General features: G+C 40.0%; 4 protein-coding genes across 4 annotated transcripts; 1 reads left to right on the forward strand and 3 right to left on the reverse strand.

The window, feature by feature from the left end:
* The first annotated feature begins 716 nt into the window (after positions 1–716).
* On the forward strand, positions 717–169,569 carry LOC141013701 (ecto-NOX disulfide-thiol exchanger 2-like). The gene is made up of 15 exons (XM_073487525.1): positions 717–897; positions 47,760–47,906; positions 92,254–92,385; positions 112,109–112,264; positions 122,845–123,051; positions 125,961–126,194; positions 129,409–129,621; positions 138,880–138,986; positions 143,868–143,988; positions 149,139–149,326; positions 154,335–154,475; positions 161,626–161,682; positions 162,465–162,570; positions 165,977–166,062; positions 169,103–169,569. The coding sequence occupies exons 1-15, from the start codon at positions 876–878 to the stop codon at positions 169,232–169,234; spliced, it is 2,049 nt and encodes a 682-aa protein (XP_073343626.1). The 5' UTR covers positions 717–875; the 3' UTR covers positions 169,235–169,569.
* LOC141013846 (E3 ubiquitin-protein ligase TRIM21-like) lies at positions 56,615–59,824 on the reverse strand. Its single transcript, XM_073487729.1, has 2 exons — positions 59,763–59,824; positions 56,615–59,619 (listed from the first exon to the last, which is right to left on the reverse strand). Exon 2 carries the CDS (start codon positions 59,615–59,617, stop codon positions 57,989–57,991), a length of 1,629 nt encoding a protein of 542 aa, XP_073343830.1. The 5' UTR covers positions 59,618–59,619; positions 59,763–59,824; the 3' UTR covers positions 56,615–57,988.
* Positions 169,570–170,586: 1,017 nt separating the features above from the next.
* Positions 170,587–192,453, reverse strand: LOC141013243 (solute carrier family 4 member 11-like). Its single transcript, XM_073486890.1, has 20 exons — positions 192,217–192,453; positions 186,312–186,362; positions 184,939–185,034; positions 184,561–184,604; positions 184,025–184,244; positions 183,859–183,940; positions 183,537–183,660; positions 182,199–182,408; positions 179,620–179,704; positions 179,312–179,437; positions 179,124–179,237; positions 178,304–178,436; positions 177,925–177,998; positions 176,197–176,464; positions 174,496–174,602; positions 174,003–174,168; positions 173,608–173,781; positions 173,014–173,209; positions 172,479–172,648; positions 170,587–171,298 (listed from the first exon to the last, which is right to left on the reverse strand). Exons 1-20 carry the CDS (start codon positions 192,251–192,253, stop codon positions 171,232–171,234), a joined length of 2,544 nt encoding a protein of 847 aa, XP_073342991.1. The 5' UTR covers positions 192,254–192,453; the 3' UTR covers positions 170,587–171,231.
* A 25,112-nt stretch (positions 192,454–217,565) lies between these two features.
* Positions 217,566–229,594, reverse strand: gfra4b (GDNF family receptor alpha 4b). The gene is made up of 8 exons (XM_073486578.1): positions 229,579–229,594; positions 227,712–227,987; positions 227,526–227,606; positions 224,698–225,043; positions 223,822–223,931; positions 222,903–223,037; positions 219,198–219,367; positions 217,566–217,700 (listed from the first exon to the last, which is right to left on the reverse strand). The coding sequence occupies exons 1-8, from the start codon at positions 229,592–229,594 to the stop codon at positions 217,566–217,568; spliced, it is 1,269 nt and encodes a 422-aa protein (XP_073342679.1).
* Between the last annotated feature and the right edge of the window lie 58,764 nt (positions 229,595–288,358).

The following is a 288,358-nucleotide window of genomic DNA, read 5'->3' on the forward strand; positions in this document are numbered from 1 at the left end:
ATAAATATGATACTTGTCATAAAACTTCATGATGGATATTTTTTTTTCTATAGAGCTTGGCCCCATTTTAAATCACTCCTCCAAACACACTTGAATAAAGCTGCTTTTAACCACTGATTTTGATTATTTTACCTTCTTTCTTTCTTTCTTTTTTTACATCATACATGTTTTTAAATCTTGCTTTCCCTTGTGAATCTTTCATTGTTTGCTATGTTGTATGTATGTACAGTGCTCTCTAACTTGATTAATTTAGTTTTATTTTATTTTGACAACTGTTGACAGTATTAATTTAGTCTTTCATTAATCTTGGTCATTGTATTGAAAAGTAAACCTATTATTCTACCATAAATCAGCTCATCAATGGGACACTGCACCTGAAGATATTGACACCTTCTACAATTTGTAACACAGGAAAACAAGGTCCACTTGCCTTCAAATTAAAAGCTCTACGTCTATATAAAGACAAAGAAAAGGAAGAAAGTATTCCTATCAGGTCTTCATAGGCGCACTCTTTTAATAAAAATGCTTGCTGGAGTTAATAACAGACTCCATCGTGCCATTTTAATCTTTAAAAAATCAAATTAATTGCCTTCTATTCGGCAAAACGGAATGCTTGCGTTTCCCTGTGGGATTTATTCTGAAAGTCAGAACAGGAAGTTCTGTCTGTTGTTGTTGCCAGCTCGACAGCAGCACAGCGCGTGTTGTGAGGCAGGTGACAGCCGTCCACCGTCCCCCGGCAGACACACACCGGAGCCCTGCCTCCTCTCCCGCGGCACCACAGCCGAGAAACTCCCCGACCCGAAGGATTTATAACAGACCGAGACACTTTTATCTTCCGTGGGACTGTTTCACCTCAAACCCTGCGACAGAGGACAATGTTTCTCCTGCAGTACGCCGGTAGGCTCGCCTGACTCACCTCTCAGCATCACACACACCGGACACACGAGCTAAACGTGATCATTCTTGGAAAATGTATTTAAAGTGCGTCAGTTTCCAGTGAATACTGACTTCATGGAGACTTCGTCACATTCAGTGGTATTTTTTATTCCCTTCTCTAATGATGCCATTTTGTTAATGTGCGACCCAGCGGCTTATTTTGGAAACTTAACGAGGTGTTTTAGCTAATTATCATCCATATGACGTCACAAAGGTGTTAGCTTAAATACCTGCTAACATTTCTGTTTATTGTCAAATCAGTTGTAATGAGAATGGACAGTTTAAGTTGCTTGGTTGCTCTTTTATTATTATTATAACTAAATCATCTCTATCAACTCATGTCACTATCATATTTCTGTAATAATTTACTCAGTACTTGAGTTAAAGGGGCACTGAGTAGTTTTGGAGAAGAAATTCAAACTCAGAATTTTAATATCTAAAATACTAATGAGGTAATAATTCAAACTGAGAAATATTTCTCTTTTCAATAGCTGAATAAACAAGCTCTTCTCGGAGGGAACACTGTTTGAAGCTAGAAAGGTGGCAGGGTCCGCCACATATAAACAAAATAAAACGGTATGAAATGTGTTCCTTTAATTTCAGCTTGTTTATTCAGTTTATGTAGTCTCGGGGACGGAATAAGAGTTTGTTTATTTAGTTTGTTTAGGCTTAAAAATAAAAAAAATAATAAAAGATCTTTCTTTTCTGATTTAAGATTTAAATAAAAACTACATAGTGCACCTTTAAAATAAAGATATTGTGTAAAACTATCAGGCCACTCTGGCAACAGTGAAAGTCACCCACAGTCACCCTATTTATGGAATTAAGTAATTAATTTTCAGACAGTAAATGTACTTAAGTATCAAAACAGCCTACAAGTAGTAATGTCTGATAATAGGATCCAAAATTCTGTATTTTTCTCATTATTAGTCTATTATTTAACCTGGTTGTTGATAAAGTAATATTTTTGAAAAATGTGGAGATTTGGCTCTGCTGCAGCATGCAAACTGCAAAGTAACTAGTAACTACAGTTAATCTAATAAATGTATTTGAGTATAAGGTACAATATTAGCTTCCAAAATGTAGTGGAGTAGAAGTATGAAGAGACAGAAAATACTTCAGTAAAGTACAAGTACCTCAAAATTGTACTAATTGTACATGAGTAAATGTGCTTAGTTACATACGTGTTTGTTTTAATAACTTGTGAGTTAACAGTGAACTTCTCTGGTGCAGCTATTTTAAATTTCCTCCATGATATATAAAAGTTTATATCCCTCTCAAACTTTATTACAGGATTAGTTTACTTCACTTTATAATGAAATTCATCCCCCTCATTTGACTTTATAATATCGTTTATCCTGTTTCTCATCCTGTGAGCGATGTGGAAGTTGGGGGGTGTGTGAACTAACTGTAGAAAAGTCATTTGATTTGGTTTGGATAGGGATAAACATAAAGTTAACTTTAGCACTCTGCAGACACAGAATCCCAAACCTTCCCCACATTTTGAGAATGTCCAGCAGGACTGCCTGCAACTAACGATTATTTCCGTCATCGCTTAATCTGCTGATAATTTTCATTTTCAATTCATGAATCTATATTAGTCAATAAAATGTAAAACACAATTGTTAGACAAATCCCTGCCGCGTAAGCGACGCCTTTAAATTGCTCCTTTTCTCCAACAAACGGATCAAAATTGAAAAACTCTTCATTTACTATCATAAATGAGAAAGGAAAGTATCAAATTTAAGAAGCTGAAACAAGCATATTTTTCCCATTTTTGCTTGAAAAAACAATTAACTAAAACAATTAACCGATTATCAGAATAGTTAACTTTATGAGATCAATTAAAACTAATCGTTGCAGCGCCAAAGTGGTTCTCTGTAACTGGGTTGTATGAGGCAGTGAACCACATTAATAAGACGGGCATCTTTATACTTTCACTCTTTAAGTTCTTAGAGTTAATAGTAAAATAAAACTTTTCCTGTTGGTCCACAGAGCTCGCTTTGGAAACTACTGGGCTCAGCCTTTATATGCCTGCTGAATTAAAGTCATCTAGGATTTAAATGGAGTGCTGCTGACTTTGTGTTTTCCGTGCATTTATTTCCTAATTTCCCTGTGATCTTTTAACAGTGGTAAAATTAAACTGTTCACCGCAGTCACTGTGCAATTGGGTGATCTCACAATCCAAGAACCTCCCATCAACACAATTACAGTTTTATTCCAACACCTTGTTTTAGCTGCTTTCAGTGATTTATTTAGAACTGACTCCAGGTATCTCAGAGGCAGTCTAATGATGGATAAGTGCTGGTAATTGGATGATTAGTTCCCTTTGTAACTAGCCAGCCTGGTGTTGAGAAAATGCAAGCAAACCTTTAGCGAGGGACACGCTCTGCACACACAGCTGTGCAGTCTAGTTGGCCGCACTGCTGCTGACCTGTTGTAAACTCTCGTGTTTTTGGACGCATTAAAATTACCAAGAAAAACAGCAACTACAACTGCAGCTATCAATTATTTTGATAATCAGTTATTCTGCTGGTTGTACTGTTGCTGATTTTAGGTCAGTTTTCTTGTTGTATGAGTTGGGATGTCTCAATCTCTGCAGCTTTGATTTTGACCTTGTTATTCTTTGATGCGTCTCTTGCAAGTCCCCCAACCTTTGGAGGTATTTCTACAATACTACTTTGGATGAGTACTTGGAAAATATTAAAATATGTAGCTTTATCTAAAATTTTAAATACTGACCACACTGAAGCTATGATGTGTTTCACTCCAGCCCTGGCATCAGTTCACACCAGGAAAGGGCAGATTTCTGATGTTTTATGTTAATGTTCCCTGGCTCCTCCAGCGATGGAACAATGTCCTCCCCACTCTCAAGAATGTGATGGCCGACATCCTTGCATCCATCACTATAAGTGGAGGCTGAGTGGCCTCAGGAGCAACCATGGTTGAGTTAAGGTCTATCATTCCCTGTGACAGCCATTTACCTCCACACTGCACCGATCGTCTCTCTGATCAATGAGCAGTACATTGTTGGATTGCCTTCAGGAGGGAGGGGCTGTCAGAGGGGCAGGCTAGACAGGACTAGAGAGTTGACAGAGAGATAGAGATGAAGAGAGAGAGAAACTACTGGATATCTGATTTGTTTTGAGTTTGCTGTGGCCCCAGGATAATGGTGCCAGTATAGCTAAATTAAAGCATAACCGAATGAAGAGTGAGATACTGTAGAGTGTGAAGAGATTTGTCAGCCTTGGAAAAATCTCCCTTTTAAATGAGGAAACGTAAGCTCGGTTTTGCTAACAATTCAGCAGTAACTGTGTGTCTCGTAACAATGGCTATGGGGAAAAGAGGCAGCATAATGAAATGTGAAAATATGAGTCGGAGATAAAGGAAGCTCCCGTTCTGTGAGTACCGCTGGCAATATCACTGTTTGGGAACGGATTCAGAAGGGTACACTGCTGAAAGGCTCTGATGCTCAGCTCTAGTAACCTGGTTATGGATCATTCAGCAGGCCCTTGAAGGCCCAGGAAGACATGAAGTCTCCTGGCTGTTTAACTCCTGAGCTGAGTTTCTACAGTACGGGTCGCTCTTCGTGTCTTACTGCTGTCTAGTTTTTGGGGCGCTTTGTCAGTGCTGTTATCAAGAGCCAATGGGTTAATTATGTTGACAAATGATGTGCTCTTTATGAGTAAGGAATGACTTCTGTCAAGATGTTTACATGAGTTGCTTATGGACTTCAATACTTGTGTTGTGAGTGCCATTGAATTTATGTCTATAATAATCTCAATATTTTTAGGCTATTTTGCAGACACTATAAATGTGACTTGATATTTGATTAATATCTTGCTTTTACACTCACCGTGACTGTTAAAATAACTATATTAACATTGTTAAAGTATGAAATTAACACGAGCTCCGCTTCAGAAGGTTGACATTGTGCTGAAGGCCACTATTTCCAAAGAAGAGAGCCGCAGCTGCATGAGCCACTTCAGTGATTTTTCATGACTGTGTGCCAGAATTCAACAAATGTGAACTTTGACTCCAAATACACTGACATCTTCTGTATGTGTCTAATGGTATTCTGGCATTGGTGGAAGTTTGTTGGCTACAAAGAAAAGTTTGTGAATGTGCGTCCTTGAATTCTGATGGCAGGAGGAGGTTAACTGTTGGTAACAAGTCTGTTTCTTTATTGATGGGGATGACAATGGTAAGGGGGAAGATGATGTCATGTTTGATGTCTTGATGTCTTGATGTCATGTTTGATGTCTTGACCTTGCATGATGCTGCCGATGTTCAGAAATAGAGAGATGAGTCATACTCTGTTGATGGTAAATATACTGTATTGATAATGGTGACGTTGCTAGGTGATATTGACAGTACCCAGTGTTCATTATATAATGTACAGGCTGTGTGGAATATTTCAGGGACACTTACAGCCTGCTCGAGAGAAGCTTCAGTGACTTGGAAAATTCTGTGCATAGACGAACGCCATGTTCTACAAATATGTTTACATCAACTCGTTTTATGTGTCTATATTGTATGTTTTTATGTTTTGCTATGTGTTTTAATGCTTACTGCAGCAGAAATTGTCCACTTGGAACAAATCTTAAATCAAAACTTAGACTTAAAATGAACATTATTGTGATTATTTACATTTTGCCGAATGCTGTGCACTAAACAGTTAGCTTTTGAGCAATATCTGTGAAACCCCTGTTTTCTGTATTAGTTATTTTATCACATTATTATTGGATTATTGTTATGCATGTAAAAGTGAGTTAATGTATTCCACTTTCATAATCAACATATCAAACAGTTACTTTATCACTCTACCTACAGTATTGATCCTGCTGCCATTTTATAGCGTTAATGAAAATAAAGTTACTTTTCCAGAGAAAATCCTCATTCAATCCTCTAGACTGGTGGTTCAAGGGCCAGCTGCCTTAAGGTTAAAACATGGACCATGGGTGGGGCAAGATTAATTCACATCCAAAGATTTTGATATGGTGAGTCTGTTCTGGTGCACTCATCAGACCTCTCCTGATTTTCAGTATAATTTCTTTAATTTAAGCTGTGATAGAACGTAACTCACTTCAACTTTCCTCTACTTTGACTGCATGAAGTTACTTTCACCTCAACTCTTGATGGGGTTCCCCCTCAAGGCAAAGGGTAATTATTTAAAGCAGAATCTTTCGAATATCTCAGGACTAAAAAGACTTATGAAGACAGCAGAGCCATCATCAACTTTGGTTCTCGAGGATAAATTTTCATAATGCATTTTATACATGTGAAGGCAGCATTGATAAATGCAGTTTGAACTCCTTTGCATCTAATTTATGACAGTCATCTCCTTTGAGCGGGAAACCTGACAAGGAGCTTAAGTGAATCCCTAAACAGCTCTTCTTATCTTGTTAGGTCTCAGCTTCAGAAGGGCAATGATAGAAATCTGATTCCTCTGTTTTTGGCCCCAGAGCTCATTTGAGTCATTGTCATTTAAATGTGCCCTCCTGCAAAAAACAGGTGAAAGAAAACATGTTTATTTTGGTTGAGGCAGTTAAGCATGTTCATGGTTTGTTTGGCACTAAATGAGTTCGCAATTTTCACTCTGCCCCCTCTTGTATTTGAGTGGCTCACACACATCTGATGTACTATTGTTACACCCACAAAAGCAATTGTTTGGAAAATTGTTTTTTTTCTCCCTTTTTAAACTAGAAGGGAGGTGTAAGAAATGTTCCTGTTACAGTTAGAGACACTTCTACATCAGAAGTTGGTGCATAATGGTGCTTTTCCACCATTACTATCACTGCGGTGGACAGCTGTGCTACTGAGCACCGTCACTGTGCTTTCACACTGCTGGCAACTTTGTTGATGGGTTTCTCTTTCCTAGCTGATTGTGACTGAAGTTCTGTACATCATGTAGTTTTCCCTGGTTTCTTTTCCCCTCCCTTATACATTGAGATATGTTGCTATAGAAACTGTTGCTAATTAGATTGGGTTTACTGGAAAATTAACTTAAATGTTCAATTATTGATGGAGGGTGGTTGGCAACCGTTCCGTCTTCATTGTTTTTTCAAATTCAAACAACATGGTAGCTGACAGCTCTGAGGGCTGTAATCAACTTCATAAAAAGTCAACACAGAGGGGAAGCAAGGAATCAAAGAAAACGCTGATTGCAGATAAATGCGAAGATTTCTCGGCCAGCACGCTGAATTTGGCCACATTTTTAGCTCTGTCTAGCCAAATGAAGACAGAGTAACTGCTGCCAATACAAAGTCTCAATATTTAGCTTATTGAGGGCTCAAGACATCCCAGAGATGATAGAAAATGTGTTTGGAAAAACAGAGATCTTCCTTAGAGGCCTCTGGGACAAAAATAATTATAAATGTACATTATACATACTCATGTATGTATGAGAATGTTTAACTACTGCTTAGTAACTGACAGTCTGAACCAAGCACTAACCAGAGTGGAGCACATATTCTGGTGCGACACTCGGGCACTCACAGGTAACATGTCTTCTTATTTCTCTGATTATGACTTCAAGCTGGAAACGTGTTCATTTTTTTTGCTCACAATAAATAAGATGAGCTGTTATCTGTGAGTGCTGGGGCTGTGTTTATATTTGATTCTTGCCACTACTGTGCACCCGATATATTGTCTACGTTTTGGAGCAGTAAGTGCTGTTATTTTGTATTTTAATTTTTGCCATTGTCACTGGCTGGCTACTCAGCGCGAGACCTATGAAAAACATGTTGCATTAACATCCAAAAGGACACAGGTAACTCATTATGGACGGGAAATACTTTCTTCCCTTCTTTTTTCCCAGATAAAACTACATTGTGAACAACAAATCTGTGAAATTGGCTATTTAGCTGTTAGCAGCTGGTTTTGTAACAGAATCCTGTGGTATATTTGGTTTGGGACCCAGCTACTAGTTTACAGCTAATGGAGCTAATAGAGCTAACAGCTAAACACACAACAGGACTGAGTTTCTGTTTAAAGGAACACAAAGTGTTAGACTGTGAACTGAAGTTCATTGTGTTTAATGTGAAGTTTACAGTGAATAAATGTACTTAAGTGCTTCATCTAAGTACAGTTTGGAGGTAAAAGTGAATCCAAATACTTGTAACCAATAAATACAGATGAACATTCTGATTTTAGAGGTTTACATTCACTTTTGGATGTCTAAAAATGTTTATCAGAACTGTGATGAAAAAAGCTAGAGCCTTGTAATTAGAGTAAATTAATGGAGTTTTTCTATTTTGTATGTGAATAGTTGAGCAGGCGGAAGCCTTTTTTTGTCATCTGAAGCTGTTTTAAGAATATGATAAAACAGAAAAACGCCTTTATACTTCACCAATTGTCACGCTCTCCCAGTGGAAATTAGATGCAAATATGGAGACACTAAAGTAAATTGAGGTAAATATATTATGCTGCAGCAAATGCGGTTGTGAAGTGTGATTTGACAGTCCTTTGGAGCATCAATAAATGGTAGAATAGTTTCTTATTAGGACAAACTGGGAATTCAGCTCCCCAGAAATTTGACACATCCTCTTTTATAAGTTATTCATCAAAGGAGTGAATAAGTTAGGGTAAATAATGAAAAGTGAAATATTCAGTTGAATAGCTCAGAGGGGCTGTACAATATAACAACAGTTGTTGCTATCCCAGTTAATTATATCATCTATAATGAGAGACAATGCCATATGGATGGACTTGTAATTGTTTATATCAATTCTCTCTGTGTGTCTTTGTGTTATTTTATACTTCCCTGTACTTCCAGAGTACATTGAGTGATCAGAACCCACTGGTACAGTGTACACTGCAATCCAAGTGTCAACAGCCCTGTAAAATAAAAATAAGTCCACACAATGTCTGAGAGCCGTTGATTTACCTCCATAGTCATTTTGATGCTGATGCATCGGACTGCATGATAATAATAAGTGTGTGCAAATCGCAATTTGGCCACATCTTTTATATACTGTACAGCAGAGCAAAGATATTACAATACTTACATTAAAATGCAATTCAATGCATTTCCTTGTTTTGATTGATTGATTACAAAGTTGGAAAGAGAAATTGCAGATTTTGAGCTGTTGATGTTTTTGATGATTACAGTCTTGGTATACAAGATATCTTTGCAGTTTCACCACTCTTTCATATCGTTGAACACATCTACCATTTTACTAGTTATTTTAAATGAGGACATCATGTTTCTGTGCCATAGCAAGAAAAATAGATTGACGCAGCTGTGCAGGTTGTAAGGTCAGCTTATAGAAAAAACAACTCCTTAATCAGCGTATTTCTTCAGTTGGCATGAAAAATGGTAAATGCTCCTGCAGTAATAACCTCTGTTTCAGCTTCTGTGTCAACTCAAAATGATGCAGACGTAAAGTTACTCACTGCTGGTTGGGCAAAACAAGAGAACTAACACTGTCATGTCAAACTGAAATTTCCAAACATGAGCACGATATCAGTCTGAATAATGAAGTAAAAGAAAACAATTATTAAGTCCGGGGCCTGTTTCACTATATTTGCAACACTCAATCTGTGATTTGTAACATGAGATCAGGACTCAAAAATGTATCTGCAACTTGTGAGCAACAGTCTATTGTAAGACGTGACACTGCCACCATTTGGGATTTGTGTGTGAGCAGTGCAAAGTTTCTCTTTTGTGAAACCAGATTCTCATTAACAAGTCTTGCTCTGTTTATTTATGATGACTTTGTCTGAATATCTATTTGTGTCTGTCAGATTGTGCTCATTGGCTGGCCTTGTCTTCCAGGTGAGACATTCAGCAGATAAGTAGGATTTTTACCGGTACCAGAATCAGTTCATTTGATGTGCAGTGTGAAGGACTGTGTGGTAGAACACTGTGAGTGTCAGCAGAATCAGCTGCAACTTGGCAGCCTGGAGGTGTTTTTGGATCAGCTCTGGCACTCTCTGGGGCTCCACCACCTGATTGATGGAGCTGTTTGTTCCTAATCACTTCAGAGATAAAGTACCATGTGAGGAACAATGAAAGTGGATCTAAGGACTCTGCAACAGCTGGAACAGGAGCCAACACCAGAGGTTAGGCAATAACTTCAGATTGTCTCATTGTTTCACAACTCGTGCTTTTTCGCCGCTTTTATTAGGTAATGGCTGACGTTTAGCTTGCCACAACAATTCAGGTGTCTTTGTTTGCCAGAACTCCATTTGGGATGGTCTGATTGTTCAGCTTTGTGATCTTTTGGAGGTTCACAAAGCTGAACAATCAGTATTATGTGGTGACTTATCTAATTCAGCAGATAAGTCTGTTTTAGTGAAGCTGGTACCAGTTCAAGTTTGTGTGGTAAATCAATATGTGGCAGGATTTCCCATCCAGAAATGTTGTGTGTGCAAACAGTCGAGTTTCGAGGGATCAGACTAAAAACAGTGAGAGAAGAAGGAATAGGAAAGTTTGGTAAAAACCAAAGGATATGATCATAAGGTAGGCTCGAGGTCAAAATCGACAAATGAGATGACTGTTCATCAGGGATCAGCTCTATGATTAAATCTGAGCAGATTTTTATTTATTTTTTATTTCTCTTCACACATATCATCTTGAGAAAGAAGTCCTCGCTCTGCTACATCAATATCAGGATTCTCCTCAGCCTGTCAGTATAAGCCTCTGTGTGGACAAACTGAGCCAGACATGGACTGGTGGAGTCTGTGTGAATTGTGAATGAAGACAGCTGCATCCCAACTGCATGTTAGGCCTCCAGTGGATTCTGCTGTAAAAATATGAAAAACTAAACTAAGATGCAGGACACCCCCCAGAGCTTTCAAGAAGTGGCAGCTGCCAGCCTTACAGCATACTGCTCTTCTAGCTGGCTACTTTATTATATTATCTATCTTTGGCTGTAGTTCCTAGCTGCTGTTAGCAAGTTAGCTCAGTTAGTTGTGCAGATAAGTGGCCCCAAGTGGTCCAAAGTCTACTTGGACTGCAACCTTGGATCATGGGAGAACACTAGAGACAGACAGATACCAGATGACAGAGGATATGGTATGGAGGTCATTTACAGTCGCTCTGATCAGGACCATGCCTTAAGAAGACACTGCAGCCAGGGATAGGCAAGCATGAAGCAGCGGAGGAGTGAGAGAGAGTGGGCAACAACGGCGTGTAAACCGGAACTGGACTATAGGAATATGTGTGTGTCTGTGTGTGTGTGTGTGCTAAGCTGAGAGGTTGTGTCCTGCCGAGAAGAGAGCGGAGAGTCATCTTCAGTGTTTGACAAATATAAGCAAAATAATTGATGACCAAACACAATTAAGAGTTTAATTACAAAGACAGGGGACATCTTCATTAGAGAGGGCTTCTTAGGAAAACACTGGAAAACACCAGTGGCAACAACTGACTATTGTGCAGTGTGTCTGAAAGAGCCACACAGACGTTTATTAACTAATTATCCCTAATTTACATTGTGTTTTTTTACAGCAGAGCCATCTGTAAGATGTATTGCAAACAAACACTAAAGCAGGCAGTGTTCTCAAAGTGTCATATGAGGAAAATGAAGGCTATGCCTCGGCATCACACTTTAATTTTAAAGTTGAAAATGTCCCAGATTTTTTTTTTTTTTTTACAATGAACCAGTTATAGAAACTAATATCAGATGCTAGCTACACACAGAAAGCATACGTCTCCTCTACAGTAAGTCTTTACTTGTTTTAAATCAGGTTGGCAAATTAAAATGTCCATCTAGAATGATACTCAGTGGAGCGTATACCTCTGCCATTCATAAACCATCCATCACTGCTCACAAAACGATAATTTAAGCTCCCCAGATCTGTAACAGCCAAACCAGAGGACAACAAAACAATGCAGATAGTAGCATAATCTCCACTGGGTTGTGGCACAATAATACGTTGACAGAAAGAGAAACAATGTTAAAGAAAGTTAAAAAAAATTCCTGGATCCGTCACTTTATCTGGATCTGCACCAGAAGTTAATGGTTTCTATTCTGGGTCGAGAACCATCCTTCATCCAAATTTCATGGAAATCCACTTTTGTGTAATCCTGCTGACCAACCAACCAACCAACCAACCAACAAACGGACACAGATGAAAACCTAAAAAAATAACTGCCTCCTTTTTCCCACCGGATGGTTTCTCCATATCCTTGTGGAAATCCCCTGCCTCCACCCCCCAGTTTCTCTGCCTTTCAAGATAGAGCAGGTGCTGGAAATCTTGTGGTCACAGTGGAGCAGCAAGACTGTAGGCTGTGACAGTCGCCTTGACTGCCTCTTTCAAGAAACAAAGTGTTTCTGAGATTTTGCTATGATTCTGGCATTTTTCTCTTTGCAGCAACGCCAGGATAAACAATTGGAAATAGCACAGCACAGGCTATGATTGATTACTGTGAGGACGAAGCACACTACATCAGAATGTGCCTGTGTCCACTGTTGCTGCTGTGCAGTGGATGGTCTCCACTGTATTCCTTGGGATACCTGGGCATGAGCGGCTATCTGTATTTGCAAATTAGTCAGATATACTTTAGACTGTTGTGTAGTATAGCCTGAATGATACTGGATTGTTTAGGCTGATACTGACATTGTTAATTGAGATTTTTGCACAATTAATTAACAAAATGTATTCCAGTTTATGAAAAAAATATTATTGTCAGTCTACTACTCCCTCATTCTATTTGATCGATTTACTGATGATGTTATTTATATATCGTGCCTTTGTCCTGAAGACATTGATATGTTGAACATTTTCCCTGTGGAGAAAATGGTGGAACACTGAGGTTGTGGTTCAATGGTTTGGCGCGGGAAAAAGCAGCTTCCGCTGAGAATCCTTGTCTGAAAAGCAGCCATGTCTCCAACATAATAGACATAGGATGCCTAGAGGGGTGCTGAGGATCAACAGGGACATGAACACTTGCATGACACAAAAATAGCTTGAATGTTGAAAAACAAACCATACTGTTGAAGCAAGAGGGTACGAGAACTAAACATGCTATCAATACTGTGGTTAAAGCTCTCTGGCTGATTCTTTTCCTTAGGGGCAGTCTGGCATTGAATAAAGAACATCCCTATCCGCTTCACTGAATGAGAGTGGATTTTTTATTTCCCTCCTGGAAGTAAAATCACCATGGAAGGGTTGTTTGTGGAACCAGAGCTACTCGAGATTAGAGCTCAAATCACTGAAATATGGAGGAACCTGATGGCAGCTTGGTAGTTTTCCATTTACCTGTGAGGGCTTTTCTAGGAATCCTATATTGGAATTTTTGCCCTGTTTGCTGTAAACATTCTCACTCTGACAGGACCCCACTGTGCAGACCCTTTCATAAACACAGGAGAAGCTCTATCTAATAAGTCATATGGAGCTGTGATGAAGGATTCACTGTATGAGCTCAAAAGAAGCCCTGTACCTGAGGTGTTTACTGCACTGAGCTGGGCCAGACTCAGACTCCTGCTGTTTGGATAAGTTGGTGGATTTTTGTGCATTCAGCACATCACACTGACCAAAATTTGTTTGGTTGCTGTTTTCAAGTCTTCATGTGGAATGGATTGTGGTCAGCATTTACAAGGAAGTGATACATCACTGGTGTAACATTTCAGGAGGAAAGCAGAACAGCTTTCATTTGAGTTGTCAATGTTGGGCTGTGTCTATTTTTGACCGTTAAAATGCACCTTAAATTCAGCAGTATGCCTCTACATCGGTCATGCGGACTTTCTGCAAAAATTCACTTGTCCGTATGATTATTTTCACTTGCTATTATTTCTTACACCCCCTTCTTTATGTTTTTCGGTTGTTTGCTTTTGTATCCGTCTGTGACAGATGATTTGCTCACTTCTCCACCTCTGTGTATCATCATTCTTTCTCTTTGATTGTGTTTTATCACGGAAGTTGCATAGTCCACATTAATTCATAATTTGGAGTGAGGTTTGGTGCACATGTTGCAGTCTATTACCCTGTGACAGAGTTTCCCGCAGGAAATTGGTTAGAGGAGGTGGTAAGTAGTGACAGCCACTGATGTCAAAACATCCTTAAAACTAACTTCCACTCAAAGCAGACTCAGTTGGATAAAATGTGCTCAATTAGTAATTAAAATGAACTTCAGCCTTGTATCTGATCTGCAGTGCAGTGATGTTTTTTTTCCTCACACATCAGCGCTTGTTAGTGACTGATTGGACTGCTTGTCTGTATTTTTTGAAACTGTGAAACCTACTACAGCATTTCCCTGACATTGCGGCGCGCTGTTTTGATGAAATAGACCGACCCATCCTGACGCATCATCCAGAGAGCAGTGAAGTTCCTAGATAAAGTTTTAACAGTCACCTTACTAACTAAATATGTGGCCTTTACTGTGTGATGAAGCAGCACGGCACATTTTCTCTGAAGACAAATAAGTCAAATTCATTTCATTTTATTAAAATTTATATATATATTTTTAACTGTGTTGGAGGGGCTTTTGATTTTAGGTGAGACAGGTTGCCTTCACTTCATAAAACACTGTGCGTCACTCTGCCTGTAGTGCACATAAAAATCTCATTACTTAAAAGTTCTGTGTGCATGAATATTTATATGAGTATAAATTCATATTTTGGAGGTTGTTTTTATTAAGTTTCTTTCTCTCATAATCAACATGAGCTAAAGCAGTAAGGAATAGTTTATTAAAAAGTTTCCTCCTTTGTTGAAGAAAGTTTGATTGATTCCTCAAGGATGGATGTGTCATGCCTCCTTCACTGATCTTCGTACAGTATATTTATGGACACGATAGCCAAGATATAGTTACCGTCAGACACCTAAACATAGTAAACAAAAGAGCTATCTTTTGTAAATTAGTTTTTGTGCAGTCTATTTGTCTCCAAGTATTTAAAAGGGAAACATTATAAAGATAAATGTTGAAATATGGTATAAAACGTGACTGTAACTCCAGAAGTATTTCTCTGTGATGCTGTTGTGCAGTACCATTTTGAAACACCTACCAAAGAAAATTATAACCTAAAGATGGATGCTACAAAAACCTAGTGAAAGACATCAGCTCCTATGGTTCCTGTCAAGGCTCATTTATTCAACTCTCATGGTTATGTGAGTCCTTGCAGCCTTTTCGCCATGTGAATTCTCATCTACATTCACATCTCTCCTCTGCCTGTGGCTCCGCATCCAAACACCTTCCCGATGGGGTTTGCTGTCTGCGTTTCACTGCATCCCTCATTGATTTGGCCTCGTCTGTGAGCTGAGGAGACCTCCACCTGGGTCAGCCCAATCTGAATCCCTCTTTAGGCTGCACGCTGCAGGTCTCAAACAGTTCAGATGCCCCCTCTGATTATTTTCTGAGCCTGAGGAAATAAAAACAGTGTGATAAGATAAAATTACTATTTTAGTGTATGTGGACAAACTGCCATATCTTTATCGGTGCACTTGGCCTTTTGGCGAGACCTTCACAAGCTCAGCAGGAAGTGTGATGGAGAAGACAGTGACATCAAAGCCCTGAAGTTGTGGTGCTATTATTGATAAGACAAACTGTGATAAAAATACAGCATTCTGTTCCTTTATATTGGGCCAAGATTTAATTAGATGAATTATAATCGACTGGAAAAAGAGCTACATTTTCCAGAGGCAAGAAGAAAGCTAACGAACAATGACACACACAGTAGGACTCCCTCCTTTCCCTCCTTTTGTCCCACTTCCTCTCCCTCCTACACTCGGTCTTTTCTCTCCTTTTATTTCACCACATTGAGCATTTTACATCAAACTGGTCTGACCATGGCCTCCTGCAGGTGACAGATGCCCATGGGATCTGAGTCATCATCGCTGCATTCCTGCATATCATTTCACCAGCCTCTTGATGGATGTGCTCTCCGCCTCCCTGTGTCTTTTAGCGTGACAATGTGTGCTAAGTGAGTGGAATACAGGAATACAGTCTGCTCTTTAATTTTCACTGTTTCTGTGAAAGTCTGTCCAAGCAGACCTTGGAGTCCTTGCTCCCTAAGGAGCAACACAGCTACAGTGGACAGCTCCCACTGTGCTGCAACTCTGCTGGAGATAATCTCCCTGTCAGCAGCCTGTCTCTCTCCCAGATGTCAACTGATGCCAACTGTTGTGTACCTTCAGTTTGCACTCCCACAGTGCTGTCAGCAAATGCTCATCTCACCATTTTCTGTGCTACTGATTTTACCGTACTATCGCATGCCCAACTCACTGCATACATTTCTGCACCTCAGTGTTTAGATCATGTATGCAGGAAGGTGTGCATGTGTTCAGTGACCTCTCAATGTAGGTGCTGTGTGCAGCAATTACATTTGAATAAATTACCATTTCCATTTTGAAAAAATAGCATAATTAAAGATAACAGTCTGTAGATAATATGATGGCACCCTCCACACTTAAAGGAAAACTTCACCCAAAAATAGAAATTCACTCATTTTCTTTTTACCCCCATGCCGATGGAGAGTCAGGTGAAGTTTCCTAGTCCTCAAAAGATTTCTGGAGCGTCACAACAAAATCATCTTGAAAATATGTTATTTACACCCGTGTGCGCAGTCGAGCTTGTGCACCCACTTCAGACAAGGTGTGCACTAAAGCTTTTCACTTAGCAGCTGCAGTGAAGATTTCAGCTTTAAACAGGTGTAAACATTTTTTAAAACCAGTTTGCGACGCTCATGCTGTTTTGTTTTGAAGCTCAAGAAATGTTTTGTGGACTATGAAACCTCACCCAACTTTCAGTCAGCATGGGAGTGAATTTTAGGTGAACATTTACTTTAAACCAAATAGTGACAATGCTAACTTGCTAATGCTAAGAAGGCATACTGTTACCCATGTTCACCATATTAGTTTAGCATGCTAACGTTTGATAATTAGTGCTAAAAAATAAGAGCTGTGTGTAAGTTTTGCAGATATGTAGTCATAAACCAAAATGTGGTGATGCTATAAAGGTTTTAAGTTTTGTATTCATGATTCTGCATGTTATTGTCTGTCGATGCTGAATCTTTGCTGACAGATGCCAGCAGCAGCTGACTTACATCATGTCACTGAACACACCCATTACAGAGAGGAGGCTAATTGGATTCACAAATCAGCTGACAGCTCCAGGTTTATAGTGGCATTGGGCTTTATGGGTAATATTTCAGGGACTGTTAGGCAGTTTGTCAGAGGTAGTTTGTAGGTAGAGATGAAGTGACACAGTAGAGAGCACCTGGGTAGTATTGGCACTCATTTCTTACATTTTGTCGAGCTTTTACTGAGCAAAAACCACTGGTGAGCAATGAGTCACTGTAAAACCACTCAGCACCAAAGAACTGAGCCCTGCATCATTGACTGGAATGATACATGCTTTTGAAGGCAATTAAACCTTTGACTTGTTGTCTAAAATGACAAAATCCTCAAATCCTCTTAATAAAACTGCATTCCAAATTGCATTAATGGACTCAATTTGTTTGGATCAAATTACAAATATGCTGTAGGACCTCATACATCATTTGTGCCTCTTCTTGTACTACAACAACAAGCTCTGTCCACTGACAGGGACTGAGCCTGGAAGATAAAAGACATCAAGAAGAATGTCATCCGCAGAGTTTTGGTACTTCATAAAGGCCAGGGCCATTTGAACTGAATGGAGAGGTCAGAGCATATGGCCTGACACAGTATGAGATGACCCCTTTTCTCACTCCATCTCTGTCTTGTGCGCTTTATTATGGCAGAGTGAGCAGCGTTTTCATGCTGCCAGAGAAATGGTGGTACTGCGTCTCCTGGGTCACAGGAGAGGTAAATGCCTGGATGTGAGAAGTAGCCAGAAAGTCCAGCTGCATCTTCTCAGATTTTCTCCTTTATCCTTTGTCTCTATGTGCTGCTGACACCAGTCCAAACAAGATCCACCAAGGCAGGAGGGAATGAGGATTAATTGTTTTCTGCAGGTACAGAGGGCAATACCAGCGGTCTGCTTTATTGGGCACCCGTTGAGATTCCATATGCTGGGTGAAATCTGTTCCTTTTCTCCTGACGAGTTGGCTCGAGCACATCGTTCTTCACTCTGTTCTGAATAAGAGCTCCAGAGCAGCACATTGTGGCTCGCCTCCCAGCAGAACAAGCATCCAAACCCAGAAATCATGACATCGACTTGGCTTAATAAAACCTGCAAATAAAATATTAGATAACAGTTTGAATGTTGTTGCTTGAATGTGTCATAGGCTATGTATTCACAGTACATTTATTACCTGACTTTCATATCAGGATGTGGAGGGGACCCTGATTGAGTTACAAGCAACGTGACTGGCAAACCAGTGACTGCAGTTTGAGCCTTTGTTTTGGCATTTATAAGCGTTTCAACATTTGTAAGCATGACACCAGTTAATATTTTTAATGAGACCTTGGGACAATTTCCAGCCATCTTTGCAGCAACCAGGTATTTTAAGTCAAACTATGATGTTTTCAGAGCGAGCACAGCAAAATAGAAAATTCAACGTAGAGTTTTAACTGATCTGCGGTTTTGCAGAAATGAACTTTGGGTTGGCCAAAGTGATGTTTTCTTCAAGAACAGCTTTTGTTAACAAGAGACTTGGGCTCAAGGTTCAACGAAAAGGTGAAGCATTTCCAGTTCAAGATATCCGTATGCTTGAATGCAGTGAAGCCTTGAGGGCACTGCTTTGCTTACTTGGTCAACTCGCTACTGTGTTTCCCCTTTTTCAATTTCTGCTTGTCCTTGCTGTGAAGATTGGTTTGTGACAGTTCCAAGATAAATGGCTTATGTCCCGTGGAACATATTTTATTTTGCTTTGTCCAGTATATCATGCCAATAAATCAACAGTATGTGTGTAACCTCCCCAGCTGTTGCCAACACAGCTTGGGGTGTGCCAGATTTGGTCAACAGCTGAATGATAAATTCCCATTCTGAGGGCCACAGGAATATGTGGGTGTTGCTGGGCTGATTTATTAAAGACAAAACAGAATGTGAGTGGAGGAGTTTCGTTACTGATGGGGTCGAGAATGATATCTGCTGTTGCCGCTGGCAGATAGGGAAGGGGTGATGTCACTGTAGGTGTGCACAGGATCGTGTGATTGGATGGACTGTCGAAGCCGATGCAAATGCTGCAGGATACAGCAACCAAACTGCTCCCTCCAGTGGGATTTGCACTCCAGGCAAAAGCATTTTGCCTCCATAAACAGAGTCAAGCAATCTCCTCATACATACTAATCTCTGCATACTTACTTCTCTTTAACAGTTTTGTAATAGCATTGAGTATAGACTTAAATCCTACTTCCCAGGGCTGATTATTTAGTTTCCTTGCCAACAGTAATTCAGCTCTTTGTTGAAATCAGAGCAGAGGATTAATATATTTAATTGGATATAAACTTAATATATAGTAGTACAAACATAATTGGATGAGTTGGAAACTCATCAACACATTTTTGCTGCGTTAATAAAACATTTAAAGCTGCAGATTGTTTCAGTTCAGCTTGTTCATGTAACACTGTCCCTTGCATTCACATCAAAGCACTCATTAGGTAAAGTCTTATCTCTGCACGACATCTGCTACATGGGAACATCTTTAGGGCCCCCACATATATATCAGGTACAGCAAAGATGTCCATCTGTACTCAGTTCTATGGCTACAGATGGTTATGAATACAGTAGGCCTCCCAAAAAAAAAGCACACAACAGCACACTGCAATGCTGGGCAGCAACCATGACTGATTATGTATTGCTCTACTACATGAATGCGTTTTTCAGAGATAAATAGAGCTAAATAAAATGTGCTTTCACAAAGTGGTGAAAAATAATGTGGAAACAAAGAGCCCACTACTGTGTGTGTGTGTGTGTGAGAGAGAGAGGGAGGGCGTGAGTGATCAAGCCTAATTGTCAGTGGGACAAGACAGAGCCCAGCTTGTCAATTCACACAATTTTCCACTCTCAACTTAATGCAGTGGCTTTGGATTGAAGCCCCGCATCTGTTACTCACTATGGTATATCAGTATTCATAAAGCACCTTATATTCAATTAACTCAGTGTTCGCCCCATACACACACACACACACACACACACACACACACACACACACACAGACACACACACACACACACACACACACACACACACACACACACTAATCCAGGTGACCTTCAGCTTGCTATATGCCTGTGTGTATACTATAATTGCAGTATTGGAAAGCATACTGCTGATGTTCACATCAATCACATACAGTATGAATAAATATTTGTGTTTTCCTGTATTGATAAGTTGAATGTAGCGGACCCCCTCAATAGCTGTCTCTCCATTTATAGACTTTTAAAGCAACAATTTATGGTAATTTGTATTTTATATTTATAGATTAGAAGACTAGCTGACAAAATATGATATAGTTTCACCAAAATCAGTGATAGTTGCTGCATATAATTACATAATGGTGCTTTAAATGCAGGGAGGGTGGAGAAGTAAAGGATGTGATGTATTTGATGGTGTACTCCGTGCCATATGTTCACATGCCTGTTACCTCCCACATAGCAATCCTGGCAGCAGGCAGTATCAGAGAGACTGTGTAGTCCTTGTGCTAATTTAAGCTAACTGGCTACTGATGGTTGTAGATTGTAGACAGTTTTGAGGAAAGGATGGGAATTATTATTCTAAAATATTCAATGATTCAGTAGGCAGTTGTCCAGAAGCTGGAATGGGATTCATGAGGTGGAACTCATTTTAAATTAACTACATGTTTTGTTTAAGCCACCATATCTAAACATGTAAAATCCTTCCTGCACTGTTTATTTATCAACTCTTTGCCAAATGACTTCACTTTTTTGGAGAATATTAGAGGCTTTAACCTAACCCTTTATAAAAACATACGTGCAGTGTAAACCTGATCTGTATATAAACTTGAAAAAATGAAACCAGAGAGGAACAGAGCTCCAGAGGGGGAAACTATTGAACCCGTTCATAATAAGGAGGACTGCCTCCAGAACAGCGGTGTTTAGAGAGCAGCAGAACCACAGTGATTTATTACATCACTGATATAAAAAATGTTTGCTGTGTTTGCAGGCCATTTACCCACTTTGGCTGTTAAAAGAGGGCTTGTAAGAAATAGCATGCAGCTTACATTGATTGTATGTATCAATAATGAAGGATATTTACTGTTGCTTATTAAATGTGCTGAAATTATTTCACAGAATTTCTGACAGTGATTGATGCGATACACTGTTTTGCACCCGTATTACCTTCTTTGCTGCCCTGAGGAGAGATAAGATGACTTTGAAGATCTTTTCACAGCCTCAATGTGATGACACACTATCATACCAATAGAAAGTACCTACTGTGACTTAATGCTGTGGCTAAGTGCCTTTAAGGCACTGATAACGCTTTCCATTCACACTTGTGTAAACTATCTGAAGATTTCTTACTGCAGTTCTTTTTAGAGTGGCTGCAGACTTATTTTTCCACTTTCACAGTGTTTTTGTAAGGCACACTTCTATCCACAATAACCATTTTGTCTTGACAGAGGAACATGAATGTGAGTAATTTAGGCCAGATAGTTTGACAAATGGTTGCAAAATTAGAGACCAGCCATAATGTTTTGGATGTCAGAGTTGACAGAAGGGTTAATAGCTTCATAATTTATAAATATGTGAATTGGTGGTAATAATGAGTCGGTTATTATCATACATATTTGAGTAATTCAAGTGACAAAGAATGGATAAATATTTAGCTCAGGCTGGTTTTCCTCCCACACACATCCTCACACACAGTTCATACATTAGAGTACAACTAAATAGCTCTGCTTCCCTAGCAATCCAATATATTAGAATGATGCTAGACTATTTAGCATATTAACTTTAGATTACATATTTTCATAGTAATATAGGTATACTGCAAGACTGTAGTCTGGTCTTTCTATTTATCTTTTTGTTTATTTACTTATTTATTTTACATTTTTGTGGAAAAACAGCTTTCTTGAGTGCCTCCTCATTATTGTTTGTATAGTGTGTTGATTTGCAGCACCGCATGGACGTAAAAGACCCCATTTGAAAGTGGCACGACTACAGCTCGCTGTAGACTGTTCGTCTTGTTCCTTCTCCTGCTGAGGCTTTGTGTTTTGTGCTGGTCAGCTCACAGTTGGGGGATAAATGTCAGCAGGTTAAGCACTATAATCAAAGCTAGTTTTGTACATTTTTAAGACTATATGTATTGAGAAAATTGCATGGCCATTACTGATTGTGTCCCTTACTGTATTTCCTTGGCTCTGGGTGATCCGCCAAGTGTTTTGTTTACGACAGTCTCCAGCGAAGTCATACCTCTCAGTTGATGTGATTTAATCAAGTTAGCTCTTGATAAGCAGCAGGTACTCCAGCTGTTTAAACAGCTTTTCTCGGGTGAAATCCCTTTTTTGTTTTCACAACAAAGTGTTGGCTTAACTTTTGCCAAAATAATGTGTTTAAAAATGTAATAGAGAAATGTAGACCTCAGTCAATTAACTTGTATTAAATTTACTTAGATTGGTAGATTTGGGGCATGTTTTGAAAACAATATGAATGAATGAATGAAACAGGAAAAATAAAAAAATGGCTATGCTGTAGCTTCATGAGGAATGTCTATCTAATTAGAAAGTCAGCAGACCTCCAGGCAGTAGATGCTGGCACATGGCTTGTTGTTTTCTCTCATCTAATCTCTCTGTAAGACCAGATAATTAATGGTGGTGCGGCAGGGGAGCCCGCAGCCATTAATGGCATGGATTCAGCTTGTTTACCCAACTTACTCCTTGTCCTATACTTCCTTAATGAGGATGTGGGCAAGGGCAAGCCATCACCATGGTTATCAGACATTTGGGACTGTGACATCAGTCAGGAGCTCCTTGTAGACAATCAGAAGTTTCTAGAGAGGAATAATAATCCAGGAATATACATGACAGGCAGGCAGGCAGGCAGGCAGGAAGGAAGTATCTCTATGGGCCAGAAGCTGTAGAGTAATGACAGAGGTATTCTCCATTAGAATTGGCTTTGATACAGTACTATAATTACATTCTCCTTATTGTTTTGTTTTAGCTGCAATTAAACAAAAATAAAATGCATCAAAGAATAATAGCTTTTAGAGCTCAGGCAATTTGACAATATTTGTAGTACATTAAGATTTGACAGTGCAGCAAACACCAGGATGACCACAGTTTTCCTGCATATGAATTCTTACACACTTTTTATTCAGTCACATTAATATAGCGATTCATTCAGTGTGCCTTTGTCGAAAAAATAATGGGTTTGCTTGCATCGACTGCTTCAGCCGGACACGTAGCCTGCAGGTTAACAGACCAGTGTGGGGATGAGATGTGCCCAGGGCAGACTGGCTCCTGTGGGGACCTTTTCTGTTCAATTCCCCTTGCACAGCAACTAGCTGACAATAGCCTTTGAAGAGATGAGAAGTCAGATGCTGAGACAGTCTAACATTAGCCCTCCATACATCTGAAAGGCAGGGTAATGATGCACAGACCTTTGAAACTAAGAAATATGAGGAAGAGAAGCAGGGCAATATCTCTCCAGGTGTGGTGTATAAGCCACAGTATGCACATTACGTGTGAATCAGAATATCAAAGCCTAATATTATGTTTGTAGCCTGGACTGGAAGAATGCATGTGGAGAAAGAATCCCTTTTTCCAACCTTAGTTGTTACTACTAAGATAGCCTGGAGGAAGGTTATTTCGATTGTGTTCCTCCAGTGGTGTTGGTCATAGGGCATCAACAGGAGAAATTGCTCTGGGCAAGTCCCAGGTATGAATGCCTATTATTACACATCATATTGTTAGAACTTATTACTTACATATTGCACATCCCTAATAATTTTGTATCTTTTCTACTGTTTGTGCTGATTTTTTGTTGTATTGAGAAGAAGTAGATTAACTTCTGCCTAAACTAATTTACTCCTTTAAAGGTGCATTTTGTAAGATCTGGACATAATTTAAGTATAAAACGAACTAACCCTATTCGGAGAGTGTGAAGAAGTAACAGCTCTGGCGTTATGTCCATGATGCCTGTGTATTGCATTGCAGAGATATCCACTGCTTAGCAGCCAGGACGGGCCGTCTCCTCTTGTAATAATACCTCCTGGCCTGAGGGGGGATAGTGAGTCACTGTAGCCTCTAGTGTGCCGCAGGAGAGGATAAAAAAGTCAAGCCGGAGGTGCTATCGCATAGTTATTATTTTGGTCTGTACAATTTTAACAATTTGCAAACATTAACTTGCATAGAAACAAAAGAAATATATAAAATAAAAGGTTGAGAGCTAAACATTGAGAAGGGGGGAAATACTGCCCCCTATTCGTTTGAAGGAGGTGGCTGGAATTACAAATTGGTCTTTTAAAGCAACATAATGTAGAAACTGACATTTTGTGCTACCCTCTCACTGATCCGACCCTCTCACTGAAGTTACGTAGTGCAGAAACAAGCGATAGGGGGTCGGAGTGGCTGAGACAGAGACACCATTCACCCTGTTGCAAGACACTGTACCATCAAAGTGATTTTGAAGCTGTTATTTTAAGATGAAAAAGTTGCTTAATGTTGCTGTGAGAAACAGCATGAGAACTATATTTTTCAGTGAAAATCTGTAATGGCACAAACTGATGAGCCTTAGCAACTTCTAAGTAATTATTCTAAGCTCCCTGAATCTCTGCTGCAGGATATTCTGGTCTGTGCCAAGTCAGGTGGTGTCACTTTATCACTTTATCTGCTTTTATGTTGCTTTGTTGTAGCTTGTGCCTGGCAGCATCAGTCCACTCGTTAATTGGCTCAGACATTTGCCTCTTTTTCACTCATTTTAAATGTGCTATGTTGGCGCTGGTCAGGGGACCTCACACTGCGCCGCCTCTGGCGTTGGCTTGATGTGATGGGTTGGAAAGAAGAAGAGTCTGTAAGGCAAGTGAGCTCAAACCTGACAAGCCTCCATGCCATCTCCTTATTTAGATGGCTTTTTGTCACTGTTAATTATTTTTGCTTTTTCTGCTGCAGTGCTGCTGCAAAATAAAGAAGCAGGGGTTTGATGCCAACTGCTGCTCTTCTATTTTTCGCTCAAGACAGCCTGAAGTGCCCAGAGCCCTTTTTTTTCCTCCACTGTGGTTACTCAAATGAACAGTTTCAGAGAAAAACAGGTCAATGTACTGTGACTGCCTCTAAGGAGCTGAAACAACAAGATGTTATTTTTCCTCTCTGTCCAGTGTTAAGCAAACACATCACAGATTCTACAAATTTAGACATATGAAACATTTTGGTTTGGCTTTATTCAGTAACAGCACAATAAACTTCACCTCCCTTGCTGTGCCACTGTGGAGGGCTTCATTTAGGCTGTTTGCCATTCGTGTTGGCAGAACTCCTTCGCTTCTGTGTTCACTTCTGCCTCTCATTTTGATGATATTAACTACGTGAAAATGAATCGTCAAGCTGGTGAAAACCACTGGTTCATTAGCCCATGCCATGAATCATTTAGCTCCCAGCGTCTTCATTTCATTTGTTTTAAATTGTTTTTTTCTCCTACTGTTAACAAATCTGCTTTGCCACCCACGTTGGATTAGTGTGGTGGAATACTAGCGTTGCACCAGAACAACCAATAAGAAAAATACAGTGTAACACCCTTCAGTTGAACAATCCTGACTATTACACCATATCACAGAGGACATGGTGTTGTCCTCTACATGAGGTGTGAAAGTAGGGATCGGGCAGCAGAGATGTCACGTGAACAGTGAATGCTTATGGAAGTGCAGGATTGGTGGATTGATCACAGATTGTTTGGCTTGTCCCCTCGCATTTTTTACCACCTCAATTTCTTTGTTCTGTATTCTGTATTTCTCTCGTCCACATCTGGTTCTGTCTCATCAGGCCTGCGTCTCTAATGTGGATGGAGGCTGTGGTTTATAACGGCCATAAAATGGCACAGAGGGCACCAATGGAGGGCTTTCCCATGAATCACTGCTACATTAATTTGCATTGACCATCATAACTCTTGCAGGGCCATTTCAGAGCTTTGCTACCAGGAATGAGCTGGAAGGTACTTTATATTACAGTTCAGAGGATCAATTCCCTGTTGAAATTCTCCGAAGAACTCTCGACAAATATAAGTCTGTGGCTTTGGCTTTTCCTGAAATTCTGATTTTTTTCTTTTTAAGGGTGTTGTCAATTTTTTTTCCGTCCTTTCTTTAAATAATCATCTTGCATGATTCGCATGTCCCTGTGTGATCTTTTCTGAGTGAAAAGAGGTTAAGCTGCTTAAGCCCTCTTTTTATATCAACACTCTTCTATTATTATAGTTTGGATAAGATGAGAAACAGGCCCAAGTAATCCCGGGAATAATTAAGACTGTACAGCTCAGATTCCTGGATTGAAGTAGTGTGACTTTCAAGAAGCCAAATGCATTAACATATTACTGTAAATGCAGTTTTAATGACAAATTGTATTATTAGAAAGAAATGCCTCTGTCTGCATTGCAGGGATTAGATCCAAAGATGTTATTTAGTCCAGTGTTGTTTATGACAATGTCACTGAAAATCCCCTCTTGTAATGCAGGAGGTTTTATCCAGAAAACAATTATTATGTGCCTTAAAAGTTAGGATTAATCATGAGACCAATAGAGATGCACCGATCCGATTTGCTGGATTTGTATTGTCGCCAATACTGACCTGATTAAAAAGGACTCCACTGATTTTACAGATCAAGGTCTGTTTACAGGTGTTGGAAAGTAGGATTGTGTATATCACAGAAGTTGTATTAAGCTTTTTGTGGTTCGAGAGGGAGCCACATGTTTGAAAGTAAAAAAAAGATCTGGGGGTGTGAAGTTAGAAAGAAATTGGGTTACCAGACCTTTGTTGCCTGCTTGAGGCTAGTGCTTTGTGGCTACATTAGCCGCTACTAGCGTAACACACCTGAATCTCCGACTGAAAAACCATTTCAATAACAAAAGTAGTCCTTTGGTCATGATAAAGTCACCAAATATAAAAAAGATATTAGCACGGCAGCCATTTACACCACTGGAACCAAAACTCAACAGGGACGGATGTGGAACAAATACCAAAAATTACCCCCTGCCAGGCTTTAGTGCAACAGCAGTCACAAGCCTCATGTTATGTTACATAAAAACAATGCACCTATATGAAAACCTATACCAGAGGAGAAAATGTCGGTGCATCAGGTTTTAAGTAATTAAAAATGATGTGTAACAGATGTAGAAATGTTTTCCCTTATGAACATCTCAGCAGTCAGTCAGTTTTAATCTTGCTACATGTGTTTTTCTTGCCTAATATACAGACCAAACACGTTGTGTATCCCATAATGGCTGAAAATCCTGCTTGAATGTTTAATTGTTTACATTAATTTGCCACTGCAAACACCTTCACATTTATTCAGTAAATACAGTCTCCGTATCCCTCTCTCTGTTGTTTTTGATTGAGGAAGATTTTTTTTTTCCGTCTGTACACTGTTAGTGTTTGTGATGTCCTTGTGTGTGTGTGTGTGTGTGTGTGTGTGTGTGTGTGTTTTTTTTTTAAGTTTTTGATGTCAGCAAATATTTCTTAGGGCACATATTTAGTAATTAAGGTCACAGAATGTCCAGGGGAGAAAAACACATGGCGTCTGTTGCAGTTGACTGTGATTTCTCTGTGAACCTTTTCAGTTCCTGTGGCTGGAGGTCAGATCAACTATATGGGAGGTGGTCTTGTAATGTAGACAGAGTGAAAGGTCGTCTTTGGGTCAACACACTGAAATAGCCCACGCTTTTCGCCAGCTGCTGTTGGACAGGTGGGTTACAGGAGGGCTGTGGGGTATTTAGAAGGCTGGACATGTCTGCGTGTCAGAAGGGTCAGTCGCTCATAATAAAAAGTCCTTGCTAATCTCTCTGCAATGTCTCCACAAATCAGCCACACAGCACTGATGTACATTGTCTCAGCCTCGCAGCATAGAAGCCGTTGAACCCTTTGTTGAGCTTTCAGGCTGGTTTCTCCATTATTAAAAGATTCAAAATGATTTTTTTAAGGTTTGTACTCGCGGTCTACAATTTGTACAAACTGTATCCTTGAGCTGAAATATTAATCTGAATACCACTCGAGTGAAATTACCCCTACTTTCAGCTCTTGATCCTCGGCCTGTTTGAATCACTCTGTTGTATCCAAAAATCTGATTATGCAGATGTTGAAATGTCAGCCTAGCCTTGATGACAGCTATTATCATTTCAATCAGTTCAATCACTGGGTGTGAACCCTTCGATCTAGTTTGGGATATTGAAGGTGCAAAATGTTGGTCCTGCAAGGTCCTTTATAATGTTGGCTGAATGAGCTATGACTGACCTGGTTGCTTTTTCCTCAGCAGTTAAATTGTAATGTATGGACTGGCAGATTATCCTTCTCCTTTACTGCAGTAATGGTGTCTGTGGCCGAGGTCATTTCCTGTCTTGAAAGGCTGATTCTCTTCTTGCCACCCTGCCATCAATTCAAATGACATTTGTCTAGCTCGTGGCAAAATTATAATACATTTCCACAGTGAGGTCTGTTTTAATCTTGTCCCCTTGCCATTCATCTTTATCCTTTTTTCCCAAAGCAAGAAATAATGAAAACAGCGTTGAATTCTGGCCTCAACGGGTGTTTTTTCTGAGCTACCATACTATATTTATGCCATACATTTCCTCCAATGGGTCAACATGATAACAGGAGGAAATGGGGGATAGCAGAGGAAGCAAACACTTCACTGTGGAGGAGAACATTGGGAACTGGCGAAGTCAAAAGTTGTTGAGAACCGAAATTCATCAAATTCATCATCTGTTTGCCGTGAGAGGTGTTCACTAGAGCGACACAGGGAGCTAGTGTTGTTTTTTTGGACTTCATTTAAGGCCAAAAAGTTGACAAAGGATTATTCTGCCTGTCAGAACAAGCACCCTGAGACTGACATGCAATTTGTAGTCTGGCCCCATTACCGTAGCCTTTAGTGTCCATCTGACATTTTTTCATGTTTGAAATTTTTAAAAATTGATCACAGAAAATCTGAGAACAAAGTAGATAAGCATTCAGTAAGGAAGCCATCTGTTTGTCCTGCAGCCGTTCTTGCTCACTGTAAAACACTCCACTTTCTTTTCTCTCTTTGTTACAGAGCTGCTTTAATAATGATTCAGCCTGCCTTCTGTTCTTCCTGTCATAAAATGACTCACTGCTCTGCTTCTGCATGTATTCTTTAAAATTCAGGGCATCTGAATAAATCAAATAAATGATTGTGCTTCTTAGTCTGTCCACACATCTACAAGCGGAGGAAACTGCACTCACTGCTGGGTTACTGAGTTCCTGATGAGTTTAACGCTAATATATCATCATATGACTTATAAACAAGAGCTGCTGCAATAATGCTGAAGTAGAGGCATTAATGTTTAAATTGCAAGAATATCATGTCTGGTGATTTGTTTCCTTAATTTATTCAACAGATTAGAGTTGACAATAATGATTGTTTTCATTATCAATTAAACTGCTGAATATTTTCTCAATTAACTCAATTAATTTGTGAAGACATCAGAAAACTGTGAAAAAAGTCCATCACCATTTCTCAGAGCCCAAGCAACATCTTTAAACATCTAGATTTGCCCCGGCAACAGTCCAACTTCCAAACATGTTCAATTTTACAGCCATAATAAACACAAAAGAAGGAAGTCATCACATTAAAGATGCTGCAGCTCCTTTTTGTGTTCTCAAAGACAACTGGATCTTTTTCGCTTTTCCTCAGAGTAGTAACAGCCAACAACACAGGGTGAAACGTGAGTTTATTCATCTAGTCTACAATGGAGACGTACGAGCAGATAGAAATGGTGCCAGGCTGCCAGCCTAACTGATCACTGAGCTATCTTTTTTCTGGATTTCGTGCTTGGTGGCTGACAAAATTGCATAGTGAAAGCAGGGTTAGAGAGAACCAGTCTGAAGACTGATGGTGTCATTTTTATATAACCATCACATTGTGTAATCAACAATGTCTTCATTATGCAGTGTTTCCCACATGTAGACTTTACTTGGGCGGACCGCCCGGGATTAATATCAGCTGCCAAAGTGTATTCGGTGACCCATTTTAGAATGTTTTACTTTACTGTGGTTATTGTCTGAGAGATGCCATCCGCGATTGATTAAATCGTGGACAGTCTCCCCTCGCTCTTCACCTCCCGTCTGCTTTCAATCAGACACGCTTTGCAGAGAGAGACGCTCTTTGGTATTATATCCCTGCTGTAAAGACACTGATTGCGATGCGACCTCTCCTATTTAATGTGGGCCATACTTATGCTGTTGTTTTGTACAAACTTGTAGGTGCAAATATAAAACTGTGTGCTGTGATTGCCTGCATATGCAGCAAGAATCTTCCACCACACGCGGCTCAACAGCTGTCATGAGAACAGAATTGTGGGTGAGAAAACCTCAATGCGAGGTTTGTCTTCTGGTCAACTTTATAAAACTTGCTGCTGTAAAAGAAAGCAGGTAATGTTGCTGGGAGAGAGAAACAGAAAGGTGAGGCAAGCCAGTGTGTGTGGATTAAAGTGGACAATTAAAGCAGCACTTTGTAATGTAGGCAAACAAAGTGATTCTGAAGAAATCCACCACAAGTACACAGCTAGTCCGTGAGAAACACTGGAATAATATGTTAAAGTAAGAAACTCGTCTGTTGTGAGTTTAAACAAACAAACAAACAAAAAACAACTGCCTGGCTTTTCTTTACAATTCATTTGTTTTCTCCGATGCTTTTATTGTCTTAAGTCACAATGTGATAACTCTTCATCAAAATGCAAAGTCAAGAGGTGGCATGAAATAGTAAAAGCCTTGAATTTAAAATGTTTTAGCACCTCCAAGTTTGCAGAACTGAAAGCTCTAAGACTCCTGGAGAATGACAAGCAGCCATCTGGCTATCCTTCTCCCCTGGCTTATTCACTAACTCCACACTGGAATAGCTTTAAAGGAGAAAGCCTCTTCTTTTGAAAGAAGGCTTTTGGCACTAAAGCTCTCCCTTGTGTCATCGCTCGGAGGTTATAATTCATTCTGATTCAGATTCCATCATACGTAATCATCACACTCGTATGGAAAAAAGAACTTAAGCTTATTGTGCTTCCAGCGTGATTGAAAAGAAATGTTATGAAGGGTCCAGAGAGGGAGAGATGCTAAAGAGGAGGATTAGTACTTTGGTTAAGGCAAACTGCTGGTGGCAGGCTGCAGGGTGGGCTGGTCAGGCTCACAGGAATCATTCTTGGCTGTGTGGCGATTTTGGCAAACTGGACTCGAAATTGTTAGTCATGTTATGCAGGCTTTCCCTCATACACAGGGTTAGTAAAGCAGTAAAATACACATAATCGGAAGTTATTTATTGAGTTATAACAAATTGACTCATTAGATGTTTTATTAAGATAGACTATGAGATATTATTGTATTTCATACATATCAGTAACCAGTTGCTTTTACCGGTTTTCTTCAGCAGAAAGCCCTGACTGATTTATTTTCAACTATAAAATATACCAGTTATTAAAGATCTTAGTCACATATCTTTGATAAGCAGATTTAAGGGACCCTTATCTGAAATGTTTTATATATTTTTGTGTTTCTTATCACCCAAACATGTGGTCGATAAATCGTTCAGATTGACATTAAAGTAATTTTGTCAGTGAAACTCTCAAAAATCTTTAATCTTCTACATCTTTTTGGATTTCTTTGAGTTTTGGACAACAAAAGCAATTTTGTGACCAATATTTAGTGTCAAATATCGACATTGACATTGGCCTCATAAATCCGGTACCATGACATGTAAGTCAAGTTTTACAAGGATGACACTGGAATAAGAAAGATATCAATCAAGCAAGATTTATACATGCCCGCTCAGTCCTGAGAAGAGGTGTAATCAGCCAAAACACCTGTATCAGTATTAGAATATGATTTGTTTGATATGGTGGAGATCTTAGTGACACTATGTGGAAGTAATTTTCGATTTCTAAAGTGTCTAATGTCAGCATAAAAAATCCATTATATTTTAAATTACACTGATGTTTTCAGATGATGAAAAAGGCATCGATGCTGTACAGCTGATGTGCGAGAAACTGATGCAAGAGAAAACAGTTAACACAGCAACAAAGGAAGAATGAGAGAGAGAGAAAAAAAGAAAACTCAGAGGTAGTGTTACATGTATAGTGGGTAATATGAGAGACATGGTAATTCTAGTATTTTGTGCGAGCTTAGCTTTTTTTGGTCTGTGAAGCTAGGTTTCAAAGTGGATATTTCACATCTTTGGGTGACATTTTTGCTGGACTGTATGCTGAATTGGAAAGTACTGCGAATGAGCCCAGCATTTTAAAAACGCTCGGAGCATGGACTTTAAAACAGAAGAGAAAGACTTCATGTGTCACTGAGAAATAGAATTGAACTCTAATGTGTTCACATCGTACGTGTCAGTAGGGTCCATAGGGTCAGTAGCAGCTTTCCATTATAACATGGCCATGACTTCTGTCTCTGTCTGTACTCACTGTGTTATTATGAGGAGGAGTATAAAACAATTTATTGGTGCAAAGCAAGCATTGTTCCAGCAGCAGTGTTTGCCCTTAGAGAGCATCTAATTAAGATAATTCTGAATAAAAATACGTTGTGGATACTCACACATTCACTTCTTCTCGACTAGAAACTTAAGAAAATGTCCAATTCTGTGCCATTCAGATTTACACACACGCCGCCTCCCCCCAACGGTTCTGCCAGCCGTGACTGAAAGAGAGAATCTGAATATTTTATGTTATTAACATAATCTATATACAGTATATGTGTTTTCTAACACCTTTCTCTACTCCTGGGCTGCCTGTGTGTGTGATACGAAGTGGAGCAGAGACATTGATGTTACTTGAGTGGACAACGAGGTGTGTTGCTAGATAGATCGTTTGCACTTGTTTTCTTTTAGAAAAGTAAAACATTATGGAGGAGGGTTATAAATGCAAAGTAACAACAAGGAATCTCTGTTGTCTGAATCAGGGCAGCCGTTTTTAGCTTAGTATACACTGCGCAAATGCTTGTAGAGGGAACTTAAATTCACTAACATGTCACTCAATAAAATAGCTCACAACATGTTAAATAAAGTAGTATATACTGCAATTCATGTTCAGTTGGATGTTATTTGTACAAAAAAGCTGTCTAGTAATAGTATTTTATTTCGAGACTTGTTGAAGTGAGAGAAAGTCCTTTAACCTGGTGCAGTTTTGTAGAAAATGTAAGAGTTAGGCCTATTTAAGAGTCAATAGTCAGGATATTATCATGCTGACATTGTACAGTCTGAATTTGGCATTACATGTGTACACTCAAACACATCAGAAGGTGCAGTGACCCTCTCGACCAGTGTTGAGTCCCTTCGGAGCCAGTTTTCTGGTCGTAACTCCTCTGCTCTTCTGAGCCTCTCATTAACAAACCCTCTTGAACACAAAAACCACATTGACTTCAATGAGACGTCCTCTCCAACAGACTGCAAATGGCTTCACCCACTATTAAACCAACAGCTGAGCCTTTTAACAGTCATTATCATAACAGCATCTGTTGTAACGCTGACATGACATGCTGTAATAATGATACAGTGCTTGTCCATATAGCCAAGGTCCCCTTGTACCTCAGACTAATAGTTGCCATCATGACCAGAGAGGTATGACCATATTCTTTATTATAGGATAAAAACAGGAGAGGGCAGATGGGAAATTTTGTTTCAGACCATAGGCTGAGGCTTTACAGGACCTTTGGGACACCAGAGCAGCACATGGCTCTGAGAGGGCTCTTGATTTTATTGCCCCCCACCATGAGCTGCACTTAGATTAATTAAACCAGGCTTTTTGGCCACATTCAAAGGGCAGACGTCTGTGAACAGTTTCACACATGTCTCCACACACTCTCTCTCTCACACACAGACACTCGAAAGAACATGACATCTACTGATTTTTACATGACCTTATCTGCTGTCATGTTATCTTTGAGCGCACATCCACAAGCATGTGTGCAAAATAAAGCTGAGGCTTGGGCCTCTGACAGTAGAAAACAGATTACATGGCAAACCAAAGATTTATTAGTAGAGTTTAATGGAATAGAGATGAGTGGATGGAGGATTTAAATAAATTAACCTTCAGTGGATTCCCTGAGGCCTGGGGGAATGACAGAAGGGGGGTGAGAAGGAATTTTCTCCTTGTCACCGATGTAATGAATACTGATGACATGATTCTGGCCCGAATGCACTGCGCTCTTGTTTAACCTATAAGTAAACATGAGCTCATGTGGATGGACAGGAGATACCTAATGATGAAGGGGAGATAGAAAATAAATCAAATGAACTTTGATATTTTTAGGAAGGTATGTAGTTTAAGAGTATATTCCACATTTGTGTCGCAGTGAATGCGTGTTTGCATGAATCCTTTGCTTCACAAAAACCAAACAGAGCCTGTGGTAGAGCTGTGAATAGAGAGACGTTATCAAGGTGGACTCATTGTGAATTCACAACAAAAGCTTGTGTCCAGAGCATGAGAATGAAGTACTAAGACATTTGAAAACCTGCATGCGTTATGTAAAATATCAAACAGAAAGTGACCTTATAAATGTGAAATGTCAGTAGGGAAGTGGTATGAGTAGCCAAAAATATTTTTATCTGAGTAATACTTAAAGTTAAAATCATATTCTCTGAATAGGACACGTAGTGATATTTTGTGAAAGAAGCCTCAATTTTAAATGTCACTCTCTCAGCTGGGAATTTATTACATTATGCCAAGACCTGACACTAAAACGATGTTTCTTTTTCGTGGCAGCTTGCATTTTCATTAACCTTCATTAATGAGTTTATGAAAGATTCATAAGAATTCCATGCGGCGTTGGATTAAATCATTAGGCATCTATTTTCAGTTTTGTTGGTAAGGTAATGCTTTCTTCCTGTGTTTTTCTGTCCTATTTATGTTCAGTATCTCCATAGCACAGAAGAGTGAGTAGGTTCCATGTTATGTTGTCAATGAAAACAGAAGCCTTTTCAGAATTTTCTAGTTCTCTCTGCTCTCTTTACTTCTGCTAAAGCTGTACAAATGAGACAGTCTCACACCAGCAATCTCATTCACACAGCTCTTGCTGTCTCAATAAACGGCCCAATACCATAAAATCTGCAACTGGCCTCTTTGAACAAGAATGTTAACAAACAGTCCACACAAAGCACAGTTTATAGGAAAGCAGGCAGAGTGGTTTCACTGTCTCCTTTAAGCCTATTGTTTACACGAAGGTGGCGATTTGATAAGTCGTCACTACTGTGGCTGTTTTCACTGTTGCATGCAAAAGTGCATGTGGCTGAGTGTGATACAGACACAACAAAGAGAGCTCGTAGGTGTGCGTTTGTGCTTGTGTATGCCTGTGCGCACTTGTGTTTCTCAGCGTGCTTTGTTGCATGCTCAAGTGTGTGTAGGTCTCTGTGTACGAGAGCAACTGTGTGTGTAATGTCTCTCATGCAGCCTCACTGTGTGTGTACAGCATAGAATTGACAGCTGGCGCAGCTGAGATCTCCAGTTTTTTTGCATTCAGATCTCTCTGGAAACAGTCAAACTGAACAACAGCAGCTGGTACAATTGCCAACAGATACCTATCACCACGGGTTACGGTGTCACCATGGATACCCTACTGTGCATTGCCAATTCTTTGAGCCTTCATGGCACTGTGCACAATTTTCGACTTGGTGCTGTTAAGCAAACCTCAAAAAATATTTGTAAAGTATGAAATATATGTTATTCTGCATATGAACTCATTTATGTTAAGGCTGATGATGTTTAAGGATAAGCTGTGGCGTCCTGGTGGCCTGGTATTTAGGACTGTAGCCATGTGGGGGCACCATCCTGGTTCAGGTCCAGCCAGGGACCTTTGTTCCGTGTCATCCCACCATTTTACTCCTCACTCATTTCCTGTCACCTCTATACTGTCCTCTGTCTAATAAAGGGAAAAAAGCCCCCAAACTGCATGAAAATTTAAAAGTTTAACGACCAATGTGATGCATCTGAATACTAATTTAAAAGGGTTGTTCAGCTTTTACATAAATCAGTTTGACAACTTTTGACCAAAATAATTGCAAATAGTTTGCATGGAAACTTAGGAAAGGTCGCCTGTATGGGCGTGGTTTTGCAGGATGTAGCAGTGCACACTTTGATGCTCTGTGACCGTCTCAGACCATGCTGATTGTGCCTTTTTGTTAGGCAACAAAACTATCTGGTTATGTTTAGAAAAAGATAAAGGTTTGAGTTAAAATAATGAGTCAAGGTTCGCTTTCAGTTTCACGTGACAGCAGTGATGATCACACAAAATAAAAGATCAGCTCTGTTTGAAGTTACAAATGACAAGATGCAAATGAGAGCTGATGAGAACGCACATCAGGCACACAGCAGTCTGTGTGACACAGCACATAAGGTGCTGCACCGGGGTAAAATACCAAGTTTTTAGGGAGTTATGAACTTAAAACTGCATTAATTCGCAATGCGTAATAACAGCCAATGTCCTTCTAGGCGAGTCTCGCCGCTTGGCAGCCACCTTGGCAACGCACAGGGACACTTACTATTTCAGCTAACAAGACCAGACCAAAATAAGGTTTTTCCCCTTCAGGTTATACTTCTGTTACTTGTATGTTTCATGACATCAACTTCATTTATGGCTCAGTCCAGAGTGATGTGACACCGTTAGGTCATCGACCAGAGCACATAATCAACTACAAGTTTAATGTTCAATGTTAGAATAACCTCATCTTTCTTAGTATTCCTGTGCAGTAACGTGATATCCTCCTATCCAGTGCCTTTTAGATATGAGCGATAGATGCAGTATGTTTACCAATTCAGCTGTGATGAAGTGCATGATTGGCTTTTAGGGGGGGAAGAGGCGGGATATGTGCCATTCAACCGTCATCTCTGGCATTACAGACTTTTCTATTCAAAATGCTCTAAGTAGTTTGTCTCCTCTCTGATATTGTCTCTGGTTCAGCTGCCTGCGGCTTCTGAAATCAATCCTGATGAAAATGGTGAGTGGGAAACCCAAACAACAGAGTTGTGGGCAGTAAAACCTGAATGTTTATCAATGTTTTTTATCTCTATGATCTACCCCTTTCACATTACACATAGTCATTTGGTCCATTGTTAATATAAAGATAGTGCTGCAGCAGCTTTAAGTTTTTAAACAACTTCACTTTGACAAATTGTGGGCTGAGTACGTTGTTTCCCTGAGGGAATAACAGGGAACTGTATGTTTAAATTGGTTGAGTACATTGTGCCACTGGGTTACTGGCACAGCCGCTATAAGCAGTAATGATGAAGGTCAGAAATCACCTGGAGAAGCTGTGGTATCTCAAAGTCAGATCATTGCACCACGTCATAAACTCCACTTTCTTTTCCCCAGTCATGGGTGTAAATCTCTCTAAAGGTAAAAAAGACAGGCGGGTTTATAGCTGCTACTTTATAGCTTTTTCAGCTATATTCGCTGTAACTCGGTTTTTCCATCCTGTTTATTTGTTGAATGTCTGCGTTTGCTGAGTGTATGAGCCTTTCATGTCTTCAGTGGAGGCAGATGTTGTGTGGGCAGAGTGAGAAACTATTGATAAATATTCTTTCACATGTCCTCATTGGTTGTGGCACGCAGTAAGTAGCCCGCTGTGCTGGGATCCCCTGGATGAAAGCTGTCCATCTGGTTGCATTTGTACATCTGGAGCCTAAACGACACATAGATTCATTAGAGGTGGTTTTTTTTAGACACAGCACATTGGCGGACTGAGGGTCTGTGAGGACATAAATTCATGAGGCATTAAAGAAGCCCTTTTTTTTTCCAAAGAACTCCACTTTGTTTTGGAAATAAAGGATGTTTTTTGGCCAGGTCATTACTGCAATTTTAAATTTCTAGCAAAGGGTCCAAGATAATAACAATGTTTTTGTTTTGTTTACTGTATAAATTTGCCCTCGTTATTGTTTCTGCTGCTAAAAATACTTAAACACCAAGTGAAAAGCCTGGTCATATCCTTATGAGAATGCCTCGCGGGTCCAGTGGGCCGAAGCAGCTATTGCTAAGCCGAATCAGTCAGACACATTATCATCTATCACCCATCATCTCCTATTTTACAGCCAAGCACTTGCAAAACAATGTTGTGCTGTCGAGCCGGACACTCCAGGCTATGAATAGAAGTCAAGTGGTTGACTTATATCAGTAGGCCTTCTCACCTAGAGACTCTTAGAGGTCTTATGACTCAGTTTCATGGGCAGACTTCCAGAAATGGGAACAAAGCTGCTGCTGCTGCTGCTGGTGACAGGAAGCTAATCTCGAAGCTACCGTCGTGCGTGACACAACCAGAAATGTGTCACTTGAAGATGACCAATAGCAGCCAACCTGGAAATGGGTTATCAGCCAGTAGATTAATGTGAGTGGTCACATCGCACCATGAACCCTCAGCTGAGACCGAGTGTGACTTATGGCCTCAATGACCGATATAATTTTTGTAAAAAGCATGACTGTCATTGGCTCTGTCACCCTAAGCCTGGATATCTTTGTTCAGTGGGCAGGAAGCAGCTAATTCAACTGATGACAGAAAGGTCACAGGCGGCTGAGATTCATTTCTGCCCCTCTATTAAAGGTTATGACCCCTCAGAGGAACTAATTGCAAATAGTAGCCTTCAGACGACTTGCTCATAAAAGATGACCTAAAACATGTTAATGTATTTCTAATATAGGACTGAAATTAAGTGTTATGTCTCCGTGCTTAGGGAGTCTAAAGGTAATACGCTGTTATTATGTCCCCCTTTTATGAAATACAAATAAACATGTTTTTTTAAGAGCACTTTTCATAATGTTGAAGTATGTGAGTAGAACACAGACTGATAATAGGCAACGACAGTGTCTGTATTTTAAGAGCACGTATTAACCGCTCTACAAAGGCCAAATACAAGCTTTAACCTTGCAAATACAAATGACTCCTTTGAGGATAAAAGTAGCTGGAGAAAGGTTAGTTGATTTGAGAGGATACGCGCCCACTGCTGTGCATTATTCAAAATTTTCACCAGAGAAATACTGTACAATCAAGCGTTGAAGGAGTTTATGTTGACAGCTCTTTTCTCCCCGCATCCCTTCCTGATATGTGCCTCTATGTATCTATGTACCTCTAATTATCTTTGGGCCTACACCTACATCACCACCAGGATGTATGTAGTGATTGAACTAGGTTTAAATGGATTCATGATGGATATTTATGAGGATCGGGGCAACATAAAAGCATGTTCTATCTCATATATTTAAACGCCAGTGCAGAGAAGTCCTAGTTCATGCATTAATTCAAAATTCCCCCACTGTCCTCGATATTTTTCATTGTCATAGTAGTCAAATCCTCGCAGCTGCATGGGCAAATGAGAATAGTGGTTCTACAGAAAGTAACGAATCAAAGAACAAATCAAAGGCACTCAACTGTGTGTAAATATTTTATGTCTCTGGGAGTGGACCTTTATCTGCTTCAGATGGATGAACACAGTAGCCTACCAGTATTTTTTCATGGCTGGCTAAACCGCTTACCACCGCCAACCCTCTCTCTCTCTTGAACTTCCACATGCATGAGTTCACCTGGTGCCAAGTTTCTGCTGTTAAACATGCTCACATGTTCATGACAAGATTCAACCATCTACAGCTAATTTACTCCAAAGAAATGGTACACTGTAGAGTTATAGATTATTTTAACAAGGAGAACGGAAGAAAGAGAACCTAATGTATTACTTTAATGAGCTGACACTGGTTCCTTCAGTGTGTTGCAGTGCTGCCTTGATTAACAACACTCAGTTCCAAGTTTTGGAAAAGCTACTGATCGGAATAAGCCGCTTCATGGTTGCAGATCCCTGAAATGAGTACAGTTGGATATTGTGTCCCAAATTAATCGCCAGAGTAAAAAAAGAAATTCAGTTCATCACGATGGCATCCTGGATATCAGATATAACTTTGTTTGGGCAGAAGTATTTCTTATCAAGGCTGCAATTTATGATTCTTTTTTAAATTATAGATTATTCTGCCAATTATTTTGTTTGGCTTCTGAGTGAATCATTTTTTCATAATATGTCAGAAGAAGTGAAAAATGTCACAGTTTTCGAGAGCCTTAAGGTGGGTATTTATATTCCCAACAAGTGCCCAAAGACAGCAAAAGAAAATATGTTTACAATGGTATAAAAGATGGAAGAGCAGAAAATACTAGAATTGGAAAACTAATATAATGTTTGGCGTTTTTTGCTTGAAAAATAACTAAAAAGAGCACAGGCAGGTGGTGAAGTGTGTGGCTTCTGCTTTTTGTGGATGATGTGGCTCCTCTGGCTTCATTGACTTGTGATGAGCCAACACTGGAATGGTTTGCAGCTGAGTGTGAAGCAGCTGCGATAAGAGTCCTCTGCACCATCAAGTCTGAGGCAGTTATACTCTGCCAAAAAAAACCCTGGACTCCTCACTGAGATAGTTGTGAAGGAGTTCAAGTATCTCTGAGTCTTGAGGTGGTTGTTTCAGACTGTACAGGAGTGTCCCTCTGTGTGGAGAGAGAGCTGAGCTTGAAGCCAAAGATCTTGAGTTACTTATGGTCACAAGCTTTAGGCAGTGACCGGAAGAATGAGGCTGCTCAGACAGGCAGTCGAAGTGAGCTTCCTTTGTACGGTGGCTGGGCTCAAAGGAGCTGAGACAGCTGAAACGGGGGCTGATTTTGATGCTCCTCCAAGTTGAAAGGAGTCACTTGAGCTGGGTCAGGCATCGGATAAGGATGCCTGCTGGACACCTCCCTTTAGAGGTCTGTCCAATTGGGCAGACGCCCTGGGGCAGTCCTGGAGCATGCTTGAGGGATTACTTATCCCATCTGGCCCCCGAAAGACTAGGGGTCCCCGAGGAGGTGCAGGTTAGGGAGATGGATGTCTGGGCTGCCTTTTTTATCCTGCAACCACCATCACTTAGACTCAGATTAGTAGTTACAGCAGATGAATGGTACCTCGGATGATTATAAAAATATTTGCAGATTAATGTGCTGTTGATTGACTGATACAATGTACTCCGTCGGTTGAGAAAAGGGTTATCATAATCGACATACATGATCCTGTGTAGTCCGTGGATATGTCATAGCCTTTAGCCAGTTTAGGCCCATCACTAGTACATGGTGTTTTTGAATGATTGCTGGTTAAAGCGGTTTTCTTTAAGTTTAGTTTGTCTCCATTGTGTCTGCTTCTGCTTGCATGCAGAACGATAGTGCTGATACAGTTGGAGCAGTTTGAACGCAGATGAGAATTCAGCGTCCAGATGTGCAAAGCTGATATGGACTCATGCATGTAGACTCAAGGACGTAATTTCTCGCTGAATACTTTCCATTTTGTCTCGTAAGATTCCCGTTTCCCTTTTTCAGGTTTCATTTAATATTCTGAAGTGTTCGTTTCACATTGTCAGACTTTCATTTAATATTTTTCTTTTCTTCAGATTGTGATTTTTTTCTCATAAAAATCATTATACAGATAAGAATATTGCTAAAAATGACCCGTTATGGGGCATCGCAGTATCTCGCTGGTCTAAGGCGGATGCTGCGTCACCCCTCGTTTCCAATCCACACTTTCACACTTCGTTTCGCTCCCACAGTTTGTTGTCACTTTAGTTGTCAAACTGAAAATGACAAAAAAGATGGTGATTTTCTCCTGAACTCTTCTTTTCTCCACATACGTTTTATTGGTTTTAAAGGCAAATACTGTATAAATTCTTAAACAGAATAAGATGATCTCATAACAGTAACAATAGTAGCAGAGATCACCCCTAGCCCCACCACCTCACTCTCAAACTGGCAGATTGTGACAGTGAAAGAGACCAAACTAAAGTGGTTTAGTTAAATCTGCATTCATTTAAAACACATTTAAAACACAATATTGACTTATCCTTACAAAGATAATGATGGAGGCAAATGGGTCACCAAAAAGCAACATTACTATTGTGTCTACCTGACAGATTTCCAATATTCACTCTCTGTTTTGGTCAGACAGATGGACAGTCATAAAACAGACTTATGTTTGTCTGTCTGTCAGCTTTTCAGTGTCGGGCAGGTAGTGTTGTGGGATTTTACCGTGTTTATTTGCTGAAAAACACAGCTGCCTGTTGCAGCTGGAAATGAAGCTGCTGAAACCAGAGAGAGTAAGCCAAAATAGTCAAGTTGCAGACAGAGAAAAACCCAAACAATTACCTTCAATATGCTAAAAGTCTTTGTGGGTTTGCCGCTGTGAGCAACCCCTTTCACATTTGATCCATTATTTATATCAAGGTATTGATTAGAGCAGCTTTAAGTGAACGTTCAACAGCAAAAAATAAGTGTTGCCATTTTTGGATGTGAAAGCCTTCTGAATGTAAATGAAAATTATTCATCAAATACATTATTCAATGTCGGCTTGTCTTTTGTAGTCAGCAATATAACTTCGTTCATAATACTTTATGTGGTGTTAAAATACTTGGATTGGAACCAACGCTGCTAAAAACGGCTAATTGCAGATAATTCTACTGCACAAATGTTTCTGTTGGGTCTGGCTGTATACCATCATAAAGAGTTTACTGCCAGTGGGTTAAATAAACACTCACAACTTTCCATAGATAGTTTAGAGTAGCAAGTGGTTACTTTATGATGTCATTCACATCAGGATGAGAACATGTTTTGAGGCCCCAAATTTCTTGCAGCATCCGACTATGTCTTCCTTTCTCTCCTTCACAAACTGTGATCTTTTGGCCCTTGCGTTTCCCTTTTTGTGCTTTTTATGTCTCGGATAAAAAAGTTGACAAAGATCAGCCTGTTGACTGACAGCAGCGATATCAAATCAGCAACAGAAGATGAACTGACACTTTGCTCGGTCTGTCATGTGGCACCAGAGACAGAGAGAGAGCGAGAGAGAGAAATCCCAGACAGATGGATGTTGATGGGCTGCAGACATCTCGGGGAAGACAGACTGATGCAGTGTGTCAAAGGGTGTGCGTAGGTGTGTTTGATGTAACCCCAGACAGTTGCGTTACACAGACAGCAGAGAGGTAGAGGACTTTTTGGGGAGAAATACAGCTGCAGGCCCATCATGCGTGAATATGTGCATTAGTATTCACATGTTCTGTCAGAGGAAGGTTTTGATAAGGACTTTGTATTCTAAAAAGGGAAGCAACAGAGTCAATTTGAAGAGCTGTGTTTACAGGAGGAGGGCTGACGGTAAACATGTTGTGGCGTCACAGACTCTGCACTGCTCTAAGGTGAAGGTGAAGGTGATGCACTTTCCTTTGCTCATTTTCTAATAATTTGTACATTTATGCACTGAATGCGAACTCGAGTGACGCAGCTTCGATGGTGTTAATATGCATCAGGTGGCGTGCTACAATTGTGGTTTATCATTTTGGCAGAAAAATTCACTTGCCTGCCTGCTGAGACTACCTCTTATCTCAACTCCAAAAAAAAGTGTTTTTTTGTTTGTTTTGTGGCTTTAGTTGGAGGAGAAGCACATATTGATGTCTTCAATTCACCAAATCCCTTTTCTTTAGTTTGCTATCCCCCTTTTATGAAATCTTTTAGCGTCTACACTAACAGAAAACATTAAGTTTGACAACAGGAAATTAATCAGCAACAATTAATAGGAAAACTCACTATTTTCACACATCAAAGACTGCTTAGAAGTCTTGGGCAGTTCTACTGCATATGTGAAAGAAGCTGATTAAAGCTGTTTGTGGCTTTGGAGGGAGCTGTGTGAAATCTGATAAACTGATCAATAAGTTGAATGCGGCAGGCTGAAAATGAAAAAGAATCCCGGGTTGTGGTGTTTGGAAAAAAACAGGTTAGTGGACCTCATCTCTGCTTGAGGCTAGTGGCTCGAGGCTACAGTATGCACTACTTTCAAAACACACCTGAATCTTTGACTCAGCAGTCAGACTGTCAGCAGTCAAGTTGCGTTGTGGGTAATGTAGGCACCAAGGTGTGACAAGGAAGGGGAATGTGTCGAATAAAAAAGACAATGTCTCTGCTACATTGATTTTCATCCTTTTTTTAAAAAACTGCCCAACAGTGTTACAGGAGTGTATGGGAGTGTACATTGGAGTCAACACGACAAATGAATACAATAAATTAAAGGGACTCTAAGTAACAATTTTGAAGCAATGAACATGTATTAATCACTATTTTTTGCCTCTCTCTCTGTTGCCTCTACAAGCCTGTGGATGATTTGTTTAATGCTGCTGGACTGTGGATTTCTTTGTGAAGGACTCGAGTTGGATTCTCCGCAACAGTCCAAAGGATGAGACTTTATGCACATTCTTGAGTGCCTCATCTCAGCGCCTCTCTTCGCTCCGCTAACAAAGAGCAACAGTAGCTAACGTTAGTTTAGAAAGGGAGTCCGCTAACATAAACATACAACCAGCTTCCAGCACAACACAGACGTTCCACCGAGCCCCTTGAAGAAAATAATCTAAACATTCACAGATAATAACATTATTTGCTCTAAAACCTTGATGAAGTACAACTGTAACATAAACATCCCAATAAAAATGTCAACAGAATTAAAGGCGAGTTTTGTATTGAGTTACATAGTTGGATACCTCATGTTGAATAATATAATACCCACATGTATCTATGTATGTATTTAAAAACAAACAGTCAGAACAACAACGAGCCTTAACAGGGAACAGAAAACACATTTACTGTAGCTACTAAGATGTTGCCTACAATAAATGCAATTGCATCGTTTTTTTCTGGAATAACTTCAATAACATTAGTACATTATTACATTATTTGACACAAACTGCACCATTACAAACAGATAGCATGGTGATAGGAATGTCAGTGAGTTATTTCAGCGTAAAGGGGGACATAATATGAATGCATTTTTCAAATGTTGTGTGTACATATTTTAGGTTGTGTGGGTTTGTGATTTAGGACCTACTCACAGATGTGAACAGTTTTTAAGTTTTGGCTGGACTGGCCTTTAAGCCCACCAGGAAACTGTAGTCTGTAGCCTTTAAAATGATCTGCTGGAGCTGAGTGGCCAGTATTGAACCTTGTTGCTTCTACTTGGCACTTAGTCCCACTCAGCTTCATTCTGTTCCAGACCCCTTTCCAGATTATTTTGTGCTGTGACAACAATATGCTTGTTTGTTTTGTCCCCTAAATTGCAAAAAATTGGACAAACACACCTGTGGTTGAGTCCCGAGACTGTGCTGTGGCACTCCCTCATAATACGTTGTGATTGTTGTCTTTATTCTCCCCAAATGAAGAAATATGACTTCACTGTGACTTTTAGCTTCAGAAGCCCAACTGAAGAAGACCAAAGGAAAAGCTTTACTACTGTTTCTGAAACTATTCAGTCTGCCAGCAGAAAATGCACAAGCGCAAAACCTAGAATGAATAGATAGATAGATAGATAGATAGATAGATAGATAGATAGATCTACATTAAAACATGCTACATAAAGGAGAAACCCACAGAAACACAGTGAAACACAGAGACAGACCGGTGAACGAGCATGCAGAGAGAGGCTCCATCTGTCCTTGTCTAATAGTGAATGGGGAAGAGACTCAGCTGAATGAAGGCGGCTATTAAAATCTCTTGTAAACACATTATAGGCCTGGTCTTGTCCAATATATGGAATGAGACATAACAGTGATTTAGAGGCTGGGCTGCATCCATAAATGCATGAAGCCAATCTCATGTCAGCATCTGCAGGCAACTATCTGTGCATCCTGATGTGCATTAGTAACACCGACGAGGGGAAAGAGAAAAGAGTGCAGAGGACTGAGCAGAGCAAGAATAAACACAGAACACAAACATAAAGACTAAAACATGCCTTTAGGCTAATTTTTGCAGAGCACGATTTTAGCATATATTTCTGTTCATAATTGGACAAATACAACTGTGAATGCATGCAGCATGAATGAAGAATGAATCTCAAGTGGGGGGGGGGCAACGACATGTTGCCGCATTTGCAACAAAACAAATGTATAAAAGGCTCCAGAAGAAAAGTCTTGAACGTGGAACCAACCATGATGCAAAAGATATATAGAGAGAAAAAGCTCAGTACTGATCAGGAGGAGGTGGTTACTTCTTCAAAGTCTTTCACTCAGGTCTCTTTTAATCTCTGTGGCGACTGAACGATGGCAAAGAATTAACAAGCCAGTGTCATTCAACACACGTCATAATATTGCGCCTGACAAGGGGTGAAAATTAATGTGTCCAACTGGATGTGTCCTGAGAGGAACTACTGTTGACAGCAGTTATAGTAAATGAGCTTCTATTGTGACAATTAAAGCTCTGGAAGTGAGTTTGTTAAGACAGTTAAGGGGAAAATTGGGAGGAAAGAGCAAATTAGCTGCTGATCATTTGACCCTCCAAGCAATTACCCAAAAGTAATAAACGAGTCAACGCAACGTAAATGCTGCAAATGTTTTTTCACCTGTATTTTTTATGTTATCAACAACAATAACAGAAAATAATGAGCCCTAGAGATAGATCACATTTGAATAGATCATTTTGACCTTTCATGGCAATGCCACAATCAAATCAGTTATGTAAATTCTTATATTAAAAAGGCAAAGATGCATCATCCGTCTAATCATTGCCAAAATTATAATGTCTGAAGTCTGTCAGGGACAACGTTCAGTCACTCTCTCACAAACACACAGGTAAATGCAATGGACCAAAACAAATCACAAAACAACGAAAGGCACATTTTGAGATTAACAGGACTGAGTCTGATACATGAAACTGCGTCTCATCCCCTTGTGAGGGCTCAGTAAAGCCGACAGGACCTGAGAGAGGAGGATTTATTTATTCCTCAGAAAACAAAGACATGCAGAATCAGGTGTTTCTGGGTTTAATGTACATTTCACATTAGTATGGGACTGTTGTCTGTATGAACAAACAAGCATATATTTCCTATGTACTCAATAAGAGCAGATGTTTTGGATCATATTTACTTGTCATTCCTTGGGGTTTGTAAATAACTTCTACATTATTGTTGTGTCGATTAGTCGAGGATGCGGCTTCGATAATAGCTGCATTGTGTGTCTGACTCTTCAGTCTGTTAAGGGAACACAGGATAATAAAAAGATGAGCAGATAAAAATATGAAATATTTGTAGGACAGAAGACAGTCTCTAAACCATTAGGCAGATTTGGTTGATTTGCATTAAAGTCCAAACTCTTTTATATTTTGGTGAGTCATAATACGTCTGTGTGTGTGTGTGTGTGTGTGTGTGTGTGTGTGTGTGTGTGTGTGTGTGTGTGTGTAGACGGTCTGCCCACATTAATAATACATTTGAGGTAAGATCTAGAAATTCAGGCCCAGCGTCCCAGGATAGAAATACTTTAGTGAGATTCAGAGCCTCTTTGGCGTTTTCAGATTTTGAGTTGTTCTTTTCTGTATTATTCATTATTGCTTTCATGTTTTTAGGATTTTTTTGGGACATCACTGTTAGGTGAATTTTGACCTTTAATCAGATATCTGCAAGTTATTTCAGAAACATTAACTTTAAGAGATGACAGTGACCAAAGAATGTTTCGTTATATGTGTGACCTCTAGTATTACATGGCAAAAAAATATATGAATACTTGAATGTCATCGTAACAAGCTAGCTGCACTGCTAACTGAGCTAACTAGCTAACAGCAGCTACAGTTAGCAGCAGTTAGCCGCCACGTGAGACAAAAGTAAAGTGATAGATTCATCAGAAATGGCAGCCAGAGGACACCAGAGGGAAAACCAGAAAACATTATCTCCATTCTCCCCCATCACACTGTACCATCAAAATGATTTGAAGCAGCTATTCTAAAGTAAAATATTTAAATATTGTTAATATACATACTGCTGTGTTGTCTCGTCTGACCTGGTTCCTGCTGTAATTTTTTTAGGGCTCAACGCTCTGCCCTTTGACCCAACAACCAACAGCGACCCTCTCCTCTTCAGCAGCTCAAACGGGCCGCTGGTGAGTGAGCATCCTTCCCTGGAAAACTCTGCTGAAAATGGCAAGAAGAGGAAAAGAATCACTCTGCCTCCAGGTACTGACAATACCATCTCGCTACAGTATGACACAGAATGAAGAGACGGCCCTCTCTTGGTTTGGAGTAATGCTCCAATGCTACTGTGTGTTGTGCTACAGAGGCACTACCTGGAATTACAGTTGCTCACTTTGTCTGGCTGGATGTTTCCAGATGGAATGTAATTTAAATGCTACCGGCATCAAATAACTGCTGGTGAGAGATAAACTATAATCCTGTTATTCTGAGACAGTCTGAAAGAGGTAGCCTTGTTTGGTCTTTGCTGTTTTTGATTAGCTTTGCTGTAGCCCGCGGCTCTTCTTGTCTGGACTGTTTGGAGGTCACACGGCTAAAACCAGGAAGCTGCACAGTGGAGATTTCACATCTGCCCGCTCCTCACCATGCCAACAGTCCCGCCAATCAAAAAACTCATGTGCCTTCAGCTCTCTCATGCACACTGCTCCAAAATACTGTAGTGTTGTCTTTGTGTCCACATGCTCACACTGCCTGTGTGAGTGTGTGTGTAACATGCAAACGCTCACCCAATAAGCCTAATTTTAATCAGGTCCAGTGTGCTGTCTAATTAAAGAAGGGCTTTCTAATTAATTGCATTATGAGTAGTAGAAAGAAGAGGGCCCTTAAGACAGAAAGGTGTTGCTTCATGTTCTCATCTGTCGGGGTGACACTAATTGGTCTGGATTTACAATCTGGCACAGATACACAGGGGCGCCAAATTAACTAATATCAGCACTTGCAGGGCAGCACTAAGTCACTGACGGAGCTTCTAGTCGAACACTGGCCTGTGAAAACCTGCACTGGCCAGCTAAATGGCTCATTTTTCTCCTGCCAGAGACAGTCACCAACAACTCCATCGAAGACAATATCTGTGTGGTCTTTGTGCTATTTTAGATTTTATTCCCAGAGGTAGAGATAAGGTGGTCCACATGGGGAGAAGTGGGAAGTGAACCCTCTTTCTTTCAGTCTCGCTGCTGGCTATTGTTACCAATTATGAAAGGTAAACAGTGTTGTCTCCCCAGTCAACAAAAGTGTTGACCTCAGTGCAATCCCTTTAGATCATCAACATTCTTTCATTCAGACTTGTCGTCTGTATTATGTCTCCCACTCACTGTATGTGGCTCTTTGTGTGTTTTGCAAAAAGCCAATTTTGTCATTTAGTTGAATCAGCTGGTGCAATAAAAGATGCCAATTAGAGTCTGGAGGCAGATCTCATGTTGAGAAGATCTCATCTTGTTCATTATGCTGCAGCAGGGGAAGCCATACGTAGCATAATGCAGAGGATTTTACAGCAGATTGTTTACACACAGAAACATAAATGAGGTAACAGAGGGGAGGACGATACATAAATGTAACTTGAGTCACAAGTTACATAAATATGTTTAGAGTCATGGGGCGTTTTTTTTTAGTATGGGTTCACAGGAAGTACATGTAGTATATTATAGTACAAAGCAGTGGGCATGTGGACAATACAGCAAACCCTGACTAATAATATGTAGCATGATAACACCATGTTCACGTTACATGTTTCTGCCAGAGTTGAGTTACATTTGTCGGACTTAAATCAATTCTTCCCACATTGAGGTTGCTTTACCGCATCCAGGTGCTGCTATTTTCTCTTCGCCACACTCAGATAATACAACCATGAGTGCTTGAAGATGAGTAAAATCAGCTTCCTCTCAGTTTTTATCATTTTCCCTTTTTGTTTTCCTAAGAAAGGTCCTCCTCTTTATACATTCTGTCCCTCCTTTGTTCAGAAGTATAAAGTGGAGGAGACGTACACCTGCCGCAACAAACCCAGTGAGAATAACTAAAAGAATGGGTGCATAAGTCACATTTATAAAAGCAATCTTCGTGACAACAGCTTCAATGGGCATAGAAAGCTGAGTCGCGGAGTTACAGTACCGTATGACTCACCACAATTTGTAGGAAAACAGATGAGCATAGTGTGGTCTTCACATTTTATTTTCCCTTTTTTGACGACACTTTCTTATTATTTATCAACCACAGTGTCAGAATTCACTTCGGCATTGTTGCTGTACTCTCAAAACCACAAACAGACAGCCGGAATTAAATGTAGTCCATTTTGTATATTGTGGCTTCAATGGAAATACGTGTGTGTGTGTGTGCATGTTGGTGTGTGTGTGTGGTCTGCTCAGATTAAAGCCTGTCAGAAAGCCTTAAGATCAAAGCCTTTGTGGAGCACAAATCTGATCTGTCACTGGAAAAGCCACCCACTTTTTTTCCTTGCATCTTAGAGATAGAGCGCAAAGTCAGCAATTCATTATTTTTTCTCTCCGTCAAGTTGTGAACACTATGACAATAAAGGTGCCATTAATGCAGCATAAGAGCACCACTATCATAATGGCACCGCCTGCCACAGTTACTCACTGCTTTGAGGAAAAGAAAGTGTTAAGACGGTTTGATGTCTTCCTATTAAGATTCATGTATGTGTGTATGATCTAAGTCTTGAAACAGCTGGCCATAAATTTGATTTTGTGAAACACAACATCAAAGAATTGGATTTCATGTGTATTTATTGTAAGGCACGTTTAGTTGACCTATAATGGAGTCTGCTATATAGGAAAAAATGGCCAGAATCACAGACCAGACTCTGTTCTGTGTTTCATGACCATGAAAATAAAACAACCCTCCTAATGCAAATATTGAGTAGTGCATTAGATTTATGTTTGATTTTCACCAAAATTGCAACTCATACATTATGTGTGATCCTGCTGTACTCCTGGTTGACTTGGATGCACAACATCAAACCTTTTTTTTCTATTGTAAAATCTGTATTAGAGGGTTGTTGTGTTTATGCTTTTTTGCGAGGCTGCAACAATCTGTAGTATTCATATTCAAATATTCTACTGCTCATTTTACTGCCAATTAATCGAACAATTGGATAGCAAAAGTTATTCATATTTCTAGCCGCGCTATTGGCATAGAGATGTCAATAAAATTTTGTTACACGCTGTTTTTGTAGCCTGCCGTACGAAGCCTCGTTTTGATCCGCTGCTCTCGTTTGCCCTGCTAATACAAACTCAACACATCCTGTACTATCTGTCTCAAATTAAAAGCCCTCCAGCATTTATGTGGACAGAAACCCCTTTCTAAACAAGGCTTTCATTGTCAAATGTTACTGGGAATGTGTTGTGGAAAACCTGTTAACTTGTAAGATTCACATACGCAACTACTTAAACTCACACTGCTGCCATCTTTTCTCCAGTTTCACACAGCTGACGACTTATTTTATTTATCATTTCGATGTCAGACTTTAGAAGAAGACAAGTTAAGTAGAATCGTAGCAAGTCATGAAAATGTGTTGCAGTTGCCCTGATGGACTGTACCGGCGCTGCACTCTAAATCATGGGCTCTCATTATATCCCTCTTGCGAGAGGCTGAGACTCAGGCGACATCTAGTGGTGAAATTCAGTATCACTGGTCTGGTGGAGTCTGAGGTCATATATCAAACCAGTTTGAATTTTTTTCCCCAACCTCAGTCCAAAGCACAGCTGTACTTGAGAACAGCCTCACAGAGCCTCTGGCATGGCCATAGACTCCTGTCTTGTTTAAAAAACAGGAATAAACATGATTAAAAATTAAGGAGGCCAGATCTCAGTTGGTGTTATTTATATCTGCATGGTAATTAAGCTAATGAAAACACCATCATAAAACAGACCTGTAGGAATGCGGCTGAAGAACTATTTTATTGGTGGAACCCACAAGTATTGTTTATACACAACATGACGCCCTAGTCGGACTGACTGCTATCATACAACACTGGCAGTTGTCTTTTAAAGCTGGTGTTGCACTGGTAGTTGTCAATCCTTGTAGACAAGCTAGCAAAACTTGTCTTATTTTAATATCCAGTATCCCTTTGTGCTGCTGTGCTGTGCTTGTACTTTGCTACCAGTTCACTACAGCAGCTTTCAAACTGAAATACTCCCAGTACATAAATGGTTTCCGGTGTTTTTACTGGCCAATTCTGCTTTTCCCTCTTTTCCTTTTCCCTTTCCTCAGTTTCGACTTGCAAGGTCAATACACAGCATCAGGTCTTGTCAGACAGTGATAAATGTACATGAACTCGTTCACTGCATAATACTTCCCTTGACGAAAAGAAGCTTTTGAAGCAAAGAATTTCAATTGAGTGCTTTTATTATTTGCATAACATCGGTTCCTTGAGTAGTTCTTTTAGCCCGATGCTGTTACATTAGCCACATGTTGTTGCGCAGCATGTAGCGCCTGTGTAGAGAACACATGTTTAGCACAGCAGTAGCTGGAAAGCTAATAATAGCCCAGTAACAACAGAAATCTACTGAGCATTGTTCCATCAGGCTAATGAGTATGGCCCAGTAATGGCAGATCAATGATTACAGATGAGTAGTGTTTCCCTGTGCCGGCTATGACTCTGGTGTCTATCAGTTGTAGCTGTTTCGAAGTCATTCCCTGAAGGGCCAGTAGCTAAATGATGAAGGTCTTCAACAGCTGGAGCTGTGGATTTACTGGCTTAGAGGGTCTGATTCTGTCTGGCTTCGGGTCGTCTCCAGCTTTAGTCAGGTCCTCTGGCTCTCTGAGGACGACTGATGGAGCACCGACTCATTAGCAGCCATGTGGATTTAGTCTCGTTAAGGGACCCTAATGGATAGATTTATCTCATTACATTTGGCACTTCATTAGATACACATACTGTAGGACAAAGGCATGTGCGCCTGCAGAAACACAGACTCACACACACTCTCGCACCACATGATGCACTTGTATTTTCCACATACTGTCATTCATTAAGGCAGTGTAATTACCCAGACCAATGTACTCAGAGACTGTATTTATGACCCCACGAACACACTCAGTGTGACAATCATCCCAACATCCGTTTGGGATAAAAGTAATACAGACTTAGAGTTTATAAACTGCTCTTGCCTGAGAGGTTCAAAAATGGCTGTTACACCAGGGGGTGTTGAATGGTAGTTTACCAAAAAATGAAAATTCAGTCATTATCTACACACAATCTGTCTAGTCCACAAAACATTTCTGGAGCTTCACAGCAAAATAGCTGTGCAGCATTGTCAACAACAACAACAACAACAACAACAACAACATCATGAAATGGCTCCATACAGCTCAACCCACGTAATCCAAGTCTCCAGAAGTCGTGAGATCACAAATTTATTTAAAAAAAAAGTTATTTACACCCTTGATGCACGTTCAAGATTCAGACAGGGTGTGATGATTTTGGCTTACAAAATGGTGTAAACAACATCTTTGTGAGTTACTTTGGGATCTTGGGGCTTCAGGAGCTTGTATGGGGCCATTTTATGTTGTTTTTCAAGTACACATCTATTTTATTTGTTTAGGAGAATGCGGCAACGCTGTTTTGCTGTGAAGCTCTGGAGATGTTATGTGGAAACTTCACCCATCAGCATGGCGTTTAGTAGATAATGACTGAATTTTCATTTGTGGATGAACTTATCCTAAAAGTTGTCATTTCAGCTAAATGCTAATGTTTGCATGTTAATATCCTCACAGTGACAATGCTAACGTGCTGATGTTGAGCATGTATTGTACACTGTATTTGTACCTTATTTTAGTATATTAGCATGCTAACATTTGCTAATTAGCTCTAAAAAGAAAATAACTGTGTATGATGGGAATGTTGTTAGTTTTGGAGATAATTGGTCATCAAGTATTGGACATTTTTTTTAATTTTGACCTGATGATGGTGCTAGATGAAAAGGTAAGGGATCACTGAAGTTGTTACAATTCATCCTAGATACCAATTTATCCAACAGTTGTCATCAACAAGTGTCTATTTCATGGTATTGCTGGAGGAGAAATCAGTTGATCACCAAAGTCATTAGGATTTACTCTCAAGGAAGCGTTAATATAAAATTTCAAGGCAATCTGCTTGAACCAAGCTGTGAACTGATTGGTTGACAATGCCATCCCTAGAGCCTCGCTGCTAACATGGCTAAAAACGTATCAAGCAATATATTTAAAAAATATCTAATATATATGTTAATTTCATCTTATGCTGTCTGCATATATCAGGGCTTAACTTCAAGGCAGGAAAGAATATCCAACCTATAAAGCGGCTGATTAACAGACTGCAGGTTATAAAGACTACTGTAGTGAAATCAGCTGAATGAAGACATAATTGTCTCTAGAAGTTTATTTTAACCACGCAACATCAAGTGTAATCATCCTTTGTATTAAGTTAGGAAATAGTTTGAATTGTAAACATTGTAATAGCTGGAAAGTAATTAACAAAGGTGCCACGCACACTTAAATGGAAAGCTTTGCGTCGTTGGGTTCACGACTCACACATTATCACCTGTTCAGTTGCAAACACTTTGTGGTTCATTTATGCAGAAGGTGGATACTACACTACTCATTATTCACTCTTGCACTTCTCCTCACAGCGTCTCTTTTCAAACAATGCATAACAAAGACTGCCTCAGGGTCCCCTCACAAACTGCCTGAATTATCCTTTTTTTTATTGGTATCAGCATTTCACAGCAGTCCGGGATGGCCGTCTCTCTGCAGGTCTGTTGTGGTTAAACAAAAGAAGGTGAGCAGAATGAGTGGTAAAAGAGCTGCCGGTGTGTTGGAGGAGCATGACTTCACTCATTGACTGGATCAATAGCAGTAACATGTGATGTGTTCCTGGTTAGCTTCACAAATCAGCACCTCTCTTATTGAACTTGAACCACACAGTGCACACTCAAGGACTGCTTTCAAACTGGAAAGGTTGCTTGACAGAACATTTAAAGTGGTCAAAATGTGTATATAAGCACACTTTATAATGAGTTTCCATGGAAGTTTTAAATTGCAGCCACATTTCAAATACTGCTATTCATCTAAACCACATTTTGAGGCGTTTTAAAGCAGTTCATTCATCCAGTGTTGGATGATTTAGCAGGAAACTCTACTTTCAGCTATGAAAGTGCCATTTCAACACTGAAAAAGTAGTCTCTGGCACATTGACCTTTGTCAGACCACTTAAAAGCATTTTGCGGAAGACTGACTTGAACTCTTCACTATTTTGGGTAGATCTAAAGAGCATGTCCATTAAGAAAGAAAAAAAAAATCATTCTGCAGCTTCCCAGTAATGTTTCTTATGTATTCAAAACTAAAAAATCAAATTGTGGACAAAGTCATCATCACATGACGTAAGTTTCTACCTGATGATGCTGCTACAAGTAAATGCCCTAGCCCACCTGATGTGCCTCTCCTCCGGGTAGCTTTAGAGCTGCAGGTCTGTAGGTCTGAACATGGACGGGGGCACGGCTGAACTACACGCACAGACACAACATACCTTCACGTAGGATTATTTTTGTGCTTGAGAACGTAACATAGAAAATGTTTTATGTTTGTGACTCGATGCTTTATTTGCGCTGCCTCCAGTCTCTCTCGACCGCTGCTGTTCTCTTTGTCTGGTCACTATATAGCAAATATAGCATGTCAGTATTTTTCAAAATGATATCTGAGTATTAAATAAAAAAAAAAATGTTTTGCTGTAAGATCAAATAACTTAAATTTCAACTGCTTTGTTAGGTAGCAAACAATACACAGATCAAACCTGCTACCATGAGCGGTGATGAAATGTAACTACTATGACTAGGCTGATTTTTCTGTCAGATTGCCGACAAGTTAAAAATGTTCTACTTTGGCTCTGATGCAGGATCCTCTCACACAATGTCCCGCCTACAATATCTGATTGGTAGCACGTCACAATTAATAGCCTATAAACACTGAATGATCTGAATCTGCAAAGTAACTAGTAACTAAATTTATCAAATAGATTTGGTGGAGGTGAAGTATAAAGTAGCAGAAAATTAAAGTAAGTCAAAATTGTACATAAGAACAGCACTTGAGTAAATTGTGCTTGCGTTCATCACCGGTTGTTGTTGATGTCGGTCCCAAATATTGGTTTTCAGTCTCCTTGATTTCTAATAATCGGTATCGGCCCTAAAAAGCCATATCGGTCGACCCCTGGTAACTACTATTAGTAAGTTTACTGAAGTGTTGTACTTTTACTCTACCATATTTATTTCACTGATATTGTGTTTCAGCTCCACCCTGAAAAGGCTGCTTACACACGAATCCATCAGTGATAACTGATAATATCAGTAACATGCTGTTTGATACTGTACGTTGGAGATGTTAGTAATTCCAAATTCTTGCTTAAGTAAGATTTTGGATCCACTTATGTAGCATGTTATTGCTACTTTACTTAAAAATATATGAAAAGGTTTTCCACCACTGACTGTGAGCAGTAAAACAAACCTGTGTTTGTGTGACATGAAGCCAAGCTTTCTATTCATTCCACACCTGCACATTTCTAACCCCATTTTGCAGATAACCTGTTTTTAGACATGGCATGTAATTATCTATGTCAAATCATTAAAATCTCATCCCAACATTTGTGAAAGGCAGAATTAGTATTATTTTTCAAATTACCCTGGAGTGAAAAACGTAATGGATTATTTTGTGAGTGGAGGCTACAAAATTGCTAAGTGTATGTTGTGGGTATCTCAGGCTGTCAAGAGAGGCTCTAATTTCTGCTTTTATTCTGCAGACAGACGTGACAGATGCACTTTAATTGCATATTGAAGTAATTCATCGTTCAGTGTCTTTTTCTAGTGGCAGGATTTCTTAGAATGTTCTGAGGGTTTATCAAGCGTGTGAGCAAGATTAAGAAATCAAGGAGATTTCTGTTTGCAATCCAAAATCAACTTTATTGCATTTCAGTCAAACATCAGACAGTGGACATCAGATACTTCTCAGTAGGGCAGTCAATCTTCACATTTGAATAACTAGAACCCTCCTTAAAATTATCCTCCTTTGATCTCCGGTTTACATGATCGTCTTTGACTTGACATTGCTATTATAAAAATGCATGATAATCAAAGGAAAACTACTGATTGTTATTGATAGATATAACGGAGATACAGTGCAAAGTTTCTTTACCAGCAGCTCCACACACTCTTTTGCCAGGCATCTTATCGTCACTACCAGTTCTAGTCTTCACGTCTCCTTAATATGTTTTTATCACATATAATATATATTATATATATATTATAACAATCTCACAACAAAGTCCTTCAAATTCGACAAAATGCTTCCCATCAGAAACACTTTGGCTGCTAGAAATCTCTGACACTTGAACATAAAGATATGTCAATTTGAGGCACCTACTGACGCCATTCATGTTGACAAAAAAACGTATACATCTCTATTAAAAAAAAACAAAAAAAACATCAACTGACAGATAGGCTTTAATTGGCTCTTCTCAATAAACAGTTGGTTAAGCCTCTCTTAATCACACAGACTTACTGCATTTGAACTTGGAAAGCCTGAACTGTGCAGGTTTGGCTTATTTTAATTAGTACATTGCATTATTTGCCCACAGGTTCCTGCATTGTGACTCATCCAGTCAATAACTACACTTTTAACTAAATAACATTAATTACGGAGCAAACAATTAATATCCAGTGCTGAATAATAAGAGTACTTTAATTAATATTTCAAGTGTGCTGTTAAGTTACTGCACCAGAGTGCTGATTTATTTTCTATTGCAGGTTGTATAGTGGGGGTCACCTTGAGATTTTGTGTGTATCACATGTAGGTTAAATATTATTTTTAAACACAGTAGTAGTTATTTCTGACTGCTACAGCTATCAAATCCATCCATCATGTCATAAGTAAACAGACCTGATATACAGTATGTCACTCCAAGCAGCACAGAAGAAATGCTATAAAATATTTGTAAATCCTATGTGACCCACCTTCGGTATTGGTTCGGCCATGTTGGCAGGCAAGAATAGCTTTCAAGTATTAAAATTAATGGCCAGAACTTAAAGATTTAGCGTGTGTGTGTGTGAAGTGATGTCCCAATGGCTGCATGGAGCTTCTGAGATCTGTGACAGGCGGCACAGAGTGACACAAAAGCGCTGACACTGATGGATGGGAGAAACAGAATCACACGCTGGAGTCTCACAGATTACAAACAGCCTTCTACTATTGTGATCTCTCTCCAAGCCCCTCATCCTGTGTTGTTTCTCTCACACAAACAACAACAGAAATCAGCTGTTGTTTTTGACTGGAGTGATGATCAAGGGGGCTGAGTTTTTCCCGCCGTCATTAGCGCCGGGGCTGAAGAAGGGAAAGAGCTCCTCGGTGAATTTACATCCGGTGAAGGAGAAGATGAGAGCCCGGGTGTCCACGTCATAGAAGGAAACGTGACCCTCCTCATAATCGACATACACCCCGACCTTTTGAGGCATCTCCCTTACATTGAGCCTGATGGCAGGGCCGGCATTTGCTGTGAACTCATTTCCTTTTCTCAGCCAAATAGTCCAGTATCCATTGTTGGGGCTAATTCTTATATCGCCCTTCCGGTTGATGGACTGGTGTGCAACTCCTAAATCCCACTCTGTCTTGTCTTTAACCTGGACCTCATAGTAAAACTTTCCTGAGGAGAAACCCTCCTTTGCAACGACATTCAGGACATGATCAAACCTCTGTGGTTTGTTTGGGAGATTCCTCTTTCTGTCTCCGTGTGTGACTTGTTTACCATCCTCAGAAACAATGAGAGATGGGTATGCAGTGTCAGGATCCAGAGTCACATCCACAGCATGACACCGCATTTTTTTCAAGTCGGGATCACACAGCATTCTTATTTCTCCCACCACTGTTTTTTCTAGCTTGTTCAAGACGTCCTGCACGGTAAACTGGTTGCTGTTAAGAGTCAGATCGGACCAGTCCTTAACCTGTGGCAGAGTGATGGTCAGAGGGAGGACATTCTCAAGGAATGTAAAGGCGTCATTCTTGAGTGAGACCTGATTAAGCTGCAAGTTGGTCTGCTCTATTTGCACAATTTCTCCCTTCAGTTCTTTAATGATGACTTCTGCTTCTGCTTCAGTTTCTGCCTGCTTCGTCTTGATGACCTCAGTGAGCTCAGCTTTGCTTCTATTGATGTAGTCCACCACAGCAGTCATCACATGCACGCTGTATGTCAGAGCCTTCGCTGCATTATTTCCACTGGCATCCACTGTGTCTCGAACCTCCTGAATTTTCTGCTGACGTGCCTGGATCATCTGATTCATGTCTGTCCTTTGTTTTCCCAGCTTGTCCTTCCTAATCTGAGCCTCCTCCTCCAGGCTGACTATCGCATGCGTTTTATGGTCGCTGTCTTTACAGGAAGTGCATATAAACACTTGATCTGCCCTGCAAAACAGCTCCAAAGGCTCGTCATGCTTCTTGCATAACCTGCTCTCTAGGTCCTCGACCGGGTCGATCAGCTTGTGTTTCTTCAAGGCTGACTTTGTCTGATGAGGCTGCAGATGTTTTTCACAGTAAGACTGTAAACACACCAAGCAGGACTTTATGGCTGTTGATGGCTGTGTGCACATACCACAGAGCACATCCCCATTTCCTGCTTGTTCAGGGGGGCCACAAGATCTTTCTTTAGCAGAATTCTTGACCTTTGTGGCCATATCATCAACTAATGTGTTAACCCGGAGCTCTGGTCTTTTGAGGATTATCTCTGTGCACAGTGGGCATTTTAATACAGGGCTGTTGTCCCAGTGCGTTGTGATGCAATCCCAACAGAAGTTGTGCCCACAGGGAATCGACACGGGTTTAGTGAACACATCCAGACAGATGGAACAGGAAAAATCCTCGTATATATCTAGACTAGCTCTTCTAGCCATGCCTAGGAAGTCAAAATGAAATAATAAAAGAAGTTAGAGCAGTATAAAGTGAATCCAGATTCATGTTTGTCTGTGTTTAAAATCACTGAGAAGCACTAATAAACACTAAAGGCAAGGCTGCAAACATGATAAATGGCAACTTTACCTGGTTTGTAGGTTTTTAAAATCTGTCAGATCTGTGAAGAAAAGTTAGAACATGTGTCTCCGTACGTCTCTACTTTTAGTTTCTCTTTCACCAGTGACGTCTGGGTGCAAATCCCCTCCCCTTTCCTTCTTTGGCTGGAACAAGTTAACCCATTAGAGGCTCAGATCACTAGTGACCAAGGTTCAGAGCCTTTCTTTTCTTCCAAATCCACTAGGGCTTAGTTAGAGCTATAAAATGTGTCCCCCATCTCATATAGAGCCATAAGAGCAGATATTTCTTTCAGGTGTGCATTATTCATATTATTCTTTGCACTCAGTTTATGTGCTTGTTGATGTATTCACAATGTTAGTGCTCCAGAAATCCCTTTCATGTACAACATTATGCGAAAATGAAATGAAAGCTCTGAGACAGCACAACATGCTAAATTCTTAAATGAGTGTTTTGTGCACGCGTGTGCGAGTGCTTGGTGATGGCATCTGCATAATAAAACTATAAATACACTCGTCCTGTGCGCTCTCTGAGGGAACCATGATTGGGACACAAAAGCTTCCTTGAATTCATGAAGGGCTTTGTCAGAGCTGAAATAATCCGTGTAGGTTTCTGTGCATTAGCAGCATCTGCTTATGATTGGATGTATTTCCGCATGTGGGTATTTAAGCAGGAATGTAGGTGTGAGCATATGGAAATTGGATAATGGTTGATAAATTGAAAAAAAAAAAGAACGATGTGAGCGATACATTGTATTTAACCTTTCAGTGACACAAATTAATTAGCCTCCATGCAGTTTTGAATGTCAGTTACACTGTGCTCTACGTGTCTGTAAATATACGTATGTAGGCGTGTGCTGTATGCATTCGATCTCATTATTTCAGTGCTCCGTTATTCAACAGTCATGTGTTTGCTGTCGTCTTTACTGTGTAAATGTGAGTAGATGGTGCAGCTTCAGCAGCTGTTTATGAACTCAGCGACGGACGATATCAAGACATAACGTAAAGGGAATAGGACTTTGCCAGCCAATCATATGATACTAATTTATATATATATATATATATATATATATATATATATATGCTTTGTATTTTCAATTATGCATTTATACAGTTTATGTTCTCAGAAAAAAAGCTCCCCGATGTGACGTTCTGATCTGAAAATGACAGGCCACCTCAGATCAGAGCTCTTTTGAGCCACATCTTATTCGAGCCTCACCTCAATGTCTTGGCTACCATTAAACATTCAAACGACATTTGGATCAGATAGGGATTCCCTTTGATCCTGGTCTGTGTGGAGCTCCAGGACCAGAGCCTTTCTTCTCCTCCGCAGAATCCACTGATAGGTTCATCGAAGGATGAGAGGGAAGAGTCGGGGCTTTTCTCCTACCATCTTTCTTTCCCTTCTTTTAACCAGAGCTTTCTTCCCCCCTTCAACCCCGTTCCTCTGACCCGCTGGACTCTCGCTTGTAGCTGCTCCTCTCTCCTCTCACCTTGAATAAATGAATAAGAGATTAGAGGAGCTCAAAGTGCTGGAGGACACAGACCTCCCTCTATTAGAATGGAATGCCTCCTGCTAGGTGTCTGCTTAGTTTTAAACAGAGTGTAGGTCTGCAGTAAACCCTGGTCTCTATAGCACATCCTGTGGTCCGAGAGATAACCTGTACCACAAAACTGTAAACTGTGTGTCTGGATCATCAACAAAACAAAATCATTATAATTTGTCAACATACTGAGGTCGTCATCCCCTCGATTAAAGGTGGCTTGTAATGTTTTTCTTGTGGGTAAACAAAAGTTATGCTTAAATCCAGTGTTTCTCACCAAAACCTGTCCTTTTTCTTCATTAAACATTTGCAAAGACTTAAAAAAAAACAAAAAAACAATTAAATCCACCATTGTTTGTATCCATGTTTACTTGCTAGACGTCTTCTTTTCCTCATCCTTCGCTGGCTCATTACTGCATAGCTTGAAGTGTTACCGCCACCTGTTGGGCAGTGGCATAGTGTGACACCAATGGTAGGACTGTAAAACCGCTCTTTAGCTCTGAACCTTTAAAGAAATTCCTAAAGGAGTCAAGAGAAACTATTTTTTCAGTCAGCTTGAACGCAAAACTCACCAGCCATGTGTTCATTGAAAGAGTTATTGATTTCTGTACCCATTCCCCCTTTCCAAACTGCCTGTAAAGTGATACCTATAGAGCGACTACACTGTAATAGAATAGACTACATCTTTCTCCTGTGCAAAAGTGCAATGAGAACGTCTTGTGGAGCTAATGTAAGGCTTCAACAGTCAGACAAATTGAATTGTATCTACATCCTGGCAGTCATGTGTTGGGTTTATTGCTAGTGATTTATTACAGCAACAAACCTGTGAACAAACATGTGACTTCCAGACATATATACCTCCGCCACACAAAGAAAACAGTCGGTGGAGACACGCTGTCGCTGTGAAACGATTTGACTCAGGATGCTGAAACTTTGTATTATTTCTGACTGAAATTCAGAATGCATTTTTACATGAAAAGAAAGATTATAGACTTTGTCACGCATTTCTGTACAGTATAGTTTCGTACTGATTTCCTTTCGGATCAGATGCCAAGTAAAACCCAGGCTGGTATTGATGATATTTCAATACCGAAGTTCAATAAAACGGCATTCAGGAGTTTTAAGAATGTGAGGAAACTCCCATTTTGTGAACATCAACACACAAACTGAACTAACCCTCACTTTCACATGTTTATTGACAGTGATAAACATTCCCAATCGCTACAATCTCTCCTTCTCTCTGTACCTGCCACTGCCAGAGGACTCAGGACTTTGCATAACTTCATCATATTCTGTATCGTGATTAAATCTCAGGTGCTTAACAAGGTTTGTAGTGTTACCACAGAACTTCACAGTCCTCTCACATACATCACATACAGCATCGGTGCTGTTGTGAGAACTGTAAAAACTCCACGCATGACTGTGATTGCATTTGAGAAGCTGGGAACAGGGAAAGTTTGCCATTTTTTTTACTAGAAAAATTGCTTGAATGAGCCCATCATGTCTTTGTTGATTGACTTTTTGTGGCTGCTCTTATTAAGATAGTGTTCTTCCAACCTTGAGGCAACAGTTCGGGCAAGACACATCACTGTTTTCAGCAAACAGACAGCTTTTTCAAGTCACTCTTGTGAGGACATTCATGACTGATTCACAACTATCCTGCTTAAATTCACAGAAATAAACTCATCTGGAGTCATTTTTATTGCGAGCTACACTAAAATCTTATTGTGAATATAATAAACACATTTTTCTTTTATTAAAAGAACTGAAATGTGTTTCACTAATGGTAGTAGTACTTTGATGTGTGGATGCATTTTCACAGCATCATAAGTGACAGCGCTAATTGGCATTAATTATGTTTTTGAATGCAAAATCTCTGCAATGCACGTCTAAAAATTCATAGTCAAGACAATAGCACTATTTTTCAAACAGAATTCATTTCAGAAATACACACAACCATCGTAAAGGAAGAGAAAATATAACCTGCCAGATTTTGTCTGTGGGCTGTATGTGTGGTAGCCATGCTCTACAGTGTTGTGAGGGAAAGGGAGGACAGAGGAGACTCAGTCACCTCCATCATTCTAGTTTGTTTATGACTTGGTCAGAGCAGAGGGTTGTGTTATTTCCAACCCCCAGACACAACAGTTCTGGAGGGAAGATAAATAATTAGTCATGAGATGAGTTTCTGCCTTCATCCATCAGCCTGGGGAACATGGCTGCCATAGGAGAACTGAAGCCAAATGAGAGTCCTCTCCCTGCAGTGTTTTTGCTCCCCAGACACTCAGTTTTAGATTTCCCTCCTTGATAGGATGACTTTGAAACGCTCAAAAGCTTGCGAAGACAACTCCGTCTTTGTCAGGGTGTTCGCGGATTAAAAGAGGATTTTTTTTTTCGCGGCTCTTTTTAAAAGCAGTGCTTTTAGCGTCGGAAAGAGCAAGCGGTGACGCTACTTTACCTTTTTACCAAAATTGCCTGGCAAAGTAGAAGCACTGAACCTGGGCTGCAATTCATTTCAAAGTACATCTTGTATTAAGCTATTCATACCATTAAAATCTTCGACTGTAACATTGCATCTTTTCTGTTCCCAGATAATTTTTCATCTTCTCCTCTTTTATTTCAGGAGTGTGGAGGAAGATTTTAAGGCTTTGTGAAGTCATATGAGGAAAAATGGATAAATGTGGGACACCGCAAGTTGAGGCGTTATTTGAAGTTCATTAAGTGACACATTGAAAACCAAAATAGAAAATGAATACTGAATTCCCACCTGATTTACACCACAGAGAAAGCAGTAGAGGAGTATACTTGGTGTCTGGGGAATGATTTTAATGTGTCGCGGTGTGAGAAAACTCTTTGAGAGCTGAATGTTTTGTGAATTGTATCAGTGCTACCCCTCTGCATTGAAATCAAACCGGACATTTTCTTGAACCCGAGTCGTGCCTGGAGATTTAAAGGATCAGAAAGCTTATTTCCAAATGTAAAGGCTGTCGAGCTATTTTATCTAGACTCTTATTCACTAAACGTGTGGCGACTGTTGGATTTACGCCGCTATCTGAGATGGCCTCCAAACACCAGAGGAGTTAGTTTCTCTGATAGGCTGCTTCAACTGTTGAATTATTCATTTGCGCTATTTGCCAGACTCAGTGTCCGTGACTGAGCTGAATGATTGAAGACTCAATGAGGTAAAATATTTGTGATGTTGCAGAGGTCAAAAAGTCCTGTGAGTTTACTGTGAAGCCTGACTGAAAAACAACAGATTCCCATTCACACTATTTTAGTTAAGTTTAACAATATAAACTAACGTAAACTGAATTGCATATTATATACTGTACATACTGTAATGTGGACATTGACAGACCTTAAAGTATTTAAGTCACTCCCCTGGAGGAGCTGAATGAGGAAACAATAAACACTAGTGAAGTTATCGAGATTATGGGTTCAGAGGATTTATTGTGACATGTTAAAGTTATAATCCTTTATAATGTTAAAGTTATAATCCCACACTCCTGGGCAAGATTCACATTGCCCTCACAAGCTTGAGGGATTCACAGGAAATGATGCATGTCCTTCATCCTAATTTCATTTAATTGATCACAGTGTCTCAGGCCCCTGCATAAAACAAGGCTGTCTAAGCAGTAGAAAGATGCAAATATAACTTTTTAGCTACTTGAGCAGAGAAACGGAGGAAAGGGCCTGTGTTATTCCCTTTTGCTCAAAAGGTAGAAAACATCCAGAATGCACCGGATCAAAAAATATCCCCGGTGATGCGTGCTGCGAGTTGGGCGATGCTTGGTTTTGGCTGGTTGCATGTTTTGAAACAGAAAACAGTATGACTGGCAACAAAAAAATATTGTGTTACAGCTATACAGTTCACTGAGAATATGTTTTTGAAAACTTTTTAGGTGAGACATTTAGGTGTAGTAACAGGATCTTGGGATAAAATGCTTAGAGCAATGCAAGCACCGTGCAAAGTCGGACAATGTAACTGATGCAGAACGATGTTGAGCAGACAATCAGCACAGGCAGTTAAAATACAGCAACATAAAATCGCATTATAGCACAGAAGACAACGGAAGAGACGCAACATGACAAACACAAACAAAAAGATTAAAGGCACGTTAACAGAAAAAGGCAAGAAAGAGCCGCCCCTCTCTCATCTCACCAAACTTCGATCAGTCCCAACGAGGCATTGCTGAAAACTATAAACTGTTCCATTGCTTCATATTTTGCTTTCACATTTTTTCCCCCTATATTTACATGTTGTGTATTGTTGTTTTACTGGCTAATTTAACATCTGGCCCAGATGACAACAGTTGAAAATTAGCCTTCTGGCTATCACTGGTACATTTACAGTGAGCATGATCAATGTGCATTGTCCCTGAACATACATAACAAAAATTGTTGAAACCATCCTCCCTGCAAGCTGTGATGTGAGCTGCAGACACCCTCCCTCCGTACCTTTGTTATCTTTTACGTGATTTGCAGTTTACAAGCTGCTTGTTGGTTTTCCCTCTTCTGTCTCATTCACTTATCTTCTATGCTTTTACAATACCAGTTACCTTAGCACTTTTTCATCCATTTCCGAGCCAATAGCCTCTCTTTTTGTCTGTACGTCTCTTTTTCTCCCGGTCACTCTCTCCAACTTCAGCCACATTTAATGACTCTGAGCTGCAGCCTTTCCTTGGCTGTCACACAGGGGCTTTTAACAAGGTCCTGCACTCCTTTTGCTCTTTCCTCCTCATTGTACCATGCTGTCGCCACTTTCCGCTCTTTCCCCCTGTAATTTTGCCTTTCTCTGAGGGTAAAGTGTACAGGTGCACGACTATAGTAAAGGGGGAAAATGGGAAGTCAGTGGTGCCTTTATACCTATTATTAAATTGGACCCTCCACATTTCTCAGCCTTAGTAACAGCTTTTTTCCGGATTTGAATTCGCTTCAGTATAGTATTGATAGAGAATGTTATGTTTGAGTTTAGTCTAAATTTAAAAGCTTACAAGTCTCTCAAATACAATACTTCATGTTCTTTACATCTAATCAACTAATCATTCATTTAATTCACAGAAAATGTATGTGCAACAAGCAATTAATCATTGTATTCTTTATTTAAAGTGAGAATGGCAAAAAAAAAATAAATAAATAAAAATACAGGTTGCAGCTTCTCAAATGTGATAATTTGTTAATTTGTATGATCGTAATCTGAATTTCTTTAGGTTCTGGACCTTTTACAAATGTTCCTGTGCATTTAAATATGTAAACGTGCACACAGTAAGAGTTTCTTTTTTATAATATTTTACAGATTAAACAATTATTATGTGTAATGTATACAACTGAAGTATATCTAGTTAATACGGGCAGGAATTCCTGTCTGTGTTTGCGTGTGATTGCAGATGAATGGATGATGTCCTTGGGCGTATATTTGTATTCATAACGAACAAGGAAATTAAAGCCAAGTAAATCACCTCAGGCTCCCTGCATTTCAATTATAGACAGTATAAAAGAGTTATTGATCCATAGCAAGGGAGACACAGGGAGAGGCAGAGAGATTTTTAAATACTCATCAGTCGTCACACTCTTATAAGGTTTGGTAAATCTTTTCTTTAATTGATTTCTAAGAGAAGGTAAAATCCAGCGAGCTTCAGTAGACAAGTGAAACAGGTCAAAGTATTGGTGTGTTAATCCAACATAAAATTCCCTCACATATTCCTTTGTACTCTTTCCCGAGTAATCTACGGTGTCTACAGTCCTACAGTGTTCTCCTAGAAAGCCCCAGTGGTTTGTGGCGTTTCATCATCTTGAAGAGCAGAGAGGGCCGACTATTCAGGTTCGTTCAGTGCTCCATCTGACCATGATTAATGTGAGAAAGGCCTACTTCACACCAAGCACAGGGCTTCCCCACCCCACCCCACCCCACCCCATCTAACTCCTTCGCATCACCTCCAGTCCCTCTCACAATTGGTAGGATGCAGTGTGTTCAGCCAGCCATGCAGGGCAGAAGCTCGAGAGGTCAACTAGCCATATCCCAGATGTCCTGTAAGACCGTCTAGTTCCATGGATGGATTACTGAATAGCCCTGACGAGCACAGGCCCAGGAGTGCAGTAGCTCTGTACCTCCACTCTGACAACATACCTGCATGAATATATTGGAAATATGTGGTTGTTGGACTTATGTAGGCAGCTTAGAAAATTTTACCATATTGCCAAACCCTAGTTTGTAGTCATTGTGTGTCTTTCAGTCTGGCTGTTTTGCTCTAATGTAGGAGGGGTGGGCGGTCTTTTACATGTCTGTACCCAGAGGCCCCTCGTCTCATCATCCATCTATGTCTAGTTCCTTCTTTCATTGTTTCTTTCTTGGTTTCTCTTCTTTCTTTCTATATACTGTCTTCCCTCTGTGCCAACTATCTCCCCTTAGTGTCCCCTGTAATGCCACAGACGGTCTTTGTGAAAGATGGGGGAGATCACAGAGGATTTCTATCTATCTGACCCCGGCATGCCCTTCGTCTTCCTCTCACAGCTTGATCTATCACACACAAGTGCTTTTTATTGTTGTTTGGCAGCCGGCTCTTGGCCCATGGCTCTACTTGTCTCTCTCTGCCCCTCTCATTATTACTGTGTGTCTCGCTCTGCTGGGAATAAGCCAACATATTTGCATATCCTCTGTGCTACGTCTTTTTGTCGTCGTCTGTGAAACCCCACTCAACCTCACAGCCCGTATTTCTTCTGATGTTGTTATACAGCAGCTCTATCATCAGGTAAAGGTTATTCATAAAAAACTGTTGTCATTAAAGCTATTGTTTAAGACTCACTATCCTCTCCCTACTCTCTTGAAATATGTATTGTCAGCTCTTAAATGGTTCCTAACAAACAAAATTGATGTTTCGATGCTGATGTTCTACAATTCTTGTGGATTTAATTCAAAGACTCCGCTTGTTCCTTGATGCTTATTTTGACTCTGTCACTATCTATCCTTGACCCTGAACAACATATTCAAGATATTCACTGTGCTGAGACAATTTAATCATCCGCATGACAAAGCCCTCAATGTGAAAATAATTCCTCCAAAAGAAGGAGTGCAGTGTCTTCTCCTCTTCTTCCTGGTCTGTGTTGCTATCAGACTTCCTCATCTGAAGACGATGTACACAAACTTATAATCGTATTCTAGGTTTCCTAAAGTATATTTGCATACATAATTAGTTTTTTCTCGCAGGACTCTGGTACGGTTGTTTTAGAGATAAACGTATTTGCAACACATTATATTGATATATATTGTTATGCAGAAGCCTGTAATGCTATCTCATCTAGCACCTCTACTATTTACTAAATGTGAGTTTATTGAATCTGTAGAAATTAATCTTAGAGATTTTCATTTGGCCTGGCTCCCAATCCTCAATAACAAGTGTACCAATTACAGTCAACTCTTGCCCATTGTTCTGCATACAGTACACAGATAATAATCAAGGTGTAAAGTCGTCCCTTCGGCTAATCTCTCGGGGAACTTGGCAGTGACAACAAGTCTCGTCTCTTTGAGGTGTCAGTTCATATATGTTACGAGGGCCACAGGGTATTGTAGTGTTGCAATGCTTGTGTCAACGCAGCAGTCACTTCATAAAGAGAGTTTTAACATTCCCTCTGCTACAGCTTATGGGTTTCCGTTCCCCCTAAGGTTTTTGTATAATAAGGAGATGATGTTCATTTAAGTTTACTACAGCAAATGATTAGACTGTTAACTCTAAAGGGCTGGTGTATTGGTAGAGTATTGACTGGGGTTTAACAGGCTAATATCCAAAAGGCAGAGAACTATCTGTGTTTTAGATGAATTACATTAATTATTGAGGTGAATATAACCAACCTTATCTCATAGAAATTATGCTTCTAATTTCGCAGCAGGACATGCATTATCAACATAGCGAGCAAATGTTTATTTACGCAGCCCTTAATGCTACTGAACTAATCTGCAGAATGTTCAGGGACAAAATGTTTTGTCTGCTTTCCGATAATAGCCACGAAAGCATGATCTTCATTTCAGCACCATGCACCTCTTTAATTAGCATTTAAATGGGGGAAGTGTTACAAACTTGATTCCAAAAAATTTGACGACCGAGCCTTTCGAGGACGCCCCTTTCATACCCAATGATGACACTACCATCTGCTACCAATTTACAAACAGGTGTTTTTGTCCCAGTTTGTTTGAAACAAGTTGATCTTTGCACTGTTTTCAACAGAGTATTTGTCAGAAAGGATTAAAAAATGATTACATTTCTTTTACACAGTATCCAACTTTTTTGTAATTGCGGTTTGTAGATGTTACAAGGTCATATTTATTGGGATTTACATAAACCCTTACCCTGTGTTACCTCCCTAAACAGGCAAGAGGACGAGTTCACATCAGGGTAAAAGAAGACAGAAATGAATGTAGGAACCAAAAATAAAGAAGTAATTTTCTATATAAACAACAAAAAAGTATTCCCAGAGGACCTATAACAGAAACAACAGACATAGTTAAATTAAATTCAAGCCAGAACTCGAGATTGAATCTCTGATCACACACGCACAAGGTTGCAATCAATGTGCAGGCCAAATGCTGCCACTGGCCCCGATATGAAGCTCTAGTCCCTGGCTTAGATTGGTGAGGGGGATCAGGAGAGATCCACCACTCACTGTAGTAAAGGGATTGGGACCAGGGTGGAACCTGGAGAGACAGGGGGAGCAATATTTTTAATGTAAACAGGCAAGACTTCAGCAGGAGGCAAAATCCAGATGTGGGGCATTGGTTGCTATTTGCCTACCTATTGGCGTTAATTGTTATTCTTGCGATATAAATTCAGAGCTCAAGTCAACCATCCCACCAGGAGAAGAAAGGTCAACCATTAAAACAATAACAACAACTCTTATTCTGATGGTTTTAATGGATAAAGCAGCTGACCCACATACTTAATGATTCTTACCTCTGCTCATGGCGTGACCAGGTGGTGCTGACTGATGGTAATGGACTGGTGAGATAAATGCACTGGTATTTCTCTGACAGGCCAGCTGAAGGTTGTTGTATTTTTTTCCATCTTGTAGGAGCTTCTGTGTTCAGGTCAGGCTGCTGGGTTTCTCCATCATGTTTGATGACACGTGGCAGTCTGTGACATGCCTGTCTCTGCTGATGAACATTTGTGTGTGACCATGTGTGCCGAGGTTGTCTTCAGGGACCATAAAGTGCCACTCACTCTCTCTGTCCAACCTTGGTTCAGTCATTGTAGCATGCAAGAGAAATGGACACCTTGGGCAGTTGCTTCGAAACTATCTTTGTGTTTTAAAGTGACAGCTGCCAATTAGCAAATACTCTGCATTTATAAATTAGAGACGAGTTAAAGCTGCAGTAAGTAATGACTCATGAGGCTGGGGTAGGACTGCCATGTGACAGTGTCCCTCAGTTTTGACTATTTAATATTGACGAACTGACTTTCTTTCACATTGTCTGAGTGAAAATAAGACTCACCTTTGAGAAAAACCTGCTAAAATCTGTGGAAAATTGTTAAAAAGTGATAATTTGTGCTGTTTAACGTTTCATAACGAAAAAGCTGCTTCCTTTCAAATATAGATAAGTAGACAAGTGTGAGAGTTCAGAAATATGTGCAGCTTTTTCAAAGTTAATAAAAAAGAATAGCCAGAGAGATTTTCACTGATGAAGACAGCCTACACCTCCAACCTCCCCAGTCACAACACCCCATCAGCTCCAGTTATTGTGACGATAGATTCAGAGGAGAGGTGTGGTAAGATGGGCGGTCTGTGTGGGTTACTTGAGCTGTTGACATATTCTCACACAGTATTTCCCTGACTTCTTCTAATTGGTTGATTCATGTGCTGTAATTAGGTGGAAGTGCTGAAGCAGAAGAGTCAGATAATCACAGCTAACCTGAATAGACACACAATGAAAACCTCTGCATGCTTTCTTTTCTTCTGGAAAGCATTTGGAGTTCAGGTTATAAAAAGGCCTCCTAACATGAGACTCGCTGCAACACACCTTCACTTTTGCCCTCATGTGGCTGCTTAAATCCCTGGTCTCTGTGTCATTATATTATGGTATATTGTGTCCCTCAGGGCATTGAGCTATTTCCCAGGGAATCATTCCTTTACCGTGACCCATTTTGAGTTTCTCCATCTGGCTGCCTGCTGAAACGGAGTGTTTTTCCCTTGAAATGGTTATTCTATTCTACTGGTTTTAAAGACTTTAAGACTTTAGAAAATATCTCCAAATGTTGCATGTTTACACAAAAGCTTATGCAAAAAAAGGGGTTTGTTGCCTTTTCAACAACACAGTTCTCACCCCTGTTATCTAAATGTAATCTTGTTTGCTACACAAAGAAACTTTGCACCGCAGATTACTTTATGAAATCTCATCTGTTGCAGGAGATGACTGTATAATGAGTTAATTGGTCTTGTGATGGACCTGCGATTCCTTTTATTGGTAAATAGATTGCAGAGGATCCATTAGGTGCGAGACAGATCTATTACATGGCTACACCCTCTTAACTGATGGAAGTGTCTGTAAAATCTATCTGGCTTTCCCGTTCTTTATTTGACAGGGAAAAGATGCAGCTCCAATGACTACTTATCGAGCACCCACCCAGCGTGTTTTAACACATACAGTATGTGGGAGCTCCTGATGCGAGGCTCCAGTGGACTCTTGTGTTGTAGTGAATCGATATCTTTGACAGGATCTCATTTCTCTTGTCTGTTTTTGTCTTTCCTCACAATCTCCCAGGAACTGGAAAATCCAGAGATAGACAGTGGTGAACGGATCAAATAGACATTCAGTCTGTAGCGTTGCCATGTTTCCCTGTAAAGTTGCTCCGTGAAACATGATGAACACCAAAGTTAGAGTAACTTTTCCCAAGGTCTTGCACACTGTTTCGACATCAATCAGCATCGTTACCTTCAAGTCTGACATTAAAAGATGGGGAATACTCCAGCTGATTTCACTTCTCCACGGTATCTTACCTTTATCCATTGACAACTGATAAAAGATGAATTATATTGCTCTCAGCTTTGATGAAGCAATATGACACTAAATTGATGAAGGCTTTTCACAAAGACTGTCAGTGCAGAGTCTGACTTTGTGGACACCCCAACTCTATTGAGAATGATGCATTTTTTTTAACTATGTCACCGTGGAAATTCCTCCAAAATGTCTGAACCAGACAGGGATATAGCCTGAAATCTTCCCAGAAAATAAAACTAAAGCACTGATCATGTCAGACATCATGAGTCCCATGGGAAAATACTTTTTCTGGCTCTATAGAGGTGTAAGAATCGCTGTGGTTTTCATGGACAGTGAAGCAGAATTGCTCTTGCTGATGTGATGTCTTGAACCTTGTACCTCTAACTGTAGTGTAGTGTTGTGTTTCTACTCACTAAGCCACCCTGCTGACAAGGGGTTAGGGTTTCAGGAGATACAACACTGAATCACCGCACAACAATGAAAATGGCTGGTTTTGCTGAAGTTTAATTGAACATGAACTTTTGTTTTCTAGCCCGGTATGGGAAGCCATAACTTGTCAGCTCAGCCTGCTCTCTCAGTAAGTCTGTCTACAGTACTGATAACTAAGAGACAGAAAGTCTTCCTCTGCACAGTTAGAGTCTTGCAAAAGCCTATCAGCAACCACTGAACCATAGATGCGTGTGCATGCTCATAACAGGTTTTCTCGCCCTTGAAGGAAAAGTTGTTGCTTGCCTTTTTGCACTCTGGTAACTGAGCTTTGTAGCGTCTGTATGTGTATTTCTTTTTCCTGTTGCCTGATGTTAGCTGTGTCTGTCCTTTGTGTTTACTTTATTTTAATGCCACACTTTATTGTCATACATCACTCAGACAGCACTGCAGGGAAGATACCCTTATGTCAAGCATATGTGCAAGCAAAGAAGTGATGGAAAAGTGCTTGAATTACTACAATTAGCATAGTGACATTTGCTCATAAAAACACTTCATGGGTTTCTGCTGCAGTAGTGAGCATTGAGAGGCGACAACTGTGAACGTGACAGTGACTTTCAAGCGTCCTGTGGACTCAGAGACAATAGGGACTTGTGAATAAAAGACGCCCAAGTCTTTACCGAGTGTGGTTTGCTTCAACAGGCTAACAGTAAGGTAATTCATAGTTTTAAGTAGCAGCATAGCATCATACATTCAGTTGTAGACTTCTTTACTCTCTTACTCTCTATACACAGCGTCTCAACGATTACCTGCTTTACCTGTCCCTAGTGGCATGAAGTAGCAGACATGTGAATGATGAAACACAACAGAGAGACAGCGCTGGTCTGAACTGCAGAAAACAGTTTGTTAAAGAAAAACAACTGCTCAGTTTTGTTATAAATTGTACTCGACTTTAATCTGTTATTGTTGTTAGACAATTATTTCGCCTTCTTAAAATCACAAGATAATGTGAGGTCTAAGTCTCTCTGCACGACTCTTTTGCAGAAATGGTCATATTTATCTTGAGGATTGATTCTGCGTTTTTTGATGTCTGTTAACTGACTGAATTCAACCACACTAAGTAAAATAATGACCTTTTTTTGTTTGCTCAGTCTCCCTAGTGTTTGATTAAACTGTTGAATGATTCTGATGAAAGGGGCTCCCCTTCTTTTGAAAGGCAAACCTTCCTGAAAGGAATCCACATGGAAATAATTAGAAAACCTCAATGTTAATGATGGAGAAATAAACATAAGTTTATTGCTCTAGCAGATATCCATCTAAGGATACCCGTGATCTGTGAAATTAGGAAAACCACTCTGCTGACATTTACATACTACTTATTTTTAGTGTGGTAACAAAACAGACATCAAATGTGTTTCCCAAAGTACAACTTTACAGCGATGATGATAACAACGATAAATGATGAGTCTCTGTGTGTGCCAGTTCTAGATATTATCTCACTGTGGTCATAGATCCTGTATTACCCAATTAAAATCAGTGTACTTTAGAGAATTACATGTGGAGTCAGTTTCAGTGCTGTCAGAAATTAATAGGCTTTTCTAATTGTCTGCCCGTTTACCGTCTTTAGACATTTATCTAGATTTTGCTTTAACAAATCCTAATACAAGATCTCAAATACAGACAAATAAAGTTGTTTTTGTTATGGCTTGTCAAACGATGAGGACCCAAATGCAGACACAATGTCAGGTCAAGAAAAAAAAAGTGAGCTTTAATAATGTGTGCTGTAGTCCAAAAATCAAAATCCAGGCAACAAAAAGGGCAGAGAACAACACTGACAAAACAGGCTGGGGAAAATCCAAAAGACTAAAGAGAAATACTAAAACTAAAGTACAAACCAGGAAGAAACTCGGGGGAACACAGACAGGGCTGCAAAAAACACAAGACCAGAGAGCATGAAGAACAAAACAGACACCAGGAACAAAACAGGACCAGAGAACAGAGAACGCAGGAGACACAGGACTGACGTGGGGCGACAGAATGAAAACAGATGAAGTGAGAAAGAGTGAGGGGAAAACACAGGCGCAAATAAAACAAGGTGTGCACAGAAAATGGGCAGGAAAGAGACAAAGATAGGAAGTGGAAAGTCATAACAAGAGTACAAAATAAAACAGGAAATAACTAAACCAAAAACCCAAATCATGTCATTAATCGTTGCTGTAACAGATGGGTGCTTAATAAGCCTCAGAATTTGAATTTCACACCTTAAATTCACGACTACGGCTGGTTAACAGCAAATCTTCCTTAAACCAACTCCAATTCATCAGCAAGGCTTGCAGAAAAACTAAATATAGATCATACATGACACCAGATTGGTTGTAAACCTTTACTTCGAGTGTGAAGGATAACAAAGATCATACTTTTGCTGTTGCTGCTCCTTAACTCTGACACAGCCTCAAACGTACGAGTCTCAGAGAAGCCAACTCAGTGCACATCTTTGAACTGCATCTTACCATTCATTTATTGCTGAGGCAAGCAGGTTGAAAAACAAAAAGCGAGTTTTAGTAACCAAACTGAAGTCCCAAAGTCCAAAATGCAAGTATTAAAAAGGCAATAAGGAGAATCATACAAAATGCAAAACCATAAAGCCATGGGGAACAAAATCAGGAACACGGGGAACAGACTCAGGAGACACAGCCAAGAGTAAAGGAAAAACACAACTTTAATACACAAGGGCTAATTAACAAATGAAACACAGGTGTACAAGGGCGGGAAAAAGACAAGGACAGGAAGTGGAAAGTAAGACATGACACATGAAGATATACCTACCAAAATAAAACAGGAAATGACTAACCAGTGAACCCAAACCATGACCCAAACCTTCTCCCTGTTTTACACATTCTTTATCCGTCTCTTGTAGCTCCCATTTCACCTCTTCTTCATTCGCCAAAGCACTCGCTCACCTTTGTTTTGAAAAGTGCAATACTAATAAAGTTTGCTTGCTCAGTTAGGCAACTAAAACTGTGTTGTTTAATCGAAGGTAATTTGGAGGAGAGAGTGCAGGAGAATAAATGCTGCACAGCTTCCGTATCGCCATTCGCTCTGGAAGGAGCTATTAACAGTCTTTCATCTTAATGACAACTGATGCAGGGAGTTGGTATTCAGAGAGAGAGGAGTCTGACTGATAAAAGGATGGATGTGCAGATGAGAGTATTAATGTTAAATTTGGCTCTGATCTTGTGGCACATTTGGCTCTCCCCTGCAGCAGTGTGGTTTAGATTTGGGATTTAAGGGTTGTTTAAAAAATTATAGTAAGCTTTGAACTTAACTGAAGGCCATGCTACAATTACCCATGGACACACTTACCAACTGAAAGGAAAATAATAACATGCACTTCAGAAAGCACTAATGATGCACTCAATGAAATGTTGCAGCATTGGGAGGTGTGTGTGTGTGTGTGTGTGTGTGTGTGTGTGTGTGTGTGCTGTATGCAGTACATGTTTGTATCACACCCATCATGTACTTGCACGCATGTTTATTTGGACCTCTTTGAAAGCTCCTGCTGTTTATTTTCAGACACAAGAGTGAGAGAGCTGTAATTGCCAGACGTTAAAAGCACTGGCCTTTCTGAATCCAATAACACATGACTTTGAAGAGAGCATCTTCATGTCTTCAAAGGGGAGCCAGCGAGGGCGAGAGAGGTGGCGAGGGAAACAAAGAGAGAGGGTATGGATAAATATCTCACACCATACGCCCACATCTCAGCCACTGCTCCACTCCCCAGACACCCACTAGTGAGGACACCTTTCCTGGTCAGTGTGGAGCCTTTTGGTGAATTCGGACATGTTTTGAAATTAGGTGAAAGCAGGTAGTGTATGTTAATAGACTCTTTCTTTCATTAAATAGTACCCTAACCAGGCTGAAGAGATAATTGAAATGATGTCTGTGCCTCCTGCTGTTCAATTTTCCTGCTGGGAATTAATGTGAATCCAAGTGTGAACCTACCGTAACATCACCAATTGGTTTGTGGAGTACTGGTTTGAAACCTTGAGTTTGGCATCGTGACTTTCACCATCTTGATTTTTTTGGATGCAAGGGTGGTGGCGCAGAGGATATCCTGATTGGATCTAACTGAGAACCGGCAGACACCCTGCTCGTGACCTGTCAATCACAAGGTAGTGACGTCCTAAAGCATACCCTGCTGTATTGTCAATTTTACTCAAAATGGGGCCATAATAGAGGAGAGCAGGCTTACGTCACTTTTATTTTGCCAGAACCACCACTCCCCCTTTTGGGTGAAAACTAGTGCTATAAAAGTGCCGGTGCCAAATTGAAAAGCTAGCAGCACCATGTCTAAAACTCTGTGACTTCAGGCAACCCACCGAGAGGAGGTAAACTGTGAGACCTGGCCAGTCAGTACATGTCCGTTCGTGGCAAACATTTCATCACAGGTTAGTTATAGACCTTACTGAGTAAATGACATGCCTGTAGCTCAAGGTGTCACTATTACTGTGGAAAAATATGGTTACCTACCATAAAAAACCTGCTTTTAGAATGGAGTTTGGTTTAAAAGTCAGTGGAAAGACTGCTGGGAACAGAGGGTATTTAACAGTAATAATTCACATAAATTGAGGTGACCTACCTTCTAGTAATGAAGCTTATAAACAGCATAAAGTAATTTAGGAAGTGGAGCTAAAACTGACCTGTTTCCTACTTTTCTCAGCTTGTTGCAAATGGTAATAAACACGAACAGCTATCAAAACAGTGATGTAATTAGTTTGCAGTAGCGACGCATTGGACAGAATACCAAAACAGCAAAATAAAATGTCTCTTTTCTTTGGTTTAGTCATTTCCTGTTTTATTTTGCAGGTCTTATCCACCTTCCACTTCCTGTCTTTGCCCTTTTTCCCCCGCTTGTTTTGTGTGTACAGCTGTGTTTCATTAATTAATCACACTTTGTATTTAAGCCTGTGTTCCTTCACTCCTCGTCAGTGAAAGAAGTGGCTGAAACCATAAACTGATGAGGAAACTGTTTACTGGGGTATTAAATCAAGTGAGAAGAGGGATCATTTTCTCATAAGCTTACAAACAATCTGACTTATTTCCTCCTGCTGGCTATAATAAAGACTGCAGGTTTAAGGCATTGCTGCCTTAGCTTCAGTTTTCTTTTTTACCGTCAATGTGTAAGTCCAGTGATCTTACAGGGCAACGACAGACACAACAAAATGTTTCCCTGTTCATATCTCACATATACAATCCTTATTGTTTTTCAGTCTCGAAAGATGAAGCACTAAAGCCTTGAGAAGTTTAGGGAAACCCTCCTTTCATTTTGTATTTCTTAAGGATGGTTTGAAGACGTTAAAAATAAAAGCACTGAAACATGAACACGTCTTTTTCTTCATTTTATTGTTAAATTCAAAATGCATTTTACAACTGGGGCTTTGACCGCAGCCTACCTGCTGTTATGTTTCCCACATAACCCGGAATAAACAGTTTATTCAGTCTTTGTGTCCTTTTGTTTTTCCCTCTGAAGGATTGTACGTGTCTGAGTGACAAGACAGCAGCAGAGTATTTTCTCTGTTGCGCGTCTCTGAGGGATTGTCTTGAGTGACAGCCCTCTACGGCAGATTTTTTTGACAGCCCTTGTTCTTTTGACTTTATCTTTATTGTGGCTGTTAAAAGTTTGTTTTGTGCCTTTCAGGCTCCCCTTTTTTTTTCTTGCCATAAGGGGTTTTCTTTGTCTGCTCGAATCCATTTTGTCTTCATGACTGACTGGCTGGCTGCTGAGCGGGATAGCTGAATGTCATTGAATGCATCGGCCAGCGCACATCACACCACTCTGATGAATCCTCAAGTCATATTTGTGACTCACTGCATAATAGACGAGTCAGTGAGTCACATGAGGCTTTAATTAACCTATAACTTTACCTGAAAAGTCCACTTCCCATGGCACTTGGTGTTTTTTTAATATCAAATATAAGCCTTACTTCCTGCTGCCTGTCTGCTTCTGAATATTTCATCCTGATTATGAAAACACAACAGGAACTTTTTCCAATTACTTTTTCTTAGGGAGGCCTTTCTAGCCATTGCTATTGTAATTACCGGTGTGCCTATCATTGTTCATCCAATATCTTCTCATACTGAGCTGTGACATATTTAATAGGTATAGTAAAACCAATTTTATTGCTCTCCTGCAGGATTAGATTAGTATTTGATGTACCATATGCTTAGAGTCGGTTCTTGAGAGATGAGTTGAAGGGTTTTTTATTGACTGTAAATAAATCCATTTTCGCTTGTCCATCATCTTTATATCAGGAAAATGAAAAGAAAACAAAGGGAGCAGCTGCTTGGAGGGTTCAAGTCAAGTCAAACAAGCTAAATCAGGAATAAAATAAAGATGTCTGTGTGTGTGTGTGTTCAAGGGGCAGAGCGCTGTATGGATGTCCGATTGAATGATTGATGACTCTATGAAGAAAATAAGGTGTACTGTATTCAAATGTGACACGCATGTTACTGCAATTATGATTTCGGGTGTGTTGCTCGGAGAAACGCACACTCGCACTGCTTTGCAAACATGCGGTCACTTTCAGAGGCCGACACTGAGCCACCATGGGTAGTCGGCAGGAACAGCTCATAATCCCAGCTTGTCTCAGGGGGAATCTGTGGACAGGAGGGGGAATGAGCCCTGAGTGACACGAGCGAGGAAGTGATTGTCTTTGTTAACCAGCCTGCTCTGGTGTCTGGTGTCACACTGCTGGGTGTCATGCGTCTGTCAGGTTGGATGCTGACCAGGACCTCAGAGAACACCCAATAATCTCGTACAAGCCTGTGAATAGGCCACCGTGCACGGACATGTACCTGACTGTTTCTCCAATTTTTACTTCTCCATCTGCCTCTCGCAGCTTGCATGCAATGTGCAACATATGAATTTCTTCCCACTGTGGAACTGCAGCCGGTTGTGCTCACCCCATGTCTTGATCGAGAGGAGGGCTCAGCACCTCTCTTAACACCATCATCTTCATCTCCTCCCTCAGGTTTCAGATAGATTTAACGTGGGAAATCATGAAGGGTTCACAGCTTTCACCTTTTAGCTTAAAAATTCATTGGAAAAAATACACAGTATTGGTACAGTATGTTCACAACGTCTATGTTTTCTTCTTTCCTTCAGTCAAGTTAAATCAAGTTTATTTATAGAGCGCATTCAAAAGCAACAAAGTTTGACCAAAGTGTACACAAACAACAAATTAAATTGAAAATGTCCTGTCACTTTTGGTATTTAGCTGGGTGGAATGGAGAACTGTATTGTTTCTTGGCATGAAGCACAGTGTCACTAATCCGACAGCTGATCTATACTTTTGTGAATCCCCTTTTCTCAATCCTGTACTAATTCATGTTTTCAATAACTTTGGTCACACTCTTGTTTACCTTCTGTCCAATACTGTTTTCACAATTTAACAGTTGCTTCCAGTAGAAACTTGTCTGTTTATTTCTCTAAATAGCTGTGAAAATGTACACATTGTGAGGCCAGAAAAAGAGGTGTAACTAAATGTATCCAATCGAATGGTTTGGGGCGTCCTTTGATTGTTAGCTTGTGGGTTTTAATCGCTAGCAGACAAAATCTTTCTCCACTTTTGTGCCTCGTCCTCCAGCCACTGCTCTCACTGGAGAGGAAGGCAGAGGCAATAGGTCCTCTACAAATCCACATTACTGTGGTTTTCCAGAGTCTCGTGCTCCCACACCTTTGAGCGATCAAATCAAATCCCTGAGCGATCTGATGAAATCCCTTTTGAGATGATAGCCCATCCACATGTGCTGTTTCAGTAAGAAATATGTCAGATTACAGAGGCTCAAGGTGCTTTGACCGTTTCTGCACTGGGCCTTAAAGTGAACAGGAAAATGAGAATCACAAGATATCAATGGTTTATTAACTTACGTTACTTATCTTAATCATTTGATTTATCCTGGAATGTACCCTGAGCAGCCAAATCCTCCAGACTCTACTTTTTGGGCCTTAAGCTGCTCCTGTGCAGCAGCTGGTGATAAAGTTCCTTCATCAAGGCCTAATCGATGACATTTGAGGGAGGAGAGAGTGTTAGTCGTTTGTTCTCAACCCCCACATCTTTCCCCGTTGACCTGGAAATTCAAAGAAGCGGCTTTTGGTCACAAGTCCTCCTCTCTGATCTCCAGGCTCCTGCTGCCCCGGACATGTTTTATGTCAGCTCCAACAAATTCTCTACATAGCATGTCATCCTCCTCACTGCAGTACTTGTCTTGTACATTTCAGGTGGTTAGACTATACAGCGGGCTGAGCATGTTGTAGTAAGACAAGCTGGGCATCGGGTATCCTGGAAAAAAAGGGACATTGTTTCTGGCAGGAAAAAATATGGAAAGTGAAACTCCAAATGACCCGGAGACAGTCCCAAAACACAGATACTTAAAGATTCTTGAATTACCCTTTCGAAAGTTCTCTTCTTATTTACTCTGCCTGTTTAAACAAAAGACATTTGTGTCTGTCGCGTCTTCACAGTTTAAGGCAGTCGTAGGTGGTGTCTCCAAACCCCTGTTTTTCATGCCGCATTCCTTGAGGTCTTAGAAAAAAACTCACTGAGATGCTACTGTACTGAGTGGTGTAACTCATCAAAGGCAACAGAGAATGAATACATCAGAATTACTTGCTCCCCAGTGTTCACATTGCCTGAAGTTATGTTTTGTCTTATCTAAGGTGGCGAGGAAGTATAAGCCACGGCAATTTTAGTGTTCGAAAAGCAGCCCTGGAAATGCAGGGGTAGAATGTGAGTCACCATGGTCTGTATACATATTTTCTTGTACTGTATGTCGAGAAATCAAGTGTAGTCTTTCTCTCTACTTATAAATACTTTCGGCTGGATGTAGATGATTCAAATCAAACTGGTTTACAAGTCCACTCACTCCACAGCAAACTAATAAGCTTATCGGCAGAATTTATGGTCGGTAAAGTGGCAGCTTCGGAGGTTGTTTGGATCAGCAGACCAATCTGTAGTTTCCTGTGTTTGATTATTCATCAGTAAACATTCTGCTAGTGCCTGTCGATGCTGCCTCCGTAATGGATGCTTTTATTAAGGCTGATTAGATTAATTGTAGGGGATGAAGACACATTTGCTGGCAACAGACCCTCAAGGGTAGAAGGAGAAAGGATCAATCAATCGTGTCCATCTCAAACCACATAATGCACTGCTGATTGTTTGAAGTGCAGAGCTTGAGGAGATTTATATGGATGTAAGAGAACCCAGGCACACACACACACACACACACACACACACAAATGGAGGGAACCTGGAGTATCTGCGCCCTCTCTGTCTCTCTCTCAGGCCAATGACAAGAAAACTTCAGTGTTTGAACAAAACAAGAAAATAATTTGTCCTCCACTCATCTAAAAATGACCCGATATAAAAAGGAGTTTTATTCCACACACTCAAAAACTTCCATTGCCAGCTACTTCATAACTCTAATAACTCTTCTATTTTAGAAAGAGATGAGCCTTGTAACAAAGTGGAACAGGAACCAGAACTTACATCATGTGTTTTTGTACTGTAAATGTTTTATTTGTTAACCTTACTTACAATAAAAAGCATGCAAAACAATCACCTTCAAAAACTATTTCGAAGAACTGGAATTATAAACTTATAAACTACATATAGTGCAATCTAATGCAGCCTCGCAGTATGTCTTCAGTTCACAGCTTATCTTATTCTTCTCCTTTATATGAGTATGTGTTTGAACTGCATCAAAACAGCTGTGAATATTATGAGATTTAGCTGTTTCTAAAATTGGTCGGTGGCAAAGTTTTTGTGCACACACAGATGTGTCAGTGATCAACACAGATCCAGATATCTCACGCAGACAGCTCGTATTTGTTTAAGTATTTTCTCCATGTTGACGTTTTGCCACCGGATTCAGTCCCGCTTTATGAGCGTCTGCTGGTTGTGATGCTACAGTACATGCACTCTTTACATCACTCAGTCAGACGCAGTCTTTAATCCTAAAGTCATACTGTGATGAAACCATTAGTGTGGTGTTTAGTTTGCGCAATTAGACAAGTGCATTTACAGGGAGAAAATACTTTGCACTTACATCCTGTCATAGCTTACATGAAAATCATTGTCATCATGCCCTGTGGCTGCTTCTTCCACTAGTTTTCTGTTTTCCCTTGCTTTTGCAGAGCCATACTGTCTATATGAAGATAAACTGGACATCTTGCGCAACACAGCTCAAATTATTTGACCCCCACTGATTTTATTGTACTGTAAGTACCACATCGAAGCAGTGGAGACGAGGTGATATAAAATATTAACAATGTTTGTGTGCATCTGTGCGCCAGGGAAGAGCTCTGAGTGTTTGATTAACAAGGATATATAGAAAGATGTGTACGAGCAACTGTTCCTATTGTTCTATACTATTCCTCTGTGTGTATATGTGTGTGTGTGTATGTGGAGTATGAGTGTGAGTGCGGTAATATATCAAAACAAATTGCAGTATTCTTATAAAGGTGTACTAAAACTAGACTAAAAACCAAAACAGTCAACTGAGATAAAAATAAAAACTACACTTTAAATAAAACAAAAACTAATAGAAAGAATATTGTGAACTTACAAAACTTACTAAAATGACATTTAAACGAAAGATACAGTAAAAGTCTTGAGTTATATTTGTGGTCAACTGAGACCAAACTGCACTGAAAACAAAAATGAAAGGAAAAATAGATATAAAACCTAAATACAGAGCTACAACAACTTCTTATGCACCTATTTAGCAATGGTGTTTAGTTGTTGAAAGTTGAAAATCGCTTGACTTTTCAGGCATCCAATCATATATTCGATCGATTGGGACTCATCAGCCGTTGCCCTGGTTTTCCAGAAAAAGAAGGAGAAGCTTGTTCTGGCGGTGTCCGTCTATCCTGAGCTTTATCAGTCGGAAACTGTCATTACAGGGACAAAAAATGTCCATGTGTAGGAGCAGATTGTCTGTACGCTGAATGTTGCTGGTGAGTGTTGTACTTGTCACCCTACGCGTCGTCAGCTTGTCCGTAGCTGTGTGGTCGGCCCTCTGTTAACATGGCGTTAGCAGCTGTCAATCAGAACCGACGTGCAGCGTTCTCTCGCTCAACGCGCGAGCGCTTCATCCCAGGGCTCCTGAACTCACCGCCAGCACATTTCTGTCCAAAACCCCCCCCCAGCTATGTAGACACGCGTCGTTATAACCCAGAATCCACTCCACATACGACACTAAACGTCCTGTACTCTGTGAATGTGACACTGCTTTACTTTATCTGTGTTCACTCTCTCTTTACAATTGTTTTCACATGGACACCCTCAGTTTTTTGTTCCAGTTACATTTATGATAGATTGCTCTCGCTTTGGATGATCCAAGTTTTTTGTGCTGATGTAGTTTCACTTGCCTGGTTGTGCTGATGTTGTCTGTAGGTGAGGAGGATGGATAAAGACACACACACACACACACACACACACACACACACACACACACACACACACACACACACACACACACAAGGTCAAAAAGCCATCCACTACTAGAAGGCAGTTTTGCACTCCATGCATTTTATTGTGCCTACTGTGTTTTTCATGAGTAAGGATGAATTTGTACAAACAGCCTGTGAGGTTTCTGCTTCCATGTAAATGATCAGACGTCACTTTACAGACATCCTACTTATATTAACTAATACTGAATTAAGTGCTACCCCTCAACCCTAATTATGCAAATACGTACATTATAATACGTATATGTGTGTTTTTTTTATATAATGTACTTACTTATAGAGTAATGCAGTTGTTCTTCTCATATGCAACCAGCCAATATATTGTTACATGTGAATTCAAAAAGATAACCAACACTGCCTTAAGTTTTAAATGAAGTTCTCAAACTGAATTTTGAGAGTTGAGGTAATGATTCAAAACAAACGGAGCTTTCTAGACATAGAAACTCGTTATTATTTTGAAATTTACCAAACTTAATCACAATTCTCCAGCTGAGTCATCACAATCTTTCCATTTCTTTCAACTGGTATTCCCTAAAATATCTTGGTTACCAAACTTTGTTATGTCAAAGTTAAGTGTAAAGTCAGTTATTGTGAAAACAACCATCACTTATCTCAAGATGTATTAACGCAGCAAGTTTCTGTGTTTCTTTAGAAAAAACAACTTTAATGAGTTGATTGAACTCTGTGCAGTTTTTTCATCCAACTCATCACTTCAAGTCAAAATACTTAAAAGTTCAAGGAAATGAGTGAACTGAAAATAAGAACTAGACATTTTTTGTTCAATTAAAACTTATATATCCATATTAGATAATGAGAAAATATAAGTTGATGACAGTTTGACAGTGAAGGGTGATATCGCTTTCTATTTTTACATGTTCTCATTTCTACCATCAGCTCCCTCATTTCTTTCTCTCTCGCAATCTCAGTCTTACTTTCCAATCTTCTCCATCTCTTGCTGTAGGATAGCTCATTGTGAACAAAATGGCTTTTCTGCAGCTTTTCTCGCAGCTGGGAGGTTTACAGCCAATAGGCCTTAAAAATGGCTTCATTTCCCATCAGCCCCTCCCTCCCTGAGGGAGCGTTTAGTGGAGCTAAAGGCCAATCAGGAGAGTCCAGGGGATCAGTTCTGCCTTGGTCTGAAATCAATCCTCGGAGTCGAGGAGCTCATGACTCTGGGGCACAGGGGGAATCAACTTCCCATCAGCAAATTCAGTTCAATCAGGGTTTTTCAGAGGGATCAAAGCCTGTCGATATCAATTATTAAAAAGGGACATGACATACTAACCTACATGTGCAAAGTATGTGGGACATGGTGTTAAAAGCCATGCTCCTGCATACATTTGCCATATTAAATGTACCAATCACAGGAGAAGCAGACAGACGTAAGAAAGATTTTTAACTGCTGAATTGGGAGCTGCAGCTTCATTTAAGGATAATTAACTTCATTTCATACCTTCATTTTGGCTTTGGTAAGGACACAAGTTCAAACACTTCAAGACGTAAGATGAAAAATAAAGGACAACTGTATCTGAAGGCTCCCACCTGTTGCTTTAACTGTATATTAAATAATTAATGCAGCTTCCACCGGCTGCTGGCTACCGCAGTACAAAGGGAATGTCAGTGGATTCAAAGCAATTGGCTGTGGGCTTCTGACCAAATTGACAGAAAGTATTGTAAAGCAGAGGGTACAATCTGGCTCGAAAATGGAAATGAAATTATGATCTGAGGCAGAGAAATCAAATGTAGTATACTTTAGGAAAATCTCCTACCACCTCAGGCAGCCAGCAAATTGATTTATTAGACCCCAAATTCAGTGCGAAGGGAATAATTTGTATATCTCACTCAGTTCCTGCACTTCGTTTATTAGCAAAACAATATTTGCTATATAACGGTGACAGTAGGCTGTTTCACTGCTGAGTTTGCTCAGAAGATCGGTGAATGCAAGCAATTAGACTCAGCCCATGAGTTGACATTTTACAATTTCTGACACAGCAGGAAATGTAAGTCATAAAGAAAGCACAGAGATAATGACATGCACTGAAGAATGTGTCTCCGACTAATTAAATTTTCAATGAAAACTGGCACTACAGGCACAGGGATAGATCCTCATTCATTATTAGATGTGTAACAATTACTGAAAATGTACTGAAAGCTCCCAACCGCTTTGTGCTGTACGTCTGTGTTCACGTTCACTTTTGGGGACAAATTGTTGAGTCACAGTAAGAAAAAGTCATTCTTTCTCGGCAGAGGAAAGGAGAGAAGCTTACAATATGAAAGCCTTCAATTTGCCGAAACTCTTTGGTGAAAAATGTGAACTGGGCTCGGACTCACATTATCTTCATCAAGGTGGAGAGTGAGACTGAGTGAGCACCTGGCCTCAGGAGGTCTGGTTGCTTTTCTACAATTTTAGGTAACTCTACAAACATTAATTCATAATGTTTTTTTTGTTTTATTTCAGAATAACTCATTGTTAAACTTTAAAAGAATACTGCATAGACTTTGCATCGCGCTTCTATAACGTTTAAAAAGTAATAAAAGTTACAAAGTTGTTGCAGCAGAACAAGAGATTCAGTCATTTTTATTCCACACACTCTCCTTCCCTGTCAAAGCCTGGCGCATACATTACCCACAATGCAACTTTACCGACAGTTGGCTCAGAGATTCTTGTGTGTTAGGCTAGTAGTGACCAATGTAGCTTCGAGCTGCTAGCCTTAAGCAGAGATGAGGAGCGGACTTCAGAGATCTGTTCATTTTAACACCTTTCTAAATCGAAATGACCAGATTTTAATTTTTTTTTCAGTATTCAGCCCCAGCAGACGCTGATTCAAGATACATCACTTGAGGCTTTATTTCACAGCACTCCCTCTGGAGCCACAGAAGTTTTTTTCACATTTGCCCTAATACTTACAAACGCCTGCAAACAGACATTGCCGTGTAAAATCGGTGGGATTCCCCTTTAACCGATTAGTTAAACCAGTAAAATGAAGCTACAGCCGGCAGGTGATTAGCGTAGCTTTTAGCATAAAGAGCATGAAGAAAGGGAATTCACATCATCAGTCAAAGGTGCCCCCAGTAATTTTATACACTGAGGTTATTATGTCATGTTTATATTCTTTTGTTGTTTGTTCTTATCGTTGATGTTTATTTTATTTTTTTTATCTTAACATGTTAATTTGTGAGCTTAAGGGGAGCTGGTGGGTGGGTTTTACTTTTTTCTTTGGACGGAGCCAGGCAGGGTTTTTCTTTACTGTTTTTATGCTAAGAATCCACTGTGTCTAGCTTCATAGTCACTGTACAGACATGAGGGTAGTAGCAATTGTAATTCTTGGCTTTGAAGCAAATACCTTTTTCCCCCAAAATGCCACCAATAGTTAGTTGCGGTAAGCAGATAAAGAGTGCTGGAGGGATGACGTGCTTTCGTTGAGTTAGCATCACCCTGATCCTCTTTTATTTTGGATTACTGCAGAAAATAAGCTCTGTGGCAAACACAAGTTTATGTTTTGTTCAGCAAGACAATCTTCACAAATGTGAAAGTCCAAAAATACTAAATTATTTCCAGGTCTTAGGACTCATTCCTTTGACTGTATGTTGATCGCTTTGTGTTTATTCCAAAACATTTGGTTTTATGCAAAATGATGGCACATAAGCACAAGGACGAACAATCTGGTGTAGAAGGCAAAATAATTGTTTTAACGTGATCCTCATTCATTTAAAGTTTTATCCAAATTCAATCAGCTACTGTGTCACTCCAGCTGAGTCGAGTTAACATGACATGATTTCATCTCCTGTAATGACTTGTTCTGTGTCTGAACCGCAACTTGATACAGAACCGTTCATGACTCACTGGGATAATTGTGTGGAACAGCATGGTACCACATGTTGAATTGGCCTTTGGACAAACCAAAGTCAACCAGTGGCAACCAGCTGAGACTAATCAGATAAGAGTTGTCCCAGATTTTTCTCATGTATGTGTTTTGACTCATTATCAGCGGCTATCGGACTTTGCCGTAACCTTGACCCTCTTATTGATCTCTTCCCTTAAATCACCAGCTTTAAACTGAGGACTTTCAACTTGACGAGACACGCGGCTTCACAGAGACACGGTGGCTCATTTGGAGAACTGGTTTTGCACACTACATTTCTGTTTCTGAAAGATGATGTGAGCTGGATATGCGAATGATGAAATGAAAAGCAAATATCTGACAAATCAAATAACATCAAAAAGATTCAGATAAACCCTTTAAGAGATGAAAGTGCTGGTGTAATTTGAAAGTTTTTTGCAGCATTGCAAAGTTTAGTTGCCTGTTTGTTTTCTCTGTTTTATTGAGCTGCACATGCTTTGGATGCAATGTGTGCAATTTTACCTGCTTTGTTTACAAACTGCTGTGCTTCATCAATAGTTAACCAATCAGAAAAGATCTCTCATAACCGCAGTAATTGATTGACTTGAGTTGTGACTGAAAAATGCACTCACCAAATCCAAACACAACAAAACATATGGATCCACTTAGTTTGCGTGTGAGAAGTGTTATGAACTTTTTTTTATGGAAGAGTCAGTGTTCATCAATCAAATGAGATGCGGGTAAGAGTAATGACCTATCAGGTCCGTGATAAAATGATCAATACACGTTAGAGTGCCGCCATGTGAGGAACATTCACACAGAAACAGAGAGGAGGCAATCTTTGAAAACAGGCCACATGTACAACATTAATTGACTGATTTAATGGGCTGGAAGGCAAATGTTCTCTCAGAGATAATTCACACCACACTGACGAGTTTGACAGATAATATGAGAGAGGGGAGTTCCAGAAACAGTTGTGGAAATGAGTGATCAGCAGCTCTATAGGTAGCTCTGGCTGTCGGTCTACAAAAATCTCAACACCCACAGTTTGGCCACAGTTTCCTTCTCTCTTTTTAAAGGAAACAGGGGACAGATAGTGAGGAAAGACATGCAGCAAAGGGCCAATGGCCGGATTTGAACCCAGGCCTCAGTACACGGGGCACCTCTCTCTGGTGAGGTATCAGCATGCCCTTAGCTGCAGTTTTCACCCTAGGACTCCAAATATTTGGTATGGCAGTCAGCTGTGTGTATGTATGAAGGTGTGTGTTTATATTCATGACAACTGAATAAAATGTGTGAGCATGGCCTATAAGTAAACGGCTCATAACTTCTAAACTGGCGGGTGAAAACATAACCTTCTGTGTGGGGGTAAAAATGGCATTGGATGGTCATCTTGCTGACACATTATTCATGACTGAAGATGGTTGACAACTAGTCACTTTCCAATAACTCCTGTAGCTACTGTAGGTGTTACTTTCTACATTTGGTGGCATTTGTTGCCATCATTGGCACGTGTACGTGGCAAACGTTGGTGCAGAAACTTCAGCCAGCTCTGTGCACCTTATTGCTGACAAATGGTACAGAAGTTGTCAAGACTGATTCATCATTTTCAACTAATCGGCAACTGATGCTTTTCCTTGCTTTGTAATTCAAAGCAGCCGCCCCCACAAACGCACCACACTATGCTCTGACTAACTCTGAGCTGGCACACGGACTGATTTGTTAAAAAGACGCAAGAAAGTGGAGAGTGGGCTGATTGCAGTGGAAGGATAACGGCATCACTGGGTGAGAAATAGTAGTCAGGGAACTATTTCTGGGCACATGCCCAACTAGGCCAATTTCTGACCTGTTTTCCCGTCCAAATCAGCATCTTACTGCCAGCTGGACAGTAGGCAGTCTATTGTTAAACCCTGCATTAGCTTTCATATATCCTCTTATCACTCATTGTGTTGTAAACCTGCTTTAAAATGATCACGGCTGTGTAGTAAAGCTTTATGTTGCGCCATTCCTCTCCTCCCACTGTATTATCTCTCCTCTGAGTGTGCTGCCACCCATTCAGTAGGACAGCTAATGGGGGTTGTAAGCAGTTAACAGGGCTGTGAGGCTCTTGTTGGGAACATTAACGTAGCAACACGACAACAATGAATGTGTTATCTGTCCTCGCCATGGCAACATGCAGACAACTTTTAATAAGTGGGTCTGAGCAGGGACGCTGTCGTTGTGTTAGTGGAATTTTAAGAGGAATATTAATTAGCAGGATGAAAGGAGATGTAACACTGTTGCTATATGACAAGCACTATGGTGGGATGGTTTGTCAAAGCCTATTTTAAAAATGCAAAGCTAGCAGAGCCTTAATCATTTGAATTAAATATAAATAGTCAAGCTGAAGCCAGGCTGCAATAAATGTTTTTTGGTTGAAATGCCATAATTACACTAATGTCATATTTATAGTCACTTTTAATGGAAACATCTCTCCAAGAAGCTTGTTGGTGTTGTTCTGTCAGTGTAATTGCTTAAGCCAGTCCACAAACAGCCCAGGGACTGCATGAGTAGATGTAAACCAGGCTTTGAGGAGAACTTTTGAGGTGTAAAATCCCACCGCTGTTCACTTTTAGTTTGTATTACCACGGTTAAACTTAGTGTCAGAGAAGAGGAGCACAGGCTTGTGGCTCAGCCAGCAGCTGCTGCCGCTCAGTAATTTACAGGTCTTCAAGTGTTGTAAGAGCACTTAGAGCTGTGAAATGAACTCCAGATGAGGAGAACGAACCGCTGCTGGAGGTATGATGCGTCCCTGTTGACTTTACTGCAGGCCTTTTTATCTGTGGGGATCTAAATATGTTTGCTTTTCCATGCAAGACTCAGGACTTGGCAGAGAACCATGAGCCTCAGGTTTTGTGTGGCAGCTGATATGTGTGTTTGTTGTGGTAGGTTGGAGAATTGTCAGTGTTTCTATGCCTGGGAATTTATAGATTTGTACTTTGCTCTTAGGTTATGTTATATGTACAGTACACTGCTACATGCCTTTATGTCCTCTGCGTCAGCTGAACTTTGGTCAGGGCTCGTATTTATTAAAGTTCCAAGAAAAACACCACAGAAGGCTGTAAAGGGGCCTCATTAGGAGGAAAAAAATATTTCTCGAGTGTGAGAAATAACACACATTTATCAATCAACGTACATCATCTTAGAGTTAAGTATCGGAGTAAACACAGCAAACAAGACCATCACTTCTACATGGTTTTCAGGTTCGATCCTTCGCGCAATGATAAGCATATAATTTAAACTATTTTTTTTATGAAGGAGTGCCAAGGATGAATTATGGAGTCTCACAGCCTGAGGAAAGAAGCTGCTCTGTTGTCTGGTGGTACAGATACTTCTGTTTTGCCACATTGCGTCAGAATAGCAGGCTTGTAAAGAAACATTTAATGTTGGCCTGGCTGCTTCTACTATCTTACTGTTAAATTATTGTTTTGCTCCATGAGGTAAAATTTCGCCGTCATAAAAAGTTTAATTTTGAACCACAAGAAGTCCTTCAGACGTCTTGAGTTTTCTTGAATTTGAGTGTTTTCTTAAATTTTAATGAAGAGTTTAACCCCTACATCCAAAATTTGACTTTCAGCAGTTCTGATAGTTTTGACCTCTGTTTTTCAGGTTCTCAGTGTTCTGAGGCCAGATGTTGGTCAGACCACAAAGAGTCAGCGTGATGCAATGTCTGTGTGCTGTGTGTCTGTACATGTGTGTGTCAGCATTTTAAGTCGAGGCAGCTGCAACCTTTCGAGCCGAGTTGACAGGTCACAGAGACAGGAAGTGCCAAGAGGCCGGGCCGTTGAACCTCGGAGCGGAAGTTGAACGGACAACTTGATGAAGAGTGTTGTAAAAGTCGATACAGAGTCAAACTGAATGCAGGGTCACACCGGCCTCTCCTCCTCTCTCTCCTGTGGCACGAGGCAGAATTAAAATGAGGTTTGAGATCACAAAGCACTCATGTCAATAAGGTTCAGAGATTTTGTCATAAAAGGAAGCCAAAGATCTGACGCCTCTGAAATGTGATTCTGTTTTTGACCTTGGACTTTCCTTTAACCCGTCCAAATAAATGCACATCTTTTTGCAGCACTTGAATAACGATCCCAAAAAAGGGAATTTTAAATCTCACTTTCTCATTCCTTTTGTGTGTCTCTCTCCAGACGGGAACCATAACATGACCATGGCCTCTAACTCCATGACAATGCCCATGTCAGACCCCAGCGCCTGGGCAACAGCCATGAGCAACCTGGGGATGCCTCCGATAAGCATGACTGGACAGCAGCTCGTGCCAGGTACCCACTAAAAACGTGCTACAGTACATGCTGCCAAACAGGTCACACGGTGCCACACAAAAGGACATTGTATTGCACAGCGTATATTGGTGTGGGAATTTCTATCCCAGAGCTCATATAGAACCTGAATTTACTGGATTTATGTTGACACTTGGGGTATTTTGAAGATAAGTAAGGTATAGCTGCCTACATGTTTAGAGGTGGGAGAAAGAGCCGCCTTAAACTTACAGAACATTTTTTTGGTTGTTGACTTGAATTCACAGACTGGCTGGAAAAAATGTGTGTGGGAGGACAGATGAGTAACAGTGTTTCCTCCCCCTCTGCTGCCCTCGAAGTGCCCTTGAGCAAATCAGTTCGCACCAGCAGTGAAGCAGTTGTACTCATCGCACTGGGCAGCTCCCGATGCGTCAACGTTTGAATGTCTGGAGCCTCTGCATCTCCTCCCCCAGGCAGTTATAATTAAGGATATGCTGTTAGATCATTTTCCTGCTTAAGCAAAGGTTTTAAAATGCCAAATGTGCCCAGAGGACAATGACTTGTGTTGTGTTTTTATACCTGTGTGGGGCCCGTGGGGGTGGTAAGTCATCCTTGTCTGACTGTACAAAGTCCAGCTGGGGCTCAGGGTGTTTACAGTATATCTTGTAACCCCTTTAAGGAGTTTCCTTGCTGTTTCACAAGTCACAGAAGAGTTAGTAATCCTCATCCAGCCCCCATCGGGTTGACTAGGTTCATCCTGGCTGTCTGAGCACATACAGTATATGCAAGTTTATATGCAGATAAAAGATTTATGGATTTTTTGAAATGTTCTTTCCAAGAATTGGATGAGAAGACTGACAGCTCACTCATGTCTGTACATGAAATACAGCTACAGCCAGCTCACCTTGCATGGCAGCTGGGTTATCCAGGTTCAGGATATGTGCTTGTGGCCAAACACACAGTGGCTCAACCAATCAGCATCAAATGATCCTAGCTGCAGGCGTGTGATGTGATGACCAGCGAGAGAAGGGACTCTTCATTTGAAAACAACAACTGCAGCTCCTGAAGAGGTTTGTGTAGATGCTGCTGTTATGTCAGAACTGCAGAGTATAGGGACGGGTACTGAAACCTGGTGAGTAGTAGTAAGAGTAAGAGTACCAGTAAGAGTAGTAGTATCCATAAAATCCTGACGATACCCCTTCCTAGCCAAGTATATTCTGCTTTTCCAGGTGGCACCTTTGGTGGGGGGTTTTGTGTAACATAAGGCTAACTCGCCTGGCTCTGTCCAAAGGCAACATAATCCATCTACTAGCACCTCTAAAGCTCAGTGCAGGACTGTTTCTTGGACAATCACAGTGGCTTTATGGAGTCTCTAATGGTGGTTGTAAAACCAAACTGTCCACCTGTTTCCACTGTTAATGCTTAACTAAACTAACCAGCTGCTGGCTGGAGCTTCATATAACCAAACAGACACTGGTATCGATCTTCTCATCTAACTTACGGCAAGGAAATCATCCTTCCCAAAATGTCAGACTGTTCCACAGGCTCAGCCTTTATTCATAGAACTATAGTTATGATGTAGCACTAGTGCCTGCTTTCAGGTCGCTTTGGGTCAGCAGCTGAAAGTATGCCAGCATGTAGCAGTATGTGTGTGTTGGCATATCAAATGTGCCAAGTTTACAACAACAGGGTTAAGGAGAGGATAATGTTTCTGCACGCTGATCCCCTCTGAATAAACTAGCTCGCTTAAAGTCAAGATATGTAAACACATCAACATCCCTATAATCCCTCTAAGGCTTGCTTCCTTAAACTATGGTTCACAACCCCAACTGAGACATGAGCAGACTTCTTTTGTTGAACAGTGTGATTCAACGGGTACAGCGATGCCCTGAAAACACAAATTCCACAGTTACAAAGCAGTAATACAAATACAGTCAACAATAAAATAAGTTATTTATCCAAAAACCATAAACCTGTGATAAACAGTGATGCATAAACAGCTTATTGAAATCAAATGACAGTTCCCCTGTTTATTAACATACTGTAACGTTGTGAGTGCTATTTAAAAAAAAGCTTTTTTAATTGTAGTGATTAAATATGAAGTTATTAAATCTCCAGAATGGTCTGTATTTTGCAGGCAGATTAATACTAACACCAGGTTATACATCACAGCTGAACTGGGTGTGCATTGGTACACTGCACCAGGAAAAAAGGAATGAATTCTCTCTAATGAGATATTTTTGCAGCATTTAATTTAGAGCAACTGGTACCGTCTGCCAGTCGTATTTAGTTTGAGAAAAATAACTGCGTAAGAAATTGGTCTCTCAAATTGCTTTTAGAAATACCCTTCAAACTAGTTTATTTGCACAGTGTCCCAAAGAATGTTGCTTTTATTCAGAACCTTGTCTTTTGAAAGGAAAGTTATTAAATCAGAATAATAGGAGACTGTGAATATACTAAAACGCTAAGAAGCAAAAGGTCTCATTATTACACTACATTAACATGATAAAGTACTTCGAGTACAAGGAGTTAGTAATTCCCACAGAACTAGAGTACCAGTCAAAGTAGACTAGCAGTTCTTAAAGGTCAAAGGGAAGAGGTCATTTCTAACATTTGAGCCCAGGCAGAGTCACAGCCGCTGTTTGCCTCGCTGTCTGCAACCATGTTGATTTTAGATGATATCAGGTGTTAGGAAGGTTTCAAAACACCCACACTGAGTTATATTACTGTTATTCATCTTTATGCATTATTCATTATTAATCTGTTAAAGCAATGCCTACAGTGCATAAATATTGCACTGTATGATATAATGTAACTCAATCCCATTTCGTAATTTTTACCTCTACCCCTCGTTTTCCAAGTCCTCTCGCCCCTCAGAAGAGTTACCGGGGATAATGGCTCAAGTCTCCTATGAAATCGAACAACCCTTCAAGACCCTCATATGTCATCACTAGTTGTGGTGTTTATGAAAACAGACGCAACCAGACATTTTCAATATGCTGTCCTCAGCTGTGGTGATTTCTCTTGCGTTTCTATGGCAATCCCGATATTATCACAGTGTCGCTTGCCATTTATTCCAAGGAGATAGAAAAGCACGAACGCTCGCAACCCCTTCACAACTTCACCCCATCGATCATGTCATCCAATAAAAAACAACACTGCGTCATTAGCTAGCTGCTCGCAATGTTTTACAGGCTAACATTCCCAAGTGGAGCAATTTTTGCTGCTGGACTTTATATAAAAATTTGGGCGTCATATGCCAACAAAGGGGGAGGGATAGCTTAAGAGACATCAGAAGGCTAGCAATGTTTCATACCTATTATAAAGAAAAGGACCAAAATACATTGAAATGACAGAGAATCTCATAACCCTTGATTCGAGATGTGCCTTTGAAAAACCTCAGTTTTGAGGACCCTGCAGCTGTAACACTTCATCCTACCTATCCCAGCAAGAACCGGGACACCCTACCCCTAGGCATGAATGTGCAAAATGGGGCGTAAGTTGGGACTTAACTGCTGTCATCTCACATCGTCCTCCCTTAGGTTGAGTGTTACCTGATATGCCATTCAATTTTTCAAACATAAGTTGCCGTGAATGGAAAGTGAGAATATCCTCTGACGAGATACTATTGTTTTTTTCATTATTACTGTGGTTGTACAAGGGTTTTTTAACCTCTTGCCCCCGTCCTACAGCAAGAGTAGTTTTTATAGACTCATCTGATATGAAAACAATCTCCTCAACCGCTTAATATTTCTTTTACTGCAGGTTATTCAATTGATTTTCTTTTCTTTGTGCATAACAGATAAGGGATTGAGTTAATACATGTATTAAAGTGATCTTAGAAGGTGGCAACATTACGAGGTGTGCATTTAATCTCTCTGTGCCTGTGCTGCTGCAGCCTTTACATTAATCTAAAGGCCTTTGCTTCAGACCTGTGCCGTGTTTAAAATAATACATAAATTGCTCTGACGAAATAAGATTGCCAGTAGTATCACTGCAAAATATCTCTGTGCTTCTTATCTGTGAATGTGGATTTATATTGAATATTGTAGTATAGTTGCTACTATACTGTTGCATTAAAGTATATATATCCCTGCCCAGGTTTCATGTTGGTTTTTTTGGCAATTGGGATTTATCCAAGGATGCATCGAGCTGACTCAGGAAGATAGAGCTATGACTCTATTCTGTCTGAGGAAAAGCACTCCTAGAAACACTCATAAACAGTACGCAACACCCGCAGACCCGCACAGGGAAATACACAGAACAGTGGCTCGGTCATATAAGTCGTCAAGAGGCAACTTCTTGTTTGGGTCGCAGACACAAGGCTCTAAATTTGACTTTATAAAGATGATTAGCTACATGCCAAATAACAAAGCTCAAACCTTTTTTGCACTGACTGACTAAAACAGTGACTTTAAGTATTTTAATCGTGTAAAATTTCCATCTAATTCTATTACAGAAGTTCAAAGTAAAGGGTCACGTTTAATGCAAAGTTTTTAGTGTGATTCATTACAGGAGACAGAATCACCAACTACTTGAATAATAAACACTTGAAAAACACATTATGTTCATTAAGTCTGCATTAATTTAATTAATATTTTCACGTTGACTCAATATGATAGAAAAACCTTCCATTAAATGTGACACTTAAATTGAACTTATGTAACATTAGATAGAAAATTTACATGTCATTGAAATACAGTACTTCAAGTCACTGTTTTGGGCAAAATATCTTTTAATGTGCAGACTTTTCTAGCTGGCAATATACTCACTTATGAATGAATTTGCAGTTAATGAGGCTAAATGTCATGAGATTACTATGTTCAGGGAGGTTGGAGCTTGTGGATTCAACATGGAAACTGTCTTCCCTCGTTGACGCCGCATGTTTGTTTCGCACCCAATCACAGAGCTGTGTCATTGATATGTCCTTAACAGAACACACACACACACACACACACACACACACACACACACACACACACACACACACTTTTAATAACACTTAATTAACATTACTTTCAGATCACTTGACAAATATTTTGGAACCAAGAGCTTTAAGATTAGTGAAGCTTTGATGCGCGTGCCCATTTGTTTATTATTTCCCAGTGTCATTATAACCTCAGAGAGCACCTCAGTGTTGAGTGAAAACACTACATTCAGTCTTTTCCATTTAACTTTCCATGTGTAACATAAGGGAAGGCTCCACTGTTTCACTCTCCATCTCCATCTTTATTCGCTCCTTGTTGGGATGCTTTTCCTGTATTTAATTGGGCAAATGCTGTTTTTCTCTTTTTACATTCACAGCTTCTATTGAGGTTTTGGAATGAAGCTCATATATATTTTATACTGTTGTCACCTTGAAAAAACACAAAATCATTCAAAAATGTCCTCCAACAAATTGAAAATAAGCGATTCAGCGGATTCAATGGAAGGCCGAGTGTCGACCGAATATAGATACATAATATGATCTTTATTCCAGTTGTTCCACTGTTATCTGGGGATAGCGACCAAGGAAAACAATGCCTCTTCTTGTTTTGGTTATGCAATGGCAGATGCACCTCCTTCTTGCCCAAATAGCACAGTGAACGCAAGGTTTATAAGGCCAATCCGTACATGGATGGTGTCATTTTTCTATAGCCATTGTACTGTGCAATCAGTATTAACTTCAGAATGATTAAGTAGCAAAAAGCTGTCTATTGCTAGTTTAAACTATGATGCTAACTATAACAGTGTTAGAGCTGAAATAGATATTGGCAGTGTTCTTTTTGAAAGACTTCATGCCGTGAATACAGATTTAGCTGAATATTTTGTTGGATTAAAACATATTGTGAATTTGGAAAACAATTACATCTTCCTTTTTGGCTTGTGGACTGGAGTTATTGAAAATGTTTGGATCACACAAGTAGTAAACAATCATGTGCAGTAAAATACTAATAATATTAGTGTAGCTTAATCTTTATCTTTATCTTTATCCACTATTCGCACCAGCCCTACTATTAATGGCACTTAACACATGCTTTTCATATTCGTCCTCACATACTGTACATGCATATGAATGTCTCTGAGTCCATATTTAAGATAAGTGTATGTGCACGTTGCTGCCCTTCTGTACCAGTCCCCCATATTGAATTTCATTTGTGGTGTTTACTGCTCTCACACTCAGAACGGCCTCTGCCAGCTCTCCTTTCAAGAGTATCATAAACATTACCGACAGAGTGGGGAGCTGTCCAGCATGATGGAGATAGGAGGGAAACACTCTTACCCACGCATTGAGTTGGAGCTGTGTGGAGGGGATTTGATCTGTGTGGCATACAAAAGGATCAAGCCTTAGTTGCGGTAGTATATCTCCATTAAAGTCGTTTTGCTGAAGCACTTCCTGAAGGGTGGCGTTGAGTGGAGAGAAGGGCGGAGAAAGAGATGGAGAGGGAGGATAGTCGGGCGAAGAGGACAGCTGTGTGTCCCCACATGGATCATCTGGAAAAGCAGCTGGTGCTTCCCTACCTTTTGCCTCTTCCTTCCTCCTCTCTCTTTCTCTAATCCCCCTCCCTCTTTCTCTTTCTCCCTCGCCAGCCCAAATTACCCAACATCTTCATTAATGTCTCATTACAGCTGAGTCAGCCACTATAACCCACAGCCACATTAGAGCACACGCTGCGCGTTTGGTGTTTTAGAGAGCTGAGCACTTTTTAGCCCGTCACACTGAAAAACTCAAACAGTGCATGTGATGTACTGGATTCTGCTGCAGTACACATCAATTCAATGAAATAATGAAATAAAACCTGAAATAGCTCTCTTTTAATCCTTTAAATCTATAGTTTAGATCACGTCTTCTTTAAACACCTTTCGCTTAAACATTATTAGTCATTTGGTGAGAACATTGGTTATTTTCTACCTTCTCAATAGAACTGTATTATATAATCTCCACGCTCATAAGGAAATCGGTGAGGTACTTTTGTCTCAGCGGAGCTCAGTATTATCCATCTGCAGACAGACAAGCCCACACTTCGTCAGCCAGAATGGAATAATTCAGTTTGAAGTACTCCTACCAGCTCATTTCCTTTTTCCTCAACTCCAACCATCTCTATCTGTCTCTCCGTTTAACCATTTATGAAGAGGAAATCTCAGGTCAATCAAAGTTGGCTGCTAAGTGCTGTCTGAGTTATGACTGTGCGTCCACACTGTGCTCTTAAACAGACAGCTGAAAGGAGGCTTTCCAGCAGTAAACCTGACCTTCACGGCACTCCATCCATAATCCATATGTTCACTAGACTTAGCAGAGAGATGCATGGTCAAGCTTCCAGTCTGTTAGCTCTGAACCTACTGAACCACTCTGCACGTAGCACACGCAAATGCATGCCATCCCCCTTGAGCCTCCCACACACACACACACACACACACACACACACACAGGCAAGGCAAAGAGCATAACTTAAGGCAAGCTATAAAAGATGCAGGCACACGCTCTCGGTTCTGTGTTGTGTTTTATTGTCTTTGAACTGATCCAGGTGGATTAATTACGACTCTCAGTCGTGACTAAAAGAATCCTGCTCTGTTTTGACTCTAAACTAGAAAAAAGTGACCAGGTCATTTTCCACCCGAGCAGTGTGTGTAAGATTAATGTGCAGCTTGTTCATATTTTTTAAATTAAGGCCCAAACATTTGGGAAAATTTGCTGTCATACTTGAATTTAGGTGAGAAGATTAATATCAGTCTCATCTTCGGAGTTAAGTGCAGAGAGAAAAAGCTTTTCTTAGCACTCATACTAGAAAGTTTAAAAGTCAAAAGAGAAACGATAAAGCTCCAAAACTGTCTTGTTGACATGTTGCATCCTGTAAGCTAGTAAATTAGCCATCATTAAATCAAATATAGAGTTCCTGACTCTGTTTCTGTTTCTAGAAACTAAGCAGACCCATGAAAACATCTAATACGCTCCATCGGGTGCACCAATAAAGAGGCAAACCACTGGTAAAGAACGGTAAATCTGCACAAATGAAAACCAGTCTAATTAACATACAAGTGCACAGAACAGTCCTTGTGTGGGAGCATTTCTGCTCTCCATTTACAAGAACATGTCCTCATGCCTAAACGACTAGGAATAGGATGAATAGGATGATTGCCAGTGACTCCCAACATGACATACATTGCTGTTCCCAAAACAATATGACCATTGCAATGCACCAGCAACAGCCGTACCAGAACATCATTGGCCTACGTTACTAACAATGTACCTGACATAACTTAACTACATTAGTACGTTGAAATGACTCAGTGTTGGACACCAACAGTGGTTTCCTGGTCGATAGTCCTGTGACGTTTGTCCCCACGGTCCATCCTCGACCTCACTGCCTTGTCGCTCTTTCTACTACTTCGCTTAATTTCCTCCTTTGCTGCTGTAATAATTACTTCCGCCACAAAAGGTCACTGCCTGACAATAAACTTTATTGTTGGTCGCAATAAGCTGCTTTCACAGTCAACCTACATGGTCGTTCTCTGCTAATGTGTTCTCTCCTTTCCTCGTCTCCAATTAGATTTACAGCAAAGTACATAATTACAGCACGATAACTCAGGTCGTAGATACCATCCCCCTCCCCTCCTCTGGAAAAGCTTGAAAATTCACACATAATCGTAACTGAAGTTTTGGAGTCCTAACAATGTATTCGGGATAGACTTTAGATATTTGGTATCGGTGGTATCACAGATTTACCAAAGTAGTCTAGGGGTAATTTATGGTGTCACCATTATTTAGTCTGACCACCAAATAGCACGGCAAGTTTGACCCCAATATGTATGTCTTGGTCACAGTTCTTCTTTAAAAAAAATATCTAAGGGATCTCCATAAAGATGGTTTGTTTATGTTATTGCGTTTACACAAAAAGAAAAAATGTCATCGGCCCATATTTCTTCTGATTTTTTTAATTCTCTACGATCAATAGTGGCCTGAAAATCCAGTGTCAGTTGGTTTGTAGTTGGGAGTTTGTTAGTTGAAAGAGGTGAATGGCTCTGCACACTTGAACAGTTGTTATTCGACCTCTGTTCCAATCGAAGGTGGTTATGTTATCTTTGAATAATGTCCCCTGGCTCTTTGTTCCAATAATAATTAATATAGCTGTAATTTTTTACTCGCAATGGCAGGTGAAATGAAGCCTACATGAGAATGAGGGAGATGTCAATCAAGCACAGTCTGAGCGCGCCCACACAGTCCAGAGAAAACGTCTGAACAGGCACGATAATTAACACCAGTGTGGGTGTAACATGGCTGTGCAGGACTTTTAAACCCACCAATACTGGCAAGACTTTTGAGAAGTTGCATATTGCAAACTGGTCATTATGTCACAGTGTGTCTTTTTCTATGCTATACATGCAAAATACACAATGTACTGTACGTGTACGTATGACAGCTTTGGAGTTGTTACCAGCCTGTTTTTAGGCAAGGCTGATCACATATGGGACCTATCTCTGTACTAAACTGACACATGAAATTGATATTGATTTTCCCTTCTAGCTGCTGGTAAGAAAACAAGTTTAATATGCAAAAATGACAGATTTCCTTTTACTTTCCTGCATTTCATCCTCGATTATTATATCGGTATTGTCCGGACAGCTGCACTAACAGACTGTCAAGCACTTTGTCAGTCCTGCCTTCGGATAAGTGCTGTATTGAGGATTATTATTAATAAAGTATTAATGGTGTGGACAGATAATATGATGGAGTGAATGAAGATGTCCTTTTGCAAAAGTGTCACATTTCAGCCCGGAAAAGTGCCTTAATTTGATTTAATTTGATGTTATCTGTCACTTTCCAAGAGTCTTTTGTCATTCTGTAACAGGGCCACTTTATTTTTAGAAGTAAAGTGTTTTCTTTTCTTTTCGGAGGCATGAGGCAGGCTTGGCGTCAGTCTGAATTAGTTTATTTGTCCATCACACATGCCATCCGAATTTGATGAAGCTTACAAAAATGATACATCTCAACACTGCAATCATCTTTATCGATTTGTCAGTCGCATAACAAGCAAAGGTCAAAACAAACATCAAACACAGCATACTTGTCACTTATTGGTTCAGAAGAGGAGCTATATTAAGACGTTCTCCTTTCAAAAGAGTTTAAGCTGTCATCAGCCCCATTACTGCAACTGAACAATCAGCTCAGCTCACGCAAAACTATTTGAAGATTCATGACATAAACAAAAAGATCAGCGTACGCACAAAGACAGAAATACTGCACGTGTATGCAATCTTTTCATCAGAATGATAAAGCAATGTGTGAATTTCAAGTTAACCATGTAGACACTCACTAAATCACCTGATTTCATGCCAATACTCCTGCTTACTCTACTTAGGGTGACCAGATGTTACAGCAGTTGAAAAACCAGAGTTTTGATTAGTTATGGCCTAATAAAACATGAAATACTGATGGTTGGGAAACACTTTCTTGGTGTCACCCTGCAGCCGGCTCTGCATTGGCTACAGCAGTTCAGATCCTACTTGCTATATGTATATGTATATATATATGTATATATATGTGTGTATATGTATATATACATATATATATATATGTATATGTATATATATATTTATATGTGTGTGTGTAGGATGGCAGGTTTAGTGTCAACATAGTTTCTCCCTCGCTAATATTTGATTTATTTATTCTAAATTATAGCTAAATAAATGCAGTATGGCTAAGTGCAATATCCACATTGTAAGAAGCTCCAGTTTATATAATATATAAAAGGTAAAATGTGTGACCAAAGCTTTATAAAGAAGTACTGTTGTGCTGCAGAGACGCTCTGGCCTACGAATTTTGATCTTCAGCTCAATGAAAACATGTTTGTTTGGTGCAGACCCCAACAAATGTCACGTCATCATGATTTTGATAGTTTTCAGTCAATCAATTTCTGTCCAAAATAATCGCAATATGAGTTTTTTTAACCATATTGTGCAGCCTTACAAATTGCCATGTTAGATATGTGAAATCATAAACGTTCTTTTCTTTCCTTTTTTTTTGTTTTTGTGTAAAAAACACGTATAAACATCTTTTCCTTTAAAGTCAGAGTCCTTGTGGCCACAGTAGAGTTACCATTTTGTTCGGCACAGCTTAAAGTTATTGAATTCCAGGCAGGTAAACTTTGTATTCAATTTGAGTTGTGTTGACCATAAAGATGAGAAGTCTATTGATCGATATATGATAGATATCTTTATGGTCGGGTTCGGCGAATAGAGGTTGTATAGGTTGGAGCGGTGTTATTGTTGGGATATTGAATGGAGGTGGTTATATCACTGAGTCATACACCCACACTGTGATGACAGCAGAATACCGTAGAATAGCCAGAGAAATGGTTCTCCTCTATCTCTCCCCTCTCTGTCAAAAATGATTACGTCTGCCTTTCTGTTTTGGTGTTCCTCTCTGTCTTCCTCCCCCGCTCTCTCTCTCTCTCTCTCTCTCTGACCTTACAACCTTACAAGCTACTTCTTATTATCACAGACACACAGACACTCTCATCTCTAAATCTGGCAGGATTTATTCACTATGGCAGCTATGTCTAAGGAACTTTATCTCAGGGATATAACTTCACTTTTTCAAGAGTTTTCAAGAGACTTTATGAATCATCATTCTATCATTGTCCTATAGAGAACGATCGAGGCAGTTTAACTTTTTTGTAACGATTACATCTTGTAATCAACGATTTAGTCCTAAGAATCAAAAACTATATTAAAAAAAATGCACAAATCCGCAAATATTACTATGTAAGTGAAGTTGTCAAAAAAGTTTGAACATTTTTCGTTTCAACACTAAAAAGGCCAAGCCACAGCTGCAGTCCACTGACTTCATTGTTTCCAGACTGTCAGTCCATGACTTTCTGTACAAACCTCGCTGTTTCTCCTGCAAGTTAAATCCTGTCTTGAGCCATCTTCTTGTATTTTAAATTTACTCTGAGTTTGTTTTTTTTCTCCACAGGATGAGCTGCCTGTCCTTCTACTTTATTTACTTATTAATCAGCTCAGTGTAACGTTTGACTCGTGTGTGAAAATGGAGGTCGAACATGTTTTTTCATGGTAATCTGGCAGATGGAAACTTGGCCTATAGGCATATTTGAAAACCAGTTGACCAATGGAAACAACATTAAAGCCATCAGGAGAGAAGGACTTCGTAATGTTAGCTGCAAGTAGATACTGGTATTCTCCATTAGCTAGAGCACACCTTTAACCGTCACATTTCGTCCGGAACAATTATTTAAATTATCGAGGAGCATTGTAAATATTTAATTCCCGCCATGTTAATCTCGTCCGACCTGGGAGTTTAAACTGTAAACGTCTGAACTGGAACGTTGCCAGTAGGGGTTGCTGCTAGCAACGGTATGTTCAACTGAAACCTACTGCCAGTGGCTAAACAGAAATATTAAACTGTCAGCTAATTAGTGATTATTTACCCCGGAGTTACATTTTCATGAAGAGTAAAGGGGCTTGTTAAACAATATGCTCGCTGCCAGCATTAAGCCTAAACCCAATTTGATTTCATGCCTCATAACATTTGTTTTCTTTGGTGTCTTTTGTTTTCTTATGCAGCTCATTCAAAGGTATCGCCACTGTAATTAGTTATGCAGTATCAGTAATAGGCCGGTTTTCCAGCCTTGTTAATTTCGTCTCTTAACTTGGCCTTAAATTAAATTCCACAAAGCATTAAAAAGGCCTTGAAAGGTTTTTTTAATGTGGCTTCCTGAAGGTTATAGATGTTCTTTTAAATTGCGTAGTGCCGTTCAGAATATCTGTTAACTTTGAGGGCACAGCACAGTCCCTTTTATACAAAAGTACAGGACGTATTGACTCCGATCCAATGATCACTTGCCCTACTGCATTTGGAGGTTAGTGGTCAGAGTCGGCTTAAAGGGATTAAGTGTTTTTCATGCTTGCAGATCCTGGTGCTGCAGCTGTAAGACTGTAATCACTAGCCGCCTTTTAGTAAATAATAATGAATAGTCAGTGAATGTCTTCATTCGTATTCACTGCAAGATGGCAGTTCTATTAACTTACAGCACTCCAGGACAACAAGAGCATTTATGATGGGCTCCCATTATAGAAATAGATGTTTCTATTAGAAGCTATAATGGCATTGATTGGATGGTTGGGACTCGTATTAGAAATGTTACTGGATGGAGGCCACAAGGCAGCTTCTACTGAGACTGAGAAAGATATGTGGATTAATTTAGCATTTCTTTCTCCCTGATTCACACACAAAAACAATCACAAACATGAGTGGAATTCGCTCAGTTTTTAGTATTTTTGAATGAACAAAAAGGTTCGCAAGAGGAGATGAGTTTCCCATGGCTCTCTCTGCTGTGTTCGCTCCGCACACACAAACACGCACATTCACATACTCTGTGATCTGATCTACTGCAGCGATCAGCGAGTGATTGGTTTAACTGACTGACTGAGGTTAATGTGCTATAAAGAGTCAGAGCAGAATGAATAGGATCAAAATTAACTATGGAAATTGTGGTTTCACAAGGTTTAAGAGGCTCAGTCTACGCTGAACAAATGTGATAAGGTATATCTGTCACAATACAGAAAATTAAATGAAGAATTCATCATGGTTAATACGAATTGATGGATTTCAGAGAGATATCTGATGAAGATTAGGAGGGAAATTGAGATGCAGATGGGGGGCAGTTGGCAGGGTGAGTAAAAGGCCAAGTTCCAGGAGGCCTGGGCCTGTCTGTTCATCAGAAAATATTACCCATATTACCCAGCATGCCTCACAGCGGCTGCCTCTGTCCCCCCGACCGCCACCCATGGCTGACTCTGCTGAGAGGGAACATTTACTGTGGAAATCGCAGTTTGAAGAGGAAGGAAAGGGGAGGAGAGGTTGTGTCGAGGCAGAGATGGGAGTACAACAGTGATAGCCAGGAGCTTGTTGTAGTCAAATTTATATTTCGTAAATTTAATTTCACGTCTGTGCTCAGGCGGCCTGAAATGCAGTTACATTAAACAAACCTCCGGGAAAGATTTCACATTAGAAATAAAGTGCCAGGATGAGGGTGTACTGTACGTGTAAATGCTTTAGAGCAGTGGCATGTACAGTAATGAAGGAGCACACAGAGAAGTGGAAAAAAAGAAGAAGGAAGGAGTCGAAACAGTAAGTGAGAGAAAAAGAGATCAGAGATAAACAGACACAGAGACTAGCGGCCTTGTGTGGGCGGTCAGAGAACTAGAAGGTTTCTCTTGATGTTTTTGTTTAAGGGCACTTTCATGATCTCTGGGTCTCGGAGGAGTTTCTCAGCACAGACCCCTTTTGCACTGAAACCACTCAAATAATGGGTCATCGTGCTGTTAGTGATGAAACATAAAACGTGGCTTCCGGACCGAAGCGCCATCGTTGCCATAGTGACGAGAGGGCCGGATCAGCTCCCCTGGAAGAGGAGACAGCACATATTATCTCATCACGCAGGTCTCTGCTGCTGCTGCTGCTGCTGCCGCTTCCTGCACACGCACATACTCTTAAATGGGGTGTATGTGTGTAGATGGACGTTTGTAAAAAAAACAGGACTGTTGCTGTAAAGTGGACTTCATGCTCAGGGATAGGGTTAGAGTGGTTTGATGACTCCCTGCAGCAGTCACATGGTGAGTTTTGGTCTTGAAATTCTCGTTCTTGTAATTTCAGTTGCAAAAGCCTTCATGCTGCATGCACGTGGATTCAGGCACATGGTAGACAGCAAACTGGATATCATATAAGTGGATGAGAGCAGGAGGGTAAAATTACAGTAGGTGAGAAAACTGGCAGAGAATACGAGCAGCGGTAAAGGTAAATGTCATTGCTGTCTAAGAACAAAATATAAGAAATTAGGCTAGTGTATTGCAAGACTAGCGCCCTGCCAAGCCTAAATTGACTCCCAGCTGGGCCTAAGCATCTGATCATTTTTACCTCCACAAAGGAAGTTGTGTCTTCACCTACGTCTGTTCATTTGTCAGCAGGATTACACAAACACTACTGCTCATCCCATCAACTTTTTTATTTGTTATTTGAACTCTTTTGCCGTCTACCACAAAGGAATTTACCATTGTCTCATTTCTCCCTCACACAAGGAAAAAATGTGACTTTGCGTTATGGCAGGAATTTAATATTCATATTCATTCAAGTTTGCAATAGAATATTAAGAGAAAGCTACATTTTATACATGTATTACCAGAATAATTAAATATAAAGATAAACACAGAATAAGTTCATTCACTATATTTTATTCTGTACTTTGTAAACGATAAGACATCACCATGGCAACATATTGTTAGATTTCTACAATGCAGTTTAAATCAGCTATCGGTAGAGTTCTCTTATAGTATGTCCACCGTTTTTGATCGATGACTAAAGTTTTCCCATTTTTCTTTCACAATTGTCAACTTTGAAGTAAGATAGCCCAAAATCACTCAGTGTAAAAGCTCCTCAAGAGAGTGGGACATTGAGAAAGAACAAAAAAAAAGAGTCAAGCTTTCTAATGCAGTCTCTCCAGTCTGTTACATTCAACTGAGATGGCTGTGAGTGGAGGAAGAAATTGTATTTATTTGTCTTCTATTGTGGATTTTGATTGTATGATTTGACAGTGTGATTGCCAAGTGTTGGTGCAAAAGAAAGAGCCCCCCCCCTTTGATTCGGTTGGACTTGGAGCAAAACATGACATTCAGCGTGATGGTTCATATTGCTGGATCTTTCGTCTCTCTGTTAAACGCCACCGCTGCTCTGCTAGAGATGTCAACAAGGAGTCACTGTGTCTTCTTCTAATCCTCACAAACAAGAAAGACAACATGAACCAACAAAAATATGCCCGGAAATCCAATCTGCTGCTTCCAATTGAATCTGGATACAATTTTACTGATGAAACATGTTCTGAGTCTTATTTTAGTCTTGTTTTCATATTTGACATTTCGGTGAACTTTGGCATTCTGTTATTGGATTAAGGGGTTAAACAGAATATGTGATATTTTTAAAATATGCTAAAACAAATAACACACAAGGGTGTCATACGAGGTGAAGCATCCACGCTCCTAATCAGATTAGTTCTCACTCTAAATGTGATCTTAATTTGCCCTCAATCAGCGTTTAAGTTGTGAACACAACAGAACATAAAAATGAATTTCTTGAGGCGTTTGTGCGCATGTAAAGTAAAGAAATATCAGATCGGAGCCTGAAAGGATTACGATGGCAAAGGAAACGGAGCAAAACAGATAAACAAACTAACAATACAGAAATGTGCAGGCGTAGAAGGAGGCAGATACACACATACACACAGAGTAACTCAGCCCTGAGCAGTCAGATCATGTCTGTTGAAGGTAGAGTGTTGACCTGAGTTCATCGTGCTGGAAGCAGGTGAGGCTGAAATGTAACCCTGGAGACGACTTTTTTGTCTGATCTCGATGTTTTCCTGGGTCAGACAGAGCCTTATTTAATCCTTTGTACAGAGAGCAGAACATAAATCCAGGAACATTAACACAAACACGATCACATTTTGACTGACAGAAAAAATACATTAATGCTAATCTTTTTTGACACGACGTACAGCTGGATACGTACATCTACCCAGCAGGTCTGCAGGCTCAGTTTATGAAAGCTGCTCATATGTCAAATTTCAGATGACTGTTCATATCCATTCAGGAAGTCAGCCGTATCCCCCATCAGTATGTACTGCCAGTGATGGTGAAAAGTCATGCGTGTACAGAGTAACAATTGCATCCACGTCCATTTTCTGTCCGACTCGTCTCCCACTTGATTCGATGGGATGTGCCTTCAAGCTTTGGCTGAATATATGTTTTTTTTCCTCCTTTGTCTTTGTCTTCAGTGCGAACTCTTACTGCTGCCAAACTGCAAATGACCAACAACAAGTGTAATAACAGTATCAGGTTACTGACGTAAAACTGACTTCTTGTCTTAGTAGTGATGGCGTTGTCAGATCTGAGTAGGCAGACAGGTCTGATTTTTAACACTTACTCAGGAGCCAGATTGGAACTAAAATGAGGCCGTGCAACAGGAATCTATTTGCCTTTGAAAACATCAAATCGTACAGTGAAAAGAAATAGAAAAAACTAAAATAAAGTATACAATAAGACATTCAAATAATAAAACAATCTCATTTTCTATTAGACCTGATTGCGCCTGGTTTTAAGTCTAGATCTCTAAAAGAAACTCACTTAGGCTCACATGGGATCATTGATGCATACTCTTATAGAACATGGTCTTTTCTCTAAATAACCTGTCCTAAATTTAATTAAAATAGAGAAGGGTAATGGAAAATCTGAGGGAGCCATGCTGAGTATTTCTGAGGGCTCACTAGTGTGATGCATGACCTTTCTTCACCCTTGCTTGGTGATGAATGTTAGAGAAGTTGGCTAAAGCACTTGTGAAGCAGCTGCTCGCAACCCTTCATCTTTTGCCGTCTGGCGTGTTTTCCACTTTGGCTGACAGAGATGTCAGCTGCCATGCAGAAGAGGCTGAACTTTAACCAGAACACCCTTTTTTTTCTTTCTCTGTGACTGTGAGTAAATCTGATATTTTCACATCAAAGGACATAAAACCTGCCGACAACCTTACCACTGGCCACTTGAGGCAGGCTCCTCTAGCGAGCCATTCCCCGCAAGACCCCATGTTAAAATGTCTAACTTTACAGCAGAAGTAAACATGTTTACAGCTTGGTACGTTCATGACAACTGTACTGGGGGTACATTTTTTTATAACTCACTCATTTAAATTACATTCAATAAAGCTTAAAGTTATGCATAATTAAGGAAGTTGACACTTTGAGTGATAGCTAGCCACTAGCTGTCAGCAACCAGGCTTCATGTGGCTTACATCAGCTCCACCCATGCTCCACTGCCAAAATGGCGACTGCCGGAGCTACCACACTGAGCTTCAACTATAGCTGACGTCCCTGAGCCTATGTCCATGTTATGTACAGTCTATGCCTAAAACATGAGTTCTGAGCCTTTAGACTTGACATTTAGGATAGGAGCTTATTATTGGGTAGCTGCTATGCAGGTGCTCCAGACTGTAATGTAAAGTAATGTGTATTAATCCTCAACCTGCACAGAAAAAGCCCTGCTCTTTTAATTTATCAGTGCAGAATGTTTCCAACCATATAGCAGTGAATTTTCTTAACTTCAAGGCATTGATTGGTTTCTCTTAATTTCAGTTTGGTATTAAAACCACTAGCTATAAATAATCTTAAAGTGCAGAACAGTTAATGTTTGGTGCTGAAAGCACTGACTCCTGAAAAATCCACCTTTTACTTATGTTCCCTCCTTGTGCTGATTTAACACTCTGATTTTAAAATATTAGAGGAGGCTGCCCAACAAAATCAAGCCCAGAAACAATAACGAGCCTGGATATTGTGAAAAAGATACTTTCCATAACAGCACCGTTATTCAGCAGACAGCTATTGTTTTTCTGTCTCAACAAATACAGATAAGAATACAATTAGTGACATCTGTGACCACTCCAGGCAGATTCAGAGATACAGATTTAATGGAAAACACCACATCCTGGTGCGCTGTAGTAATAATTGGATCAGATTTTATGGCTCTGTTTCCCTTTTGATGCTTCACTCCTGCATCACTTATCTCTCCCCCTCTGTGTTATCCATCTTCCTCTCCTCCAGCTCACCAGAACAAGTCATTCATCGCTCTGGCAACCCGGCAGTGTTTTCATTATCACCCGCCTCCTCTCCCTCTGTCACCTGGCTAAAGACGGATGTCAGGGTCATCAACAGGAGACAGAGAGCGCCGGGCGAACCTCCGTAGTATCACGGCTCTTCATCTTTATGGTGTTTAGTTCGGCCGCATCGTGTCACTGATAACTTTTTCCATGCCTCCCACTACTCGACTGCATAATAGCTCATCAAACTAGATTACTCTTCCTCTGTCGACTCCTCCAGGACACAAAAAAAACTCCGAACTAGTGCTCTCGAGTGAGCATTGCATCAGTGTTTTGTTGTGCTTTCATTTCAGTTTTGTCTCAGTCAAGTTTCTGTCACTCATGGGGATGGAGACTTGGCATGCACAGCATTTCATTACACACGACACATGAACACAATGGCCTCCTTTCTCTGCCGCTGTCTCCTGCAGGTGCAGTGGAGACTCATGGGAGAGGGCAATGTATTTCCATTTCAAAAAAAGCCTTAGAGAGAGAATATGAATGCGTGTGTGTGTTTGTGTGCGTGCCCAGGTGCAGTCTAAATCAGTACCTGCAACTACAGCGTCTGATTTCTAAAATTTCTTTGTGATGTCACAGGTCATCATTCAAAGAATAAAGAGGAAGAGAGGGGGAGATAGAGAGCAAGAAAGATAGCATGTTATAGCTGATGAGAGTGTTGTGTGTGACAGAGAGAGATTCCAGAAAGGAAACTCACCAGCAGAGAGAGAGAGACAGAATGAGCAAAAAGACAAGAGACTAAGTAAAAATAGTTTAAATATTCATGTTTTTCATCAGATGATTTATTCATGAGCGGCTGACATATTCAGTTATTTATAAACTGCTTGTGTGTCACCACTGTTGACAGAAGTGTTGCTCTGTGTTCCTGGAGGAAGTACACAATGTAAAATGGAACATGAAACAGCCAGCGTGTGCTCAAATGATGCCACAGCAAAGGTTAGCCGTGACTGATAACCAGTTAGGAAACGGGAGCTAATTCCTTAATGTGTCACCGCTGCTTTTCAGAGCAGCTGCCGCGTTACTTGCTATGTATTCTCATCCATATTTCTCTCCTGACTCCAGACTTTGACCCCGGTCTCGGGCTGATGACTGGCATTGCCCCCATAAATCCCATGATGCCCGGCCTGGGCCTGGCTCCCCCGCCCGTCTCCCAAGATGTACCAGTTGTCAAGGAGATCATCCACTGCAAGAGCTGCACGCTGTTTCCTCCCAACCCCAGTAAGTGTCATAGTAGTTATCGCTGCTGTTGCAACAGATATAAGCTGCAAGCTGACCCATCTTCAGCATGCATGTTTTATTTATCGTTGCAGCCGTGTGCATTATCTATGACTTATCTCTGTCGTCTTTCTCACATTTGGGCTGTGGATACGTTCCAGATATTGCGTGACAACAAAGAAATTCCTCCCTAATGTCACCTTTAATACCTCTTCGTACCGCTACCCAGCAGAGCGTAGCTGATTTGCATTCACGTTTGATCAGGAAGGAAGGAAGGAAGGGAGGGAGGAATTAAAGAAGGTGTGTGTATGCATGTGGGCGTGCACTTGTGTGATTTTTTTTGTGAATGTATAATTGGAGGATTGACCTCTGTGAACACATAACGCAGTGCTGCTGTCTACAATATGCCAGGCCAAAGAGGTGATAGACTGTGTCCTCTTCCTTAGCTCAGCTTATGCTTATCGCCGTATCTTCTCTTAATCTCTCTTCGCCTGCTTGCTCTACTGTACTATATACATACATGGTGCTCCCTCGCTCTCTTTTTTTTTCTCTCTCTCTCTCTCTCTCTATCTTGTACTGCATCTCCTCTCCTCCCGCCTCGTGTTTAAGGGGTCAAATACATTTAATTACCTGGTCACCTCTGAGTCTTCCAGCTACTAGTTCCAGGTCAAAGGGTCTCTGTCAGGTTATGTCCGTTACATATGCATATGTAAAAAAAAAACACACTCTCTTTTGCACTCACATACCTTGACACAAATATATATGGGTGTTTTGTGCATCGAGATCTAAAATGAATGGGGCTTGTCGCAACTGGGCCACTTTAACAGCCCATTCTCACTCCCAACGCGTTAGTAATAAGTCATTATCTGTCATAATATGTGAGCATTGTCTGCAATTTTTTTCTTATTTTGAAAGACGGTGCATTTAACGTATCATTGCTAACTTAACTGCAGAGCCCTTCATATGCAAAACTGACACTAGAGGGGTAGGTAGGGCGTCATAATTTGAAGCTTAAGGCTCCAATTTGTAAGATAGTTGATTGTTGAGTCTCATTCCCAACTTGTCAAATACAGACACTTTGGGTTGGTAGGTCAATCAGTCCACCAACCCAGCGTACACCACAATGGATATGACATCCTGGGGATCTGTTAGTTCTGAAAGCATACTGGTGAGGGCCAGGGCTGGCAGGGATGTTTTCTTTGATATGCTGGAGGACCATTTTCTCAAAACACTTCAACATCATGATGGGGGAGAGTGCCACAGGGCGATAGTTGTTAAGACTAGACACAGCAGACTTTTTAGGTACAGGGATGATGGTGGCTGTCTTGAGACAGGTGGGAACAGTTTCCTGTGAGAGTGAGATGTTAAAAATGTCAGTAATAACATCCGCTAGCTGATGTTGCTGGTTCAGGAGAGTTTCGTTCACTGTGCAGTGGAAACTAAAAGTTCACATCAAGGTCATAGAATTTTCTCTGACCAAAATGAGTTTCTGGGCAGGATTATATGCAAGGTTACACGACACAACAGGCAAAACAAACGTGCTGGCAGGGCTGAGATAACTCTCTGATGAAGGGAAAAAGACAATGGAACAGAAGGTGCCTTGGAGACCCAACACACACGTCTATCTGAGTAGATTTACATATGCTCATTACTCAGTTGTTTCATAGCAAGAGGTGAATTGAACTCTGGTCTTCCTGGGAAAAAAAATGATTACACTTCACTGTTATTTAGATTGCTATTGTAATGATGAAAGACCAAAAGGAGAGACTGAAATCAGGATACACAAATAATAATACAAAGACAATATAACAGCAAAAAAGATGATAAAAATGAAACTATTTTCTTCTACAACCTTAATAAAAAGGATTATGAAGAGAAAGGATGAAGTGTCAAAAAGTCCCTGTTCTCATGAGAGTAAATTGTTTCATTGACATTATTACTTATAGCTGCACTACTGTCTGTACCTGTGTGTGCCACTGTAGGTGAGTCATGGTAATTGGGTTAATGTTCCCATTGTGTTCTGAAGGAATACAATGATTTTTTTCCCCCTTATTATTGGGAACCAAGCTGGCTCCACGCCCGAACCACAAGAAAGTGTCGGCAGCACGTGTTGACCATACGTAATAGCAGGTCAACAACAGTTAAACGGCCAATATTATATAAAACTGAGCCACAGAGGCGTGGAGTACGGACTGAATACCATTTCTATGTCCACTGTTCCATTCAGTGGCGGTTCTGCAATGGCTCCCAAAGGAGCTGTTGCCTCTGTGACAACAAGTCCAGGCCCCCTTATAGGCTCCATAAAATGCCACTGCAATATATGCCAAGCTGCAGGGCAAATGTATGATTTCATATTTCAGTACTTTTGCCCCTCCAGTGCTTTAATATAAGACAATTTCTCTGTACCATCTCTGGTTGTATGAAGATGTTGTGGGTAATGCTGCAAAGACATTAATAATGACAATATGGGATTTATAGTGTTTAATGTGTGTCACTGCATGTCTGTTTATCTATATGGAAATGTGACATCTTACAACTTCATATATATATAAAAAGATATTCTCATGTCACAGCAGGGTTGGGCACCAAACGTGGTACAGACTGAATGACATTGGCACTACCAAATATCAATTCAGGTTTAATCAAACGGTGCCAAAGTTCTGTTCTTGAGAGCGCATATTTAGTTGTAGAAGACAGAGAGAGAGCGAGGCGTCACCCCTGCAGCAAGTCGCAGTGAGTCAGGGCAACACTTGCTTGAATATTTGGAATGTAAAATACAAAAGGTGACCAGGGCAGCACGTCTTACCTGAGGAAGCACCTGGTCAGACATTACAATTTATATCTAAAAGTTGAACAGTGTACTGTGTTTGAGCCTGAAAGCCAGGTCACTTGCAGCAGCTGCAGCTGACATTAGCACACCTGAGAGCTGTTTGACATGATTGACGAGGCATCGACAACTTTATCGGCAACCGTATGTAATTAATTAGCGAGCTGGAGGAATTGTTGTTGGATAATTGAAGTCTTTTCACTGTCTTGGTTGATGTCATCTTAGCATTTTTAGTAGTCAGAACTTTGTCGTCTGGAAAACCAATGAAACCTCTCTTCTTTGAAGCAATGCGCTCGTATATAATACAGAAAATACAACAAAAAAGGCGCCAAATTCCAAGTACATGCATATTTTTTATATTATTTCAGTCATACATAAACCCTATTTTACATGTATGTTGATATTAGGGAAGAGACATAAAAAAAAAACCTGAAAATAAAACATTTCCTAGTGAGCATGTCTGCACTCGCACTTTTCCTTCACACTTAGATATTCTGTAAATAATTAAACGTGATCCTAGTGTTCACTCCCACTGCGAGGACTCCGTATCCCTTCTGTTAGAGATAAAAACGGTCTGTCTCGGGGCTTTTTCAAGGCAGCTTCACACGTCAGATGAAGAACACATCAATTTCAACCTAGACTACCAGTGAGAGCTCCTCACTGCAACCAGCGTGGGAGTCTGCCTTTGATACCGAGTGTGGTTTTGAGTTCAGTGTTCACGCGTACGATAAAGCCCTCTGTCACTGGTTGAATGCAAAAAGAAAAATGTATCACACGCTGTAAATGAATTAATAAATACTTCTCTTGTACCTTTAGACCTTTACTAGAGCTAGGTGATTAGAGACGGATGAAAAGCGATGCACCTTATGCATAGTTCATTCTAATCCTGAGGCTGAATGAGGAGCCGTGCTGTTACCTGCTCAATGTTAAAACACAGGAACCTGTCATAAACACTCACCGTATGACCTTACGTTGCTTTCTTTCCCAGCGTGAGCACTTTCGCATTTTCTTTCATTTTTGTCTCGTCATGCACGCACAGACTCGGAGGTATCTGTGCCCTTAAATTCTTCAGATTCTTGAATTCAGGCCTTTACTTCACCGTCCGAGTCTTTTTTATTGTATATACGATAAGACATAAAAGAAACAGCCAGAATGCTTAAGAGAGATTTAAAAAAAGTAAATCATGAGCAGGGATTCAGATGCAGCTCACTGGGTACAGATGGCACTGCTAAGGTTAAGGACTCCATTTCCTTTGGGCCACTCACACACAAAATTTAAGCACTCATGCTTCTTGTAAAGCACTTTGGATAAAAGCATCCAGCCAGTGGTGTGTTAAGATATAATGTTGGGCGCCCATTAAACTGCTTGAACGAAAGCCCACAGTTCAATCCTTTCCTCCTTCTTTTCCCCACCACAGTGTCTCCACACATCTTCAGGATATTTGCTGCCACAATTTCATTTTCACTCACCTTTTCCCTCATACCATTTGTCTCCTTCTATTCATTTCCTTCCTTTTATGTCACCTTTAAGGCAAGAAGTGCGCCGAAACGAGAGTGGGTCGGAAAGTTAGTCTTCAGAGGAAGCCAATTTACTCCCAACATGAAAGAGTAGCACTTTTTTTTCCCCTTTTGAAAGATGCCACTGTTGCCTTCCACAATAGACCAAGAGGGTGTCAAACTGTCCTTTGAAAGCAATAAGAAGACATTTCTCATGCAGTAGCAGACATTTTCTAAAGAGAAAAAAGGCAAAATGCCATCTAAATAAAAGCATGTCAGGTTGGAATTTAATGCAGCTATCTTTTCTTTTCTTTTTTTTTTGTACTGATGGCAAGACATCAGAACCGAACAGAGCCAGTGAGCAGATTTTTTGGCTCACTTGTAGGGTTTGTGCTGTAATTGAAGCATCTGGGGTTCTTCTGAGGGGCTCACAGCAGGATAAAGCTCCACCACAGGGGACAACACAGGGTCACAGTAGAAGCTGACAGGCATCTTTCCTTTAATTTTTTTTATTTTAAAAAGGAGCATCATAGGGTGTTTGTCTAGACTATGTGTGTGAGGGAACAAAAATAGGAAATATGGACAGTAATGTTGCCTTCCACGGTGTGTTTTTTTCACTTGAATGTTGCTGTGTCCAAAGTTAGAGGATGTTTGTGAGTCAGTGCTCCATTTCCTAAGGTACTTGTTATGTGTCCGGCAGGCGATAGTGTGTGCGTGATGGGGATAGAGGGCAGCAGGTTACATATGGCGCCTATCACAGGAAGCAGGACCCCCAGCTACTCCACCTCGGACATTACACGCAGCTTCCTCCTCACTGACCTTTAACTGAACCGCACTGAAACTCACCAACTGTCGCTCGGATTTCCTTCATATCTGCATCATAACTTTCTCCACATTTTTTGACTTCCACTATTTTTTTTTTTCATGCTTTTTTTTTTCTTGTTTCAGATTATGGCATTTTCCCGTCCTTTTAAACAGTTTCTACATATTTCTGAAAATCCAAATTGATCTGAAAATGTTAAATTTAGCAAAATTCTCCAGATTCCTCTTTGCTGTTCCAATATAATAAGCTTGGATGGGGCCACTTGTAGTGTTTTTGAACCTTTCATTTTACCTCCGCTTAATATCTTACCATCACAGTTTAGCTCGTAGCGTAACACCCAGAATTAAGTCCTTGAGCCTAAAGTGACATCCTCAAATTGCTTATCGTGTCAGCAAGACATCGTATCTCATTGTATCGCTATAATACCTGATGAATGACTTAACTTAACTAATAATGACATCAATATGATCTTTTGTTTAGCCTCTTGATGAGTCATAAACAGTTTGACTGCATTAATGCACACTAATTGATTTATCTTGACAGTAATGACTGTTAATTAATGTGAAATTGGAAACGGCACAATCTGTCAATAAGCAGTTCCATCAGGAGCCCCAGTTTTTATTTCCATGCCAGGTTTGGACTTCTTCTCTCATCACAGAAAACCTTGAAGTGATTAAACTTTGTTTCTTCTGTCTCTTTCTCATATTCCATGACTCGCATACACACGGACGCAAACCCATTTTCGTCTCACAGCCCTTTAATGCTCAAGACCTACATTTCATTTGCTGCTTCAGTGAATTACTCTGTGAGTGTCTTTAATGGTCATCACTTCCTCCGGCTCTTCTTTTTTCAAACACTTTTTCATCGGTGTCAAGCTTGTCTGTCTGTAATTACCCTCAAGTAGAAGACCAAAGATGCCCTTCAGAACCCTCCTGTCTACGTGCCTACATTTCTAAAAAGTCCTCAGTATGGATTTCATCCTCCTTTCAAAGCCAAACATTTGGTAATGCAGTCACATCTCTACAGTGTCTGGACAAAAAAAATGTTGATTTCTAACGGCAGGCTTTTACGAAGAAAGGATGTCAGCTAAATGTCAGATTGTTGCCTTGTTGTCCTTTTATATTGTCCTCCTCACTCATCAGCCAAACTTGTCAGAAATTGTAATTTAATGCTGAATCGAGCAATGAACCGCAGCATGTTTTAGCTGACTGCAAAGTAAAGGCAGGGGAAGCTATCACCTTCCTTTGTCCTCGAGCTAGTGTGTGTGCACGCGTGTGTCTGTGTGCGTTTTTCCTGGCTTTGAGTATGCCAGTGAGAGAGCAGCCGTGAGTATGTGCGTGCTCCAGTTTTAATGCCATCATCATGGCCAAGGTCAGGGGATGAAGGCATTTGGGCCATGTGCCAGAGCAAGCTGTGACATGAGGAGGACAAAGCCATAAAGTACCTTTGATGTGTTTTACCATAACTTTGCTACAGGCTCTCCAGCACTAAAGCCACAGGACTGGATAATAGCTCCTCTCGGGCCCATAATTTAAAATTTCATGTCCAACCTTTTGAGCACTGAATGAAAAATACACTGTATTTTTTCTCATTTAGGAGATGATTGATGGAAAGTCGTCTGATTTATAGCCATGGGAAAGTGATTTCAGTTCTCTAAGTGTACATGAATGAGTCCTACATTTCAGCTCTGCCTGAGATACTTTTCACATAACTGCTGGGTCCAATTTATTCCGTGCGTCAGTCAGCAAATGTCACTATACTTTTATGACAGCTGCTCCAGAACATATGGGCACAATTTATTCGAACATTTACATAAGAGACATTTTCAGCCATATTCTTTAGTAGCTGTAGTTGAGTTCACTTTATCAGACTGTAACAGGTTATACAGGCTGTTCAAGTCTTAAACTAAAACTTTTCTCAAAATCCATTTGAATTCTTTGTATTTATACCCCTTTTCCACTGGTCAAAAATCCCACTTAAACCTGCTCAGATTGGGCTTTTGTGTGCAATGGGAGTGTTTAAACTCTACATTTACACCCGGGAGGATTGACTCTGCAGTAGACCCAAGTTTTTTTCACCTCTTGGATCAAAACGTAAGACCCGGGTGAACATGCTAAATTCGGCTGTGCGAAGTGCTGATGCGTTATCAGCTTCCTTTAGGTTTCTAAAGTTTATTTTGTCTGAGATGTGTTGACTTTAAAGTACTTTTGGAGGTTGCACATTTTGCTGCTGTTGAATTGTATTTTGTTATCCTGACAGGTGTTTATTAATAATATTTAGTCCATCACATTTATTTCAATGAAGGCACACTTCATCTTAGAAACACCTCTCAGTAAAAATCAATCCAATTCATCAGCAACACAAACGGCACCTCCAAATGAGTGAAGTTTAATCAACACCTCCCTAAAACAGTTTCAACAAAAAATGAATATAACGACCTTCATGGAGGTGTGATTTAATGCAGGACTGTTGCACGAGACTGGAGTTATGTTTAGCGAGTGCAAACTAGCGACTGAGGGTAGAAAGACTATCCTATTCTTGTCCAGAATAAAGATGTATGTTGTAGACGTCACACACCGATCTATTCAAATGAACCAAGAGATGTAAGTTTGTAGTAAAATGTACTGATGGGTAACCCAATCATTGGACAGTTTTGGTTTTCCAAAACTACATAGTGCACCATTAAATGTTCAATCAAAAAACAGAAACCAACCATGTTAACACCAAACTTGACTTCAGCTCTATTGCATATTTTCTTTCCTAAATAACAGTGCTAACATCAAAGCACAGGTGGTTTAGCATCCATCAATTTCCAAGTTTCCTCTGTACAGACTTAACCAGTCACTCATATCATCCTTGGCAAGCCTGATCTTTCTGAGATTATATCAACATTTATATTAGTTCAGTCCGTTCAGTTAGTTTTGGACCCTCGACATGAAGGGATCAACCTCTCTCAGGCCGGAAGGATTTGATCTTCATGCTAGGGATGGCGCGACGTGATTATCTCCGATATAGAAATGATTCAAGCATATTGTTCCATGTTATAGCTTTCCATCAGTTCTTACCGCTGTTGTTTCATCTCATCAAATGGGCATGGCCATCCATTCCTGTCTGATCACCTTCAGCTTTATTTCCCATTTCATGCTCTCCGCTCTGAGAATGCAGGTCTCCCATCTTGATTGTCCACATTGTAATTTTTCTACAATGGTCTCTTTTCCACAAGCGACATATACAGCATGCCTGTCACTCGAAAGAGGTCCGTCCTCTGTCGCTCTTCCTGAGTAAACAGACTGTAAAACCCCTTTAGGTAAATGTGTGATTTGTGATGATAATATAAATGAAATAAATCAACTTGACTTAACGTTCTTGTGTAACCTTTAAGTACCGTTCTGTTTTGTTTCAAACAGCCAGTTCTCTGCCTCAAAGCATACATAATGTGTGAAAAGATGTGGAACTAAATGTACATCAGATGCCAAGAGGAAACACTTTCAGAGGCAGACACAGTAGAGGCCATTTGTATTTGTCATTCTGAATCTCTCCTGTTACATTTTTTATAGCATCCGATGTTCTTTTGTATGATGTGGCTTAAACTTTTCAAGCACTCAGTTTCACACATTTGAAAGCCGTGTTATGCTGTCATATCACGAACACAAGTGTCCGACTGGCTGAGGGAGAGAGGAGACATGTTTATGATACCCTCTGTTGTTACGTCCTCATATTAAAAATGTTTTTTGCAAGGCTTTTGCACTCTATATTCCAGTTTATACTGAACCGGAAAAGCAACATTTTGCTGGTCGAGACACTGAAGTAGTTGAAATTTCAGTTTGACTGTGAGCCCTGAAAGCAGTAAATTGTGTCTGAAAAGTGGAAGTGCTGACGTGAATCCTGAAAGTGTTTGAAGTGTCAAAGTGCCACAATTGAAAGAAGAAATGTCAGTTGAAGAGAAAGAGATGAATTAAGTTGAAATGTTTTTTTTACCTACATGACCTACAGTACTGAGGCAGCAACCATTTTTTTCCCTATTTTAACGGATTTTTGACTTTGAATCCTGCGTTACAGGGTGCTGCCTCTTCTCTCTGTTGATTGTTTTGACAGAACCAAGTGGACCGAGATTGTCCCTGAATCAATTAATGAAAAGCAAAACAAAAAAACATGCCACAAACTACAGACGCTCAGATTGTTCACCCCTATTAAATACAGGGCTCATTACCTTGTCTCAGAAGAGCAGGAAAGAAGGCAAGATTGATTATTAAATTATTATTTAGTATGTTCTGTCAGGGATTCTGGATCTAGTTTGTATAAATTTGTGGTATCTTTCTTGTCTCCGCAGTGTAGACTGGGCATATACTGTACTATGGGTGGGCAACATGACCTAAAATGTATATTACTTATAAATATTTTTTTTTTTTTGTTTTGTTTTTCGCAGTGATGGTTTTATATCCCAGTATTACAAAAATAAAAGGGATACTCCACTCAAATATGATTCTACCTCTTTTCATGCTATTGTCAATGTAAGGGAACATATTTTTAAAAAGATTTTAAAAAGTCTTTGTGTTTATTGGCTTGAAATAGGAATAAGCTTACTTAAAAACTTACAGGTTCCAAGTTTGAACTCGGCAGGAAGAAGACAAATCTTTATTTATCACATACACTCATACGATAGGGAAACTTCTCTCTGTCCGCATTTAACCATCCCGGAGGAGCAGTGGGCAGCCTCTGTCCCTGAGACCGACTCCAGGTCTTAGCCAGTGCCTTGGTCAAGGTCAGTGACCTATAAAAACCAGATGCCAGAGCGCCCAGAGAAAACCCACACAAGCACGGGTAGGACATGCAAATTTCACAGTGAAAGGCCCTGTCCCAGCCGAGATTTGAACCCAGAACCTTGTTGCTATGAGGCAATATTACTAACTCCTGTGCCACCATCCTTGAGCCTGAGCTTTGAAGCAAATCTTTGCTGGCCCTCGCTGAGAAAGCAGTCCAGAGTAAAATGGTTAGCTTTTTTGTTGGTTCTTGCAGACAACAACTGGGAAACTGGGGCGCTTTGTTCACAGTCCACGTTTGTGTTGATCGAAGTAGGCGTAAAAAAAAAACAGTAGGTAATACATGTAACTCTCATGTAACTCACAGTCATGACGTTATTGCAAAATATATGTTATAGCAGAACCTGAAACTGTTGCTGGTGATGAAACCAGACACATCCACCCCTCACGCTTACAAGCAAGCACGCTGAGTACCAGTTATCCCTCAATTAGCATTTGATCTTACTAACACAATCAGTGATCAAAGACCAATCAACCAACTGTAATATGAATGTCTATGTTGGATTCCCTGGAGCTCAGTTTATGCAGTCTAAGGTTGCAACTAAATGTGTGCCTTCCTTTGAAATAATAATAATAATAATTTGTCTCTTTTCTTTTTTCTGCTGCATGTTTGACAGACCTTCCGCCTCCAGCCATGAGGGAACGCCCCCCGGGGTGCAAGACGGTATTTGTCGGGGGTCTTCCCGAGAATGCCACTGAGCAGCTCATCGTGGAGGTCTTTGGACAGTGTGGGGATATCGCCGCCATCAGAAAGAGCAAGAAAAACTTCTGTCACATCCGGTTTGCTGAGGAGTTCACCGTGGACAAGGCTCTCCTCCTCTCTGGTAAGCTAAAAAACTCTTATTCCCCAGTTTCTACCAGTACTTTTGTGAAAAAATCAATCCTGTCTCTCTTAATAGAAATGTTTTACATCTGATAAACCATCTTTGACATATATTGTTGGTTTTCTGCCAAATCCTCACTGCTGTGCAATAAAATCCCCAACAACCCCAGAACCTTGTTTTTACGCATGTATTGGTTTACATTGGGCTTAAAGGTCAGAGGATAACAGCTTTCTTTCTAACTTGCCTGGATAATATTGAATCTCTAGAGATGGCTTGCATTGTCAGGCCACTGCTATCAGTGCACCCGGCCCTCTCCCGGCACCCCGGCAATCCTTCACCTCAGGTGGAGGAAGAATGATGAGCTGTTAACCTTTACTCTGATGGAAATGAAAGGGATGATATCTATCGCTCAGCACTACAATTCTCCAGCATCACACGTTCACTCGGGACCATTTGGCAGATGGATAAATAGATCGAGGCACAGATGTACAGGTAGATGGAAAGTTTGCTGCTCTCCACATAGATTGTTTGGAAGTGAACATCACTCGATATATATTTGAAGGAACAACAAGCTCTGGACGACAAAACAGGACAAAATAATAGACTTTTTTTTTTTTTTAAGTTTGCATTCATCATGTGTATTGGGTTTTGTACATCTGTTCTCACTCCACACTCATCAAATACAGATAAAAATACTTGACCTTAAGCTTCAAACTATGACGCTCGACCTACTCTTTTAGTGTCAGTGTTGGATGTGAAGGGCTCTGCGCTGAGGTTAGCAGTTAAACTTTATATGCTACGTCCAGTTAGATTTTCAAAATAAAGCTTGCTGACAAACAGTTCAGGTATTATGCCATGTTACGACCTGTGGACTGTTATATGTTGTCAAAAGGTCGCAGTTTGGGTAAGTTTAGACACAAACATTTTTAATCAGATTGAGAGGGGTGCCTAATATAAGCGGCTAATATAACCGCTGATCTTCTCTCTCTGTTTGGAATAAATTCCCTCTGCATCCATTCGCCTCTTGTGTGAGTAATCAGGTGACGTCGCTTCCAGGAGAGACACAAACATGGCGGTAATTAAACAGAAATGGTCTTTTGCCGATCCAACTTTTTTGTTATAAATCTCGAGAGATTTACAGACTGTTGAACAATTGTTGAAATGCTCGAAAAAACTAGTTGTTCATAATGCAAATGATGCAAGACATTGTTCCCAGGACACGATGTGAGTCCATCTTGAAACTTACATTAACAGGCAAAGTATAACGTTCTCGATAACGTTTGAAAAAAAACTGCTGTTTTATTTCCGGCAGATTAGATGCTTCACTGCAGGCAGAACAGCTCTGGGCATGTCAAAAAAGTTATATTCTGATTAATGCATGTTAATCCATGCATTAATCCATGTAAACAGATGGAATATGTTATCAGAATGATTCAATCAGATTGCACAAATATTGTCCATGTAACCACAGCTAATGTTTGACCCTTCTTATCTTATTTTACCTTATTTTATCGTATCCCATCTACATGCAGTCAAAATCAGTGTCTTTACTAGACAGCCAAGTAGTCTGACAATTTCTAGCTTTGTGCCTCTTGACTAACTATCACCTGCTTACAGGGTCGCAGCACCAGACAAATGAATTTGCTCACATTTAAAATAATTCAGTCTGCTGCTGTACGGTAGCTGCTGCTCCAGAAGAAGTCTCTCCATTCGTTCTGTGACACCAGCTTACGTTTTTTTATTTTATTTTATCTCCATCCAGCAGCTTCTCCTGCACAGATGCCTTAAATCTTTCTTGGTGAATTGCTGGCCATATATTCCCTCGTCACAAAGCTCATTTAAAACACCAGCCACTGCAATAATACCTTCTGCATTATTTAATGTGTGTGTGTGTGTGTGTGTGTGTGTGTGTGTGTGTGTGTGTGTGTGTGTGTGTGTGTGTGTGTGTGTGTGTGATTTCATCTCCCTCTTCCCTACAGTCAGAAAGGAGCTATAAGTCCATATATTAGCCAGATGACAGACCTGTGTAGCTTTCTCATAAATAGTTCTTTCAGAGCACTGTGGCCTCTTCTCCCAAAACACACACACATGCACACACACGCCCAGATACACATTACAGCAGCCTCGGCACACTGAGGTCTCCCTTTATTAAATATTGAAGCAAATGGAGAGCCTGAAGCAGGGAGAGCCGACTCGAGGAACTACCCAAAACTCACACTACTTCTGACATTCAACTTTATCTCCCGTTTCCTCTGATGAGAGCGTGTGTGTGTGTTCATATGTATTCGGAGGGCAGGCCGGCCGGGGCGTTTGCCCAGCTTGTTATCTGTTTTTCTGACTGCCCACTGTACTGTAAACACCCCAGCCTCTCACAGATCACTCAGACCAATCAATTAACAGGACGAGTGTGATTGCTCTTCACACCCACACACAGGCAGTGAAATGAGCTTTGAGTGTCATGTAGGAGGCAGCAGGGTGAGCCAGGGCTATCACTGTAATTAGTGTCTCACACTCTTGTACATACGGAGTAAAAAGCTCAAGTGACTTGCTCAGCTTTTGTCTGTCTATTCACCTGGAGTGTGTAGCTGCAACAACAGGACACAGAACAAAGAGGATGTGTGGATCAGGTTGTTCTTTGATTTGGAGGCAAATGGGAACAAGTTGATCAATTCAACCGTGTCAGACAGTTGTGTGTGTGTGTGAAGGCACCCTTTGGTCTGCCTATCTGTGCTTGTTATTCTGTCTACTGTACTTCAGAGAAGATGTTGATAGAAATTGATATTTCGCCCTGCTCGCACTCTCATCCAATCAATAAAACGTCTCAGCTATCCTCCATGTTCTCCAAGACCTCACCTTTTTTTTCCTTAATTGGTCTCATCTCCTGTCAAACCTCTCCTTCTTGTCCACAGGTTACCGTGTTCGTGTAGGTTCCAGCACGGACAAAAAAGACTCAGGCCGCCTCCACGTGGACTTCGCCCAGGCCCGAGACGACCTCTACGAGTGGGAGTGTCGGCAGCGCATGTTGGCCAGAGAGGAGAGGCACCGGCGCAAGATGGAGGAGGATCGCCTGCGGCTGCCCTCCCCTCCTCCCATCGTTCACTACTCAGAGCACGAGTGTAGCGAGCTGGGAGACAAGATCAAAGGTTAGTAGACAAACATGAAGCGTGTCCACAGACTGAGTGCACTTGTGAGCATGTGACTGTGGTCAACTGAGGGTGCAAACATGGAAAAGCTCTAACTGTTTGAAGTAAGTGCTCCAATGAACAGTGAGTTTCAATTTCTTTCACCATTATTGGAAGCATTGCCATAAAAGCTGGTAGGCCGCAGATGTCTGTGGCGCTCAGCAGATGAAGCCCAATAAATTTTGGTAATCCTTTGACGCACAATGAGGTTCACATATGCGGTTTTGAACGACATTTTTAGACAGCCAGTGAATGGATTGCCATGAAATTTGGTTCACGCACTCATATCACTGTAATAACTAGGGATGAGCTAGTACACAGTTTTCTATAGCTGTATCTATTCAACCAACACATGTTTTACATCTGTGGGCAGAGATTAAACTGGAAGTGGGCGAGACTAAGCAGAAGTTGTTAACTTAAGTCTTGAATTGATATAAGTTGAGGTTGTTTTTATTTTTGATTAGAAAACTACTAACGGAACGGTCTCAGAACCGAGCGTCAGATCAATGTTACTGTAATTTAGATAAACATTTAGCAGTTGATAATATCACCTGGTACAGAACATTCAGGGATGAAAATATGTTTAAGTTGATTGTGACTGATTATTTTAGGGCCAGCAGTGAATGTAATCTAAACACACTTGACATTTCATCAAGTGTTCTTTCGTCTCCGCAGCCTTTTTCTCATTTAAGTGTTTTATACTTTTGCTTGTTACCGGCAATTCAAAGTGACTTGACACTCGTTAATCATTTTTCTTGACTGCGAGGATTTGTGCTGTAATTTAAAATGTTTAAATGCTCTCTGTGGTTGAGTATAGTTCCCATCAGTATTCAGAGCGCATATACAGAGAGGGTGGGCTGAAGGGGCCTCTGGGATGTGAGAATATCTTGTTGAGCCTTGTGGATTCTTAATGCAATCAAACATCTGTGGCTGGAGATCCCTTGTTGATCCCCAGTGACATTTTTCTGTCCTTACCCTTCCGCCTTTACTGCAATGTTACAGCTGGGAAGGCACTCGCCCTTAAAATAGCACAAGAGATGCACTACATGTGGAGTGCTGGTAATTATTTGGTACGTAGACACCCTACCTTTTAATTCATATAGCTAATTATCATTATCTGCTAATTGACCACTTAATGAACATCATTCTCATCTATCTGTCAGATTTGAGGAGAAAAAGGTCAATTTTCTCCTAAACCTTTCCTGGTGATCAGACCAACTTTGATTTCATTGTCGATTCACACATTTTGAAATCTGTTTGATGAAAGAAATGAAAGCATGGCAGAACAAAATTAATTAGAGAAGTCAGTGGAAGAAAATTGGAGAAAAGAAAATAATTTTTTGCTAAAAGGCAGCATAATTCACTGTACTGAGATGTTTCACAGATTTAAAGTGTCTTTTTCTTAAAGCTGTTCACAAGTTTCTCGGAGCATGCCTCGCAGGAAAATAGTATCTTATTATCTGGTAAAACTGTTATGTTCTGCACCGTTTTCTGCAAGTTTACAGTGACTGTCACATCTGTTCCTTGTCAGAATAGCTCTGAGTTATGGATACAAAGAAAAATGCAGAGAAACAAAAGGTAAAAGTTTTCTAATTGGGAATTTATTTCTCCTAAAGCAAGGTAATGCATCCTCATATTTCAATTTGTGTATTAATGTTCAGGTAATGCCACAGCTGAAGGCCCATTGAATGAGAATCCCAATCTTTCTGGCCTCCGGCCATTGTCAGTGATCGAATACCAGTAATATTCCTCAAGATTGTCTATTAATAATACCACTGCAGGGGGCCATGTGTTATGAGAGTGAGTGTGCCTATAAACAAACAGCAACACCTCAGGGATTCAAGAGCTAACACCTTGATTCAATATCTGTAGCTGTGATAGATCATCATTCATGCAAGCCATCTGATGGACCCCGCCGTGTGTTTGTGTGTGTGTGGTCGAGAGCGACACAGAGAAATTGAGAGCACCTGCAGAGCCCGGCTTAAACAAATATAAACCTCCCCAGCTGCTCCATCTGTACAGACGTTAAGTAATGTTTATGTGTGTGCACATGATGTATGCGCGGCGCTCTGTGTCCGTGTGTTGTGCGGAGGTCTGAGGCGATGTGTCGTGCACTGACGTCTGTGTGTGGGAGCGTATTCTCTCCTATGCTCCTCTGACTTGTAAGCAGGGCAGCGAGGCAGAGGAGGACAGGACAACCACTGCAGAATAACAACAATAGAAATCAATAAAGTCTCCTGACATCATCTGATTATTCACCAGACAAAGCAGGAGTACCGCTAAACAACCTGCACTTTGTAACACGCCGCTCACCTTTTCTGTAGACGTTTGGCGAGGATTGTTTACCAAAGATATTTATAGGAAAGACGGGAGCTGATTGATTTTATCCAAAAGTGTTCCTGTGATTGAACCTCCTGCTCATTTGTGTTCAGCGTATAGATATGATAAAATTTCCCTCCTCAATCATTTATTTCATCCATTCTGCTCTGTTCCTCCCAGGATGAGAATGAGTTCTTGAAGTTATTTTCATCTCATCATCTCCGTGTCCCCATTCTTTCCTCCGAGACACCTTTTGCATGCGACCTGCAAACGACCCAGCACACACTGGAAAAAAACTTGCAAAGACAGCTCGTCTGAACATTAAAATATTGCTCAAACATTAATTAAGTGTAATTTTAGCTTTATATAAATACAGCGCTTGGATTCGAGCTGGAAACTGAGATGATTTGCGCTACTTTTGTACGTTGTGAATGTTTATGTCATTTGTGTTAATATTGAACTTGTTTCCTCCTGGTTGTCCCAGATCATCAAAAAGTTCACAGAAGATCTGCAGAGGCAGCTTTTCCTTGGTCCTTCAGTGACCCTTACTCTTTCCTTCTGTCCCCTTTTGGCTTAACACAACTTTAGTTGGCAGAGGCTGTTCGGTTATTCTACTTCTCTGGTATTGATTTTGACCACATTTCTTTCTCTCCTTTCCTCCCGTGTTTGTCAAATGACAGAGTTTGTAAAGGCTGCACTTTTTTAACCTTTCTAATGTCGACTCTTTTCTCCTTCACACTCCTGCTGCCCAGATGACAGTAAATTTGCTTTATTTAAAATATTCATTTCATCCCAACATGCTTATATTGACCCAGACTCTTGCTCTCTGCACCCCGTCTCCTGCATTATTTCCCAGATGACAATAAGTTTCCTGAATCAGTGCGCGTGCTGTTGACCTGGCTGGAACGAGGTGAAGTCAACCGCAGGAATGCCAATAACTTCTACTCCATGATCCAGTCCTCCAACAGCCACATCCGCCGGCTGATGAGCGAGAAGAGTCAGCACGAGAAGGAGATGGAAGAGGCCAAAGACAAGTTCAAGACCGCGATGGCCACCATATTGGCTCAGTGTGAGTCCTCTGCTCATTCACACAGTGCGTGTATATGTAGTTTAAGGATGGCACTAGCCAGGTCAGTAGCTTAATGTGACTTTGTCTTACAATTCACTTATCATGCTCATCTAATATACCTTTGTAGAGCATAAATAATGTTATAAGTCATTTTTAATCAAGGTTTTTAATTGTAATTTACATTTTTATATAAAACGCAGCATACACAGCTCAGTGCAGCTCATATTCACATTACCTTCTGCCACTCCCACACACAGTTCATGTAAGATCACCAACACAGTTCAAATTAATACAAAGAACATCAACTTAAGTTTCCTCCTGAAATGAAACACCTTTTTTTTTTTAAAAAAAAAAGGCAACAAATGCTTTAAAAAGCAAATAAAAATTGAGTACAGAAAATGAGTGAGAGGGAGATAAATATACATACACCATAACAAGGTTTGAATTAAAGGGATTTTTAAGAAGTGGTTTTAAAGCCTTACTCACTCATATTTTTATTTAAAAAAAGCAGTCAAAAGGTATCCAGTTCAGAAGAATACAAACTTTAGATTTGTTTCACAGTTTTACTTATTATGGTAATCAAAAGGAGACGGGTTGTCTGAGTCAATAGAGAGAACTACTTGTCAAGCAGGGATAAAAAATATAAAAGAAAAGCTAATATTTTTCTTCAAAGGTCTTCAAAACACAAAAAGGGTCTAATGTTGGCCATGTTCTTCAACAGGAGATGCAATTATTGCACCACTGTTGCACCAGTACACCTTCAAAAAACTGATTGAAATTAAAAATCACACTGAAATTACTGGGGATTTGCTTATTACTAGTAAACAAGCCTTTGAATAGCAGACTGAGCCTTGGCAAACAAATGGAATTGATTTGAGCCGGTGCACCTATCATAACTTAAGTTATACCAAACTCTATACACAGAAATGATCACATTTTATTTCTGTTAAAACCTAAATCCAATATGTTTAAGCGAGGATCCTCCCCAAAATCAAAAATACATGTTTTTCCTCTTAGGTGCTGTGCTGTTTATCCATCTAGATTGTTTTAGTGTGTGTTGCCACGGTTCTGAGATATCGGCCATTTCTCTTAAACGTAATGGAACTAGACGACACTCGGCTTGTGGTGCTCAAAGCCCCAGAAAATACATTTGAAAACCTCAACGGCGATGTCTCTTTGCAGGAATCATGACCCGGTTACACAAGAAAAAATGGAGGATGCCAATAATGTGTAATATCGAACGCTGTCAGTATCAGTGTCTTATGCCATTTCCTTCAGCACAGTGATACGGTTGGGGGGTGCTGTTTGGTAAAAAGAAAATAGATCCAACATGGAACTGCTCACAGTAAGTTCTGTGGATGATCTTGAGTAACCAGGTCATGTTTCCTGTAAAGTCATTGCTCTGGAGTTTTTAATTTTTTTGCATTTTGAGCACCAGAAACAGAATGCCATCTCTTTCTATTATATTCTAGAGAAGGCAGACATTTCTACAGCCGATATCTCCAATACAAACACAAAAATCAAAACACAAAAAATCCAACTAGATGGATGAATAGCACTACAGGTAAGACGAAAAATATGTATTTTTATGTTGTGGTGAACCATCCGTTTAGTATCATAGAAGTACAGTGTATTCAAAGGGAGATGTCTTGTATGCGCCAACCCTTTTTTTCTTTCAAAAACTAATATTGGATTTGACTGTATGTCCAGTCTTGTCCCGTCAACAACTACTTGACTCGTGACAAGCTCTTGACCAAGATCTTCAGTGGTCCTGAGTGGAAAAATTGTGTCTTAAAATGGAAAATTGTCTCTGGTCTTCTGCCACCAGTAGAGTGTCCAGGGTGCGGAGCATGTGCATCTCTAGATCACACATACATGCACTCGGTAAACAATTTATCCAATGTCACATCCCCCCTGAGAGTAGCGCCCCATCCTACAGAATTCACCATTCGGTTGGTGTTATACTTGGGTAACAGGTGCAATCAACCGTGCTACGGCGCAGTAATTCCCATGACACTGCAGTCTGCCGTTTTATCACAGGTCACCGCTCTATACACGGCGTATCAAATGCTCAAATGCCCAGAGAGAAATACCATGACATAAATAACGCTCTAACCCACACATATGCTTACCAGCACACACGAGGGCAAAAAGCGTGCAACACGTTACATTAACGAAGAATAAAATGATCATAATGTCTTGAGCCACACCTTCAATGCTACTACTTCTACTGCTGATATTTCCAGCTGTAGAAAGGGGATCTGGCTGGTTACAGACAGAAAAAAGATTTAGTAATTAATTTATCATGAATTTCTTCTGATAGTGCGTAGTTAGCCTGGGTAGATGCTGTTGAATCACCACCAAAATATCAGCTTTATTTAGCATTTCATTTAGATCTGGTGTTGGCCTGCTGACAGCTGTTTCCCTCAGAATCAGGGTGTTGTCTTTCTACATAGTTTGCTAAGTACGTATCTTGCATGCAAAGGAGAGGAGTGAGGAGCTGTTTTTGTGTCCAGTGCCAGCCACTGTTCTTGTGATATATTTAATATTCAGCAAGACAAGAAATGTTTTTTCAAGAAACTCACATTTGATATATTTTCCATTCAAAAGAAACTTCATTCTGAGTGAATAAATAATATATTTATTGCCATGTGCGCATTAGATGAGAAAAATTTGTATTTATTAGTGACTTCCATTTTATTTTAAGAGGGGAGGTGGAGCTGTGAGTAGTATAGCAAACCCCTGATGAAGATGAAGATGAATGGCTGAAGATCTGGATGTGATGAGGTGGGGGTGGCCTGGGTTGGAGGAGGGTCAGAACTGACTGAGAGGTAGGGAGGGGCGGGGGTAAGACAGAGAGAGAATTCTGAATGAATGAGCATTAAGATAGTCTTCCTGATTGAACGCAGAGCTTCGTTAAATAGGAAAATTTAGAGAGCCTTGGATGGAGAGACAGCATACTCAAACGCGTCATCCTCGCTCGCTCCACTTTAAAGCATCTTTCATCAGACGGACGTAACTCTTTACGTACTCGTCCCTACAGTGTTGCCGCTTTCGTTCACAACACAACTGACAGTCATGTTCCATTTTTTTTTTTTGGCCTTGAAGTGGAAAATTGGCCACACAGATTTCTCTGAATATCGATCCCTGAAAGACCGTGATAGACTGCATGTGTGAAGAAAAGGAAAGGCGCTATATGAGCAAAGAATTGATTGGTTACCGGGTAATTTCACAGATCAATAAAATGAATCACACAATATTGTTTTTCCATCTTTTGACACGTTTTGTGAATCGACTAATATTCTGTTTGTTCTGATACTTCACCGTCTCCACAACCGCCCCCTTGACAGTTGTTTACTTTTAGGTTAATTTAGATGCATCTTTGAAGTGAATAATTCATAACAGAAGATTTAACTTTTGCAAATTATATTGTGTTAAATGTCAGCCTTTAATTCTTTTGATATTATGAAAATAAGTTAGTCAGCAAAGGCATTTAAGTCTCAGACTGACCTTGATGCTGCTGTAAACATTCTCAGTTTTATCTTCAACATGTATGCCATGAAAACAGCAACAACAAACTATGAACGGTGAAGTTGAACAGCAGAGGAATCAGCAATAGTGATGATCTGACGCCTGCGATCATGCCATCACTGTGCCGCTCTGTTTGATGCATATTTTATAAGCTTGCTTGTATTGAAATCTACGTATGTCGTATCGGTTTGGAAAGGGCAGATAGAAGTGGGTTACAACCTCCCAGGACTTCCTCTTTTCTTTTCTGCTCTCTCATTGTTTGTCTCCCTTTCTCTCCGTCAGTCACCCTCACTCTCTTCCTTTTCTGTTTCTCTCTCATTAAAGGCCATCCACATCCAACACAATAATCCATACAAACACTTATTTCTATTCATGAGTTTGTCTTTCGCGCTGCAGTTCAACCCATGCAAATGTCAACACTGAGATTGGTCTCCCATGAGGCAGTTGTACACACCACACCTGTGAACAAAAGACACATCCATATTTACCAGGTTCTGCTTTTGTCAGAGCTCCTGACTGCCATCCAAGGACACTCATTACCGTCATTCACACCTCTGTCCCCTTGAATAGATTATACCTGTGTTGAAAGGCTTTGGATGATAATGTGGTGTTTTTTTTGTTTTTTTTAATTAGTCAGTTTAACAAATGCCATAATTAAGAAATGTGTGATTCAGTCAGATTGCTGGCCAGCTTTAAGGTTTTGCACAGTTTTCTGTTTGTACTTTTAACAGTAGAAATGGTCTTAAGGAGATTAGTATTACATATATTTATGTTGATCATTAGGCTGCAACCTCCTGGCAGCCGTAGTAATTATGATGACAGCAAAGGTGGATGTCAGGGGATGGAGGAGGTTGAGGTAGATGAACGATAATCATCATGAAACTCTTAATCAATGATGCATTTCCTTTGTCACTGACTGCATACATATTCATGCTAACATCATGTCTGTGAAGAGTGCTACTGATTTCCAGTGTGTTAATATATAAATAGAAAAGCAGATACAAAATAAAGATAAGACAGCATAGTCACAGTTCTCACAGTGAGAACTGTAAAAAATATAATGCAGCCAAGTAGTATCTGTTATCTGGTATTCATTCTGATTGTAAAACACAAAACAATTATAAAAAAGGTCCCCGTGTGCTTCAACCAAAGTTCTTGTTGGATGGTTGAAAAGCATCTAACGTTTGTGCTGGGGGAGCTCAGTTCGACAACTTTCCAAACCTGAAGATCCAACAAGCGCAGTGATTAGCCAGCTGTGTGGAGGTGAGAAGAAAGCAGAGCTGACATTTCTCTCTCAAGCTTTCTCTTTTCACACCAGCCTCTTTGTGAGCAAATGTGTGCAACACTATGAATGTTTTCTAGGAGTGGCGGCTGTTAGAAAACTCTTTCAAGTATCGGTAAATTGGCACACAATTTCGAACTCTGCCCTCTCTATGGTTGCCTCTTTTTCATCCAGCCTTCCAGTGTTTTTCAGAGCACTAATGCACACTTTTACCTTTAGACGAGGTTGTAAAAACAACTTTATTCTAAGCGTACCCCTGCCTGACACTGAATGTTTCAGACATCCATCCGTGGTAACATACTGTAGTGTAATACCTAGTGTTATGTTTTCGCTCGTGTTCTTTTTTTTCGTGTGTTGGTTGGTTGGTTGGTTTGTCAGCAGGATTACACAAAAACTACCGAGCGGATTTTCACAAAACTTCTCGGCCCAGAATAGACCCCATTACCTTCTGGTGCAGATCCGGATAAAGGGACAGACACAGGAATTATTTCTCACTTTCAACATTGCGATACAGCGTTTTTTCCATTTTCAGGGAAAAATGCATGGAAGTTGATGAAAAAAAAAAAATTAAGCCTTATTTAGGTGGCTGTTTTCTACGAGTGAGTTCAATTTTATGTGGTTCCTAGTTAAAAATCAGGATCTAGTAGATTTTAATATGCTATCACATATTGTAGGTTATGTGTCAGGCTTGATTGTATTAAAATGGACTGGGAATGCCACGATATGTAGTTTACTATATAGCAGCACACCTCAAATTGTAACTGAAAGTGTGGACCACCTATATCACATAAACAATCTTGGATGAGTTGTTTGTTGGAAATGTACCATAACTCGATTAGTACGAAACATTTCCTTCCCCCAGATCACAACAAGCAAGCACTAACCATCAGAGCAGTTCTGTGTATTAGCTGCCCCGGACCTGTCACTGCTTCTAAGCCATTCCCACATTTGATTTAGTGCTGACTGCCCATTTCACACCTGTTTCTGCTAACTGGTCTGGGAATACGAGACTATATGGTTGTGTCCCTGTTAGCAGGGAAAATGAAAAACCTGACCGGGAGTGTTGCTGCTACCACCACAGGCTGTGTCGTGGCCCTAACCACAGCTCGTTTCTGACATGTCTTGCTAGGCTTGACTGCCTTTCATCAAAAACACAGGGGAGATCTCCCGGGTGCTTCGCCCACACCAGAGGGATTGTTTCACCACTCAGTGCTTCCAGAGAGGAGGAGAAAAAATCCGACTTAAAGTGTCTTCTTCCTCTGTTGTCTAAGAATCCACCCATCCTTCTGCCATTGAAGAGAGGGTGCTCTGTGTTGGGTTTGGCCTGTATGCCCCCTTCTGGCTGGAGCCAAGACCAATTTCACCAGTAGGTTTGGGTGTTTGTACTGTATAAATCCACTGGGAATCTGCAATTTGCCAATGTTTTGGCCACTTTAGGTTCTCAATTGAGATTATTCTAATGGATGTCTCCTCAAGCTGATAGACGCCTCTTACAAATAGGTAAGAGTCATTCTTGAGTAGTTTTGCTTATTCTAATTTGATGGAAATGGACCATTTTGATGAGCGAATCCTCCTTTTCTCTTACCACACTTGCTCGTTAATTTACTGTGGGTAAGTTCCACACTTTGACAATGTGAGAGTTTGATTTCTTTTGCCAATTCATTCTGCTCTTGGAAATTGAAATGTTGTATGATTAATTAAATTAAAGTACTTTCAAGTTGAGTGAAACATTGTTTTATATTCCTTCTTCTAACTTAACAACCTGCTCTGATCATTGTCAATTTAATTTTTCAGCTAGCGCAGAAGAGAGACATGCATCCCTGTGTTGTAAAAATATGTAAAAGTACTGCCCTTTGTCAAAACAATAACCTTTGACAAGATACATACATATACAATATAGCTGGAGCACCAACCTATACCTCAGGTGTACGCGTTGAAACACACACCGAGCATCAATAATGTAAAACACAGTCCACCAGAGGGATAACAAACTCTGCAGCCAGTAGCTCCTTTAAACTTTGTTTTTAATCAGTAATTTTCCATCTTTATTGCTGGAACACGTATTATATGGTGTATGCAGGTTTATGTACACGTTCATTTCGTTATGCAACCCTGTGTTGTATAATGGCAAATAAATGACATGTCACCCTGTTGCTACCATGTTATTTTGATATTTTCAGTTGTGTTTACACATTTAAAACACACAGAACATAAATACTTGATGATACGAACCTCTTTTTGGACTCTTTGGGGTTTTGTCATTTTACACTTCTCCATCTAATGGTGTAAGAAACAGTGCCTCCTTTGAATGTGGAGGACAAACTGGTGGTAAAGTCAACAGTAGATTGTGCGTACTTACTACCACAGCCTTGCTCGTTTCCTACATTCTCTATTGACCAATGAAACTGAAGTAATCAGGGGAAAATGTATTATTAATACCAAGGCTTAATATATATACACATACAACCAGTGTCCAATATAAAAACCTTGATATACAGCCATAACATAAAGGCAGGCCCTCTGGAGGGAGAACGCAATATCAATACACCATCATCTAGCTCGGTGCTGATGCAGTCTGAACCCTGAACATATTGATAGGAGACAAGATGCAGTATGTGATAATGACAAGATGCATGGCGTTCTGCAGCAAGCTTGTTGTTTTATAATGTTATTGCGTTGAGCGATGGAGGGCATCTATTCAGATGAGATAGAGAGTTCACTGTCCTCTGCTGTAGTCTAACAAAAGTAACACAGTGAAGGAGTATGAAGGAAGGCAGCCAGTCAGCAAGAACCCATAAAGACGCTATCTTGGCATCTTATGAATGCTGAAGTATTTATGAGTCTAAACGAATGCCTGCTGGCCTCAACAGCCATCAGTAATGTCTGTATTGGCATTTGCTACAGGTGAGCAGATTAAATCTTGATAACCCAAACGAGCTGCCAAATAGCAGAAGATCTATGAAAGAGAGTGGAGAGAGTTTCAGTGTTGTTGCATTGTTCTTGGGTTTCTTTAAAAAAGGACTGTTATGATGAAAATACAGTGTCTATTACAAATATGAGTAAGATTTGCATAGTTTTTTTCAATCTTTGAAATAAATAAATAATAAGAAAGCAACTGACTGTGTGGACGCTGGTGTTTATTTAAATTCTCTTGGTGCACGCCTCTGGGTTTCATTTGATAATCAGGCATCAGACATGAAAAAAGTCTTTCAAAACTTTAAAAATAACGTCTACGCTGACGTCTTATGATATGATTTGTCTGTGCGATCTGCATTTTCTTCTTCTTCTTCTTATGATGAACTAGATTTGTCAAAACTGCAAGTGAAAGACTTCACATGCACAGCACCCAAGAGTATCATAATTAGACTTTTGGTTGGTAAACATTTTGAATATTATTTAAAAATTTAGAACCAGATTTCTTATTTGTTGTTTTGTGTCACACAGAAGATGTTGTTTCTTAAGTTAAAAGTTTTCTTCCTTGCCTTTGGGAAGACAATAAAAATAGTATGTTTTTTTTTGAGTCAACTTACCATCTGCTACTGCCAGAAACCCTGTAAGCCTTAATGGAATTTACACTGACGGAAAAAAACATCTTATTTTCCGATTGTATGCCATAAATCAGTTTCTTTTCATGCAATCGAGCTGCAAATTTTCGACTGACACAAAATTTAAAATATAACTCAAGGGCTACCAGATGCTTTTAAACTGTTTATTGATAGTCTCATCAAGTTTCAGTACACAGTATTTAGAAATTAACACAACAATGACCTGATAATACTTCAATCAGCATATAAGGCAGTACAGGCCACAGTATGATTTTTTATCTGAAGCGTTCTTACCTTTTTTTTTCTCAGCAACTTGGGATCTCTTATGAGCCAGACTATTAGAAAACAGGTGCTTTTATAGAAATCTGTTTGGCAAAATGTTAATTGTGTGTGCTGCCTAATAGGTGAAGAGAATTGAAAGTGTTTTTGTCTGCAGATGGTGTGGAGAACAGAATCATAACGCAGTGAAAACACATCGTTTGATTCACCTCTCCCTGTGTTAAAACATCTCTCCTCTGTAAATTGTATAACACCAATAAGCCCAAATAATCCCACACACAGTTTGTTCACAGTCGAGATTTTTTGATCCTACACAGCTGTTCAGAAAACCTTTCCACATGTGAACTGTGGTGATATAATCAAAAAGCACACACACAGAAACTGAAAATATTTTTGGAGTAGAAGATTAAAGGAGTTTGACATGTGGTCTTTTTATGATTGTGTCAGATAAGTTTGAAAATTGTAAATATGTGTATTTGACACAGGCCTGAAACATATACAGTACCTACTGTAGACACAGATAATCTTGCCCAGTTAACTTAATATTAATTAACTGTTTCACTCCTCTGCTCCTTCCCTCATTTGTCTTTCTCTCCATCTACAAATGTCTCTTCATCACAGTTGAACAGATTGTGTCTGTGTTCCACGCTGCGTCCAAACAGAAAGCATGGGATCATTTCTCCAAAGCTCAGCGGAAGAACCTGGACATGTGGCGCAAACAGGTTGAGGTTGGTATTTTAACGTCCTTTAAGCATGTATGTAGTTGTATGTGGTTTTTGTGAGGACATAAACTGTGTTAATGGCTTTTTCCTTAGTTTTTGTTAAAGGTCCAGTGTGTAGGCTTCTTAAAGATGGTTGCACATTACTCTTACTCTTTGCCTCACCCTTGCCTACTGTGGTAAATTCGCAAAAAAAAGCGAATGGCCCTCTCAGTGAGTATTTGGTTTGTCGGACTCTGTGGACGAGGACCCAGGTCCTGTAGATCTTTTGATAAAAAAAAAAACCCAAAAAACAACTTCTTCTAAGGTAAGGAAAACACAACGATTCTAAGTTTTGGGTGGTTATATCAACTGATGTATATGTGATGTCTGATATATATACACGATATGTCATCCCCTAAATCCGACACACCAGACTTTTAAAGTCAAGTAGAAAAGTCGAGTTCGATCTACTGGGTGCTTTATTCTTGATGGCGTCATGTGATCAGTTACAATGACTGATACTTTGCCACATCTAATGCATCCAGAAAAAGAAAAAAAACATCTATAGTTTCATCTCTTAAGATCTCCCTTTCAAGAATGTTATTTGGTATTGTAGTATGAGCATTATCGCCATACAGGTTTGTCATTATTTTTCTGATTCTGAGCAAAAAGTGACAAAAAAGTGACAAAGAGTAAAAGTTTTAAACAAAAGTTGAGTTGTAAAAATGCACAATGATCAGTAAAATGTGTATAATACAGGGTTAGGGTTAACACTCAACGTTACGACAACATAATTGTCCATAACCAAAAATGAAGCAAAATCTAAAGCTGACACCGTTGCTTCACTGTGTGTGGCACTAATTTTACTAACCCCATTTACACATCATATTAACTTGTCATCTGTTTGTGGATATCTCATATGGATTGGCAAGTATGCGTGTTAATGAGAGGTAAATAAAGAATGTTTATTAATAAAAGGTGTATGATAAGATGTCATCATCCAGATAACATATCAGGATCACGTCATTAGCATCTGCATGAAGTTTTGTTCCCTGTGGGCCTCAATGAGCAGCTAACTTCTAGGTTGTTCTGATGCTTTTATTCTTCTCTAAACTATCTCGTCATTCGCTGCCTGTCTCGTGTGGACGTTCACAGGAAAATAGCTGCATTTTTGCATGTTTTGTGTGGGCGGGAAATTGAGGTTATCCATCTCATTTTTCTAAGACACTGACAGGGCTCTGCTTGTTTGATTATGTTTCACTGTCAGACAAATGCCACATTAATTATGGTGAAGATATGTGTTTAATAGAGTCTGTGTCGTTTTTTAATTAGAGTGCAGCATTAGGTGTGGCTCTGGTGAAGTTTTGATCTGCTGAGTGTAGAAACAGTCGAGTTGAACTCGCACATACACTGCATATAATGTGGTATATCCAAAAACACACGCCATTACAAATCAAGCTTTGTCACAGCATGTTGCTGAAACATTGTCTCTGCTGAATGTCAATGAGGCCTGGTCTTTGTGAATATTCATGTACAGTATCAAAAGAGAACAGCGTTCATTCTGCTCCATCCCCTGCAGAACTATGAAAATGCTAATAACTTTCCAGAAATAGATCTATGACATTAACGAGCATTCAGAACCACTGCTGGGAGCTGTCCACATTAGAGTGTTGATACATTAATCACACTTTACACTTTAACCCGCGAATATTGATTTGTTGTTATAGGCGGAGCACCGTGGCCCAACACATTGTTGTTAACTCCACAGTGTAATGACAGTAGCCTTTGCATCAGATGTCGTAGTGCGCAGGGTGAGTGTATGTTCAGATCCTCGTGTTTGTTAGCGCTGCTGTTGAAAAGCCTCTTGTGTTCAACATAAGTGTAAATCAGGTCTTGAATTATTCTTGTTGCCTCAGTCAGGCTGGGTGTTGTTTCCATCACTGTATCTATAATAAGACAAACTGCCTCACCATCTGTACACCAGACAGACTGCAGCAGAAGTACAGCCATAACTCCATCGCAACCCCGCGGATGATTTATACTTGATGTTTTTTAGTCGTCTAAATGACGCAAATCTCAATCTAATAAGTCACTCTTTACTTCTGTTTGTCTTCCTTTATTCCCTTTCTCTAAAAAAAAAATCCATCCTTTGATGCATGATGTTTTCTTTAAAGTGAAGTTTCACAGATAACTGCTTTTTACTATCCATACCAAACATTTATACTTTGTTACGATAAGGGAGAGATTCAAATGAAGTTCTCAAGCACAGAACGTTAAAGGCTTTTTTAAAGGAGCTTTAACACGAATATGCATCAGAACTGTTTCAATAGGAGACAGTAATGGGGAAAGAGGGAATCAGAGTTTTTTACTGTCTGTCGGAGCTTGTACTTCTTACTTTTACTTAAACCAGAGTTTAACCAGAGCATTTTTCTGTATCTGTCTTTTGTTTATGACCAATGACATGAGAATTGTATTCCCACACAGCCTTAGCTGTACTCCCGGGCTGTGTGTATATAGCTCCTAGTACTCCTTTATTAACAGAAAAGACATTGAAATCTTACAAACTAGAGGCAATCCGGGCACCCCGGATAAAAGGAAAAGTATCAAATGAGGAAGGAAATTATAAAAAAGCCTTAATTGCATTGGCTAAATCTTTAAAAGGCCAACATTAAAAAGATAACATGCCACAATGCAATAACAACAACTTACATATTGGTCAAAATATGTTGTTTTTTTAATGACTATAGCGTTTGAATGATTTAGCTGCTATAATGAGTTTTTTAATATTTCTTTTTTTTTCTACATTGCATCACAGAGCAACCAGTCATCTTGGTTTTCTACATTGAAATCTCGCCTTAATTTTGAAATATTTGCTCTGTTTTTAATGTTACACGCACCTTTCCTTCTTGACAGTATGTATCAAATTTTAAAATTGATTGTTTTACTTTGAAAACAACATTTTTGAGTTTGGTGACAGAATGAATGCACTGGAAACCATGGAGAATCATCAGCCTTTAGTCTCATTGTGGTGTACAGGCCTCTGCTGCAGAGGAAATCATCTGGGCAGGCAAAATGTCACGTCCCTTCTTGCTCTCACGAAGGTGGAACCTGTTATGTCTCTTAAGGGACACCGTTTTTTTCCTCCCCTTTGGCATGCCACGGGAAATTGAAGTGGACAAATTGAAAAGCAAGACGGCTGAGCAAAACAAATGTAGAAATGTAACCATCGTTGCAGTTATTGCATGGGGTGTGCTTTTTGTTTTGCTGTTCTACCCCTGAGCGAGCTTGGTTAGAAATTGTCTGAATTTAATGGGGTTTTTTTCAGTAGTTGTGAGCCACATATATCATAAACAGACATTAAACCGGCTGTTTTCTGTAATGTTTTATTCACAGCTACTCTGAAACATTCCAGGATGGCATTTGAGGGGGCTCTCCTTGTTAACAGCAAGACGTTAGATTCATGAAGGATTACAGTGCTCTTTGATCTTAAGTTCTTTAACACGCTCAATAGCCTGTTTTAATCCCACTGTCTTTCATCTGTTATATACTTTCACACTGCATTAACCAGAGTAGAAAGGCCTCGTGCCCTTCAATGTGATAATAGAACAGATGCATTTTTATTATTTGTCTGCACCTACCAGGCAGTAAGAGTCAGAGTGGAGGTCGAGAGGAGAATATGATTTCTATGCAGGTCAAACTGTATCAGGCAAACAGTGTCCAGAGTGAAGGGCAAAGTATTTGCACATTAGTTGAAATGATTTTATCACTATCAACCAAAACAAACGCTGCAGGCGTGCAGCATAATGGTGTGTGGATGTAGGATGCTGTCAATCACTAGTCGCAGTCCAGATGTGTGTCTGCATGTGTAGCCCCCGTTAACCTTGAGCCGACACCCCGTAAACACTGAACTGATGGCTGCCTGAGTGTTTGTGTTTGTAGGACTTTATGGTTTGTTCCCTTAAATTTACCTTTTGAATATGTGAAACCACTACTTTACATGTGAACTAACATTTTTGACGTGAAAAGTAAATTATTGCACGTTGTAACATACCTCCATATGTGATATGAAAAGCATGGCACGTAAAATAACTAAAATCTAAGCTTGTGAAAATAAAAGTGTCACACAAGCACATAAACGAAACTTTCCACATAAGAAATTCACATTTTCACATGTGAAATACAGAAATCAGTTTACATATGCTTGTAAAGAACATGTATATCATGGCAGTCTTGCGTTTCAGTGATTTCTACAACTCTCATTTTTCTGTGACGAATGAGTGGAATACAAACTACTTCGTCACAAAAAACATTCATGAAGTTTGCTTCAATAATTAATGTATTGTGGGTCATTCATGCAGTAATTCTAATATTTGGTTACATCTCTCGGCCATTTTCACCTCAATTAGGCACTTTTGATAAAACATGATACACATATTCATATCATCATATCATATAGATTTTCAACGTTGTGGTATATCTCCCCTCAACCTTTTCTCCCTCTCACCCTATCTTTCCCTCTCTCTCTCTCTCTGTCTCTCTCCCTCCCTCCCTCTGTGTTTCAACCTAACGCCTGCAGTCAAGGCAGATGGCCGCCCACCATGAGTCCGGGTCTGCTCCGAGGTTTCTGCCTGTTAAAAGGCAGTTTTTTCTCACTACTGTTGCCAAGTGCTTGCTCATGGGGGAAGTGCTGGGTCTCTGTAAATAAATTGACTGTTAATTGTCAATAATTGATTATTAAGAGTATGGTCTAGACCTGCTCCAATTGTAAAGTGTCATGAGATCATTTTTGTTGTGAAATGGAATAAATAAAATTGACTTGACTATGGTGTCGTTTAATGAGCGGTAGAGACGATATACAGTACATCCACAATGCATATATTTACCCGCTTCGGTTTCTGTGCATTGCAGGAGGTTAGAAACATGCACAACGAGCAGCTGATGGGCATCAGGGGAGAAGAGGAGATGGAGATGTCTGACGATGACATGGACGACTCATCCGCCACCAACAGCAAAGACTCTGAGGACTTAGGTAAACATCTTTGGACTGACACTAAACAGCGTAAAGGTGCTAAATGATGCAGGCTACTGTCACATCATATCCTACCTGCTGATACTGTAGTCATACACTGGAGTTTTGGCTAAAGGGTGAGTGTAGTCTGTGACCAAGTAGCAGCAAAAATCACTTTTTTAATTGAATATTTTTTTATACAAAGTGCTGAGTGCTGGTGGACATCCAGCGTGATTTTAACTTGGGACATTACTCCCAGTTTTAACATTTTAAAACCTCACACTGTTAGGATCAGTGTGTTGTAATTAGTTTAAAAACGGCTTTATTTTTTAATAAACTCTTAAGAGTTTTTTTTCTGGTTGGATTACAGAGAGCAAAATAAGTACTTACACCACTGTGAGTACAAAGTGACTACTGTTTGATACATTTAATTTGAGCTGCTTTATAGTTTGGTAAATCCAAAAATAAGTGCTGCTGTGTTCACAAATGCTGTTATTGCCTCAGAGGGTGAAGGTAAAATGACCCACGCTTTTACCTGATTCTCCTCTGGAGCACAGTACTGGTCTGCTGCAATTTTTTTCCACAAAAGTAATTCTGGGAAACGCAGGAAACCAGTAATTACGGTAGTTGCAGACAAAGTATGCTCCATCACGAAAATTAGAACTCTTGGTTACACAGAAGCCCCTGGAAAGCAAAACAAATCATTGAATCCAGAACACGGAGCGATAGAGTCGAGGCGTGCGTTACCTCTGAAAAGAACCTGTAATCTGATTTTAGAAACAAGCAACACAATAAGAGATAAATAAGCTGTGCAGAACAGGAAATGGAGCTAATCTTTTGAAATCTCTCTCCTGCAGAAAAGTCGCGGCCTCTAGGCTTCATACTGGGAGATGCTTTGTTTTTATTACTGCAGTGAATCTCTGCACTGAGAAATCTGATATGCTGCCCAAAAAAAACATAAAAATTAAACAGGGAATAACAGAAGTACTGCTGGAGCTTGATCCGATAACAATATGTCACATTATGGGCACACTTTGATAAACTATGTAGCTCGGTATACAGTACACAATGTGCACGCAGGCACAAGCAGAACGCTGAAAAACAAATCTCAGATCTCACAAATTAATGGGAGAATAATCTGTTATTCTTCTCCTACCGCCAAGCATGTGTGTGTGTGCGTGCATGAATGTACATGTGTTTGCTAGTGTTGATTCCTCACCAGGGTAATTCAGGGCTGTTACACAGGGGAATTGAGCAGTATCTGTCCATACTGTTGGCTTTTCTTGGGCAGCAAGATAATAAGACTTGATAATCAATATAATCCTCACCCCTCAGTGAGTACTGCTGGGAGAAAACAAACACACACACATGCTTATTTATCCATATCCATCTTTATATTTCCACAAGCCAGTAATTTAATCTTGTTTTGACACATACTTTAAGGAATAAAAAAGTATTTCTTTCGCAATCCAACGGATATGTTGAAACTTTACACGTCTTTATGTTGCAACTTTACACGTCTTTAGGTTCTAGTTCCTATTTCATGTTGTCACAATGCTGTGCTTTTGATCTGCTTAGGTTTAAGCACAAAAACCACCTGATTAGGAAAAGATCATAAAATCACCTGTTTTGGTCGCCACAAACGCAGCTGGAGTTGTCCCGACTTCTTGTTAAAATGTTTTATGTTGCGATAAACATGGCTAAAAATTGCCCTGAGGTCTTCTTATAGATATTTAGTGGTTTCTCACTCACAAATGTTGAAACGCAGTCTTGAACTGAGGTCACAGGCTTGACAGCCTATGAAAGTCAGGTCATAAGCATGTAATGTGAACATGATATGACTGTATATGTTTTATATAAATGTCAAGATGGTATGTAGCCTATAACATATGCAAATGTTTATGTGTCTCTGGTTTGCAGAAACATTTTATTCTGGTCAACAATTCTTATTATATTATTATTACATATTCTTTCAAATATGCATTTACAAGATAAGTATGCGATTCACATGTTAATCATAGAGGTAACAATGAACGCATTTCAGTATATTGTTACCATCTAATCTATATAATCTTTTCATCACCGTCTATGCAGTCTGATTGTTGGCTATTTGCACCATCCTGGGTCAATTGTTCAACATCTTATTATTGGGTGTCATTCTGACATTGCACTAACTGGCTCTTACTGTATATGATTCAATTAATAGCACCCTTCTCTAGACCATCTGAGGGAATCAACTGCTGGACAGAATGAGCCTCATCACACAACCTTTTCAGCTGCTACTTGTTTTTGCATCGGTGGAAATTGCCCTCAAAACAAAACAACCTGGGGTTTATGAAATATGGATTCGTCTTTGAAGTGTGCCTACAAACTGTGCCTCTTTGCTGATTTTGATTCACGCCCTCGCAAACCCACAAGTGGTCTGCTGATTTAAGGGGTGTGCGAAGCAGAAAATAGAAAAAAAATGATCTACATAACGTTCGTGGCAACAAGAAGAACATACTGTACTTTACAATAGAAGAACAAACACTCAAGTAAGTGTAGTTTGTGTGCTACAGGTGGACATAAGGGCCCCGGCAAACTTTCAGACAAGCTGATATGTATAAATAGATAAAGAAAATAATGGGGGAAGATGTGGGGTCTCCAGCAACTGATTTGATTGAAGCAGCAGATGGTAAGCTCAGACTTGATTTTAACTACAGCTCCTGACAAAAGCTTGAATTCACCAATATACCCCATCAGAACTGCAAATAAAATCCCTCTCCTGTGACTCTCTTGGAAAGTTGGTCTGGTCTAGTTTAATTTTTCAATACGGCGTCTCTAAATGTCACTCTTTAATTGCACTCATTGCAAATAAAACACATCAGTTTGGCATTTGGAGATGACGTTTCAGGTTTGACAGACAGATATTTCAGTCGAGCACTTGATTTGTGAAAGACGACCCGATCTGTGCATCCTGCCCGATTGGTACTGTGCATGTGCAACTCAGCACAGCAAATCAACAGAGATGAGGAGGAAGCAAAATGGCTCACTTGTTAGCTTTTTCCATCATCAGCTCCAGAACAAAAAAAAACAAAAAACATTGTGTTTTCAATCTAAATGTTATAGACCATGTTCACACGGTGGCCATTTTCCTCTGGATAGTGATAATCCAGAGGGACATTGCTAAACCATATTTGATAAACCACTAGCAAACATTAGCATTCAACAACAGTTACCGTTCTACAATGTGCACTTGTATCCACCAGCACACAGATGCATGGCGGTCAGTTTGTGGTAGGTGTTTTAACATTTACAGAATAACTCGATTAAAGTTTAATAATCGTTTGGCACTTAAGTCAGTGGTGAAGCTAACCAATGCAACGTGCACATAAACTAAATATTAAAAGATTGCCTGAAGCAGACATGATTGTTAATTAGGTAGCAGCAGGGTTATTGTGCAGAAAATTATTTGAGGGTAAATTCCTCTAATTAAACTCAGGCCATTAGATGCATAACCAGAAAATTAATCATTTGTCCGGTAGACATTGTAAAGGCCAACTATTTGCCAATTGTCAGGTATTATTTCAGAGTTGGCACCATATTAGACTTTCGAGCCTCCATTTGTGAGAGTACTGAAAAATCAGATTTGGGGTATTTATTAATATATTAGCAGCAGATTGCAGATCAAATTCAATAAATCTGCTTTGTTCTGCTTTCTGTTTTACTGAGGTCAGTATGAATTAAATTTCTTTATGAAAGTTAATAGGGGGAAAAACAGGAAAAAGAAGAAATCCTATTGAAGTCAAAAGCCTATTTAGAGATAAAAGGCACTTTTGGCATTTTTCAAAAGGGATTGTATTTCAGTGACTGCATGGGAACATAATTTCTTAAAGGCTCTCATACTCTGCATTTGGTTAAAAAAAAAATGTAAAAGGAGGACAATGATTCTTTGTCTAAAAGCCTCTGGGGGATTTTTTTCTACACTTTCTGTTATGGAGATTAAACAGAATTAATTTTTGAGTCAGCTTTATGAAAAATTTCATGGTTATTTTAATAGCTCTGCATGAGGTAGAAGTATAACGACTGAGATGATATCACTTACACTTTAAAGTCAGTAGATATTTGTGCGTTATGTGCGGTTGACAGGTGCTTCAGTATGGCTGTTACCAGTGGATCATTTGTCACAGCTACAGCAGCCCAGTCACCAGATTAAAATGTTGGCAGGTAACGTTGCGGCAAACAAATGACACGTTCACATTTGAATTTGTCGTAAGCCACGTGCCATATTGACATTTTGACACAACTTGTCACGTTCATATTTAGGATTTATGACTTTAAGCGAGAAGGCTGCCTACCGTGTTTCACCACTGGATATTCAGTGTTTCCCACATGTTGAGAATTTACCTGTGGTGGTAATGGCACGTGTGATGGTGTGTTGTGTGACCGACAAGTTAAATAATAAACAACAAACAAAAAGGTGTTTGAATAACTCTTTTTTGCCTACAAAGTGCTGACCTTTTACAGTTGATGATGAGTGCCAAGTTTAGCAGTCCTTGGCTCTAGAGGTCTCTTCTGGGTTGGCTCGCCATCAACGTCCATTCAACTCCAAAAACCTGAGCTGCTGTCACTGACATGGCCAAAATTGTTCCAATTAAAGTCTACGTGTAGTAAACACTTGCATTTTCAAGGCAACCTCAGGACAATTTCCAGCCGCGTTTGTGGCGTCAAAAACTGGATGTGTTTGACAACATTTCAGGACATCTTCAGCTGGGATTGTGGCCACCAGAACAGGTATTTTAAGACAAAACTTGATATTTTTCTGACCTTTACCAAGGGGCTTTTGTGTCTAAATCTAACCAGAGCATAAGCACAGAGTGAAAATTGAACCTAAAGAAACGTAAAGTTTGAAACAAAAAAGGAAATTTAAAGTTTATCCTATCTGTGGTTTGCAGAAATGTATATTGGCAAGATTTATTCTGGCATTGGGTTGATTACAGAATGAAGAGAACAACAGAAATATGTTTGTGTTCTCGTTGATGACTGGAATTGGAGCCTACAGGGACAGATTGTAGTGTACAGAACAATAGAGTTTGGCATTCAGACAGAAACTAGACAGATTACATTCTTAACTAGTGAGTCTAATAATGCGTCATTGTGTGTGTGTGTTTTTGTATCGTCTGAATCTGTAGGTGTTTCTCAGGCAGAGGCCTTAAAGGAGGAGAACGACTCCCTGCGCTGCCAGCTGGACGCCTACAGGAACGAGGTGGATCTGCTCAAACAGGAACACGGCAAGAACCAACCAATCAGCAGCGAGGAGGACGGCACGCACTCTCAGCAGCTCAGCTTCCTACAGCAGGCCCTGCAAGGCATGCAGAAGGTAATGAAATACCTCACATTGTGTGATGCTGTGCGTGGACTTGGTTAGAAAAGAAAAACAGATTTGCTGGAGTATTAATTATTATCTTCTCAACTTTCGACCAATAAACAGATGACTTCATTCAGTTGTTTTGGACATTTTATTAGTTAGTATGAAACCAAATAGAATACATATCAATATGTAATACAGTCATAATCTCTAAGCTGCAAATACAATCAGCTTAGTGTTGCATTTAAGTATTTTTCCCTCCAAAAGAAGCAGATGTTTCCCTTGTATTATTTAATCTTTTAAGGATTTTCTTGAAGAATAAGTTATCACTCGACCAACGCACTTGATTCCAAAACACTCTTGAAACAAGTACATTTGCTTTGAAAGCAGGTAATATTTTCCTCCTTCAGATTGTACTTACAGTTACAGTCAGTAATTCAATCAAAGATCAGATCATTTTCAGGGCAATGACATGTCTTCAATGTTCAGAGAAAAGCTGAGACAGTCATTTGGGGGAGAACTCTGTATTTACCAAAAGCTGCAGCATTTGTCTGTGCACTGGGAAACTAGTATGAAAGCAGTTCACATAAAGAATAAATGACCTCCTAAAGCTTTCTGTCAAGCAACGGGAGGGATAAGAAGTATTAACCTGAAAGATGAGGAAGAAAATGTTCCCTTTGTAGGCAGTTTCAAAGTTTGTTAAAATAGGATATCAGAGAGCTGTCAGGGGTCAGGATTATGGTCACTCTCAGGTCAGGATTTAAGTTACATAAAGCAGTGAAACTGGCTGCATCGAGGTGTATTTAAAAAGGTTGAGTAAGTGAAAAGACATGTGGGTGGACAATGACTGTGTGGGCTGTAAGGCTGCATGTTGGAGGCTGTTGCTCCAAAGTATGTCATGCAGTTTCTATAACTTTCTCTGCTCTCATTCGACGGCACTAATGGTTTTAATTAAAACCCCGATTCCAATAAACAGAATCAGATCATTTGTAAACAGACTGTGTTTACCGTCAGCAGTTTTAAAAAGTGTTCCTGAGCTCATGTAGCAATCTGTGTCTCACAAAGTGGTGAAACTCGGCTCATCCTTGCTTGTGAATGACTGAGTCTTTCGAGGATGTCCCTTTTTATACCCATTCATGACACTATCACCTGTTAGAAGAAGAATACAGGACAGCACTCCCATCAAAATGTTTATTCTTGCCACACAGATGTTTCGGGCAAGATGCCCTTCTTCAGCGTGTATTCTGGCAAAATCTGGATCTGGATTCTGAATCTGGATTTCTGGGAATTGATACAAACAATTTGTTTATTGTCAAAGTTAAAGGGAGTGGGGTTTGAGCTGGAGTGAGCAGCGTGGGGAATGGAGCTGAGCTGAGGCAGGGGGTCCAGGGAGAGGTAATCAGAGCTGAGCAGGTGAGGGCTGAGTGCAGGGATTGTTTGAGTTGAGTTGGCGAAGACGAGGGTGGAGGGTAGATTAGGGGGCCAGGGACAGAGCAGACTGAACTGCAGGAAGAGGAGAACAGGAGTCAAAGTTACAAAATGAAGCTAGAGACGCAGACTGGGAATTGGTGGATGTGGCAGAGCTGAGTATTTGAAGGATTCTTGATGAGAGGATCAAGTGCAGCCGGACTGGCTCCGGCCTGGCCCCAGTACACCTGTCTCCACTCAGGTGATCAGGTCAAAAAACACAGAGAAGAAAAAGCCCTTGGCAGAAGTGGAGGGCATGACAATAAGCATACATGTACAAAAATATATTGTCTTTGTACGGTTTTCAGTGAGTATAATTATGTCAAAAAGGATTAGCAAATTATCACATCTTGTTTAATTGATGCTTTTTTGCCTTTTTTATCATTGTAAACTGAAAAATTGTAACCATTTCTCCTTCATATTGTCTGAGTTTTGAGGACTTGTGATGATTTTTTTTTTTTTTTTTAATAACCAAGAGTCATTGATAATTAAAATAATCATTAGCTGCGGCCGGATCATTAGTGAAGCTTGATTTAGCCTTGGTATGTGTAGGTTTTCTTTTTCTTAGCTACATCATACATTAGCTCCCACATGATATACACCCCATGGTTCACAGGTATAGTATATCCTTTATACTCTATATACTTTCAGTTTCCTTACTGTAGTTGTACATTTAATCCTATATTCTTTGCAGCATTTACTTACAGTAGTGCTTGTTACATCTATTCTGATCCCGTGTAGCTGCAGGCAGGGGCCAGGATGTGAATCAATTCCTTGCTGTTTGATTGAATAATAGCATTTGACACCCTTTAAATAGGAAAAACGACAAGGAAAAAACAAAAAAGCAGCAAGTCTTTGAGTCCTGAGGACCAGCATTGAGAAATGTAGCCTTAGGCCATATTTAATATAATATTACCCTCAGGAACATTTAGTAATCCAATTTGAAAAAGAAAACGCTTCCTCAGGCGGCAATCCACTTCTGATCACCTGCTGTGTTGTCAAATAGCCCCAGCTTGCAGTTACTTTTCCTTAAGCGAGGAGATGTCAGAGAAAATATTGTTTTCAGGGGAGGCAGAAGAGCTTTTCTCCACTTCCATCTCATTTGACAGAGTGAATTGTAATCACCTTTATGAAATGTGGCTCTCGCAATTGAACACTTTGCTTTCTCCCCAGTCTTTAATATAGTCGTTCTCTGGCCTTCAAAAGGCTGAATATCATCAGCAGATAAAATGATCCTGCGGCGCCACACGTCATCCGTGACACCAGTCAATCTGAAGGAGAAAACAAAAAGACATATATATTTTCTTTATTTTAACCTGTTCCCCAGTTATATCCTATAAAGTGTCTTTGCCCACAGCCTTTTCTACACATGACAAAACATACATGTCACTGTACTTTAGGCAGCCTACCGAAGGTTTGCATAAAAAAAAAGTTCATACAACGAAAAGCATCCTTCTGTTGATACTTTTAGCTGTTAGATATCATCTTTAACCACATTTTCCTTCGTTTAAATAACACCAAAACCCCAAGTGCCAACATTTGTAAGATTATATTTACCTATGAAAGGTTGGCTGAGCACATCTGTTGTTTTTCCAGCGCTACACATTCGCACATACAAGTTTACATCAGGGAGCTGCACAGTGCAACCACAATCTTCTGTTTATCACTGTGACAAGGTTCAGTCTCTGAGGGGCGGAAAAGCATATGTGTGTGGAGATTTGCCTCTGGTGCTTGCCAATAGTCAATTCAGCACCAAGTCTAGATTATAACAGATTGTGCTCCAGCTCTGCAGTCACTGCTCTGATTTCACTGTTTTGAGTCAAACTCTCAAAATTAATTTTCTGTTCTTGGACTTACGTCTAATAATGTGTTAAGTGTTAACCTCTTGCAACAAGGCTTACACCCTTATGCTCCATTTTTCAGTCCCCGAGCTGCATGTCCTCTGACGAACATGTCCAATTTGAACATTAGGAAATGTTAATGTAAGATACAAACACTCAATTTGATATAATGTTTGTTTGAAACACGATACGACCTCAGCATCTCAGAGACAACCTGGTGTAACTACAATTTTTGCAAAAGAAAAATGTTCCCATACGATATAAAGCCTTAAAGACTCTGTTTAAATCGGGATTATGACCTCAGAAGTGTTTGTTGTTACCTGCATTCTGTCTGCATCATGATCGGGTAACTGGATAAGCAGTGTGAGCAGAGTAGCCAGCATCAAATATCATCTGCTGTACAAAATCACATTTACACATATCTGAATTCTAGGTTCAATTATATTCCAAAGTTATTACCAGGCTTACTGTACAGTACGTTCAAAGATGATTAAGTCTGATCATTTTTATAATTCAGGTATCTGCTTGTTAGCAAACATCACAGTCATCACATTCATATGCACAGTAATTTATTCTGTTTTAAGGTACCACTCAGATTTTAAAGGGTTCCCTGTGACAAAGACTGTTCACATGAATTTACTTAGTATTTAGTAAGTATTTACTATACTTAATACATTGAAAGACAATCATATACAATACATCACAAAGTCTGTGTAACTGAAGAAGGAAACAAAAACAAACTAAAAGACAAAAAGCAGGAATTGTTTTGTATTGCATATAAATATTGTATGTATTTATTCACATTTAACACGAGTAATGAAACAATGTTCAAAGAACGGCCTCAGCTAAGTGCCTCTTTAACACACATACACACCGCAGCCATAAATAAAGGCCTAACTGCCAGAAAGCGGTTCTGGAGTTAAAATGTTTTAAAGGAAGGAAATAACTATACCTCACTTTTCACTCTGTGTAACTCTGTCCACCATTTTCCCTTTTGTGAGTTTCTCCTTCTTTAGCACAACTCGGTTAACTTCCTGTCATTTTATCCTCATTCATTTGATAAGCACCACTACGAGGAGTCATGAAGTAGTGACTCTGGTAAGACAAATAGCCAGTCCCTGCATGTTTTAGAAAAATCTTGATACTTGATACACCAGTGTATTAATAATGTACTGCAGCAGGAAGTAAAACAGTATATTTCCCCTTTGATAATTTGTCCTACCCCTACTGCGAGGTGTAAACCAAAAATAAGACACAAAGTACAGGTCATAACAATGTATAATGTAAAAATATTAGGGTGTAATTGCATCATTCATTATCAAAATAGTATATACAGAAAACACATTTTTTAATACTCAGAGTGAATGAGGTCCCAAATATGCAGAGGAGCTCATTATGTGCAGCTCTGCCGTACTGACCAGCTAAAACACTCCCCGGCTCCCTGTCTCTAGACCAGTGCTCATTTTTCACCTCACTTGACACACATTGCACAGCACCACTGTAACTGATGAATTGTTCAGCATTACATTAAGTGAAGGAGCTCATGAGGGAGTCCACATTTTGTATATTTCCCAGCAGGTTTTTTACCTTTTTATTGATCAGAGTTAATGTCTTACTGTTGCTGAGACCCCGTGTCAGATGAACCTATTTTCCCTCAGATGTAAAAAAACGAAACACGGCAAACACGAACCACTCTTCTTCTTTATGTTCAGCAACTCCTACGAATGAGGGATGACTTGAAGGAGCGAGAGGCAGAGCTTGAGAAGAGTACAGACGACAAACAGCAGCTGAAGAACCAAATACACAACCTCAAGGCGGGACTGCACAACCTGCAGACGACGCACACGCTCCAGGTCAGAATAAAAACAAACACACGGAGAGTCAAGGAAAAACTTTGTGTTCATGTTCATGTGGTTTTGATATGTACTAACTCCAGAAAAATATGCCTAATTTGTGGTCTAGTTAGAGAGAAATTACTTCATAATGAGTGCGTGACGAATTTCATATATTTGGAAAATGATTGAACACATCACCGCCCTCGTTTTATCAGAGATGTTGGTGCATTTAAAGTGGTGTCGAATGATTTATCCCTGAATCAACCGAGCACAGTCAATAAAAGACGGAAGTTTGCACTGAAGGCACATAATGAACAAGTAGGCAAGATCTTCGGTATGAAACCTGACTTTACAAACAGGAAATTGAAGGAGACAGAAAATCTGAAATACCTATAATATAACCATTTGAGATTCAGGCTAGAAAATGAAAGAAAAAAAAAGAGATTTAAATCAAAATGTCAAAGGATGTTTAATACTACAGGCAGCAAACATACCTTGAGCATAAGAACAACTGGTGTATCTGTTCGTATGCAGGCCAACAAAGAAAAGTCCATCAGGCTGTGATCGTTGTAGATGCATTTTTAATGAATAACTGCGGTCAGTGCTAACCGCTGCTTCATGATAAAATCCACACCGTGTTAAATGCTTTTAATGTGAACTAAGAGCAGTGGGGAAATGTTTGCTTTGCATTAGCAGTAACTTAATACAGTTCTTGATACAGCTGTGAGAGAAAGAACAAGAAACTGTGATGTGTTTACATGCACTTAAGTTACCGGGTTACAACAGACCTTCTCCAGTAAATTAATATCTTGGTTACTGTAATCGAGGGGGAGAGGATCTGGGAACTCTTATATCTTGAGCTAGATTTCTCCAGGGGAACGATCATTTCTCTGCCATGTATACATGTGATCGGGTTTTCGATTGATTTTTTTTTTACCAGCGTACATGTGCATCACAAAAGACTGCAGACAAACTGGCATCTGCAAGTCGAAAGAACCAATGCAGCATCTTCTACAGTCAAAATAAAACAAGCCGTACCGACCGAATAAGATCGCCTTCCTGCTACAGTGAATATAAACGTGTTCTTGGATTAAATGAAAGCTAGTTTCTCTGTAGAAACACAGTATCTAATTTCTGCCACTAGGGGTTTCTCAGTCAAAACAGTGACAACAAAAGACGTAGTTTGATGATGTTGTGAAGTAGCGTGGGATCATGGGAGATGATCATGGGAGATCAGAGAGGCAACAGCTATAATTTGTGTAGGCTACGAACTTTTACATTTTAAAAAGCTACACCGGAGTTCTTGCTGTAGCCACAGTAGTGCTCTTCTGTGGCCAGAAGAATGTTGAAGAATCGGTCTTTAATGCTTTCTGAGGCTAAAACTAATCTAAACCCAGGTTTATTCTAATTTTCGCGACAGGAAAAGAATCAGGATTCGTGTTACCGACCGCAACTCATGACTGAAGAAGTTATAGCATCAACAACATGAAATGCATTGTTACCTTAAATACAATGATGGATTTCTCTGGGTTTTTAAACATTGTTGGAAACGTTTAGGATAATGTAAATAATGTCATTTTATAACAAAGGTCTAGGTGTTGTTACAATTACAGAAATTACAAACAGTAACACTGAATTACAAGCTGTTAATACCAACTTACCCTTCATTTAATATGTGGTTTGATTTCATGAAAAGTTTAAGGATTAGTGAAATGTTAAAGCGAATTACCCTAAAAAAAACCGCCATAATAATTCTTAAAAGAATCTTCAGCTGATTATATTTTGCACTGAGATTTCTCTCCCTACTTCAGACTCATATCAAGATACAGCCTTAAGCTGTTCACTGTGAGGGCACAAAAATCCTTGAATGAACTTTTGCACCCAAATGAGATTTATTTGACTGTATGTAGTTCAAAAGCGGAAAACGTTTGCATAACTGGAATAAATAAAATTACCTCGGGTACGTTCATCGCCATGACTGCCATGTCCTCCATTTCATCTTTTTTGTAATGCTGCATACTGATGTTACACCGTAAAATAGGAGAAGGGAACAACTGCTTTCTTCCTTGTTATTGGGATTCAGGAAGAATGAGGATTTTTAGAAAAGTCGGACTAGAAGGTAATTAGTTATTTCTTTGAAAAGTTGAGTAATAAGATCGATTAAGTTGAGGAATAAAGTGTCTTTGCTTAGCAGTGACCATCGAGGTGCCCTTGAGTGAGGGACATAAGTAAACAACTGTAATGAGGCTGCTCAGAGGTTGACGGCAGACTGAAAGGTTTGTATTCATGTGAAGCAGTTTGTTGCTCTGTGCTGTGTAAGAGCTGTCCCTGGATTGTCACACAGACAAAAGCTGTGAAGAGCGCAAACCACCCTGATCCTTTCAGGAAGTAAAAATACTGTAATTCACTGCTTTTCTTCTCCATGAGAGGCAGGCACATTTAGCAAAAATACAACAAAGATGTCATTTCACTGCAGGTCGCCCATTGAAATCCAACAAAGATCTTATTCAAGTTCAGGTATGCTTCACTACCACTTACTTTTCCATTTCAGACCGGCCTGCCATGGCTCAGCATGGCACCAGCGATGACGGCTGACATGACAATGAGCTTCAAGTTCAATCAGCTATGTAATTGGATAATGATAATACTAAAATGGTACTGTCAAGTGCAGCCTGATGACTCCGCGGCGCTGCTTTCTGCTCTCAGGTCATCTTTTTGATTCTCAGAGCTGCTCAAGTTTGTCTGCTGTGATTTGATGGAAGGTCGCTCAGCTGCACATGTTTGAACTATGTGAATAGGTTTTTCTCTGCTCTATGTGCCTTGCCCTCTAACTTCTGTGGCTCCTGTAGAGAAGCAGTGAGGACTGGTGGGATGGGTTTTTGGAGCTCCTTTAGGGCCCTGACTTACCAGGCCGACGGTCGGCCATCAGTAACGTCAGGGCCGTCTGTGAGCATCCGTGGCCCCAGTTTTTGCAGCGTGTCCTGCACTAGTCGGCCCTTGTCTGCAGCTCTTTGGCAAATATAGCATGTTGAATCTGCAGCGGAGCCTGTCAGTGAAAGAAAACACTCTGATTGACTGTTTAGCTAAACAAATTAGTGCATGAGAAAAGAAACAGATAAAAGAAAGGGAAAGCTCCTTTAGCCTGTCGCTGTAGTAACCATGATTTAATCCATTCCGTGCTTTCTAGTTATTTTTCACCTGAGCCTTTTCGCCAGTGCCATTTGCAACTTTATAACACATGTTCTTGATTAGAAGTTGCTGGCAGTAGTTGATTCTACTACGGGTGTGTTCGATGTCCATAATGCAGCAGGTAGCTGTGGGCGGGTTGGAAGCACCTGGGCCTGGTGTTGCCTTAAATCCCCAGCCTTCCTCAGTCCCACACACTTTTGTTTGATTTTATACAGCATTATCTCCAAACATCACTACTGACTATATGCTTTTTTCAATACAAGTAAGTTATTTATTTGCCATAATTTCCTTCCTAAAACATTACATATAGGTTTGATTCCCGAGGGGAGACTAGACTACAGTTAAACAGGATAAGGTGGTTTTCTCTCTGCAGGAACAAAAGACTTTTGGTACAGCTTCTGTAGCTGTTCTGTTGCTCTGCTGGTGAGGATTTTTTCTTCATCTCTTCCCTTTCTCTGGAGGATTATCTCTCAATATAGAGCTGTATAGTAGCTGAGTTACTTCGTCATCTGGACCTCAGTGAGGATATTGTCCTCAGGTGATGTTAAGGAGATGACAGTGCCACATGGAGGGCTATTTCTGGACAATCTCATGAGACAATTGCACAGTTACAAGCTGCTTTTGTCACTGGAGAAAAGATCGCCTTCCTACCTCTGGATTTAAGGTGCTTTCACAATATTGCAAACAATGGCATATGTTTGCATCATTATTCTGTATGTGGTGTGGTTTTTTTCCTACTATCCTGTGCTGATATGCGACACACTCTGTGGTAAACATAGCACCAAAAGTTCATACTTGTTAAACATTGCTCCCATGCTTGACTGACCTTTATGAGCCCTGCCAGTAGCTGTAACAAAAATGGATAAAAAGTCAGTCCACCAGATAATCAGAAGCAAGGATGGTAGGTTATAAAAGATGCATGTAGCTGCCAACACAGTTAAAGCTCTATCTCAGCTAAAGCTACAGATCGTTTGCTGTAACTGACCTATAAGTCTTAAGGTTCAAATAATGCAGTGACATGTCGGTGTACTCTGACTTTATAGGGTTTTTTTATTCACATTCATGTGTATTGAAGACAAATACTAAAGGGGTTAGAAAACCTGAGAGAGATGTTCGTATAGGAGAAGTGAGTCGTTAAGAAGGAAAAAAATGTTCTCAGCTGGTGGAAAAACAGGAGCTTTTTAAACTTCCGAAGAGCCAATTGTCAGCGTGAGACTGACAAGTAGCAACATGAGCAGTGTCGGTCAACGGAGACGAGAGGAAAATGCTGTGCTTCATTTGGAGCTTGTCGAGCCACAGCTTCATCACACTCCCACTCCTCTTTTTTCCCCCGCAAGTAAGAAAACCTCCACTACATATGTACACCACAACCAGAGATGTTATAAAAGAGGAGACAAACCCCTTAAAGCATTTTGAACAGCCAGAGATGGTGGTAATATGACACATATCCCGCCCCTTCCTCCCAAAAGCTAATTGTTGGCTTTGTCACAGCCGAACCATCAAACATATCAGCCAATCATGTTGTGACACCGACGTAAGCGCACAGTTAAGATTCACAACATTCTCAACTGATTCAGTGCCGTTATAGACCGACTTGCATTTGTTCAAGTGCTCTGTGGGATGAACTTACAACATCTCTTCATGGCACCCTGGATAGTACAAGTAAAACTCATGGGAGCAGCAGAACTAAAAGAGCGTAAATATTGGCTCCAAACTGATTGATCTCTAAATAAGAAGTTTGCGAAAATGTACACCATAACATCCTGTTTCTGTTGCCCCCAAGTAGCCAACAACATATATATCTTGGTCACAGCTTTTGAATAGTTATATACGGCTCTTGGCTACTGAAACACTGGGTCTACATCACATCACTGTGACTCGACCTGTCACATCATGTAATACAGCGAAATACTCACTTTAATAAAAATCAGTCCCTGTTGGAAAATTAAGATGATTGGAGCAGCATAGGTATAAGAATACAGCAAAAACCCCAGGAACGTTTGAATTGTGTTATAAAATCCAGGCCAGGAGATAATAAAATGTGCCAGTTTTTACTTACATGTGTAGATTTATTCAGTGAAACCCTCTGTTCATATTATTTCATCAGCTGGTGGAGAGAAATTGTATTCGGCAGGCTCTTGGCATACAGTCGGTGTAGAAACACATCCCGTATACGTAGTAGGCTATATGCACTAAGACGTACAGTGTATTAACACATTTTACAAGGCATCAGCTCCTCACATGCACTGTGACAGGCTAGGTGAGTGTTTACATTGGATGGTAGATTACATATCACACCATGAAAACCTTCATTCACTCTGTTCATTCATGCGGGATTGTTGCTGTCAGCGCTGCATTATTTCCTGCGCGTCTGTTTAATAATGTGGTTACCCTATCAGTCCCGCAGTCTCCTACATCCTCTCTCCAGATGTCATCACCTGTCAGCGCTGTTGTCATGTTATCGCTGCCTTCTGACATGAAAGTAAAGCTATTTTAATCATTTTAAACAGTACGTCAGGGTGTAATCTTTAACCACATTTTCTAAAGAAATGTATTTAGAAGGTATTCTTTGAGCACATGCATTCTGTGCTGTGCTTTGATTGAATTAATCTGTAACAGTACACTGGAGCTATCGGATGTCTCGGTATCAGTGTATATGTTGTCTGGTACGCATGATATGAACATTTTTTTATGCCTCAAGAACACCTTCAGGGAATTTCTTCAAATTTGGCACAAATGTTCCCCTGAACTCAAAGTTGACCTGATTAGATTTTGGTGGCCAAAAGTCAAAAGGTCAAGGTCACCGTGACCTCTCAAAACACGCTGTGGCCATAACCCAAGAATTCAGAGCGGTTGTCCACCAATTGGATGGTCGGTGGTTTCGATCCCCTACCCCTGCAGTCCACATGTGGAAGTGTCTTTGAGCAAGATACTGAACCCCAATTTGCTTACGATGGCTCTTCCATCAGTGTACGAGTGGTTGCCGCTTCTGATGAGCAGCTGGTGAACGGCATGGTAGCCTCCAACACTAGAATTTGGGTGTGAACTGAAGCTTTGTGTTCTGTCAGAATCAGATTTATGGGCCAAGCATGTGAACACATACAATGAATTTTACTCTGTTTTTGTTTCTCTCAATTATCTTACACACTAATAGATATACAGCAGTCGTCCACAGTATGCTCATTGGTTTTGCTGATGCTATAGGTTATTGCCGTTGCACCATGTGACGAAGCTCTCCATCAGTCCTCTGTAAGAATAATCTCTAAGTGAAGACAGCGTGTTCCTCACTGAATATCACTCACTTGAATCAAACATGCCAATACGCTGATGAATTTAATTTCACCAGTCTACATTTAATACCCTTTATTACATTTCTTCAAAGTCCCTCTACATACAGTGTATTATATGAGTCTGGAAAGACATGGAGGTAAACTGCAACTTGACGGGTGCACTGAAGCACACATCACATCTGTGAGGCTGTAATTCTAGTTTTAACAGGAACAAATGTAGAAAAAGGTGCTTTGGGTAATATATTATCATTAAATTCCAGGGGAATTTTATTATGTCAGTGCACTGCTGTCATTTCGGGCAATAAAGATCACTTATAAACTGTCAAATGTGCTGCCTTCGTTACATATCTTTGTAACAAGTGTTTGATAACCACATTTCCATAATGTCTGTATCAGCATCAGCCTTACAAATTGACTACGGGTCGGGTTCTACTTTCCACACAAGCCAATTATTTTGTTATTCTGGGACTACGAACTATTTCCAACTATTTGAATTTCCTCTTCTGACTTTGTCCCCAATACTTAAAGGGAAAAGTCCGTCTGAAAGTAGGCTGACGATGACCGTGTTTATACATATGTGTCAGTGTGTGTGTTTGAGAGTCACAAGTGAGTTTTGGGTGTGTCTGATTGCATTAGAGTTTGACTTGTCCGTCATTGACATTTCCTCTCATTTTTCTAATTGACTCTAGCTGGAGACGTTAAAGCGAGATGACAGAGGGAGCGAACAGAGTGCTAATCAAGTCAGTGTAAGTGGGGAAACAAATCCTGAGCCCTCGCTACTCCACACTAAACTCTGCCGCCCTTCTTTTTTCACTTATTTCTCTTCCTTTCCTCTCCTTCCTTAACTCATCCACTGACATGACATATCATTACAGGCCAACCTGCACAGGGACTGTTCTGGTCACTGAATAAATCTCTTAGACACAACTGGGTTAGGAAACGAAGGACCTGTGTCACAGGAATGTGCACTCAGATACATACATGCACACAGTCTCGCATCAGACAAGGCCACCGTGTCCTGAATAGACTAGGCCACCTTGATGAAACTTCGCTCATACAAGACTTGCATATCGTCTTATTGTCATACACCCACATCCAGATTTTCCCCCTCTGTCTTCACTTGTGTGCATCATGAGGTTGTCACAAGCTCACAGTAAACAACAGCTTGATCATTAGCATCGTTTGTTCTCTCCCTTGTTTTGTTTTACCCCTCTGTCAAGACTCTAGCTGCTGGCTTTATTCTTCTGCTCCTTCATCTTTTGCTCATTGTCTTTTCCTTTTTATGTAAATTATTTCGTGTTTATTTTCTATTTTTGCGTTTGCTTACAGTTCAAACACTTTTGCAGGCTTATTACACACTTGTGAAGTAGCATAGCCATGTAAATTGATTGTTGTGTGACACTGTTACTACCCAGGGCCCTGTTTAGATTTTTCAATAGTGTCAGTGTTTAATTGAGGTGCGACACTATGCGGGTCTTTCAACAGTATGTTTGATCACAAAAGGCGTTGTGTTTGTGTGTTTCCTCAGGATGTAACCGCATCGTCCGTGGTGTCCTGCAGTCAGGAGAAGGAAGGTCTTCCAGAGAAGAAATCTCACAGTCCCGTTCACTCCGAGAGGGATGCACTGCTTGTCGGTATGCTCCACGGCATCGCTACATTTACGATACAGCTGTACACTTTTTCATGGTGGTGTCAGTTTGTCTTTTTGTCCATATCTACACAATATGGAGCAGTGATTACATGAAAGCTGCCTGCACGTACACTTATCTTAACGTTTAAAGCGTCTACCTTGATCATGTTCGAGCCGTCCTGGTTTGAGAGTCTGCAGGATGAAGCTGAGTGACTTATACTTCAGTCAGGACTATGAAAAAAGGTATGAGCATCCTGACAGTTTTCATCTTTTATTCACTCAGTTTGAGCCTCACAGAGGTGCTTTAGGCTGCCTTTGACAGCCAGAATTCTAGTTGTTTTATAGTCATTTATTCCAGGTGCAGTCAGCAGATCCACTGCTTTGATCTAGATTGAAATATCTCAACAGAAATCTAAAGGATTGGCATGAAGTTTGGTACAAATATCCATCACAGCCAGAAAATGGATTCTAATGACTTTGGTATTTGTCTGGTAATTCTCTTCCTCAAGCGCCGTCATCATGTTAAAATTTCCTTGATTTCACTGGCCACATCTCGTTGACCTCACATGTGAGACAGTGTTTTGTTCTGTCCTCTCTCCTGCCTAATAATGTTGACTTGCCTTGTTGTGTTTATTTTTCATTGCTTTTTGTGCTTCTACCAGGCGACATAGTTACATGGTTTCATTTTTGCCTGTTTTAATTGTGTTTGTTGTTGTCGTTGTTGTTGTTTAGGCGTTTTATTTTGGAAATATATTCTGAAGATTGACAAGATCTTGCAGCTGCAACATGATGCAGATGTGCTCTGTGGAAATTTGGAGTTCATTCAATCAGGGGAGATTTTGTTCCGAGTGAATAAAAAATGTTTTTATTGCCATGTGCATATCAGATGAGAAGTATTTGGCGATTAGGCCCCAGAGGCGAACAGATTTAAAGTTTGACAGCAAGGAGCGATCGGTTGATTGAATCACAGCAAAATCTGGTTGGTTTAACCGACAGAGTATACGTCCATAGTCAGCTGATCAAGAAGTGGGGAGAGAACGAGTAAGAGAGAGAGGGAGAAGAAGTCGTAGTCTTCTTGATTGAACTCAAGCTGAGCTTCGTTACTTTGGTTTGAAGGTTCAGTGTGTAGGATTTAGTTGCATCTAGCCGTGAGGTTGCACATTGCAAACTACTGAGTAACTCTACTATGGCCACCGTTAGTGTTTTTGTTTCATCTGTCCTTGGATTTCTTGGCAACTGTCGAAACATGGTGGACTCCATGAAAAAGGACTCGCTCTTTCTGTAAATGTCTCATTCTAATGTAACAAAAACACAACGATTGTTAGTTTCAGGTGATTATAAACCATAAAAAACATAATTATGAATGTTCTCTTCCATTTCTGGCAGTATATCCCCATGAACCCTACACACTGGACCTGGAACACTATCGGTTTCACAAAGCTGTCGGATTGCATTATATCGGTATATGTTTATCGTCCTTCCTCTGTATAGCGTAACCACAACATGTGAAACCAATACCACAGTTGGATTTTTCTGATTTGCTTCAGTCGTTTTTGAGTTATTAACATTTCATAATTACATAGCCATTAGAGCGAGAGAGGGGGAAGATGTGACGACAGAGAGAGAGAGCCCACTTTACTCATTAGATTACATAACACACTGTGACTTTATGATAATGGAAAAATATGGCCAGCATCTATCTCCCATGCGTGTAATAAACTACATTATTTATAGAAGTAAACAAAGCCTTGTCCTATTTTGCTGCTTGTTGTTTTCCGGCACGCTGCGTTTTCACATGTTAATTGTCAAGGACATCCGTTGGCTCAAAGCATGAAAGATCAAACGTGCTGCATCTTGTAAGGAAGTAAAAAGGAAATGCAGATCGTGCTAAAGTTTACCATATGATAGCACTGTCTGTACCGGTCCATTTGGGTCCACTTCGACTGTTCTACCAGTGCCAGAAATACCTGCGTTTTTTACTGCGTCATGATTGCCTTTGTGATTGGCTTACAGGTAGTTAGGTAGTCAATGGTGTATGGCCTCCGTTTAGTGCCCACTCTGGTTGTTTTCTGAGATCAGAGATGGACCGCGACTAAAGATCCTGGCACCTTTTTATGCCAGAATCACTCTTCTTGACGTCTTGTTTGATGCCCGAGGTTGAAGTGAGCACGGCGGGAGAAAAAGGGACACTCTCGGCTCCTGAAGGAAAATGTTTCATCAGAAAACAAAGAGTTGAATCTCTTTGCCGTTTTCTCTCCCTCCACACAGTGAATTTAGATGAACACAGTTGCATAATCTTTGAACTGTTCCCTTCATGAAAGATGAGAGGCAAAAGTATAGAAGATGAAAGAGTTTCTGTTTGTATCGTTGAGCTGCAAAAGTCTTTTCAGGGTGAGTTGTGTCTTTTCAGTGAGATCCAAACTGATGTTGTGCTTCTGAAAACAGCATTCAAATCATCTGTTTTACACTGTTTAAGTGTAATTCTGTTTTTTAACAACTTGGGTCATTTTTGTATTTTTGTAGATTTGTCATCAGTCATAACACAATTTTGTACAAATTTATGTTCTTATCAGAAAACAAAGGTCAGGAGTCCAAAGTTCCCCAGCTGGACCCCAAACTAAGAAGTGTTTTGCCCTGTCATCAACCAAACTTAATAAATTTTTCTTAATATTAAAAGAAAATATCACATTTCATTTGTTTCTTTACCCCAGGGCTCAAAACTAACTTTTCCACTGGTGCACTGGTGCACTACCAGACAGAGTATAGTCCAGTGCATCCTGATTTTTCCGTCTTTATTGCCAGTATAGCGTAACATAGCGCTGTAAATAAAGGAATGTATATGTTTTTCCTGTTCTCACATCTTATCACTTACTTTTTGGAGTACAATGTTGGCCAAACTACCAAAATAAGACACAAGCTGGAACTTTTTTTGTGTTACCTGGTTAGATCAAGTCAGGACCCGCCACCAAAATCTTAGCTGATTTGTTGCTTCATGGTGCTTTCACAACAGGCAGAGGTGGAGGATTATCTCTCTCCTGGCCCCATCAGAGAGTTGAGAGCAGATGGTTTGGTTGAGCTTGCAGAGAGTTTGAGTAGCACACAGCTTTGATGGGAGATAACGGCATCAAAGCGTCATCAAACACTCCCTCTAATCTGGAGCCACAATATACAAGAGGCTCTTAGCAGAGTCAGGAGTCTGAGAAGAGCCACTCGATGCATCCTCGCTTGTTTTTCAGTCAGACAAGAGGAGGGAGAATAATACAAACTGATGTCTTGAATATTCTGTTGTGGTTTAAAGTCGTGTTTGACAGGAGACAGAAACTCCGATGCTGGAGCTGTGTAACGAGCTTTGTCTTTGCCTTTTGACAGTTTAATTAACATGTCGGCGTGACCTGTTTGTTCTACCTCAGGGATCATCTCGACCTTCCTGAACGTCCACCCGTTTGGAGCCAGCATCGAGTACATCTGCTCCTACCTGCAGCGTTTGGACTCCAAGGTAACAGGCACACACACACACACACACACACACACACACACACACACACACACACACACACACACACACACATCACAGACATAGCAACAAGGATTCAATTTCCCTGCAGGGTCGACATATGGGCCTGCTGCGTCATTTTAGTCTCCTGGCATGCAAACAACACACGGGCGAGAGCCATCAGTTACTGTGAGATTTCCTCTTTTTTGGGGGGCTTTTTGGTTGGTGATCACACACATCAATTTACAGCTTAACACGCATATACCTGTACTTACCAGAGGTGCATGTAAACACTAAGGCTACAGTAAAAAACACAGATCTACTCAGACATTCAGTGAAACTCAATGACTCTTCTTCATTTTTCATCAGATTAGTTGTGCAGGTTGGAATAAATCTTGATTTATGGTCCAGAGGTGTTATTAAGACCTCATAATCTCATATTGAAGCCTGACACAGTACGCGATTGACAGCAGGCGTGAAACTGAGGTGTTGAAGCTCGGGAACATCACAGTGCATGCAAATTGCCAAAGTAGCTTTTTTGTCAGTAGCTTGCTAGCAGTACAACTATGTACCTTGAAAGTGAAGAAAGTGGATCACCAGTTTTTCTTTTCTCTCACTTGCCTCTCGGGCTTCTGTACAACAGTCATGCTATCATGCAGTACGGCCCTTTGAAATTCTGACATGTATTTTGTCACTAACCTCCAGTTCTCCACCCAAAACATGAATTGTTACACAGTCTTTATTTCTCAATGTTGATTTTATAATGTATTATTTAGTTGGCAGCTGCACTTATGAATATATATGTATTTTATCACAGATCCCCATATGCAGAACTTATTGATGCATATATTAATGTTCTGCATCTGTCTGCTGCTGCTGCCAGTTTAGACTGTTAATCAGCCTGATTCCTCTTCATGTTTGAGCTCATTCCTGAGCTGAGCTTTGACAGTATCCATACAGACAGTCTGCGTTATTCTGTTGCATCTGATAGGTCTCCAACACTCTGATGTCATTCACAAACAAGTCACTATCACTCTGTTATAGAGTGTAGAAGAAGCAAGTAACTGAATATTGAAAAGTCTGTCTGTCTTTGATTAACTGATCAAAAAAGTCTGTCACGATTGCCCAGAGGTAAGGCCCTCAACTTGTTTTGTCTTTGTCTGTCCAAGAAACGTAAAGATATTTTATTTCACTCTGTATAACAGAGACACCAGAAAACCCTGTTCTTGCTCTTGTTGGAGAACTTGACAGCCGGTAAAAATAATTTCTCACCTTGCTGAAGTGGACTCCAGGGTGTGTCAGTACACTTCGACATCACTGTTGAGTGTGGATACAAGTGCCACACTCTTAATATGTTCAATCCACAACAACAATGCAGCACATTTCAACCCAGTGTTAAAGGTGCACCTTTTTTTTTTTACTTAAAAACAATACAAATAAACACATAATAAACACACATCTTAATTTCTTATTGTTTTTCCATCTGGGTGTCAGTGATTCGATGGAAAGAGCGCTGGTATTTGACGACCAGGGAATAATCACCAATCGTCTTGTTTACAAACAGCAACTGTCAAACCCTGTATAGAGTGCCTTTAAGTTACTTTTTAACCAACTATCAAAAATTTTGCAAATGAATTTTCTGTCGACCGAGTAATTCATTATTTGTCTAATCATTTCAGCACCTAAATTTAGAAGATTATTATTATTCCTTCAGTTGAACATCCTAAATATACCGCATATACTCAGAAACATTGACAGGTATAAAGCGGCAGGACATGTCGGTGTTCACGAATAGTTCAACAATTTAGGAATTACATACATTTGGTCTCATATCATGAAGCCATAACTCCTCGTGTTTATTGTTTCTATACGGATTAAACAAATGAGATATAGAATATCAATTAGTAAGCTCAAAATGAGCTGGTAGGGAGATTGTTTTCACATTTGGATAGAACCAGGCTAGCTGTTTCCCTCTTTGTGCTCAGCTAAGCTAACCTTCTCCGAGCTCAGGTTTCATATTCAAGAGTTAGGGCTGACACAATATCAGATTTTCACTGCGCCATCATAACGGCCAGATGAATTGATATTAACCATATTATCGCGATATCAATAGAAATATATAGATCTATAAATATCTGTGTTTACTGTGTGTTTTGTCTCGTTTCTTGCGAATAAATTACCCTCAAAATATGAGTGACGGGAGGTGGAGTGTCTTTAACCATAACTACAAAAAAAAGGAAACAGTAACTCTCAATTACTCGTGAAAACGAAACCAGATGAACTTGTAAACAAAGAATCCACAAAGCCTAACATATTTGCAGATTTACTCACACGATATTATTATGTGTGTATTGTAAACACCATATCAATAATTCACGTCAATCTTCTCATCTGGCCCTCTTGCAAGAAAACACATAAGGGTATTTCCCAAAATGTTGATCTATTCCTTTAAACATGTGTGTGACATGTACGTATGTGTGTGTTTTGTGTGTGTGTGTTTGGCACGCTTTTTGACTGTGTGTGCTTCTATTAAAGTCTTTGTGCAGCTGTTTGTCTGCGTATCTGTTGTTTCAACACTGACTCCGCACAAAGAGCAGCCCACAGAGTTTTGTCAATACCACCGGCTGGACAACAAGCCCAATCCTCTCTGCTTATCTGCCGGCTCCACGCTCACACAGCACCATTGTCTGTAATGATACACCGGCCCTATCTCCAAGATGGACCTTAATGCATCCTGACGTGAGCACCGGGCTCGAACAACCTAGTTATTAATGCAAGACACCGTGGGTTGTCTACAGCGGCTCTTACAGTGGATTTCTGTCTCCACTGTCACCTTTGTGATTATCTGCAGCCCACCCAGGTGGCGTTAGCCGCTGTAAATCCTGTCATGTAGCTCATATTGTCTTGATGCTTTGGGTTTAAGCTGGGAGCAGAGTGTGAGCATAATGAAAATGAAGTGCAGAGGTGTGAATAGTGGACATGTAAGAATGTCTGTCTTAATTTGTGCACACGAGTACACACATTTTGTGTCATGTTTCTGCAGATTAACCCCGGTGAGGTGGAGGCTCTTCTGTCTCGGCTGCCCTGCACCTTCAGACAGGAGCTGACGGGTGTCGGAGCCAGTCTGGAGAAACGCTGGAACTTCTGCGGCTTCCAGGGCATCAAGAACACATAGACTCTGTTAGTGACGCCTCTTGGAAGTGTAAAAGACGACAGGTAGACGAGACAACACAAGCACACGAAGGACACTCTAAAAACGTGGAGGAAGCCCACATCTGATGGAGACACTGGGCCCAGACGACAGCACAAATCATTCACCGCACATCTCAGATCAGGAAGGGAAGTTCAATATAAACACACAGGTTCACGCGCTGGCAGACCTGGACTAAAGGGCTACACAGGAACATCATCAGGGTCTACTTTCAACCTCAAAACTCTCTGCCTTTCTTTTTTTCTGCCTGGTCTTGATTTTGTACAATCACATAAAATAAATTCTTATATTTCCTTCTACTTTCTGTGTAGTCTATTAGACGTGCACACAAAAAGATGGATGCAGCAATCAGGTCCATTTGTAAGTATTTTCACATCTCTCAGAGTTGAATTATGCTCCTATTTGGTGGCGCATAATTGCACTGTCAGTTCCTAAATGGACAAGAAAACAGTGGAGAGAGTATCAATGGGAAGCTGCCAACGTTAATGTTTCGAATTTCTTATCCGATGCATTTCTAAACTGGTAATTTGAATCTGATCACACCAGTGAAAGGAACATTTTGGCAGAGAACATTCACGCGGTGCCTGGAAGGTGTGGTTCACTGTTTTTCTTTGTGCAATTCCAAATTATTGAATGTCGCACTCATGATGATTATATTTTCAGCCACGTCGCCGCAGATGATAATTTTGTTCACTGCTTTATTGTAGCACAATGTGAAAAGGAGCCTTTTGTTTGTCAAAGGGCTCAAACAAACAGCCGAGTGTTTTGTTCCTGCAAACACATTCGAGGCAGACGGTTAGTACGAGCCAGGAAAATAGCCTTGATGAAGCAGTTGATGGATTAATGGTGGAACGACCTTTCTACGCACAACAAAGGTGGTGAAATATGTTTAATATTTGAGGGTCAGGTGGTTCTTTGGCTTGCAAAAGTGGCTTTAAAGGAAGAAAAAGATGAATAAAATCTATGACAAATCATTGAAACTGTTTATGGTTTACACCTGTCCAACCATAACTTCATTATTATTTATTCCCAGTTTCTTTCACTGGATGACATGAATCTGACTCATATTTTACTGGTGAGCCTGAGCTCATAACACCCTGAAGATGAGCTTCTACTGCCATCTGTTGGACAAATGTAACACTCAACTGTCAGCCCCCTCGGCTCAATAAAGGATGGCATAGTGCTGATGCTGCGTGTGATGCTGTTTGAGCAGGTGCTGTTACCTACAGTGTCAGTGCCTGGTGCTGCATGTTAAGTATTTTGCCTTGGGAGTTAAAATGGCAGAGGTTCAGCATAATGAAAGATGTTCACTCAGATCCTTTAAAGGGCTTTAATTGTGTAACAGTTTGATTTAATACCAACATTGCAATGCACAGAGCCAATTACCTTTAAAACTAACAACATTATTGTGACAAAAATAGCATTTTTTCACTTCTTAACAACTTGAACATCTTGTGACATTTCCCTCTGCTTGTTTTCAGCTATGAGAAATTCCTCCTCGCTCAGTTAAAAGGATTTTTCATGGTTGTAAAACACTGAAATCGCCTCACCCCTCATCCACAACACACTAAAGCCTCACAGATACAGACTAGGTGGCTCTATATTAAGCAACATGATGCCTCAATTAAATGAAATGATTAACATTTTCTTTTAAATATCACAAACAAATGTCTCCAACAGCTCAAGACAGATGTGGCTGTGTATGTGTGTGAAAAAAGGCAGTAAAACAGAAGAGGCTCCTTCATGGTTATATCATCAAACACATATTAAAGACAGCTACATGATAGTAAATGTGTGGTGAACATTGATAAAGCAAATAAGGGGTGTAAATGGGTGTTCAAGTCACCAGCAGAGCGCTCACATTGAAGTCTTGCAGCCCAAATGCATTTCATTTAGTATTCTGAGTCTGTTTCCCTTCCAGCTGAAGAACATGAATGTTTTCCTAAAGTCGCTCTGTTGTTCTACATGTGCTGGGCGTCCATGATATCCAGATACTTGGCATCGATTACTCTGGGAAGCAGGCTTGTCCTGGGAGAAAATATAGAGAGACACCAGATGAGACTGCTCAGTTACATGGAGATATTCCTTCAGACAACAAGGTGAGACATCAATTCTGACGATTAGTAAACAATCGCAATACAAAAAGTCTTTCAAACTCCACACCTCCAGTCTGAAAAGCTTTGTGTTTATCAGCAGGGTCTTTAGAAAGCTCCTTTAAAGCCACATAAACCTGATCTACGGTTTCAAGTGTGACCAGCAGCTGTGTCACGATTTTGATTTAAAATCAATCGAAATGCGCTTTCAATTTAAATCATCAAATTCAGAGGTGGTTTCAGCGATACCTGCAAAAAGCCACGAGAGCATAAAGTCTGTTAATGTAAAACATGATCCCTCTATCTTTTGAAGATATCTATTTCTATTCTATCTTTTCAAGAATGGAAAAAAGTAAATGACGATTATCAGGGCATAAAACCAGCGATCTGTCGATGGTTACAAATCCAGATGCAATAACCTAACAACAGGCTACATCAGTGCCAGAAAAACAATCAATGCATTTAAATGAATCGTGACCTTAAATTTGAAAATCGAATCGTGGATTTGGAGAACCTTGACGGCCCTAATGTTAAAAATCCGTTGCAAATCAACAGCTCATCGTGAGTTTTGGGCTGTGGTCGAATAGTCCAAAAAGGGAGCAGTCACACAACAGTGGGGGAGGGGGTCGGATGTGTTTGTAGACTACGGTATTTGTACAAGGTTAGCCTAATACAAACACTGTAGTCTATAAATACATCCTACCTCCTTCGCAGTGTGTGCTGCCATTGCTGCGTCACATCAGACAAGAGTTTACAGGTAGGAATTCCAGCTTTGAGCGATGTTCATTGTTCTTTTCTCAAAGGCGGTTAGAAATGTTCAAGTTCTGAGTTGTCTGGAATGCAGCATTACACAAAGGCTCCAAGGACTTGTGGGTCGGCTTTAAATCCATCCTCTCATAAAGGATGGTCCAGTGTATCCTGTGCTAAAGGCGAGAAGAAAGGAACCACTTTTCTTTTGCATTTAAACCAGCTCTTCTCATGGCCGCCACTAAGATATTCTGGGTCGTTTCACTCAGTTAGAAACCATCGACTGGTGTCACTTCTATGCAGACATTGTAGTGCTGAGTTCATTCCAAATGTTCCCACTCCGCCCCCTGTTGGCCGGGTCGTCTTACCTGACAGGGACCAGCAGGATCATCAGAAGAGGGAAGACCATCTTCATGTAGGGCAGAGGATACATCCCGAACGCACACAGGATGATCAGCTGGATCATCTGCAGCGCTGTGAAGTAGTGGACCTTCCTCTGAGGGACACGGCGAATGTAGTGGGTGGGAGGGTAGGAGGTCTAGACAGAGAGGTAGGACAGGGTTAAAAGGCTGTTTTCAGTGACATGTTCTGTTTTGCTAATTACATTTCAAAAGACAGTGTTTGATCGTAGCTGCATAAATTACAAATTCAGTGGGAGAAAGGAAGCCAGTTTCCCCTGTGTGCATGTTCATTTTGCCATTTGTTCAGCAGGGGTTTTGCTGCCTCCATGTTTTAATACACACCAGATCTTTCTCATGTTATAATAAGACATTTTTAATGTCATTATACCAGATTTTGTGGCTTCTACGTTATTTGTTGTAAAGGATAAACAGGAAAGACAAAGAGATACAAACAGGCAAACAGATCGACCAGTCAATCCACAGCACCCCTCCTCCCGCTCACCTGTTCTTTAAGCAGCAGGGCCATGCGGTCCACCATCTGGTTTCCATCAAGTGAAGTGGCTGCGATGTAGAGGAAGAGGCCGTAGAGGACGGGCTTGGGGATCCACTGCAGAGGAATGGGCAGCATGAACGCAGACAGACCGATCAGGATGTTGGCCACCAGCGAGGTCAGGCGCGTCTCCTTCACACTGACGATACTGTTTGACACAAAGGCAGAGAAAAGCATTTTAAGTTTCCTAATAAGTTAAGCAGAAAGTCCAAGATTGAAAGTCTGAACATCTACTGTTTCATGACACCGGAGCAAACTCTATCTGCTAATGAAGACCGTGGAGTACGATCGAAAGCCCCAGAACCACATGACAGTAAGTGGATCTTTAGCTGAGGTAGCTGCCGTGTCCAAGCTCAAGCCCGATCTGTAAAGCTATACAACAAAAACATCGCAAATAAAATGTTTTTCTTTCTACATCTTTGAACTGACACCGCTGTCAAAGAGCCTCCGAAGGGAAAGAGTTCAGACGAGCTGGTGTTGTCAGTCAGCCACGACCCGAATGTCTTTCAAAGCTTGTGTTTTTCTCCTCGCTTTAACTTCACTCACGTCGTGTAGAGGTGTCCGTTCTCTACGTGCTGTTCCACTTTGGCCAGCTGACGGGCGTGCAGGGAGGAGTGTGGGAAGGCGGCGTGCATCCATGGCAGCCCCAGACAGGACATGAGGATGTTGATGAAGCCAGTCAGCATTAAGTCCCAGTGGAACGCCGTGCCTTTTAGCAACCTGGTACAGACGTCACACACACACACACACACACACACACACACACACACACACACACACACACACACACACACACACACACACCAGTTTTGAGTGGTTTGTTCAATGAAAGACTGCAGCAGTACTTTTTTTTTCATGAGCTGCTAGTGGAGGTGTTTCTGGATAAAAAAAGAAAGAAACATGACGATCTATATGAGGGATTTGTCTATGTTTGGTCTTACTTGTGTTCTGGTACATGTGTGAGCGAGATGACGATGTTCTGGTCGATAAAGATGAGCAACGCGAGGAGGAAACCCAGCCCGAATGCGCTCAGCGTGTTCATTCTCGACAGCTTGTCGAACGGAGGGAAGTTGAAGATTGGGCCATCGTGGACGCTGAATTGAGGAACTAACAAAGCACAAGATTTACAGAAAAACAACCAATTAAATATAAAAAACACCACAAACAGAGTTTTATCATAAGTATGAGGTGAACATTACATCATTATAATAAAAGAAATGCCTGATAGTGACCTTTGTTTCATGTGCAACATTCAACCTTTGTCTTGATTCAGGACCCACACTGAGTTAAAGGCTCACTGGGCCAATGTTTTCCTTCCCTTCCTCTCTGACAGGTGATTTATGAACAGTGAAAAATGTTCTGTGCCAAGGTTGTGACTTTAAGTCTCAAAGGTACTCTTCTATCACTTCTTTTATTTGAGAGATCCGTACTCACGCTGTATGTCAATGAAAAGGTAGGAGCCAATGAAGGAGAATATCACCACAGAGATCGGCAGAGCACAGTCAGACACCACTTCTCTGATTTTGGCATTCAGATACGGGCTGCGGGGGAGAGAAGAAGCGACACGAATTTCCACATTGTGCAACTCTGATGTAATAATTCAACAGGTTTTACGAGCGTATTTACAGTAGTTACTGCCTGATCCCGGAAAATAATGTCAGGCACTGAAAGTTTGCCGCTGAGGGGGGAAAGAACAATGACATCCCAGGAGTCAGATGTGGAAAATACATGACGGCAGAGTTACATTTATCTGCCTCATGTATTACATTATTATACCTGAAGGGCGGAAATCACTGCTGATGATTTGTAACCTTCTGCCTGACTCCTGGGATGTGCATTTTCTTGATGTAAAGTGATGTGAAGCTGTATGCAGTAAGCCAGGCAGTGGTGGAAAGTCACTTATTACATTTACTCAAGTACTAAACATAAGTACAGGTGTGAAGTACTCGTGCATTTCTATCAGACCAAGTGGTGGAATTATTCAAGTAAAAGGAGCAAAACTATTATAAAAAACGATGTTCAGCACATGTAGTGTTATTATTCTGTTGGAATATTATTAAAGCAACATGTGAGCAGTATTTAATGTTGAAGCCAGTTAAAGTGGAGCTGCTTCTACACATTTTATACACTGCTGGGTTGTTTAATTCACTGTATAACTATAATAGTGAAAAAAGTTTTCCTGTATTCTTGAAATATACAAAAATATCAATCAAATTACAAAATAAACACTGAATTAACGTGTCTAACGTAAAATAACGTGAAAAATCTAAGTATTTTCTTTTAGTGGATGAAACAGTTAAATGCTGTAATTACATTTATACAATTAGAAAAGATCATAGTGACAATCAACAGTAAAAGCAGTAATGTTTCTGTATTTTTACATAAATCTATTTGACAGATAATTGTATAATTTCACAACAAAAGCATTGAACGTATGTGTTTTTAACAGCTTTCAAGCAACTTTACTGTGAAAACACTTCCAGTTGCATATTCTGCTACAGACAGTGCTGAGAGTATCAGAGGCAAAGATCTTATGAGACCGTTTTATTTTTCATATTTAGATGCTTTTTAAAATCTTACGCTGCAACGTAGCTGCAGCTGTCAGATAAGTGTAGTGCAGTAAAAAGTACAAAACCCCTCCTTAAATGTAGTATAAAGTTGTTGAAAATCAAAGTACTCAACTGAAGATTGTAGTTAAGTACAGTACTTGAGTAAATGTACATTCCACCGCTGCCAACACTACATTTAAAAATGGAAATATTGTACTTACATTTACATTTACTCAAATCTTTTGTCCAACAATACCAGAATTGCTCCAAAAATATAAATTCATCATGCTGAGTGCTTTTAAAACTTAGCTTTCTATATTTTGTTTCCCAGAGTAGCGTTATGATTGGATAAATCATCTAAAACATGCAGTTTTATTCTCTTTTTATTGAACATCGTCCTTTTCCTCAAACTTACGATTGACTTTTTATTATCTTTGGTAACTTTAGTGTCCCCACTACAATTTAAATAAAGTTCTGTGAATAATGATTGTCTGCACAGATCACTGATAACATTAATAAAAAGGACATTCACTTGAATTGTGATAATGTAGGCTGCAAATTTTAACGGTCCAGTAAGTGAACATACCTCCTCTTGATGAGGTAGAGGGCATAACCCAGCCACAGAGTCCCCAACATGAGCAGCAGACAGAGGACGGGCCTTTCTCTCGTACACAACACCAGAGACTCAGGCAGGAAGATTAACGCTTGTTCAGTCGGTGACACAGTCCCATTATGATTCCCAGGCGCGGTTCCCGTCTGGTTATTCGCCTTCTCGAGAATCTCATTAATCTGCAGAAGCACCGCCGTGCTGTTCGTGGTCGCAAGTGTGGGCGGGTGGTAGTAGTGCTGAAAAACTAGGAGGTGTGGGTGGAAGAAGAAAGAAGGTATAAATGTTGGGACAATCGATAATTGCTCTGCTTCTGGTTATAACAAGAGACCTGTCTTTTCTTTATAAGATCCTATCAATTGTTTTGTTTTCAGCAGGTTATTGCTGCCACCATGGTTTCTTTTTTATAAGATATTGTTTAGGTTGTGACATATTTTGTCATGATTACTAGATGCAAATTGATTCTGTTTTTTACAGAAACTTTTCTCGTTACTACAACTTTCTAACTTTCTCATCACTTGACAGAACCAGCTAACCTCGTTAGAAGGAAATGTACCTCAGTACAACATGAAGTGTTTGCGTTTTGTTAAGTACAAGAAACAACAAGATAAAGAGATGCTAGCCGACATCAGCCAGAGTGACTGGTGCAGTCAGTCTGCAGGGTTGCAGGACGTAGGGTGGTACAACCTGATCCAACAGGCAGTGATATGTTGTTATTACAACAATCAAATAGGGTGCTTTAATGCTCATTTTCAGGTTCATAATTATATTTTATGTTCCTGCTAGAACAGGTTTACATGCTTTAATGCCCGCCCTGAATACCAAGTCTCCTCCGATTGGTTAGCTCAAACACGCCTGAGCCAGCACCACTAACAACAACAGAGCCACTATGCATAAATTCGGACTTTGACCTTTTACGTGCAGAAGGACATACAGTTTATAAAACACTAGAGGAAGGAAGAAAACGAAAAGGTAGCATCAGGTCTCCTTTGAATATTTATGATAAGAAACTGCAATTTTTGTGTTTTGGGGGGAACAGCACTATGCTTCATACAAACTAAAAGACTCAACATGATTTCATTTCTTCTTGCTGTTAGAATCTGACACATTTAGTATATTTGTTAAGTCCTAGAAAAGCCCAAGGCCAATTCTGCATCTCATCCAAATAAAACTATGGAAAGCTGAGGCAGAGAATATCAGACAAAACATACTTTATGTCCTTTTCACACGTATTGTACCATCGTCTCTGTATAATTAGCTATTTCCAGGTATTCAAGGACATTCAAGCAGTGTGCTGCATCCAAACTCTTCTCAGTTTGTTCTAGTTAAGCGGGAATCTGCAGCACCTGAGGCTTAAAGAGGAAAGCAGAAGAGCTCTAAAGAAACCACCATATGCTCGTCTATTTATTTGCCGTCTTGTGACAAAACCCTTGTGAGAAAGACATAACTGAAGCAATGTGAAAGACTCCATTATATTCACATTATAGGGTTGTCTGTTTTTCCCTGGCACACGGGGGGCCCTGTTTGATTTCATGCTCGCTTTTCCCCTCAAGACGCCGTGATGGATATGTATATTTGATGGGCTACATTACCTATAACAAACGATGGGCAGGACGTTTTAGATATTCCCCCGCAGTGCAGACGGATAGCTCTGCCGGGGAGGCATTCAAAACTTGTTAAATGCAGTCTGACCTTGGCTCGACTTACTTTTGATGGTGCCTTTCACCGCATCCCCGACAAACGCTATAGAGATGAACAATGCAATGACTTCTTCTGTTGAGCTGGGGAGATAGTGGGAATAAAAAAAAGCTTTGGCGTTATCATTCATGTTTTATTAAAGTGCTGTTTTTTATTCAGGCACAGACACAACAGTCCATTCAAGGCTAAGTGATGGCCCAGATAGCGAGAGCGTACATTAAACAAAAACAGTAATTATGGCTGAAAACAGGAAGTCATAACAGATGCGTCTTCTCTTATCAGTGACCTCATGGCCACACGCTTGGTTACATATATTACAAGTATGGGGCTTCTGTCTGTGATCTGTCATAGTAACAAATGTTTGCTGCGAGCGTCGGCGTGTATTCACCGTTTGAAGAGTTTCATCAGCAGGCTGACGTTGAATAAGCCTCCGAGGATGAGGAACAGGCTGTTCCACAAACCGATGCAGGCGTAGAAAGCGTCGAAGTCGAGGTCGTAGTCGTCACAGATGCCCCTGATGACTGTAAACCGTGAAGAAGTAAGGAAACACACACAGGCACAAACACACACGTACATTTGACTGCATTGCAGCCTAATTAATAACACTTTTACCAACCTAGAGTAACTAGTTACATGTAGCCAGTGATGGAATGTGAGAAAGTACATTTACTCAAGTACTATTTGTATGGGTGACTTTTACCAAAGTATTACTTTAGCACCTCTTTCTTTACTTTTACTCAGGTATGACTTTTGGGTACTTTTTACGAGACTGCAAGTAACATTTAACTCGTTACATGTAATTGAATTCTGTTGCAGAATTTATGAGTGTTCGAGATGTAATTTAGCTCTATATTTCTATCCTGTAGGTTACATATTTATGTTTTATTAAGCTATATTGCACAATATAAACATACTTAGCTAACATTTATTCTGGTGATTGGGTTGCTGCAGTTGGAAATGGAAGTTTGACGTCTTGGTTCAGATTACGGACCCTTGTGTTAATATTTACTTATCTATATAAGTCGAGGCACAACTTATAAACCTCAGCTATAATAGTTATCTCTGAATCCTGCACCAACTGTGTTTGGAAGTTCAGCAAATTGACACCTTTCAAACTAAGACATAGTTATCTAATTAAGTATAAATAAAAATCTATTTAGACATGTGGCTTCTCTCTTCATGTTTGAATAGTAGGACACACTACAGACCGCTGATGAAGATGGCCAGCGGCGCGGTGGTCAGCGGGATGACGAGTGGCGAGCCGGCAAACAAACTATATATGACTCCTCCGATGCTCTGGCCGACGATGGTCTTCTGAACATCTGCCGACAAACAAACGGATATTAAAGAATGCTGCGAACCAAAGACAGTAAACATCAGTTTATTCAGTTCTCACCTATCTCTCCTCTTGTGCTTTCATCATTCAGTGATCCAAAGGCAATGGCAGGCAGCAGAATGGCAATGTAGAGGAAAATAGCTGTGGTAGTGTACTTCAGCAGGCAGCGGTCCTTCCCGGTTATACCTTGATGGATTATTTAAAGACTTATTAAAGATCTGACAACCAGACGAGTCAAAGCAGCCGAAAATCTTCAAAGAGCAAGATTTTTAAAGAAGACATTTTGGGATTTTTGTGGCAGTAACAAATCAGCTAAATAGATGCGTGCCCTCTTTAGGAAGCAGTGTTACAAGAAAAAGTATTAATACCGTCTGTGAAGTCTGAGGGGTAGAGGGGGAGTCTGCGGCGGAGGTCATCGTAAACACCTTTACCGGCTTTCAGGAAATCTATGCACTGAGAAGAAAAAAGACAGAAGTCAGTCGTGGCCAGTGGACACTTCAGGATAATACTTAGCCACATGCTGTCACTCTAGTGTTACGAGAATAGGACCATCAGATTAAAGGCTTCATCTTTTCTCTGTATCACATCTATTTAGGAAACTGATGGAAAAACAAGGTGATTGCGAGACTTTTTGTTCCACCTGTGATCATTAAACCAATATCACAACAGACCAGGTAACAGCTTGCACTGTACACGATTTTAATCAGGGTAACCATATTGGATCAGATGTGTGCAGTTGGCGTGTGCTCTGAAAGTTATCTGTACACAAAGAGGTGAATAACAAAAAGACTGCTGCACATTCTGGTTTTTTCACGTCTCAGTCAAAGCTGCAATATATTTTGTGAACTACATCAGTCGTTTGTGCTGGGTGACCCTGCGTTTTTTTGTTTTTTTTACCTTCCCCACCAGTGCTGATGATGGCCTGACCACAACTTCATGTCAAAAGACTACTTTCACTGTGTGTTGTGGAGTCGGTGCGTTGGTTTCTTTTGTATCTCCTTCAGTGCCACCTAGAGGTGATGGTAAACAGCTGCACTGAAGAGGAAGTGAGCTAACTATAAATATGCAGAATAACAGGAAGCTGTGATCAGGAAGTTCCTTCATAGAGCGCCGAAGTCACGCCCCCTTCTGGTGGGCGCCATGGGACCTTATTTCGGAAAAACTTTGCACACAATTTGTCGTGAATAAAGTAAAATATCATCTTCGTTTTGTGTGAAACCACTCATGGCCGCCAACCCGGCACAGGAAAGGTACTAGAAAAGATGAAAATCACAATAAATCAGTTGGTATTGACGACTGAAGTTATGTCAAAGGAGAGTTCAGCAGTTGTGATATGCAGGAGCAGCTCTACGAGGTTTAAGTGACGAGTTTTGGCGAGCGTTCAATGAGACGACGTCACTGAAGCAACTGTTGGCTGTGTGGTCTTTATAATGACGTATTTTCACAGTCTGACATTTCATTAGTTTTAGCCCATTTTTTCTACAGCAGCTTAGAATGGACAAACCAAAAACTGGCTTGACAGAGAGTGTTTTGCGTGTATTGCATTTTTTGCGTTTCAGCGGCCACCCTAGTTTCTCCTCCGGCAGAGGAGAGGCGCTGCGAGCTGACTGCAATCTGAAACATCACCGCTTGACGCCACTCAATCCTTCACACTGGACCTTTAATCCTTGCATTAAAGTCTGCATGAACGGCGTCATCCGTAAGTCATCTTCTGTTAACAGTCATAGTAACATGTTTGTGTTGCAATTTCTTGTGTTTGAGCGCAGTATTTTGGATGGTAGATCATAAGTACTGCTGTATTTTAATCTTTCATTACATACATTAACATTCCTTTGAGTGCCTGTTCACACTGATTTTTTACAAGTGAGTCCATGGAGGACGCAATGCTGGAGAATAATGATGTTAAGCTGAGAAGAGCTAGAACAGCATATTGTGACTTTTGTGAGTAAGAGAAGACGGTAAAATATTTCATTAGCAGAAAAAAACACATTATTTTCATACATTTGCGGCAGGATGGATAATTGGTTTTTTGGACATGTTGCTCATGAGAGAATGTTAGGTCCCTGTAAATTAAATCGAGATGCTAAGACCTGCGCTGTCATGTCATGAGATCGCTTTTGTTTTGATTCTGCGCTGTATAAAAAAACTAGATTGACTTAAATGATTGTACTTAAGAAGATTCAGTGCAGAGACGCCTGAGAAGGAGCGGAGCCGTTCTTCCAGTATAAAATCAAAGATACTGGCATACCTGAGTGTCCATTATTTGTTGCTTTTTTGTATTTTACAGTTTTGTAATTGCAGAATAGGTTAAAAGGCTGTTTTGGCAGGAACAAACCTGCATTTAAATGATGTTTTGAAAGCGTTCAGGACATCAGGTGCAGCCACAACCTGCTGTTAACTTTCGGCCTTTTACAACACAAATACTTGCTTTCTCTCTAGGCAACATTTGGGTGTTCCCTCATGTCCTACCTCCTGCTGTGCACACACATTTCCTCTTAATTTAAACACTGGACATAATGAAGTACTTTATCATTACACAGAGCTGCGCACATTCTGCTGCCAGATCCATGGCAGACCTGGCAGCGTTTTCAGTCTGTTGCCCAGCTGCTTCTCATTCCTCAGGCCTGGCCGATAGAGTGTGGAAACAGGATAATCAGATAATCTGGCTCGACTACTTTTCTTTACTGCATCACGTCTTTATACGCCTGGACGGAGCGGGAAAACACGAGGGTGGTCTCCACATGTGGAGAGCCAGTGGAGAATGCAAATGTTAGTTTGTTGTGTTTGCTATTTCGTTATATATTTACTTTTTAAGCTTCGTGCTCTGGGGCTGCACCATTTTTCTGAAGTTATACAACATCTCTACCTCACGTCAGTCAAATGGATACTTCTTATACCGTCTGCACTGATGACAGCACAGAGCCAACATGTCGCTGCGCTCTCACACCTGAAGTGCTTTCCCTTTACGTGGATCTGAGTCATCCACCTCCTCTTCGACCTGCTTCTCGCTGACGATGCAGAGCTGCTGACGCTGGCAGACCAGCTCCTGTTTGAACTCGTCCTCGCTCTTCGCCTCCAGAAGTTTCTGCCTGAAGGAAATGTCGGAGAACATCGTGGCAAAGGTTCTAGCGAGTTCAGTGGCCGTCTTGGTGCTTTTCTGAAAGAGATGAAGAGAGGGTTCAAACTTTAGATGTAATCTTTCAATGACAAAGTATTTTTAAGGGCAGGAAATGCTGGCACTGGGTTTTTTTTTAAAACTCAACTTTAAAGGATATGTTCAACCGAAAATATAAATTTTGTCGTAGAGAGTCGGGTAAAGTTTCACTAATGCTTTAAGCTTAGCAGCTGCAGTTAAGATTTCTGCTTTAAATAAGCTGTAAATATTGTCTCTTCAAATCAGTTTGGGATCTCGGAGCTTCTGGTGACTGAATGAGCTGTATGAAGCCATTTTATGTTTGTCTGAGTTTTTTTTTTCTCATTTTAAAATAAATCCCCAGCTGTGCTCCAACACTGTTTTCTGCTGTGAAGCCCCAGAAAAGTTTTATGGACTGCGAGCTCGACTGCATAGAGAGTGTAAATAACAACAGGTTTAAATCCATTTGGGGTCTCGGAGCTTCCGGAAACTTGGATTATGGTCGGACGAGCAGTGTGGAGCCATTTTATGGTGTTTTCGTTTTTTATGTACAGCGTTCGGCCAAAACATTAAAACCACTGACAGGCGGTGTGAATAACATCGATCATCTCGTTACACTGAAATGTTCTGCTGGGAAACCTGCACCACCCACCCCAACACTGTTGTGAATCAAGCACACTCCTGACCGATGCTTTTAAATGATGAAAATAACTTTGTATTTTAATCCTTAAACTCTTGTTCAGGTTTACTTTGTCGAGGGATTGGAGAGTCTCTTGGTTAACTCTGGCATATTAACAGCAATGTTTCTTAACGTGTCCTGTCCCTGTGAAGTAGACCAATACATTATGTGTGACAGAAAGAATTAGAAGCTGATATGAAAACATTAAATAATGTTTATTTTAATCATGATTAGTCATCCTATTCTACTACTAAAATACTGAAAAATGCCTTTACACAGAGCCCAATGTGCCCGATTATCATTTTACTCTTATTTTATTTATGAAAACCAGCAAATATTCACATTTAACAGTCTAAAAGCAATTACAACTGCAAGTGGTTGCCGATTAATTTGCTGTTGATCAGCTAATCGTGCAGCTCAACACCAGGTTGCTCAACAAACACTACTTTAAAAAGAAGAACTGAGAACCTTACGGTTCTCGGAGGGGCCAGGATGAGGATGACGTATCGAGCCTCGCAGCAGTTGACTCCCCAGTTCTGCGGCCTCTCCAGGCGGGCGATGCACACATGGCGTCTCTGCAGGCTCCTCACATTGGAGCTGGATTGATAGAAAAATAATTTATTTTGAATCGCTGTTGTATAAATGATTGATTGTGCGGTGTTCTGTGTTGGCAGGTGAAGCCAAAACAAAATTATTTTTCCCATGAAAAAGATTTTTTGCATGGTTTTGTGAGATTTACACAACATTTACTGAGCTGCAGGCTTTTCAGAGACGTATTAATGTGGATGAACTCACAGAATACAAAGCCAGGACTGCTGGTAACGAATGCCAGTGGAAGTGGCGGTCACGCCCTGGATGGTCTCTGACAAAAGGTGAACTGTGGGAGCCAAACAAGCTTTAATGTTAACACCTCTGAACCAAACACTTCATCTCAAAGTGCTAATGTCTTTTTTTTCCTCACCATTAAACTCTTTCCCTCCCGCGTCCGTGAACAGCGAGTTCATGACCTCGTCTGCATCGCAACTCCCGTGGCCGCCCTCCACCACATGAGTTAACATTCGCCTCAGGACCTCGTCCAGAGTGGCAGCTTTCTCATCCAAGAGGATGCTCGCCTGGGCCAGGAAGCCATCCAGGTCTCTGTGGGCACGCACTTCCTCCTGGAAGTTCATCGGCTTCACATACTAGTGCGAGCCAAGAACAATAGGAATAATATTATAGTGCAAATACGATCTTAAAGGTTAGTTTTCTGATTTTTGTTTTCTCCCCAGCAGCAAGTTAATCCTCACATGTCTTCTCTGCACACTGTTGATGCTTTCAGATTTATTTTTTTGTTATTAAGTGTGAGCTGGGTAGAAATTTAGGGATTTGAGCTGCTGGAAAAATAATATTTTCTGGGGGCGGGGGGGTTCAGGAGGAAAAATGCAACAGAATCCATAAAATGCTGTTTTTGTGTAGTTATCCTGACACAACACAAAGAGGATGAAAGACAGTTCTTACTTTTCTTGTTGTGTTTAACAGTCCAAACCCGGGGCAGTCAGGATCTGTAAATACAACACAGATGGAAATTCATATTTAATACGCACAGTCTCCGATCCCCACTGCAAACTGTGCTTTTACACTTCTAAAGTTTAGAATTGATTCTGTCCAGTATTAATAGTTAATGGAGCGCTCGCTGCCAATTCATGTCCGTGAATTCTCTCTCACTTGTTATGACTCGAGGAAGCAGAGTTGGCACACATGATTTCCTAATTGCAGAGGTTGCAAAATATTCTCGGACAATAAAAATCACAAGAGGCGGATACAAAGTGAAAGCACAACACTGCAAAGAGCATCTGCTCTCTCTCATGTATTCTATAAACACACACAGACACACACCTGAAACACCGATCTGGATCTGACTGTCGTAGATGTGCTCCTTGTGTGCGACCGGTGAACCTTGCCCACAATCCTCCTGTTCTCCATCCTGCAGCTCTGTGGATAAAAACACAAATGGTTTCAGCCGCTAAGAAGAAATACAAACTCAGAAATATTTATTTTTTCCACAACTGAATAAACAAGCTGTAAAATAAGGTCCCAGGACACTGAAGCTGGAAAGGTGGCAGGGTCCGCCAAATATAAACAAAAGTTAAACAGTATGAAATTGTGTTGTCCTTTAAGGTCAGTTTGTTTATTCAGTTTATTCATGAAAACAAAGAAAGCTTGTTTATTTAGTTTGTTTCTCTTCTGATCATTTGTTTCCATACTGCTCCTTTAATGCCACAGTGATATTTCTCTAACCCTCACCGAGAGGGTTCTGTGCCTCAACCTAACCCGGCAATAAGCACAGCGTTGTCATGATAATAAAAATGAAAACCGAACATAAAGGAATGTAAATTTGCATCATGAAGAACCATAAACTTCCAAAGTGTCAAATGCAAAGCTTCAACATATCCGACGTTTGCAGAAATGTAAAGTGCAAACTGTTTTTTCTGGCGATTGAGGATCAACGATTGAGGATCAACCAATTTTAGCTGAGTTTTGCTGCAGCGCTTTGTCAAAAATTCACTTAACAATCGAGTGAATCACAGACAGCAAGCAGTAATAATAAAGGTCAACCAAACAGAGAGATACAATTATTCTTTGTATCAAGGTTATTCCAGCCGCATTAACGGTGTCTCCAGTAAGGGACAATTTATTTTTGCCTCCCACCTCTCTGCCATCTGTTGACAAGCACACAGCAAGAGGGAGAAAGAGAGACCCAATAAAAACTCCCCCTTAAACCAGACATGCAGCAATATAACAATAGCAGCCCCTCGTAAATTCCTTAATTGTATAGAAGATAAATATGGCATCTCGATTGCGAGTTTTATGAGGGGAGGAAGAAACAGGCAGAGAATTAGAGAATTAACCTTAACCCTTCATGAGCACAGCTTTGAGCTATGATTATTCCCTCTTCCCATCATCGACTCAGAGATCATCTGCCTCGTTATTTACCCATTAATTAACCTCACAACACACTGGAGAAGGGACTGGCTGTGCTCACCAGCATGTTAAATGGGTCATCAGTGAGCAGCGAGAAGCGTCGGCATTAGCATAAATAACTGTTGCAATACATTTACATGTAAGAAACTGCTGTACTCTCCCTCGTGTCCTGAAGCTAAAAATCTGACTAATAATGTTTGTGCTCGCATAGCAGATCGTATGAAAGCGTGACCCGTGCAGAGAAAAGCAATAAAAGTCAATATTATATGTATTATGCAGCTACGCACCCATCTCTTGGAAAACATATCCATTCTTGGACCTCCCGGTGGCTGGAGCGTCTGTAGGAGGAAAGACAAATAATATTTACAACAACTTTATGTTAATTTTTATTATTAAGTATTTTATATTAAAAGCTCTCATTATTTGTTTTGGCCTTTAATCTTCAGCCACATTATGGAAATGTGAGAGTCATATGAAATACAAACAGTTGTGATCGCAGAATACTAAATACAATTTTAAAGCTTTATTAATTCATTTTTGGCCACACCACGCTGACAGTATCACCTTATATTGGCAAAAAAAGTTGCCTATTTTTACACATCAACATTATCATTCATCATTTGGCCACCAGATGAATAGAAGTCCAGTATTCGCTCTCCTTTGAGCTCTGTTTTGGTCGTAGACAACTCCTGAGGGAAATATCAGGCTCCTTAAGTTGCTAAATGCTCAACTGCGTTCAACCAGTCAGCTGTTTGATGCCGGGGCGCATAGCAAACAAAATGTTTATCAGAGTTGAAAACAGCTGACTTCTGTTAGTGAGAGTGAACCAAAACAGGAAAGTCGTCGGCTGAAAAACAAGCTGAAAAATGTCAACGCTCCGCAGAGCTGAGGGAAACAGCAGTCAGTGTAATTACAGTACTGCAAGCGACCTCTTTCTGATAACATGCAGTCATGTGACCCGACTTTAATTCTCAGATTTAATACAGAACCCATTTTTTTCGGCCCTTGTTGTCTTCCATTTGATTTCATGTGAAACCAGCACAGCGGTCGCCACTGACGACACTGAGGTCGAGTCAGTCTCGGGGGTTTTAACCACCTCGGACTAATGATGGCTGGTTCCAATATTTTTAGACTCAATATGAAGTTAACTTTTTTAAGGTGGACTAAAGGATAAGTTATGATAAGTTATATAAGTTCTGCCATTATCTACTCAGCTTCATGCCGATGGACAGTCAGGCGGGAGGATGTTTTCTAGTTTGTTATCCAGAAAACATTTCTGGAGCTTCACAGCAAAACAAACGTTCCAGCATTCTCCCGAACAACTGAAGTAGACGGGGACCTGTTTTAAACATAAAAAACTAAAAATAAAATGGCTCGTTTAATGTAATCCGAGTCTCCTGAAGCCCTGAGATCCCAGATTGACTTGAAAAGACTTTATTTACACCCTTTTTTAAAGCCCAAATCTTCACCGTAGCTGCTCAGCTAAACGGGGTTAGATGGTGCACGAACTCGACTGCACGTCGAGGGTGTTAATAACTTTATTTGAAATAAATTTGGGATCTGGAGACTGTTGTCCCCGTCTACTTCAGTTGTTTAGGAGAATGCTAAAACACGGTTTTTGCTTTGAAGCTCCAGAAATGTTTTGTGGACTGAAATTTCACCCTACTTTCCAATCGGTACAGAGGTTTTTAAAAAAAGAGAACTTCTGGTCAGAGGTTTCTGTGGGCAGAGACGAGATGGCCTAATTCGCCACCATTTAAAAAAATCTTTTGTTTGTCCCTTCGTAGAAAGTTGAGAACTGAAAAATAAAGGGAGTTCGATTTTCAGCATCTTAAGTATTAAAATCATGAATGAAAGCGCCAAAAATCCTCTCGCTGGGCACACCTGGCGTGGTTTCATGTAGATGTTTGACACAAGACCAGCACATGGTGATGAAACTGTGTGAAACTGGACTCCATGTTGACTGACACAGTTTGACCCAGCTGGATTCTCCCGCGGGTGCAACAGTAGCTCTCACTTCACAAGTGACAAAAACAGTGTGCGTTCAGCAGCAGGTTTCTGCCCAGCAGAAAAATGTCAACCCTTTAAAGCTGCACAGAAGAATTCAAATTGGATATCAAAGACTGCACGCAGACTTCATAGTAACGTAAAACATTATGTGATATAAAATTATAGACATAAAAAAAAGTGCATGTCAGTTATCGGGGTGTTGAAGAGGACAATGAAAAACGACACATGCTGAGAAGCTGAAAAGAAACCCTTTCGCTCTCAGTTACAACGAAAATCTGAGGCCAGCTGTGTCTGATGTTTGTATGGGCGCTCGTGTGTCTGTGAGACGCTGCTGCAGCTGAATAGATGAGCCTTTCCTTGCCCCAGGCGGAGTGGCTCCAGGGGCTCCCAAACAGGGCTATATATCTCAGAGCAGATTAGAAAGAACATTCCCAGGCCTCCTCCGCTTCACGGGAGTCGGCACAGACAGCAGGGTGCTGCACAGCTTATGCAAAGAGCTGTTTGCACCAGAGCCGGGCTTGTGGAGGACGATTTACTCTGCCTGATTGAGACCTTTACAGTCTCGTCTCATAAAGATAAAGGTCAAGTTTGTTGTAAATACTCTCAATTAGGTCTTATCAGCAGCATGAGAGTTTGAATTTTTCCCATCAGTTATATCAGTAGAATCGGTGTGAGGGTAAAGGCAGACCGGAGAGTCACCTGTTGTGTTTTCATGTAACTGTTGTGTGTTTACATTCTCTCTGCAGGCCTGTGGGTGAGGACGGCTCACTTCTGTGGGTTTCCTGTCGGCAGGCAGGCTCACTTCCTCATGCTTACAGAAACATCAACAGCCTCACGAGCGTAAGTCGGGTGTTTTTCACTACGGCCGCAGCAGCTTTGAAATTGACACCACTTAAAATGTTTCTGACTCTGTTTCTGAACTCTTGCGCAACAGGTTGTGGTCAATTTTTAATGTAGTTCCATTAAAGACAAGTTAAAAAAAATATATCTGATATCTCCTGCTCTATAGAGACGACAGAGGACTGATAGAGAGCGTCATCACATGGTGCAACCGCAATCACCGGAAGATCAATATGAGCGAAACCGATCGGCTCGTGGTCGACTACAATGATGCAAATTCTAAAAACATGGATGCTTCACACACGTCTTCTGCATGATGCACAGCAGCACATCGATCTTTACTAATCTTATGCCCAAGATTAGTGTCATTAATTCATCATCCGACCAAACAAGAAATATGGTCACAATCTCCCGTTCTGATGTTATGATGCCATAGTGAAGTTGACCTTTGACCTTATGGATATAAGATGTCACCACTTCATCATTTTAACCAAGTAGAAATGTTCTCATCAGAGTATGAATCCTCGAAATATGGCTGAAAAACCCGTTTTGTGAGGTCAGCATGACCTTTGAGTGCATAATCAGTTCATCCTCGAGTCCCAGTGAATGTTTGGAGGATGAGATTAAGTAATTAGGATACAAAAATAACTGTATTCCGTCAAAGTTGAGAAAGAAAAAAGATGTCATTAGATTACAGTTACACTTAGTAAAAAATAGATTACTAAAAGGGTTACAATTTTAAATTAAATAGGTTGCTGGTGTTCGAAGCTTCATCAGACTTTCTATCAGAATGGTGAGTAGATAATGACTGAATTTTGGGTTTTTTTTACTTTTTTTTTGGTGAACTTATCCTTTAATCCACCTCCATGTGTGAGTGCAATACGGCAGAAATCTGTCACATTACTTCAGATAAAGACGCGATGACTGACGTTTCACTGTGACTTCAAATCTGAGTGTTTCCTGTTAATGTTTCTGAGCGTCAGACGCCGTAAATCTCAAGTTATTTGTGGCTTTTAACACCATTCACTCGTCCATCCGTTATTTTTCTCTCAAGCATTTTGTATCTTAAACGCTGCAAACTGCACCGCCGCTCTGTTAACGCTGCTGATCTGAAGTCTGTAAGTCCTCCCTCTCTCTGGACAAACTTACAGCCGTGTGCAGACTCAGTTTTTCTTTATCTCTGCTACCTGTGGGCAGAGGATGTCCTTGAGCAACAAAAGGAAACACAAGAATCCTTGTTGGGTCTCTGAAAACAAGTGCACTGAGCTTCACAGCTGATAACTGCACTGAACTCTACAAGGTCAAACCATCAGGACAGAAGGGGACATGTCTACTTTTCAATTTTGTGCTTTGTAGTAAAACACAACACTGTGCTACGTTATCAAATCTGTTAAAACTCCACCATAAAAGGCTTAATCAACATTATCAGCGGTGCGTTTGACGACGGTGTTTGCGAGCGGCAGCTGTACTGTGAACGGTGTGTACTCTGTAAGTCACAATGCACACATTCATACATTGAAATAAGGCAAATAACAGGAAGGAGGAACTACAGCTCATTCCACATCGACACCTCAAAGGCCGAGGATAAAGACGACCTGGTGTTTGTTTATCCAGGATGCTGAATATGACCACTGGACCAACAGTAATCATAGTCACACAGTTATAGTTGAGCAGCCAAGGTACACAGTGGAAGGAAAGTTTTTTGTTCTCACTTTGCCATCAATAGACAAACATTCGGTTTTTATGTGGATGATAAAGCCTGCCTCACGGTTGTAAAGCTCAAGATAATGGAGGTTTGATACAGCTTGTATATTAAATCTGATTAATTGTAACGACTGAACTCTGACTGACGCATTATCATCAACTTCAACCAGAGAATTTGAAAAATAAGAGCAGAAAGACTTGAAATTTGCCAGATTAGACATTTTTCAGCTGGATAATCTTCTTATCCCTCGACCTGAGAAACCTCAAGTAGGACTTTTTAACCCATTAATGGCACTCAAGAGAAAAAAACATGTATGCCCTGTGTGTTGTAGTGCTGTTTTCTTTAGTTTGGTCTATAAAATGTCATAAAATTGTTTAAAATCATCCTTCAAACCACCTTATTTCATCCAAAACCACAACACAATCAGTTTGCTATCACATAAGACAAAGAAAAGCAGCAAATCCTCACATTTAAGGAGCTGGAAACACTCATGTTTGGCAAATTTCAGCAAATTATTTTGTCTTTTCTTGCTATTTACTGTCATTAAATAGTGGAAAATATCTTTAAAACTACCTGTTTTGTCCCAAAACCTAAGCATATTCAGTTTGCTATCACATAAGACAAAGAGAAGCAGCATGTCTTCACATCTGAGGAGCTGGATCCACTCGTGTTTGGCTTTTTGAGCAATGTTTTGTTGTTTTGTCTTTATAATGACATTTAATAGTGAAAAATCAAACCCCTAATACCACTTGTTTTTTCCAAAAAACCAAGCAAATACAGTCGTTATCACATATGACAAAGAAAAGCAGCAAATCATTACATTTTAGAAGCTGGATCTACTCGTGTTTGGCATTTTTTAAGCAATTTTCTGGCGTTTTGTCTTTATAATGTGATAAAATAATGAAAATCACCATTAAAACCATTTGTTTTGTCCACAAAACCAAGCATACGCGGCTTGTTATCACATAAGACAAAGAAAAGCAGCTGATCGTCACATCTGAGAGGCTGGATCCACTCATTTTTCGCATCTTTATAGCCAGTGTTAATGTCGTATTTTGCAAGTGTCATGATGTGGCAAGACTTCCCCGTTTAATACCAAAACAGAAAGTCTGACCGAGCACGTATTTTTAGATCAATTTAATATACTTTCACTCCCCCCAGTGTGGCACTACGAGAGCCTTAAAACAGATGCTTAAAATTATTTGCAGGTCTGCTATAAAAAACCTTCCATGTATCATTTATGGCCATATTGTAAATATTGAACCACATCCTTTGCTTCTCACTCTCTGGCCTTCCTGGCAATAAAAACATCTTACTCACATTCTGAGGTTGTAATATCAAAAATATGAAGACATATAAACATCACTCAAACAAGCAGGAAGGTAACAGAAAATATTCATGTTATGAAATTATGGCACCACTAAAGATTAAAGCCTGCAGGGTAAACGCCGTGCCAACTTTTTGCAGTGTTTTCTTGATGCTATCAGCACACACACACACAAACACACACACACACACACACACACACACACACACACACACATAGCGAGAGAGGCTTCCTCCACGTGTTTGACACAGTTGGCTCAGGTTGCACCATGAGAGACCTTCTCACCCCACTCCACCCCTGTAAGACTTACCAGATGGCACAAAATGGAGGACCTTTTGGGCTTCCATGTTCTCCAGGGTTTTTTTTAAAGGTGAGCCGCTTTCCAGAGGTCAACCCATCATCGTTCTCTCTGCTCCCAAACACCCTGCACTCACTTGTGATCTCTTCTCAGTCTCTTACATTACACACACCCATACACTCACTCACACACACACACACACACACGCTGAGGTGAAACCACCTCCCTGCACCTCCTCTAGCAGCACATGGGTTTGAGGGAGGAAGTGGGAGGGCAGGAAGAGGAGGCCTGGGGGTGAGAGGGGTGTTTGTTTCTGCTGGGTCCTTGTGCCTATGAATATATGATACAGGTAGATTTCTGCTTCTTATTCTCCTGATTTTACTTTAAACTTTTTAAAGAAAAGTTCTCCGTGCAGCTCACTTTGTAAAGTACGTGCTCACTTATTTAACTTCCTTACTTCAGAGCTGCTTTTTTGTTTATGGTTAGCTAAGTAGCTTTTAATTATAGATGGTCTGAAGTGAGTCACTTTTCCTCTATTTCTTTCTCGTGGTCTTTCCCCTTTTTTTAATTAAAATGTTTCATGTTTGTTGGTTAATTTTGGGGACAGCTATGTTACGATTTGTTCAGGGAGTTGTTCCTATGAGGGAGAGTTAGACACAACTATTGGTCAGTTTTGTGTTTGATCTGAAAGATTTCTGGATCATTTTTAGAAAATCTGGAAAAAATCTCAGCCCAATCTCCAGGATGTGTAAACTGTAATATGTGAAAAGTAACGAGTAACTGAAGCTGTCAGATAAATGTAGAGAAGCAGAAGTAGAAAATGGAAATACAGTACAAGTACCTCTAATGTGTATTTAAGTTCTGTACTTGAGTACGTGTAACTACTTAGTTACATCTTTGACTCACTGCAGAGAACTGTCTGATCTGAACAGCCAAATCTTTTTAAGTCTCTTAATTTTTCCTCCTCACTCTCCAATCTTTTCTAATAAATAGCACAATATTAGATCAAATGTTTTGGAGAAATGTTTCTCCCTCACTCTTCTTCCTATCCTCTCTACCTGGCTTGATGTTGTGGATTCACTTGGCAGTTTTTTCTCCTCTAAAACTGACACAAGCCAAGTATAATGATAGATACCAAGCAGCCCCCTCTGCTGGCCAAAAGAAGTACAAAGCGATTGAGACGTGAGCTGGAGGGACATGCTGCCAGTATTGGGCTATTTCACTGCACACGGTGAAAAATGGGGACATTTCCAGGGACAGTCCCTGTTTGTTGTTGCCATCTGGTCACCCTACGTCATATCCGCTTCTTTTATACAGTCTATGGTTCTCCAAAGATCTGTGTGAAATCCTTTTACTGCTGCAGCTCACTAATAAAGCTCTGTGCCCTCTCAGACTTGTCGAGGATACAACGATGTAGCTGAAGCTGAACTGAAACAGATCTGCAGGAAAAGACGAAGCTTTGTTTCAAGGCTCAAACTAAAAGACACACAAGCAGCTGAACTCGGAGAAGCAATCATGAAAGATGCATTTGTGACACAAGTCAATAAGATCTGTAGAAAGTAAAACGCACATATAAAGAATAAAGTAGTGATCAGGTCAATTATGTGCTCAACATGATATAAGTAAACGGTCAATATGCAGGTTTAAAGATGTTTATGAATAATTCTCCTCATGAGTCACTCAGAAACTGCTGAGCTACTCATTAACTAGCTGTTACTTTATTTATTCATGCACTTTTTGTTTCCATGATTCAATCAAAAAGTGAGAAGCACAAAATCTTTCACCAGAATGAAACACAGTGACCAGACGATGGGCTCACACCATCAGGATCACACGATCGTTTGGACCGAACGTCCTCAAAGTTATTGTTAGAGTTGATGTGACTGAATGAAGCCGGGCGGTGTGACACGACCATCACTTGTTTACGCACACTGTGATGTTTTTCATTAAGTTTGACTCCAGAGAAATGCTCAGTTCATCTCCAGGAACAAACTTCACTTATTTGACTGGTGGTACTGGTGCAGCAGGACCCTGCCTGGGTTTGATGCTGATATAAAATACACCAAACAAAAAGAAAAAGAAATAGATAAATAAAATCGACCTCTGCAAAGTGAGTGGCTTTCTGCAGGGAAATGATCCTGCAGCTTAAAAAAAAACAAATAGTACAAACATGTGACTTTCTCTGTGGATTCCTTCCTTTGAATTCCTAATTGCATGATGTAATTATTCGCTTGTTATTTTCTAGATGTTACAACCTTGTAAAATTTTACAGGCTCTTTTTAATTGACATCTAGGGCAGTAACATAGCGCACTTCAGGTGCTCAGTAAATTCTTATTTCATAAAGTTTTGATGGTGTGGATGCAAAGAAAATAGAAAAATGTTGATTATAGGGGTTAGAGAATTAGGACAATGGGTGAGCATCAACTTTTAAAGGCCAAGCACTACTTAAAGAGGTAAACACAAAAGAGCAGGCATGCCTTTCCTGTTGTCTGCCATGAGATGGCAGCACAGGCTATTGTTTAAAAATAGAAAGACACCAGCCAGCACCTGACTCAGTTTGAGGATATAATAAGAAGAATCTGTATTTTTCATGCTGTATGCTCACGTTAAAGGTCACATCACACTCAGAGTCTCAGCTGGATAAAAGTGTCTATCAGTGAAACTGAACATAATGGAAACTCTCACTGTACAGTGCACCTGGTCCGTCAGGGAAAGTTGTACTTTCCTGTTTTTGTGTTTCTGCTGAATGAGAGCTTTTCTGACAGACACAACCTGAAATCATGAAAGTGGCTGTTGATTCAAAAAGGTCTGAAACATCTGAAAAAGATTCGGAGCTGCCGCTGAGGAAACCAAAGTCATGTCCTCTGTGGGTTTTTTCAAGAAATTCCAAGATACCTGAGCTCATAACTTCCAAACTCACTCCTAAATTAACAGCGTGTGCATTTTATTTACTATATAATACACTCTAATATACATTTTAAAGCGTCTTATATGCTTTTATTATCTTATACAGTGGCGGACTCAGGATTTTGAGGGGCAAGGGCAGAAAAAATAAAAAGAGCACCACACGTATGCCAGCAGAAAGTACGGGCACTTTGTCATGTATTATCTGCCATAGGGGCATCTACGAGGGCACTTTTTGGGGGATAATTATGGGAGATAATAAACCTCATTTTAAATTAGTGTCCAACTCCTGACACATGCTGTTAACCGATCAACTCTGAGCTTTGCTTATTCACCACCTTTATAATTCTCCATTTAACAAAAACATACTGACATCTAAATATACTGCACACACTGATCCTCAGCTTCCTGTCCCACTCACACACAGAAACATGTATATGCAGTGTGTATCGTGGACTTTCATCGCCGGTGTAACTTTTAAGTCAAACAGTGACCATACCGTCACTAAAAAAAGAGGCCAGGGAGGCCATGAAATGCTGCATTAATGAACTAATGGTCAAAGGGTTCATCGCAGGTTTCTCTTCAGTCTACTGTGAAACATTAATCAATCTCCATGAGCGGCTGCAGGCATAGCTGAGGGAAAAAACGCGCACAAGAACACCTGAGGGGCATGAGAACAGGAACACAAAACACAAGCATGATGTTCACGTTGTTGGTTATAAAAGCAACGAAACGTTAATGTCTCTTCATGATGAATACGGTATTAAAATCTGCAGAAAGGCTTCTAATCATGAGCAGTTTCATGAGTCAGTACTGGTTGACATATAAGAGCTACTGAATGAATATGTTGATAATATTTTACTGACTGGAAGCTATAAATGTATAACAGAGTGCATAACAAAAGCTCTCAGTGATTTGTTTTGCAGTTGAATATTAAATACAGGGCACATGTGTGGACAGACTGTGTGATTACTCTTCATACTGAAGAGCCAGGAAGGATTTATGATCAACCGACTCTGTGATCTGAGTTCATTTAGGTTCTCGGATAAAACATTAGACGCTGCCTCAAAATGTTCACGTCCCTGTTTGTTCTAAATCAATAACTTTGATGTTGCAGATAAGTCATGTAGAGCTTTTTAGGAAATATTGTTGTGATCCAACACTGACACAGTCCAACGCTCTCCTGACTGATCCTCCTGACTGATTCTGGTCATCTTTGAATGAATAAATTGTTCCTGAATTGATGTTTCCCTGTCGTATTCACACTGTGACCTTTGTCCATGAAGGTCATCGCATCTGCAACCGACTGCTTTCGCTGCATATCGCTCAGAACGAGCACAATAAAAAAAAAACACATGCAGATTAAAGCTCGTTCTCGACCGCAGGGGTATTATTTCATTACACTTTTGTCACATTTTATTTGCCAGTCAATCGCAGAGAAGTTCATGATGACAAGGCAGTAAAGAAAGTGTCTTCAGTACAAATCTGTGTGAAAACAAAGCCAAACTTTTCCTGATATGGTCCAATCCTCCCCGTCTAGCGCTGCCTCAAAGCAAAGAACAAACCCTGATGATCATTCAGAGCTACGGTTTTAAAGTTTTACGAGCCTTACCTTCAGCAAAATGATTCACAGTGACTCCTGATATCTCCTCTACTTCCGTTTTGGTTTTCATCACGCTGGGATTCTTGAATGTGGCGATGGAAAAAAGAGCTGAGAGTGGATAATGTGGCTCCTGTGTGAGAGCTGTAGCATGAGTGCTCTTGCAGGAAGGGCCCACCAGGTAGACGGGAGTGAGTCACTACCAATGAATAACACCTTAATGACCTCCCTGCCAATCCCAGCGGAGCTAACTTTATGTGCTGAAGATAATGTGGAAGGTGAAGGTGGACTTTGGGGAAAGAGGGGACAGAGCGAAGGGGGAGGAAGGTGTGAGAAACCTACTTTTAACCCCAGCTGGGACTCTTTAATATGTTAATGTGTCTCTCCTGTGAGACGTTGCCACTGCACTGTTATGTTAAACCGTGACTGCAACCCAGTGACTCCAAATGTAGAGTTTACCAGAGCCGTCCATTGCAGTATTCATGCTATTCAAAAGGCTCAGTTGAAAGGATCTCTAAATAGGCATGCATTAACTCTACTTAAAGGCAGCTACGACTGCAAGTTCCTGGCCACTGAATTGCTCTTTTCCTCTGACATATTCACATATAGGGACAAGAGCTAAAGCTACACTCATGTATAGTATGAATATACCCAAACAGCATGCTGTTGGACCACGGATTGCACAACAAGTCCTTGTGAAGTCAGTCAAGCAGGAGAAAAATGTGTGTATATATTCAGTAGGCAGAGCCTGCACCACTGTTGTTGGCTGATAAAATCTGTTTTAGGACGTGAGTGTTACGCTCGCATGGAACTAGTTTCTACTATTTGTTGTGCGGCTTCATCATAAGTCAAAACTGATAATAGCTAATCCAGACAGCCACACTTGGTGATGTGGCCAGAATTGTAGTTTAAAACGTCTCGTCCCGTTCTGATCAGAGCCGCAGTGAACCACCTCCGTGCTGTGTCCCCTGTCTTCAAATTGTCGGTCTCAGAGGCCGTGTTCAGTCCTAGTCTGGTGTCCAGCCGTGCTCACTGGGAAGTGGCTGAGGCTGAGCTCCAGAGACAGCAGTGACTTCCCCCGTCATCAAAGATTGGGTGTGGGCAGAGCTCCACGGCTAACTGAGCTACTTGCTAATGGCAGCTAGTTTGCAGCCAAAGATAGCTATCCTGAAATTCAGGCCGTTTCTTACAAATCACACCTTTAAAAGATGCGTCCTAGAGAGGAACAAGGTGCAGTGATATATGATATTTATTTATGATATGGGGATAACGGTGCACAGTTTCTGACAGTTTCTCTTGGAAGGCATTCATAGTGTTTGACTGATTTCAACACATCAAATCATGACATTTTGAAATAACTAAGTGATGTGGTAAGGACTTGTTGGTGTAGAAAGTCTTGATACATTTGTAGTGAAATAGTGAAATCCAGTGGAAGAGCACCCTAGAGAGCACATTATCATGTTTTACCAACAATAGGGGCATCAAAGAGGGCACTTTTGCAAAGATGAAAGTAGTGAAGCATGAGTTGAGACTGATCTTGGGAAAAAAAAAATGGCATGGCCTTAAGGGACTCGTGATACAGCGTCAGTAACGATGTCACTTTCAGACATTGATCACCTCCGTTCCACTTCTATATGAGAACATGCACGAAAGATTGGGTTTTAATTTATATTGTGAGGTAACATCTGTTCGTGTATGTGATAAAGCTGCAGTAGATGAAATACATAATTTCTCACAGCTGCTACTCCCATCTGCAGCGTCCACAGGAATTTACAGCAATCATCTACCTTCATGTGTAATCTCTCACTTATTGTGTCAGCTTCCTCAGACAAACCTCACATGCATCAGAGTGAATGTATTTCCACTGCACGACATCTCTTTTCTGCTCAACTCAAACTTTTCTTGTGCCAATTAAGTACGTGGTTGCAACGTTTCCTCATTTCCGATTCATTCGAATTATCACTGTTTATTTTCACTTGTCTTTCTTTTACCAAGCAGCCTGGGAGCAGAGGTGGAAGCAGTCTTTCACACTAAGTGATAACATTTCTGCACACATACACCTGCGCACAACACTTTTTGTTACTTTCCATACTCCTTTGAACTGTTGCTGAGGAGCGGTCCTCCTTTTTTAGCACTAGCTGTAAGTTACTGGTGCTGTACTTGGGAAGCAATTCAGGACCTTTATAGACCTTTATGCTGTTGTATTTTCGGCAGGTGGACTTCAAAATGTGTGTGAAAAGTCATCCCACTTTTTTCTTTACTGGCTGTTGTTTTAGAGATTAGCTACTGCAGCCGCCTGTAAATTATGAATTTTGTGCGGCTTGTGGCACAGTTCTTGCGTGTCTCATCTATATACTCCTAAATTGTACTTGACACTCACATCATCATGTTGTCTTGTGGTTTGTCACTGACAGTCTGCTGCCTTTGTTAAGATGCTCTTGAGTGAAGCTGAAGTAAAGAGTAATGGTCAGACAGAATAGCTTTGGCTTAAGTTAGATGTGCATGGTTTGATTGTTATCACAACCTTTTCTTCAGAGATTTGACACTTAGTGCTGTTTTTTTAATGTTATTATTTATACCATGATGAATGTAAACCTTCATACTTCAGAAGTACCTTCAGTAACTATGGCTATAGTAATTATAATGTTTTCTGTAACTGTAAGTAAATCTATTGCACAAATGTCGTGGTAAACCATTACGTACATTGACCATTAGAATCAGTGTTGAAGGGGGAATATTAATGATGGTCAACCAGATGGCACCTGGACCAGCTGCAAAAATGGCATTCAGAGACCTTTCGACCCTCAGACCGTCCTGGTGACGCTCCGTACTGACAAGGAAAAAGTGTGGCTGGTATATGTGTCTGTATTAGAGGAGACATTTTGTCCAAAAAATTGTTAAAAAAATTTCATGACAACTTTCCAAAACACAAAGTGACATCTTCAAACTGCTTCCTTTGTTCGACCAACAGTCCAAAAACCCAAAGTCACTTCATTTATCATCATAAATGACAAAGTACAGCATCAGATTCTTACGTTTAAGAAGCAGAGACCAGCAAATGTTTGACATTTTTGCTTGACAAGATACTAAAACAATTAATAATTTATCAAAATCGATTAAGCTCTACTGACATGTCATATACATTACATACATATCTTATTGAGTTTTATAAAAATAGAGCACACTTCTATTTATTCCATTTGAGACAGTATTACTTCAAAGTGTGCAACAAGTGCTCGCTGGTTTACAAAAAGAAGCCAAAACTTTGTACAGTCTGTGAAGCGATGTAGGCAGAGCGAGGACAAACTGTGCTCATCTGCAGGAAAAGATAACAAAAACATTACATGATCTTTGGACTTTTTGGGTTGATTTGTGGCCATAAAAGTACATTGCAGTTACTTTATTACGATCACAAATAGTTTATAGGTGACACAGGTCAGCTGTGATCCAAGGAGGTACGTGCCGATACGTTTGGCAAGTCTGCAACAAACTGCAGTTACAGTGTTGTGGGAAGAAATACAGATAAGACAGGTATCTGTGACAAAACAGATCCTGGAAGTGCAGGTACCAGGGATTCACACCTTTCAGAGCACATGCAGGTGATAGTCTGTCATTAGGAAATGGAGCCTTTTGCATCATACCATACAGGTGCCTTATATTCTTTTATAACACCCGTTGGTTTACACTGAGGAGACAATATAATATATTCTTTATCTAGCTGCCACTGACTTTCTAATCTTTACTGGTACGCTGTGTCCTTTCTAATGAGTGTTTGTGGTATGAATGGGCTACGTGACGACTTTAGATGAAGACATCACGGTATTTAGACTGATATAGCCAACTAGATGGCTTTGCTTATTTGACATATTATTTCAAGCGGCTCATCCTCGGGCGACGTCAGTCATTCAATGTGAGTTATAGGAAGCAGCATTGCAGATGAAGAGTTTGTGCCAAAGAAGAGCTGTCTTTATTTTGGCCATTTTATGGTTTTATGGTGATAGGACAGCTTAGAGATCACAGGAAATGGGATGAGAGAGGCGGGAGGATGACACGCAGCAAAGGGCCACAGGTAGGACTCGAACCCTGGGCCGCTTGATTTGAGAAGATACATAATAAAAAGTCAAATTATCTGTCCATGCAGTAAGATCATTTAACTTGACAAAAAGATCTTGGTTCAAGCACAAAGGATCTTCCTTTGAAAGCACGAGATAATCCATTTATACAAGAGCAACTACATTTTTAATCTAAAATTATTACACTCGATTAAATCTTCAGCTTCTGCAGTGAGATTCATAGGCTATTGTAAAGGTGATCATGGATCCTAACTGCAACTAAATAGATCTTAATATTTGGCCAGATCGCCCACCCCATAGTTTGTGTTTATATTAATGTTGTGAGCTAAGAATCTGATGTGCTCACAATCCTCAAACCAATTGCAAAAATTAATTAAATACAAATGTTTCCCGAGGAGAAAATGCATTGTTTTAATCTGTATTACTTTTGCAGACACTGAGCTTATACATCATAATGAGACACGATCATATTCATAGAGCATCGGAGTGATCAGCAAGGGCTTGAGATGTGTTTCCACACAAAGTCAGCTATTGAATACCGATATGTTTTTTTTCTATTGTCGTTTAACTGACAGCTCGCTGACACTGAAATATCCAGTACAGCAGAAGATTAAGTTGTTGCTATTTGACTTCCGGCCACCAGAGGCAGCACTGGTTGTGTGAGGAAAGTAAGAAATTACACACCCTAATCCCTTATGTGATACACCTGCACACAACTGTAAGGGGTTTTTGTAACTTTGCATACTCTTTTGAACCGTTGCTGAGGAGTTGACCTCCGGCTGGTTCGTGTTTTCATTACCGACTGTGATCTCTGACCACCAGCTGTGAGTTACTGGTGCTTTACTTGGGAAGCCATTCAGGACCTTTTATAGAAAGCAGCCTATAACGCTGTTGTATTATCAGCAGGTGGACTTCCTGTCATCCTGCTTTTTTTAAACTAGCTGTTGTTTTAGAGATTAGCTACTGCAACCACCTGTAAATTGTTGTCATGGCAACATGGCGCCTTAACAGGCATGCTGTAGCAGCAGACATCGCTTTGAAATGTGTTTCCTCACCTCTTTTTATATTTATACCCAGAATGCATTTAGTCAGCAGCTTGGATGTGAGATGTGGGCTGTGTGATAAGCATGGGTGTTATGAAGAGGTCACCGGTGCGTTGAAGTTAATGAGCAACAATTAGGTAATAAATGACCCTGGGCTGTGTTGACCCTGCCAGAGATGCCACCTCTCTGTCTCCAGCAGTCGGGTTTAAACAGGACAATAGACCACAGCGAGACCGAGACCTGAACTGTGAGCTTCACAAAAAAATGGGTACATAATGACACATATAGGTGACACATTTTCTGGTTGAGCAGGCCCGAGGCAGCGAGGCAGCACTAATAAGGTGACGGGGAGAGATTTCGGCTGTAAGACTGACTATTCTGAAGAAGTTACTGCCAGCCTTGTAACAGTGGGATTGTTTTGTCTGTATCATACAAAGACTACTATAGGAGACGATTTTATCGATTCTGCCATTCTTTGATTCCCTTATTGATAAGATCGAGCTGACTATCTGAGTTATCTGGATCTGTCATGCTGAACACGTGGTACAAATGTTACTGTAACGTAAGATATATTCACCTTGGTAAATGACTGCTCAGCGTAGAAGTTCAAGGATTCCTGGAATCTAAGTCCACGTTACGTAGACGGATGTTTCAGCATCTCGCTTACACTCGTACTTGAAGTGATCGTACTTCAGACATTACAGCTAGCGTTGTCGTCACCCTTCTGTGTGAAATGAAGCACACTTTGGGCCGTTCCTCTTCCTCCCCGCCGGGACGCCTTCTTTTTTCAAGTTTCCAGCATCATTGTTTTGAAATGCACCACTGACGGAAAAACGTGCCGACATTGATTAAAAAAGGAATTGATAGGAATGAAGAGCCGTATGATTACGTTGTATTGGACAAATTAGAACAGGTTCTCAGCTTTGGTTCTCGATTCCTACCCCGAGGCAAATATATCAGCCTCTTTCTCTGTGGTTTATATTCTATATTCTAGTCTACACGTTCCGTTATTGGTGCTTTTGTTGTTTGACTGTAAATTTTTATGACGCAAGGTGACCTTGAGTGTCATGAAAAGGTGCCTTTTAAAATAAAATGTATTATTATTATTGCTAATATTAATTTAATTCAGTTCAATTTGATTAATAGTCTATAATTATTGTGAAATACCTTCCAAAATCCAAGGTGTTATTTTCAAATTCCTTGTTTTGTAACAAATATGAAATGTACAATGATATAAAACAGAAGAACAAATCCAACAAAACAACAATTTACTATTATTGATTATCATTAGTCAATTTATCAATGGTGACTGCTGTAAAATATATTATATCACATCGGCCTCGGCCTGACCTTCACTTTTGTGTTTGCAAATACATTTAAAACCCAATTTAAAACATTTACATTCCCACAGTGTCAGTGTCTGGCACAAGCTTCAGAAAGATATTATCAAAGAATGTGGCAAGAACACAATATTTCTTCTTAACTGCAACACAAAGAGCGATGTCACACTAATACCAATGAATTTTGTCCTGTTTGTGAGATTCCCCAACTTTTCTTTACATGTTGTCGTCCTTTAAAAAGGAACTTTATTCTTTTACGTGTTTGTTTCAGTCTCTCTGCAGTCTGACAAAATGTTCGCATTAGGTCAACTTCATAAATTACATTCGCATTTGCCATTTTCTGATGGCATTGCTCCATCGTCTGTGTGAAACTTGACATTTCTTGACGATGAGTATGTTTGAGCACCTGTGTAGATGCTCAGTATGTGTCCCTCAGGGTTGCCATGACTGCAGAGAGCCTCAGATACCGCAGGCTGCTTTAACAGCTCTGAATAACAGAGCTCCAGTGAAGACGGCTGCCAGTCGGTGCAAAAGACACATCGAATTACGCTCAGTGCACTAAAAGCATTAGTTTGATTTCATTGACGGCAACAATAATTAGGCTGTATTGTGAGAATGAATTGTAAAATAATGGATCCTTCTGAAGTCTGGAGAAGTGTTGTACTGCTTTCCTAAAGCATTAGAGGGCAGTATAACCATATAACTCTCAGAAGAACCTGCTTCTCAGAAGGGCTACACAAACTAGAAAATGCCTCTTTTCTGTTTTCTTTACAGCGGAGGAGTTAAGTAATGTTTTGGACTGAAGAATAACAACAAGAAGATATGCAAATGATATATCGTTGCTTTTCATTCTGATGAAATGCCCGTGTCTTTAAGTGGCACTGAAGGTTTTGCTAAGCACATAGTGATACATAGTGACTGGTGTGGCTGTTCTCATGTCCTACACGTCCACACTTGCTCTTGTCTATGGTAAATATTAACAGTAGAATATTATCACAGCAAAATTTTCTCCTTAACATCAAAACAATCCTTCTCATTCCAGAAGACGCTGGAAGCCGCCCTCTTTTCATGAGAGAGAAGCTTTTTAAGGACTGTGTCATAAATTTAAATGACCACATCTGTAATCTTTAACAGACAGTGTAATAAAAGGCTCAATGAGCTAAAACAGTCCAGTTATTATTCCTCTACACTGGTGATAGCCGCGGCATCTCAAGAACGCCTCGAGGGAATTTCTTCAAATTTGGAACAAATGTCCACTTGGACTCGAGGATGAACTGATTAAGATTTTGGCGGTCAACAGTCAACGTCACTGACCTCCGTGGTATCCCATTCTTGTGGACACAATATCTCTGGAACGCCTTGAGGGAATTTATTCAAATTGAGGAGAACCGTCCACTCAGACCAACATTTCTTTGTTTGAATAACAATGAGAACAAAATAAATAACAACAATAAAACATCAGTATCGGCCAAATTGTTATTTTGAATTATTGGAATCGGTGCTTTCTTATAGGGCTGACACTAAGAGTTATTTTAGTTATTGATCAATCTGCTGATAAATTTCACAATTGATTTCAGAATGTGTTTAGTTTGTATAATTTTAAAAACTTGAAAAATCTGAAAAATGCTGATCACAATTTCCCATCAAGACAGCCCATAGAGACATCTTTTTTTCTGTCCAAAGCCCAAACACTCGTCATTTACCATCATAAACATACATTACATTTAACTAACATTTAAGAATCCAGAAACAGCATATTTTTCGACATTATGGCTCAAAATGTGACAGTTTACCAATTGATTAATGGACTAATCATTGCAGCTCCACATCCCTCAGATTAATGACAATAACAGTTAGTTGCAGCCCTAAAACTGACAGCTCTGCATATGTTTGGTTTTTTGCACGTTTGCAATGTAATGAAGTACTTACACTGCATGAAACTCAAAGTAAGTAACCTTTACTGTGTTTTTAATCACAGTTAACTGTCATGTAATTGTAAAATAAAACTGTAATAATTATGCACTGTATTTTTGGTTACAGTAGTTGTTATTAACTGTTAAAAAATTAAACAGTAATTTAAGTACTTTATTTTTTGTCGACGGTAACAGTGTTAACTTTAATTGAAAGTACTGTATTTTTTAATACATAATATATTTATCACATACACATTTTACAGTATAATGCTGTAATTTCTTAACATTTGTAAATTACTCAATTATATGAATTTGTTTGTTTGGAGGAAATACTTTATATCCAGTATATTTATATTCAGATAACAGTTAATAACCAACATGTAAAAAATAAAACTACTGTAACTGCATATGGCTTGCCATCTATGTTGAATCTATCCACAGATTAATGCCCTCATACTGACACCTCTGTATATCTGTTTGAAATGTGATAAAGAAAGTATGAAACAAACAGCATCTCCAGAATTGTGTACAAGAAAAGCCTGAGCTGATATTCACTCCTTGTGTTGCTTTGGGCAGAGGCAGAGAACGCAAAGGTGGTTTTATCAAGGCTGAATGGATCAGGTGATTTACTACCAATGGGCAGGTGTTGCTTCGACTCACATCTGGAGCTAAAGCTGTGGAAATGTTGTTCACCAGTTGGTGGATGTCTGCAGGAAAGGGAGAGACAGAAAGAGAACATGCCAACCCCTGGCCCATATCTTTGCCCAGACAGCGACTTCTCTTCGGGGCAAATAGCTGCTTGTTCTAGTCTGAACGGCTTTGCTACAGTGATAGTGACTGAGTGAGGGCATGGCTGGTATCGGAGGTGGATGCGAACTGACATCCACATACACTCAACCCACCAGCCTGTTGCCTTCAGAATGTCTCATTTAGCAGTAGAGCAGAAATACAGACAGAAATGCTCTGAGAGATTACTGTCAGCGAACCGGTCCAAGGTCGAGACTTTGAATCCTTGCGAGTGTGTTTTTTGGGCAAATTTGAATTTATATGCAGCTGTGAACGTACGCATAATGTGTATGATGTACGGTGGCAGTATGTCATGTAATGGCGGGGTGTTTTTAACATCTTTAGCTCTGCAACGATCAATCACATTCCTAGCTCCTTGACCCTAGCATGATAATCCCCCACACACATTTTAAATCCCACGGGAAATAACCATGGGTGAAGAGTTTCATTTAATTATTGCACCGAAACGTGACCTGGGCTTTCTATTTATAGAATCTTTCTTCACTTTCTCCATTGCAATTGAAAAATGAGAAAACCTGAGCACAACTGTCAAATTTACATAAGTCTATGTGTGAATATACTGAGCTCTAATAGGAAGCAATCAGAAGGACCACAGCGGTGCTCCCCGGTTGGCCTTTCTTTGCCTTAATTGGTTAACACTCAAAGGCTGAAGCAGTTCATCCTTAAAGGGAAATTAAACTTACTGAACGTAGAAGTACTTTGCTGTGATCCATGGTAGAGCAAATACTATGAAGTCTACTAAAATGACAAAGGGAGTGAAAAGGGGCAAAAAAAGTTTTATTTCTCATTAAAGTCGAGGCCAACACCATGATTTATACTGCATGAATCAGCGACGCAGTTTGCATTCCTTACTTAAGCGTACTGATTTGACTGAGCATTATAATGATATCATATCGTCACAAGTGTTGTCTTTTCCCGGGTTTTTAAAGGCTGCATTACAGTGAAGTGATGTAATTTTATGAACTTGTGAGAATATTTTACATTTTAATACTTTCCATGACACAGTTAGTGATTGTATCCACATTACTGATGATCAAAAATCTCATTGTGTGAAAGTACCAAAGGTATCGTCACAATATCTATATTGAGGTACTTGGCCATAAATATCGTGATATTTGATTGTTGTTGCACAGTCTTAGCATTTATGAACACGTTTTAGGAGATTTCAGAACACTGAGACATACCGTGTATCACAAAAGAAAAAAACATATTGCAATATCATTTTAAGGCCATATTGCCCAGACCTAGTACTTACTGATAATTGTTAACTTGTACTGGATTTATATTTTCACTTAACAACCTGTTATCTTCAAGGTCAACTGTGGAAGCAGCTTAATACGACCCAGATTTGCGTTTCTTGTTAGGAGGCGCCCTCTAGTGGCCGTAGTAGTTATTACGCTAGCAAAGGAGGAAGTTGGGTGAAGTAGTGAAACAAGTCCAGGACTTTTCTCCAGAACGTCTTCTGGACTTCCCTGTGTGACCAAAAGCCAACAATGTATGTAGTTAAATTATTTCACTGATGTAATGTTTGTTCATTTGTTACTAAAGTTGCAGAGGTAACAGTTATTTTAAACTGCAAAAGTAATTTTGTTGTCTAAACTTCAGAATCACAGTAAACCAGACTACAAGCATGTGGCTAAAGTCCGGTATGCCTGCCACTGGTACGCTGCTGCAGTCATGGTGTTTTGGGAGTCTACTGACCTATTCAGTAGTAAAAGTATGAGAATGTGTTCTCACATTCTGAACAGTATATCTCCAGTTGTCTTTCTGCTTTAATACATATATTTGTATATATGGTTTTTAAAATGCAGACCGAAGTAGCCATATATAACATTTATACACATATTTGAAATTCAGCGCTGACACAATTATTCCCTTATATAAAACAGCTGTCCTGTAGAGATTATAGGGCAGCAGTGACTTCATGGTGGTGGGACATGATTTAAGCCAAGGGATGATTGGGGATGGCATTTTTGAAATGTCAAAAGGGGTGAGAAGTGCAGAGCTGCCAGCTGGCTTATCTGTTGTTCAGCCCGGTACTGTAGTATCACACTATCAGGGGTATAAATTTCATTTCGTGGGGGTTTGGAGGTGGAGGTGGAGGTGGTGGTGGTGGTTGCTGTGGTTGTTCATCCACGTTTGAGCTGAAACTGCATATTCAGATAAAAGTGGCACTATTTTTGTATTCAGTGTATGCCAGAATAACTGAAGAGGAGTGGACAGCAGGTGAGTTGAGGTGAGGTCAGTGTGAGTCCAACTACCTGCCTGATATTTCGAGGTGATGGTCTACAGTACAGCTACAGCTACAGCTTGTATCTTGTGTTCCCTCAAAGCCACAACGTGCCATACTTCAGTTCGGTCGTGAGCTATTATCAGGACGTACCAATCCTAAAATCTTCACATCATCAGGTAGCAACAGAAGGTGACATTGATATTTTGTTTTCTAAGCATTTTTAAGGATATAACTCTGCTCTGTACTGTTCTGGTTCAGTCTCACCATGCTGATCAAACTCGTTCCGAGCAAAACGCTCTGCCTCGTGACATCAGCATTAAACAGCTAAAGACTGAGATTTCTCCCTCATAAGTTAGCGGAGCTGAAAGCTGAGCTGGAAGCCGAGTGAATATTGGCCCTTTTTATCAGCTATTATCTCATTATTAGCCGAGAACTGATTTCTCATGATATACAGTATATCATGCATCACTAGAAACACCAGTGCTGGTACTACACATCAGTGTAAAGCATCACAACTCAACATCACTACAAACTGCAGCCTCTAAAATTACCATAAAGTTGACTCTTTGAAAATCGTCCAATATTACACATAATTTCCAGGGATCATGTGCTAGAAAATTGCCACATTTTTTCCCCTCGAGGCAGCAAATTAGCTGTGCATGTTACTGTGATTCTGAGTCATGGCACTGTATACAAAGTGTCACCGTGCTCACCATAAAATACTGTGGCAGTAATTGTGAAGTGTCTCTGGAGGAGGGACATTTGCTCAGAAAATGGCCTCCACAGGGAGAATTCAAGTATCGAGTAATCTAGCGAGCTCCCATGAGGCTCCAGTTGGGGCCCATAGGGGTAAAGGCCAGTGAAGGATTGGTGAATAGTGGGCAGTCATTACTGCCCAGCTGCTCCCCCTCTGATGCCGTCCTGCTCAGGGACATTAAGGCGTCTTCTACAGTGCAGCTGCTGGCAACTGTAACAAGAATTCATTCACAGTGAGACTTTTAGTTTTCTTGCATGCAGATGAACACCTGTAAACTCAAAATTCATGATCATGTGTACAGTGTTGCAGGTACACAGAGTCCTGAGGAAACAAACCGTAGGATGAGAAGAAAAAAACCCCCAAAAAATCACCTTTTACAAGACAAATCTGTGCCTGTGCGTTCATGCAAACACACATAAAGACACAGATATGCATGGACACACACAGATTACAGGCACAAAAACAGATGTCTGCAGACATACGCCTACATGCTTCACACACACACGCATGAACACACAGACGCAGATGTGAGCCGACAAACGTGAACGTACTCGTACATCTGGAGGAGTATATCTGCAAAAAAACCCACTGTTTTCAACTCATGGAGACACTTGTCGAGGATTGATACACTCTGCTGAACATGTAAAAAGAAAGAAGAAGGTGAGCGTTATGATCATATCAAACATGACAAAATCTCCAGTCGTTATTAAACATCACCCCAAGAGAAGTCTACGTTACACAAAAGATTATTTCTGCCAAGATATGACACCAATTTTAGCAGAAAGGATTATAAATGTCACACTGTATTGTAATAATGTCTTTGGGTTAGATCTGCCTCACGGTGGCGACCGGACAGCAGCAGGATCTGACTCCTGCTGGGGGAAACACAGTGATGCCCTGCAGACAGATTATTAGCACTGAGTTACACTGATTAAACATCATTCTGGGTAAACAAGCCTGTTTCTGGGGATTACAAGCTCCAGGACACGTCATTTTCCACACTTTTAACCTGCTGTGTGTTCGTGTAAACATTGTCATTCATATTAATTTTACCCTGCGTGCCACATCCTGAAAAACAAAAAAACTGAAACTAATTTCAGCTGTCATTGGTCCCATTATTATTATGCTGAAGTAAATATATCTCAAAACCTATTCAGTCATGCTTTATTTTCATTTTTTATTGAAAATGCCATGATCCTCTACATAAAAACTAATGAAATTGACATTTTAATAAGAGCTCTCTCAACAACATTAATTTGATTTGCCTCAGCAGGACACTTGGAGTGATTAGTTCAAACATTCCTGTTGCTCTGCCATTTAATTATTATTATCATTACTCATTTTACTCGCACATATTTGATTTCCAGCTCAGACAATATTCTACAAGTGAATATTGAAACGTTTTTTTTCTTGTGTTTGCGGTGAGTTTTAATCACGCTTTATCATTGAAAGTGAAATCATATCGCTGCCACTAACAAGTCATTATGTTGGAGAGGAAAATTAAGTTGACATGTGTCAGAAGCCCTGGCTGTACTTTGTTTCAGTGTTTACAGCAATTAGTGGCAAGAATCCATTTCAATTCCTCCCTGCAAGCACAAGACGTGGGGGAAAAAAAAAAAAGGGAACCACGTGCAATCTGGAAATAGGAGTACTGAAAGTGTTGTTGTTTAGGTAAAATGATCCAGTGGTAAATGGTGAGAGGTTTCGACACCCTAGAGCAACATTTGATTGTTGCTATCGATCGGTGTTGGATTCAGAGCCACCATTGGGCAGAAACTGCGGTGAATGGGGGGGCAAGGACGTTAGGGGTGAGTGAATCCAAGCGATAGGTCCTGACAAATGAAAGTTATAGAAAAATATAAGGCATATTAGAAGGGAATGAAGCAAGGAAGGAAGCATGGTTAGTGTCATATTTCTTCTTGTTTCTGTGTGTCAGGATGTGTCGCCTGCCCAGTTCTTAAAGGAAACCTATGATGCCTTTTCGTTTTGTTCTTTCCTTCAGTGTTTTACATCACAGGTTCTTGTGCATGTAAAAGATCCTGAAAGTTTCACCAACAGAAGCTCCTCTTTCCCACAGAAAACACAGCTCCTGAAACGCCTCGTCAGTAGTCCCTACTATGTCACCATGTCACACATTTGCATAATTTGATGCTTGGCTGCTAGTTCGGCATGTAAGAATTGATTTAGCACAACTGCTCTGTTGTTAGCGGTGCTGGCTCAGGCGTGTGTGAGCTGACCAATCAGAGCAGGCTGGAAATTCAGGAGGATGGGCCTTAAAGAGACAGTAACCCTTTTCTAGTAAAAACGCCAGGATAAAATTATGAACCTGAAAATGAGCATAATGTCTCTTTTCAGCCAGTTCCTCCATCTTTGCTTTAAAATTACATCGGTTGTTTGCCCTCAGTCAAGGTCACGGATGAACCCAAACACTGAATCACATTAAATGTGAAACGAAGCCCATCAAAGCCGGCACATGTTGTTGTCATAAATATTTAAAATAAAATATCCTACATCTCGCTATATCAATCTATACCATACCATGAAATATCCAATGAGATGTGGAGTTCACAAATATCCACCCACTGGATATGTCAGCTGGAGATATACAGTATAAATATTTTGAAAACGTGATCAGTAAATGTATGTTTGACTCATGTAACAACAAATCATATTTGAAACCCTGAGTTGATTAAAGGTGATTAATTAATTGGCTAACAATTACTTGGATAACTTGTACTTGTGTTAGTAATGTTTATGAATTCCTATTTTTTTTAGATTGTTATATGACTGGATGTAAATACCACCTCTGCATTGTTTCTTAGCTTCTCTCAGACTCGTGTTATTTATTCAGCCCTTTTCTGAATGTATTTCTGGAGGTGTTATTATCAACTCTGTCATAACCTGAAATAAAATTCTTAGCTTTACGTATTTGTTGGCAAGGACTACATCATCTCAGGACTAAATGTCAAGAATGGGCATTATATATACGGCATCTTTAAATGTCAAAGGAAAGTTACTTCTCGTCTGTCTTTAAGACTTTAAGACTATCAGACCTGATCCCTGTGGTTTCTGATGTTGTCTTTTTTTCTTTCTGATGTTGTTTTTTTTTCTTTTTAACAAAAAACGTATTTGATTATACAACGACCTGACTCATTAGCTGCCTTCTGTGAAAACACTTGGCTACAGTTTAGACTTAAAGAACTCCTACGTGAGCTGTGGAGACACATTGCTGAAAAACACACTTTTAAAAGTTGAGTATTACATTTTGGCAAGCATAAAAACAATTTCTGTTGCTGGAAAATTACATGTATGAACTGTAATTTGCGACAGAAATGCAACATCGCTCAGATTACTTTTTCATCTACGTTATCAGGAAATATTTGTATTAAGTATCTCTGGAAAGTTGTAAAGTGTTTGTATTGAATGTATCTAACATTGGTTATCACGACGTTTTATTTTCTCACAATATAATTTTTTTATGGTCATGATTAGGCAACGCAGAGCGCTCGTTTAAGGTTAGGGAGAGATTGTGTTCTTGCCAAGACAGGGAATGTTTACTTACTAAACCAAACCGAAGGGCGCAAGCCTCAGTGTCCCCAACTGGACTTGTTTCAGTTTCCTGGAGAAGTTTCACCTCTCCCTCTTTGCTGTCCTCCTACATCTGAAGGAGAGAAATCATTCCTTTGAGGACAACAATGTAATCATCCTGGCCAGAGAAGACAGATGGTTTGAAAGAGGGGTAAATGAATCCATCTATGTCAAACTGGAACGACCGTCTTCGAACAGAGGAGGTGGCCAAAGACATTACTTATCACCCACCTACGTTGCTGTACTGAGTTCTCTCCCCAGACAGCTTAACAACCATTCACACCTGGGCTCACCTAGCCCTAACAACCCACATGAAGGCCGGTTTGACCAACGACCCACAAGTGGCCCTAACGACTCTGAAACTCAGAGCTCACACGTGTCCTTAACGACTCTGTGAGGACACTCCCACACAGAGTTTAAAAGCCTGCGACTCCTCTCCAGTTAGTCAGAACTGAAGAAGCCTCTTGGATGAGAGATGAAACGTCTTCAAGAAACTGAAGTCCAGCTGCCGACGATACGGCACGTAGACGTACTACATACTGTACACAGAGTCTTGCATAGATGGGCAAGATAAGATGTGAGACCGGACCTGGTGTTTTGCAGTGAATTTGATCTTCACCCCCTCTTTTGATATGTCTCTGTGTGTTTTCATTTTGTTGGTTTCTTTGTGAAGCGTCTTTGAGTATTTTGACAAGTTAAATGTGTTATTATTATTATTATTCATCAAACATGAATGTTTACATCGAATTACTTCTTTTTTGCATATTGCATGAGCTCCGTAAAGTTTTCTTTTGGGGATTTTTTCTCATCTTCATGCAAACTGTGCTTATAAAATTGGAGTGATAAGATTTTAGGGGAGTGAGCCTCCAGTTTGACAAATTGCATCATGGGTCATCAGAGATAAGAGATGAGTCTAAACTATGTTTGTTTTTTCCAGAACGCTGCACACTGAAAATGAAAATGCATCACTCATGGAGTGATGAGTCTGGTATAAATCAGCTAAGCAGATCATATTCTGAGCATTCAGATTCATCACGGCACTCTGTTCCTCATCTACACTCCGAGTATAACGAGCACAGTTCCTCCCTGTGGTGCTGTATTTTGGAAGCCACTGCTCCGGCTGATTTTAATGTCAGTTTCCCATGGAGTGGTATCATCACGGTTCAAACAAAGTCTCGAATTCCTGACTTACTTTTGATAGAGAGCTCTGTAGACCCATTCTGCACCTTATCCCATGCTGGGCGAGGCGAGGACTCTCTTCTGGAGTCGTAACGCTGAGCCTCAGGCAACTTGGATTCACTTGGTTAAGTTCTCTTCTTGAGCAGAGCTGGATAGCCTTTATATCACAGTCTTTGCCAGTGTTTCCTTCTGTTTTTACTTAAAAGTGGCTGAATATTTTATGTTTCATTATTACAGTTGAAAACATGACCTTATCTCTGGTAGGTTATTGATTGGTAGATGATTCCAGCATTTCAAATTTTACTTAATTCACACCTCGCTTTTCGATTTAGTTGTCTTTCGACCTCTTGTGTCTTTGTTGCATGCGCACCAGCTTTGACAGGAAGGTTATAAGGTTTTATAAAGTTGCTCCCAAAACACGTTTTGGATTTTACTTTTTGAATTTTTTCTCCCATTTTCACAACAGTAGGTGAGCCGGGTGTAGGCGAGGCCTGTTGATAAATATGCAGTCTACCAAACGATCCAAACCAACATGGTGGACTTACAAGCTTTTACAAAACAGTGATATAAATAGGCCTTGAACAGGAGAGGTCGCACCACAATCAGTATGCATTTACAGGAGGGTGTAAGACCGAGGCTGATTCTGAAGGACGTCATTCTTTCTCTTTGTGCTTCTCTGCAGAGCAGCTATGGTACAGGAGGTGTAGAGTGAAGGCAGATTATCCACAGATAAATAATATAAATAACAAATGCTAAAATGGGTCGCCAAACATACTTTGGCGGATGTTAATACACCTGGGCAGCCCGCCAAATCAAGTCTATGAGCGGAAAACGCTATGTCATGTGTATGTGAGAGAGAGCGCAGCCCCAAAAATAGAAAAATCAATATGTGGCGGCCAGTGTGGAGATTGTGGTAGGCTGCCACAAATAAATGAATGTATGGGAAACCCTGCAGTTACAAACACTGTTACAACAGTGGCTTTAATGATTAGTTGGTTAAAACTTGCCGGTTTTTAATTTTAAGGCTTTGCTGCTTTTCTGTACTATATATAATTTTGAAATGTTGGTCAAACAAAGCAATTTTAAGACACCTTGGATCTCAGAGCTTATCAGTTGTTGAAGCTCTACTCACAAAACATGTGTGGCAATCTGGACATTGGAGTGAGTTTCTTCCAAAACATGAGACAAAAATAGATAATTGTGTGAACCCAACCTGCACGTAAATCAGTTTAATAGCTGCATCAAGGAGAACAGTTGAAAATCATGACAACATGGGCCAAAAAAAAAAAAAAAAAAAAAGACTCAGTGCTGCACATCACCAAACAGGAATATTGGTTAAACACTGAAAATAACTGACAGACACACGTCAGGTTTAAACAGTCGGATAGAAGCTGTCAGAGGTGTGTATAAGACCAACCTTCGTAGCGGTGTTTGCATGGGCAATTTAAACGCCTTTTTATTTTAGTCACATTTGCCTTGTGGCTCAGTGGATGGAAATGTTGGTCCGTCCACCATTTTGGTTCGGACACTGTGAGCATGTTAGCACGCTGACGTTGAGTCTATGTACGATACAGAATCAGAGAGCTGCGAGCGCGGCTGTACGCTCCTGTTCATGTTGGATTCTGTCGTCTACTCTGTAAAAGAGAAACAATCTTATAATAGTCGGTAATATTAAATCTCCTTTTGGTTGACCTCCACACCAACTTCACAAGAAGGTCACCCAAACCGATGATATTTGGAGAAGCTTCTTTGTTGTCGAATATTTTATAATATTAAGTATCATAACAAGCTTAAACAATAACTCCAATGTTGCTATTTTCACTTTCAAAAATAAAAGCTTAAAATGACTCCATCATAACTGTTAATGATTTATAACATACGATATTTAGTTGGCAGTATTTCAAATATTTACATTGACAAGAAATTCACAGAAAATATCTCACACTGTGTCTGAAAGGGATTTTAAAGCTTGGAAAGAAAAAAAAGTACATTAAGTCAAAACTGTAACGGGATGCAATCAAAACGCAAAAAAAGTCATAATCAAACTTGTGTCGTCTTCGAAGTCGCACATGTAACAACTCTTTTGTTCTGTATTCAAGTTGCTGTTTGTCACTCGCAGTATTCTTCACAACCCCAGGCAGCGTTCATCCGCACCTCACATCTAACGACGCTAACAAGATGATAATTACATCACCTCGTGTCACAATCACGGGTTAATTACGCACTGTTGTGACCAGAGCAATGTTAATTGTCTAAAAGCCAGATGTAAACAGTGAAAACAAGAGAAGGATTATGGGTAATTCATTTGCTGGAGTTGTCAGACAATAGAATCCATTAATGATTTAACTCTTACAGTGATTGTAAATTATTACGCCGAGATGCCGTAAAAAGGTTGAAATGCTTGAAATTTGTTTCTGTCGGCCTTGAAGTTCTTTTATTTGAAGTCCATAAAAGCAACGTGTGTGTGTGTGTGTGTGTGTGTGTGTGTGTGTGTGTGTGTGTGTGTGTGTGTGTGTGTGTGTGTGTGTGTGTGTGAGCTAAAGTGAAGCAGCTGGTGAGCTTTCAATGAGATGGATCAGTTCGACACATCTTAGATCACAAATGGCTGGATTATGCTCCAACTCCTCTCGTATTTTCATTTCAAATAATGAACTCCAGAGTACTCGTGGACGGCGAGTGAGCATTAGTTTAGGCAAACATGTATTCAGTTTTGTTGCCTCTGTCTCCCCAGGTCCCACACCTCAGCAGCACCAAAACAAAGCATTTGTTAATAAAAAAGAAAGGTTGAATGACACTAATGTGTAAACATAATGAGCTGAGAAGTTTTATTTGCAGAACCTCGGAGCCTGTTCAGATCTCACTGGCACGTTCCCAGAACAGAAAATACTGAATCATTCATAACTGTCTAATCTCAAAACAGGCTGCGCACTGGTGTCGAACAAACCTTTCACTTCCCTCTCTGGCACGACTCAGAGCCTCGTATAGCGACGTTCACGTACACAATGACAAATAAAAGGGTATTACGCTCACAAAACACACACACTACAGCAGCTACAGGTAAAGAGTTACTGCTTTTTCGGATTATTTTCCTTTCAAGTCCAAGAATTTGTCTTTGCTGATAAGGACCAAGGAGCAACAGCTACTGTAGCTTTAGCAATAACGAAGAGGCGCGAGAGAGTTTGACAAAGGGCAGCCGTCGTGATGGAGAGAACTATGTTTTGTCAAGGTTTATCTTATGTACTCTGGTTTGACACAGTTCTTGCAGATCGTGCTGCTGACATCTAAGAATCGGGGCATTTGTCCAGGATGTCTGAGCAAATTGTCGCTGTATTGTCGGACCGTCTCTCCACTATTCCAGTGTTGGTCAGAAATAATGGTCCTCTCTCAGTCACTGCAGAAGAGTGGCATTGAAGCCAGACTGATTGCAAAGCTGCTGGAGTATGAGAACAGAGCAGACACAGTCCTCTGGTTTACTCCATCCATTTCCCCTTACAATGTGTCGCACAAGAGCTTCTGTTGATACTACAAATCTTCACAGGTACCGACAAACGTCATGTGTTTGTATCATACATATCTGCGCTATATTCATAATAACTGAAAATGGATACAGTTGGATAGCTGAGAGCTGGGTTAATCCACAAAAGCAGCACTCTGACTTCATTTCAGCTTGATATGGTTGCAACGACAATGTACATATGTACAGACTGTGGCTTCGGTCTGCTGCAGAAGTCTCCCGCACTCAGAGAGAGAACACCGGCAGGTGGAACTGGACCACGTAGACACAAAAGATAGAAAAAACAGAATCGCTGTACATATTTAGAGGGAGGAGTAATGCCTCACGGTCCATTTTCCTCTGAACTACACTGGTCCTCCCATCTGTTTGGTACTACTAGGAAGGTCCTCAGCACACACCCCTGCAGTCTTTAGTGTCCATTGTTGAGCAGATGAAGGAGCATCAACAGAAGGCCTTGAAGAATTGGGCTGGGAGGTGAGGCAGAGATTGGGAGGCTGCTGGACGGCAGGGTGGACTGGCCCACTAGTTGTTCATTTTCCAGGCCCTAGGAGGAGACGGAGAGATCAGTTTATGGATTGTCTAATGGAAACATTTTTTTTGATCTGCTGTTTCTACAGTGTGTATACAAAGAGCCCTCGGAGCTTCAGGTGATCATAATTACTCATCACTTAAAAGAAGGCTAGTTTTTTCACAGTATCCCCAGACTACATTATACTGTTGCCTTATGAGATGGTGTGAGATTATGGAGTCGATCAGTCATAAATACTCGCCATGTCTTGGGTGCGAAACATGGCTAACTGCACATTGGACCTTGGAGAATCACTGCGGTATTTACGTATGTAATTATGTTTTTATGACGGTGAACCTAAGGACCATTAATCGTCACTTGGCAATGAAGGTGGGCTTTGTCTTCTCCCTTCCCACTCCGTATAAAGTTAACGGATGTGTGGGTGTGAAGCATACATATGTAATTCATTTTGAATAATGCTCCTGATCTGAAGGTGACAGTCAAATTGTTACAGGTTTTCTGAAAGGGAATAAAACATCTTTACTCATTTTGTTTGTACGGAAGCCGAGAACGGCCGAAACAAGATGGTTTTCTTGGGATAACAAGAAAACGTATTCGTATGTTAATGTTTCATCAATTCATCGTATAGTCTATAAAATTATTTAAAACATTAAAAAAGTGCTGATCACAGTTTCCCAGAGCTCAAAGTGACATCTTCAAATTGCTTCTTTTGTCCAAACAACAGTGGAAAACCCAAATACTCTTCAATTAATACGACAAATGACAAAGAAAAGCATCAAACGACATTTAAGATGCTAGAACAAGAAAGTGTTTGACATTTCTGCCTGAAAAAAAAAGAAAATCATCAAAATAGTTCATTTTCTTTTGATGGACTCATCGATTAATCGTTGCAGCTCTACCTGAAGTTCAGTCTGATGCACTGATCAATAATTGGTACTCCTTGAGCTGACATGTTCATTGATTCAGCTGCTGCTACAGTTCAGGCTGCACTCCTGATCTCTGATGAACATTTTATGGTTATACGTTACAAGAAAATACCTTTTGTTTCACATGATAACGGGTTGATTATCGTGTTATCTCAAGATAACGTGGCTTGGTCTGTCGCGATAACAAAATAAAGAACTAGTGATCTGAAAATAACGTTATAAAAAAAGCCTGGCTGCTTTTTGTCAAACTTGGCTGGAGCCAGAACATGTGAACATATTAATCTTATTGTTAGGAAATTGTGAGGCATCCCCATCTGACAGTGATCTGGGTGGGACTGATAACTGGCTGATAGTGTGTAGTCTGATCTCAGCATTACTTGTCTGCTAGTCTGAAAAGCATCACAATCAGTTTAGCATGATTTACTTCTTTTGTCTTCGGCAGTGAAACAAAAAGAAAAAGCAGAATAATTAAAGCTGCTGTTTTTAGAACTCTGACAACAAACAGCTGTTTCATTGTCTCCTCCCTGCTGTATACACGACTGCGTGAAGCTGCCAAACACTGAACATAACCAAGAAAACTGCCCACCTGTGTCGGTATTATCGTATCCAGGATGTTCCTCATGGTCTCTATGGTTTCTTGTGGAGAGGTGGTGCTCCTGTTTGTGCTGCTGCTGCTGAGGCCGGGGCTCGCTGTGCTGGACTGGCTGAGAGTCGGCTGCGGGTCTGTTTCACTTCCGAACGTCACGAGGGCGTTCCCTAAAAAACATGATGCAAAGTTGATTAAAAAATCTGTTATCAGACTTCAGTCACAATGTCTTTATGTTTTCATCAAGTTCCACTCGTGTCATTTTCAAATCACAGGAGATGCCTTTCATTCTGGGCCTGAGCTGGTTTCGGATTTGGTCAGCAGAGGCGAGAGAGAGAGAAAAAACACATAATACTCAGTATTCTCTTGGAGTATCCAAACTGCACCTGCCTCTCCACATCGACCTCATTAACTCATAGACCATTTGCACTGGCCAAAACAACTCTGAGACCTCTCTCTGTATCTTTTCTAGGCAGGGGGCCCGAGGAAAGACTGGCCAAAGATTCACCTCGCTGCACACACACACACACACACACACACACACACACACAGCAGATACTCATGGTGTGTGTACAGGTTCAATGATATACTCGCCGAGGTCAGTAATAAGGACCATTAATTATTCAAACTCCAGAACAGAGGTCATAAGCGAAGTGGAAAGAAAGTGTTAGGGGGAGAATCAGCGTTAGGGAACACGGCTGAAGAACAGAGGAGACAATAAATTACCAGACCCCGATGTTGCACCCTATTATGAAATGATTACATGTGCTCCACTTCGATCTGTGCTATTGTTTCCATTATTTATCTCATGTTATGTATTTACTACTGTTCCTGTTTCCTCTGTTCACCTTCTTAACCCTGTAGTTAACACCATACATATGGTAATCCATTTTATGTTTTGTGTTTGATTTTCATCCTTGCAGCTGCGACAGCCAGTCAGGTTTCAGAACACTCCCTTCAGGGCTGTGACAGCTAAATATGTGGATATGTTTGATAGTCAAGCATCGCTTTAACTCTTAAATGCTTTACAGAACATTTTACACCCTGTTTAGCAAACTCCCTGCCTTGATGTATTTTTAGTGACTTCATCCGTGTCGCTCTGTGAATGGCGATATTGATTTGTTAGTCACTTGGAACCAGACTGAAATATCTCATGCTGACGTTTGTGATGCCCTGACTTTACCTCTACTGCAAACACGAGTTTGACATTTGTGGTTTTTCGATGAAATGTCCCAACAAGAGTTGGATCGATATGAAATTTGGTTCAGATGTTTGTGTGTCCTCTGTCAGATGATTTGATATGGCTTTGGTGATCCCAGTCCCCTGACATTTCATCCAGTGCCATCAAGCCAAAGTTTTAATCTGTCCAATACTTTGACTCATGACCAAATACTTCTACAAAGTACGTTTCTGCAAACCACGATGTTAAGTTTCCCCAGAAAGCAAAACCTGAAGGACAGGTGTCGCAGGTTAGGAAACTAACAAAGCACTGCACAAATCACAAAAAAAAACAAAAAACAAAGAAAACTGGTCCCTAAAAAAAGTATTCAGCAGTTTTCTGAAAGAAGTTTTCACGAGTTGGCTCTCTAACTTTTTTCCATAAAATAAAAAAAAAAAAAAAAAAAGTACATCAGGTGTTTGGAGGTGATTTAATAAATATACAATTACCTAACAATCACAGGGCTGGCTTACTTATAATTCAGTGAGAAGTGACTGAACACCCAGGTAGAATTACCAAGGAAACAGCTTGAAGGAGATGATTAATAACTCGAGAAAATGAAGTGAGCGAGTGCACAGGAGAGAGAGAAACACAGAGTCTGAGGAGGAGGGGCATGGTGTTAATTCTACAAATAGCGCAGCATCTCTGATTTAAAACACACCGCTCTGCTGCTGTGTCGCCACGCTGGGAAACATCTGTCTCACCGAATCCCTACAGCTCCATCCTGTCCCTTTTTTTTTTCTATCACAGAACTTATTTACTTTGCTTCTCACACCATGTCTGTTTGAATATTCCCTCTTGCAGGTTAGTGCGAATTATTCTGATTAGGGACCACAGTTTTTGTGTTTCACTTCATAATTAAAATACTCCGGCTGCAACAGCAGTTGAGTTTAATTATATCAAACCACAGCCACCAAAACAAGCACCTGAGGTTTTGTATAGCGGTGCTGAACACTATAAATGTAAATAGATTTGTGTGAGACATGAAAGTATTTATATGCTTACTTTTTTTTAGCTCAGGTGATGCAGACGACATTAAAATGTCCTTAAAGTCTCAGAGGATGGAGGAGTTGTTTTTTTGTTTATTTACCACTCCAGGTATCAAAAATCACGTAACTCCTGTGAAAACCTGTTCTTCATGACAGATTAGGTGTATGAGAAAAATCATGCTATTGAGCGAGCTTAACAGGTGCAGGTGGATTATGTTACCTTTGAAAAGAGCCAGGCTGGCTGTTTTCCCCTGTTTCCAGTCTTTTTGCTAAGCTAAGCTAAGCTAAGCAGATGCTGGCTGTAGACCTACATTTAATGGACAGACATGACATTGTCTCTCAATCGTATCATCTAACCCTCAGCAGGAGTGTTGTTTATTTAGATTTTTGTTGTTTATTTCAGCCCTCGCTTCATCACTCTGTCTTTGAAATAGCACAAATTAGATCATACCAATTTATGAAACAGCCTTTCGCATAACTGTTCACACGAAGAAGATTCTTCTTTGCAAAGTAACAAATCCTTCAAAAGCCTTTTTAACCTGTTATACAATTAAAGAAAATTTGCAGTACATACATAGCTGTCAGGGATGTCACAAGCCTGTAACTCGGGAATGCGCCAACACAAAATTAATGTAACACAACCGGTGACGGCCCAGTTTCGACATTTCTACCAAACTCAGCTCACTTTACATGTTTATGAACTGTCTTTCAGGAGGTTGAGGGCTGGTGAGCTGGTGACTGCAGTTTGATTCTGCATTTCAAAATGTGTAAGTGTGAAACCACTGGATATTTCTCACGAGGGATCACAGCTGCTGACATTTGTAGAGCGTGACACCACGGGAAACTTTTAAGGAGACCTGGGACAATTTCCAGCGTTGTATTTTAAGCCAAAACATGATATTTTCCTAACCCCAACCAAGTCGTTTATGTGCCTAAACCTAACAAGATCATAAGCACAGCATTGTGACAAGAGAAATATTGAAAATTGAACCTAAAGAAATGTAAAGTTGCAACATAAAGAAACATAGCTTATGTGGTTTTGCAGAAACGTTTGTACCAACATTTATCCTGCTGATTTGGTTGCAGATAACATCGGCCACTACAGTTAGTGAAACTAATCTCATTTAGCAAAAGCAGTCAATAAAGTTTCAGATACAAAGTATCTGATGATGTCAATGTAAAAATGTAAAACAAACAAACAAAAAAAAAAAAAAATTTCTTTGTTAAACATTTTCTATCTCATTGCTGTCGGCCTAGTTTTCCAGTAAAGAGACCAACTCGTGACCAGAAACGGACCCTAATTTATCCTGGACAAAAAAAAAACAACGTAAAGATGCTTGAAAAAACTAAAACACACATCCTTTAATTAAACTGGATGACTTCAGCTAAACAGGATACTGAAATAGCTACGCTTTTACCCCCCAGTACCTCAATACAAACACAACCCCTACTCTAAAAGTCCGTACATTCCAGCACATTGTGGATACAGTGACTCACGGAGACAGATGTTGTCTGTGAAGTATCCCAGGAAGTTATCGCAGTCTTCTCTCCGGATCCCGCTGGCCGAGCAGGAGCACCACGGAGCCACGCTGGATGTGAAGTTGTCGACATAGTTGGGAGTTATCGTGCTTCCTGCAGAGAGACCGCACACAGGCCTCAATCAGTATTAAATATTCATTCTCCTCTGAGTTGTTACACAGTTCTCATAGTGCTTTGTTATTAACATTAATGCACATTGCATTTCCTACACCCCTGACCTGATGCACAGGGCTGATAATATTCCAGTGTTGTAGGTTAGACTGGCTGTGTGCGCTGACTTGTGAGAAATACTCCAATTTTCTCTTTTTTAGGTCACAGAAGTGTCTGGCATTGAGTTTTTTTTTTGTTTTTTTTTCTGTAGCTGTTCTTTTTTTTTTTTATCCTTCACCATAGTGGAGGTAGGATTTCAAGTGCTTTAATAAATACAAGACAGGAATGAAAATGCCAAATGTGTGTTTGTGCTGAGGGGCATCATTTCAACTTCTTGAAATGCATTAGGTCCTCTCTCCGGCACGCCGAAAAAAGAAGTGGCTGTTCTTTTTCTTTTACGGACCGTTATAAAACAAATTAAATATTGTGTAAAGAGGCTGTGTTTCTGCAATGAGAGATTTTTATGCTTTTGTATCTTAAACCACGTTGAACTTTTGTTTTCTGGTTTAGAATTATACGTTTCATTTTATTCTCCCACTCACTCCGAGCCCGTTCTGTATTTTTAAATGTACCCTCTAGCTAGGTTTGACTCATTCTTGCCGTCCTGTCGCTGCACACCTTTTCTCTTTCCTTACCTAACACAACATATGGCTCATATCTTATTCCACATCCCCTACATGCTCATTTTGTCTCATTTTTACCTGTTACCTCTCAGGCGTGCACCTACCTATGAGCCCTGTGTAGGCGAGGAGGCAGGCTCCGTAGTTCTCGTGTTTGCAGCCGTTGGCAGACGCTTCAGAGGGTTCGCAGTCGTGCTGAAACTGCGCCAGGCGAGACCTACAGAAACAACAGGCCGTGGTTAGCAAGAACACGATAGATCCCTGTGTTGTATGATGTAAAAAGTTTGCTGATTCTTTTTTATACATTCTTTATAACTCGGTCATTTAATTAAGAGTTTGCCCCTCCGACATAAAGAATTATCGTCGGCCGTGGTAAAGACTGAAAGCATTGGACTGTAATGTGAAAGTGATAGAAAGAGTAATATATTTCATCCCCCAGACCTGGGATCATTAGTAAAGCCCTCTGAGTGTAATGGGGCTGTGAAAAATAATGGCCATGACCAGAGATAGCAATGAGCGATAACTCTGATCCATCTGGCTCTTTATCTGTGCTAAATATTTAATGTGTTATTCCAACAGGCTCTCTGGGGTGTTCTAACCAATGGTGGTAGAAAGCTTTAGGGTAAAACAGCGGGCCATTTTGTTGATTGAATGGCTGTTTATTTGGTTTCAAAGAGCCATAATATTGAGCAGCAGCGGCCAAAATATGTATGGTGAGGATATCTCCAATCTGTATCTGAGGAATACTGGAATAAACTGGGAATGGTGAAAGACTGGCCTTGCTGATTTGGTATACCTTCAGAAAAGTGGTGGATCATTAAGCAGAATCAAACTGGGAATTATCAGCATATTATAGCAATATGTTATTGTATCCATATGAGACCGTGGCTACATGAGGAATAACTTTAATATCTGTTACAGACATAAGAGACAGACTGACTTTGAAATACATGGGAGCCTATTAAAACATCTCAGTTTCCAACCTGCACACATAGTCGGCGTTGCAGATCCTCATCTGTGTAATGCAGCTGGGTTTTTCCGCGCTTTCATAAGAGCAACTGGGCACGATGGTCTGCCGTCGACGCTCTGCGCACGCCGTGTCGGTACAGGGGCAGAAGAGCAGTTCGTGTGTGTAGTCGGCGGGGACTCGGTCGAAGAACCGCCGCAGAGCCTTATTGCATTTGGGCCGGTTGCACAGGCCCGACTTGGCGGTGGGTTTGATGCAAGCTGAGACATATTCTGTGCGGAGCTTCTGGCACAGGTCGTCCACATTGCAAGCCTTGGCTGCATCCAGGCAGCGATTCACAGTTGTCATGCCAACATCAGAGTCTGTGGATGGAAGTGAGGTCAAAGACAAGCGTAGATATCAGTGGAGGAAAAACAGCAATAGGGCAGAAAGGTTTTTGTTGAGCGTGTGTGACCTGGTGGTATGTACGCTGTTTATTTATTCAACATGCTGCGATGTAATCGCGCCTGGTTAGAGGTTCAAAAGTGGAGATCTGTGCTGTGGAATTAAAGATCGGCTTCAAGGAGGAAGTGTCTGGAAATAAACAATGCAGTCTAATTTCCAGAATAATAAATGCAGTATGAGGAGGGGAGTCAGGTCTCTCTTCTGTTATGAGAAGAGAACAATTCCTCAGGACATAAGCAGAACACAGTGGGCTTCTTTGCTTTATTTTTGACGTTAATGTTTTCAATCCTAGCAATTCAATAATCATGATAGCTGGCGTGTTTCACTTCCAGACTTTGAGTTGCAGCTGTTGCCATTTTTCAAAAGCACTTACTGCATTTTGCTGTTCAATAGTGTCCACTCTCCACTCGCTCTCTCTACTTTTATCTGCAAAAGTGCGTCACTGCTACATCATTATGGCTTTGCCTCCATCTGTTATTTCAATGTTATTTTTTTTTCTATTTTTTGTTACTATAAGTGCTCAGTCACAATTTGCTTTTATCAAACTTTTAAAATATGACTATAACTTCTCTTCACATTTGATGTACCAGATGGGTCTTTTTTGTGCCCTCATGACTTAATTATCCACTGACATTATTGACATGAGTTGCCGACATCACATGTAACCAGCAACTCTGTAAGACACAGAGAAATTAACACAGATGCTGATTAAATTAAGCTTCAGGAAATGCACAACATACTTGATATCCAAGCGTAACTAGATGCATCCTGTCATCAGTGAGTAACACAGACCTGACCTGATGAATGGTCATAGTGGGTGTGAGTGTGAACGCTGGTCCTTCTGAATGAACCTCTTGTGTTCACGTTGCCAGGGAAATGAGCAACCAGCTGACCGTTGATTGGTTTGCTTCGGGGATGACTCATCAGTTTTCTGCAGTGTGTTTTCTAACACTGACAGGGGGTCGGATTTGTGGATAGCCTACACCTGTCACTCTGGGTGAGAATCTCCAGGCACCTCGCGATTCGTTTCTGATTCAGAAAGCTATGACCTTCAGCTTTCTTCATAGTTTTTCGGTGCCGAGGTGACAGCCATGTCACGAGACGATGTAGTTCATTGAGCTGTTTTACACAAAACTTAATGGTATTTTGCTATTTTAATGACAAACTGCAACTTTCTTGATTTGCAAATTTATCTTTTAAATTGATAAACATCATATGTTGGGCGGCTGTAGCTCAGGAGGTAGAGCGGGTTGGATGGTAATTGGAAGGTCACTGGTTTCGAATCCCCGGCGTCCCCAGCTGCATATGGAAGTGTCCTTGAGCAAGACACTGAACCTCAAACTGCTCCTGATGAGCAGTTGGCACCTTGCATGGCAGCCTCTGCCATCAGTGTATGAATGGGTGAATGTGACAAGTGTTGTAAAGCGTTTTGAGCTTTACAACACTGTAGACTGGAAAAGTGCTGAAGAAATGAAAAGTCCATTTACCATATGTGTTGATGAATGATCAAGTTTTATCAGCCACTTAATAGAGTACGACTGTGTTTTTGCTCGGTGAGTAAAGCAAATCTACCAGCTTAGCTTTTGGCTGGTGGCTTGTGCTAATGTTGTGCCCGAGCTTTACATCCGTTTAATTCGCTGATTTAATAGGTTCAGCCATACGGGACCTTCAGCCTGGGCTTAACAAAATGGTTTCAGGCGATCATGATGTCGAGACTCGGGTTTTAAAATTCCCATTATTGACTTTTCTGCACTCAGACATGATCTTTCAAGAGAGAACTGCGACGCATCTGAGATCGGACCTTTTCCCAAAAGAAAAGAAACTTAATAATGCAGGTCACTTTTTTCTTTTCTCGTTAAATGGACAAATAATAATCATTAGTTTCTGTTGCCTTGGCCTAATCTTAACCCTAACTTAAACATAAGCTTTAGTAAACATCCTACATGATGGACATGTACAAATGACATATTCAGCTCACGTTGTTCACATTTAACACTGAGTTTGTAATTTTTATATCCACAAAATGTAATTTTCTTTTCAGAGTTTGGGCTTATTTTAATCAATTCTATGAGATTGCATTGTTATAAGAGCCTGAGGCTATATGAAGGAATGCCTGCATTAGTATTCACAGACAGTCTTGGATTGCGCTATTTCAACTGGCAGACTGGCAAAAGAGTAAAGTTGCCATCAAACAACTTGAAGCCAAAGATATGATTTAGGATGCTGGAATTGTGTTCAGATAAATGGTAATACAGGTGTAACTTTGTCTGAAGAACAGAAGGGACCTCTGCTTGCCTTGGGCACGCTTCCAGGAAAAAAAATGTATATGTAAGAAAAACAAAATGTCTTCAAAAGGTAGAAAATAATAAGGTGAAAGTTAATGAAGGTCAGTGGACTTGCCAGCTGTAATAGAGGCCAAGCGGACATAGTCGTAATCTCTCTGCACTGTCTCGTAGGGATAGCTCTCCACCAGGTTGAGTCCTGAAAGAAAAGTAAGCACAGGTAGAAACATTTTCTTGAATACTGTAACAACATTTAAACAAATCCTGAGGCTCCAACTTCTAAACTGCACTTTAGACCACTGACCATGTATGATGGACTGATGGAGGCTCCAGTAGATGCTCAGGCAGTTCTTCTCCTTCTTCATGCCCCGTTTACACTGGCAGCCATGCAAGGGGCTGGACAGTAGGGCGGTCACAGCGTTGGCACACTGGCTCCTGGCGCCGGGGCCCAGCTTCACGCTGCCGTTGCCCGCCACACACTGACGCAAGGTCCGCAGACGTGGACTGCAAGTCTCATCGCTCGAGCACGAGTCTCCAGCCACCAAGCAGTCTCTGCCGGCCAGTATAACCTCTAACAGAGCTGTGAGAGAGAAAATCAGAGCACGGAGAGACGAAAGATAAGGGCACTTGAGATGGCAGCACAGGTGTCAGGTCACGAGATGAGAGGGAAAATACAGAGTAAAAGAGAAGCTGAAAAGTGTCAGGAGTGAGAAAGGGAAGAAGGCAGGAAAGTAGAGAACGTTCTTACAGTTGTGAGAGGATATTGAGCAATAAGTGAAATCAGCTGTGAGGTTTAGTGTGTGACTGACAGAGGTGAGATTCTTTTCAGCTTCTCAAGTATGCAATCATTACAACACTCTCTCCTACCAACCAGTGAAACGTTTAATGGATGTAGTTGACGCACCTCATTGCTCTGTTGCTTCAAAACTTGAGATGCGTCATGCATCGTAAGTTTGGTGAACTCGAAGGTATTGTGCGTGATGGGCGATCGTGAATGATTTACAGTATTTTTTGTAGCCGTGATAGCAGCCTCACTCTAAAGATGGCAATGTTGAGCTGCTCATCGACCTCTTTGGTCCAGACCAGAGTACATGAGTCAAGTACATTGAGCGGAGAACACGGATAATATGTGTGTGTCGTGTACAGATACAGAGAACGTGAACAAGTGAATGACAAATTCATACCACTTCTGTTTTCACTCATAATGTCTCTTACTCCATCTGCTCAAATCAAATATTTTCAATTTCATGCTGCTTTCATCTGCTGAGGTATTTCTGAGTCAATTGCCTCAGCCAATGAGTTGAGCTCCAAAACACACACACACACACACACACAGAGAGAGAGAGAGAGAGAGAGAGAGAGATACTCAAGAAGAAAGAAAGTAATAAACCAACTTATTTTCCATTTTGTCAACCCTTTTCTTTGTGCCTTCAAAGCTGGATCTTCACTGAAACCCCACAGGTGAGTCTCACTCTCATCCTCTATTCAGCGCATGTCCGCTAAGTGCATCCAAATACAGGCATGTGGATGCTACAGGGGCACAAAAAAAAAAAAAAAAAAGTCCAACCAGCGCCAACGTCCTGGAAGGCCAGATGGTCAGTTGCAAATTCAAGGCAGAGATCCCAGGCCCTTCCTGCTATGTGTGTCAGTTTGTGCTGCCTGGCCAGAAGCTGGAATAGACGCCATACATCATGAATGCAAATGAGCCGCTTGATTTGACATTTCCAATAAGCCTGTCTCAATGTACCAGTGGGTTTAGCCAATTAACCATGTCAGTAATCAATGTGTTCTGAGGCTCAGTTAAGTCCTCAGTTTCCCTGCCACATAAATCACCGGCAGATTGGCTGATCAGTTACCCTTGCGCACCGACTTAATGGTCCGCTTCAGGAGAGATAAAATGGAAAATGAAACTTAATGAAGTCAGCTGGAATGATACCCTCACTCCTATATACCTACAAAGCAGTATTGTGCACTTAAAGAGTATCAGCTTTTGTTTAAGTGCTCTCAAGATTTGAAAATAATCTTGAAGGTTGGATTAAAGCTTCATGGAGCTTTATAATGGGTTTCTGCTTGTTGTCTAGACTGATTTCTATTTATTTTTTAATGTTCTTATTATTTTCTTGTGTTTGGTATCTTGTTCAACAAGTAGTGTGCATGTTCACGTACTGTACCCATGTATTTGTTCATGACGCCACTCGGCTTCCAGCAGAACATTCTGCTTTTCGTCACGTCTACATTTCAAGTCGATCGAGCAGTAAAGCTGTAGAAGACGCTTTCATCAATCGCCTTTGTCTTCTTCAAAAGCCTCAGATTTCTAGTTTATGTGTATTCTTTTGAAATATTAACTTGAGCCGAAGGAGAGAGATTTTTTTTGAGAGCGGAGACATTCATCAAAAGTCATTAAAATGGAAAAGGGTTAGGAGTGACACACTTTAATAACATCCAAGTGAATATTAAATTCGGTCTTATTCTTTATTGATCTCCTGCTGGTCACATTAAGCTCCTTAAGTATAGCACCCTGCCTTTGAGATAAAAGTGAAGTTTATAATATCGTAGAAGCAGTGTCGGGCCTCGTGTGTCCTTTTATTCATTGTTTGCTGTATCTGTGACGACTTCTTGAAGCTGAACATTAAAGTTACTCAGTGAACACAAACTGTTCCTGTGTGTGCATCATGTTGGCAAAGATGCAACCTCTATGTTTCTGTTATAAACTATTGCTGTCTGATACTCTGCCCAAGACAACATTATTTGCTTTTATGGCTCCAAATTAGCAATTTCAGACATCAAAGCAGAGAAAATTGAATTTGGCAAAAATGAGACGGTAAAATATCCGTCTGCATTCAAAATAAAGCGACGTCAGCTCCGCTCACAGCTCACAGCTCACGTAGACATCAAACAAACAGAGCTGGAAGAAAACAGTGTAATTTGTGTTCAAAGATTCTGAATGAGAAGCAGTTACACTTTGATGAGGACGTGTTAGGTAACTTATGTGTGCTACACAGAACATTATTTAGTTTCAGCCATTCAGTCGCTCCATCTCTTTTACAGAGAGAAGATGCTGCCTGTAGGACTGTCATACAAATGATTTAGTCAGAACATCAGATATCAAAACACTTGTCAAATGTGCAAACAACCTCAGGACCAACATTTCAGTCAGAGGTATTATCAAAGAATTTGGTCTGCAGTGAACCGATGCGACGCTGTCTTCTGTCAGAAAACACTGTGCTCTTCATTGTTACACAAATGCTTCACTTACACAGTATACAGTTCCTCAGGCATGAGGCAGGAGCTGCCATCAAAAGCAAGTAGTAAGAAACTGGAACGGAGAAGTCTCTGGTGAGGGAGGGACGAACAGGAGCACAAAGGAGTAAACAACTCATAGAAGCAGGAGCGTCGAGGGTCCTGAGTGACGGAGTTTGTATTATTAAACCCGCCTCACTGACTGGCTTGATGTTTGCAGAAGTCGGATAATCGTGATCGACTCGCAACTTGCGTGAGTAAAATGCTCTGCTTGAACAGATGAGATGAATCTTCCTTCTGATGTGATTCTAGTGGCTCGTTTTAAGTATATTACCGCGACATGTTACTCAAATTTTATTTATTTGTTTAGGAAAATTATGTTATTCCAATGTCGTGTTTCTATGACATGAATTGCGATAAACAACAGTAGGAAAGAGCAAAAAACTTCAAAACCTCTGCTGTTAAAAGTTTAGATTTACAGCAAGTGAAGTTAATTTCTTCATAGGCTGTGCCAAGTGTCAGAACTGGGAAAAAACATTACCATACGTATTGACGATAGTACTGGCAGACTCTCCCACTAACAATTGAAACTACAGAGAGGTAGACAGCCAATAGTGTCAAAAGCAGAGGAATTCTGGTACTTTTAAACCTGGACGTGATACGTACATGTTTTGGAATCGGCCCAGAAGATCACCTCGGCCGGCCTTCGCGACCTGCCTGCAATGGCTGCAACGTAATCCTTTGGGGCAACTCCAACAGACAAAGTTACGTCCACTAAACGTGCTTGGTTTTGCCACGTACAGGCTGCGGTTGTTACTGTAATAGGTTGTAATATAAAAACCGTACCCAGAAATACAAGTCTCGCTCATAGAGGAGTCTCATTCTGAAATCTCACGAGAGGCAAGATGCTGCAGGAATACAACGGTATGAAGTCAGAGTTTACCAAGAAGAACCACCTACAAGATGTTATTTCCAGTGAAATACCCGGCTGACTATATAACTCTAACAAATCATTATTATTTTACCCTTATATGTTCTCTCTGAGTCAGGCGGATCAGTTTTTTGGAAATATTCCGATACTCATTGGACATATAAGTTGGTATGTTGCACCTGGTGGTATCTTGATCATAAGTTTTCATGAAATTGAAGCTCCTGTTATACACATTCAAACTGCACCAATGCTTAACGGCGGAGGGGTGAATGCTTAGTAAGAAGCAGAAATAATCCAATCTCTGTAAGAATGGGTGAGATGATTCATAGCAATGCTAAAAAAAAAAAAGGTCGGTGCCTGTTTATAAGGCATTCTGATCTTATTTAAACAACATATGATTGGCAACCATCGTGCAGTGAGTCAGGATCAGCATCTGCACTCTGTTCTACACCCTGTATTTTAGAAGACCCATCATTTGTATGCCCTGGTTGGCTGGCTCGAGTCCCTCCTCAGGGCTGCAGACAGCCAGCACTTTCACACCCAGAGAAAAAACACGATGTGTCACGCTCTCCACCTCTGCAAGCAAAGGACGATACGCTGATAAGTTAATTGCAACCATTACATACCAATAGTCGATGCACTCATAGTGTCACCATTTCCAAGTGAAGATAAAGCAGCCTTTGTTGCATGACATTGAGATTGAACTTGACAAGCCTTCACACCAACATACAAATTGGAGCACGCACGCACACACACACACACACACACACACACACACACACACACACACACACACACTTCACTCCTTCAGTCTTTCTCCCAAATAATCACAGCCTTTATTTTACTCACATCTGAGGAAATGAATAAAAATGTAACTTCTCGTACTCCGTCTGTTGGAAACTGTTCTGCACATCAAAAGAAAGCTTTTCATAATTTAATTTCTTAGTTGCAGTAACAAGCTGCAGCTCCTCCTTTCATAGAAATGTTAGAAGCCTTCTGTTTGGTTATCAAGCAAATTAGCGACGGCTGAAGAAGCAACCTCACCTGGATGACTGATAGCCTGATAAATGTATGGTGACTTTGCTATCATTAAATAGTGATGTCTCAGTTAGAGCTGAAAAATAGTTAAAAATTAATATCCAGCAAATATGACAATTATACTGGATTGCTTTAGTCATTTTTTTAAAGAAAATACCCTAAATTAATTGGTTCCGGATTTTAAAATGTTAATATTTGTTATTTTTTCAGTCTACTTGAGCTCTGAAAAATGTTTCACTTCTTTCTTTTTTTCAAGAAAATAATCAGAAGATGAAACTCTAAAGGATTTAATTGTAAGTTGCAGCTCTCGTCTCTGTGCAGAGGCACTGAAATAAAGTATGTAAATTATATAAATGGAAACATTAAGCCCATTGATGTATGCCATCCCAAAGATTAAGGAGTAGAAGAGATTTGGCAGTTTTCAGATTATTTTGGTGTTCTGGCCCAGACACACTGAACCGACATCAAAGCCAAAAAGTTGCACTTTAACACACCAAAAACTGCAGCCAACTGCCAACTAGCTGCTAAGTTGTGTGCCTGCGTGGTGGCCACAGTCTTTTCCTTTTCTTCTTCCGTTTCTCGTCTTATGCACGGATTCACTAAGCTGAACAGCCAGTCACAGTGATTTCTCTCACCGACGGCGCCGCCGCAGATTCAACATGCTCAATCCAATCCAACCCAGGATTTTGCAGGCTTAAGGCTCATTCCCAGAGAGCAAACTTGTTGCAGCCCAGATCTGGTACGCTCATCCGACTGGATCTGGCCCAGATTTGGTTATATTGGGTTCCCTCTTGGCTGACATCTGGCCATGCTTTGGCCTGTTTGTGGCTCAGATCTGGCAAACAGGAGCAGACCGCCCAAGTGCCATCATTCCACGCGGCATGTGGGCCAGATTAGGGTGTCTGGTACAATTCTGCTATGCTCTCGTATGTACGTAAGTAGCTGTTCTGTAGGAACTGTCAGTTGAGTGTTCATGCCCATCATACAGATGTTTAAAACTTCTCACCCACTCAGATAAGCTCTCCTCAAAAAGTTCCTCCATTTTCTAAAACAACAACTTCCTCTCCGTGTCTCGCTTGAACTGTTGGCTACACAGCTGCACTGCCCTCCACGACTACGGGTGGTACCTCTCCGTACGTGGGGGAATACGGATTAAATGAAGGCAGAGTACGGACAAAAGGCTCCGTCCATATCTGTGGCGTTGAGAGTAAATAAGCCTTTAGTGTGGACTTCATTCATATATAGCTAGTCAACTAAACCCCAAGAGAACTGCCTTATATGTAACTGCTTTGTCTACATGTCTTTCAGTGTTGTTTATTATTGTTCAGACCTGCAATTTATTAGCATTTTCACTAATTATGCACTACCAGCTGAGTGAGTCATTATCCTGTAGTCTTTCTTATGGATCAATAGGAACAAAACAGGCTTGTAGTTGGCTCGAATGTGTCTATGTGTCAGCAGGTGGGTGGTGTTGTGCCGGTTTGAATTTTGGCACTTGGCCCAGGCCTTTACGACTGTTTCAGCCTGCCAGTAATATAAGCCTCAGGTGGTTCAGGAAGCTTTTAGAAACCACCTGAGGAGGAACAGTTGAGGCTTTTGCAGAACACACATCGGCGGAGTACGACGCTTCTGTTTCACTGGTGAAGCCTCTTTTCAGGTTAGGTTCAATTTCAGTGTTTACATCACTGCAACGTCTGTTTTTTAGGTAATTATGCAACAACACTAAGCACATTCTTTGTATCAGATGAATGAATGGTGTGTTCATGGACATCGATCATTGTGAAACTGTCTGTTCGTTCATACATCTGTGTCCGAATGATCCATCGGATTATTCAATGAAAAGAGTGACAGGGAACCAGCAGCACCGGAGCAGTGATCGTCTGATGATTACATGCAGCTGTGGGTATTTACTGCACACATAATATCATTAAGTAATCACACGTGCACCTGTTAATCATCAGACGGTGATCATCATCAAGCACCAAATGGGTGCCAATGATGATTTGGTGATGATTTAGTTTACAGCGCTCATGTTTAAATGAGTTAACAAAGTGCTTCACAGATACGAGGAAATAAAATGATGTGGTAATGAAAAAGAAACCAATATCTAACCAAATAACGTTCAATAACAAAAGCAATTTTACGTTTATAAATATGCCTCTGGCAACAGATTATTAGAGGTGAAACAATCGACAACAACAAAGTTGCATATTAGTTTCTGTCTGTCCCTTTTTTTCCATTTCTGCCAGTTTTTCTGTCTCTTCACCACTTTGGTCCAGACTGAAATCTATCAACAACTATTAAATGGACTGCTGTGAAATGTTGTACAGACATTAATATCGCCCAGATGTTGAGTCCTAATGATTTTGCTAACTGTCATCGACATTTCTGAGCACGGTTCTGGGTGAAGTGTTTTAACAACTATTGAATGGATTGTTATTTGGTACGGACACTAAGGCTTTGTTCAGACTACAGACAAATCAGATCTTTAAAACAGACTGTGCTCTCTGTTATTTAGAAAATGATCAGATTGTCCCCAGACATCACCAACCTATCAGCATGTGTTGCTTTGGTAAGGATGTCAGCCTCAGTACGTACGCTGGTGACGCAGCTTCCAGCTTTGCCTGTAGAGAGAGCCTCCCCACAAACTGTCATCAGACAGCATCTGTCCAAGGACTCTGAAAGATCTCTCAGGATTTGACATTGTTGTTATGTGTCGCGCTGCGTGTGACGCTTTGAAGCTCCTGTCCCGAGTAAACCTACAATCCCAAGGCATCAGTATTACTGTCTTACCAACAGGAGCTTTGAGGTCTGATTTGAGCATCTAGAGTGTCCATACAGAGACACGTTTGTAGAACGCACCGACTGCAATTTTCTTGGCCGACTCTGATTGTTGTTTTAAAAAGTCTTTTGTGCTGATTCCATCTTTGGACATTTCCCCTTTTCAGTTCCCTCTCAGCAGGAATTGTACTCATTTTGGTGATACCCTGTTTGGCTGACATCATTTTAATTTGTCCAAAACTTTGGTATATAACCTCCAAAATAAATTAGATTCCAATCAGCCTCGTCTGAACTTTGAGTTTAAGTGCCAATGCACTAATGCACTCTGTGTCTAGTGCAAATATTAGCATGTTAACACGCTAGATTAAGAAAATGGTAAACGTTATACCTGCTTAACATCAGCATGCTTCATTGTTGCAGAAGAGAGAAATGATCCTCACTAAACTTGCATTTTTGTTCTAATCTTCATTCTTACCCTTTTGGCAATGAGAACACTCCATCTTGGCGTTGATATGATCTCATCTGACTTTAACTGAACGCCACTGCCCTAGTCCTGTCGAAGTCGACGCTGATAGAGGTTGATTGATGTCATAAAATTACTTAATGCACCTTTTAAATCCTAAATCCCTTAAACACCCTGTAGACGCGTTCTCATTCAGAGGCTAAAACTCAAAGCGGTTCTCAAAAGGATAGCACAACGTGAACACACACACTCGCACACAAACGCAGACTCAAGCTGTTACTAGTCGGCTCGTACTTTGTGGAGCCAAACAAACTTTAACGCTACAAGACCTCTGCAGCTGTGCTAGTCAGTCTTACAGCATCAAACTGACACTGGTGCTCACTCGAATCACTGACTCGAGTCATGAATAACAACCACCATCTTCGCTGCGTTCGGATATAATCTTTTGTTTACAGTTCCTTTCTTTCACATGGCAGCTCTTGCATTACAGGATCAATTTGTGTGTTTGCCTTTTTTTTCTTTTTTTTTTTACTGCGCAGTTGAAATGTGAAATTCCTAAATGGAAAAATAAAACACAGGAAAGAGTGAAATGCAAAAGAAAACATGGCTTTGTTACTACATGGTGAGAACATGGCATCATGCTCCTGCCTTCAGCAATCGAGTGTGATTAATAACAAGCATATTTGTCGATGTCAGAGCCTCGGGGGCAGAGTCATGAGCACATGCAGCATAATTAAGTGGAGGCGACTGAGGGAATGTGGCGTTGGGTTCATTATACATTCATTACAGTAGATTTAGAGAAGTCAACACATGCAATACTGTTGATTTTTAGGAGTTGAGTGCCAGGTCATGTTGGGACTGACTGAGTTAAAGGATTAGTTCACCCAAAAAAAGAAAATTCATTCATTATCTACTCGCCCTAATGCTGATGGAAAGTTTAGTAGACCACAGAAAATTTCTGGAGCTTCACAGCCAAACAGAATTGCATCATTCTCCCCCATAATTGAAATAGTAGGCGTAATCTAAGTCTCTTGAAGGCTGCTACACTGATGTTGTGGGCCACATAACTTAACCCAAATCTCCATCGGCATGGAATCAAGCAGATGACGACTGGATTTTCATTGCTGGGTGAACCTATCCTTTAATATCAATGTCCTCCTGCAGTGTTTGTGTATTGTGTTTGGAGTTTAGGCTTGGCCTCTAAGAAGCTAGAGCATCATCTCCTTTCCGGCTGAAGCCCCTCTGTGGGAAAGTATCGATTGAAGACAAGAGTGGTGTTGGTGGAGGAGGGGAGATGGTTATCAGAGAACTAAATGGTTCCTATTCGGGATCTGATGCTATCTTAGAGACATGAGACGTCACTTATAGGAATACAGGTTTTTAGTGCTCTAACAGACCTCTCTGTATCTCTAAATCAAATGACATACTTGTGTCTGTGTGAATGTGATTCTCTGGATGCAATTTTATCTTTGAACTAAAGTTGTCATCCTTAAGATTTCAGTCCTGGTTGATTTTGTGACACCCTCGGTCCGTCTGGCAGGCGATACAGGAGTATCCACTGCCTTACTACAGTCTAAACCCAGATCCATCCTTCATCCAAGTTTTAGGGAAATCTGTTGAATAGTTTTCATGTAACCCTGCTGACAAACCGACCAACCAACAAACTGACAGAGGTGAACACATAACCTCCTTGGCGGAGCTAATACAGTGACGATACAATAGCAATCAATCAAAACTAAACACCACACACTTGAGCTGGATAATTTTGTAAAATAGTGTTTTTTTCATCAAATAAAGAAACTTTAATTATCAGGAACATCTTTGACAACCAAGACAAAGACTGCTCGTAGCAGGATTGACCTGACAGCACTGCTAAAGAAGAACTGAACCAACAGGACGCCCAGGAAGACACAGCAGACATTTTCCTGAGGAGAAGTTTAATGGGCTGAAAACTAAAGCTTGCAGCATGTAACATTAGATCTCAAGAGCAAAATCTCCATTGAGTTAGATGTGTACATTTTGAGAGAGCTCAAAGGGGCTTTAAAAAGGGCTTTTTCATTATCGATTAATCTGGAGATTATTTTCACAATTAATTGTTCAGTCTATAAAATGTCAAAAAAAAAAAAAAAAAGTGAAGAATGCACATCACAATTTCTCAGAGCTGGTCCCCAGAAACACTTCCTTCTTTTTATACATCCATGTCAGCATCATAATAATTAAGGGAGCTTTTATTGGATGGAAAATGTGCAGTCATCAGAAGTCCAAAACTCCAAAATACCTACAAAATGACATTTTTCATGCCATTGTTGTGCCTGATACTGGCATAAAGGTGAGATAAAGACAGAAATATGTGATTAAAACACTCATACATCTTTTCTTCATGTGAACTAATGTTTTAATGATGTCTGTAGCAGGAAGTGTGTAGGACTCATTAGTTGCCAAAAAAGAAATGGCTACACAGAAGAACCATAACGTGATCGCTGGCCTTTGCCCAGCACTCCCACAAATAAGAAGGAAATGTTTACGGAACAGTAGCAGCGCTGCTTTAACAAAGTGATTAAGTGTGAACCTTCTGTCGGGTCTGATGTTGTGGCAAGGCCATAATACCTGCCAGCTGTGGCTGTCACTCAGGAGTCATTACAGGAGGGGGGAGGGGCCACGCATTCCAATACGATGATTGATGGGCACTTTTACTGATGAGACTCTTTAACAGCGGCGCCCTCTGTGTTGCTCAGACACACAGCATGCCCCCAGTCCTTCAGACCCGTCTGTTGTCTTGTAATAAAGCAGAAGCAGCCGCAATGAGATGAGCTCACACATGAATCTTGAGCTCGGGCTTTTCGGCTGATTGCCTCCATTGCGATAAAGAGTTGCGACATGGCAATTTCCATAGTGTGTTGTTATTTTAAGGTGATAAATCTCTGGGCTTTTTCTGTGGTTTTTCAATTTTATGGGCCCATATGCACACTACACTGGTGATGTGAAACAACTGTATAGGCTGGATTTAGCAGTAAATTATTGAAATGTGCTGCATGGCCTTTACAAAGCACCCCTGCGTTAGATCTCAGTTTGATTTTGTGTCTCTGTTTGCCTGCCCTTGATCTGTAATTGGTGTCTGAAAGCACTTTATAAAAGCATATCAGTGCAGTGGAAATTATCATTCACTCTGAGCCAACATTAAGACGACAAAAAGTGAAATGTGGGTCAGCATGACCAGATGTTATCCTGTTGAGTTAGACCCCTGAGCAGAGGACTCTGTCAATCATGCAGCACCCTTGGGACTCCCAACAGTGATCTGCAGTAGCTCAGTTGCACAACTTCATTTGTGATTCACTGTTTTTAAAGCCTCCGATTAAAGGTCACTGAGGGATCAGAGACTCCCAAAGGCATGGCCCACAGATCAAACATAACATACACCCGGGTCAACACAGGCTGAAGAATAAAGTCAAGTCATCTGACAGTGGCCACTGCTAAACAAGCAGTTTCTTGTAAACTCCTCTTTAACTGGTGCTTCAGTGGATCTTCTGACTGCGATTGCAAAGGATATGTGAAAGTCATCCCTCAAGGATCGAAAACCTGGGCACCTATTCGTCATCTTCACAGCTGTGTCAGTCATGCTAACAACACTGTTAGTGAGAAAATGAAATTTACAGTCAGGCGCTGAAGTGTTGTGCTGTGAAGTCTTACATACATACGAGGAATACACACAGGATAGGATGACAGCAAGGCCTCAACATTTTCCTCTACTCATTAGCATGTCAGAGGAGTGATTCATAACACAGCATGTAGCCTCACATGGTGTTAGAGAAGCTACGAGTCTACTGCTAATCTAGCTGATAATCATTTTTATTATTTACAGCAGTTTAAAGATGTTATTTGTAAAAATATGGCCGGAGTTCGAAGGCAGCTCCAAAAGTTAGAGGGGGCAGCATCACTGCTAACTGCTGCTCACTTTGCTGTAGCCTTTTTTGGCTGTCGATTCATTGTGTTGTTTCTTCACATTTTGTTCATAATGTTGGTTCAATGAATAAAATTCTGGCCATATCTTACAAATTGCCCCTTTAATTTCACAATATGAGCCCTATCTTCAGAGCAACGCAGGTGTCATTTTCACACCAGGCGCCCACGTTGTGTGAGTAGCAAATGTACTTGCGGCGTGCTCGTCTTAAATGAGGTGTGATCAGGCACACACTCTGCTTCAATGATAAGAGAGGCTCTGTAGCACAGTTATTTCACTGCAGAAAAATTAAAAGCCGTAGTTATAAACTTGACAGGACAGAGGAAACACTTCAGAGAAATCTGAATAACCTTTAGCTTCTGAAATGATTTTAGATGGCTCTGATGGGGCTCGGGATTTATTAGGAGGATGGCTGCTTGACAAGAACTTATTTATTATCCTGACTGGTCCTGTCGATGTGTTGGGAGACGCTTTGTTTAACTAGTAAAAGGAAGTTGTATATGCCCGTTAATGCACTTGTGCCATGGACTTCAGACCGTGCACCACAGATTGTTTAAATAAGCCCCTATGTGTTTTTGATTTTCTGTTCCTTTGACTGTGCTTCTGTTTTTAAAGCATTTTGGATTACAAATGTAAACTATCAAATAATATACGTTTGTTTCTCTTCAAAACTTCTGGTAAACAATGTCTGTGGCACTTACTTCTACAGCTTTTTCCTCTTTTCACTGTTTGTTCTAAACAGCCTTGCAGACACAGCTATCCATTATTATAGACAAAAACCCATTAAACGTGTCTGTCACAGTTTGTGGAACAAAAGCAATACTGTGAACGAAATTATTACAATTTTCTTTCTGAGTCACTTCAATTTAAGTTCCACTGGCAAAAAACCAGAACAATGTCCTAATTAATTTCAGCCCTGATATTCATAGTTACTCAGTCAAACAGGCTGGCTGGATTATAGCTTGTGGGGGCAAACATAACTAATGCTAAAGCATAATTGAATAAGTGGCTTCATTCAACACTTTGCTGTGTTACTATAAAGGTAATGGTGAAGAATTTAAAAATGTTCAGAGACAAACTAACAAGCTGTGTATCTCTAGAAGGACAAAATTAATAAGACAAGTTCTGCAGAAGCCCGAAATGTGACAAGTACTTGACAAGTGCTGTAATTCAAGCATTATCCAGCTGCTTTCATCTGGGGCCTTTATTTCCCAAGTTTTTGCCATCATAATAGTGGACTGTAATCAAAAATCCCCCACACTTCACAGCAGGTCGAACACAGCCTGCAACATTATAATAATACAGTGTTTGAAAAGGATTTTTCCACATAACACACTATACCTTTCACGCAGGGTCTTATAGCAGTCCTTCATGTGTTATAATTCCTATCCCAACCCCTCAATGAAATAATTGACGAGGTAATATTGATCACAAGAACTACGTAATAATGCTGACATTGAACAGAACCCTCCTCTCAGTGGTAGAATTGGGCAGGGCTTTCATAACAATTCAGGGTTTTTCGTTAAATGTGTTTATTAGCCTTGAAAACAACTCGAGGAGGCTGTGCATTACCAATCCAAAGCATCAGCGTTCAACAACTAGGGAATGAGACTCAATAATTAACTATCTTTCTCGAGAGCTGCTTACGTCACCTTATACACAATTCAAATTGTGCTGACAGGGAATTATTTTCACTGGTCTTATGACTGGAGAGATTTAAATATGTCAGGTTTAAACAGAATTTTCTGGTGGAAAAAAATGAGTTATTGCTTCATAATGTGAATCCTGTAACAAATACATCCTCATCACCACTGACTGCTTTCATATATACTCCTGATACAGTCATCAGCCGTCCATCTGAATAGAGATGCGAAGACGGAGGAGTGATTTCGGGCGCCCTCCAGCTCCAGAAGTAGAAATCCCGTCTTCTGTCTCGTTAGGTGACTCACAGTTGGAGCACTTCAAGGCTTGGATGGACCTGTAAGCTCATGAACAACAGTGTTTGAAAATATCTTTGATAACCTCGCCCGCAGTTACACTCCTGATCTCCTCGGTCCTCATTTCCACTTCTCAACCAATCCGGGCCTCAAATCCATACCCGCTCTAACTGCGAAACAAAAAAGTTTATCGTGCCTTTGCTGCTTAAGTCCCGACCCCCTGAAAACCACAACAGAGTTGCTGAGTCTTTGGGCTGTTTTACAGACTCATTTTTATAGGAAATCCATCCATGTCTTTGTTTTGTCTTGTGTTGGTTTTTATATTCATTAATATTTGTGTGTGTGTATGAAACATCTTTTAACTGTGTGCAAAAATCTAATATTAGACTATAAAGAAAACTCCCAATCAGACCTTGAGTTTCTGTTACAGTATGTGCAACACCAATGGAGGGCAAAAGCTAAAAAGCTGACGAAAGGACACAATATGCACATAAATGAATTCAGTTTCATATTCTGGGTCAGTTTTGGATTAACTGAGCAACCTCTGTGCTGTGTTTTATTTCCAACTGCATTACTACCCTAATGCACGATTCTTCTTCATAATAACGGCAGTCAAGGCTCGTGGGTTTCTAAAGCCAACTTCACTGCAGACAAAAAACAGGCGTGGAATAGCTGGTGACCATGAAATAAGCCTTTACATTATCCAAGAGACTCCTGTGTTTCTGTGATTAGCATTGAAGGTACTCGACTTGGATGTTACGTCCGTGAACTGGCTTCTCTCTCAGGGAAGGAAATGAACAATGTCAACTATTAAATGTCATCGAACCAATAGAAAGCGACAAATAGCAAGTGTAGGCGAGAGAGAGAGAGACGGGGGAGCATGCATGTGAAAGAAAATGAGGTGAAACAGACACTTCACATTTCTTTGATAATTATTCAGTGTATTTCAGTGTAATTTATGGTTCAGCAGTGAAGTATCTGGAACTACATGGCAGACTGGAGTCTCTGCCAACTGTGACAACCAGAGATTAACTTGTGGCAGCTGTCGCTGTCTTACATGAGTGGGTCCAACGCACATTAAGTAGACACATGTGCATCACCTATATGGAAAGGATTTTAATGACTGCAAGGAACAATAATGGAGAGAAAGACAAAAGAAGACACATAGTCAGGAAGCATATATTTACCTCTAATTTTCCATTATAATATATTTCAGTTGAGATTACACTCGGGTCTATGGAACTATCCACCAACATCAGGATACCTGGTCTTATTTTACAGCGTGCTATATTACCATTTGTATGATTATCACATAAGATGCTTTTCTCACTTTCCTTGCTCCCTGAATACGGAGACTTTCAAGGCTAGTTCATCCTGATTGTAATGTCACACAACAGCCAGTTCAAGGATTCCTGCTGTGTAAATCTGTTTGAAAAAGAATGGGCATGATTTACCTGCTTGATTTAAAAAAATTTTAAATAAAACCTCTCTGATGGTCAAGACTCAAGGAATGTTAGATGTTAAAGGGACAGTTTTGGTTAGGAACCATTTTCTCTCTACCAAACTACAGCCGCCAACCATATCATGCCTCATCAAGCCCCCAGGAATAGCACCTGGCTTTGAGGCCAATCTGACACAGTGGTCAAACCGTGTAATTACAACATCAAGTGATGTGATGCACACCTGGGTTCGAGACCTGGCTGGGGCTGGGCAGGTTTGCATGTTCACGTGTCTGCGTGGGTTTTCTCCGGATAATCTGGCTTCCTTGCTCTTCCTCCCACAATCCAAAGACATGCAAAGTGGTTAGGTTAATCGGTTTCTGTGAATGTGAGCATGAATGGTTGTTTGACCCTAAATGTCAGCCCTGTGATGAACTGCCGACTTATCCATCTAGTTGATGGATGGAAGTCCACTAAATTAATTTATTCTCATTCAAGCTAGCGAGGGCTAAACCGGAAGTTAGCAGCTCGGCTGGCAGAAGTCTCCAGTGCACTCTCTCTAAAGGCCGGCAGGTAATTTTACACCCAGGGAGTCGAACTTATTTAGCTTCATGCACCACTGAGCAACTGGATGGAATGAATGGGGCTTGGCCTACAACGCTGTTCTTCCAGCGCTACTCTTGAACAAGAGGCTAGCTAACTAAGCAAGCTAAGGTTAGCTCAATAGTGGAGGATGGCATTAGTAGATGCACGCTTCCTTCTGCCTGATGATACGGTTGATGGGTGTAATTCGGTGGAAAGGAAGTAGTTCTTTCATGAAACTGCGCAGAACAAGGTCTGTGGATTATCATGATTTCTGAAAAGAAACACTGCTGTTGCTGTTTTTTCAAATGTATTTCTGGGGCACTCTGAGCGCCACAAGCTGAGTGCCGTCAATTCCATTATAATGGAGGGAAAGGCAGACTGTTCTACAAAGCTTCACAACTCACATCAAAACAATCTAGATGGATAAATGACACTACAGGTAAGAGGAAAAATATGTTTTTTTCTTTTTTTTTTGCAGGGGGGTGATTCATCCCTTTAATGCCATGTAAAGATAAAACTGAAAATGGGGATGATGTTAACATTCACTGGAGAAATGAAGCATATAAGACGCATAACCTGAGAATAGGATCAGTAAGAATATTTTCTGACTTTACAATATTCACACTTGAAAATGTCAAGCTGACTTCAGCGGTGCCATTTCCCAAAAGGTTGCTCTGTTATGATTTTGTTACACGAAATACCATAAAATAATGTGTCCAAATTAGTTTCATCAAGAGACTTGCAGATGCGCTGTGGATAAGCTTCTGATTGTAATTAGTCCATGAAGTTCAGTGTAATCCTCTGTCTTGTCCCTCTGCATAACCTTTCAAACAGCGTTCTGCGGAGGAGAGTCTTCGGACAGGATATTAATCCTGAAACGGCCTTTGTTTCTTTCTTTCCTTGTGGCCTTGTAATGACTTGAAGAGAGCAACATCAGCCTTTACATGACCTTTTGTTTTGCACAACATAACCATATGTTGTTTCTGTAACCTCGAACAGGTGTTCCACCCGGGTTCGAAGGGCATGTATTGAGGCGGTACTGAGGCAGGTAATCTCAGCCAGCGGCTTGTTCTGCAAACCCGCCTTCCTCCTCCTCTTCCTCCCTCAACCTGGCTCAAAAGCGCCTTTCCATTCTTGCAGGAAAGTGTGATCCTGTAAGAGATATCAAGCTCGAGTCTCATTATGATGCAGACCGTGAGAACTGCGGGGCAATGGATCAACATCCCAAAAGCAATAACAATGCTGCCAAAAAACTGAAAGCGCAGACTTCTCTGCTTCTCTTTCTACTGGAAATCTTTTCACCATTAATGAGCAGGTCAGTTTGCCGAAGAAACGCATGAGATCACAGCCCGAGAGCCTTTATAACATCAAATCCGTCTAAACTAGCGAGCAGCAGGTCTTATTATTCCACACTCGACTTATTCAGCCATCAAACAGCATGAACATCTTCTCTAATGTCCTGAATCACGTGTTTGTTTTCATCAATACTTTTGTATTAACAATTGATCGAATGTGTCATTTAAAAGGTGTCTTTTTAAGTGATGAACCCCCGAGAACTACACCCGACTGTTCCCCTTAGTGCTAAAAAAGTGCAGCCATAAAACGTAATAACATAACTAGAATGGTACTCAGTAGAGCGTATACCCCCGCCAAGGCCCAACAGTCCCCTTTAATTCAACCTAATCCAAGATCAAATAAAACATTTAATCGGCTAGATCTGGATTTTTATTTGGACAGCTAAATACACCTATTGGCTTTTCATCAAGATTAATGCATCATTCCCTCAGAAATCAAAATACCCTATTTAGCAATACTAAAGCAGCCAAACAAACTCACATTGTTTTCATGAAGAAGTCAGTTCATAATCCGTCTTTTTCACAATCTGGATACTGGACCCAAAGATGGCACCTGCTCAGTCCAATCACAGTTGCTCGCGGTAGCATATATGGCAAAAAAGTTTGTAGTTTCTAGGTTTACTTCCTGGTTCTGCTGCCTACTGAATATGCGCAATAGAGTTTCTCTGGCCCCATCCACAAGTTCTCGCTCGGCCCATAGACAACAACACATAAAACCTCCATGGATCAAGAATTCATACTAGAACGAGTCATAATTGACCTTGTTTCCAGTTCAACGTGTCCTGTCAACAGTTTTACAGTTTTACTTTCAATATGGGGAAAATGCTTTTTGTGGCTCGGGGGGATTTTTTGCTGCAATACCACGAGTGGCCACTGGGCAAAAGTGAAAGCAAGTCTTTCTTTCTTTCCTGTGACTTTTTCACAATAAAACTTCCTGTGTTTCGTCTGTGTAGCAGCAGTAATAGTGGGGTGCTCCATTTGCATTGGCAGTAATTTAACACAGCTGTAATACGGAGTAAAGAGAGTGAACACTGAGGCTTATATCAAAGAGATTAAATTACGCTGGATTACAAAGGATCGTTTCCCTCCCTGCAGAAATGGCTGACTGCCATGAAAAATTAAAACTCTGTATGAATAAAACATACAAACAAATGCATATGTATATATATACATATAGTATCAAATGGGGTTTGTTTTCATGAAATATTAAGGATTATAACTCAAGTGTCACATGTTTTTTCTAATATATATTGTACATGTTGTTCTATTATGCTAACCACTATGGGGATATGTTTATCATTACACAGTACCACAGAAAATAACTTCCAGACCCATTGCGACTGTGCTGCTTCTTATCACAGCAGCAGTGTTGAATCCCCCGGGATGTGTGTGGCAGAGAGTCAATGGACCCTGATATGGAGTGATTCTTCTCCAGGGGCATGTCCATGGGAATGTGGCTCTGGTTTCACAGTTATCACTCACAGAGAGCTGTCAAACGCTTAGTGGCATTCACTTGATCCAATTAATTAGGGCCTAACAAGGCATGGAGAGGGAAGGGATTTGGATCTACAGGGTGGTGACAGAGTCAAAGGCCTCTACAAACGAGGCCAGCGTCTCGTCACACACTGGCCATTAATGAGACATGTGAAGTACTGCTGTTTCAAAGAAAGTTGTGGGCGTAGAACACGCTCACTGCATATTTCCCTCAAAATACAGAAAATGTTCATTTGAGAGGTTCAACCATATTTGAGAAAACCAAACAACCCTGAACAAAGATTCAGTAACTTCCTGAGACACTGTACGAGTATCATTGAGCTCTAAGTGAGACGGGGATCTTCTGTGCACACAATTTGCAATTTGTTGGCTGCGTCGTTCCCTGTGTCTGAAATAATTAATCAAGTTTTGGTGAGCGGAGGTGGCATACTCTCCTGCATGGAGCAGATGTTGTAAATCCACTGCAGCTCACACAGACAGGTGCCCTCCAGCCGGTTCCTGTCTGCTGCCTTGGTAATGGCGTGCTTCCTTTCCTTGCACACTGGAGGAATCGAGCAGCACTCGGCCCAACCTCTATCATCTCCACAGCACAAGGTTATACAGAAGAACATCAGTCGACTCGTTATTTCAGCATGCTGCTTCGTTGAACAGAATGTACTGAAATTCCAGTACACACTCATAAAAGCTCTGTACCTTTCACTGATCAGATGAATCAGCTCCTTGCAATAACATACTGTACATTCAGCTCTATAGCCAATTCAGAGAGACTTTTATTATCTTCTAGTGATAAGAGTCAAAAGGTACTTTCTCACACTCGATGAGAAAATCTGTCCATCTCCATCGACTGAATCTTTGCTGCAGCTTAGCGTCTTGATAGCTATGTTGATGCACATTGCACATGGTAAGACATTACAGTTAGCATACTGCACATTGTATGTTTGTGGGTATGAATTCTTAGCATTATGTGGCCTGTAGTCTTGCATGCACGATCTGATATCGCCATGTTAGTGTTGTTCCTATAACACCATCGTAAGTGTTGCTCCAGGAACCATCCGTGCAACTGACCAATCTTACTTTTGTTATGACGTAGCTTTTAGACTACGAGGAAAGAGTGGAATCCTGTAGAGTGCATACCTCTGCCAAGGTCTAACAGTCCCCTTTTGTACTCACTCACAGGTACCAGCCACCTAAATATGCCTGATCAAGATCCATCAGGGATCCATCCCTGAGAAATTTACGAAAATGTCAAAAAACAACCCTATCTTGCAATTTTAAAGAGAGTGAGAAAAAAAACTCCAGAATCTGTCCCTTCATCTGGATTTGCACCAAAAATCAACAGGGTCTATTCTGGGCTGAGACGCATCCTCTGTCTAAGTTTTGTGGAAATCCATTCAGAAGTTTTTGTGTATTCCTGCTTACAAACCAACAAACGGACACGGGTGAAAACATAACCTAACTGGTAGGTAATGAATTTTTATTTTCTCTGTAAAAAAACAAAACAATTACAGTTTCCCAGAGCTCAAAGTCACATCTTCTTGTTGACTTTGCTTGTTTTAACTGACTGAAAGTTTAAACTTCTGAATTCAATTCAACTCAATTTATTATCTTATGAAGAAAAGTAACAAATCCTTACAACTAAGAATCTGGAACTTGAGACTGTTTTTAACTTGTTTTGCTTGATAAATGGCTTAAATGGTTGATTAATTTAACAAAAGAGCTGCTGAATAATTTTCTGTCAACCAGCTCAATGAATTTGTATGATAATTGTTTCAACTCTATGACAATGAAGATGGAAGCAAAGGGCTCTGCAACAATCCTTTGTTATATAAATCTTGATTAAAGGCCACTTGTGGTGTAACATCACACGAGTCTTACATGTTCAAACACTTAAGCCCAGGAATTACTCTCTTTTTCACATCAGTCTACATCTAAACTATTTTATTAATCTTATTTAGGACCAAACTAGCCTTCCACTCAGACAATAGTGACTCATCCATCCGTCTTCTACCCATCTACTGCTGTGAACAGGCACGACACACTCTGGATAGGTCAGCAGTCATCACAGGGCTCATACACACAGTGCAGGCAAATTTAGTTTCCAGCACACTTGTCCTGTACTTTCTGGATTTTTGGACTTCTTGTCAGTGCTCATCAATAAACCAGTGTACCGTGTATTTAGAACTGCAACTAAATCACAAACATCAAACCACAGTGATACTGCAGTGTTCGCCGTAGTAACCACAGATGTTAAGCCTGGTGTGAAAAACCACAGTGCTTTTCATGAGCTGAGTCACAACCACAAACACTCATAGTTGATTTATTTTCTGACTAATAAAAATATACTTTATTGGCATTTTTTAAAGTGTGTGTCGCCTCCACATAGCTCAGACATGCATTAACTCTTTCCACAAAGAGCTCTCGTTGGTGCTTTACTTAAGGAAAGGCTCTGAATGCTTGTCGTTCAGCAAGATTAGACTATATCATTTCCACTGAGACCACAGTATTAACAACGATACTGTTGGGACACATGGCCGTTGCTGCCAGTTTCCGATCTTGCTGCCATTTTTACAGTATTTCATATTTCCTGGTGTAGACAATAATTCAATTCACATCGTGCAAACAAGCCATTCCAGTCATTCTGTTTTATTGTGGCTGCGTTGAAGCCACAAACTGATTTCACTGATTTGATTAACTGAAGAGCTCCTCCTAGGCATAAAGATAGCGAATAAATTTCATTGAAAAACTGTGTGGTGCCATAGCTCAGCTGGTATATGGTCTAGTCTGGGAACGCTGATAAGAAACTATTCCATTTGCTGGCTGAACTGCAGCGTAATTCACTTGCCTCTGCATGTAAACAAACAATGAAACAGTAATTAAATACTATAAAGTTTGAGGCTGCACTTAATTGAATTAAATAATAGCAGTCATACAGCATATAGAGCATATGCACAACTGCAGATATCAGAAAGTTCAGTTGCTGAGCTCATTCATCCTGCCTGTCATAAAACCTGCGTTGGGACCACGATGATACAAGGCTGCGGCATCCATCATATGCAAGTGTCGTTGTCCGAGCTTCTTTTCTGGCTTTGAGGTCGGTTTATAAGCTTTTCTCTCATTTCTTCTCTCCTTTTTTGTCCCACACTGCTTAAAAGGGACATTTCACCCCCAGATTAAAATATATATATTTTTCCTCTTGTATGCTATTGATCCATCTGGATTGTTTTGGTGTGAGTGGACAAGTTTTAGAGATATCAGCCGTAGAGATGTGCCTGCCTTCTCTCAAAAATCATGGAACTACATGGCGCTATAGTGGTGCTCAAAGAGCAAAGGGAGAAGAAACAAAAGAAAAAACATTAAAAAAAAAACAAAAGCAATGTCTCTTTCCACAAATCATGTCTCGATCTTACAGCTTTTTACGACCCAAATGTACTTTTCTTGTTAGGTGGCGACCTCTAGTGGCCGTAGTAATTATTACAGCAGCAAAGGGGGAAGTCAGGCAAAGTGGTGTAAAGTTGAACCAAGTCCACATCGGGAGGAGGTCAAGGATGGACACTTTCTCCCAGGAGACCTCTGATCATGTCCAGCGTCAAAGTCAACCATGAGTCTGGCTAACGAAGCTAAGTAACATTACGTACATTACAAAACTTAAGTTACGTGTGTAACGTAGGTATATTTGTAACGAAGTTACAAGTAATATAGTTATTTTAAGCCAAACTACCAAACCAAGTTGTTTTCTTGCCTCAACTCAACCAAATAATCGCCAATAATCGCTGTTTTAATTGTGAGCAGTTTAATGTAAGAAGTATTTTCTTTTCGTATCTCTGCACAGACGAATGCATTCGTCTACTCATGGGAAAGAGGCTAGCTAACACAGCTAACTAAGCTAGCTAAGGAGGATGCCATAAATGTTTACATCCAGTGCCGTTACGAGCACAAGCCTCTCGTTCATGTGCACGTTTCCCTCCGCATGGATGGAGACTATAGTTTGGTAGAAAGAGAGTATTGACCAACCAGGTCATGATTTCTGGAACGACACATCGCTGTTGAGTGTCAAATGTATTTTTATGGCACTTTGAGCAGCACAAGCCGAGTGCCTTCTGGTTCCACTCTCAATGCTCACACCAAAACAATCTAGATGGATGAAAAGTGCTGCAGGTCAGAGGAAAAACATGTATTTTTGTTTTTGCGGTAAAATGTCCCTTTGAATACCTACTGGGCACTTTGAGTTAGAGACGTATGTTTACGGGGTCCAACAGATCATTGAAATCTTTTGTTTTTGAATTTGAGGGGAGGAATTAAGGCCTTGATAGTTTTTGATTATTTACATAATTAGACATTAAAAATGCTCTAAATTATACATTTTGTGCCTGATTGAAATCATCAGTGTTTTTTATCGTGCTTCGCTGGGGTCCTTGAAATTGATGTCTAAGAAGGTGTGGGGGCTTACTTTTATCTATGCAGTAAGTTTTGCTATAACTGCAAGAGATACTGCTGCACAGAGCTCCCCAAATGCTGACCACTGTGTGATACAGCAGCTCTTTATCGCAGGAACATTGAAGAAAAAAAAAAAGAAAGGAATGAATATCAGCAGCTGTCATTTCTTTTTGGAGGGAGAAAAAAACGTAGAACAGATGACTGGTTCATCTGAAAGTCACTTCACTGCCTGCTGCACTCTGTGGTTATTAATGCCAGCAAGTCAAAGAGGAAACAGAAACCCTCTATATTAATCAAAAAAGAAGTTCAAATTTGACTCAGGGTTATTACATCGCAGTGAGAGAGAGAGCACCGTTATTTACACTTTAAAAAAGCCCACGTCTGCTCGTCTCATCATTTTTAAGAGGATTACTTCTCTGAGTGTCACCAAAGTCTAGAAAACTGCAGTGTTGTTTCCAGCTTATTGCTGATGTCACACCTGTGTTTGAGAAGAAAAAGTAAAAACATCAGTAAATCAACTTCTGCCCATTCAGCGGCCGTATCACAGGCTTGTGTGCAATGAAAATACTCATTTCACACTCAGCTAACTGGAGGGAGGAGGCCGAAAAAAGTACATCCTTGGACCTTTTGTCGCATTGTACTCTTCTAAGATTTGCTTCCATCCATCTTCGTGAAACTTCACTCACCCCAAATAGATTCAGCAGTGTCCCAGAAATGCAACAAGAAGGCAGGAAGCGGAGCCTAAGCCCTCCATTTGAAATTGTGTCACAATGAGGCTGTGCCTGCTTGTCTGGAACAGTCTTTGTCTCTGGATAACCACCGACAGACTCTGAGTTAATGAGCCTCTGTTTGGCCCGTAGAGGCCATTGTATGGCTATAACCTCCGAGCCATTTTCTGAATTTCCTAACAGGCCTAATGGAGAGGGAGACGCTGCTTTTAGTCTGATCAGCAGCCCCACTTACTCCAGCGCCGTATCATTTTCACCTTCTATCTCCAAACTTTTCAGATTTCGATCAGAGTTTCATGCAGCCCTCACTTCAGTTAATGAAAGATAATGACCACAGATGGTTTTGACAGTTGCAGTCAGTTTGTAGTGCCGTCTCACTTTTTGAACATAACCTACCAGCGTAATAGAGGACATCTTGTTACATTCAGCAGCGAATCAGAGCTGAGATCTCAAGATACCGACCTGAAAGATGATAAGTGAGGGTAATGTTGTGACGGACAAAGGGAGGGGGGGGGGGGGCTGGGTGAAAGCAGATACTGCAGGTCATTGAGATTATAGAGTACAGCGTGTCCACGTCCGTCCCAGAAGTTAAATCCCGAAGCTTCTCCGAGCAACCGAACAGCGGCATTTTTTCTAAGCGCGTGCCTCACTTCACCGAAACCACAGCTTTTCATCCAATTGTGCAACTGGTGGACCAACTGCTTGCTCAGCAGTTCACAGAAAACACTGCAATCGAACAAAACAAACTGTGCAGTCAGAAGGATCGATTTACAACCACTAAGTGTCATGAGTTTGTTTTTTTTCCAAAAGACAAACCATCTAACCGTGAGCCAAACTGTTTCTCCAACTCAAACCACAGCGGGAGCTGTTTGTTTTTTTTTATGCCAAAACCTTTGTCAGTGTTTGCTGTTGCATGGCCATCGAACAAAGTAAATGATTTTGCTCTAAACCGGCCACTGCAGTCTGAGCGTTAACACATTCAGAGGAAAAGGCAAATGAGAGGAAGATGTTAGTGTTGCTTTTATAATACGAATGACATTTAATATATCCACAGTAGCTTACAGTACGTTGTCAGGGTCTAAGTCTTGATATAAAGTGTCAGTTTCACTGGCATCAGTATATTTCTAAATGCTGAATTGTCTGAAATGATTTCTGTTCCTTGTACATCCATTATTCACTAAGATCCTCTGATCAGAATCTATTTCTGGTTCCCTTTGTATCTAAGGACATTGGGATAAAAGCTTTTATGTTTTTTGCTTCTTCTGCATGGAAAAAGTTACATGTAAACAATATTTGTTCTTTGTCTTCATTTCACTTATATTAAGTTTTTCTTTTGTTTTCTCTCGTACACTAAAAGCAAATTTTCAGCACTGTTTCCACTGATCCTTTATTTAGAGATTCATCATTTTTTTCTTTTTCTTGTGTCTAGTCTACGTTTGTAAATCTTCTTTTGTTCCTTTTTGTTTTGTTATTTAATGTTTTTGTCTGTTTAATTGTTTGTGTTGTCATCCTTGTGTTATATTGCGTCCTGTTCTTGTGTACCGCCCAAACTTAAGCTCCACTGACTCTTTTAAATCCAGGCTCAAAATGTACTTTTATCCGCTAGTGCTTGAGTCCTAATGATGCGGCCGCTTGTTGACCTGTGACCTGTGTTGTGAGCTGTTTTTAAATCTGCTTTATGAATAAAACTTGACTTGTTCTGTCTTCCATTTGTTTTGTTTGGGAACGATACGATGACACACACATACTGAGACGAAAAACTCATGACTAGTTGCAGAATCTTAAACACAAAGCGCCCATCTCTGACCAAACAGTTGCCAGACCTGTTGCATTGTGGGTAATGTAGGCATCAGGTTTTAATAAGGAAGAGTGCATGAAATTAAAAAAAAAGAAGATGATATCTCTGGTTCTGCCGCATTTTTCCTTAAAAGTAAGCAAAAACCGCATCAGGAGTCCCAGAATTTTATGGAAGTACAATCCTGAGTCAGTGCAGAACTGTTTAGTGTTATTCTCCATGATATTAGGGAAGCTGATAGTTTAGGGCAGTTCATGATAAGATAAAACTGTGATTTATTAAAAGGGTTTAATGCAGAAAAATATGAATGTAACATCAGTAAGGATTATGTAAATAAGAGTTTTCAAAGCTGACCCTCAAGCTTTGCTTTTTTTTGTTCCATTACTTTATTTTACAGGACCGGAGGCGACTGAAACAAGCTGTTAATTCATCACTGACGCAAAAAAAAAGTTTTTATGGCATTAGTTTGCAAAAAGCTGCACAATCAGCAGTTCTGGATATCTGCTTTCAATGTCCACTCGTCCCCACCAACACCTGATGGAAACATCTGATGCTTTAGCTGCTCATTGCTCCACTAGTCTCTTGTTTGGTGTTGGCAGGTAGCATACGGTGAGCTTTCATAGCTTATCATTAAAAATAGCTTTCTGTTACGTCTGGGAACAGAAGTAATGAGGGTGAGAGGGAACCAAAACCATGACGAGGTGAAAATGAACTGAAAGGTCCAAAAATAGAAGCAGCTTCCTGAACTCTAATTGTGTTTGTTAGAGGTGCTCTTTGGATAGAGATACACAAAGACAGAAAAATCACAAGAAAAATCAAAAGAAAAGTTGAATTAAAATGCCTTTATTGTCACGCCGTGGTCGTGCTAGACCTTAAAAGAGTTTGTTTTTGTTTACTTGATCATGCCGTGACAATAAACACATTTTAATTGGTTAAAGAGGACATGAAGAGTTTTCTAGTGCTTTTTACAGCCCAGCTGCCAGGATAAAAAGGCAATTAACGCTTATGCAAACCACTGATAATTTAAAATGTGTATGTGTCACAGGCTACATACTGTATTGGCGTTTCTACAAAACATGTCATATTACATTCACATTACATCTATTCCCTTGACTTTCACGTCTGGAGTTGATCGAGTCTGCATTTCAACATGAGTGTGAAACCACTGGAAACTTTTAAGGAGACCGAGGGATAATTTCTGGCGGTGTTTGTATTGACAAAAACTGATATTTTTGACGGGAAGTCGGCCATCTCCAGCTGTGTTTGTGGTGACCAAAACAGGTGTTTTAAGCCAAAACATCATTCTTTCCTAACCCATGTGTCTGAACCTAACCATAGCATAGGAGTAGCATTGAGGAAAATTTAAAATTGAACCTAATGAAACGTAAAGCTGCAACATATCTGTGGTTTTGGAGAAACATACTTTGCCAATAATAATTCTGGTGATTGTGTTGGATTTGATGAACTGAAAGACACTAAAATGCCCTGTAGTGTTGCATTTAGCTGCAGTGTAGGGTGGTAATATCTGTGGGCTTACTTGATCCAGTCTACATGTAAAATGTAGACTGCAGCAGCTTTAAGTGCCTAATAAAAATGTCAGTACACGACAGAAAGTTGGCCTCATAATCTAAATGACTTGTTAAATGAATGATTTGTAACTGGTTTGTGGAAATATGTGAATAAAATTGCTTAAATACAGACAGTTTGGACACAAGGATGAAAAGTACAGACAAGGTTTTTACAGCTACAGTATCTACTGTAATTCCAAATTAGGGTTTATCCTGTTTTTATTGGCAAACTAAGCCACTAAGCCTCTTATAGGCCAAGAATATCAATGCAAGATGGACAGGAGTCGTCCTTCTGTGTCTCCCCACTGCTTGTTGTCGGTCATTTTGTCCTCACAGAATTGCCCTCAATCACGTAAATCTCACGATGTAAACACATTCAGTAATGAGTTAACTGTGATATAACTGGAGGCACTCAACTACAATAATGGATTAGGGCTTTAAACTCAGACTCATTTATTTTTCACCCACATACGTCACGTCTAATCAATGCCCCGGCTTTGGCTTTAACCCTCCCGCAGCTGGCTCTGACGCTTGCCCTCCGTCTTTTTCAGCCTTTTTTCTCCAAACTTCATGTGCTGGTTGAAGTTATAATAGTTTAATATTGTAGGCAGATGATTACGTGAGAAATTGAATACTGTCACCATTAAAGGTCAGAGCTATCAGACTGACTGACATCAGATGAATGGCAATGTGCCAGCTCTACAGCACATTTTAAAAACCTCACTAATTAAACACAAAGGCAAGTTTAAGCGCTCTGACAAAGGCTGGGGAACAGAGGCTGCCCACAGGAAAAGTGTAACAGCCACTCTGTCTCGAAAGCTTTTAAGCCCCAGCGAGTGAATGTTACTCATATATATTGATAGGGTTTAGATGGAAAACTCATATCCTCTATAGAGTTTTACTTCCTGTAGACCGCGAGGCACATGAGATGCTACATTACCTCTTGAGGATAAATAATCAGTCATTTTAAAAGTTAAGCGAAGGTAACATCAGGACAGATGCATTAGGTCACGACTGCAGCCACGGTATTTGTTTTCCTCAGCTGTAAAGATTCACACTTTAAAGCCATGTTAAACTCAAGCGCACTAATAAAAGATGAACCCTGCTGTTACAGCTCAGTCCGTATCAGCTGGCCGGCTATATTGGCTGATTTAGCAAATATGGTGTCTGAATGTATGTTGGCTGAGACGTTACAAGAAATGTCAGAGGTCCTTTAAAAACCACGTCCGTATAATATGTTTAATTATCAAACATCCCACTTAAATGTCCCACATAGTGCATATTGTGTTTTTGTCCTAGTTTTACTTTACGGAGGTTATGTTTACACCCATCTGTTGGTTTGTCAGCAGGTTTACACATAAACTACTGAACAGATTTCCATGAAACTTGGGCGGAGGAAGCGTCTCGGCCCACAATAGATCCCATTAACTTTCAGTGGGGATCCGGACAAAAGGGATGGATTCAGGAATTTCCTCACTTCCTTTAACACTGCAAGATTTTTCGACACCGTCACTAATTTGAATATTAACAGTGATTAGGTCACACTTTTTTATGGGCTCGTTAGTTTCCTAATTTCACAAAGAGGCACTGAAGGAGAGGAAATGGAAGAGCACAGTTTGGGGAACGTGTACGTATCTGTTAAGAACTGCACATTTATTTATCAGTAAAAAAAACAACAAAAAAAACAGAAATAAATTTGATAACGAGTTGATGAAGGTTGTCAGTCATCCAGGTCATGGTAAATCTAAGTGCTGTATCGTAGGCAACTGGACTGGTTTCAGTTTCTTGAAGACGTGTCACCTCTCATCCAAGAGGCTTCTTCAGCTCTGACTACCTGGAGGGGAGTTGCATGCTTTTAAACTCTGTGTGGGAGTTTCAGAGTCGTTGGGGCCACTTGTGGGTCGTTGGTCAAACCGGCCTTCATGTGGGTTGCTAGGGCTAGGTGAGCCCAGGTGTGAATGCTTGTTAAGCTGTCTGGGGAGAGAACTCAGTACTGCATTGTAGGTGGGTGATAAGTAATGTCTTAGGCCACCTCGTCTGTTCAAAGACGGTCGTTCCAGTTTGACATAGATAGATTCTTTCACTCCTCTTTCAAACCATCTGTTTGATAACATGAGTACATTTTCATTTTTACACATTTATACTGCTACTACTCACACCACAATCACCTGTAATACTGTCTCAAATTGCTCTTGTATCCTTTGTATTCTTATTGTACTTTTTATTGACTTATTTTTACCTCTCTATTTAGGCCTATCTGTACTTTCTTCTATTCTTTGTTGCTGCAACAATCAAATTTCCCCCACTGAGGATCAATAAAGGCTTATCTTATCTTACCTTAAATACTCATTTATACACTTTCCACGTAAAGTAGCTAAAAGTAATACAGTCAACGACAACGACCCTGCAATAAATCCCACTTTTAATGAAGCTTATAATGTTCAGTTTTTGTTGAAATGTGCTCATTCAACTTTATGGCCATTTTGGAGTTTCGGGTGCTGCTGAATTCTGCTTGTGATTCAGATATTTAGTTTATCCTCTTTGATATGAACTGCCAACTGAGAGTAGTTAGAAAGTTTATTATCCATATTTGTTGATTTCACTGCTTGTACCAATAAATGTACAACCATAGAGAGAGCATACTTTATTTATTGTGTTAGGCTGAACACTTTACTCCTGAGTAAAATACTCCCGAGGCTACGTGAAAAATTAATTTGAAAATGTGCAAAAGGTACCAGCTTTTTTTTTTAGTTTCACTTCATTCATTTGAAGATAACAAAACAGATGTGGATGGTAATGAGGTCTGGATGAGGGATGCATTTTCCCTTCGATCAGTACAAACATATTCAGTCTGTTAGATGACAGTTCCTTAGAAATAAACAAAGTTAAATGTCACTTCCTCTCCTGGAGTCCATAAATCAAAGTGCCATGAAACCACGCTTTCATAAAAAATAGTTAATTACGACTGTTGAGAGTCAGTTAGTGCATTAGCTTCCCATTTGGTGACAAAATACAGTTTAAAAATGCAATAAAATGACATCAATTGCGCACAATAATGAATATATTGAATCTCCAAATCCCTGTTAAGCACACACAGCTGAGGTGCTGTAAAATCATCTGTTTAAGTAGTGATGTGTGTGAAACTGAACACATATTTAACCCCAGGGAGTGTGAGGGTTAAAATACGTCTTGTGTCAAACCCGTTCCCGTGTTTATGTGGTATCAAAGTCTACAGACATTTTACTGGTATTGCAGCAGCTGACCTGTTTGTCCCACATGAAGAAAGCCGGAGCGTGTGATGGGCTGTATGTTCGCCACGGGTGCTCCCTGCTTCAAATGAGATTCATGACAAATCCCCTACAAGAGGCCAGCCAATATGCTAGGTAATAGGATGCTTGGCAGTACTTATCTGTCTCCATTAAAGACACAGGTCATATCCCACAATGTCAAAACCATTAAATCAAAAAATATGGCATGATGGTAGGCTGAGACTGGAGGCTGTGGGGAGTTAGAAGGCAGCTCCGATCGAGGAAGGAGGTTAAAAATAGTGAATCTTGTCCAGTTAAAATAAATCGACCAAACCACCAGAGTAAATGTTGGCAATGTGCGTTTCTGCAAACCATGGGTATGTTAAATGTTTATTTCTTCAGGTTCAATTTTAAATTTTGTCTTGCATGTTCTGTGCTTATAATCTTGTTAGATCGAGGCACAAAAAAACGGTTGTAGATGTCCTGACTTCTCGTTAATGCACCCGGTGTTGTCACCTCGTTAAATACAACAGGTTTTGTTCCCACTAACACGGCTTGAGGATGTCATTCCTTCTTGTTAAATACACCTAGTTTTGTGACCACAAACAGAGAACAGTTTTATTGTTTACACAAACATGGCTGGAAATTGTCCCGAGGTCTCCTTAAAAATATCCAGTGTTGAAACGCGGTCTTGAATTACAGTCATTGACTTGCCTTCTCGTATGTGACACAGGGAAGACGGCGACAACAGGCCTCAATCAGAAATACTTTATTAGAAGAAATAAGACCAGTTTGGTTGTTGTGTTTTGTTCAGTGCAGCCTCGACCCGTCTGGGTGAGATCACTTCTTACGCTCTCAGTTTGACCCATTTATGTTAAATTCAATCACCTTGTGCCATAATTGGGACGTGCACCATCATATAAAACGGCTGTGATGTAACTTTGGTGCCCCTTTTTACCGCTTCAACTTATTTTATCTAACCTAAAAGAAAAAAGACTTACGCTGCACAATTGGGCCTAATTCCATGTACTTTTGAGCCTCCGTGTGGATCTGTCACAGCCAGCCATGGTGCACATTTATCATGCAGATAAGATCAAAGCTCGGACAGTCAACCACTTGCCTGGATTTAATTTTTATTTTTCATAACAGTGGAGGAGGAGCAGTGATTCAGTTTGAACTTCACAACTCGTCTGAATGCATAAGCTGACCCCTCTGCTAGATTAATGTCTTCTTCAGGACCCGCAGCCCTCGACCGAACATCATCACTGCTCGAGGTTCATGTCTCGGCTCAGACCAACATGCCAGAGAGTCCGATATCGAACGAGCAAGCTTTAATAAACCAAGCCTGGTTGATTTATGCTGACTGAACATCAACACAGCATCAACTGTTCTGTTCTGTGAAAATGTCAGAAAAAAGTTGACGTCTTTTAAATGTCTTGTTTTGTCTGATCAGCGGACGAAAAAAACAAAAGATATTCCATTCAGCAGTCTCATACTGAGAAAGAAAAAGAATATTTTGCACAAATCAACAATGATTTTTACGATTAATCGTGAAACAAACTGTGGAAAATGCACATCTGCAATTTTCAAAGTGCTTCTTCTGCCCAACCAACAGTCCAAACCCCAAAGAAAAAGACCTTCATCAAACTAAACAAACTAAATAAACAAATTGACCTCAAACCAATTTCATACCGTTTTACTTTGTTTGTATCTGGCGGACCCTGCCATATTTCTAGCTTCAAACAGTGTTCTGGGACGTTATTTTCCTCTGAGAACAGCTCAGTCTTAGGGCTGTCAGTATAACGTGTTCATTTCCATTAATTATTTAGAGAAAAAATAATGCAGATTAATCAATGGCGCCCCCCATTGACCAGCAGCTAAAAGTAAATGAATATTTCTGGTTTTGCATTATTACCCCACTAAAAAAATATATTAAAATTCTGAGTTTGAATTTCTTCTCTATAACGACACAGTTTCTCACTAAGAAGCTGCAAACAAAGTAGTTGGAAATTAACTTTCTTTCAATCAACTTATCAATTAAGTCACTGTTGCAGCTGTAATTTGGATGGAAACATGATACACATGTAAATTTGAGCATCAGCGTTGATATCAAGACCTCAAAAAAGCCTAAATATGGCAAATAATAATACTTTTATTCATATAGCGCTTTAACAGAGCTTACAAAGTGCTTTGACAGACAAAGCAAAAGCAGGAAACACGGGACAAATTGATACTATGTTAAAAAGCCAAACAATCCCCAGATTTACTGTCATTTCCTCCCAAAAACTTGGTCTGGCTCTGTGTTTGAAAAGTTAATAGAGCACAAATAAGTGCACAGAAATTCTGCACTGTTCCAACATGATTTCACCCGGCAAGGACAGGCAACAAAAGCCAAAGAAATAATCCAACAATGCCAAACCCTAATTGGCCACTGGTCCCAGCTGAGAAATACTTTCTGCTTGTGTTTGCTTTAAGAGCTCTTTCTGGAAAATTGTGGTGATTTTGAGGCCCCCTCTCTGTTGGCTTGCAGGTATCCGAAGCAGTAAAGCCTTAGAAATCACGGAAACTGCCCAGAATGCCACATGGATGGATTGAGTCATCCGAACAGGCCGGAGTTTGTGACCTTTTGCAGTTTGGTCTTGGCTAATTGATTCGGGCAGATGGCTTAACAGGCTGGAATCAGCATCAGCACCTCACCAAAAAAACTCAGCGAAATTTGGAACAAATTTAAGTTTATCTGTAATTTACCCTGAGTAGAGCCATGCTTTTTTATTTCATACATCTAAATAAGAAGGTTTGCAGTAAGAAGCACAGGAATGAGTTGTTTTCAGGCATATGGCCGGAGTGTACGCCACAGAGTGTCTCCGTCTGTTTCTAATTACCATCCAAATCATGCCAAATAAATGTGTGACCGTTGAATGTCATTACAGGGAGAAGAGCTGATTCACAAAGCAAACTGCATTCTCCTCCACTCAGCATTTCCAACTGCATTCCTCGCTCTAATGAAGAGCTCCAAAGAGAACATTAATAATGAATAAAGACAGGTAAGATATGATGCATATTCCTGCCTTTGTTGAGCTGGAGCCAATTAAACTGAGGATCATTACCTCTGGTGTCCTGGCCATCAGCTGGTTTAATGACATTAGTTACAGTCAGCAGCAGCAGCGTGGCAGCGGGGACTGGGATTGACACATTTTGTGTTTTAGTGACACAGAGACACTGCGAGGCAACAACAACACGCAGTTCTCTTCTCTCAAGACTGTGGATTGTTGCCACAAAAATCAATATTCCAGCTTGGTTCAATTACATGGAGAGCTGCGAGCTCAGTGACACACACTGCAATGACTGATGTAGTGCTGGGGATGGCCACTTTGGGAGGGTTTACTAGAATGAGGAATCAAGCAAGGCCACTATAAAACTTTGGATGCATAAAGTAGGTAAATATGCATAATAACAGTATATTGAATGTTAATATATGATAAAAAATACTGTGGTGCAAGCAGACATGGGATTATACCTCTGCAAACAGGAAGCCAAAATAATCATCCGCACAGTGACCTATGGAAAAAAAGGGACGTTTTTACATGCGCGCACACACAAATACACGCGCTCACACGCACACGCGCACACATGTAAGCACGTGCATGTGTGTAAAGCTCATTTTTGCATAGCACACTGCACACTGATGAGAAATTCGTGTCATTCATATCGTAAAGTAATTAAGTTATGCAAATGCAATATTATTATTTTTTATTTTTTTATTTTATGATTTGAAAAAATGCAGCTTGGCAACCAAAGAGCCAAACGAAGGACCGACAAAGTCCTTCTGTTCCGTTAATTTGATCCAAATGGAGCAGGCTGGATTATTTTTCTCCCTCTGCTCAGGACAGAAAAATCTCATATCTGCTAAATTCATTTAGAAAAACAAACATTAAGAGAAGTCTTCACTTACCCAAAGTTATGAGATGAAACAGATAAACTCCCCACAGATCCATCTCTATGTGAAAGGAGAGGCTCAGATAACGCGTCGGACCTTCACGTACAGCTTGTATGGCTACACTGCGAGCAGAGGATATCCTGAGGAGATCATCATCAGCACGGGGAAAATAATCTCTTCAAAAAAATCCTTAAACCTTCTTGCTGCTGTCTTTAATTTGATTTACAATCCCATCAGTTTCCTCCAAAACGGCGTCACAGTGGCGCTTTTGCGCAGAGCCGGAGCCATGCGTAATAATGCGAGTGAAAGTTGCCCCTGTGCGCTGCGCTGCGCTGCTCTGCGCGGTCCGGAGCTGTGAGAGGGGAGCCTTCTGTTGCGCGTCGAGGTGGTCGCACAAGTCCTTGAGTCCACTGCTGGAGAGATGCTGAGTGCTGCCGGGAAGAACCACTGCCAAGAGGGGAGGGAGAGAGCGGGGAGCTGTCTGTGCAGCAGGAACAGGACATTAAACAGCCTGGTTACGCGACATGAGGTTAACTAACGTAAACCTGATTATCATTATAGACCTGCAGGGACTCACAGAGAGGCTGCTGTATGGTGATCTTAACCTGCTGTGTGGTATTCTGTCGTTATTCTCATTCTGATGGTGTCTCCATACGATCTGATTGTAATGTCATGCCACCCATAGCATACAGTATATTATACATAATATCAGAATATTATTTTTTCTTTATTTCATACTGTATGTGGGTTTTGTAAAGACCTGCCTTTTCATAATGCATTTCATTTTTTCACTTGTCCTCTGATCAGCTCAAGGTCCAACACTTGGCATTCAGTTATTCCATGTAAGATAAAGTGAAAGGTTTTTATTACAGAAAGAGTTTAAAAAGCAAAATGAGTTAGCAGTTTGAACTGATGTCAGGGTAAATGCTGAAAACCCTGTTTTATCTTGTATAATGTTGGGGAATATGTGTCTCCGTGTCCAGTCTGGTCGTATTTATTTATTCTTATCCTTCCCTTTTTTGTGAAACATCACTTTTGACTCTTCTCTGTTCCTGATGTATTTACAGACATGTGACGCAAATCATTGGTCCAAGTCCGAAGCAAGTCCCAAGTCACTTTTTTCTAGTCTAGTTGAGTCCTTAGTCGTTAGTTTATGTTAGCAGGCCCCATTTCTAAACTAACGTTAGCTACTGTTGCTCTCTGTTAGCCGAGCAGACAGGCGCTGAGACAAGCCACTCGAGAACGTTCATGAAGTCACATCCTCTGGACTGTCGTGGAAAAAGCCGACCCGAGTGCTTCACAAAGAAATCAGCGTTAAACAACTACGACAAATCGTCCACAGGCTTGAATAGACACCCGTGACCACATAGAGCCCCTTTAAAGCAAGGCAGGTCACTTTTTCACCTCCAACATTCTGCAGGTAAGCCTGGTCTTTATAAAGAGAAAAGCATTGGCTAAAACCTGTTAAAAAAGTATGACAATGAGTTGAATTTGTAATATAATAATTGCTGTCAAAAAATATTAGATACTGACAGCCAGACCAGAAAACTCAACTGAAAACAGAGAGTGAGAGTCCGTCCTCGACCCTGTACTGTAGGGTCGAAAATGAAAGCGGTTTATCACGACTCCCATTAATGTTTGTTGTTAGCGCAGCGTCCTCTAGCAGCTGTTGTTGTTATTACAGCTGTGAAGGAGGAAGTGAGGAGAAGTGGAATAAGGAGTGAAAAGTCCATTTAGCGAGGAGGTCAGAGGTGGACGGTCGGGTTAAACAAGCGAAGGACTTTCATTTAGGAGATCGCCATTCATGTTGAGAGTGAAACCAGAAGTCGACGGTAAGTTGAGTGAGAGAAGTAGCATCATGTACACAGTGTAATATAACTTACTTGGGTAATGTAGATATGTTTGTAAAGGAAGTTACAGAAGAACCATAGTGATTTTAACCGAAATCACAATGTTTTCCTCAACCTAACCGAGTATTTTTCTCGCCTAAACCTAACCAAAGTTGTTAAGGTACGAGGACGTGTTGTCAAATGACCACAGACAAGTCAGCACGGCCGCGGCTCGTAGGTCGTCGTACCAGACCGCAAGAGAAGCTGACATTCTTACTCTGTGAGTTAATAGTTTTACAGGCGGAGCGTGGCTAGTCCTGTGAGCTCTACGGTCCATAGTAACACCTCTGTTATCAGTCACATGGCGATGGTGCAACCAAGCAACACACCTGTCACTCGTAGCACGCTCCATCATCAAGGGATAAGATAGGCTGTTTATAATATCATGTCAAGTGAAGTCACAAGTCTTAAACTTTCAAGTTCAACTACTTACTCTCAAGTCTCGAGTTGTAAGTCATCAAAACAGTCACTTGACTCAAATCCAAGTCACAAAGATCCGACTCCACATCTCTGAGTGTTCGCGATCAATGAGTGGCCTACATCCCTTCTCAGAGCGCTCAGAGGTCTCGCAGTTCTCCAAGAAAATTAAACAAAAGATTAACATCAATGGCAGATTTGGGGCATTCTCCACCAGAAACCTACTTCATTTCAGGTTTCCTGTGCACAAAGTTTGAGAGCTCACAGTCCAAATTCATGTGGACAGCTCACCTCTAATTGGTTATACAATCAAATACAGACAGACAGGCAGTCCCTTCGAGTGAATTCCCTTCCAGTCAGATAGCTTTAGGTGCTGAGCCGCCTAAATTGGCCATATTTACTCTCAAAAATGAGCACATTTCAAATGCTGACAGAAGGAAAGGACTGTTAGAAACACCTGAACGTCACCTGGACAGCCTGTGTGTGGGCGAACACAATTATTTTTTTTAATAAAAAATCTTGTGTGTGTCCACAACTGTGAAGGGTTTTTCTTTTGTTCGATACAAAAGTAGAAACGCTTAACCCCCACAGAGAGTCTGATCCAGTTCCTGGTCACTACTGACCAGCAGACCTGCACACAGCTCCATTTTCAGCCGTTCACTGTTTTGAAACAGACAGTTATTGATTCTTTAGTGTTAAGCATTCAACTTTCGCTCCATCTGTTCATTTTATGGTTCAGAAGCCCTTTTTTTCGTTCGGCGGGTCAGGATGTGCATTTGGAGCTTGTTGACTCACCCCTTTAGCGTGTCTCCAAAACGGCAACAGCAAATGGAGTTTCCAGATGATCCACGCAAACAAAGCTGGTGAGGAGCAGATAACAAAGGGTCACCATGTTGGATCAGCCGGACTCAGTGTGTGTGCTTTACTGTATGTGTGTATGTCAGCGTCTGTAAAGCAAAACACGGGTCCAAGAGGATGATCCAGCTGTGTGCCAAAGACAGAATGAAGACCTCTGAAGAGCCATTTCAGCCTGCTGCTGTTATCTTTCCTGCCATTCATGGCTGCTCAAACGTACTGCTTCACTGGACTTACATGAGCTGGCAACATTAATTCAAGCCCTTTCAGAGCCTTGGTTGTTTCAAGTTTTTATTTTATTTTTTGCTGAGGCCTCAAATTGGAAAAGACTGTAACTGTAAAATGTCTTTACGCCTCAGCGATTGTAATTTTAACTCCCTAACAAGCTTGCAATGAGAATATTTGGAACAATACATTATCATGTCTGATGGGAGTTGGAGTATTTAAACGCGGGGAGATGGGCTCTGAAAAACGCTATATGAATCTTTAAGGAGTGACTCAGTGCCATGGGGATCTTTTGGCAAAGTACACATTTGCAATGCGCATCTGCATTTGTAATTCAAATCAACATTACATTTTCCAAGAAGGAAAGAGCTCCGTTAACAGTTTAGGGAGAATTAGAGGGAAAATGTTTGTTTTCTTCTAAACCATTAAAGCGTTCGTCTCCCTCCCAGTGGATTGTGGGTGCAGCAGGGTTTGTCTCTCTTACCCTCAAATTACCAAACAGCAACCTAACGTGATCAGAATCACCTCAGCTTTCATTCCTTCAGTAGAAACGGATCAGAGCCCCTCCTCATAAAACATTATTATTTTGTCCTAAGGATACTAGGTTGCTGTCAGTAGGTCCAGGATCTCTTACTTACTCAACAATCTTTCAATATGGAGAGTAGGTGCTGTTTGAACATGGGAGATGGACAGCTCTCAGTTCTTGCTTCAGGCAAAGGTACATCGATTTCCTATCTTTGTGAGCCAGAGCAGAGTAGACACAACATTAATGAGGGATTAGTTATTGTACCCATAATCACTGCTATGTCAAAGAGCCAGAGCTGGGTGATGGAGAGGGGCTTTGTAAATATTTATTGGAGCCATTTAAGAGCCACACTCACTGCCAAAAGCAGACTTCTAACTTCTGCATGACCAACCAAAGCACAGCGGCCTCATTTCCCTTTGCTTCAAAGTCCAGTGTCGGGTTTGATGCATACCTATTTTTTTTTTGTCTGTTTAGGGGATTCTTTGTTTTGTTCTGAGAGGATTTAAAGGTCCAGCTCACCCCTGGCACAGCCACACAGGTGTTTTCATTTATTTTGCCTGATTGGACCTCACTCAGGTTGAAGTCTGGCGGAGGCAGGCTGGGATTTACGAGGGGTCACCAAATGCCCCGTAACCTTTTTTTCAGACTTGGTAGCAGGGAAGACACAGGTGCAACTTATAACGTTAACGATGGGTCTGGTCCAGTGAAGTGTCGGCCGTGTCAGCCGAGGCTCGAGGGGACGATAGAAAATGTGTTCGGGAGAAAGATATTCCCCGGGGTGCCTCTGGGAAAAAAGGATTTTTGTATGTAATATAGGTATAGCTATCACTAAAGAAATGACCAGCTGAACGACATCGACTTCAACGTAGCGTGTCTTTTCATGCTGTTACTATAGTTACTACAACTGGCTGTCTACTACGGAAGCCCTGAGGGGCAAGTGAGAATTGTTTTTTGCTGGTGCTCCATTTTCTAAGTTCTGAAATTATTTATTTTCTAAAAGTTCTAAAATTTTGGGAAAAAATGTTTTTTCACGAGTGAGAAAAATCTTTTTTTAGTCGTCTCGACACATGAAAAACATATTTTTTACTCGTCTCGACACATGAAAAACATTTTCTTACTCGTCTCAACACATGAAAAACATATTTTTTACTCGTCTCAACACATGAAAAACACTTTTTTTACTCGTCTCGACACATGAAAAACATATTTTTTACTCGTCTCAACACATGAAAAACATATTTTTTACTCGTCTCAACACATGAAAAACATATTTTTTACTCGTCTCGACACATGAAAAACATATTTTTTACTCGTCTCGACACATGAAAAACACTTTTTTTACTCGTCTCGACACATGAAAAACATTTTTTTACTCGTCTCAACACATGAAAAACATATTTTTTACTCGTCTCAACACATGAAAAACATATTTTTTACTCGTCTCAACACATGAAAAACATATTTTTTACTCGTCTCGACACATGAAAAACATTTTTTTACTCGTCTCGACACATGAAAAACATATTTTTTACTCGTCTCAACACATGAAAAACACTTTTTTTACTCGTCTCGACACATGAAAAACCTTTTTTTACTCGTCTCAACACATGAAAAACATATTTTTTACTCGTCTCAACACATGAAAAACATATTTTTTACTCGTCTCGACACATGAAAAACATATTTTTTACTCGTCTCGACACATGAAAAACACTTTTTTTACTCGTCTCGACACATGAAAAACCTTTTTTTACTCGTCTCAACACATGAAAAACATATTTTTTACTCGTCTCAACACATGAAAAACATATTTTTTACTCGTCTCAACACATGAAAAACATATTTTTTACTCGTCTCGACACATGAAAAACATTTTTTTACTCGTCTCGACACATGAAAAACATTTTTTTACTCATCTCAACACATGAAAAACATATTTTTTACTCGTCTCGACACATGAAAAACTTTTTTTTACTCGTCTCAACACATGAAAAACACTTTTTTCACTCGTCTCGGCACATGAAAAACATTTTTTTACTCGTCTCGACACATGAAAAACCTTTTTTTACTCGTCTCAACACGTGAAAAACATTTTTTTACTCGTCTCGACACATGAAAAACATTTTTTTACTCGTCTCAACACGAAAAAAACACTTTTTTTATTCGTCTCGACACATGAAAAACCTTTTTTTACTCGTCTCAACACATAAAAAAACCTTTTTTTACTTGTCTCAATACACGAAAAACCTTTTTTTACTTGTCTCAATACATGAAAAAACATTTTTTACTCGTCTCGACACATAAAAAACATTTTTTTACTCGTCTCAACACGTGAAAAACATTTTTTTACTCGTCTCGACACATAAAAAACATTTTTTTTATTCGTCTCGACACATGAAAAACATTTTTTTACTCGTCTCAACACGAAAAAAACACTTTTTTTATTCGTCTCGACACATGAAAAACATTTTTTTACTCGTCTCAACACGAAAAAAACACTTTTTTTATTCGTCTCGACACATGAAAAACATTTTTTTACTCGTCTCAACACATAAAAAACACTTTTTTTACTTGTCTCAATACACGAAAAACCTTTTTTTACTTGTCTCAATACATGAAAAAACATTTTTTACTCGTCTCGACACATAAAAAACATTTTTTTACTCGTCTCAACACGTGAAAAACATTTTTTTACTCGTCTCGACACATAAAAAACATTTTTTTACTCGTCTCAACACGTGAAAAACATTTTTTTACTCGTCTCGACACATGAAAAACATTTTTTTACTCGTCTCAACACGTGAAAAACATTTTTTTACTCGTCTCGACACATGAAAAACATTTTTTTACTCATCTCAACACATGAAAAACATATTTTTTACTCGTCTCGACACATGAAAAACATTTTTTTACTCGTCTCAACACATGAAAAACACTTTTTTTACTCGTCTCAACACATGAAAAACACTTTTTTTACTCGTCTCGACATATGAAAAACATTTTTTTACTCGTCTCGACACATGAAAAACCTTTTTTTACTCGTCTCAACACGTGAAAAACATTTTTTTACTCGTCTCGACACATGAAAAACATTTTTTTACTCGTCTCAACACGAAAAAAACACTTTTTTTATTCGTCTCGACACATGAAAAACCTTTTTTTACTCGTCTCAACACATAAAAAAACCTTTTTTTACTTGTCTCAATACACGAAAAACCTTTTTTTACTTGTCTCAATACATGAAAAACCTTTTTTTACTCGTCTCAACACGAAAAAAACACTTTTTTTATTCGTCTCGACACATGAAAAACATTTTTTTACTCGTCTCAACACGAAAAAAACACTTTTTTTATTCGTCTCGACACATGAAAAACATTTTTTTACTCGTCTCAACACGAAAAAAACACTTTTTTTATTCGTCTCGACACATGAAAAACATTTTTTTACTCGTCTCAACACATAAAAAAAACTTTTTTTACTTGTCTCAATACACGAAAAACCTTTTTTTACTTGTCTCAATACATGAAAAAACATTTTTTACTCGTCTCGACACATGAAAAACATTTTTTTACTCGTCTCGACACATGAAAAACATTTTTTTACTCGTCTCAACACGTGAAAAACATTTTTTTACTCGTCTCGACATATAAAAAACCTTTTTTTACTCGTCTCGACACTTGACAAACCTTTTTTTACTCGTCTCGACACATGAAAAACCTTTTTTTACTCGTCTCAACACGTGAAAAACATTTTTTTACTCGTCTCGACACATGAAAAACATTTTTTTACTCGTCTCAACACGAAAAAAACACTTTTTTTACTCGTCTCAATACATGAAAAACCTTTTTTTACTCGTCTCAACACGTGAAAAACATTTTTTTACTCGTCTCGACACATGAAAAACATTTTTTTACTCGTCTCAACACGAAAAAAACACTTTTTTTACTCGTCTCAATACATGAAAAACCTTTTTTTACTCGTCTCGACACATGAAAAACATTTTTTTACTCGTCTCAACACATGAAAAACCTTTTTTTACTCATCTTGACACATGAAAAACCTTTTTTTTACTCATCTCGACACATGAAAAAAAAAATTCTCATCTCAACACAAAAAAAAACTTTTTTCACTCGTCTCAACACATAAAAAAACCTTTTTTTACTTGTCTCAATACATGAAAAACCTTTTTTTACTCGTCTCAATACACGAAAAACATTTTTTACTCGACTCGACACGAAAAAAACACTTTATTTACTCGTCTTAATACATGAAAAACCTTTTTTTACTCGTCTCGACACATGAAAAACCTTTTTTTACTCGTCTCAACACGTGAAAAACATTTTTTTACTCGTCTCGACACATGAAAAACCTTTTTTTACTCGTCTCGACACATGAAAAACATTTTTTTGCTCGTCTCAACACGAGAAAAACATTTTTTTACTCGTCTCAACACGAAAAAAACACTTTTTTTACTCGTCTCGACACATGAAAAACATTTTTTTACTCGTCTCAACACGAAAAAAACACCTTTTTTACTCGTCTCAATACATGAAAAACCTTTTTTTACTCATCTCAACACACAAAAAAACTTTTTTCACTCGTCTCAACACATAAAAAAACCTTTTTTTACTCGTCTCAATACATGAAAAACCTTTTTTTACTCGTCTCGACACGTGAAAAACCTTTTTTTACTCATCTCGACACATGAAAAACCTTTTTTGACAAAATTAGCTTTTTTCTTGAAAATGCTTTTAAATATGTTTTTTACCTGAAAAAAATGGCTAGGTTTCAGGTAAAAATGCTTTTTTTGGCTTTTTTCTTGAAAAAATGAGCTTTTCTCTTGAAAAAAATTGCTTTTAAAAATGTTTTATACCTAAAAAAAAATTGCTTTTTTCTTGAAAAAATTAGCTTTTTTCTTGAAAAAATTAGCTTTTTTCTTGAAAAAAAAGTGCTTTAAAAAATGTTTTTTACCTAAAAAAAATTGCTTTATTCTTGAAAAAATGAGCTTTTCTCTTGAAAAAAATTGCTTTTAAAAATGTTTTTTACCTAAAAAAAAAATTGCTTTTTTCTTGAAAAAATTGCTTTTTTCTTGAAAAAATGAGCTTTTTTCTTGAAAAAAAGTGCTTTAAAAAATGTTTTTTACCTAAAAAAAAAATTGCTTTATTCCTGACAAAATTAGCTTTTTTCTTGAAAATGCTTTTAAATATGTTTTTTACTTGAAAAAAAATAGCTTTTTACCTAAAAAAATAGCTTTTTTCTTGAAAAAAAGAGCTTTTATTTGAAAAAAAATGTTTGTTTGTTTTTTAATGCTTTTTACCTGAAAATAAGAGCTTTTTTCTTGAGAAAAATTTGCTTTTTTCTTGAGAGAAAAATTTGTTTTTTTCTTGAGAAAAATTTGCTTTTTTCTTGTTTTTTTTTTCGCACAAGAAAAACATTTTCAGTAGAAATATATCCAGATTCTCCCAGGAGATGTTTTTTTCTTGGGTGAAACAGAGTGAAACATTTTTGTCTATGATGTGAGAACTGGTGAAAAAGATTATGCCAGGATAATTATTTCTTTGAAAACACACAAAAAACATTTTTCTGGAAATTTTCATTATTGGTAAAACCAAGTGGAAAAATGTGTTTTATTCTTGTATCATGCAAAAGGATATTTTTTATTTTCACTAAGTGAAAACAACATTTCCAGGAGATTTTGTTTCCAACCCGTGTGGATTTTGGGTGAGAAAAAAAAATCTAAGTCTTTTTCTTGAAAAAGTGTTTTCTTGAATTTTTTTTCCTTTGTGAAACCAAAAAAAAGGTTCAGGAGAATTGTGTGTCAAAGTAAATTTTTTTGCTCCCATTCTCGCAGGAGATTTTTATTTTCTTGTGTGAAAATCCAGGAGAATAATTATTTTTCTAGTGTGAAATCGAGTAAATATTTTTTTTTCCCATTCCATTTTTTTTCTTGTGTGGGGCAGAGTAAAAATAAAAATCAGGCTTTTTTTTCCTGAATACAAAAAAACGTTTTCTTGAGGAAAAAAAGTCTTCTTAAAAAAATGTCAGCTCTTGAATTTTTTTTTCCTGTGTGAAAATGAGCTGGGGAAAATCACGAGAATTTTTTTTTCATTTGTAAAACAGTAGAAAAAAAACACTTCAGGAGAATTTTTTGCGTTCATAATGTTTTCACAGATTTATTCTTCCACTTCTGCCAATAAACCCCCCTAAATCCTTCACACTGTCCCTTTAAATGAGGCTGCGTAGTCAGCATGTTGGTGGTCACACTAGTAGGGGATCCTCATTAAAGAAAGAACAACAAAAACATTCTCTAATTGAGTTTTTATTGGGTCATTTCTCTGTGTTTCAGACTGGGAGTAGAGCCGAGGCTTCATCAGTGAAGACATGGTGAGGGAACACCTTCCTCCGCCCAGCGACCACACTCTCAACCTGATGTGTGGACCTCCACCCATGATCCAGTTCACCTGCAACCCAGACCTGGACAAAGTGGGCCACTCCAGCAGCTGCACATTCACCTTCTAGATGTCTGTACACCAAAGGAGTCCAGCTTTGGACATGAAAGGGCATCTGGTCATCATTCTTCTACCCTGAAAGCATTAAAGCACTCGTACAGCTGCAGTGGGTATTGCACTATGTATACTTTATTTATGCCATGATGTTCTTCATGCAACAGAATTACAGCACAGACCAATACATGTGATTACATGTGAGTGGAGGATGTAGAGGAGGAGTTTTCTGATGGAAAATAGAAAGTTTGCTGACTGTTGGCTTTAAAATACGAGTGATTGCGAAAAAATCTGCCGCCTGCTGTTGCCTCAGTCTGGTCACATGACACATGAAAAACATTTTTTTACTCATCTCGACACATGAAAAACATTTTTTTACTCGTCTCGACACATAAAAAAAACTTTTTTTACTCGTCTCAACACAGAAAAAAACCTTTTTTACTCGTCTCGACACGAAAAAAAACTTTTTTTACTTGTCTCAATACATTAAAAAAAAATTATTTTACTCGTCTCAACACGTGAAAAACCTTTTTTTACTCATCTCAACACGAAAAAAAACTTTTTTTACTTGTCTCAATACATGAAAAACCTTTTTTTTTCTCGTCTCAACACATGAAAAACATTTTTTACTTGTTTCGACATATGAAAAACGTTTTTTTTTACTCGTCTCAACACGAAAAAAAAAATTTTTTACTCGTCTCAACACAGAAAAAAACATTCTTTTACTCGTCTCAACACGTGAAAAACCTTTTTTTACTCGTCTCGACACGAAAAAAAACTTTTTTTACTTGTCTCAATACATGAAAAACCTTTTTTTACTCATCTCGACACATGAAAAACATTTTTTTACTCGTCTCGACACATGAAAAACCTTTTTTTACTCGTCTCGACACATGAAAAACATTTTTTACTCGTCTCGACACATGAAAAACATTTTTTACTCGTTTCGACACATGAAAAACGTTCCTTTTTACTCGTCTCAACACGAAAAAAACATTTTTTTACTCGTCTCGACACATGAAAAACATTTTTTTACTCGTCTCAACACATGAAAAACATTTTTTTACTCGTCTCAACACATAAAAAAAACTTTTTTTACTCGTCTCAACACAGAAAAAAACCTTTTTTACTCGTCTCGACACGAAAAAAAACTTTTTTTACTCGTCTCGACACATGAAAAACCTTTTTTTACTCATCTCAACACGAAAAAAAACTTTTTTTACTTGTCTCAATACATGAAAAACCTTTTTTTTTCTCGTCTCAACACATGAAAAACATTTTTTACTCGTTTCGACATATGAAAAACGTTTTTTTTTTACTCGTCTCAACACGAAAAAAAATTTTTTTACTCGTCTCAACACAGAAAAAACATTCTTTTACTCATCTCAACACGTGAAAAACTTTTTTTACTCGTCTCAACACATGAAAAACATTTTTTTACTTGTCTCAATACATGAAAAACCTTTTTTTACTCATCTCGACACATGAAAAACCTTTCTTTACTCGTCTCGACACATGAAAAATCTTTTTTTACTCGTCTCAACACATGAAAAACATTTTTTTACTCGTCTCAACACATAAAAAAAACTTTTTTTACTCGTCTCAACACAGAAAAAAAACTTTTTTACTCGTCTCGACACGAAAAAAAACTTTTTTTACTCATCTCGACACATGAAAAACCTTTTTTTACTCATCTCAACACGAAAAAAAACTTTTTTTACTTGTCTCAATACATGAAAAACCTTTTTTTTTCTCGTCTCAACACATGAAAAACATTTTTTACTCGTCTCAACACGTGAAAAACCTTTTTTTACTCGTCTCGACACGAAAAAAAATTTTTTTACTCGTCTCAACACAGAAAAAACATTCTTTTACTCGTCTCAACACGTGAAAAACCTTTTTTTACTCGTCTCGACACGAAAAAAAACTTTTTTTACTCGTCTCAACACATGAAAAACATTTTTTTACTTGTCTCAATACATGAAAAACCTTTTTTTACTCATCTCGACACATGAAAAACCTTTCTTTACTCGTCTCGACACATGAAAAATCTTTTTTTACTCGTCTCGACACATGAAAAACATTTTTTACTCGTTTCGACACATGAAAAACATTTTTTACTCGTCTCGACACATGAAAAATCTTTTTTTACTCGTCTCGACACATGAAAAACATTTTTTACTCGTTTCGACACATGAAAAATGTTTTTTTTACTCGTCTCAACACGAAAAAAACATTTTTTTACTCGTCTCGACACATGAAAAATCTTTTTTTACTCGTTTCGACACATGAAAAAAACATTTTTTTACTTGTCTCAACACATGAAAAACATTTTTTTACTCGTCTCAACACATAAAAAAAACTTTTTTTACTCGTCTCAACACAGAAAAAAACCTTTTTTACTCGTCTCGACACGAAAAAAAACTTTTTTTACTTGTCTCAATACATCAAAAAAAAATTATTTTACTCGTCTCAACACGTGAAAAACCTTTTTTTACTCATCTCAACACGAAAAAAACTTTTTTTACTTGTCCCAATACATGAAAAACATTTTTTTACTCGTCCCAACACATGAAAAACCTTTTTTTTTTCTCATCTCAACACATGAAAAACATTTTTTACTCGTCTCAACACGTGAAAAACCTTTTTTTACTCATCTCAACACGAAAAAAACTTTTTTTACTTGTCCCAATACATGAAAAAAATAATTTTTTACTCGTCTCGACACATGAAAAACATTTTTTTACTCATCTCAACACATGAAAAACATTTTTTTACTCGTCTCAACACATTAAAAAAAACATTTTTTTACTCGTCTCAACACGAAAAAAACATTTTTTTACTCGTCTCAACACATGAAAAATCTTTTTTTACTCGTCTCGACACATGAAAAACATTTTTTTACTCGTCTCAACACATGAAAAACATTTTTTTACTCGTCTCAACACATGAAAAACATTTTTTTTACTCGTCTTGACACATGAAAAACGATTTTTTCTTCCTCACCAGCTCGACTGCCAGTTTGTTTTTCATAATTATGTACCTGTTGTTTCGGCCTCCCTCTTACCATAATTTGAAATATCAGAGCTTGCTGTTCTTTCAGACAAAGACGTTAGCTGCCATTAATCCTTGTGAGGGATGGTAAATAATTTTCAAAGAACATTTTGTTTTTTCATTTTAATGCTGTTGTTTCACCGCCCAAGTTTGGAAATGTTACAATTAACTACTGTCAATCATCTGACATTCACAGGAGGAAATGGAAAATTCTGCAGCACAAATAATCCCTGAAAAGCGGGACACCTTCTTCTCTTATCAACATATTTGAGACATCTGTATTGGTCAAATAACTGCATGCTGTAGCTCTCCTTTTAAAGAAGAAAGGTGGTATAGAGGTGGAGCTGAGGGTTCATGTTGCAGTGAGCAATAAGGAGTCTGCTGACATGTGTTTCTGGACTTCATTCTACACCTCCAAACATTCACAGAGTGGAATAAGCAGCAGGCCATACATACATACAGCTCCCAGGACAGTGACGTCATGTCCGCGCTTGATTGCAAACAGAGCGATAGTTGTTCTGTGTGAACCCCCGGGACGCTTCCTCTTTCTGTTTCTTCCCCTCTGTAACAGCTCCGTGGGTCAAATAGGACGGACTTGGAACAACTTGTGAAGAACTTCATTTTTCCACTGCATAAGTGTCGTTGTCCCTGTTCTTGAATATTTGAAGAGGTTTAATGTGGTTTAATAAAGCTTTTATTATTCCTGCAGGCCAGCCAGGAGTCTCTTTTTAAAAGAACATCCACCTTGTCAACTCCAGTGCCGGACAAAGAGGGGACTTGGAGGTTTTGATAAATATGCAGGGAAGTTTTGGTCACGGCGATCTGAGAAGGGTGTTTCACAGCCAGTGCCATGCCAAATAGAGCAGTGCTCGAATGGTGCCAGACTGCACGGCGGGCATTTGCACAGACGGTGACTCGGTTACCTCTCACTACAGCAGATGGTGTGTCTCATGCATGCTGTGCGGAAAGGTTGTGTTACTTCTCCGCGGATGCCTAATTGTGTCTTAAACCTAATTTGGACCACACAGACACACACACACATATGCACGAACAGACACACTGAGGAAAGAGGAGGCAGCGCTGACTTAATCAAGCTGTACGAGTTGGAAAGATGACAATATTAGTTTTCTAATGGTGAAACAGTGAAGATTGGGAACACATGCTGGAACACCAACGCAGTCACAAAGGTGTGGGTTGTTTGTTTTTTCCCATCCTTCCCTCCTTTAACAGCTGAATATAGGACACGTGTATCTGCTCCGGACAAGCTTCACTGCAGTGAATCCTCCTTTTAAAAACACCTTCCCTCTGCCACCTCAGGGTTCATCCATTATCACTCCTGTAATTAATTAATTAAAAATGAGTAGAAAAAGTGCAAAAAAGATCAGGTTTCACTTTGACAGATTCATGACATTCTTCTCGTTTTCCAGCAGGAGCTATCTGTCTCAGTCGTCGGCTTAAGAGGGTGATAAGGTTATCCAACATCTATCACTGATTTCCTGACACTCCTGGTGGCCAACAATAATCAGATGGCACCTGGATCAACAGCTCTCGTGTTTTTAAGACCCATAACTCATCTCCTGGGATTTGGTGAACAATATGTGTGGGTGTGCGCAGAGTGTGCAGATTCTTTGTTATAAATGGCTATTTTGTCTTCTTCTCTGACACTTGGATGAGAGTTTATTGCCGTTCACCGCACACGTCTTTTAAAGCTCGGAGCAGCAGATGTTCGTGGGAAGCGATGCTGCTTTTGAAGCGCGTTCTGCTCGGCAACTTTAAGAACTTGGCTTGCTGAAGTCCTGGTGGTTTGTTTCACTGTTGGAAAAGGCTCACTAGAAAAATGCTCCTGATATTTTTAAATAAACTGTAAAAGTTTGTGAAATGAGCACAAAGTGAACATAATGCTCCTCTACAACAAAACTGTGTATTGTGCAGCAGAACTAACTTGACCTCTTCTTAAATTGAAGCCTCCCCGTACAGGTTAATGCTCATCGTGGGTGTATTTGGGTTTTACACTTTTTTCCCTTTTTTTGGTGAGTCTAAACATACACAGCACAGAAAGATATAACACAACGACAACAAATCAAAACACAGAAAATGAAATAACTCAGAGAAAGTGAGTATGTTATCAGGCAAATATTTTTATTTAAATGGCACTATGTAGTTTTTGAGAGGAAATTCAAACTCAGAAGTTTAATATCTACAATTAATTTTTTCCATAACTGAATAAACAAGCTAAGGAAAATTAGGTCCCCAGAACACTGTTGGAAGCTAGAAAGCTAAAAAAAACTTTTCTTTACTTGTATCGACACATGAAAAAAACAATTTTTTTATTGGTCTCGACACGTGAAAAAACATTTCTTTACTCGTATCAACATGTGAAAAAACTTTCTTTATTTGTCTCGACACGTGAAAAAAACTTTTCTTTAATCGTCTCACCACATGAAACAAAATGTTTTTACTCGTATCGACACATGAAAAAACTTTTTTCTTCGTCTCACCACATGAAAAAAAAAGTTTTTATTGGTCTCGACACATGAAAAAACTTTTCTTTACTCATCTCAACACATGAAAAAAAATTTCTTTACCTGTATCGACACATGAAAAACCTTTTTTTACTCGTCTCAACACAGGAAAAAAAATTTTTTTACTCATCTCAACACATGAAAAATCTTTTCTTTACTCATCTCAACACATGAAAAACATTTCTTTACTCATATCAACATGAAAAAACTTTTTTTCACTCATCTAAGCACATGAAAAACATTTCTTTACTCGTCTTGACACGTGAAAAAACATTTCTTTACTCGTCTCGACACATGAAAAAACATTTCTTTACTCGTATCGACACGTCAAAAAACATTTCTTTACTCGTATCGACACGTGAAAACATTTTTTTTTCTTCGTCTCACCACATGAAAAAAACTTTTTTTTCTTCGTCTCACCACATGAAAAAAAACGTTTTTTTTCTTCGTCTCACCACATGAAAAAAAGTTTTTATTTGTCACGACACATGAAAAAACATTTTTTACTCGTCTCACCACATGAAAACTTTTTTTTCTTCATCTCACCACATGAAAAAAGCTTTTTTTCTTCGTCTCACCACATGAAAAAACTTTTTTTTCTTCGTCTCACCACATGAAAAAAAGTTTTTCTTTGTCTCACCACATGAAAAAAGTTTTTTTTTCTTCGTCTCACCACATGAAAAAAGTTTTTATTTGTCTCGACACATGAAAAAATGTTTTTACTCATCCAAGCACATGAAAAAACATTTCTTTACTCGTATCGACATGTGAAAAAACATTTCTTTACTCGTATCGACACGTGAAAACTTTATTTTTACTCATCCAAGCACATGAAAAAACATTTCTTTACTCGTATCGACATGTGAAAAAACATTTCTTTACTCGTATCGACACATGAAAAAACTTTTTTTTTCTTCGTCTCAACACATGAAAAAACTTTTTTTTTCTTCTTCGTCTCAACACATGAAAAAACTTTTTTTCACTCATGTAAGCACATGAAAAACATTTCTTTACTTGTCTCGACACGTGAAAAACCTTTTTTTTTCTTCGTCTCACCACATGAAAAAACTTTTTTTTCTTCGTCTCACCGCATGAAAAAAAGTTTTTATTTGTCTCGACACATGAAAATATTTTTCTTTACTTGTATCGACACATGAAAAACCTTTTTTTCTTCGTCTCACCACATGAAAAATCTTTTTTTTCTTCGTCTCAACACATGAAAAATCTTTTTTTCACTCATCTAAGCACATGAAAAACATTTCTTTACTCGTATCGACACGTGAAAAACATTTCTTTACTTGTATCGACACGTGAAAAAACATTCCTTTACTCGTATCAACACGTGAAAAAACATTTCTTTACTCATATCAACACATGAAAAAAACTATTTTTTTACTGGTCTCGACACATGAAAAAACTTTTTTCTTCGTCTCACCACATGAAAAAAAGTTGTTTTTTTCTTCGTCTCAACACATGAAAAAAGTTTTTTTTTCTTCGTCTCACCACATGAAAAAAAGTTTTTATTTGTCTCGACACATGAAAAACCATTTTTTACTCGTCTCACCACATGAAAAAACTTTTTTTTCTTCTTCGTCTCACCACATGAAAAAAACTTTTTTTTCTTCGTCTCACCACATGAAAAAAAGTTTTTTTTTTCTTCGTCTCACCACATGAAAAAAAGTTTTTTTTCTTCGTCTCAACACATGAAAAAAACTTTTTTTTTCTTTGTCTCACCACATGAAAAAAACTTTTTTTTCTTCGTCTCAACACATGAAAAAACTTTTTTTTTCTTTGTCTCACCACATGAAAAAAAGTTGTTTTTTTTCTTCTTCTCACCACATGAAAAAAAGTTTTTATTTGTCTCGACACATGAAAATCTTTTTTTACTCGTCTCACCACATGAAAAAACTTTTTTTTCTTCTTCGTCTCACCACATGAAAAAAGTTTTTTTTTCTTTGTCTCACCACATGAAAAAAACTTTTTTTTCTTCGTCTCACCACATGAAAAAACTTTTTTTTCTTTGTCTCACCACATGAAAAAACATTTTTTTTCTTCGTCTCACCACATGAAAAAAAGTTTTTATTTGTGTCGACACATGAAAAAAAATTTTTACTCGTCTCAACACATGAAAAATCTATTTTTACTCATCCAAGCACATGAAAAAACATTTCTTTACTCGTATCGACATGTGAAAAAACATTTCTTTATTCGTATCGACACGTGAAAAAACATTTCTTTACTCGTATCGACACATGAAAAAACAATTTTTTTACTGGTCTCGACACATGAAAAAACTTTTTTTTTCTTCGTCTCAACACATGAAAAAACTTTTTTTTTCTTCTTCGTCTCAACACATGAAAAAACTTTTTTTTTCTTCGTCTCAACACATGAAAAAACTTTTTTTTTCTTCTTCGTCTCAACACATGAAAAAACTTTTTTTCACTCATGTAAGCAGCACATGAAAAACATTTCTTTACTCGTCTCGACACGTGAAAAACCTTTTTTTTCTTTGTCTCACCGCATGAAAAAAAGTTTTTATTTGTCTCGACACATGAAAATATTTTTCTTTACTTGTATCGACACATGAAAAACCTTTTTTTACTCGTCTCAACACATGAAAAATCTTTTTTTTCTTCGTCTCACCACATGAAAAATCTTTTTTTTCTTCGTCTCAACACATGAAAAAACTTTTTTCACTCATCTAAGCACATGAAAAACATTTCTTTACTCGTATCGACACGTGAAAAAACATTTCTTTACTCGTATCAACACATGAAAAAAACTATTTTTTTACTGGTCTCGACACATGAAAAAACTTTTTTCTTCGTCTCAACACATGAAAAAAAAGTTTTTATTGGTCTCGACACATGAAAAAACTTTTCTTTACCTTTATCGACACATGAAAAACCTTTTTTTACTCATCTAAGCACATGAAAAGAAATGTTTGTACTCGTCTCGACACGTGAAAAAACATTTCTTTACTCGTATCAACATGTCAAAAAACTTTTCTTTACTCGTATCGACATGAAAAATCTTTTTTTTACTCATCTAAGCACATGAAAAGAAATGTTTGTACTCGTATCACCACATGAAAAAAAAATTTTTTTACTGGTCTCAACACATGAAAAATCTTTTTTTTTCTTCGTCTCACCACATGAAAAAACTTTTTTTTTCTTCTTCGTCTCAACACATGAAAAAACTTTTTTTCACTCATCTAAGCACATGAAAAACATTTCTTTACTCGTATCGACACGTGAAAAAACATTTCTTTACTCGTATCGACACATGAAAAAACAATTTTTTTACTGGTCTCGACACATGAAAAAACTTTTTTTTTCTTCTTCGTCTCAACACATGAAAAAACTTTTTCACTCATCTAAGCACATGAAAAACATTTCTTTACTCGTCTCGTCACGTGAAAAAACTTTTTTTTTCTTCGTCTCACCACTTGAAAAACCTTTTTTTTTCTTCGTCTCACCACATGAAAAAACTTTTTTTTTCTTCTTCGTCTCAACACGTGAAAAACCTTTTTTTTTCTTCGTCTCACCACATGAAAAAACTTTTTTTTTCTTCTTCGTCTCAACACATGAAAAAACTTTTTTTCACTCATCTAAGCACATGAAAAACATTCCTTTACTCGTATCGACACGTGAAAAAACATTTCTTTACTCGTCTCGACACATGAAAAACATTTCTTTACTCGTCTCGACACGTGAAAAAACTTTTTTTTCTTCGTCTCACCACATGAAAACTTTTTTTTTCTTCGTCTCACCACATGAAAAAAACTTTTTTTTCTTCGTCTCACCACATGAAAAAACTTTTTTTTTCTTCATCTCACCACATGAAAAAAAGTTTTTATTTGTCACGACACATGAAAATTTTTTTCTTTACTTGTATCGACACATGAAAAATCTTTTTTTACTCATCTAAGCACATGAAAAACATTTCTTTACTCATATCGACATGTGAAAAAACTTTTCTTTATTCGTCTCGACACGTGAAAAAACATTTCTTTACTCGTATCGACACATGAAAAAAATTTTTTTACTCATATCAACACATGAAAAAACTTTTCTTTACTCTTCTCGACACATGAAAAAAAATGTTTTTACTCGTATCGACACATGAAAAAACTTTTTTTTCTTCGTCTCACCACATGAAAAAACTTTTTTTTCTTCGTCTCACCACATGAAAAAAAAAGTTTTTATTGGTCTCGACACATGAAAAATATTTTTTTTACTCATCTAAGCACATGAAAAATATTTTTTGCTGCTGCAAAGAGTACACATTAAAATGATAGATATTTTTCTATCGTTACAGGATATATGGCAGACTTAGCCCTTCATGGAAGAAGTCATGTCGCAGTGTCTTTGCCAGATGACCCTGCGTCATTGTGCCCACTGCATCGGCAACCACAGCCTGGCTCCGTTCAAATGACTGAGCGGACTGCTTTTCTTCACGCATGGCTCAAGTCGTTCTGAACACGACCTTAGGGTTAATTAAGCAACTATGTTACAAGAGTCTGAAAGCTAATGGCCTTGAGAGAGCAGCCAGAGCCTTACACTCAACCAGTGACCCAAACCAGCTTTACCTTATGTCAGCTACTTATAATGCATCGCTCGGGCAGCTCGCATCAGAAGCTACAACATGTCGACTTAAAGCATAAACAACATTTCAGGTTGTGCGAGAGCGAAGGAAGCCGGAGTGAGAGCCGACAGAGATGTATTGACAGCAGTGTTGGTTAAATAAAGTGCTTCTGTTCTGGGAGAAAGACAGCTTGACACCTGAGTGATATTTAGACAGTCAGTTCTCCCGTTACAGCTCTGTGTTATCAAAAAGTGAACAGAAAGCAGTTTCCGACAATGCAGCTGGTGAGATGGTGAAAAACGGGAGGTGCATTTTTCAGGCGCACGTCTTTGTAATGAACCGTGTTAAACCAGACATGACCTGAGCGCCGGTTCATTGATGTTGTCCATACCAGTTGTGTGTGTGTGTGTGTGTGTGTGTGTGTGTGTGTGTGTGTGTGTGTCCCCTGGGAAAAAAGACAATTAGCCGAATTAGAAGACAGAATCTGGTGAGGGCAAAGTTCAAAAGGGGGAACCACTGCTGTTTGTCCATGCCTGAGCAGAACTGTTATTCCTAGAAGCCTAAACTGGAAACCTATTACTGTGGCGGTTATCTCACATACGAACACGTTTTTTTTTGTTTTTTTTTACGCTTTATTTCTTGCTTGTCGAAGACCTACACGTGCACGGATATAAATGAGAATGCAAAAAAAGTGCACACATTTCTGTCTCTCACACGTAATTTCCATAATGTATTCTATCACAAACTCTTTGAAGTCATCATCACTTTCATTTCTCCACAAACAAGCTGAAGTAGCAATTTTACCTTGTGTCTTTATTTAATAGAGTGAGCTGAAGCCCGGCGCGTCCGTCTTCAGCAGGAAAAATGAATTAGCAATCTGCAACGAGCCCCCCGCTTCCCCTCCGAGTAGTTATTCATGAAATTAGCTGTTTGGCAGCACTGACGGATGCGACTGTGAAAATTCACATGGTTGTTTGCAAGCTGTCTCAGTGCTATTTCTGTTTTTCTGTTAGTATGATAATGCTACTTGTTGATTCTTATTAACAGGGAATTTAGCAGCTGCTTGTTGTGAGACAGGAAGGACCTGTGGAGGGATTTGTTCTGAGTTTAAATTACAGAGAAGCTGATGAAATGATGGCCTCCATATGTGATAAGTCATTTTTCATCGTTTGAAACCACATGAAGAACGTGTATTAGGCGTTCGGCAGCTTCTGCGTCAGGTGTTGACTCACTCACCTTTGGCCCAGAGGCAAGAGATCCTTCAGCTCATGCAGTATTCAGCTCTATAGGCTTTTCCACTGAGCCTTGCACTGCTTCTTCTGGCCTGAGGTTTCCATGAATATTGCACCGTACGCTCTATGGTAAACTCCATGTTGTATGCAGTGTATCCCATTACTTCATGAATTATAGATGAAGGTTATGGCTGAGGAATACCTTATATTCATCGGGTTCAGTTTAGGGATTCACCGATCACTTTTCTCTAGGTTATAGGTGATACTGAGCACCGATCAGGTACAGTATCAATACTTTTGCTATTCTTCAGTCTCTTTTAACCTCACTGTGTGCAGCTGAAAGGCATCATCTTTTATGTATGAGTTAATGTGAGGCTGCGGCTACACAGGACTAGACATGTTCATAAAACTCGGATTTTCTTTCTCCCACTTTGCCCCCAAATGTCTCCTGTGATCTCCTGATTTTGTAGTGAAACAGTTGAAATGGGAGTGTCTCCGTTTCTTCGTGGTACCGGGCGGACCCAACGACCCTGCCTGATGTGTGTCCCGGTTCCTGCCCTCGCTCTGCTCTGTTTGTCACTGAAAATAGATGAAACAGGTCCCAGGAAAAAGAAATACGCTTCCAAATTTCACTCAACTCTGTGCGAGACTTTCCCCTTTATTGAAATGTGCCCTCTGTCTCACTTGTTTGTCCTCTTGCCTCTGCAACTGATTTATTTAGGTACCCCAGAAAATGGTTCCTTTACTCCTCTGTGACAATAAACTGAATATTTTTGGTTTCTGGACAAAAAATAAGACATTTGAGGACGTCATCTTACGCTTTAGGATCAACATTTTTCGCCATTTTTCTAATATTTTTATAGACCAAACATCTAACTGACTAATTGAGAAAAACTTCAACAGATTAACCGACAATGAAATTAATTGAGGTGCTATTAAACATCACATCTGCGTCATATCTGATCAGTTGAATGAGGTCTCTATCAGCACTGATATACTGATCCATAGTATCCAATGTTGATGTTACACAAGAAAATATTTCACTCTACATGGTTCCAAGGTCGAAAATGAACGCTCAATTTCTCCTCTTAAACCAGCGAGGACAAGACGTCCTTAAAGATGTCCTGGATGGAGTTTCCATGCAGTTATTGTAAGATATGTTTATATTCTGGGTTTTTCACTAGAATACAATGTCTGTATCCTTGAGGCCTGAAAGACGTGTTGACTGTGTTTCATTTCTCATAAAACATGCAGGGGTGATTTTTTTTTTTATTTTTTAAAGGCATTGTTTAAATCCACGTCTTTCAGCCCTCAGTCGTCTTTCTTGACTCTGTCGGAGTATGTTTCTGCATTATTGCAGCCAAATGTCTTTCAGCAGACGAGCATGAAACCGTTTGTTTATGCATGAAAGAAGAGGACAAAGAAGAGGAAGAGGAAGAAGAAGAAGAAGAAGAAGAAGAAGAAGAAGAAGAAGAAGGAGTAGGACAAAGAAGAAGAAGGAGGACGAGGAGGAGAAGAAGAAGGAGGACGAGAGGACGAGGAGGAAAAGAAGAAGGAGGAGGAGGAGAGGACGAGGAGGAGGAGAAGAAGAAGAAGGACAGGGGAAGGGAAGAGAGGAAGAAGAAGGAGAAGAAGAAGATGAAGAAGAAGGAGGAGGAGGAGGAGGAGGAGAAGAAGAAGAAGAAGGAGGAGGGAGGATGAGAAGAAGAAGAAGAAGGAGGAGGAGAGGACGACGAGGAGGAGGAGAAGAAGAAGAAGAAGAAAAAGAAGGAGGAGAGGATGAGGAGGAGAAGAAGAAGAAGGAGGAGGAGAGGATGAGGAGGAGGAGAAGAAGAAGGAGGAGGAGGAAGAAGCTTCATTAATTGGCATACAATTATACAATGTGGTGAAACCTGCTCTGTGTCCCTGAGGAGCAGCCAGTAATGAGTTGAAGGACACTGACCAGAGGAAGAAGCTAATATAAATATTTTACATACATACAGTCCGAACAAACAGGCCCTGATGTAAAAACATGCGTCACAGCACTGGTAGAGGTAAAAACATCTCAGCGCTCAGAGGAATGAAAATGTGAACATCTACATTTCCATCACTGCTGAAGAAAATTGTGTGATAAGATCCAGAACAGATTGTAATACCGTTGTAAAGGTGCAATTTGTAATATAGATGATAATTGAGTCATTTTTACACCTAAGCTGGTGCATGTGCAGGTAAAAAATAGGCAATTGACTCCTTTCACATTACCAGAGGACACTTCTTTTCTGGTGCGTGACACTAGATATAGGTACAGATACAGAGCAGCGTGGAGGCCAGTGTTTATATATAATGTACTTCAATCGTTCTGAACAATGTTGGCGGTCTCCTTGAATGGAGACGATTGAACACAATTTACGTGCCGGCGTCCTTAACTTCAACGTGTGTCACGGTATCGCACCGGGAAAAATGTGAAAACTAGCAAACCTAGACACCACAAATACAGCTGCAGCGGTCAAACAGTTCATTACGTTATTATTTTCCAGCTCCGTCTTAAACAAAATATTCCTCCTTCTCTCCCGAGCTTTGCAAAAAAAGGTTCCCTTCTTTACAGCACGGCTCAAGTTTTTCAAAGAAATCATCATAAACTGAGGTGCATTTTAGCTGAACATTCCTCCCTCACGTCGTCACAGACGGGACAACAAAACAGGAAACAAGCCTCCTTCTCAATTTCAACCAGCTCACACAACAAACAAAGTCTGTCCTCCTCTAGAGTGGCATTTTCATTTCGTTATGCAGCCCTGTGTTGTAAAATGACAGATAATCACCTCCAACACTGAACATTGAATACTGCAGAGTCATCTGAACCGGAACCGGCTGCCTCTGATACTGAAGACAGGAGCCAGATGTTTTGACGGGCTGTCAGTTGTTATTTGTGTAATGGACCTCGTGGTGGGATCGCTTTGTCACAATATCACAAGTTTATAGTCAGTTATTTTCAATAGAATATAACTAATGTGTGTTGACACTGTGTGTAGTCATATTGTGACGTTAGGGTCGTAGTTATTGTTTTATAAGTCGTGTATTTTTCAGATTAGTCGTTCCAAACAAACTACTTCAAACTAAAAACGAACAAAATGAGTTATTATGGTCTGTTTCTGTAAAAGTGAGACGCAGGCCATTGAATTAAACATTAGTCATATTATTCTCTCTGTACTTTTGCATAAATTTGCCACACAGGGATATCAGTATTCTTATTATCGTCCCAGCTCAAGATTTATGTTTATTGCCGTCCTTGCAGTCTTTAAAAAAATACTGACTGACTTTAATTTGGATTTATCGTTAATGAATTAGGGTTTGATACTTTACACCACTTTTTAAATCAAGATGTTTACAACAGAGAACACGTGAGCTTCGTCTCTTATAGTTTCACCTTTCTAATATGAAGGAAAGAAGCTTTCAATCATTCATCGCTAATAGTAAAAAATCCGCCCTGTAAATTTACTGCACATACAGTTTAACTTACGCACATCATCTTAAAAACCCTAAACTAATACAGCCTTCGGATAAATGTCCTGTCAGCGAGCGCCACGAGAGAAGTCGTGTCATGATTTTAACTTTACTCTTCTTCACCGCCGCGCTCTCATAAGCTGTCATTGTAAAACCTCTCACATAACGTGCAAGCGAGCATTATAAATAATAAGGCAATCTGCTGTAGGTGTCATCCCCTCCTGCTTTAATAAATAACTGCTCCAACTACTGGTCCCCAGATCTCATAGTGCTCGCGCTCCATAATTAAGTTGGAGATCACTGCAGTATAGCAGGCTTTAATCTTTGTCTTCTCACAAATAGGAAGTGTTTAACTTTGTCCACCATTATTAATGAAACACACGTGTGCACGCACCGATTTATAAATAAGACGAGAAGATTTCATGTTTCTGTGTTTGTATGTGAACAGTTTTAGTCGTGAATCTGCGGTTTTATGCATCCGACCCCTGACAGCAAGTTGAAAATATTTCATTAGCAGAGTGTACGTGTAGGTTGCCTCGTTAAAGTAATGATGTAATGATTTATTTTCCATTTTGATTATTGGATATCATGTCTAGTTGGCTGTTAGTCACAGCACCAGAGACTGCGTCGAGGACAGGACGCTGCTTTTAGATTAATGAGAACAAAATCTCTTGTTTAGTATCACAATCAGGTTTTTTTCACATCCTTCGTGCAGAACGAACGATCCGAA

This window comes from Pagrus major, chromosome 18 (assembly GCF_040436345.1).
Source record: "Pagrus major chromosome 18, Pma_NU_1.0".
NCBI classification, from domain to species: domain Eukaryota; kingdom Metazoa; phylum Chordata; class Actinopteri; order Spariformes; family Sparidae; genus Pagrus; species Pagrus major.

Excerpts from the sequence above, each read along its gene's own strand:
- LOC141013701 (XM_073487525.1), top strand. The coding sequence starts at position 876 with ATGTTTCTCCTGCAGTACGCCG. Across the intron at positions 898-47,759 it reads GTTTCTCCTGCAGTACGCCG|GGCTCAACGCTCTGCCCTTT; the intron begins GTAGGCTCGCCT and ends TAATTTTTTTAG. Across the intron at positions 47,907-92,253 it reads AAGAATCACTCTGCCTCCAG|ACGGGAACCATAACATGACC; the intron begins GTACTGACAATA and ends GTCTCTCTCCAG.
- LOC141013243 (XM_073486890.1), bottom strand. The coding sequence starts at position 192,253 with ATGGAAGCCCAAAAGGTCCTCCATTTTGTGCCATCTG. Across the intron at positions 186,363-192,216 it reads CCTCCATTTTGTGCCATCTG|ACGCTCCAGCCACCGGGAGG; the intron begins GTAAGTCTTACA and ends TTCCTCCTACAG. Across the intron at positions 173,782-174,002 it reads ACACATGTACCAGAACACAA|GTTGCTAAAAGGCACGGCGT; the intron begins GTAAGACCAAAC and ends CGTCTGTACCAG.
- gfra4b (XM_073486578.1), bottom strand. Across the intron at positions 227,607-227,711 it reads CCATCAGTCCATCATACATG|GACTCAACCTGGTGGAGAGC; the intron begins GTCAGTGGTCTA and ends CTTTTCTTTCAG. Across the intron at positions 219,368-222,902 it reads CACAGACAACATCTGTCTCC|GGAACGCCCTCGTGACGTTC; the intron begins GTGAGTCACTGT and ends CATGTTTTTTAG.
- LOC141013846 (XM_073487729.1), bottom strand. The coding sequence starts at position 59,617 with ATGGCTAGAAGAGCTAGTCTAGATATATACGAGGATTTTTCCTGTTCC.